The sequence below is a fragment of the Catharus ustulatus genome, chromosome 5, assembly GCF_009819885.2.
Source record: "Catharus ustulatus isolate bCatUst1 chromosome 5, bCatUst1.pri.v2, whole genome shotgun sequence".
NCBI classification, from domain to species: domain Eukaryota; kingdom Metazoa; phylum Chordata; class Aves; order Passeriformes; family Turdidae; genus Catharus; species Catharus ustulatus.
Window position 1 is genome coordinate 6,814,427 of NC_046225.1, and position 288,358 is coordinate 7,102,784.

At 37.4% G+C, this 288,358-nt stretch overlaps 2 long non-coding RNA genes across 2 annotated transcripts; both read left to right on the top strand.

The window, feature by feature from the left end:
• Positions 1 to 7,004: 7,004 nt before the first annotated feature.
• Positions 7,005 to 9,857, top strand: LOC116996185. The gene is made up of 3 exons (XR_004417898.1): positions 7,005 to 7,671; positions 7,960 to 8,071; positions 9,742 to 9,857. It is a non-coding gene; the product is annotated as an uncharacterized LOC116996185 (long non-coding RNA).
• Positions 9,858 to 16,907: 7,050 nt separating this feature from the next.
• LOC116996186 lies at positions 16,908 to 130,906 on the top strand. The gene is made up of 3 exons (XR_004417899.1): positions 16,908 to 17,034; positions 128,899 to 129,024; positions 130,478 to 130,906. It is a non-coding gene; the product is annotated as an uncharacterized LOC116996186 (long non-coding RNA).
• Positions 130,907 to 288,358: the final 157,452 nt, after the last annotated feature.

Here is a 288,358-nt window from a genome sequence, read left to right on the forward strand (position 1 = left end):
ATTAATTTTCTAGTGGTCTGTTATTAATATAAATGCTAAATATTAACTTAATCCTTGTTTCACAGTGTGAATTGGTTTGTGTTTCTTTTGTGGTGCTCTCTTACTCAGATTATTGAGAAATGCTTTTTGACTTATCTTCTGGTTTTTTTTATCTTTAGGTTATCAAGCCACACTTGGTAGCTCTGGAAGCTGCAGTTGCCTTTGCTTATGCCATGATGCTGTTCAAGTCCTGTCTCTTGAGACTGCTTTCATTGTCTGGTAGGTCATCATGATCATGAAAACATGTATAATGACTCAACAAGTAGTTTATATTTGCTCTGACTGGACTCAAATAGGCAGAATGCCAAAGCATGTTGAGCCTAATCATTTTGCTTCATAAAATATTGAAGGGCACAAAGGATTCTGCCAAAAGCTACTCATTCCTTTTCCTAAGGGGTCCTCCTTGGATTTCTTATAAAGGCTGTGGACAGACTTTGATTTAACTCTGTGGGTCAGGGGTCAGCAAATGGTAAAGCAGTAGAGGGACAAATATTTAACTTTCCTTGAGGCAACCTGAAAGAGGCATGTTTCAAGGAAAAAAAGGCACAATTTAAACACACAGTCCTTAATGTCTTGGTTATCAAAGGCTTGTGACCAGAGAAAATACAGTTAGGTATGGAAGGTGTGAGGAAATAATGGGAGAAAAAGCCCATAATAAGAAGGGTCTATTGAAATGAGGCTTTATGGACATTTGCTGAGTGTGCTTATGGCTCTATATCAATAAAATAATAACATAGAAGGAGCTATCCTCTCATTTGCAAGAAATATAGAAGCAGTGCTCTAAAGAGACTTGTGTGTATAATAAGAGATAATCTGTGATGGTACACAATATTTTGAACAGAAAGGCTGGTAATAAATCCCAATACCATAATTTGGTTTTCCAGCATTTGCCTGCACATTTATGAATATTATTAAAATTATGTATCAAATTTTATTTATTTCCCTACAACTCAGCTGGAGTAGTAATGAAATTCATGTCCACTTATTTTCCCAGCTGAGAATGGCATGAGGAGGAAATGTGGATATGTTTGATGTGCTTTGTATTGAAATACAGTGGGCTCCAGTGCTCTGGCTGGGCCTCCTGGGTCTCTGGAAGGACATAGACCATAACATTAGGAAAGCTCAGCAGATGCCCACAAGTAGAGTTTCTTTTCTTCTGCCTGCTGATGTGGCCTGCCAGTCAAGGCACTGCTGATAGGGCCATGACTCTTCTTCACATCTCTCTTTTCAGGGCAGGATTTGTGTATGAGGTTCTGCACACAGCTACTTTCTTGATTTTATTATTTTGAGGTTAAAACTCACATCTGTCATTTCCATGTTGAATAGAAACTACTGAAGTCTGCGCCATACATCAAGAGGGAGAGGCTTCCTCTCCAGGGAAATCTGGAGTGCAAAATCATCTCCTGCATCATGAGGGCTCTTCTATATTCTCAGTGAAATTGGCATTTTTACATTATATACACTGTCAGGATCTCAGAAAGGTTGATTATTTTCTAAAATTTGGTCTTTTTTAATCTCTGTATATTTGGTTGTAGGAGTTGTGTGATACAACATAACGTTGGCTTTACTGCAGTGACTGTAGATGTACAAAAGCATTTATGATTTTATGACTAGCTTTCCATGTTAAAAAGTTTCTAGGCATCTACCAGATTCTGAGTTATCATGTGACAGGTGACTCAAAAAACTCTGAAAAGAAGTAGAACCCAGGTTTTGAAGAGGTGTTGTGATTTCAAAAAACACATCTGTCAAATCAGCAACAGCCAGGACTGACAGGCATCTGTCCTGTCCAGTGAGAAATTCTGACTTTCTTTGTCTAGAGTTTGCTGTATTTACTGCATCTAGCATTGTGAATTCAATGTCTTGCAAACAAAACATTATTTTATGATGTGGATTTCTACTGTGCTGGACATGGGAAACTGCTTTGCATACCAAATTCAGAAGGAAAAAACCCAAACTTAAAATGGAAAGCATCCTACTGCATATTGGGTTAATGTGCTGTCAGCAACATTATGTGTTATTGCGTCAGAAACGGAGAAAATAGAAACACAGTTTTAAAAAATCAGCCTGTGGAATTTTCCTTTTTCTGACTCTATTACAGACTCTTCAGTCACAGAGAGCTGATCAGTCTGTTTCCATGTCTCAGCAGAATGGTCAGTACATGGGGACCTTCCTTCAGTGCTAGAAACCTAAAATGGGCTTTCAGCGAAGCACAGTGTTGTTCTGGCTTGACTGCACAGGGGGGCAATGATAGAAAAAAGAAAGCTTCAGTCCTCTGAAAATCACTACTGTTTGTTATACCAGATAGGTCTGTCCAAAAATACTAAAATCATGATATAACTATAGGAAAAATCTACCACTTTCTGGACCATAAATCAAGTGCCTGGATGTACAGATACCATGACAGCTCTAATTTTGAAGTCTGGGCAATTCCTTGTCTCCATTGCCTTCAATGTAAGAGGAATGGCACAAGAAAGACCAAAATTCCTGAGGCATCCAACTGTCTATAGGAAGGACTTAGGAGCCCATTCTCAAAGGGGTGGAAGAGTCTCCTAGTGTTGGGATGATATCTGGTTGAACATCACTCGGTAGATCTTCAGAATCCTAAAAATATGCTTGCCCAAACTATACAGTTTTCTGGAATAATCACAGTGGTCTAGTTTGCTTGCTATTTTCCATCCCTAACTTCTACAAATAGGACTATGTTCAGCTCAGTTACAAAGTCCCAACCTTCGGGGACGATTTTTGTTGTTTGCTTTTGTTTGCTTGTTTGTTTGTTTTTAACCTGATTTGAAAATACGATTACATTTTTGTTTTAAGGGATAGATCCCACTTAACCTCAAAAAAGACAATTATTTTCCCCAAACAAAAAGAAATAATTGATAACACATTTCTTCAGGCAGAAAACATGCTTGGAAAATCTTTGTGATGAGCATTTAGGTTATTAGCATATAAAACAGGGGAAATGACTGAAATGTTGTCAGCCCTTAGATAATTAATGCTATTGAATGCATCCTACTACTCTGTCTTTGTATTTATTCATACCCCCAGGCTTATAAGACATAATTCTTTAGCCATGTAAGTATATGTTTAGTATATACATATACATATACATATACATAATAGCATACATTTTGTGCATGCTGCATTTTAAATATTAAAAATGCCTTAATGAGATCAGGTACCTCACTGCACACCACAACAACTTTTTGCCACACTTTTTCACCAGTGCACAATATTATAGGTGAAGTTCATGGAAATATTGAGCACCTGCTCAAGAAATTGCTGTTTTTATCACTGACAAAGCAGAGGATTTCAGTTTCACCCTAAAATGACACATAAACACTATTATTTACAAAAACAACAAAGAGAGGGAGCAGAAAAACCTCTCTGATGCCAGTCAATTATATGGCAGGTAGTTTTACAGCAGAATGATAATCTGGAAGAGGTAAGTTTATTAGTAGGCATAAAAATGTTGATTCCCTACTAAGGTTGCTGTTAATGCATGTAAGAATAACAAAAAGAACCTTCCTGAAAAAATAACAGCTTCTTCAGCATACACAGAGAAATTACTTGTACTTGCCTCTATCAGCAAATGCTGCCATTTCAAAATGGATTTATTGTTCTTTTACCTCTAGTAAATAATTATTGCCTTTTGCACTGCCAAAATTTGTTTTGTCTCTCAGCCTCTGCATGGAGAGCTTTTTCCTCTTAGTGAGGAAAGTTTAAATTATTTTAAATATTAGAAGTGAGAAGGAATCAAACCTATGCTTATCTTTTCTAATGCAGAAAATGCTATATGCTGTATATGTATAGTATAGTATATAAAATGCTATACATCCCAGCAGTACTACTGAAATTAAAAACAAAGTAGGACAAGAAGATCAAGAGTGATAGAGAATTACTAAAAAATTTTAAAAAAAAGTCTTTAGAAGAGAAATTTTTGGACGATCAGGAATCTCCATTTGACTGCACGTTTTTCTGTTGTCTTTATTGTTTTCCTAATAATCACCCACTAAACCTCCAGAGTGTTGTCTGCTGATTCTGCCATCACTTTTGACCTCATCTTAGCCAGTTAAAGTAGTTTGACTTTCCAATACTAGAGATGTTAGTTCAGGACATTGCTCATATCCTTAAACCCCACTGAAATCCCACAGTGAAAGATGTGAATTTACTGAGCTACCATCCTCATCCAGAATCAGAGATGAATCAAAGGGAGGGGCTGAACAGCTGGGTTTCAGTCTTCCCAATGCGCAAAGCAGCTTTTCCTGTACAAAAATTCAGGCCACCATACACCTTCTGCTGAGTGAGAGGTGTAACTCTTGAGTCATTACTGAGAGGTGCACATGCAATATGCTAATTGCAAGATCAGAAATTACTTTTGAATGTTTATCTCATATAGTGTGAAGAAATGCTGTGTTTTAGCAGACATTGCAGTCAGCAAACAGCTGAATTTGCAAATACCAGTTTTGAAGTACAATATCAGTTAGAAAAATCTTGTTTTGACTAATAAAATGAGAGATTTGCTTTGGATATCACTGAGATAGAATAAATAAAGTAAATCAAGATATCATTTCTATAATATCACTTCTCTGACCACAGCCTAACATTAGAAATGAGATTTCAGAATAAAGAACATCCAAAATATTACCTGAAGTGAAACATCTACAAATGATTACAAGGAAAAATTTACTTTATTAGAAAGATAGGTGCTTTGATCAGTGTTAATGAACTGCACATGAAAGGTATGGATTTCAAAGAAATGATGGAAACTACAATGTTGGAGGAATGTAATAATGTGTCAGGCTTTTTGCCACACACTCCTTGCTTAGTAGAAAATTAATGACTTACATATCTGAAAACCGTTATTTTAAGATTATTTTTGAAGCACCTTAATTATTCTTAATAAAATTACTTTACTGTGGATGCAAGCATAAAAACTGCTTCATTCACTTAGTGTTCATACCACTCCCTGAGCTCTGAAGCCTGCAATCCAGCTAGAGTACAGCACTCCCACAGTGCCAGGTTAAATGAGTCTTCCCATAAATATGTACCAATCAATTAATCAGTTTTCCTAATAATCACTTGCTTTTTCTATGGACACAGTGTTTGAAAACAAACAGTCTGAAGACAGTGGATTAAATTTGTCTCTCTGAGGGCATGAGAGTAATGGTTCATATTGCTGAGAAAGCATTTGCCATGGTAAAATAAAAGAGTGAATGAGTGGATGCTGAGACTAGCCTGTTTTTCCTTATGTGTTTTCCAGTAATTGCAAAATTTAAATACATCTGCAGCTCCATGCACAGGAAAAGTCATTTTTGACTTCAAGAAACCCTACATTTTCTGTTCATGTATCATACACACCAATTATATTTACATCTTTTTTTTTTTCAGAATCCTTGACAGGGCTGGTTTCTGTGAGAAGATGCTGGAAGTTTCCTCCACGTCTGGCAGAGTCAATCCCTGGCAGGTCCAAAGATGGATGTGCTGCTGGTCAAAGCTGGGCCAAATAGAAATGGTGATAATGGCCTTGTGATAACACATTAAAGAAGAATTCAAAAAACAAAACAAGACTAAACAAAAAAGTTATTGCACAGTTGTAATTGCAGCCAGAGAAGAATGGGGTGAGAAGATGTGAGAGGAACAGCTTTGCAGACACCGAGGTCAGTGCAGAAGGAGGGGTAGGAGATGCTGCAGGCACCAGAGCTGGGATTCCTCTGCAGTCTGTGGAGATCCATGGGGATGAAGAGGTTTCCTGGCAGGAGCTGTGAGCCCGGGGGGACCCATTCTGCAGCAGGCTGTCCTTGAAGGACTGCACCCCCTGGAAGAGTGACCCACATTGCAGCAGTTCACAGAGAGCTGTTGCCTGTGGGATAAATCCACATTGGAGAAGTTCATGGAGAACTGTCTGCCGTGGGAAGGATCCCATGTTGGAGCAGGAGAAGGACTCTTGACCACAACCCTCATTCCCTGTCTCCCTGCACCACTGGGGAAAGAGATAGAACTGGGAAGGAAGGAGGGGTGGAGGAATGTGTTTTCAAGGTCTTATTTTACTTCCCATTATCCTGCTCTGATTTTGTTTGTAATAAATTCAATTAATATTTGTAATTCAAGTCTGTTTGCCCATGATGGTATTTGGTGAATGATCTCTCTCCTGGTCCTTAAGTAATGAACCCTTTGTTGTATTTTCTCTCCTCTGTCCAGCTGCAGACAGAAGTGAGACAGGCTTTTTGTGGCATCCAGACTGTCTCAATCCACCACTGTACATGAAGTTACTGACCTCAGGATGTGCCTCTGAAGCTTTATGGAGCAGAATTAGGAACTCTACCAGGGAATGAAGCCCTAATTGTTCCAGAGTTCAGCACCACCACTGTTAGCAAAATAAAAGCTTGAGGTAAATTCACTGCAAAAATGTTTTTAAACTCCTGGCAAGCCTTATGGCAAAAGAGGTTTTTTAAACCCAGAAATGCAAAGCTTAAGGCAACAGCTGTTGTCTCTGAAGATAGAGGCTGACAAATGAATTGGTGAAACATATAGTTATGTTCCATTTGGCTTTAAGGTGAGTTCTTCGTGCCTTTTGGGTAAAACATTTTTTAAATTTTAGTTCTACATAAAAGCTGATCTAATTTAACAGCCCTTCCAGTAAAAGGCAAAATCCTATTGTCCCCCTTCTTTTACTCACTTTTTTTCCCCTCTCCTGTTTTCAGCACTAGCATTTTGCCTTCTCCCTTCCTACTGGCTGGGCTGCACAGCTGAGCCTGAGTCAGCTCACCAAAGCTATCAACAGAAGTGAATCACTTCCATACAAAGCTGATAAGGGAAGTAAAAATCTTTGCTATATCAGCACAAGATATTTGTTTTAATTCTTCACACTTTTTATTTATTTTCTTTCATATATATATATATGTATGTATATAGAATGTTAAAATAAATCCTCCATCACATTTACTTGTCATTGATCAGTCAACTTAATCATCATAGAAAAGCCTATTGCAACACAAAAGGGTCTCTTTGTGTTATTCTTGTCTTCTGCCTTCTGGAAATCCCCACAGTATCAGATAATCTAGCTGAATATCAGTGTCCCTGTGATTAAGCATCTATTATGAAAGATCCTTAATCCATCCTATCATTTTTACTGAAACAGTAACTGAAACAAAGCTGTTTACCTGCCCCAGTAGCCTGGTTTAGCTGGAAGTGGGCATTTTATAACACAATTTTTTAACAGTGGGTGGTGGTAGCAAATACCAACAGACATGAAATAGAGGAACAGCCTTTTGTATGAGTTAACACAAGTATGAATTCCTGCTGGTTGGGTTTGCTGCTTGTGTGCTACTTATTCACACATGATTTTCACAGTGGGCATCAAAGAACACTGAAAATTTGGGCTCAGGTGGTCAACCTTTTTTATTCTATAATACACAGTGTCACTCATCAGCTGTTACTTTTAATTGCTGGGTGTTGGTCTCAGACACATACTGAACCATAAGAAAGAAGCCCATCAAAAAAATCAATCAGGAACTTTGGTGGAAGAGTTTATTTAAGCATTGCTGTTATCTGTTAAGTACAACAAGAAATCTTCAGACACAAAGGAGAAGGAAAATGTACAGTTACATACAATGGCTGATTGCTGTTACTGTAAGGAAAACCCTTTTAAAAAATATACTTTTATCTCTTTTTTTTGTCTCATAAACACTTGTGTATCAGAGTGGGAAGAAAAATGAACAAAAACACAGGGCTCAACTAACTAACAAAAAGGAATTTAAAATGCCACAGTTTTGAAAGAGCATTCCAAAATGCACGGCTACTTCAAGAAAACATTGTTTACCATTCTGTGGGCATCAACTCCAGAACACATTGCTGCTTCTTTTTTTTTCAGGGTTTGCAGTGGGAGACACTTGACCATTTACTCTCTACTCCCTGCAGATAAAAGGATTACCAGAAGTGTTCAGAGCAGAGAGCTAGAACTTCTGGGAAAACAGGACATGAACTGGACCATGGATGGTGCTTCCAGGCAAGAAGCATTTATAACTACCAGGTGAATTGTAGAACTGCAAAATTTAAAAATCTCATCTTATGCACAAACATTTTACCTCCTTTTTGCTGAAAAAAAAGGAGATGTCTCAAAGTTATCAACAACATGTAAGAACAAAGTTAGAAAGTGATAATTTTATAAATGACACTTTTTCCCCCAGCTTACAAGGTTGTTGAAAAGTAATACTTGCAGGTAGGATGAAAGTAGGCTGTAAATCATTGTTTCAGCTCAGTTCAGTGTTGAAGGAGCAAATCTACACAGCAAAATCGTTGAAACCACTGGTTAAAAGTCCTGTAATTTAGTAAAGATGATCAGATTTTGTTATTTTCAAAGGGACACGTTACAGAAAGAGAGAGAGATATTCCTCTCTTATCACTGTTAAATCATGTGAACAGGTATCACTGACATGACCTCTATCTCCTCTCTCATGAAAATACAAGTACTAAGGCTGTAAAGAATGGAAAAAAATGGGGAAAAAAATCTCAGAACCTGAGGAAAATAAGACAAAGTAACACTGAAGACTTGCATTGGGGTAAAACATCCGAATACCCTAAAAGCACTATTCACAGAAAGAAATGCAAATTGATTTTTGAATGATTTTAACAAATTCTAATGCTTAAATAATGTGGAAAACCATATATTGGTCATTCTGCATAGGAAAAAATTCCTCATCATCCCTGCACTCCTAGATGAAAACTGGTTGAAGTTAATTTCACATTACTTTACTGCTCATTGTTTAGGCAATTAATTTAAGGTAGTCATCTAGATTTCCTCTGCAGGCAGTGAAGATGGAGCAGAACCCTTACTGCACAATATATCCCATCATAGAATTTATATTTGCAGGGGGTTAGAGGAATAACAGAGGCAAACAAAATTACTTTCAGATGGACACAGCTGGGAAAGAGATGCCCAAAAAGGGTAGATGACTAAATGCAGGTTTCAAGCTTATACTTAGTAGTATCTTTTACAGTTTTTCCAGCTTTGGTATTTCAAAATTCCTCAGAATTATTAAGTATTTACTTAATCTTTGAGGCATGGAAAGCAATAGGATGATAAATAGTTAAATGTGGGCATTTTGCTTTTCATACAGAATGGATAGTAACAGCAGACAAGAGGAGCTTAGTAAATAAAAAGGGTAGAAGGTTCTGAAAGGTATCAACTGTGCTCCCATTAACCCTCAGGCAAACTACTGGAGACTGGTTTTCCCCACTAGGACTTAGCCATAAACCATTTTAAACATAAACAACAAACAGAATGTAATTATCCCTTGATTTCTGGCATTCCGACTGGTTTTAATGTCTTCCAATGGCTGAACATGAGGATATTTGCATTTTATATTTTATTTGTTTTTAAATAAAACCAATTGGTGAAGTGTAAACTTTAGAAAAAGACAGATTTAAGACTCTCTTTGCCCATTTTGAATAATCTACGTACAGATTTTCATAGTTTCTTGCTTTATTCTTTTCACAGCCCAACTTTAATAGTTTCAGTTGGAGCTGCATTTTTGCAAATGAAAACTTTGCTGTGACAAGATAAGCATGAAGAAAATGAGGAACATCTTTCCTCTCAAAAGTCTGGTTTAAGTGACTTCCTTTGAATCATACAGTAATCGTGTGACAGATGATGATACAAAATGAATTTTCTAAGCTGGCATTACGTTGCTTTAACTGTAGGAATAAAGCCCACTGAAAAACAGATTGCTGCTTCAGTGCTGGTATAAAACTGAAATTATAAACTTGCCTGATGAATTGCTGAGTGGCTCAGAACAACAGATTTCGACTACATCAGAAAGAAAAGGTACTCCCTGAATATATCATCCAACATCCATTACCTTCCATAAAGGTAATGATCTTACAAGAAATATGTTTTGTCAAATAAATAATTTTTATGCAAAGAACAAATAATTTTAACTACCTGATAATTTTAACTAGTGTGGCCTTTTACTTGCCTCAAGTCCCACATTTTTTAATTTTATAACTTGAAAAAGTAAGAGGAAGGTCTTGATCATATTATGACTAAGCTGACATACACAGCTATTTTCTGGGCATCTTGTTCACTGTCTGAACATAAAAATGCAGGTTAGGATCATATAATTAATGACTTTATTATAAGGCCTATAGGAAAGAGCCCTGAGTTAATATCAGTCAGCTTTATTTATGGTAATTCCCAATTTTAAGTTGTGCTTTTTCAACAATAATATCTAATTTCTTTTTTGTCCCTGTGAAAAGCAAAATAAGTAACCACTTAAATCTTTTTTTGTCTACTTAAATGTAGTCATTAACACCCTGATGATAAGGGCCTGTTTTCTCTCTTATTTCATAAAGAACTGATGAGTAATGAGGAATTATTAGTAATATGGTAATATGAATAATTCTGTAACACAAAGAAATTATAGGCTTTTATAATTGCACTTCAAAGTTGCACAAATCATCACCATAACAAACTTTTCTTGAGCATTATAAACTTGATAAGCTCACCAAAATACAGGAACAGCTTAAACATGTGTTAGAAGCGATGTGCTGTTTCTGATGGATATAATAATATATCATTACAAATATTCCCCCCAGTTCTCATTTGGATTGGATAATGAGCATTGTGGTAGACAACAAGAAACTACATTTACCTAAACTGTGCTGAGAACAATTGACTGACTTAAACTTTGTGTCTAACACAGTTGGTCCTGTACTACTACAAATTACTGCATGGAAGAATTAATTAATATATATGTGTGTGTGTATGTGTGTATATATATATATAATATCAGCTCAAGGGTAAATTTAACCTTAAACTTGGACTAAAATTCATTTCTTGGGCAATATTCCTACAGATCTGAATCTGAAGTTCTCACAAGCAATTTGTTGGCTGTTAATGTAAATTCCAGTATTATCTCCAGGACTCCATGAATCATACACAGTAAAGGATAATGTGAATAATTCATATTGTTTATGTCTTGTTTATGCTAACTACATATTTCAAAAATGTAGAGATAAAAAAGAGCTAATTATTTAGGACACAAGGAGATGTGGCTAAAGCTAGTTTATTTCACAAATTATTAATTAGTAATTGAGGAATACTTACAGGAAGAATATGGGAACATGAGTGTTGCTACTCTGGTGTCTCAAGGCTTCAATAATTTTGGCTATTTACAATGATCAGCATGTTTTTTCCTGTTTGTAACTAGCAAAGTAAAGTTCTTTAAAAACATTCTTAAATGAAATCTTACAGCTGTCCTTTAGCCTCCTGACCTACAAGAAATGTTTTAGAAGCCTTTTTACCTGTATTTCTGTAACTTCCTAATGTATCTTTCCATTTTCAGGGAAAGACAAGCACAGTGTTTGCTGCATTGGATATAGGGCTGTTTCACCTGTGTATTTCCTCCTCATACAGTTTCTAAAACTTAGAATTAAGATTTTGGTTCCAACTTGAACAGGTTACAGCTTCCAAAAGAAAGGGATGATGGCTAGCAACTGGCTTTAATGTGGCTTAAGCATGTTCAAAAGGCTTTACTGAGTAAGCTCAGGGACCTGACTTCTTGCTACTTGAAAACTCTACAGGGCTTAATTTTTCTAGCCTTTCATTGTCACCTTATTTCTGTTATAAATCCCAGCACTCCTTTGTAATTAATTGTGCAAATGAATAATATCAGTGTAGAGATAGTGGTCTTGGGCCAAAAGCAAGGGCTGTATTTCCTGCACTCCTCAGAAGTGGATATCCACCACCACAAGAACAAAGAAAATGAGGTCAATGAAAATCCCTCATTTCCACTTCAAATGAGAGCTGGATATAAAGAACAACTTTAGCCCGCAGTTTCATTTCTACTTCTAAAATTCATCAAAGAGAGTTCTGTTAAAATGCTGTGCAATGATATTAGCAGTATTAATAGGAAATAATTATGAAGAGAAATAATACCTTTTCTGGAATGGGTCCTGATATCAAGTACCAATGCTGCTAATGTAAAGCTTAGCCCTCTTGGTATTCAGTGCTTTATTAAAAGAATTTTTATTAACTAATTCAAGAAAGAAATATGACGAATGTCTCCTTCCAAGCTCCAGCCCTATCTTTCATTACAGTAGTATCTGGTAATAGAAAGTGCTTCTGGCAATACTTATCTGCATATAATGCATAAAATTTTTAAGATATAGAAAGGTCTGTATGGGGGATGGCTACATGATACACACCACGAATATCATAACATTTGCTGCCTCAATTTGAAACTAAACCTAATAGTTTTTCTGGTTCTTTTGATCTTATAATTGTGAACTTATATGGGACAAGTTCTCAGCAGAGGAAACTGTCTCATAACTCCATCAATGACAATTTATAACTCATCTGCCAATCTGACCTGTACTTTAATCCATCATTATGGTCTCAGACCTTTTCCTTTCAGAGTTCTCTTTATCACCTTTGTCTTCTTTTTACAATTAAATGTAAAACAAAGAATTTCATTTAGTTGACATCATTTATGTAACTAACCCCTGCAAACTTTTCTGGTTCCTGGGTACTGTTATCACTCCCTGATGAGTATGTTGTCAGCATACATGCCATGATAGCATGCTAGTAGTACCAATGTCTATTTTCCTATTACTATTTACTTTTCAGCCTACAGGGGTTTCTTTTTCCCAGGCCCAAGCAGGATCAAAGCTCTCTCAGCCTAGGTAAAAATCTGATCTAAAGCACATAGAATTTATGAAATGCAATGGGTGGGATGTTGCTCATATGAATTACAAATTGCCACATTATCCATCTGCATCCTGGTGACAAGTAACTCCAGAAAACAAGTCTTGGCATAGACTTAAATTTCCTATGTTTAACAGAAAATTTGGGAGCTACACCAGGTTGAGGCAGCATCAGAGAACAGATGCTTTCTGATAGCTAGCTATGGTTCTGGTTCAGGAGCATATTTAAACACAGATATGTTTAAAGGTTTTGCTGCACAGGGGTAAATGTAAAACTGTGCTTAGAGCTAAACTGTGTGTCTATGAACAGGACCTCTCCACATTTTTTAAGGCTGCTCTAGGACTGGTGCTGGGGTATCTTCTGTTTTGATTATCTGACTATTATCTGTCAGGATGGGAAGGTCCATCAGATAGGAAATAAAATTGATATTGCTGTACTGTGACTGTGTTAAAGGTAGACAATCTCTGACTCTGGCAGTAAACTAAGACAGAAATCACCCTAGACATAAGACTAGCAAGAGGTTTTTTTTCTCTTTTCAAACTACGCTATATCTGTGAAACAATTATGCCAACTGAACCAGCTTCCAAAAATTCAAAATTGAGCTGTGCATCAGTATGTCTGTAAACAGCACATTATTACAGTGTTTTACTTTCTGTAGGATGGGCCGAGAGAATTTAGATTGGAATTACAATTATTGGTCATTAATGAAAATTTTAAATGGTTTATTGTGTAACCACACACAGCCTACAGGTATCTCACATATCTTCGCTAACCTTTTCAGACCTCTGGTCTGAGAGCACAAGAAGGCGAATATCTGCTGTTTGAGCAGCACATATCAGTTACTCTTTTCTCACCAGTTCCTCTTACTGGTATGTAAAGAATCATATTTTAGAAGATTCAATTATCAGGTTGCCATGATATATTTCAGTATAATTATATTTCATTGTCAACTACAAATTATTTGAGGTGCTTTTCTCATATACTTTTAGAATGATAATCTTATGCCACCCAGAGACAGTGAAATAGTAGAATATATACAAACCACAGAAATGTTAAAACCCGAAAATCTTATTTCAAAGTTTTTTTTTTTTTACTATCTGCTAAAGTGATGTTCTTATAAGCCCTCTGTCATTCAAAGCATATATAAGTGAGAGAAAAGCTTATAGAGAAACATATGAGAGCATATATTTGAAGACATGGCATTTTTATGTGTGCCTGAAAATCCTAGGAGTCTACCTAGCCTCCACCCCTAGTCATGACTTAACTGATAATCCAAATTTCACATAACCTCTGTAAACAGCTCAGCTCCATGCTTGAGTATTTCTATTATCATCAACTCTAGCAACTGATTTAAAAATCTAAATTCTTCTTTGTGACAGGATGAGAAACTTTTGTTTCCAGCCTTTGAACATGGGGCTGGGACAGCCTACAGACATTAAACCTCTTTCTACGGCTCTTGACAAATTTAAGAAGCCAGATAGAAAAGAGTTAATTATTACAGTCAGAAAGATAACTGGAGCTCATCAAGCAGTCAGATTGAGATTCTTCCTATACAAGAAAGAAAAAGGGACTAGTGAGTAGTGAAGGAGCTGCCTTCATCTCAGGAAATGCAGCTGTCATACAAACTCTGAGTGTGTAGTGCCATCTGCTTAATGCTTGAAGTTGCTTTTGAATCACAGAATGGAAGAATCTCTATTTGAGAATTCTGAGAACTTCTCTAAAGAAGTAAAGCAGGAGGAGCAGCCCTTATTCTTGTACTCTGTGCTGTGTGTTGCACCACTTTATTTTTCAGTTCCAAAGGAAGTGGAGAAAATAAGATGTATGGATTCTGTATAAAATATGGAGACTTAGAAGAACAATGTAGTAAAGATGAAAAATGACCCAGGGGACAAAAGGAATAGCAGAAACTCTCTGTGCTCAGCAGTGGTTTCCAGAGCTACACAGAAAACCTCCAGAAAGAATGAGGCTGCCCAAGCTTGGTATCTGAGATGAGCAGAGGTTAAAGTGTGTTGAGTGAAAGGCAGTGTTGTGGGCACTTCTTAGTGCAGGAGCTGGTTTTGAATACAGACTGCCTTTGCCCTCTCATCAAAAGTTATTTCCCACCAGGTTTCAACTCCCAGACTGGAATACAGCTAACTGCAAGCCTTGTTCTGCCAGCTACGTCAGGATTTTCCTTTGTGGGAAGGACTAATGCATCATTTCTTGTTAGTGCAGTCAGCCGTGGGCCAGATTTAAAATTCACCAGCTACTCTAAACTAGCTTTGTGTGTGCAGTCAGTACTCTTAAAGCCCTACCCCAGCTGTCTGTGTGCCAACTTTCTGGAGTGAAAAAGCCTGAAGAGGTGATTGTTCTTGTCAAATGCTGAAGAATTCAGTGTCTTTTATGGCCACATGAGGGAGAATGATAAATCATCTCTGAAAAAAAAAAAAAAAGCAAAGATGTTTACAGCTGTATATTAAAGCATAGTAACATTTTAATTTTGTGTTGGATGGAACCCAATTTAGAAAAATACAGTCTCCTCATTTTTCCTAAAATATGTGAGGAAATGCTAGTAAATTTATTACCTTTATTTGAAAGCAAATTAAGAAAGATTCCAAAGGCTGTATTAAATCCTTATTCGTAAAAATGGTATGTTATTGTCTCTGAAATTCACTGGGAAGCATTACTAATCCCTGCATTCAAGATATTGCATGTGACAGCCATGAAATTTAAAGCTGGGCAGTAATTTTTGAAGGGATAATACTCTGTCTTGTGCCCTAAAAATGAATTGAGCTGATGTGAAGGGGGTTGTTATAATAGAGTTATATAGATATAGCATCCAAAAGCAAGAACAGGAACTGCCAGTAGCTAAAGTGTGACATTAACATGTTTCTTTATTGGAAATGGTAGCATGGGAAACCTTCCTGGAGAGTCATTAAGTATTCCTGCAGTATGAAAATTCTCTTCTTTTCTAGAAGAACCATAGGATAGAACTAGGAATGTACTGAAAATGTTGGGTTTTTTAACTATAAACAAGTTGTGAACATGCATAACAACAGCAAAGCTTTTTCAAAAGCCATTTTTCTTTTTAAGACCAGTTCTGTGAAATGTATGTAATTTTAGCCAACAGCTGCTAAATGGTAGATGTAGTTTGATCTTAATGTAGTGCTAGAGTTCTACGCTGTGTTCTATGATGCTGTAATATTCACCCTCCTGAAGGTCTTCTTAACAACCTCTTTTTCTAATATGTATTTATTTATAATATTCTCAGGCACAGAAACTCCATGCCCTGGTACTGGTATTTCGGAAGTATTTAATTGCCAGCATAAATATATATACACCCACACAGAGATATATATATATTTAACTGTTCATTTATCTGCCAGAACTGCCCTTCATGCAGTTTGATTCCCATTGTGACATCTTCACTCCCGATACACATATAAAAAGCAACAATATTAACTTTTAGATTATGAAGGCAAGTACATCAAGTTTTCTCAGTCTCCTCTCAAAGCTTGGGACACCTATTCTTGCTGTAGTAGTACTTCTTCAACACTGTGATTTATACTTTAAAATTGATCCAGGGAATATCATCTGCTTTTTCTGGGGTTCAGCTTTCCTGTGCATAGGCAACTTTCAATAATCCAGTCGTTTTCATTGCCATCCTCAGGCTTTTTGTGCTTGAGTTACCAATGAAAATTTTACACTGGACTGGTTCACAAGACTGAGCCTTGAAACTGATCTTTTCTGCCCAAACCCACCACCATCTTTCTCTCTTGTGAAACCATACTTTGATAACTGGTCTTTCACCTCTTATATCTCATTTCTCTTTTTTCCCTCACTTTTTTCAACTAAAATTAATTAAACACCTGACTATCAGTAGCTGCCTATTAACTTTAGTAACATCTTCCACTTTAAATAATACAATATTTAGTGAAGCACAGACATATCAAATGCACTGATATAGTTCTTTAGATTAACAAAGTTTGTGTTTTAGTATTAACATCTCTCTACTGAGAGAAAATAAAGACCGGCTGGATAAATAGCCCTAGACTTACAGAATACAGGTGAAAGTAACTAATAAGTAGAGTGAAAGAAGAATTTTCTTCTCAGTTATTTTTTATGTTTTTCTATTTTTTCTCCTCCCCTAGTATATTAAAACTATCTACTTTCACAGGTAGAGGCACCTGACTAGGAACTTCAGTGAATGTGATTAATTTTTCTGGGTGGATTCTAATTCTCTCATCTGTGAGTCTGTGTCCAGTCCCCTGGCAAACACAGCTGCCTGTTCAGAGAGCTGCCAGATTCATGTGAGTTTAAACAGTAAAATGAAAGATGTTTGTGAAAGACAGAGTGCAAGAGTGAGAATGGGTAACATAAAGACTAGTGTGTTGTATCTGCTTTGCAATTTCTTATTCCATGTGAATTTAAATCCATTTTCAGAATACATATTTTTTAAGATAGTGTAACTTCAAAACCTCTGCATTTTTGCTGTATTTTTCCATCATAACCATGTTATTCCATAACTTATGTTTCAAAGCAACTGCTGCTATAAAGAAATTTGTGATTTTTCTGAGTTCTGGCTGGAATTTTGGTATCAGTAACCTTACTGATTTTTTCATAAGGCTGCCTAATGATTTTCCTTTGAAGGCTTGTGAACCCTTATTTTCAAGTAACTAGATTTATATTTTATTACAGAACTTGGTTTGTTGGCAGATTTAGTAAAATTTTCTGAGCGTATGTTTGATGGGTTGAACAGGATAAAAGAGTTTCATAGATGTCTTTGTAGAGGATAAAGGGCAGAGGCTCAGTGTCATTTTTATTCATGAAGTTTCACTGACAAGAAATGAGGTTCTAATCCTGCAACAGGAGTGAGCACAGGGAATCATTTTGCTTGTGGAGTTTCTCACTGAAATCTGTGACCAGCTCAGAGAAGTAAGAAAAAAAGAATCTTTTCTTTTTACCCCCAGCTTCAAAACTTTCATTCTTTTGATGTTACAGGCAAACCCCTAATGCTTCTCCTAACATAGGAGTTATGAAGGGACCATTTTTAAAATATAGAATAACATTGTTACATAATAAGCCTGGAAAAAATCTAGAGAGTGTACAAAGATGTAAAGCAAATGTTTATCTGTGCAATTACATTCTGTATCTTGAAATTTTTCCCTAACAAAGGTTAAGCAACTGCACACAGTTCAAGTGCTGTGCAGATGAGTTACCTCTGCAGTAAGAATTCCTCTGCATTGGAAGTCTGAAAAATGGCAGAATTTGGTGGAAACAGCTTTCATTTTCCATTCTGATCCCAGTATTTCCCACCAGAAATGGGGAAGTGGGATGGCCACCTGTGCAATCTTAGGCAGGCAGAGTGCAAATGTATTCATTTGTAATGTACATTGATTCTGAGCTCAAGAAAAACTCAGGTAGGTGCCATCAATTACAAATGGATTACTGCATTATTTTAAATACTAACTCTGACTCAGGGAAAATATTCTTACTGCTGTTGAGTATTTTCTAAAATGCTTGAGTGTAAAGCCATATGTATTTCCCTGTTCCCCGTTTGCTAAATTTACACTAGACTGCACCATTTGCATTAAACATATTTTTCTAGAAAATCTTGCTCAAATTGCTGTTTTAGTAAAGGATGTCATTATCTGAATTGAGTTTATGTGGTAAAGCTAAGGTGTTGTTTTAGGAGGGAGGGCAAAGAGGCGGAAGGCTTGGCCTCTGGGAGAGATCAGCGTTGTTCAAACCCAACTGGTTCCAGCCAACTCTAAAGGGAACCCACCTAAGGACACAGCTGAGCTCACTAGCAAAAGTGATGGTGCCTCTGAAAATGCTTTTAGGGGTAGAAAACAGCAGAGTGGGGAAGGAATACTGAAGTTGGAGGTCTAGTATAAGTCCTTTTAAGTATTTGGCTCTTGCCAGAAAATTTCAAAGTATTTCCAGCAAAGCCAGAAAGTGAGCCTCCATATTATTGTCCAGCCATTTTCTAGTGTCTGAGGTGATGAGGGAAAAAGCAGTGGCAAGGTAATCTCTGCTCCCTGGAGTGAATATACTCACTAAAGAGTATGTGTTTTCCCAAAAGAACAGCAGCCTCTGAATAAACTTACCCTGGAGCCCGTACACCTCTGGGTGAAGCTGAGCTTGGAAAATGGGGTATAAAGGTGTTTTTCTGAAGCTTGTAAATGTTTGCTGCTTTTTTGCATTGGTTTGCCACTACCCATATCAGGAACTAAATACTTATTATAACTTGCAATAACTTAATTTTTCCTATTCCATATGTTTAGCCCGTGACAGTGGTTGTTGAGTGATTTTCCTGCCTTTGTGAAGTCTGAACTTCCTTGCTCCTTTCCTATTTTCTAACTCCTGTCTCACAAAAGAAATAAATTGACTGACCAAATGCAGCTTTGAGATTTGCTCTAGTTGTGATTGAGGCCAGTTCAATTCTTGGTCCTGCTGGGCAGGAGTAGAAGTGTGCTTTTCATCATCCATCTCTACAGAGTAGCAACTGAGCAACAGTATCTTAATAGCACAGTATGCTTCCTCTAACTTGCTTTAGAACCATATTCAGATTCACCCTGAAGTCAGACAAAAAATATATCCTAGAAATGAAAAACTACTCCCCACCTGTGAGAAAATCAACAAGCATAAAGGAAAAACCTAAAAAAACCCGTACGTTTTTAGTAGCAGTGAGTAATTACTCATTTGCAATTAACTTGGAAATTATTTCGGAACGAAGCCACAGAGCAAACCTTTGTGATGGCCAGCAGAGCTATGGTTGTGACTAGCTGACATGCCACCTATATGATATTAACCACTTCATCCCGGTTTGGATTAACAACAGAGGTGATGATTTAGTTTGTGCGCACTTTTTCTTTGACTCCTGATGCTACCCCTCTACCAGTTGTTTTGTTATACTTCCCTAAGGTGACTTTGCCCTGTATTTATTACTTGAAAGAGCATTAATTAGAAAAAGTTAATAAATGGCAGATGAATTGAGTTAATTAGTTCACTGAATAGTCTGAACACTTCTGCTTGCTGGAGAGTTTAATATTGTTGGAGATACTCATGCAGTATTTGCACAATGACTACTTCTCAGAACTTTATTGAATAAACTCTTCTCCAAAGCAAACCTGAGCGTGGAAAGTGTCAGTGCTCAGCTATTAGCTTTGGGAAATCTAAGTCTTTCTATGCAGTCATGAATTATGAATGTAAGGTAGAGAGGTGAGCCCCAAATAGAAAGAAGTATGGATCCTCCTGATGCTTCCTCACCCTACAAAAACTTATGGTCAGAAATTTTCTGCTACGCTTTTGAGAACTGGAAGTTGCTTAGATACTGAAATTAGTAGTTTTCTAGTTGTACTTTTTAGTTTTCTGGCTTCTGTGATGATCAGAGATTTTTATCTACCACCCCAAACTTTCTGGACAAATTAAAGAAACTCTACATGCTTAGCAATTTCAACTCATTTGTGATGTTCACTGTCATACTATGGCAAGTTTTATCTGAAAACAAATTACCCTCTTCTTGTCCCCTAGCTCTCTCAAAACACAGTTGGTTCAGTCTTGGGTTATCCATTCCTACGCTCCTTTTTAGTGTCTGGCTTTGGCAAATATATTCATATAGTTTAATTTTTGCATGGAGTACTGCATTCTATTTTCTACAGTAATTTCATAATTGGTTTCCTCTGCCTGAGTTAATTGAGAGCTGTTAAGCATATGAAGCACTACAGAACTAGAAACTGTCCAAAATAATACTGCTGGATGGTTGTATTCCCTGTTGCTAGTAACTTTTTTTTTTCCCCCCATGAAAAAAAAGGTAATGAAGGAAAGCCCTTAGCTTTTAAACTGTTTTCTGAGAGTTCCTAATGATGGGGATTTTAGTATTGGAATGTATTTTCTCCTTAAGGCTTTTTTGTTTACTATATTCATGACACCAGATTCTGTTCAGAAAATAGCTCAAAGGCAAGAAAGAATGTTTCATTCATTGTTTAGTCTTGACAGTTAAATGGTGTTACCTGATCCCTTTGTGAAGACAGTCACTTCCTATCTGGTTGGTTTTTGGGACTCTGTGCATACTTATTTATTGCATTTTTAAGATAAAATACTTGAGCACTCCAAAGAGTAAGGACTCTTCACCAAAGAGAGAGCCTTTGAGACTTGACTGAATTTCCTCAAAGTGGCTGTAGCAGAATGAATAAGCTATTCTAGAAAGGGAGAGATTTAGATCTGACCCTCCTTAGCTTAAGGGGCAAATTGGCTAAAACATTAATTCAGTGTTCGGGAAGCCTGGGTTCAAAGAACCTACTTCTATTTCTCTATCTTTAGAGAATCTGTAGGACTGACTGAAGTGTTTTATTTTGGTTTTGAGTGGAAGAGTGTTTGGATACAAGTAAATTGCTTTCAGCACAAAACCGAAATGGCTTTCTCTCCCCCTGCTCCCTTCTGTTTCTGTTTTTAGCTAACATCAGTCACTAACAGACCTTTTGCCCTTACTGGTTGTATGGGACCAGTTGGTAGGATGAAGTGAATACAGTTATAAGCTCTGCCTGTGAGAGAAACATTTGTGGAATGACAAGATAACAGTGGTATGACATATGAAAAAATTTGGGAATCTGACACGTGTCTTGTGCCACAGAGAAATTAAGCACTTGATACAGGGTTGTTGAACCTGAAAGTTGGTAATAGTAATACATCATCTGTTCCTAAAATATTGAAGTTCCTTAAGGATAGCAGGGAATTGGATTTTTTCCCTATGGTGGTTAATCCCTTACGGTACAAGATTCGATTTTTTTTTTTTAATATTGTGTTTTTTCCCAGCTGATCTTTTGCACTCCATTTCTTTTTATCCCAAAAGCTAAAATTTCACTTCTGTACTGTAAGGTGCCAAACACTGCTTGAAAAATGTAGTAAATACCTCACACTGTCAAGGTTTATGACAACATAATGATGATGTTATACATTTATTTGGTAACATTGTGATTAAGAATTTCACAGGAGAAGGTTAATCTGACTCTAAGCCAATCCTGTAAATCAGAATTAGCATCTTGTAAATTCTTACAGCAGTGCTCATATGGCATTTGAATCTCTACTGGCACCTGAGGGAAAAAGTTTAATCTTGTGATACCTGAATGACTCTCAATCTGAGTTCAACTTTCTGAAAATTTCTGAAATTCCTTTGAATTTTCATGCTGCCATCAGTCATGCATTGGTTAAATAAAATTAAGTCTTCTTCAACCACAGAATAAGGCATGGTGGTATTTTGGGGGCCAAAAGCAAAGGATTCCTTCAAAATACCTATTTTAAAAAATAAAACAAAAAGTCAAATACTCTGAGTTGGAGAAAAATTAATTGCCTATGCAAAATTGCATTTGGAAATCAAATTTGATGGGAACTTCTTAGTCCTTAAGACGGACTAGTATGCCTAGTAATTTCCTTTTAAGAAGAAACTTCCCCTTTCCTGGAATTAAGCAAATCCTTCCTGCAGCTTTTCTTCATCAACTAAAACCTCTCTGATTTGACCTCCTATCTTGCCATAAATAACAGAGAAGAGGGTTCAGAGAGTCAGAGAACGACTTTTTATGAATGTGCATTTCTGTTTGATCATCCTACTTTATCAGACTACGGTTAAAAACAAAACAATAAAAAAGCCTGTCAGCCTGGCTGTCTCCATAGCTGTCTGTATGCCTTCCCCAGCAGTGCTGGCTGTCAAGCTCATTATTCTTCCTCAGAGTTGGTTTGACCCACTCTTGTGCACTTTTGCTAGACTGATAAAGTTTGTGGGATCTTGTCTCTTGGGTAATACATTTAGAAGGATAAGTTAATTCTGCTTCTCTCCAGTAAGCACTTCTGCCTGGCTTCTCCAGGGCCAGTATGTCTGAGTAGTCTAAATTGCTTATCCCATAGGTAATGAGGTTTGCAAGGCCACAGCCAAAACCTTTCCCTTTCTCTACTTACCCTACTTTCTGTAAAATGCTATGAGAGATGAGGTCAGATTTTGCTGAAGCCAAAAGGCTGTTAAGCAAAAAACGTGAAAGGTTTTGGTTCTGTGTGTTGTTGTTCGTGGCCTGGATTTTTTTCTGGTTGGTTTGTTGGGTGTTGTGAGCTGGGAGAGGGGCAGGGTTGAAGACAGGATCAAAAGGAAGGAGGATGAGACAGGAGGGGACAGAAGAGTAGGTGTTTGGGAGAGAATGTAAGTGTTGGAATACCTATCTAATGGGAAAGGGAACAGGAATCACCCCTGGTGGAAAAGAGTATAAAAAGTTATTTGTTTGTAAAGTGTCTGTGTTGGGCTCTTGGGGGAGAGACAGACACCTGACTTAGCTGAATCGTTACTAATAAAGTTTCCTTTTGCTTCAATGACTTTTTTCCCCATTTAATTGTATCTAAAAATTAGCTCATTTCTAACACTGCCACTGCATTCTGGTTTGGTACCAAACCAGGGATGAGTATTTAAGAGCCTAGAAAGCTAAATCAGAGCAAGAAGTCTATTGTTGTTGTTGGTTTAAAAAGTAGAACAAAAAATCTCTACAGTATTTCATGCAGTATGTAGTGTTGCAGAGAGTATGAAGGGAAATCCATGTTTGGCAATCAGAACTGAAAACTGGGTCAGGCACTAATAAATGGCTCTTACTAATGGTAAATTTTTTTCATTACCGTCATTCAGTCCCCTAAACAAAAATAAATTTCCAATTCACTGAGCTTAAAGTGTTTAATTACTTTTTTCATAAACTTTTAAAAAAGTCTCTGTAATAGAAATCTTAAAAACATCCCTTTAAAAAAAAAAAAGTTCTGTTTAATGAAGAGTGACATGTCAATTGCCTGCAGACAGCTTGTTGGAGTAATGAGTAAAATAACCTAATAACTAATTGAAACTCCATTGAAATAAAGTCATTAAGAAAGTAGTATCATATCTAAGTGAATTAACTCCATTTCTATCCTGAATTATCTAGCTGTTGTGCTTTGATCACAGCTGAATTGGATCAATTAACTAATGAAAAGTGAAAGCTATGAAAAACTGCAAACTCTTTTATAAAGCTTTTTTCCTCTTTTCATAAGACATTTCAGTAAGCCATCCTGGGTCTTTGAAAACTTTCTTGTGCAAGGGTTTAAGATGGGAATAACAGAACTGATGAAACTCTATTCAGGGACAGATCCTTTAAACTAGAGCTAGTTAGGGAGCTGTGCAGCAAAACAAGACTTTTGTTGTGCAATATTTTTTATTACTTTACTTTGAATGCCTTGAAAAAAACACAACTATTTAAAAGCAAAATAAAGCAAAATCCTACTGGCTTCTTAAACATTCTTATGCTTGTTCTGTTGGAAATCTGGGCTTCTAAAGCTTTAGGCAGTCTTTTCAGAAGGAGGTTGGGGTTGTTCACTCTCCTGTGTCCGCTATGTCCCAAATTCCCTACCATGGTAATGCAGTTGATTTGAGCCAAGAAGCTGGGGCTCCCTGAACCCCTCCGGTCCCTGACACATGGACTGATGATTTTGGGTTTGTCATAATGGGGCAGATTCCAAGATGTTCTCTAGGGGGACTTGAAATCTCTGTATTTCCAGGTCCCCTGTGTGCAACTGGGAGCTCTTATCTTGAAGTTTCAATTTCTGCTTTTTAAGATTTAGGGACAGAGAAGGAACTGAGGACCTACAAATCTTGTGAGAGAAAAATAAAGGCTTAAAGGTGACTGAGACATCTGTGAACTGTAAATTTCAAACTTAGTAATGTCTTCTCTTGATTTTATTTATTTCATATTTGAAGATTAGTATAGTTTTTTTGGGTTGTTTTTGGGGTTTTTTTTTCTCCCGATAGCTAGTAATCTGTATATCAGTAAATCCAAAATTAAAAAATTCAGTCTAACTCCCTAACTCTTTAGCTCTTAATAGAATACCGTGCTTCTCAGGGGAATCTCAGGTGGTGATTCTATGTTTGGAGTAAGCTTCTGAATACTGAAATGCCCAAAAGTCTGCATGGTAAGGTGAGATCTACGAAGAGATCACAAAAGAGAATTATCCAAGAACAGATATGTCAGACTGTGTTCTTCTAGTCTACAGGGAAGCATGTCCTTCCATGGAGGAGTTGTGGTTTGGATTCTTGTCTGAAAACTCTGAGCCTAAAGAAGTAGTTTCTCATGAGAGACTGAATCCTTTCAGTGCTCTTAGGATAAATAATGCAGGGCATTAAGAACTCAAATGTGATTTTTGCCCAGGAAGAGGCTAATTACTAGCTTTAAAGTACTGGAGTCTCTCTGTTGTGTGTTAAAATAGATGAGTTTTTGCATGGGATAAATATTATTTGGTCAGAGAACATGGTTCCATATTTGAGCTTACAGAAATTTCTATTTCATAATATTTCAGTCAACACTTTTAAAAACCAAAGTCCCTTATTTGTTGTAAACTGGTCTGTTCATACCCTTCTAAGGTACAAGAAAAGAAACCCTCAAAGAAAGGAGGGAAAAGAATCCTGTTGGGAGCTTCTGACACCACCATGTCTCAGTCTCTGTCTTCATGAAATATGTAACTTTAGAGTGCTTATACCTGAAGCTACCTTTGCAAAGATATAAGTGTGTCTTAGGTGATCTAATTAAAACCTTCTTTTGCTCAAAAGCCTTGTGGATTTCCCACATGTCACCTTCTCTTATCCTGATGGCATAACTTCAGTAGTAAACCAAGAGTAATTAATCTGCTGGCTTTGTCTCTGTAAAATTTGCTTGCTATCTGCACTCCTTACAAACCTACGAAAGCACCTTTCCTATTTACAGGGAGTTGACACTGCAACATGGTGACAGCTCTCTTTCTACATTTAATGATGGACATTGACTGGATTTAGAAAACATATTCTGATCCTGTAGCACTAAAAGTACTGCAAAATAGTAAACTACATGAAATGAGGTATTACTGAATGTGTGGTGCTGAAGGATAAGACACGAATTGAATCTACATGTAAAATAAAAACATCCGTTGGCACTTAGCTGCAATCTATTTTCAAAATAAGTCAAAAACAGCATCTAAGTGATAGGTGAGATTTGTTCTGGCCCACTGCCCAGAGGTGGATTCTGATTTATTTGTTAGCTTTGCTTAATTGGTAGGTCAACAAACAAGGGGCTGGCTCCATTATAAGTGCTGTCAAAATGCCAGAAACATGACTTGAGATAACGAGGTATGCGGGAAATTAAAGAAATCCCTCGAAATAAGCACTTGTCCTGTGAACTTCCTTCCTTGTGAAAAAAAATACTTCTGCATGTCTTGTTGGTTGTCTTTTTTCCTCCTCTTCTTTGGAATTGCTTTGAAGTGTTCCTTTAAAATATATAAATCTACATTATCATCTCTGTAAAAAAAAATGCTGGTTTTAAATAGAGCTGTTATAAAGCAGGTAGGCAGTTAGGATTTAACATATGTCAGGAGTAATCCACACTTAGCAGACGAAAAAAAGTAATTTAATAAGAAAACACACTTGTATGCCCAGTAAGACTTCTTTAGTATAAAATGCTTTACAAGAATAAACTACAACTTAAACTGGCACATATTTCTTCTGCAACTCCAAAATAATTTCCCAAAGCAGCAATTTATGTTGATTGTTTAAAATCCAGCATGAATGATTATGGGGTGACAAAGACTAACGAGACTTCATTGTTACTCAATTGGGACTTATAAGATTATGCATTATGTGAAAGACTATTTAAAGGAAATTCTATTCAAGAAAATTGGAAAGAAATCAACGTGGTAAAGCTCATTAATTTTAAATCTGAATTAGCTATTAATTCACGTGGTTCTGCTTTCAAAGTTGTGAGAACAAAATATTGTTATCTACTTAATAAAACTGTTGGAATGATAAAATGTAAAGTTGAAATATTTTTGGCAGGAAATAATTATTTTTACTTCTATTTACTGCTGAGTAGCAGTTTCCACAACAGAGAAACTTGTTATAATTACAGGCACTTATTTTGTGCCTACCATTTTTTCTTACAAGTATTCCGTAATTCTGGAAGCCCAGAATTTCTTTTTTCTGTTCATAAATACTCTCAGTAATTTATTTTTTTTTTAATGTTTATACTTGTCTAACTTTAGGAATTGATTTCACCAATGGTATGTAGAAACTAGAACAGTTAGCATTTTTCAAATTTTTTTCCCATAAAAACGAGTTCCCCATAGAATTTTTCTGATAAACTTGCTACTTTTAAACAACTTTCTAGACAATATTTTCTTTCTTTCTTTTTTGTTTAAAAAAAATTAAAATATTCATTTCCCCTAAGTTTTGCTACATTATTGTTGGGCTTGTCATAAGTACAAGGTGTCAACACAAATTTAAAAAATAAGTTAATTTTTCTCCAGATAATCATTGTACATTTGTTTAATGTTTTAAAGCATAGAGGCTTTTGCTTACTTTGACGCCTAATTCTATGAAATTGTTTTAATTTCTATTTGCAATCAGATCCTAGTGGAAATTCTTCTACTACATTATATTCCATCCATCAGAAAAAAAAAAAAGAAAAAAAATGGGGTGATTTTGGTAGAGAATATTATTTCTGATCAAAAACTGGAGGATGCAAAAGTATATTATCACTTAGTGGCTGTTTCACCTGAAGCTGTTTTCTTCCTGGTAGTTTGAAAGATAAACCTTAGTTGAATATAAAAAAATATTGGTCAAGAGAAAATGGAGAAGGAAAAAAGAACTGATGCATTGAATATATTACTGGCAAAAGGAAGACACTTTGTTTCTCTGGTGTTTTCTGTCTCACCTTTGTGATGTCCTCACACAAGGATGGTAGTGCTGATCTTTCAAGGAGTAGCAACAGTTGTTTGAAACAATTTGAAAGAAGTTTTGAAATAAGTGTTTGTTTTTTAATTATCGGTGTTTTAAGAATGGCAAAAATATATTGTGGTGTGGTGGCCTTTCATATGAATTATCTCAGTAACAGAATTGTGATTTAAGAGCATCAAAATCACATCTGCAAAAATGCTGATGTTGACAAGAAGTGGCTTCCAGGATTGGGAAAGAAGAAAATTGCATTCAGTGGAAGATTATCTTCAAATAAAAATCTGAACAAAACCTTTAGAGATGGGAGAGGAAAAGAGGAATTTCAACACTACAGAATGTTTTTTTTTTTTAAACATCGATTTACTGGAAGAAGATATTGCTTTATTCTTTTACTCATTTTAGATGGTACCATTTTTTCCCTGTTTGTGTTATGAAAAGACTATCCTGAAGACTATTTTATAGGATATTTTGAATCATTAAATTCCTTTTCAATTTGGAAAGTCACTTTTTGCATCTCAGTCCTTTGCAAAGCAATTTTTCTCCTTATGCAGTGCTAATTATGTCTTTAACTAGAAAATACGTAGCTGAAATTTCTCACAGAGGAAGCCATTCTAGAATATAATTTGGAAAAACTGTGTACAAATACAGACCTAAGAAAAACAGTTTCAAAGCTTTTGATGTATCTGAATAGCTCTGAAGTGTACTTGGAATCTTCTCTTCTGGCAATTTGCAATCACCCAGTATACTGCATATGTTGGATAAGGCAATCTTAAACTTGGAGAGCATTGAGTGGGAGATAAAATGTAAAGTGTGTTCTGTTTTAAAAGTAGCTGGTATTGGTTAGATCTGGATGTTGTCTGGAAACAGAATTATTTAGCTCCAACAAAGATTGGCAAAGCTAGTAGTGCTCGAATGTACTTTGTTCTGGTTAGGTCAATTTTAGAGTTCTGTATTAAGTCACTCCTAAAAGTAGCACATAAAATTAATGCAAAGACACAAAATCCAGGGCTGTAGGCACACATTGGTAAACTACTCCTACATGTTCTTAATAGTGTTGATTGGAGGAATTTTCACTGGTTTCTGTGATTAAGATGATAAAAGCTACAGGCAGCATAAGCTCTAGACAATTTAGTGTACCTCTACTTAGAAGAAAATAACTTCCACTTTACAGGAATTCTCTCTCTTTTTTCTCTTTTTGTTGTTTTGTTTTGTTTTCTTTCAGTCCTTTAATAAAAAGAGATCTGTTATGAGATATATCACTCCTGAAAGTTAGCTCATTGTCACTGAATGTTGAACATTTTTGTAAGTCCATAGTATTCATAGTTATCTTTGTTATTTTCATAAATTGTCTCTGAATGAGTTCTATCCAAAGGCAGGAGAATCTTGTTTGACAGAGATACTCTCTTAGTGCTCTGCTTTTGTGGGTCAGTTTGAAATAGGATCATCCATTTAATGGGATAATAATGATTGGTAAGACAAGGCCCCAGTTTCCTGATTTGGTTTGGGTTTCCCAACACTTCAACTAATTTCACACTCCTGTTGTCTTAGAAGTTGAGCAACTTTCCAAGGAGGAAAAGTAATCACTGTGTAAGATTACTGGATTTTGTAGGGTTGATTTTTAATCCCTTCTTAAATCTATCATCCCAGAGGCACTACCAGTAATGCTGGGCTCAGCTTTGGCCAGCAGCAGGTCCCTCTCGGAGCCATCTGGCATTTGTTTTGTGGGACACAGAGGTAGTAGCTTCTAGCAGCTTCCAGAGAAATCATCCCTGTAACCATGCTTTCACTAAAACCTTGCCACACAAACCCAGTATGGTGCTAAAGAAGGTAGAAAATAGTGATGCAATTAACCTCCCTATCTGAGGAAGTAGAGATTCATGTCTCTTGTTTTTCAGTAGACAATATTAGCTGGCAAATTTAGGTTTCAGTAAGAGAAATACATCTTTTTTGGTCAATCTTTTTATGTGCAGCAAATAATTCATTTACGATGCAAAAAAGGAGCAGATTTATAAAAGGAGAGATAGTACAGCTTGTTAGACTAGCAATTGACAGGGATTCCTGAGTTTCAGATATTAAGAAGCTTGTATTCTATTCAGTTATAGTTTAATATAAAATGAATGAGTAAAACCCTTAAAAATGTAAATGTTATTGATGTATGTTTATTTTTCCTCAAAGAGTTTTGGGTTTTAGCTTGGCCATCCATTTCAGTGAATGTGAATTTTGCTGTCTGTCACATGTTCACCTGAGTTTCAGAGATTTCAACCCTACCTTCCATTCAGCAAAGGGGAAGAGGGTCAATGCATCACCAATGTGGTGTTTTTTTAAAGTCTGTTTCTAAAGAAACTGTGTTAGAATAAAACAAAATTAGGTCAAGAAGAAAAAAAAGTTACAGCACTTTTTAAAAATAATTATGAGAGTAATAACTGCGAAAGAGAAATCTTGTTAGCAGTGGTTCTAATACTGGAACATAGAACTAGAAAACTTTTTTCCACAGGAGATTGCTGTAAAAGGTAGTGATCCATCAGGTGTCTAAGGAAAGGTGGAAATAGATTCATGTCTTTGTCAGAGCACTTGGAGTATTTTGACTAACTAAAGGTAAGAAAACCAAGAGGAAAAAAAGACATTAAACTAAAGTCGTTCTTTTGCTAGTAGCCAGTTAGTTGCAGTTTTATCACAAATTTAAAAAAACTATTCTTTATGCATGTGACTATACAGATATTTGATTCTTACCAGTGTACATAATGTACGTATCTGTCTATGTATCTGTAAAAATATTTTCAGATAAAATTGCCCATTATACTCTAACAAAAATGTGTTGTTCTCCATTGGGAAAGGCCCTTGGGAACATTCAGGCTGAACAGTTTCACATAATTTCACCGTTTTCTCCTTTATGGGAAACAGATATCTACTAGTGGCATATACTTGTGTAAGTACTTAATGATGGGTTTTTTTAGCTGTCATTTAGAATCTGAAAATGGTGATTGAATTCCATGTTTTAGGTTCTACACTAATTAAAACTTTCTAAGTAAAAGAATGTGCTCATAAACACTTCGACTTTGGGAAAAAAAAAATTAAATGAAAACAAGTGAATAATTATATGATCTAATGGTTTTATGGTTTTCTGATTCTGATGATATAAAACACCATAAGAGTAGTTTTGTGATACTTCAGTAACCTTTAGGTATTCTATTGTCTTTTGCACATTGCACTGTGTGTGAAGGCTAATTAACATTATCATCCATGTCATAATTTCAAATTAGACACATCATTATGTTTAGTTATTACAGAAGTTTTTGTTAATCTCTGATGGATATTAAACACTAGTTTATGAAACTGGAATCACAGTTGTTTGGCATATTAGTAGCACTTTGTTTTAATAGCATTGATTGTAATGAACTCATTTGGGATTCCTGTAGAACTAACATTTATTTCCATAAAGCATTTCACAGTAATTGAACATTAGTTCAGTTATGAATGCTGGATTGCTGCCAAAATATTTCTTTCTTTCTATTTTTTTCTTTTTTTCCTCACTGTGGATTTTGTAAACCTATCTTTCTGCTTCACTGCCAATTAGATCATTAAGTCTATGGCTAGATTCTTAGCTAGCATAAATTTGACCTCAATGGAAGTATCCTGATTAACAGAGATTGATGAATTGCATTTTAGTTTTTGCTGTATTTTAGTAAATCATGGACTTCCTAATCTATGAGTCTTTTGTGATGAACTTCTTTTTATATTTTTTTTGTAGACATGCAATTGAAGCATACTTCTATATACAAATTGAAAAAAACCCCACAAAAAATCTGTTTATGTGCTGTCTAGGGGTTATGTTTCAGGCTATATTTGATTTTACTGAAAATATCCTACGTAAGAGGATCTGAAACTATTCCTAAGGCTGCTTTCACACTTAAATCACCTTTCATGATGAGAATTATTTCAATGATAGCATTACTATTCTACAGTAATTTATCAAACAGTTATTGAGACCTTCTTTGTTCCTTTGCTTAGAAGAAAAAGGGGTTATTCAGAAGACAAGTATAAATACAGTAATTTCACGATTATAAGCCACACCATTTTGACTAAAATTTTGGTCCGAACCAGAAGTGCGGCTTATAATCAGGTGTGGCTTATATATGGACAAAGAACAAAAAGTTGCTGTTTTAGTTTGGAGGACAGGTGTCTGCTGAGAAAGGCAGGAACTTCTCTTTGAAATGGAGAATGTAACCCCCTCCCTCCAAATTATTAGAATTTTGAAATCAAGGGGCTTTCAGGCAAAAATATGGGAATTAGGAATAACAGTTTACTAGGGAAATTAAATAGAAATGCAGTACTACAAGAAACAAACTCAAACCCTGACAAAGTCAGAGTACAACCTGACACCCTGTCAGGCAGGGTGTTGGTAGCAGTCCCATTAAATGGTGGCTGCATCCTCCTGCAGTGACAGATGTGGCTCAGTTGGAGCAGTGCTCCTGTACAAGGTGCTGTTTCCCTCCGGAGCTCCAGTGGTGATGTGGAGAAATCCGTTTTCCTCTGGAGTCCAGTGGAGAAAGGGGCTCCCTTAGTGTCCCAAAACCTCTGTTTTCATCTTGGTAAGAAATGTTGGGCTCTTCCCCCTGGCTGGAGCAACTTCCAATGGGATGCAGTAATTTTATCAGTCCCACAGTGGGGACTCAATGGCCATGAGCAGAAAATGACTGGCTGGAGGAAGGATGGGTTGTGAAAAGATAAAGAACAATGCCCCGCCTGGTTTCAATGGATGGCCCATTAGCAGAATATCTCCCACAGAGGTAAGGATCACTGCCCCACCCTCAACAGATGGTGATAGAACAGATACCTTTTATCACACTCTGTGTTGTAATGCGGCTTATAATCAGGTGTGGCTTATGTATGGACAAAGAATGAAAAGTTGCCAGCACCAGGAAGTGCGGCTTATAATCGTGAAATTACTGTACTTTGATTCAACAGTAAGATGGAAATTAAATTGTAAGAAAGAACCTACACATTGTTTGACAGACACATTTTTCACTTGCTGCACAGGATACTTATGACATTGGATAATATCTCTTGCATATAGTTTTCAGGGTATCTCAAACATTTTCAAGAATATTTTATGCAATCGGGATCAAAGGACACTGATTGAAAAATGGATGCTGTTTTAACAACATTGGTTATTTTACATGTAAATTATCTTCTTGCATCTATGTCATAAGTAAGTGGATAGTTGATTGTGGCATTAAAAACTTGAGTTTTTTTCTATCAAAGCAGTTATTCAGAGTTATGTTTGGAATTTTTTTAAAAAAATATTCCTCTTTCAAGTATAAAATTAAGTACAATTTCATAATGGATTATGCAATAACAATTTCTGTAAAAATTAAGTATTTATTTCCCATTTCTAAAAAAGAAAAATACTGGAAAAAAAAAAAAACAAGAGAGGGGGAGGTGAAAGCATTGGATATCTGCATAAACTATGGAAGTACCTCAGCAATGACATTAAAAAATAGGAAATCAATTGAATAGACTCTGACATGAGCAAAGACTTGCAATTTACCACAGGTAGTAAATTCCAAATATTTTCAGTTTTTGAAATGAGTATTTAGCCAACATTAAGTCACTAGTATGAGACTTGATAAATTGCAGGTTTGCAATAGCAATCTGTATAAAACCAACTTCCATGGTACCTCTGCCACAAAATAAAAATAATATTAGCTGTTATTTTAAATATTCTGTGAGTCTATCTTAAAATTTCACAAAACTTGAACCAAATACTTTGATAGGTTCTCCCTGGTGAACCAGGGAAAGCCTTGTTTTACAATTTGAAAGTCTGATGCTTCCCAATTGTAGAAGAGCAGAAAGCTTAGCTTAGTCTTAGGTATCAGTCAGATGCCTCTCACAAAACACTTTATATTGTTGTTGATTTTTTCTCTTTTTCTCAAGATAATAATGAAAGATTTGTAAAATTGGATTCATCAAATCTTGGGTTTAAAAAAAGCTGCAGTCTTTTACTTCTGTGGCTTTTTTTCCTGGATTTTCTCTTTTTCTTCCTCCCTCTGTAAATAACTGCAAAAATCAAGTGAAGTACTGTAAATAACCATTAAAAAGTAGTCAAATAAGAGAAACACTAATGGAAGTAAAATTTTGGACAGGTCAATAGACTTGAACAAACACTGTGTTCAAAACTAGTGTAAGAGTCATTACTGAAATCTTGAAATGGCCATCAAGAAAAGGCATTTACCAGTACTGAAGAGTTTTTTGACTGACTGAACTAAAAGAAATCACACATGGAGGTTAGAAAATAAGAGTTTATGGCCTCAAGTTAAATGTCCAAAACCAAAATCCATATAAAAGCGAGTTTGTTATAGTAGTGCATTTATCTCTTTGCTAAGGCTGTGGTTTATGGTCGGGGAGGTTTTTTCTTTCCTTTCATTGTTACCATGTGATTGTGTTTGCCTGCTCATTTGTCAGTACTTCAGTTTGGGGTAACTGGTTTTTTTGAAGCATTATCTCCTGGCAGGTGTTGATTTACACCAAGTACATAAGCTAGAAGATATTTTTTTGAGAATGTCAGACTGGTTGCTCACTTACTGCTCTTCCTTAATGGAGCTATGAGGGTCCAAACCCACCACTCGTTTGGACACCCTTGACCCGTGTGTTTTGGGATGTTTGGTCCAGAAGTCACGTAGTCTAAAGTCTAACACTGAAACTTTAAAAGCAGGCTTGGCAATGGAGCGTGCTCAACCATCTGCTTTGATCTACTTTGATCTACTGATCTCCTGTTCTGCTGAATTGTTAATGTCAGCCCAGTCTTTCTTAATAAAAAAAAGTTGAGAGTAGAATGGCAAAAGTGATTAGTATTATTGAAGAAAAAAAATCACTGAGGCTTTTATTAAGACTTAATATTAGAACCATACTGAGAGGAGATGGGAGAGGAGAGCTCACAAATAACTGAGCAAATACCTTAGAGGGTAGGAAAAAACCTCTCCAGGAAAATAAGATAAAAGGTCATGGTTACAATCTGGTTATTAAAATTGTTAGAGTAATGCCTTTGCCTGAATTAAGGTGCAAACAAGACTATACACCAAGTTAATAGTAATGACTTTATGTAACAGGAAATGAGAGTGAGATAGAGGTGATTGCAGGGGAGAGAATGAGAGTGATAGAGATACATTAAGGAAAAAACTCTCACCAGTCCATGAATCCCAGTGGCATCCCGTGGATGCTCTCCATCTCCATCTTCTTGGTGCTCAGGGTCCCCCACAAACAGCGAGTTCAGGGGTTGATGCACACCTGGGCTGGGTGGGAAGGCCCAGGTACCTCCCCTGGCAGGGACAAGTTTGACACAGGCTCTTGCAGCAGCCTCTGGCTCTCTTCATCCCTTTGCATCACGAGCAGAGCTCTGCTGCAAGGCCTCAGCAGTGAGTGTGGGCAGCGCTTTGGGGCTCTTGGATGGATTCTGGCACCTCCTCAGCTGCCCCTCACGGGAATGTCCCGTGGATGTGGCCTTCCCGGGTGGGGATTTTACAGCTGAGCCAGTTGGTGTGAGGGAGGATGGCTGCTGCCTGCTGTGACCAGAGGTTACCACAGCCCCAGAACTCTCCTCCTCCCTCCCTGTTGTGGGCAGTGTGTGCAAACGTGGCCTCAGCAGAGGAGCCTGTGGGCTACGGCCTCTCCCAGCCCGAGCCTGGCCCAGGCTGATTTTCAGGACAGCTGCTGGGTTTGGCTTTCTTGTGGATACATTGTCCTGCCTCAGTCTTGTGTCCTTGTCCCTAGAGCAGAGGTGATTGGTCAATGGTGTCACCTTTATCGTACCTCAGGTGCTGTTGGGCAGCTCAAGTCCCAGCCCAAAGCCGCAGTCGGGGAAAGGAAGGGTGGGCTTGGGTGATCTCAACCTCTTCATTCAGTTTAGCCATAGTGGGCAAATCTCCTTCCTAGCGATGTTTAAGCCATTCCCCATAACCTTTCAGTGTCTGACACCGCTGCTGTGCCCAGAGCCCTGCGAGCCCCAGTGCCCCAGGACAGACACCCCGAGCCCCACAGTGCCCAGGCCTGGCTGTGCAGGCCAGGCTGTGCGGGGCCAGAGGAATTGGCCGGATGGACACAGCCAGGGAGATGTGGTCAGCGGCTCCATGGCCGGGGACAGGCTGGGGATGAGGGGTGTCCCTCAGGGAGGGCTCTGCCTGGGCCCAGGGCTCTGGAATGGCTTTGCCAATGACGCAGAGAGCGGCTGGAGCTGCCCTCAGCAGAGGCTTTGCAGGGCACAGGCAGCCGAGCGGGGCAGGGGCTGAGGAGAAGCACTTGGGCTGTCCATGGAGGAGAAGCTCAGTGTGAGCCGGCACTCGGTGCTGCCAGCCCAGGAAGCAGCCATGGGCTGGGCTGCATGGAAAGGAGCCAAGAGCAGCAGGCCAAGGGATGTGAGCGAGGCCCTCTCGGCCAGTTTTGTGAGACCCCGCCTGGAGCACTGCATCCCTGTGTGGGGACCCCAGCATAAGGAGGACGAGGACCTGCTAGAATGAGTTCAGAGGACTCACAGCGAGAGAAAGAGGTAATCAGATGGAACTTGATGATTTTGAAGTCCTTCCCAACCCAAAGTATAGTTTGACTCTAAAAGATGTGTGGATGTGTATTTCAACTTGACATTATTCACAATATTATTACCATCATAACTTTATTTAATTGTTGTTACAATAATATACTTCTACTACTATTTCTCCTTTTCCTCCTTTGTCTCCTTCTTCATTTCTTCTTGTACTTTTCCTTCTTCTTCTTCTTCCCTTCTTCTTTTGTCAATCCTATTCTTTATTCTTATTCTTATTCTTTATTCTTGTTCTTATTCTTGTTCTTATTCTTATTCTTATTCTTATTTCTATTCTTCTTATTCTTACTCTTATTCTTATTCTTATTCTTATTCTTATTCTTATTCTTATTCTTATTCTTATTCTTATTCTTAATCTTATTCTTATTCCAATTCTTATTCCTATTTTAATTCCTATTCTATTTTATTTCTATTCTTAAATTCTATCCTTATTTACTGCTACTGTTTCTTCCTCTTCTTCAAATTCTACTAATTATTTCTACTCTAAAACTTTTTTTGGTTTTTTTTTTTGGTTTTTTTGGTTTGTTTTTTTTTGGTGGGGGGTGGTGGTGTGAGTTTTTTGTGGGGTTTTGGGGTTTTGGGGGGTTTTTTTTAGTTTTTTTTGTGGGTTTTTTTTTTTTTTTTTCCCCCTACTACTACTATTCTTAAAATGTGACCTTCACTGGAGGAGCTGCATGTGTCACGGTCCAGCAGTGTCCAGTGGTCTTGGTGCCGGTGCGGGCCCTACTGCTCGGGCTGGGGAGCCAGGCAGCAGAAAAGTCTGCGAAGAGCCCGCAGTGCCTGCCGCAGCCGGGACCAACGCTCTTTGAAGGGGACCACCGCGTCCAGACGGGGACGTGAGGCACAGGGCTGCCTGAGGGAGCGCGGCTCAGACGGCCCGAACTGCACCCAGGCATGGTGAGGGGCAGGCACGGGGAACCTGCCACCAGTCAAACCGCCCCATCTTTGCTCTCGCTCTTCCTGATCTTCACAGAGCTCCATGAGGCTCACCCTGTCCGACTCGGCCTCATCTTCCTGCAAGGTGGTGGTCCTGAAGCTCTCCTTGCGGGTGTCCTGCACAAGGTCTCGCTCACTGTTGTTTTCCTTGTCTGATTGCACTGAGGGTGTTGGAACTTTCCCTCTGGACACCTCCTGCTCAACAGAGTCTTTCTTGTGGGAAAGCACCAAGTCAGAGTTAAGGAGTTGTTCTTGGGTAAGGCCCTCCTCTGGAATTCTTCCCATTCTGATGTTTCTTGGGAACTAAGGCTGAAATCGCCGAGGGACAGATCATCCAGGATGCATTGATCCCAAAAGGAGAGCTGGCGGTGGCTACAGGTTTGTTCTAGACAGAAGCTCCTTCTTAATGCAGGCTTCCCTTGGATGTCTTTGTGGTATCTGGTTGTTTCTTCTCGGGGAAATCTCCTGCCCAATGCAGGCTTCCCCTTGATGTCTTGTAGTCACTGCTGGTTTCTTTTGGGAAAGCTCCTGACCAATGCAGGCTTCCCCTTCGACGTCCACCTGGTCACTGCTGGATTCTTCTCGGGAAAGCAACTGCCAATGCAGGTTTTCTTTTGGATGTCTTCATGGTCACTGCTGGATTCTGCTGGGGAAAGCTCCTGCCCAATGCAGGCTTCCCTTTGGGTTTCTTCATAGTCACTGATGGATTGTGCTGGGGACAGCTCCTGACCAATGCAGGCTTCCCCTTGGATGTCTTCCTTGTCACTGCTGGTTACTGCTGGGTAGAGCTCCTGCTCCGTGCTGTCTTCCCCTTGGGATCCCTCATGCTCACTGATGGTTCCTGCTGAGGACAGCTTCTGCTCAATGCATGTTTCTCCTGGGGATCCTTCATGGTATCCGCTGGTTTCTTGTGGGGAAAGCTCCTGCCCAATGTGAGCTTCCCCTTGGGACACTTCTTGGTTGCTTTCTCCTTGGTTGATCTCTCTTTGGTCCTCATCTTTGCAGTGAGAAAGCTCCAGTTCCCCAGCCAAAGCCCTCTCCTTGCTCTCCTCTCCCAGGCCTGAGGCCCTGTCTTCTCCCTCCTGTTCTTCATGGAGTGCCTGGGCTCCCAGTGGGCTGGGCAAGGGGCTGGTGGTGCAGCAGGGGCTGTGAGGGGCAGAGACTGGACTCTCTTCCATTTCTCCTGGGGCTGCTGCTGTTTCCAGTTCTACATCCATGGTTTGCTCCAGGTCCCCCTGTTCCTCTGGCTGCTGGCCAGATGTCTCAAGCGCAACCTTGTGCACCATCTCGGTGATGATGAGCCCCACTAGGTATAAACAGGGCCTGGCTGCAGCCTGGGGGGCTGCCTGGGGCAGGGACTGGGCTGTCTGCCCCTCTCAGTGGCACCTCTTCATTGGGAGAAGGTGAACCTGGTGCCTTTTCCACCTCAGCAACCAGAGGCTCTGGGGCTCCTCCCACCTCCTCAGCATCTTCAGCTGCAGCAGCAGCTGCCAGTTCATCCTCTGTGGGAGTTGCTGGGCCAGGAGAGGCGCTGGGCAGCTCAGGGGCTGCCTCTCCTGCCACTTGGGTGCCCATGCTGCTGGGAGAGCTGGGATCTTGCTGGGCACAGATCGGGGCACCCTCGTCCATCTCTGTCTGCACGGGTTTGTCACAGACCTTGGTGTCACATTCTTCCCGTTGGGGCAGGCCTGAACTGTCACCTGCCCCCAGCCACTGCCCACTGTGGGCCTGGTCTTCTAGGCAAGCGGGCAAGGGGCTGGCTGCCTGGGTGTCGGGTTTCACCTTTTCGCTGTCCATCTGAAAAGTTCTCTGACACGCAGAGATCCCCGAGCTGCTTCCTGCTGCGCAAGGGGCGCTCCCGGGACTGGGCAACGCAGGGCCCTGTGCCCCTTATATACCCCTGCAGGGCGTGGCCGTTCCATGTCACCAGGTTCCACATCACCCAGGGCCCGATAGAACGCTGCGGTGTCACAACGGGCCCACCCGGCACCCCTTCAACTGCCTTGGAGTGACATGGAGCAGCCCCCAGACCGCAGGGCTTCTAGCCCCTTGTTCTGATCCCCTGATTAAAATGATCAGAAATGGCTCTGCCTGAATTGGGGTGCAAATGAGACCGTGTGCCAAAGTCAGTAGTATGGGTTTTATTGAACCGTAAATGTCTCTGTTATAGTACAGAGAGAGAATGACAGAGAGAGAAAAACAGAAATGGAAAAGAGGTGGCGGGGAGTGAAGGAGAGTGACAGGGACAGATTAAGTAGAAAACCTCACCACTCTGTGGATCCCAGTGGCATCCCGTGGATGCTCTCCATTTCCATCTTCTTGGTGCTCAGGGTCCCCCACAAACAGCGAGTTCAGGGGGTTGATGCACACCTGGGCTGGGTGGGAAGGCCCAGGTACCTTCCCTGGCAGGGACAAGTTTGACACAGGCTCTTGCAGCAGCCTCTGGCTCTCTTCATCCCTTTGCATCACGAGCAGAGCTCTGCTGCAAGGCCTCAGCAGTGAGTGTGGGCAGCGCTTTGGGGCTCTTGGATGGATTCTGGCACCTCCTCAGCTGCCCCTCACGGGAATGTCCCGTGGATGTGGCCTTCCCAGGGTGGGGATTTTACAGCTGAGCCAGTTGGTGTGAGGGAGGATGGCTGCTGCCTGCTGTGACCAGAGGTTACCACAGCCCCAGAACTCTCCTCCTCCCTCCCTGTTGTGGGCAGTGCGTGCAAACTTGACCTCAGCAGAGGAGCCTGTGGGCTACGGCCTCTCCCAGCCCGAGCCTGGCCCAGGCTGATTTTCAGGACAGCTGCTGGGTTTGTCTTTCTTGTGGCTACACTGTCCTGCCTCAGTCTTGTGTCCTTGTCCCTAGAGCAGAGGTGATTGGTCAATGGTGTCACCTTTATCGTACCTCAGGTGCTGTTGGGCAGCTCAAGTCCCAACCCAAAGCCGCAGTCGGGGAAAGGAAGGGTGGGCTTGGGTGATCTCAACCTCTTCATTCAGTTTAGCCATAGTGGGCAAATCTCCTTCCTAGCGATGTTTAAGCCATTCCCCATAACCTTTCAGTGTCTGACACCGCTGCTGTGCCCAGAGCCCTGCGAGCCCAGTGCCCCAGGACAGACACCCCGAGCCCCACAGTGCCCAGGCCTGGCTGTGCAGGCCGGGCTGTGCGGGGCCAGAGGAATTGGCCGGATGGACACAGCCAGGGAGTTGTGGTCAGCGGCTCCATTGCCGGGGGCAGGCTGGGGATGAGGGGTGTCCCTCAGGGAGGGCTCTGCCTGGGCCCAGGGCTCTGGAATGGCTTTGCCAATGACACAGAGAGCGGCTGGAGCTGCCCTCAGCAGAGGCTTTGCAGGGCACAGGCAGCCGAGCGGGGCAGGGGCTGAGGAGAAGCACTTGGGCTGTCCATGGAGGAGAAGCTCAGTGTGAGCCGGCACTCGGTGCTGCCAGCCCAGGAAGCAGCCATGGGCTGGGCTGCATGGAAAGGAACCAAGAGCAGCAGGCCAAGGGATGTGAGCGAGGCCCTCTCGGCCAGTTTTGTGAGACCCTGCCTGGAGCACTGCATCCCTGTGTGGGGACCCCAGCATAAGGAGGACGAGGACCTGCTAGAATGAGTTCAGAGGACTCACAGCGAGAGAAAGAGGTAATCAGATGGAACTTGATGATTTTTGAAGTCCTTCCCAACCCAAAGTATAGTTTGACTCTAAAAGATGTGTGGATGTGTATTTCAACTTGACATTATTCACAATATTATTACCATCATAACTTTATTTAATTGTTGTTACAATAATATACTTCTACTACTATTTCTCCTTTTCCTCCTTTGTCTCCTTCTTCATTTTCTTCTTGTACTTTTCCTTCTTCTTCTTCTTCCTCTTCTTCTTTTGTCAATCCTATTCTTTATTCTTATTCTTATTCTTTATTCTTGTTCTTATTCTTATTCTTATTCTTATTTCTATTCTTCTTATTCTTACTCTTATTCTTACTCTTATTCTTATTCTTATTCTTATTCTTATTCTTATTCTTATTCTTATTCTTATTCTTATTCTTATTCTTATTCCTATTCTTAATCTTATTCTTATTCCTATTCTAATTCCTATTCTATTTTATTTCTATTCTTAAATTCTATCCTTATTTACTGCTACTGTTTCTTCCTCTTCTTCAAATTCTACTAATTATTTCTACTCTAAAACTTTTTTTTGTGTTTTTTTTTTGGTTTTTTTTGGTTTTTTTTTTTCTTTGGTGGGGGGTGGGGGTGTGTGTTTTTTGTGGGTTTTTGGGGTTTTGGGGGGTTTTTTTTAGTTTTTTTTGTGTTTTTTTTTTTTTTCCCCTACTACTACTATTAAAATGTGACCTTCACTGGAGGAGCTGCATGTGTCACGGTCCAGCAGTGTCCAGTGGTCTTGGTGCCGGTGCGGGCCCTACTGCTCGGGCTGGGGAGCCAGGCAGCAGAAAAGTCTGCGAAGAGCCCGCAGTGCCTGCCGCAGCCGGGACCAACGCTCTTTGAAGGGGACCACCGCGTCCAGACGGGGACGTGAGGCACAGGGCTGCCTGAGGGAGCGCGGCTCAGACGGCCCGAACTGCACCCAGGCATGGTGAGGGGCAGGCACGGGGAACCTGCCCCCAGTCAAACCGCCCCATCTTTGCTCTCGCTCTTCCTGATCTTCACAGAGCTCCATGAGGCTCACCCCGTCCGACTCGGCCTCATCTTCCTGCAAGGTGGTGGTCCTGAAGCTCTCCTTGCGGGTGTCCTGCACAAGGTCTCGCTCACTGTTGTTTTCCTTGGCTGACTGCACTGAGGGTGTTGGAACTTTCCCTCTGGACACCTCCTGCTCAACAGAGTCTTTCTTGTGGGAAAGCACCAAGTCAGAGCTAAGGACTTGTTCTTGGGTAAGGCCCTCCTCTGGGAATTCTTCCCATTCTGATGTTTCTAGGGAACTAATGCTGAAATCGCCGAGGGACAGATCATCCAGGATGCATTGATCCCAAAAGGAGAGCTGGCGGTGGCTACAGGTTTGTTCTAGACAGAGCTCCTTCTTAATGCAGGCTTCCCCTTGGATGTCTTTGTGGTATCTGGTTGTTTCTTCTCGGGAAATCTCCTGCCCAATGCAGGCTTCCCCTTGGATGTCTTTGTAGTCACTGCTGGTTTCTTTTGGGGAAAGCTCCTGAGCAATGCAGGCTTCCCTTCGACGTCTACCCTGGTCACTGCTGGATTCTTCTCGGGAAAGCAACTGCCCAATGCAGGTTTTCTTTTGGATGTCTTCATGGTCACTGCTGGATTCTGCTGGGGAAAGCTCCTGCCCAATGCAGGCTTCCCTTTGGATTTCTTCATAGTCACTGATGGATTGTGCTGGGGACAGCTCCTGACCAATGCAGGCTTCCCCTTGGATGTCTTTGTTGTCACTGCTGGTTTGTGCTGGGGAAATCTCCTGACTAATGGAGGCTTCCCCTTGGATGTCTACCTGGGCACTACTCATTTCTTCTGGGGAAAGCTCCTGCCCAGTGCTGACTTCCCCTTGGATGTGTTCATTGTAGTTGCTGGTTTCCTCTGGGGAAATCTCCTGACCAATGCAGGCTTCCCCTTGGATGTCTTCCTTGTCACTGCTGGTTACTGCTGGGTAGAGCTCCTGCTCCGTGCTGTCTTCCCCTTGGGATCCCTCATGCTCACTGATGGTTCCTGCTGAGGACAGCTTCTGCTCAATGCATGTTTCTCCTGGGGATCCTTCATGGTATCCGCTGGTTTCTTGTGGGGAAAGCTCCTGACCAATGTGAGCTTCCCCTTGGGACACTTCTTGGTTGTTTTCTCCTTGGTTGATCTCTCTTTGGTCCTCATCTTTGCAGTGAGAAAGCTCCAGTTCCCCAGCCAAAGCCCTCTCCTTGCTCTCCTCTCCCAGGGCTGAGGCCCTGTCTTCTCCCTCCTGTTCTTCATGGAGTGCCTGGGCTCCCAGTGGGCTGGGCAAGGGGCTGGTGGTGCAGCAGGGGCTGTGAGGGGCAGAGACTGGACTCTCTTCCATTTCTCCTGGGGCTGCTGCTGTTTCCAGTTCTACATCCATGGTTTGCTCCAGGTCCCCCTGTTCCTCTGGCTGCTGACCAGATGTCTCAAGCGCAACCTTGTGCACCATCTCGGTGATGATGAGCCCCACTAGGTATAACAGAGCCAGGCTGCAGCCTGGGGGGCTGCCTGGGGCAGGGACTGGGCTGTCTGCCCCTCTCAGTGGCACCTCTTCATTGGGAGAAGGTGAACCTGGTGCCTTTTCCACCTCAGCAGCCAGAGGCTCTGGGGGCTCCTCCACCTCCTCAGCAGCTCCAGCTGCAGCAGCAGCTGCCAGTTCATCCTCTGTGGGAGTTGCTGGGCCAGGAGAGGCGCTGGGCAGCTCAGGGGCTGCCTCTCCTGCCACTTGGGTGCCCATGCTGCTGGGAGAGCTGGGATCTTGCTGGGCACAGATCGGGGCACCCTCGTCCATCTCTGTCTGCACGGGTTTGTCACAGACCTTGGTGTCACATTCTTCCCGTTGGGGCAGGCCTGAACTGTCACCTGCCCCCAGCCACTGCCCGCTGTGGGCCTGGTCTTCTAGGCAAGCGGGCAAGGGGCTGGCTGCCTGGGTGTCGGGTTTCACCTTTCCGCTGTCCATCTGAAAAGTTCTCTGACACGCAGAGATCCCGGAGCTGCTTCCTGCTGCGCAAGGGGCGCTCCCGGGACTGGGCAGCGCAGGGCCCTGTGCCCCTTATATACCCCTGCAGGGCGTGGCCGTTCCATGTCACCAGGTTCCACATCACCCAGGGCCCGATAGAACGCTGCGGTGTCACAACGGGCCCAACCGGCACCCCTTCAACTGCCTGGGAGTGACATGGAGCAGCCCCCAGACCGCAGGGCTTCTAGCCCCTTGTTCTGATCCCCCGATTAAAATGATCAGAAATGGCTCTGCCTGAATTGGGGTGCAAATGAGACCGTGTGCCAAAGTCAGTAGTATGGGTTTTATTGAACTGTAAATGTCTCTGTTATAGTACAGAGAGAGAATGACAGAGAGAGAAAAACAGAAATGGAAAAGAGGTGGCGGGGAGTGAAGGAGAGTGACAGGGACAGATTAAGTAGAAAACCTCACCACTCTGTGGATCCCAGTGGCATCCCGTGGATGCTCTCCATCTCCATCTTCTTGGTGCTCAGGGTCCCCCACAAACAGCGAGTTCAGGGGGTTGATGCACACCTGGGCTGGGTGGGAAGGCCCAGGTACCTCCCCTGGCAGGGACAAGTTTGACACAGGCTCTTGCAGCAGCCTCTGGCTCTCTTCATCCCTTTGCATCACGAGCAGAGCTCTGCTGCAAGGCCTCAGCAGTGAGTGTGGGCAGCGCTTTGGGGCTCTTGGATGGATTCTGGCACCTCCTCAGCTGCCCCTCACGGGAATGTCCCGTGGATGTGGCCTTCCCAGGGTGGGGATTTTACAGCTGAGCCAGTTGGTGTGAGGGAGGATGGCTGCTGCCTGCTGTGACCAGAGGTTACCACAGCCCCAGAACTCTCCTCCTCCCTCCCTGTTGTGGGCAGTGCGTGCAAACTTGACCTCAGCAGAGGAGCCTGTGGGCTACGGCCTCTCCCAGCCCAAGCCTGGCCCAGGCTGATTTTCAGGACAGCTGCTGGGTTTGTCTTTCTTGTGGATACACTGTCCTGCCTCAGTCTTGTGTCCTTGTCCCTAGAGCAGAGGTGATTGGTCAATGGTGTCACCTTTATCGTACCTCAGGTGCTGTTGGGCAGCTCAAGTCCCAGCCCAAAGCCGCAGTCGGGGAAAGGAAGGGTGGGCTTGGGTGATCTCAACCTCTTCATTCAGTTTAGCCATAGTGGGCAAATCTCCTTCCTAGCGATGTTTAAGCCATTCCCCATAACCTTTCAGTGTCTGACACCGCTGCTGTGCCCAGAGCCCTGCGAGCCCCAGTGCCCCAGGACAGACACCCCGAGCCCCACAGTGCCCAGGCCTGGCTGTGCAGGCCGGGCTGTGCGGGGCCAGAGGAATTGGCCGGATGGACACAGCCAGGGAGTTGTGGTCAGCGGCTCCATGGCCGGGGGCAGGCTGGGGATGAGGGGTGTCCCTCAGGGAGGGCTCTGCCTGGGCCCAGGGCTCTGGAATGGCTTTGCCAATGACACAGAGAGCGGCTGGAGCTGCCCTCAGCAGAGGCTTTGCAGGGCACAGGCAGCCGAGCGGGGCAGGGGCTGAGGAGAAGCACTTGGGCTGTCCATGGAGGAGAAGCTCAGTGTGAGCCGGCACTCGGTGCTGCCAGCCCAGGAAGCAGCCATGGGCTGGGCTGCATGGAAAGGAGCCAAGAGCAGCAGGCCAAGGGATGTGAGCGAGGCCCTCTCGGCCAGTTTTGTGAGACCCCGCCTGGAGCACTGCATCCCTGTGTGGGGACCCCAGCATAAGGAGGACGAGGACCTGCTAGAATGAGTTCAGAGGACTCACAGGGAGAGAAAGAGGTAATCAGATGGAACTTGATGATTTTGAAGTCCTTCCCAACCCAAAGTATAGTTTGACTCTAAAAGATGTGTGGATGTGTATTTCAACTTGACATTATTCACAATATTATTACCATCATAACTTTATTTAATTGTTGTTACAATAATATACTTCTACTACTATTTCTCCTTTTCCTCCTTTGTCTCCTTCTTCATTTTCTTCTTGTACTTTTCCTTCTTCTTCTTCTTCCTCTTCTTCTTTTGTCAATCCTATTCTTTATTCTTATTCTTATTCTTTATTCTTGTTCTTGTTCTTATTCTTATTCTTATTCTTATTCTTATTCTTATTCTTATTATTATTTCTATTCTTCTTATTCTTACTCTTATTCTTACTCTTATTCTTACTCTTATTCTTATTCTTATTCTTATTCTTATTCCTATTCTTAATCTTATTCTTATTCTTAATCTTATTCTTATTCCTAATCTTATTCTTATTCTTATTCCTATTTTAATTCCTATTCTATTTTATTTCTATTCTTAAATTCTATCCTTATTTACTGCTACTGTTTCTTCCTCTTCTTAAATTCTACTAATTATTTCTACTCTAAAACTTTTTTTGGGTTTTTTTTGTTTTTTTTGGGGTTTTTTTTTTTTTTTTTGGTGGGGGGTGGTGGTGTGAGTTTTTTGTGGGTTTTTGGGGGGTTTTTTTTTTTTTTTTTTTCCCCTACTACTACTATTAAAATGTGACCTTCACTGGAGGAGCTGCATGTGTCACGGTCCAGCAGTGTCCAGCGGTTTTGGCGCCGGTGCGGGCCCTACTGCTCGGGCTGGGGAGCCAGGCAGCAGAAAAGTCTGCGAAGAGCCCGCAGTGCCTGCCGCAGCCGGGACCAACGCTCTTTGAAGGGGACCACCGCGTCCAGACGGGGACGTGAGGCACAGGGCTGCCTGAGGGAGCGCGGCTCAGACGGCCCGAACTGCACCCAGGCATGGTGAGGGGCAGGCATGGGGAACCTGCCCCCAGTCAAACCGCCCCATCTTTGCTCTCGCTCTTCCTGATCTTCACAGAGCTCCATGAGGCTCACCCCTTCCGACTCGGCCTCATCTTCCTGCAAGGTGGTGGTCCTGAAGCTCTCCTTGCGGGTGTCCTGCACAAGGTCTCGCTCACTGTTGTTTTCCTTGGCTGACTGCACTGAGGGTGTTGGAACTTTCCCTCTGGACACCTCCTGCTCAACAGAGTCTTTCTTGTGGGAAAGCACCAAGTCAGAGGTAAGGACTTGTTCTTGGGTAAGGCCCTCCTCTGGGAATTCTTCCCATTCTGATGTTTCTTGGGAACTAATGCTGAAATCGCCGAGGGACAGATCATCGAGGATGCATTGATCCCAAAAGGAGAGCTGGCGGTGGCTACAGGTTTGTTCTAGACAGAGCTCCTTCTTAATGCAGGCTTCCCCTTGGATGTCTTTGTAGTCACTGCTGGTTTCTTTTGGGGAAAGCTCCTGACCAATGCAGGCTTCCCCTTCGACGTCTACCTGGTCACTGCTGGATTCTTCTCGGGAAAGCAACTGCCCAATGCAGGTTTTCTTTTGGATGTCTTCATGGTCACTGCTGGATTCTGCTGGGGAAAGCTCCTGCCCAATGCAGGCTTCCCTTTGGATTTCTTCATAGTCACTGATGGATTGTGCTGGGGACAGCTCCTGACCAATGCAGGCTTCCCCTTGGATGTCTTCCTTGTCACTGCTGGTTTGTGCTGGGGAAATCTCCTGACTAATGGAGGCTTCCCCTTGGATGTCTACCTGGGCACTACTCATTTCTTCTGGGGAGAGCTCCTGCCCAGTGCTGACTTCCCCTTGGATGTGTTCATTGTAGTTGCTGGTTTCCTCTGGGGAAATCTCCTGACCAATGCAGGCTTCCCCTTGGATGTCTTCCTTGTCACTGCTGGTTACTGCTGGGTAGAGCTCCTGCTCCATGCTGTCTTCCCCTTGGGATCCCTCATGCTCACTGATGGTTCCTGCTGAGGACAGCTTCTGCTCAATGCATGTTTCTCCTGGGGATCCTTCATGGTATCCGCTGGTTTCTTGTGGGGAAAGCTCCTGATCAATGTGAGCTTCCCCTTGGGACACTTCTTGGTTGCTTTCTCCTTGGTTGATCTCTCTTTGGTCCTCATCTTTGCAGTGAGAAAGCTCCAGTTCCCCAGCCAAAGCCCTCTCCTTGCTCTCCTCTCCCAGGCCTGAGGCCCTGTCTTCTCCCTCCTGTTCTTCATGGAGTGCCTGGGCTCCCAGTGGGCTGGGCAAGGGGCTGGTGGTGTAGCAGGGGCTGTGAGGGGCAGAGACTGGACTCTCTTCCATTTCTCCTGGGGCTGCTGCTGTTTCCAGTTCTACATCCATGGTTTGCTCCAGGTCCCCCTGTTCCTCTGGCTGCTGGCCAGATGTCTCAAGCGCAACCTTGTGCACCATCTCGGTGATGATGAGCCCCACTAGGTATAACAGGGCCTGGCTGCAGCCTGGGGGGCTGCCTGGGGCAGGGACTGGGCTGTCTGCCCCTCTCAGTGGCACCTCTTCATTGGGAGAAGGTGAACCTGGTGCCTTTTCCACCTCAGCAGCCAGAGGCTCTGGGGGCTCCTCCACCTCCTCAGCAGCTCCAGCTGCAGCAGCAGCTGCCAGTTCATCCTCTGTGGGAGTTGCTGGGCCAGGAGAGGCGCTGGGCAGCTCAGGGGCTGCCTCTCCTGCCACTTGGGTGCCCATGCTGCTGGGAGAGCTGGGATCTTGCTGGGCACAGATCGGGGCACCCTCGTCCATCTCTGTCTGCACGGGTTTGTCACAGACCTTGGTGTCACATTCTTCCCGTTGGGGCAGGCCTGAACTGTCACCTGCCCCCAGCCACTGCCCGCTGTGGGCCTGGTCTTCTAGGCAGGCGGGCAAGGGGCTGGCTGCCTGGGTGTCGGGTTTCACCTTTCCGCTGTCCATCTGAAAAGTTCTCTGACACGCAGAGATCCCGGAGCTGCTTCCTGCTGCGCAAGGGGCGCTCCCGGGACTGGGCAGCGCAGGGCCCTGTGCCCCTTATATACCCCTGCAGGGCGTGGCCGTTCCATGTCACCAGGTTCCACATCACCCAGGGCCCCATAGAACGCTGCGGTGTCACAACGGGCCCAACCGGCACCCCTTCAACTGCCTGGGAGTGACATGGAGCAGCCCCCAGACCGCAGGGCTTCTAGCCCCTTGTTCTGATCCCCCGATTAAAATGATCAGAAATGGCTCTGCCTGAATTGGGGTGCAAATGAGACCGTGTGCCAAAGTCAGTAGTATGGGTTTTATTGAACTGTAAATGTCTCTGTTATAGTACAGAGAGAGAATGACAGAGAGAGAAAAACAGAAATGGAAAAGAGGTGGCGGGGAGTGAAGGAGAGTGACAGGGACAGATTAAGTAGAAAACCTCACCACTCTGTGGATCCCAGTGGCATCCCGTGGATGCTCTCCATCTCCATCTTCTTGGTGCTCAGGGTCCCCCACAAACAGCGAGTTCAGGGGGTTGATGCACACCTGGGCTGGGTGGGAAGGCCCAGGTACCTCCCCTGGCAGGGACAAGTTTGACACAGGCTCTTGCAGCAGCCTCTGGCTCTCTTCATCCCTTTGCATCACGAGCAGAGCTCTGCTGCAAGGCCTCAGCAGTGAGTGTGGGCAGCGCTTTGGGGCTCTTGGATGGATTCTGGCACCTCCTCAGCTGCCCCTCACGGGAATGTCCCGTGGATGTGGCCTTCCCAGGGTGGGGATTTTACAGCTGAGCCAGTTGGTGTGAGGGAGGATGGCTGCTGCCTGCTGTGACCAGAGGTTACCACAGCCCCAGAACTCTCCTCCTCCCTCCCTGTTGTGGGCAGTGCGTGCAAACTTGACCTCAGCAGAGGAGCCTGTGGGCTACGGCCTCTCCCAGCCCAAGCCTGGCCCAGGCTGATTTTCAGGACAGCTGCTGGTTTTGTCTTTCTTGTGGATACACTGTCCTCCCTCAGTCTTGTGTCCTTGTCCCTAGAGCAGAGGTGATTGGTCAATGGTGTCACCTTTATCGTACCTCAGGTGCTGTTGGGCAGCTCAAGTCCCAGCCCAAAGCCGCAGTCGGGGAAAGGAAGGGTGGGCTTGGGTGATCTCAACCTCTTCATTCAGTTTAGCCATAGTGGGCAAATCTCCTTCCTAGCGATGTTTAAGCCATTCCCCATAACCTTTCAGTGTCTGACACCGCTGCTGTGCCCAGAGCCCTGCGAGCCCCAGTGCCCCAGGACAGACACCCCGAGCCCCACAGTGCCCAGGCCTGGCTGTGCAGGCCGGGCTGTGCGGGGCCAGAGGAATTGGCCGGATGGACACAGCCAGGGAGTTGTGGTCAGCGGCTCCATGGCCGGGGGCAGGCTGGGGATGAGGGGTGTCCCTCAGGGAGGGCTCTGCCTGGGCCCAGGGCTCTGGAATGGCTTTGCCAATGACACAGAGAGCGGCTGGAGCTGCCCTCAGCAGAGGCTTTGCAGGGCACAGGCAGCCGAGCGGGGCAGGGGCTGAGGAGAAGCACTTGGGCTGTCCATGGAGGAGAAGCTCAGTGTGAGCCGGCACTCGGTGCTGCCAGCCCAGGAAGCAGCCATGGGCTGGGCTGCATGGAAAGGAGCCAAGAGCAGCAGGCCAAGGGATGTGAGCGAGGCCCTCTCGGCCAGTTTTGTGAGACCCCGCCTGGAGCACTGCATCCCTGTGTGGGGACCCCAGCATAAGGAGGACGAGGACCTGCTAGAATGAGTTCAGAGGACTCACAGGGAGAGAAAGAGGTAATCAGATGGAACTTGATGATTTTTGAAGTCCTTCCCAACCCAAAGTATAGTTTGACTCTAAAAGATGTGTGGATGTGTATTTCAACTTGACATTATTCACAATATTATTACCATCATAACTTTATTTAATTGTTGTTACAATAATATACTTCTACTACTATTTCTCCTTTTCCTCCTTTGTCTCCTTCTTCATTTTCTTCTTGTACTTTTCCTTCTTCTTCTTCTTCCTCTTCTTCTTTTGTCAATCCTATTCTTTATTCTTATTCTTATTCTTTATTCTTGTTCTTGTTCTTATTCTTATTCTTATTCTTATTCTTATTCTTATTCTTATTCTTATTATTATTTCTATTCTTCTTATTCTTACTCTTATTCTTACTCTTATTCTTACTCTTATTCTTATTCTTATTCTTATTCCTATTCTTAATCTTATTCTTATTCTTAATCTTATTCTTATTCCTAATCTTATTCTTATTCTTATTCCTATTTTAATTCCTATTCTATTTTATTTCTATTCTTAAATTCTATCCTTATTTACTGCTACTGTTTCTTCCTCTTCTTAAATTCTACTAATTATTTCTACTCTAAAACTTTTTTTGGGTTTTTTTTTTGTTTTTTTTGGGTTTTTTTTTTTTTTTTTGGTGGGGGGTGGTGGTGTGAGTTTTTTGTGGGTTTTTGGGGGGTTTTTTTTTTTTTTTTTTTTCCCCTACTACTACTATTAAAATGTGACCTTCACTGGAGGAGCTGCATGTGTCACGGTCCAGCAGTGTCCAGTGGTCTTGGTGCCGGTGCGGGCCCTACTGCTCGGGCTGGGGAGCCAGGCAGCAGAAAAGTCTGCGAAGAGCCCGCAGTGCCTGCCGCAGCCGGGACCAACGCTCTTTGAAGGGGACCACCGCGTCCAGACGGGGACGTGAGGCACAGGGCTGCCTGAGGGAGCGCGGCTCAGACGGCCCGAACTGCACCCAGGCATGGTGAGGGGCAGGCACGGGGAACCTGCCCCCAGTCAAACCGCCCCATCTTTGCTCTCGCTCTTCCTGATCTTCACAGAGCTTGATGAGGCTCACCCCGTCCGACTCGGCCTCATCTTCCTGCAAGGTGGTGGTCCTGAAGCTCTCCTTGCGGGTGTCCTGCACAAGGTCTCGCTCACTGTTGTTTTCCTTGGCTGACTGCACTGAGGGTGTTGGAACTTTCCCTCTGGACACCTCCTGCTCAACAGAGTCTTTCTTGTGGGAAAGCACCAAGTCAGAGGTAAGGACTTGTTCTTGGGTAAGGCTCTCCTCTGGGAATTCTTCCCATTCTGATGTTTCTTGGGAACTAATGCTGAAATCGCCGAGGGACAGATCATCCAGGATGCATTGATCCCAAAAGGAGAGCTGGCGGTGGCTACAGGTTTGTTCTAGACAGAGCTCCTTCTTAATGCAGGCTTCCCCTTGGATGTCTTTGTGGTATCTGGTTGTTTCTTCTCGGGAAATCTCCTGCCCAATGCAGGCTTCCCCTTGGATGTCTTTGTTGTCACTGCTGGTTTGTGCTGGGGAAATCTCCTGACTAATGGAGGCTTCCCCTTGGATGTCTACCTGGGCACTACTCATTTCTTCTGGGGAAAGCTCCTGCCCAGTGCTGACTTCCCCTTGGATGTGTTCATTGTAGTTGCTGGTTTCCTCTGGGGAAATCTCCTGACCAATGCAGGCTTCCCCTTGGATGTCTTCCTTGTCACTGCTGGTTACTGCTGGGTAGAGCTCCTGCTCCATGCTGTCTTCCCCTTGGGATCCCTCATGCTCACTGATGGTTCCTGCTGAGGACAGCTTCTGCTCAATGCATGTTTCTCCTGGGGATCCTTCATGGTATCCGCTGGTTTCTTGTGGGGAAAGCTCCTGACCAATGTGAGCTTCCCCTTGGGACACTTCTTGGTTGCTTTCTCCTTGGTTGATCTCTCTTTGGTCCTCATCTTTGCAGTGAGAAAGCTCCAGTTCCCCAGCCAAAGCCCTCTCCTTGCTCTCCTCTCCCAGGCCTGAGGCCCTGTCTTCTCCCTCCTGTTCTTCATGGTGTGCCTGGGCTCCCAGTGGGCTGGGCAAGGGGCTGGTGGTGCAGCAGGGGCTGTGAGGGGCAGAGACTGGACTCTCTTCCATTTCTCCTGGGGCTGCTGCTGTTTCCAGTTCTACATCCATGGTTTGCTCCAGGTCCCCCTGTTCCTCTGGCTGCTGGCCAGATGTCTCAAGCGCAACCTTGTGCACCATCTCGGTGATGATGAGCCCCACTAGGTATAACAGGGCCTGGCTACAGCCTGGGGGGCTGCCTGGGGCAGGGACTGGGCTGTCTGCCCCTCTCAGTGGCACCTCTTCATTGGGAGAAGGTGAACCTGGTGCCTTTTCCACCTCAGCAACCAGAGGCTCTGGGGGCTCCTCCACCTCCTCAGCATCTTCAGCTGCAGCAGCAGCTGCCAGTTCATCCTCTGTGGGAGTTGCTGGGCCAGGAGAGGCGCTGGGCAGCTCAGGGGCTGCCTCTCCTGCCACTTGGGTGCCCATGCTGCTGGGAGAGCTGGGATCTTGCTGGGCACAGATCGGGGCACCCTCGTCCACCTCTGTCTGCACGGGTTTGTCACAGACCTTGGTGTCACATTCTTCCCGTTGGGGCAGGCCTGAACTGTCACCTGCCCCCAGCCACTGCCCGCTGTGGGCCTGGTCTTCTAGGCAAGCGGGCAAGGGGCTGGCTGCCTGGGTGTCGGGTTTCACCTTTTCGCTGTCCATCTGAAAAGTTCTCTGACACGCAGAGATCCCGGAGCTGCTTCCTGCTGCGCAAGGGGCGCTCCCGGGACTGGGCAGCGCAGGGCCCTGTGCCCCTTATATACCCCTGCAGGGCGTGGCCGTTCCATGTCACCAGGTTCCACATCACCCAGGGCCCGATAGAACGCTGCGGTGTCACAACGGACCCAACCGGCACCCCTTCAACTGCCTGGGAGTGACATGGAGCAGCCCCCAGACGGCAGGGCTTCTAGCCCCTTGTTCTGATCCCCCGATTAAAATGATCAGAAATGACTCAGCCTGAATTGGAGTGCAAATGAGACCGTGTGCCAATGTCAGTAGTATGGGTTTTATTGAACGGTAAATGTCTCTGTTATAGTACAGAGAGAGAATGACAGAGAGAGAAAAACAGAAATGGAAAAGAGGTGGCGGGGAGTGAAGGAGAGTGACAGGGACAGATTAAGTAGAAAACCTCACCACTCTGTGGATCCCAGTGGCATCCCGTGGATGCTCTCCATCTCCATCTTCTTGGTGCTCAGGGTCCCCCACAAACAGCGAGTTCAGGAGGTTGATGCACACCTGGGCTGGGTGGGAAGGCCCAGGTACCTTCCCTGGCAGGGACAGGTTTGACACAGGCTCTTGCAGCAGCCTCTGGCTCTCTTCATCCCTTTGCATCACGAGCAGAGCTCTGCTGCAAGGCCTCAGCAGTGAGTGTGGGCAGCGCTTTGGGGCTCTTGGATGGATTCTGGCACCTCCTCAGCTGCCCCTCACGGCAGTGTCCCGTGGATGTGGCCTTCCCAGGGTGGGGATTTTACAGCTGAGCCAGTTGGTGTGAGGGAGGATGGCTGCTGCCTGCTGTGACCAGAGGTTACCACAGCCCCAGAACTCTCCTCCTCCCTCCCTGTTGTGGGCAGTGTGTGCAAACTTGACCTCAGCAGAGGAGCCTGTGGGCTACGGCCTCTCCCAGCCCAAGCCTGGCCCAGGCTGATTTTCAGGACAGCTGCTGGGTTTGGCTTTCTTGTGGCTACACTGTCCTGCCTCAGTCTTGTGTCCTTGTCCCTAGAGCAGAGGTGATTGGTCAATGGTGTCACCTTTATCATACCTCAGGTGCTGTTGGGCAGCTCAAGTCCCAGCCCAAAGCCGCAGTCGGGGAAAGGAAGGGTGGGCTTGGGTGATCTCAACCTCTTCATTCAGTTCAGCCATAGTGGGCAAGTCTGCTTCCTAGCGATGTTTAAGCCATTCCCCATAACCTTTCAGTGTCTGACACCGCTGCTGTGCCCAGAGCCCTGCGAGCCCCAGTGCCCCAGGACAGACACCCCGAGCCCCACAGTGCCCAGGCCTGGCTGTGCAGGCCGGGCTGTGCGGGGCCAGAGGAATTGGCCGGATGGACACAGCCAGGGAGTTGTGGTCAGCGGCTCCATGGGCGGGTACAGGCTGGGGATGAGGGGTGTCCCTCAGGGAGGGCTCTGCCTGGGCCCAGGGCTCTGGAATGGCTTTGCCAATGACGCAGAGAGCGGCTGGAGCTGCCCTCAGCAGAGGCTTTGCAGGGCACAGGCAGCCGAGCGGGGCAGGGGCTGAGGAGAAGCACTTGGGCTGTCCATGGAGGAGAAGCTCAGTGTGAGCCGGCACTCGGTGCTGCCAGCCCAGGAAGCAGCCATGGGCTGGGCTGCATGGAAAGGAGCCAAGAGCAGCAGGCCAAGGGATGTGAGCGAGGCCCTCTAGGCCAGTTTTGTGAGATCCAAAGACAATCCAGTAGCTCCCATAATCTATCTGACTGGGAAGAACACAGCGAACATGAGCTGTCCCACAGAGATGTCAGCAGCTACGAAGATGCGTCAGACTGGGAAGAGTCCATGGAGCATGATCTTTCTCACAAGGAAGACGCCATTCCCCAGGCATGTCCAGAGGGAATGTTCAGACACTCTCATTGCAGTCATCCACTGAAAAGCACAGTGAGCGAGACCTTGTGGAGGACACTCACAAACAGAACATCAGGGCCACACCATTACAACAAGATGAGGCTGAATCGGACGAGGTGAGCCTCATTGAGATGTGTGACGATCGAGAAGAAAGAGAGAGATGACGGGGCGGTTTGACTGGGGGCAGGTTCCCCGTGCCTGCCCCTCACCATGCCTGGGTGCAGTTCGGGCCGTCTGAGCCGCGCTCCCTCAGGCAGCCCTGTGCCTCACGTCCCCGTCTGGACGCGGTGGTCCCCTTCAAAGAGCGTTGGTCCCGGCTGCGGCGGGCACTGCGGGCTCTTCGCAGACTTTTCTGCTGCCTGGCTCCCCAGCCCGAGCAGTAGGGCCCGCACCGGCGCCAAGACCACTGGACACTGCTGGACCGCGACACAAGCGGCTCCCTCCAGGAATACTGAAGGTTACATTTTAAGAATAGTAGTAGTAGGAAAAAAAAAAAACAAACAAACAACAAACAAAAACAAAACCCACAAAAAAACTAAAAAAAACTGAATGAAGAGGTTGAGATCACCCAAGCCCACCCTTCCTTTCCTCGACTGCAGCTTTGGGCTGGGACTTGAGCTGCCCAACAGCACCTGAGGTACGATAAACATGACGCCATTGATCAATCACCTCTGCTCTAGGGACAAGGAAACAAGACTGAGGCAAGAGAATGTACCCACAAGAAAACCAAACCCAGTAGCTGTCCTGAAAATCAGCCTGGCTCCCCAGTGCGAGCAGTAGGGCCTGAGCCAAGAGCAGCAGGCCAAGGGATGTGAGCGAAGCCCTCTAGGCCAGTTTTTTGGGACTCTGCCTGGAGCACTGCATCCCTGTGTGGGGGATCCCAGCATAAGGAGGATGAGGACCTGCTAGAATGAGTTCAGAGGACTCACAGGGAGATAAGGAGTGCATAAGGTAATCAGATGGAACTTGATGATTTTTGAGGTTTTTCCCAACCGAAAGTATACTATGACTATCGAAGATGTGTGGATGTGTATTTCAACTTGACATTTTTCATAATGTATTATCATCATCATATTTAATTTATTTTAATTTTTATTGCTGCTATTTTTGAATGGCAACTTTCACCTGTCTAGGAGGAGTTGCCTGTATTGCGGTCCGACAGTGTGCAGTCGGGTTTTGAAAACAGTATGTTGTGTCTTGCCCATTCCTCATGGATAAAATTTCAGAAGATCACATGTAGTCCTTTTGGGATGGTAAGAGGAAATGGCCTTGGATTCCAACGCATCAGGTTCCGATAAAACAGTAGAAACGATTTTCCTTGGGAGAGCTGTCAGGCATCAGAAGCAGTTGTTCCAGGAGGTGGTGGAGTCTGTGTCCCTGGAAGCGCACGAATAGTCTGGATGTGGCACTTGGGGACGTGGCTGCAGGGTGATGGTGGTGGTGCCAGGCTGACAGTGGCACTGGAAGATTTTCTGGGTCTGTTATCACCTGGATGTTTATCTGCATTCCCCGCTGGGCAGGTGGCATTCATCTCAATTCGGTAGGTACAGACTTCTTCAAAGGTGAGCTCCTGCACAATGCAGACCACCCCTTGGAAAGCCTCATGGTTCCTGCTGGTTCCTTTGGTACACAGCTCCTGCTCAGTGCAGGCTTCCCCTTGGGATCTCTCGTGATCACTGGTGGTTTCTGCTGGGGACAACTCCTACTCAATGCAGGCTTCCCCTCGGGACTCTTCCTGGTACATTCTGCTTTCTGCTGGCGACAGGTCTGGCTCAATGCAGGCTTCCCTTCGGGACTCTTCCTGGTACATGCTGCTTTCTGCTGGGGACACCTCCGGCTCAATGCAGGCTTCCCCTCGGGACTCTTCCTGGTACATGCTGCTTTCTGCTGGCGACAGGTCCGGCTCAATGCAGGCTTCCCCTTGGGATTCCTCATGGTCATTGCCATTTTCTTGTGGAGACAGCTCCTGCTCAATGCAGGCTTTTCCTTGGGATCCCTCGTGATCACTGCTGGTTTCTGCTGAGGACAGCTCCTGCCCAATGCAGCAGGCTTCCCCTTGAGACCATTTGTGTTCTTTGCTAGTTTTTTCGTGGGACAGCTCTTGGTATGTCTCATGCTCTTCATCCCTTTGGTAGAGCTCCTGGTCCATCACTTTTTTTCCCACTGGTCCATCCCCAGCTCTTGCTCTGTGCCATCTCCCCACTGGGCTCTCACACCTGCCTCCTGCTGATGCCACTCTTGATTGCATGGGGAAACGTCCTGGATTTTCCCTTGTTCTTGCAGTCGGTAAAACTCTTCGACTGTCACCTCTTCCTCAAGGCAAAGTTCAAGGCTGCTAACATCTCCACGCTGGCAAAACTCTTGATCCGTGCTGTATTCCCAGTCTCCCTCCATATTGCAAATGAGACCGTGTGCCAAAGTCAATAGCATGGGTTTTATTGAACAGTAAATGAGACAGAGAGAGAAAGAAAAGGAGGTGTTACCATAGAAAAAGAGGGTATTAACCATAGAATTTCAGTTTCTCAAGTCATTTAATATGGATAAAAAGAAAACAATCTGTGTTTAGCTAATATATGTAACAAATTTCCTGTAGTGATCTGGCTAGCCTGGTCTAGACAGTGAGCATGAAATAGAGTAGTAAGTATGAAGCATATCTTTACTCTCATTGTACAAGATGTGGTTTCTCGTAATTTTGTGTAGTCTTGTAAAGAGGAAAAAATGCCTGTGTGACAGATCTGATGCATTGCAAAGACTTCATGTGTCTTCAAATTACTTACACTGGTTTAATCTCACCACAGTTCTCAGCCCTTTAATATCAAATTCTCAGAAAAATTAAAATGTTTTAAAGGTTTAGGATCATAAAGCTCCTTTGCTTTAATGATGACAACATAAAAAGCAATTAGAAGACTGTCAAATGAATATATGTCTTCTAAAGCTCTGATGCACTTAAAAGATCTAATTGCAAAGAAAACTTCCATGCTGAATATAATTATTAGCAATATGCAAATCACAGAGAAATTCAGGCAAAGGTCTACAGAGACCAGCCGTTTGCCAAATTACTTACTAATGTAGCCCGTGATGGTTTAATATGCTATGTGACCGTTTTCCTGGAGCTAATGCTGATAGTGGACATCACGAAAAGGGCAATGGGAAATCCTAATGTTCACTTGCTTCAGCCATTCCATGCTTAGCAGCATATAAGAGCCTCTTAAAGATAAGACAGCTTTTGTACCAACAGTTAGGAAACTGGGATTTACAAAAATATTATAATATTTTTGTATTTTTAATTTCTCATCTGCCTATGCCTTCCCTAGATAAACACAAAATGAAAGAAATTCTCCATATCAAAACCAGGACAGTTTAGAACCTTCCTGAATGCAATTGGACAGTACTGTAGTACTTAAAACACTTCAGCACTAAGGTGGTACTCAAATGTAGCTGCATTGTTTGAGTGAAAAGGTAAATGCAAAATAGGATGTATTTTGGGGATCAGGGTCAGTGGGCACTTAGTTAAAGTAGTGAGTTTTGATGTGGAGAGCTATGCTGAGAACTAGCTATCCAGAGAGCCAGTGATAATTCTCAATAAGCTGATGTCTACTAAACTATAAGGAAAGAAAGCTTATTGTGGAGTCATTTTATATTGATCGGCTCCCAAAACGGCTTGCTCACCTTCCGTAAAGCTCAGACAGCTCTATAACCATGGTGTTCTATTCCGTTTTAAAAACTTTAGTCATTAGAAATGTAGCTGCTACCACAATGCAAAAAATACTTGGTATTATCTGATAAGTTGTTGTTTGAAGTAAACATTTTGTAAATGTAGGAGTAGCTCTTATCAATGTAAGTCTTGCTTTATGTTCTTTGAAGAAAGTGTACAACTGAATTTCTGTGATTGCAGGAGGGGTAATTTGTTCCCCTTGTTCCTTGAGATAAATAAGCTTATGTCAATGACAAGGAATAAAGGTTATATGTAGCAATAACTGGCCAATATCTTTAAATTACAAGAAAATGTTCCTTTTATTATTTTTGCAATTGGAAGAGGGCTAGGACCCAGCTTTCTAATGAAACATTTAACCAGATAAATGTAAAGACTTCAATTTGGTATAGATGTTCTTAGGCATACTAGCTCCTACACACAATACAGAGCTCCTTCCAGTAACCTGTCATGAGCTGACAAGTCTTCCCTAAAACTGACAAATTGTCTTTTGCTTCCCAGTGAAATTTCCCAGAGGAAAGAAATCAAGAAATACTTGAATTTTTGCATATGTTTCTGAGGTATACGTTGAAATCAAAAGTGAACATTTTTACTAGCTAAATTAGGTCTATGTTATTCTCTTCTTGTGTATTTAGCTCTGCATCAGTGAAGAAGTAGCATTAAAGTTTATAAATTTTCATCAGTCATTAAAGCAAAAGATTAAAAGTATGGGTCACTTGTTATCTTAATTAATACCTACTTGGTGTTTTCCAAATGAAGTGTCAAGAAGTAAAGGGCACATTTGTGTTCAATTAATGCATTTGCAATATTTCTCCCACAACGCTTCCTAATCCCCTTTAGAAATTCTGTGTTCATTTGGGGAAGAAATAATTTTCCCTGATACATATTCAATGTGATTTTTTTTTTTTTTTTGCATATTGTACTGATTTAGGGTTCTGTTCTGTATCCTTTCTGAGGTCTAAACATTCTCAATTTAATATAAAATAGGTCATGCTACATAGGAGAGAGGAAAGCATATTTTACTTTCTGAATAAATTTAACTTGGTCAAATATATTTTGCAAGTTGAATTGGTTTGGTTTTTTTTATAAAAATGATTGCTGTTAACCAAAATGAATAACACGTCTGTCTAGAGAATGTTTCATATAATTAACAGAACAAGATCCATCATTTAATGAACAAATCATAGTTCAGCACAACTATTGCTCAGTGCTGTTCTCTGCAACATAAAAATACATTGCTGACATGACTAATTGTGATATGCCTTAGTGATTTAATAGCAACTCAGCTGCTATTCTCTGTAACAAGTAAAAATTACATGCTTTCCTAGCATGTACTTACGGTACCAATTTAGCATATTGAGGTTGTCTGCTTAGATTCCTTGGTGGACTACGATCAGCCACTTGATAGAGCAGAAATATTTTTGATGTGTAATGCTGCAGTATTACAAATGGTTTTGATAAATCTGAACATCCCTATCTGTCATGAAATTTGACATGAGGATTCAGGAATAGAATGTTGTGCAATACTCCAGTATTGTTCCATGTGACTTGGCTAGTTTTTATGTTTATTTATTTAAAATAATTGCTTTTGTTTTGAGAGAAGTCTTAAGGAAAGGTGTTCTCCCCTGTGCTAATTTGCAGTTCATTGTCCCTGACTAAATGATCTATTGAGAGGCTTTTTGCATGTTACCTGAACTAGCAATATAATAGAACCAAATCAGCTTCAGCATCTCCCTCCCTCTCCTTAGGAGTGCAGTCGAGTGGATCTAAATCACTGCCATACATGTGATTTGTTTTGATTTGCATTTTGAAATATTTTGGAATATGTAAAAGGAGAATGAGTTCCTGCCTGGTGTCATAGCTGTTAGATACTCATATGCAATCCCCTGTCTAATTAAACTGAGCCTTGAATTGGAATTTAGCTGACATGTTTGCTCGTGACAGGCAAGTGAGGAAAATGACTTTCCATTCATCCTTTACTCACATAGCAGTGTGTTGAGGTTAATTACTAAAATTAAGCAGGTTATGTGGAAATCTGTGTATAGGAAATAATTATCACTTGTCCAAGTAGGGTATTGCAAAGCACAGAATGGCTTTGGGAGAAAAAAACTGAAATGCAAATGGGTGGAAAACTTCAAAAAAAAGTCTTCTAAAACTTTAAATCAAAACAAGCAAATAATTTTAAGCAATCAATACTAATTTTTAGATTTTGTAACAGACAGTAGGGTCTATAACTATCAACGCAGGTGTAAAGCAGAAGAGCTCGGGATCAGGGGTTCCCTTCTCATGTTTTTCACATGGGACTTGCCTCTATTGGATAAAACATGACTTCAAACCCTGAGCTGGATGAGTGCCTGTTGTTTGCTGACTTGGAAGAGGCTGAGGTAAAGTTGCCTAGATTAACTTTGCAGTGACTTTGGACGTATTTTAGAAGGAATGGAAAATCTCATCTTAGTATTAACAGACTACATTTGACTGGAATTGGCTGATTACTTGGAATTTAACTAAGGTGTATGAAAGATGCATACTGAAAAAAAGGTCTCCATTGCAGATTTAAAGTTTCTGTTCCTGAATCAAGAATCACAGAAATGTTAATGAAGAGTACAACTACTGTGTAGCACAACGTGAATATTACGTCAACTATTTTCTAATTTATGTTTCAAAGCAGTACTTGTAATGAAACTAAATACTGGAAGAGTGATAGAGAAAAGAGCAGGATTCTCCCAAACTATGGTAAGATGTCTCTATTTCTTATGTATGGGAACTGTGGGAGATACTTCAGTCCAGTAGAAGAATATGGACATCAGGAAAGGGAAAAATGATGTAATGACAGGTCCAACTTGGTTGATTTGGTTTTAAGTAAAACAATTTTTCAAAAATTCTGTTGCTGTTTATTTTACCTTTTCCATTCTTGGCAAGGTATGTATCTTTTTAGGCCAAGTGTCAGTGGGGTTTCTTTAGTAATTGCTTCTCTTTTTTTCATTTTGTCATTGAATAATAGCTTAATTACCATAGTAAATCTCCATCCAACCTCCTCTGTAAACAAATTACACCTCTCCTCAGGCAGTTTTCCCTCTTCTAGTTTTATCCCTTTCATCCAGATTCCTTAATATATATGGATAATATATATAATATACCTCTGTCTTATGAACAGATCAGTCCCTTTTTCATTTGACATTACCCCATTTTGTTCTTCCCTATTTCTCCAGGGCATAATGAAGTATTTGTCACTTCTGCACAGGGGAGAGGGCTTTAATGAATTGCACAGGGTGTGCTCTAATTGACAGTAATGCATTCTGTACATTTTTGTAATTAAGTCTGTAGAACTCCTTCACCTGAGGTGGATAATTGTTCCCTGAGTTATGCCTTTCTATTTTTATCAGTTTGCCTTATCTTAAAATTTAAAGTCATTGTCACACCAGTGAATTCTTTAATCAGCAAGTATTAATCAATATAATCTACTGCTTCAAAAATAATTGACTGATGTAAAAAAAAATTTAAAATAATTTAAAAATAGATAGACTGTAATATAGATCTAGAAAAGCTTTCAGAAAAATTTCCAAATGTTACACATGCAATTTTTCAGTGTAGTTCAAATTGAAAAAGCCATTAAAAATATATTCTTGGCCTATTTAATTAGTAATTTCAAGAAAGGTTAAATTCATCACTGTGCAGAGGGTCAGTAAAGTCCAGGAATAAATTAGATCCAATTTAAGCCCTTTGGGCCTGATTCAAAGCTCTTTGAAACCACTGGAACATTTTTCTTTGAGTTCAGCCCAAATAATAGTAATTAATAGGCTCACTCTGAGTAGCTCTCAAGTGAAACAAATAATCAAATATGTTTAAAAATCTTCAGCTTGGCTTAGATATTTAAATGGTGGAACAGAACCGGCCAAAAGCTGAGGATATCAGAACAGCATTTTTTTGAGGAGCTGGGGTCTGCAGTGAACACAGAAGTGACATCAAAAGCTCATTAGCATGGTTCTTGATGGAAGGTGAGCTGTCAGCTCTGATTTTGGCTGTTTGAAAGGCTTCTGTCACCTGTAAAAACCATTATGGGTATTTAGGCTGGAACAACCTTCTAAGAGCCCTTTTTTTCAGTGTTGCAGTAATTAGTTGTTAAGCAGAACTAGCTAAGATGGCACTCTGTACAATTCCTATTTTAACCAACTATTGGACATTATGGAAGCCAATTAATTGTGAATTTTTATAATCCTGAAAGATAAGGCAGTCTACAAATGTATGAAAGTTTCTTTGTGTGGTGTCTGTTAAAAAAAAAAATAGTTAAAAATTAATAAATCTAATGTATTAGCCAGGAAAGGAAGTGGTGAGAAATCAGTTGTGAGGTCTCAACCTGGTCTTGCTTTAATTTATATAAAGCAGTGAAAGAAAATTTATAGACATTCCACTGTTGGTAACTTTGACCCAATGCAGTTGTTTTTATCAACACAAGATAATTTATTGTAGTAAATTGATCCAGTAGCTTTAAATTAATACAAATTACTAGAATGATGAATCACCTGGAGTTTTGCTGTGAAACAAATCTTTATATTTAAAGCCTTTCACTGGAAGAGCAATTCAATAAAATACATAACTCAGTGATGAGATGGGATATGAGATGGGATTAAGCATGCTTAAAACATTGCTATTTTTTTCTTTATTACCAACCTGTAACATTTCACTATTTACACCACATATTGAATCTAGGCAAGGTGTGAATTTTAGCCAACACATCAATTTTGATATTTTGTTATTTCAGCAATTCAAACTATTCAATCAAATGATAATTTTTTTATTCCACGCTAGTGGATTCAACTCAGGTTTGCACGTACAACTGTTTCTATAGTAACTGATTCACTACAAAGGAGGCAATAGCAGTTTGAATAAAAATAAAAAGTAAAACCAAAATAGAGGATAGTGTAGGAATGTTATGAAACGTTATTGATATTAATTTCAGAATGCAGAGCATTTGTAAAGAATTTATGAATGAAACACACAACTCCAGAAAATGTTTATATTATGTGGAACAGTGGTCAGCTTAGAGGGTAAATAGAGATTAAATTAACCAAGTGTTAATGTAGTAGAAGAGTAACCACTGAACTTCTATATTTGATAAAAAAGACAAGGGTTTTTTTTGTTTCCAGGTTGAATATTTTTCAGATGAATGATGGAGTTTTTGATGGGATAATAAACAGTTGCATGCATGCACCAGGTTGGCTTAGGCACCATTCTCAGAGTAGAGGATGCCTGGAGCCTGAATTACCAAAGAAGTTTAAGTCTAAAGGATTTTTGTTGTTTTTTTTTAAGCCATTCACTGAAATTTTCTGTTCCCATGTTCTAATCACTTACTGAATTCTGAGGGCTAGTTCCTGTATTTCTGAATTTTTTTTCTTTTATTTTAATGTATAAATTTGTAAGCTCTAATTTTCATTCCAGTATATAACAACAAAAAGTTTTAACCCTGTGGTGATTGGGTGAATCAAGAAAGTTGTCCCTTTTGGGAAGAGACATTAAAAGAAATTTAAACATTGAGTTTATATTTAAAGAATGAAATCCCAAAGTAGAAAACAGGTTATACTTTGTGGTGCTTTTACTGAGGTTATTAGAGTATTTTAGTCTACAGTCTTCATATTCCTTTGTGTGGATATTCTTGTTATGGAGAGGTGGCATCTAGAATTTTCTCCCATTAACTTCTCGGAGAAAAGTATCAGTGAATTTAGTTATAAACTTTATAGAATGCTTTAGGGCAGCTTCCCCAGTGTATCTGAGTGCTAATCACTTCCTTTCTGATGAATTTTCAGGATATCAGTTTCAATGTCTTCAAACAATTTTCTGAGAAATTCTCCACACAAAGAGCAATGCCCACTAACAGAGGAAGTGTTGAAGACTGGCCTTTGGCAGGGAGGTTATTGTTTGTTACATCAGGTCACAATACACACAGGATTAGGTTAAAAAATAATTGAGACTTCTGAATTAAAGTTGGGTTGAATCATGCTGACAGTACTGAAGAAATACAGTTTATATTACACATTAATAACGTAACACCTTGCTCTCCACTTACCTTTATGGAGAACATTGCTATGATATGAATGAATATGAATTTAATGAATATAGCCATTATTGATTTAAATTATACCACTATAAAACTGAAGGTACTTCCGATGTTTTACATACTGTGTATCTCTAGTTATGAAGATTTCTGTTGAACATTGTTAGTATTTAGAGTTTATGTCCTTGTCCACATCAGGAGAAGACATTTTATTTATCTAAAGGATGAGGTAGGTTCTCCATTGGTGTACCTGTTAAAAATGCTGGAACGATACAGAGTAAGCCCTACTACCCTAACTTTAGTAAAAAACATTAAAAAAAAAAAAAATCACACCCCTCTGTTCTGGTTCCATCGCTAATTTTTTCTCTCCTCCTCAAAAACCAATTATTGCAAAACTAGCACACTCCAAAAACATGAATGAGTGAGTTTTGGATCTTTTTAGATTTAAACACCCTGGGTTTTTTTAGATTCCTGTCTGTGTTTGCATCTCCAGGAAGAAAACCACAAAGCACATCTTTACTGACTGATTTTGAAAATCGCTGAGTTATACGTTATTTTGTTGTTGGTTTGTTTTTTAAATGAAACTTTGGCAATTTTAGCAGTATATTTACATTTTCTGCTTGCATTTAACTGATAAACTGTAACTGTTTTTAGAAAGCCTCCAATTGCCTTAGTCTATTTTAGGCCGGTGTTTTAGAGTTTTTCCCCCAAGATGTATCCCTTCATAAAACCTGTTCTTCTGAAAGAAGTAAAGGAAGATTGGATTGCTACTTTTCCACAGTAATTACATGTTTAATTTTTAACTTATTTGGGGGGATTAAAATTACTTAATTTTAGAAAATCAAAGTTTTCCTGGTGCTTATTAAAAATATGTATCACGTTTAGTTAGAACAGCCACAGAAATGCATGGTTTTCAAAGTAAGGCTCATTAAAAAGTTTCTCCTGGAAAATTGTTCTGTGTAAATTGGAATTTTCTGCTCTAGCCACTGTGAGAATCTTCAATGCTTATAAAATAACCTGATAACCAACCAGACTCAAGTGACATCTTTGTTTATTCACGGAAGGAGATGTAAGGGTTGAGCTGATCTCTCAGATCCTATTAAATGGCTTAATCGAAAATAGGTGCAAATTGCAGGACATTAGTCCAATACCAGCTGATGATGTCGTGATATTAGATAAGCAGTTGAATTTTAGGAACTTTCTCACTCTCTTTCTTTCCCTCCCCCTCCTATTTCTCTCTCTCTACCTCCTATTTACTGTGAAGGTTAATGAAGTGTAATAAGATTGGACAGACTTGTTTGTAAAGATGCACAGACATACGAAACTTGAATCTTAATTTTATTATTATCTATCTGCCTCCACAGTAATAAGCAGGGAAGATAAAAAGTCAGATTCAGTTTTAGACCTCTTCCATATTTCTTCACACCTGGTGATCTTGCAATGGTAAATGAAAATATTGTTCCTTGCAAACCTTCCCTTACAACTTATTCTTCAAACACAAACCAGTGTTGTGCAGTTGTTTATATGCAGTCTCCTGCCTCAAGCAATGCAGAATTTCTCTGTACATATTTATCTGGGTTTATTCATATAATCTTTAGCAGTAAAGTTTAAAATACAGGAGAAAACCCATATTTAATCATTTTTGGGCAGATGTTATAAAGTGTGCAAAGACAGAAGTCCTCAACATTTTTCATACTGAAAACTAGTTCTTAAGACAAGTACAGATGGTGAATAACTTCTAGTTAATACACAGTTCCCTAGTAACAGTATTTTTTCTCTCCCATAGCTCTGTTCTGCTAAAATAAGAAATCCCTCATGGCACTGTCTAACTACTTTATACTAAATGTGCTCCTTGAGATGTGCATGAGGTTTGTGGGGTTTTTTTTTGGTTTAGTGTGTGGGGTTTTTTGTTTGTTTGGCTTGCTGTTGTTTCTGAAGCCTTGTAATTCAGTGAAGATGTGTTTATGATAGGACTGAAAAGAGTCACTGACTAGTGATAACTGAATTAAGAGGAATATAGCAACAGAATCATGACTGAAAAGGTTTAGAAAAAGAAACTCTATTGTTTGATGCAACTTGGATAAGGCCACCTATACAACCTACAGCTGCCTTGTTCTCTGTATGCTTTGAAAACCTCTGAATTCTTTCACTTACTGGAATTAATGTTGCAGTACAGACAGCATGCTTGAATGCTTAAAGTTGTCAGTTCTGGATTCAAAATTCACTGTGTTTTGACAGCTCTAACTAAATTCCTGTGTTTTTCAAAGGTTGACTCCACTTCTTAAGAGCACCACCATGGATCATAAAAGATAACTGGTTTACTCTAAGGAGCATAGGGATTTTAAAATTTAAAGGTGTGTCAACAGTGTAGCATTCAAAATTCCAAAATGCATTTTGAAATTTTCTCCTTGACATCAGAGTGAGAATGGTTCTAGCAAATGTCTGTGTCCCTTTATTTCTTCCATCTGGCACTAATAAAAGAAGACTTCCTTTGAAATTCTGAAAATATTGTATTGTTTTTAATTGCAGATCAGCTCATCTTAATCTTCTGAGGATGCCAAACTCTTAAAATACTGCCTTGCTTCTTGTCATTCAGTCACCAGAATCACTCTGTGATCATTAATGTGTGTAAGAGCATTTAAAGGGAATTTTTAATGTTTTTCTATTAAGAATTGAATCAATGTCTTGATTCTCTGAATCGTATGAAGGGCAAACAGCTTGAGGAACGAGTGTCAGGCAGCTTGGCAAAGAAATACTGTATGTATTTAATTTTCAATTGCAAACTTTGCACATAGGAATTCGAGATGGATGAGCTGGGAGTAGACGTGTTAGGTAATGATCACTAGAGATTCCAGCAAACCTTTTTTTAAAACTTTCTAACCTGTTCCATAGATACTGTCAATGTTGATAATGCGAACTGAGGTGAAAACTTCTATACAGCAATGCAAAAAGCAGCATCGGGAAAAGAAGATTTTACATCTAAGACTGTAGGGGCTGTGTGAGAGTTTTACCCCTTCCAAAAATAATTGTTTATTCCTGAAAGGTGTTAGGCTGATAGCAGTAGTTCATGCTCTTTTTGCGTAACTAAAAAGCAGAATATAAATAGACTTCTGATGTGCTCTGTGGTCCTAGCCACAAGGGTGTGTTATCTTTTCATTCTTCTGGAAGCCACAGAAATTGCTGCATGGTTATGTGGCATCAGCTATTGAATAATCATAGCAAATTAATAGAAAACTAAAAAATCTTCACGAACTCCTCATTAGTCTTTTTTTTTTTCCTCAGCAGGCCACAGGTCAAGCTACCTGTTGGTCACAGCAAGCATCTAGAAATATCTGGCAGCGTTTCCAAACATTTGTCACTCAACCAGAAGAAAAAAGTCTGCTTTGCCTAAAATAAAAAAAAAAAAAAACCAACAACAAAAACAACAACAAAAAAGACAACAAAAAAACTAAACCAAACAAAAAAAACCCCAAAAATAGTTTTTTTTCTGCCTCCTAAAGCAAGTATTTGTCTCTCCTTATTGGTAAAGATGAGAGGTTGAAAACTGAGGGGAGGTGACTTATTTTAGAGTCTCTGCTAAAATTGTCTTGAACTAAGATCTTGAGTAGTGCCAGAGGGTTAAGAAAGGCTACTCTAAGCTCACAGAATGTCTCTCTCACTGCGTCTGAACTTCAGAAACAAATTTATTTTCCTCTGGAGTTTCTATTTTTGGAAATTAATTTTTAAAACTTTATTTATTATTTTATTACCTTTTTGGTTTCTGGATTTTTGAAATTCTGTGTGTCTCCTGTATCTGTGTAAGCAGACGCTATGACTGGATGACATATTTTGTCCTTTTTACGTACAGCTATACTTTAAACATTTTCTTACATCTAATTGGGTTTTTTTTGAAAAAAATGTCATCTGCATTTTGTTTTTTCACCTCAGTAGCTGTCACAGGTGTGGGATAACAATAAAACTGTTGCATCTTACATCACTTTGCACTGAGCTAGGGCTCTACTGAGACTTTATCTACATGCAACGTCTCTCTACCATGGAAAAGGCTTTAATAATAAGAGAAAGTCAATGAGCCTCATGTACCTTTTATAAAACATGACACCAGGCAATATAATTAAAACTAAACTTATTTCCTGTGGTGAAATTAACTTACAAAAATGAAGGTGTTTATTTATTAAATAGGATCTCTGGAGTTCTTGCCTTATTCTTACCCCTCCTGGGAAGGTTTTGATTGTTTGCTTCCTTTCTTTTGCCTTCTTGCTGTGTAATTTAAAAGTGATATCTTCCTTGGGGAAACAAAATTTGATTGGAGAACAGCCTGCATCACTAGCTAAACAAATTACCAATGTTTTACTCACTTTTCTTTCCTTTTTCTTTCCTCCCACCCCTTCCCCCCTAAATACCAGGGAGAGGGAAAGAAAATATGTGTAGAGGTTTCAGAAACATAGTAGTGCAGAAGAAAATGTTCAGGGTTTTTTGTTTTTTTTTTTTTTTTTCAGTAACAGGGAAGGCCTTTTTTTCAGGGTAGGTAAACACCTTTTTATTTGTAGCAGGGGAGTTGTTTCATTTTGAGCCTTGGCTTCTGTTAAGAAGAATATTAATAATATAAGTTTTCTTTTAATGTGAAAATAAATTAAGATATGGGCTAAGTCAAGTCTTCTTCCTCATGAAGTTCAGTTGAATGAATTTGAACCTGGATCCCATAGGGATCTCATCTTCATGAATTGGATTTCTGCAGTAAAGTGGGTAGAAGTCAAGGTATTCTTTTCCATATTTTATAATCTTTTCTTCAGAGGCAAAAAATTGAATAATTTAGACCTTGTTGGCCTTACAAAGTAATAGGAACTTTAAACTAACTTTAAACATATTTTTTATGCATTTGAATGCTTACACACTGTCTATAGGGAACAATTAATCATTATATTCCTTCTTTGCAAAACCATCATGTTTTTTTCTGTATGTTGTAGAACTGAGAACTGTTCAGAATATTCACTGGAAACTGTGAACCACTAAAAGTTCATACCCCAACAGAAGAGAGAAATTTTTTTTCCCCTCCTAGCAGTAATTATTGAAATTGTAATGGGAAATTCACAAAACAAAAATCAGCAACCAGCACTTTATCTTGCAGTAAGTCAAGGTGTTTCTACATCTAGTGTTTAGAAATAGGTTGAAACTGCAGTATATATTCTGGTTTCAGTGAAGAAGTCCTTTGTCACAGTGAAATATTAAAATATTTTAACTATGTCAGTGATATTCTGAAGATGGTATTTTTTATTTAGTATACTTATCTGCATCAGCAAGAGCTGTGATTTTTAGCGCCATGTGAAACATTTTCTACTGTATGTTGTTTTTTTGAGAAATGAAAACTGACAAACAACCCACGTTTTGATTTTTTTTTCTTAAGACTTCTAGATTCAAATTTCTTGATTTTTGTGTACTATTAGTATAGTCTGAATAGCTCTTGAAGCACTGGAGTTAGAGAAACACAGAAACACCAAATTTCTCTAAAGATTTGAGTGAGTTAGTGAGGTGGCCTGAAGACTTCTTTAATGCACAATCGTGAACTTATTGAAGGGGCCCACACTTCAGATGCAAGAGAGGGATATTGGTTAGCTTCATTAAGTGCGAAGAAAGCTTAGAAGAAAGATAATTTTCATCTTAAAAGGTAGGGAAGCTTCTTGTTAATCCATTGGCCTGTTTACTCCTCTAGCTTGAGAAAACAGAGAACTCTTGATCAGTACAGTGAAGTGGAACTCTGGCTTTTCTCTGCTATTCATTTGCCCAATATCTTGAGTCAGTAATATGTTATGCCTCTTAACAACTATAACTGAATGAGATCAAATAATATTAGGTATTTGATTTCATCACATTATTAGTATAAAAATTACATTTGAATTTATATCACTCCTATTATCTCACTGCACATTGTAAGCATAGTGGAAATTAATACACAATAAAAGCCTTTTATTTTTAGTTCAATTAAGCTGCAATATACGCCAAACTATTGCTAATATAAAATTTCCTGAATTTAAAAGATGCGCAGTTTTGAAATACGGACATAAATTCTGTTTCATTCAATAATGTGTCACAGCCTAGGAATCACTAAACCCTGTCTAACTGATCTACAAAATACATACTTCTGTTCTAAAAACATATTGTGGTTTTCCATGATCATGGGTTGATCAAGAAGCACTTCGTCTTGAGCTTTTTAGGAACTATCAAGAGGCACCAAAGAGACATTAGAGATTTACCCAGTGAAATTCAAATGATCTTTAACCTTAAAAAGTATACAAAATTATGCACCTTTTTTCCTGTGGTTCCTGCGTATTCTAGTTTATTGTTTTGTGAGTTTTGCTGTGTTTGGGGGTTTTTTTCCTAGTTTTTCAGAGTGACAAGTGAAATGAGCATTAAAATTATTTTTAAGCTTAAAGTCCTTATACAAGGGTGCTAAGGAATACAATTATTTTTTCATAAGAATTCTTTTTCTCCAGTATGCTTATAAAGCTTCTCCTCTTACAGACTGTAATATCTTCATTTGCAGTCGTCGTTTCTCCCTTACATCCTGGAATAATACAAGTTTTCCATGGGCTTATAACGGCCTTACTGTGCACTTTTCAAAGTCTGTGGATACTTAATTTTAATTGCTAGAGAAGTTAATTTTTCTCCTTATGGAATGTGCCATTGATAGTTTATCATAAAGTGTGTCCTCTCATTTTAAAACAATTAGTCCTAAGAAATGTAATTGAATGGAATTAAATTCTTGAGGGAGGTAAACACCAGGGAAGGAGTACAGCTATTTAAACTAAAGGACAATATTGGCACAAGAACTAATGGGTGTAAGCTGGCTATGAATAAATTCAAGCTGGGAATTAAAAGAAGGTTCCTAATTGTTACAGCAGTGAGGTTCTGCAATGGCTTTTCAATCAGAGAAAAATCATAAGCACTCTAAGGAAGGCGTTTGATTCCTTTAAAAGAAAAATTATGCACTTCTCATGGGTGGGAACTGGACTGGACTGGCATTTGGTGGACCTTTCCCAAGAAGAATCCTAAGAAGCATATGCTTTCCGAAAGATTTGTTTACAGCTCAGAAATTTATCTTTACAGGTCGTGGTGGATACATAAATTCAATTCATGTTGATTTTAGACTTAAGATCAGCCTTGAGCACACTTAGTTTGATATTCTGATTCCAAGGGATCAACTTGGAGTCTCAGTTCAAGTTCCAGAGGCTCACAGTTGTTTGTATATGATAATGGGAAGTTAGATATTGAAGCAGAAGCTGGAAGCTTTTTGCATTCCAGTTCTCCAAGTATACATGTAGAAATGCTTATACTCTTCTTACTGATAGTGTAAGAGAAGTTAAAATAATTTTTTTCCTTATTGCACTTATTTTTAGTACAAATCTAAAGCCCTCTAAGAAGTAGAGCAGCCTACTTGGGCAGCTTAAATGTTGGTCTCTGCACTCTAAAATGAAGCTAAGGTGCTCTATTTCTGCATTTTGCTGGTCTCTTTCCTCCCTGTCTACCTGAAATATTTGAATACTGCGATATACACTAACAATATAGTGTAGAGTTTTCTCATTTTTAAAGCGTGCATAACCTTACTTCTACAGTTACCCATTCCAGTGACTTGTCCTGCCTCTCTTCCTGCTGCCTTTTGGTTTTTTTTTTTTTTTTTTTTTTGGCTGAGAACTGACCAGCTTCTGAGCTGCTGGCAAGCTGCAGACTTCAGGAAGGCTGAGCTGACCTGCAGCTGCTTGACCAATCTACTCTTCTTTTTACAGCGCTTTCTCCTTCTGAAGCCTCTGGCCGATCCTAGCCCGGCTATTAGGGTCAGTGTCTTCGCTGAACTCACGATTTTATGCAGAAAAAAAGAGCAAGCCAAACAGTTTCTAGTGAATGAACCGGGAAAAATGGTGCAGAGAGGCTTGTTCCATGCACAAGGACAATGGCAAAACGTGTTAGGGCATCTCAGGGGTATTTATAGACGTGGAAAAGGGCGGAGTTAGGGTGGGGTTTAGGGAGTTTATCCAATAGGGAAGGGCAATTAGGAATATTAAAATTATTGCAGCAAAAAGGAACCAATGACAACAAGGGAAGCAGAGAACTTTCTGGCAATGATCAACATTCTGGAACAGGAAGATTCTGGGGGTGATTCTTCACTGGTTCCTACTGCAAAGGGTTTTCCCATGGGATTAAGACATGATCCTTTGTGCTTTTATTGGGGCTGACCCCACCATCCTTCCTTATGCAATTCTGACATTTTATTTTCTGTGTTGGGATGTTTTGGGATTTCGGGGTTTTTTTTGACCTTTCATTTTAGCACCAGAAAATCAAGTGAACTCGTTTTCTAATGTGTGTTAGCTGAGCTTTTGATGTAGCGAGTTTAATCAGGAAGGTTTTCTTTATCCATGTTGAGCAGCTGCTTTATTGCAGTGCATTTGGGCAATGGCAGAAGGCCTGATACTGCTTCAGCATGTTAGAAAGAGCACCCTCACTTCATGAAACCCTACTTTTATTTTGTTAGTGTATGTTAAGATGTGCCTGTGTGTTAAGAGTGCACTCCATTAACCTTTCACTTGCAGAGTTGGATTAGAATCTGGAATGGAGCATCAGAGGGCATTTCAAGACAAAGTTGAAAGAACCCCTTGAGCAGTATATGAAAAGCTGGCCTTATGCCATCTGAAAATTCCTTTGATCACATTTCTTTTTGGGGAAGGTGGTTTCTATAATACCAGACCCTCACAGGTATTTTCAGCAAGCTATTATGAATGAAGCAGATAAGCACAGTGACAGTCTTTGATGTCTATGTGATTTGTCAATGGATTTTGGAGGAGTTTCAGTCTGAAGTAATTTTGTTTACCGAAACAACTGTCTAATTAAATCAACTAACTAAATAAAGCAGTAAAAAAAATTAAAAAATCCCAACCAAACCTTTCCCTTCTGGAATTATTGAGTTTAGGATTAGGTTCCATATTCATGTCGGAGTTACAATTGTAAATGCACACTTTTCATCAATATTTTCTGACAGGTTTCTATTGGATTTAGGCCCAGAAGGCTTTCTTCATATGCTAGTTTTCCAAAAGCTATTGTTTTAGTGGGTTTTTTTTCAGGTTTTTCACAGTGTATTATAAATGTCTTATTTTCTTCACTGATTTATCTTCATTTTATTCTATCTGAAGACATGCTCTACAGATTAAAGTAAATAAATGGTTCCAGCCCCAGTTATTTTAGCCTTTTGTGAGCTGTTCTTGGTTTTCATGTGGTTGGGGACTATGGCTTTGAGCGCTGCATATTTGGAATTTAATATTTATAACCTGTGCAGCCATCATTCACAAGTCTGGCATAAACACAGAGCCACCTTTCTCCTCTCCTGGCGATTAATAACCTTTAGGATATGGCAGTCACTCTCAAGCATGTCTGAGTAGTTTGTAGACTTTAAACATACACTTGGAGATGGATTTTGTAACTTTTGACTGATACTTGATTTGATTTGTGAACTGAGTTTATAATGATTGACATCATTACACAGTAAAATGATTTAAAAAGAAATCTCTTGTAAAAGAAGAGTGTGGAATGCCTGTTTCTGTGGCGTGACTTTTTAGTTTATGTTTTTGCTAGAGTGACATTTATTAATGCCACTGACAAAACATAACCTACAGTTAAAGTAGAAAACACAGAAAAATAGTACAAGGGGAGGGAAGGAAAGGAGTACCTGTGCTAAGGACAGGAATACATTCCTAAGTTACATTGGAGGAAACTGTTTGATCCTTAAGTGCTATTTAGAGAATTTTTCATACCTTTTTGTATTCTGGGATGCTTCCAGAGTCAGTGGTAGCTTTGGTTATTGGTAATGTAACAGGCTAGCAGGCATAAAATTTAACATTAAACATTTGTAGGAAACATTTTTCCACAAAAAATTGCCAAAACACAGCAAGCCCTCTTGCTTCTCCTAATAGTTTGTCATCAGAAATTTGTCAGTAGGTAAAGTTTTTGTTTTCCTAGAGAAGTTAGTTTGTGAATAAGGGTGGATATGCTATTGGATTGTTTTTCAGTGGCTGTAAAGATGATTTTATAATGAATATTAAAAACATTGACAGTAGTAAAGAGGATATGGAGAGTTGGAAGAGCTAGTTGTGCATAATGTTTTAATATTTGAAATTCATCAAGCACATTAATTTTTTTTTAACAAGTTTTGTTAGAAAAATGTTCAGACAGAGTATTATAATTATAGTCTAAGTGGCTTTGGTCTTGATTTTCTTAAATTAGGTATTTTAAATATGTATGTCTGGTAATATATCATGGAATATGAGAGAAAATTGAATGTGAAGGGCCAGAAGCTTCTTCTGGGCCAGTGCTTCTTTTCTCTCTGAGAATAAAACCATATGTTTAGAAGGTTTTGAATAAAAAGGTGAAATTTTTGCTGAACAAAGATAAAACAACATTTAATTGATGTTGATTTTACTTTAAAGAATCTGGTTTTGCTTTAGCACAAACTTCCAAGTGATTTATTTAGTCCTAATTTCTAGTTTAGTATTTAAAGTCTTAACTCTTTGTCATTAACAAAACAATCTCTTTTATCAAAGTAGAGAAGTCCAGGCTGATAATAGAAGTTTATCATTTTTCACTGTAAGTAATGTTTATTATGTACTATTGTTTTTGAATACACGGATTGAAGACATTTACCAATTTTTAACTCCCCAAATGTCTCAGTAGGTCAAATGTTAATAATAAAATGCATCCATCCAACAGAGTGCTTTGCATGGATAGTGCTTGTTCCAAACACAAAGCAGTAGCATAGATCTTCTGGGTCATGGAATCCAGTCCTGTCCTGTGACAAGCAACATTTATGTAATGCTTTTGCACAATGATCAAGTTTCAAACTGTATTTTTCATTTTGTGCATGGTCAGAGCCTGCCTTTTTGAGGACCTGTACTGGACAGTTCAGTCGTGTAATATCTGTGAGTACTCTCTAAACAAGTGGAAAAAATGAGTACTGGCAATGTATTCTAGGAAAAAAGTGTTCTGCATTTTTTTTTTTCTTTTTGGTTCTATCCTTGTCCTCGCTAAGCAAAGGGTTTTTTGACAAAATATATTTGCTGAATTAAGAAAACTCCTTTATAAATGGAAGGTTTTTTTTTGTTTGTTTCTTTAAGAAATGAGAGGTCAAAGGCCTGCTTACTTCTCTACTTCTAGTTCATGTCATAGTTATGCTGACACTTGCTCTGTTCCGTTTTACTCAGGAATTGTTGGGTGCTTTGTTCCTGACGAGTTTTTGCATTTATCTAATTTTAAGTGACACAAAGGTTTTCTCTAGGTTAGAAAAGTTTACGTGAATAATAAAATAAATTTTGTTGCAATGTGGAAACAGTGTATTAATATAAAATGATTTTATGATACTGGTAAGAGCAGCTTTGTTTCAGTCTAATAAGAAACATGACATTGAGATAAACTGTGACTGCTTCTGCAAACCCTTGAAGCATTGTTTTCACCCTGATGGTAATGTGGGCAGGATTTGTTTGGGGATGTGGTGGTTGGCTAGCTACTTTAAAAATGCAGTCTTCCCAAATTATTCCCCTAAATTTCTACTGTTCTTAAGTGTAAATGTGTGCCTTCTTCAAGGACAAGAGATTTAAGTGTTCTTGGGTGCATGAAATAAATCTCAACTTCAATGACTCCTCTAGGTCCTGCAAGTCTTAGCTGTCCCTTCTCAGCTGCCACAACTTCCAGTTTTCTTTTGACAGCTTAGGTAATATGTCTGATCTTCAATGTGAAAAACTGAGTGGAAAAGCTGGTCTTTACCATGGAATAAATACCACCAACAGTACTGGATAAAGGAGGGATTGGAGGATGGTGGTGCTGCCTAATTTTGTCTCTGCCAAAGAAGAGTGAAGTTGCAGAACAGAAGGCAGCATTCCTACTGTGTCATTATTTATTTATTTTAGTTTTGCTCTTGGCTATTTGAAAAGGCAGAAGAGTATCAATTTGCACAAAATGAAATTAGCAGCTCTGAGAGTGGCTGGCTTCTATGAAAATATCCTTGCTGGTTCTCCTGTGGAGCAGCTTCAGTAGCCTGCCTTCCTAACTGCTCTTAACAGCATGGAACCTGACTTTACCATGTGGAAGCAGACTTTGGCACAGCAGGGACAAGCCAATGTGCATGTGTAGTTGCAAGAAAGCTGAAGGAGTCCCAGATCACTGCAGTCTCTGCAGGGTCCACCTTTATGCTTCAGTAATTTTTCTATCAGTTAAGATAACTGCATCTACATAATGGAGTTCTTACACACTGGTTTGGAAAGAAAAGTCTAAGGCTAGGAGAGAGAAATGAACAGTGTGATGAAGAAGTGAAAAACAAGGGAATGCATAAATCTGAGGTCTTATCTATGTTGTGAATATTGTAATATGTAATATGCATTGTTACACTCACTGTTACGCAAAATAATGTCTATGGATTTTGTTACTACAGGGAATTTCAGAAAAGCAAGGCTCCACAAACTTTGATCAACTACATTCTGGGTTTAGGTTAATTTAGGTCAATACCAGAAAATCAAAAACTGTTAATCAAGTTTAAAAATAGTATAAGAAGGAGTTTATTTCCCCATAGCTCTAATTATGGTTTTCCTGAGAGCAGCAGGTGAGAGCAACATGGTTCTATTTCTGTTTTAAAATGTGTAACCAGGTATTATTAACAACTCATATGTGCTTCCAGAGAGACTATTAATAAAATTACTCAATGGACAGATACTTGCATTTTGTTAAAAATTAAGCCAAAAAGGAAGTGGCATAAAGTACTGTACTTTTTGTACTGAAATTTATTATAATAGAAAATTATTTAGATAATAGGCAATAGTGAGCAGGAGTATGTTGGTTGTGTATTTTTCTTCCACTGTTTGCTACTTTATTAAAGAGTCCTCATGAATAGAAAAGTAGTTCTGCCAGAAGAAAGGGAGGTGAAGAGATAAATGCTTTGTATAGTAGTAGTAGAGAAATCCACATGTTGAAATCTTGTAAAAATATTACGTCAAAGGATGAGTCTGAGCTCTGTTTTTATGGGGTGTTTTGACATACAAATGTATTTTTTTCAAGTCCTGTGTCTCACCCTCTCTCTTTTCATTAGATTCCCTGCCAATAATCATAGATTTTGACTGTAGTGAGTCTGTTAGGAAACTATTTTTCACTTTTTGATTAATATCCAGACATTTGGTGTTCATCTATACTGCAAAGGAAACTAGCTTGCTTTCAAGTAGCTAAGTAAATTCTTTTATTCTGTAGAGCTGCAATGACTTTATAAAATACAGACTCAATTTTATATTTCTGAATTCAGTTCTCTTGAGTGTTTCCAGATGAACAAATCATCAGGCAATTGTTTTTTGTGTTTTTGAAGTGTAATAGCATCCAAAAACTGGTGAAATAAAGCTTTCAGCTTGGTTCTGTGCTGAAAGGGGCAATACAGTCAAAGACTGCAAGTGTCAGTATATATGGTACTCTAGTGGCATCATAGCAAATTTCATGTCCTTTCAGTTTACTTAAAAGAAATTCACAATGCAGCAAGCAACTCTGAATATGTAGGAAAATACAGTATTGTGAGTGGATATAAAACAAGTTGAAATAAAGCTCTGACATGAAACAGAAAATCATACTCATGGGCCTGTTTTCATACAAATTAGGTTGCTGCTATAAGGGCAGGGAAGTGTTTTTCAGCATCAATATGCTTGTGAACAGTGGGGAGAGGCACTTCTGTGGAGCAGACAACCTCAGACCCCAGTATTTCTTGTTGTTGGTTCTAAAACATTACAGCACATCTTTATACTGAAACAGAGGCTGAGTTTCATTCCTACTCTATGTGGCAACTATGGATTTTTCAAATGCTTGCCTTGAAATTTTAGCTCACATTTAAAGACAAGTAAGTAGTCCTAGAGAATGGAAAATTATTAAGGTATTGCTTAAATAACCCAACCCTGCTAAACTTGAAATTCCCAGGGCTCAGACCAGTGTAGGGATGTATGACTGTAGTCTTTGTGCACCATCATATAAGAACACATCTGTGTTAGAACATAGTGCTGTTACTAACAGTGATTAGATGGGCACAAGAGAAAAACTGTAAATCTTAATGTCAGTGAAGTAAGAGATGGGGATCAGATTTTGTTCTGGTTTATTGTGTGAATTGGATCTTCAAATTGACAGCTGAAAAGAAGCGTAGTATTTATGTCAACTGATGAAACCCACTGTTTCTCAGCAGAATGGACACTTTAATACTCCACCATAAGCAGGGATAATTTCCTGCAGGTCTTGCTTGAAATATGGTCATGAATAGGCTCTGAAGAATGGTACCGTCTGTGCAGTGTTAGAAATGTTAAGGAAATTAGTCTGATTAATAAAAAGTATAATTTGTGCATGCACTACTTGTCAGAATAGAATAGCAGTCAATTATTTGCTCAGCACAGAAGGCTGAATGCATATTTCGTATTTCTGTAGCTGGAATGTTTAGTAGAGTGCTCCAGTCAGCTTATTTCATCAGTGAGCTCTTTTACTGACCTAATTTACTTGCCTTTTTAAAAACATTATCAAAACTTTATTTGTGTAACATGTCAGGGAGTTTGAGGCATGGAACATGCCACTACACTGTGAAAAGAGGTGGTAACTGGGTGTTACTGACTTGCTTGGTAAGGCAATGGACGTAAAATCATAAAACACCAGGGGGAAGCAAACAGCATTTTGTAATGATAAAATAATTCTGATTTTAATCTGAACACATCTCAGCTCTATATTAATAGAAGAAATGTAGGCAGTTGTGATGCTTGATAAAGCAAACACCCTACTAAAGTGTTAATGATTGTAAGTGGTCATTTCAATTAACAATGAGCTACCTTAGAATTCTTAGTAATTCCTCATAGCTAGACATAGCTAGACATAGCGGTGACCAAAATAGCCTGAGAAGGTTTGTGTTTTAATAGGTCATCTAAAAGCCAGATCATTGCCCATTTTAAACTCCTGTGTGGTTTGCAATCAGCCATGTGGATTCACTTCAGTAAGTTGCTGTTTCTGGATTTAAAACAGGAGTGCTGAGGCTCTGCAGGGGTAACTGCAATATCATGGTGTCTGGAATGTTCTCATGCTTTCGAGTGATTGGTTTATTATGTGCAGAGAGTACATCTTTATATTATAATGAGTAGACATCTAAAAAAAAAAAACCTTTTGATGCCATCATCTAGCTAAATACTATCACACTTTTAAAAGCCCCCCCACAAAAAGCAAGCCTTTCTTATTTCTGTCCTCCCACGTATTCCCAGTTGAGAATCTTCCGTTTCCGCAAGTAAGGCTATAACCAGTATTTAATTCTGCCTTCTATTGCATTGTCTGATTACTCGTGGCTGTTGGTGCAGGGTATTTGACAAGATTAATGATACAACTAACACCTTTGTGCAACTCTCATTACCAGTATTTATCTTAAAATCCACTTCTAAGATGTAGTATGGGTCCTTGAACTTGAAAGCTACTGAATAGCTCTTAAACTACTCAGCAGAAGGCTGGAAGCATGGGAAGCCTACAGCTTTAATTGAGTACATATCTCTGGTTAAGTGTAGAAAATATTGCATATTGTGATATTCAAGAAGGCTGGAAAAAAACCTACATAATGTCTGTGTAATCTTTCTCTGTATACTTCAACTAATAATCCATTGATTTACTGTGTTTTATAAACGTTCCATTCTCAGTAAGGAGAACGTACTTCACTGAAATAGCACTATTTATATGTCATAGGAAACGTAGTCAACATAATTATTGTTTATATTGTTGGTTATTCAGTAGTTTGTGGTTTTGCATTTGTTTTCTACTCTTTGCTTCATTTTTCCTGAAAATGATAGTATATAGTAAGTATGGATGAATGCAGATGGGAGAGAGCTTTTCCTGTCAAAACTGAATTGTGATAAGTGGCAAAGTAAGTCTAATGCTGATGTCCAGGCTTGTGGATCTAAAATCTAAAGCAGATTTAATTTTGTAAACTGGGTAAATCTAAAACAGTAAGATCTAATTTTCCTGTGTTTTTTGGTAGAGCCACATCTTCTGGGTGCTTGCCCAGTCCTGTCCAGTCCAGAGCTGAAGGGCCAGTGAACAACTGATATAAACACTCTGCATTGCCTACTTACCTGTAGGAATACAAAAAAAATGAGTGGAAGTCAAAAAGAACACTAAGTGCTCTTGCTCTGCTTGTCCCTTTCCTTTTCAGGAGCCTTATCTTTTATCAGTCTCCAATACCCTACTGTTGTTCCTTTCTATATCAACAAATTGTTGCATTTTTGTGCAAGTTTTCCTAAGTCAGGGTTGGTTTGATTCCTGAGGGTGCTGTTGGCCAAGATTCTCGTGTCACCTTTTGAACTGAGTGAAAAAAAGTATAAAAAAATTTCTAGTAGCAAGGAAATCTTAGTTCTAGTGCTGGCCCTGGTAGGGTATAAAACCAGATTTTTTCTCATAGATCTTTAATGTTTGATCCTTTGCAAATCACAGCAACTGTGCAACTCAAGTAATTTCTGAAGAATTATTTCCCTCATTCATGTGGAAACATCAGTAGCGTGGATTCTTAGGGAAAAAAAGGTGACAGATTAATCCTTTCCCTTCAGAATATGTAATCTGACTTTCAGATAAAAGTCTGTATTGAAGTTGACATCCTCTTATGCTAGGCAAGGTACACAGGCAATGGACAGGACAGTTTTCTTTAAAACCTGAATTTTCAACATTAACTCTGCCTGATGTGAGTTGCAGGCAGTCTCAGGTCCCTCCTGGGATCAGGATTTAGCCAAGCAGAGCATCCAGGGAATCTCTTTGCCCAGCGTACAGTGTCAGCTTCCCACTGTAGCTTCCTTGCAGGGAGTTCTGCCAGGCTCCCAGAATGAGTCTGTGTACACAAACACAAACAAATGAAACCAACCTCATTTGAACGCTGGATGCCTGACCTCCATAATCTGAGGTGAGGAAATCTTTAACCATGAATAAGACATTCCATGACAGAAACAAGTTAGAAGCATCTGTTTCCCCAGCCTGCTATTTTTGTCTAAAGAGTGTAGTTGTTGCCATGTAATGAGCACACGTGACTATTGCAATACTCAGTGTTGTGACTTTGATTCTTATCCCTTTATTCCTTAAACTCGGGTTTTCAGATAGTGTAAGGGATGCTGTATGAGAGCATCAGCCCTCAGGCAACTGGAGAATAGCTTTTCATTGGGAAGCTACAGTGTTTTAAAGTGAAGAGGAATTAAATAAAACTACTGGAAGATTTTGGAGTTGTTAGGTGACTGCAAGCCTTTTAAGTTAGCTCCACATTTCACACATCTGTAGCAGATGATTTAATTTGTAAGTTAATTGATTTAAGTGTCATGTTACCTGTTATTCATCTGCAATAAAAAGATTTAGTCTAATATTTGATCAGCAGTGAGTGAATTGGTTCTGATGGTTTTATAACAGATTTATCACACATGCAGGGTGTAACCTGAGGATAGCATGTTCCTTAAGGTCTTTTGTCATATACCAAAGTATTTAGACTTTTAAATAATGTGGGAAAGTGCAGATTCTGAGAAGCAGATTATTTTGGTTTTTTGTGGGGGATATCAGATGTGGGCCTCATTCCCTGGAATAAGGAAAAATGCTTCATATTGTAAGAAATGTGTTTTTGCAAATATGAATGAAAATCAGAAAGCAATCCACTGGTCTGTTTCTGCAAATACTGCTCTACACTCACCTGTGTCTCTAATGGAGATGCTGTTTAGTGAACAACCAAAAGGAAAAGGAAAAAGAATTGTGATTTGGCAGATATGAAAAGTTTAAATACAGCTTCCCAGTTTTAGTGGACACTGATTGCCTTTCACCTAAGCCAAGTATATTTAAGCCCTTGCCTGAGTTAAACATGGTCAGAATAAGAGAAATTATTTGGATTTAAGCGTTTGTTACTGAAGGTTTCTCAAGCAGATTTGCTTCGCCTGGTAGTGGTCCATTTATGGAAACACAATGATAAGAAATGCAACAGCTGATTGTCCTAAAGATCAAAATTATTTTCCTTAAAAAACTTATTTGTGCTATTATGACACTTTTTTCAGGCAGAGAGGTAGAAAATGTTGACATATGCATAAAATGAATCTTCATCTCAATATAAAATTGCTAATTATTAAATCTCTATCTTTAAACTTTTTGGTTTTGTTTTTTTTTTTTAATTGTCTTTTGTCACAAACATGTTACACAGACCAACTTGCAGTGAGTACCAAAATCGTGCTAGGAGGATAGGTATTTAGAAAGTTTAAATGGCTGCACGGTAGGAGTTTTGGACAGCTTTCAGTAACATTTTTTAAATGTTGCCGAACAGATGCATGCAAATATGGAGCAAATATTTAAAAATTGCATTTAACTATGTGTCTTCATAAATTCTGAAGATAAGAGCCTATTTTTACTGGGAAGGAACTCTAATTTAGGTCTTTTATGTATGAACGTTAACAAGTTGTGAATGCATTAAGATGCAATTTACAAGTGAGTGAGTAAATCAGTTTTTGGACTCTCTTAATCTAATGCAGTATGGACAAATATCCAGAAATAATTAAAATGATGGACATGTTGGTATTGCATGCAGCCTCCTACATTGTTATTTTGCATAAAAAGGGCAAGTAAGGGGAAGATGTCCATACATTATGGGCTTAATTGGCAGTTTCTTGTTATTAGAGTAGAGGGATATTGTCATTCCTAATGTACTTAATGTGAAACTAGTATTTGAGAAAGGTTGATAGGTGAAAGATTAGGTTAAGGGTTGACTTGTGAAAGTTTTAGTACCTCTGGATTGACAGCTCTGAGAATCTGACAGTAGCTGTCCAAAGAACCAAAACAGCACAGTGCTGTTGCCATCTTTGTGTCACTGCTCCATCCCCTGCCAGAACTTCACCTACTTTTATCTGGAATTCACCTGTATCTCTGATATATATATATTCCTTCAAATCCTGTCCTTTTTGCTAAATTTACTTTCAAGAGGACTAAGCACCAGGATACAATGATAGCTCTTCATGATCCAAACCTACTAAAATTGGCTCATGAGTCCATATACACCATGCTATTGCAACCACCTGGTCCTTACTTTTTCTGTGAGAAACCAAAAGCCCTAAACTTTCAGCAATTTTTTTTTTCTCTGAAGTGACAAAAACTTGTTACAGGTATCAAGGTGAATATTCTGATTTTTCAAAAGTGGTATGGCTGCCCTTGAACTGTTCTGATACCTGAGATGTGATTTCTTTCCACATCTCTCTGTCTGTTAAGCATGGGTTGCTTGAAAACATCTAAGGAAGCGAACAAACATGAGCTGGCAGCTAATTGTGCAAGGATGTACCTCTTACTCTCATATATGTTTCCTTTCCAGAGATGCTTTTCAGAAGGAAATTATAATCTTTGATCATATTTATGATAATTTTGCTCTTAATAATTTGACCTTTAAACAGTATTTCCTGCAGCTTATATTAATTTTATGTGCAAGTATAATGCAGTAGCTAAAGCCTATGGTATTTATTTCTCATGAAGTCTGGATCTCCAGAAATAGGATGTTTCTCTGTGGAATTAAATGAACAGAAAAACAAATTACTTCTATTTATTTCCCTCCCCCTTTCCCCCTTTGGATTGGAATACTCCAAAATTTGTAATTTATAATAACTTTTTTTCACTCTTCATTTTAAGATTTCACTTTTCCAGTAGCAGATGATCGTGTTGCATATGAAGTTGTGAGTACACTCACAAAAAACAATATAAGATTTTTTTGAGGTATTCAGAGCCTTCCATTACAAATGAAATTTCAATACTAACTTTTTGAAATATGACAATACTAGGTTTTTCTCTCTACTGATTTAGTTATCTACCATGCAACTGTGGCTGGTGTCCTCAAGCAGGAAGAAAAGACATATGTAGATAATGGAAAGTTCAGTCTCTAAAGTTTGATCACAACTTGTTATATAGGCTTACCTGCATCACTTGTTAGTCAGGTTGCTAGTTTCATCATTACAGTGGGCCTTAGAATATTTAATATGATGACAAAATTTCATACATGTTATATTATTTTGTCCATTAAAGGACAGTTTTGCCAGGATCTGAGATGAGTTGCAAATATTTTCACTCTTTTTCACCTAAAATTTGATGATTCTCTTGGCTTTGTTGCCTCATGTAAATAGAAAAATGTGGTAAATTTAGCGGTATTAAAATATTGTAGCCATGTGGAAAGTAACCCTTTGTAGAAAGTCTGGTAGCATAAACTTCTAGTAAAAATTCTGAGTACTGTAAACAGGGCTCCTTCTAGAACTTTTATGATTCCACTATAAAACATGGATGACAAACTGGGAAAACTGTGTTAAATGGGGAAAGCATAAGAATATGCATTTACAATCAGCATTATTTTTGTAGCAAAACGTATTTCAAGGGCAAGCTGGCTCAGGAATGATTGAAGAAAGGCATAAAGGGGAAGATGTACTTGCACATAAACATTTCTGAAGCAGGCTGTACCAAAGATGGATTTGACTGTAATACCAGCATGCTGAAGATTAGAGGAGGGATTGTTCACAGGGCTGTTCCACGTCATGTACTGGTAGTTCTGCTAAGACTGCAGGTTTAAACAAACACCCTGCAAGTCTTTCTTGGTGCCACTATCTTTGATCCTCTGAATTTGAGTCATTTGTTTAGTAATTCCCAAATGTTATTCAGGTAATGTACATTAACAGGATATTGACTTCTTTTGAGGCAAACATCAATGTTTATTGAACAGAGAAATAAATATTGACAAAAGTAAAGCCAAAGTCAATTTTTTCCTCAGAACTATAAACCCTAATGTTCACTGAAATGCCAAGTAAATATACAGTGGTTACCATTTAAATCTTGGTAATTCTCTGGAATTATATATAAGACTACCATTGCTGTTTACATGTAAAATATCACTGTCATAATAAATATGTTAAAAGAATTTGCAAAGATTTACTTTGTTCAGTAATGGAAGCATAGCTATTAAAATATGATTCGATAATTTTGAAAATTAGGATCAAATATTTAGCAGTATCATAGCCTTTAGCAAAAAATGTTTTATTTGCATTTAAAATTACTGGAGTTTTTTGTGTGATGGATTTTTTATTATTATTATTCCCAAGAGAGTAATGCAAATATGAACTTACGTACACTAAAGAATTGTCATTTATTTATAAGCCAGCTAAACGTGACTAGTATCCTTTTAAAGCATCTTGTCTGAAAGAATATATTTATATGTTTTAATGTATTTATAAAATTATGATCTGTAAGCATGATCTAAGTAATTATTTATTAGAAAAAAGTAGTGAAGACAAGTTTGTTGTAGTGTTGTAATTACTAAAAAAATGATTCAAAGGATGAACTGGGATCCAGATCAAGTTCTCAGCTAGGTAGAAATATCTGCCTAGAAGCAAAAGCAGCAGCAGATGTAACTGGACATACAGCTTTTTGTAGACACCAACAAGTCTGACTTTTTAGTAAAGGCTCTTCTCAACCTCCTGGAAGTTTATGTATTGTTATAGGATCCTGTTTTCATGAGTGATCCAGTTGTGAATGACTCTTGTCGTGAGTAAATGAGCAATGACCAGTAAGGGTCAAGGTAAAATGGCCTGTGAGGAAACCAGGTGATAAGTTCCTTCAAAATCTCTTGTAAATGTATTAATTGATTTTATGAACGATCACATCTGACTAAAATTTCTACTGCTTGCCAGTACTATTTGTAAAAACTTTATTAGACTGATAAAATCACATTCTGCACATCTACTCTGCACTGTTTTGTCTTAACCTTAAATGCTTTTTAAAATATTTTCTTTATATTTCTGCTTTCCAAGCCAAGTGGAATAAAGTCTCCACAGTCTTCACTCCTCAAAGTGGTGGATCTAAAGGACTGGTTTTCAGAGCTTTATAATTTTCCATGCAATACCTCTCACATAAAGGAAGCATAATTTAAGCTGTGCTGAAGGGATTTCATGTTCACTGCAGTGATCAATGCACAGAAAGGTCACTCTGAGTAAGATCTTCCTTTGATTGAAGCAGCAGTGGTGTAATGTCTTTGTGACATTATACATGATGTCCAGAAAGGAAGCACTTTCTGTGTTAGTGCTCTTTCTCTGGTATGGTCTTTTCTTCTCAGTGGCTGTCTGCAGCAGAGAGTGTGACAGATGCAGACTGCAGAATTTTGGGCTGCCTTTTAGCACTGCTAAGCATAAGCAGACACCAGACACTGGTCCAGTCTGGAATTGAAAAGGCACAGTCCCATGCAGGAGGTGAAGTCCACATTTTGAATTAGCAGCATGTTTTATTTTCATATATGTAACCTTCGTGTAGGACTGTGCTTTTCAGAATGCCGTGGCTTGGGAATGAAGTAGTGAGGTGTCTCAAGCTGAATTAGACACAGGAGGAGAGAAAGCTCATAGGACTTCCAAAGTAAAGGAATGAAATTACTGAACTATCTGACATAGCCAACACTCCAGCAGAATGATAGGATTGCTTTCAGATAAGTTGTAGGTTCTACATAAAAAAATAATGCAATTGTTGGCTTTTCAGTTCCACCTTAAAAGCTCAGATGGAACAGAAAATTCAATGCTCTCCCCTGTTATAAAGCTCAAATCAGTAATGTTTACTTCTTCATAGAGAATTTTGTCATTGAATAACAGTCTGCTGCCAGGAAAACGCTGAAGCAAACTGTCTCATATTTTCAAAGCAGACACTGCTGCCTTTGAAATAATCTTGTAGCTGTTATGTGACGGAATACTAAATAGAAGACCAATTCCAGATCTTTTGACAAGGTTCTGTTATAATGACTTTACTCCTATTATATCAAATGATTGATGTAGATGTAATCATTGTGGTTGATGGATGTTAGTGTGGCAGGGTGACATTTGATTTCTGTTCTGCTTGAATCCTGATTAGCTTAAAGAATAAATCTGTGTGGTGTGTGGTTAGAAAAAAGTTTACTGTACCTGTGTGAGTACACTGGTGTCTGACTGACATTTATTTATTTTTATCAGTGTGGAAGGGTCAGCAATCCTTATTATTCAGTCTTTAAAGTGAATTTTAATGCTTGTGAAAGGAGCAAGATTGACAGCTAGAGGAGAATTGAAGTCCTTTCTCAGTCTGCAAAACAGACACAACAGAGGCAAGAAGGATGTTCCTGTATTGTCTAGGGAGTTTTTATTCTTATTTATGGGAGAATAATTTTAATGTTCGCAGATCTGATGAACAGCAGCAACACATTTTGGCCATATGGATTTATAAAAAAACCTGCCATATGTGTTTGCAGGAGTTTGAGGGAAAGTAAAATTTCATGGTCTGTTTCATGTGGGAGAAAATCAGGAGTTGCTGATAGAGTGGCTGTGTGTAGATATGACAGAGATGAAAAATGTATGGAATTTCAGTTTCTTTCATCTTCTGCACCTTTTGTATTTTTTTTTTTTTTTTTTTCAAATCAAAGCTATTGCAGAGCAAGAGTGACTGACTTGTTATTGGGAAGGTCAAGAAAAAGATTTTCTTCTGAATACATAACTAATTCCTGTTATTATTTTATTTTATAACTTCTCTTTCTTTTCTGGGCTATTTCTTGTTTTCAGTTGAGTTCAGCTGTGTCTCTTGGTGCAGGAGTGGTGATTTCCAGCTCTTGCCTGCTGAAGACTAAATGCACCTGTCAGGGATGGAGTTCATTTTCTTCATCCCAGTCCCATAAGGTGCTGTGTTTCAGATTTGTGACTAGACCAGTGTTCTGGCTGTTGCTGATTAGCAACTGCAGAGCAGCAAGGTTTTCTCTTTCTCTTGCTCTGTCACCCCCTTCAGTGAGCACTCTGGGGTGGGCAAAAGAACTGGACACAACACAACTTGGGCAACTGGCCTGGATCAACCAGTGGAGTATTCCATGCCTTATAATGTCATGCAGCAATAAAACTGAAAGGGAGTTTTTGGGTGAGACCATGCAGACATGTACACACCCATATTGATTCTCTTGGGTGTGAATGTGGTGCTGTGATAGATCATATGGAATGCAGAGAGGGAAAGTGATGTCCTACTTGGCTCTGCTCACATTAGTTTAATGGTATAAAAAGGGATTACACTCAGTAAAATATCTCTTGTGATTTATATTCTGGTTCTTGATCTCACTGACATCCTTTCTGAAAACATGCTTTCAGTTATTAATTGCAAAATGTGGAAATGCTGAGGGGACAACTGCTGTGTTTTTCTATTTTCATTTCCCTCGCTCTCCTTTGTTGCCTAACCCCCTGTCATTTCAAGTGAATTTGATAAAGGTGAGCCAACCCTTGTGCAGGCACGAACTCCTGTGTTTACTTGTGTAATATAATGTCAATTTAATGTTTTGTTTGAATGAATGAGGTTATGTTTCAGATACAGCTACCCATGTACATTGTTCTGGTGTGTGCACACAGAGTTTCATAGAATTCTCCAGCAGGATTAGAAAACTGAACTTTATTTTGACAATGAAATGGAATGTTTGAAATTAACATCTTCCATTGGAGGCCCTATGGAGCTCTTAGGAGAGACACCAGTATGTTTTGCTAGTTATAAGGCAAACAAGTTCAGTTTGTCCCCTCTTATATCATAGATTTCACCCAGATGTCTTCACTTGGTGACCAGTGATTTGTCTGATGGAAGCATATTTTCTAAATGACACCAGGTTTAAACCCAGGTTTAAACTTTCTGAACTACTGAGAAAAGGGCAATGGCTTTGGTAGTACCATCACTGTTGAATATTTATGACTTATTCTTCATTTGAATTTGTCTGGATTTAATGTCAACACTTTTTTTTTTTTTTTTTTTTTTTTCTGGGTCTTTCTCTGCTACATCTGAAGTGCCCTTTAGTACCCAGTGCTTCCTACCCATGCATGTTCCTTACTGTGCAGGCTATTTTTTGATAAGCCAAGCAGGTTGAGCTATTTCACTCCCTCATTTTTAAGATATTTTTTTAAATCCTTGAATATATTTTGCTGCTCCTTCTTCCTTCTTTTTTACACCCCCTTCAATTTTTTATTACCTTTCTGAAAGCATCAGGGGAGGTTGTATTCCAGCATTGGCCCAAGTGATACTGTATTTAGAGATAAAAGGACCTTTCCACTCCTTAGTTGTACATGAGCTTCTTTGCTACAGTGCAGTCTGCATTTTTTTAACTTTGATGTGTAACTTTGACTGTATTAAAACATGTTCAGTTTAGAGGACCTGCTTTACTAATTACTTACTGCTTCTTATTATATATCATCATGTTGACAGGATTCTGAAAGTGTATTTTGGAAAACATTCCCATTAATGAAATGGGCTTCAGAACTTATTTATAAATGTTTCCATTATAGTTAATATATTTTAGATATAACTATAAGAATACATACTTGTGGTTTGGAAATCAGACAAATATTGTTTGCTATTTATGGAGATATATTGAATGGACTCTTAATATTTGATCTGCATCAAGTATTTGGCTATAATTTCCATCAATTATTATTGTGACTTGAATTTAAAAATAAATGTCTCAAAAATGTAACTGATGCAGTAGCTCTTTGTTTTTATTTTAATTCTCCATATCCCATGGCTGTTCCAATTCTAAAATTTTTGTCTGTATATTTGTGAACTGATCCTGGTTTGTGAACTTTTCCTATTGGAACCAAATAATATTTATTTTAGTGAATAATTCTGTAAAAAAATGCTTTTGAGTTAAACAAGCATTTGCTTTTCAGGTTGGTATGCAAAATAATTCTTTGTTCCTCTCTCCTGAAAGTTTAAATATTCTGAGGTATTTGAGATGATACATGACATTATTTTTCCTGTGAAGTTTTCTTTGAAAAGACTAGAACTTCAAAAATACTTAAACTAATTTAATGTTGAAATTACTTTTCTGTTGTTCAGTTTCCTGAGAAGATCAAATGATGCTTTTGAGTTGATCAAGCACCAATTTTAAAAATGAATTATTTACACAACTTTAATCTAGATGTCACCTAACATTTTTTTCTTGTTTATCTGTATCTGACTGATGCATCATAATTGGGAAAATAAGCATGGTCTAAATATGTAAAAAAAATTTTGATGCATAGAAATTAAAATGTGATTTTCAGATCAAATTAGACTTTTAATAAGTTTTGAAGTTTTTATTTTATGAAGCCTGATTCCTCATTCCTTTTAAATTGATGTAAATTTTTTGAAGTTCTCAGCTACAGTGAGTGTTCTTATATGCCATCATTCTGATGATACAGCATGGCACCATTTTAAGGTAAAGGAGGGGTAGAAAGGAAGGACTAAGTAAAAAAAGAAATCAGTTCTAAAAAGGAGAGAAGATGTGGAGTCAGACAAATAAACAGATTCATCTTGTGTTCATGCTGTCTACAGATGGATAAAACCTGCTAGTTTGGGTCTTTGGCATTATTAAAAAAAAGAGTTACTGAATGTTAATTGGAAGAGATCAGTGGTTTCCTCAGAAATTGTTCCATGTTCTCAGTCCAGGGCCTCCTCAATTGTAGGATGCTTCAAAAGTGTTTCTGTATCAAAATACTGTGTAAAACTGTGTGTTCCTAGTACATTGAGAGGAACAGTGGAAAGGAAAAGTTGTAGGTCTGGTGCAGGTTCCACCTTTTCTGTGAAGGGAACAGCAGATCTTAATGGAGAAGGTGGAAGAATCTGAAACTGTCAGTGGGTATGCTCAGACTAGAACAAAAATGATACTTTTCTTTAGTCATAGCCTTTTAGAAGGAAGGTAAAGGACTGAGCAGCCCAGAGACTGTTCTTGCCAATTAAAATATGATCCTGTCAGCTGAAATACTGACAAAGCAGAGCTCTGACAAGTTGTCCAGAGTTTTAAACAGAAAGCATTGGCATGGTAAGTTAAAACCCCTGTGGATGGAGCATGAGTACTTAATTACAGCATGATAGATCACAGTAGGCAATCCCCCTGTCTCCACCAGCAACCTTTGAGAAAGCCCCCAGTATAAGTGTCAAGTGTGTTTGGCTTCAGTGAGGTGAAATACTCTCTCTATTCAGCCACTCTTTTGATTGCAAAATAAATTGAAGCACCTTAAGAACCTTTGCTTTTGAGGTAAGGTGATTACAATAAAGCATTAATTGCACAGTGTAACCATAATGTACTTTGCCTGTTTCAGGAAGAGCTAAAATATGCACTGAGCAGCCTTGCTGTGCAGCCTAACCTTTAGAAAATGTGGTATGAAGCATTTGAATTAAAACTCCTGTGAAAGATTCAGTTTGCCCGTTTCTGTAGGGGTAGGCAGCATACTGAAATATTCAGAATGGATGTTCACCAAAGGTTTATGCAAAGCCCCATTTTGCACTCAAACTATTTTGATTTAAAAGCCTTTTGAAATAGAGGTTGGTGCCTGATTTAAATTCTCCCTGCTCCAGCTTGTTCATCCTTTCACCTTGGTTTCTGCTGTGAGGAAATGTAATTTTTTAAAGTGCAGAGGGAGTCCTTGTCTCTCCCAAAATGCTCAGGAACAGAAGCAACTTTGTGAACTGAGAGATCACAGTCTAGGACGCTGGATGCTTTGCCATTCTGTCATGTAGTTTTGAAGCAACCTTCAAGCCTAGCACATTTATACATACAAATTACTGAGATTCTAATTGTGATGCTTTTGTGTTTGGCCACTTGAGCATGATAATTAACTCCAGAAATAACTAATTTTTAAAGTTTAAGAAAGTAGCTTGAATCAACATTCCATGTGAGATGTTTAGATAGTAACAGAAACTTAAACTGAAAGCTTGGTCCTCATGAGGCAGCCAGCTAACCTGAAAGATTATTAGTGGGAATTTTGCTACTTACTTTATGAAGTCTCCAAAATTCAATTCAGATGTATTCTTTTTACCACAGTAGGAAAAAAAAAACCCCAAAACTGTTGTATTCCTTTGTTGCAATAATGTTCAGTGCTAACAACTTGCACTGTGACAGCCAGCTGAAGCCACCATGCAGAGTATGTGGAAGTCACTAGAGACAAACTAGTTTTTGAAATATCTGACCTTCTCAGGGGGATTTCTCTTTTGGCTCCAGCTACTGGCCCCCCTCTGTATGAAACATGAATCTGGAAGTGCTTTCAAATGCTGAACAACACAGACAATTTAAGAAGTACAGCATGGCTGCCAGTGGGTAGATTAAACAGAGAGAAAAGAGGCAGCAGGGACATGAGTAACTCCAAATTGGTATAGGGGAGAAAAATGTGCAGCAAGAGAATCCAGATAAAGATGGGGTTGGAACAACAGGGAGAAAAGAAGGCTCAGACGTGAAAAAGAAGAAAATAAAATCATTTTATCAGAAATAGAATCTGTGAGTTAGGAACATTTTCAAAGCTCCATGGTTTCCCTTAATCCTCCACATATATTGCTTTGAAAATATGTCCATTTGATCTGTTCTTTTAAAAGCTTTTTTGGAAATAAAACATCCCTTGACCTGACTAAAAAAGAAGCACGCCTACATCAGTAACAGTGACCATCCTTTCTTCTTCCATGGGTTGGAACATGTGTCTTGGCCTTCAAACCCTTCTTATTTTGGTGAATATATGCCTCTTTCTTATTTCTGTGGCCAAGATTTGCCAATTTTTGAGCTGCAGGCAAATATTTGTCTTAAAAAAAACCCCTAAACAGTATAAATGATGGAGGACTGATAGTGTTTTCTAGAATGTGATAAAAAATAAAATAATTATTTATATTTGTCAGGTGCTGCTATACCTGTATCTTTCAGTTCCAATTTACTGTAAATTAAGCCAGTTCTTTCTTTCTTTCAAGATGAGGATTTTTGAGGAGACAATGCTATACTATGCCAAATGCTGTGGTTCTATCAATTATTATCTCATAAAGTCCAAGAATAGAAAGCTCATTGAAGAAAGTACTTAAATGGGATTAGAAACTCGGTATGAAGAGATCAATTTTATTTGAGCAAAGATCCCTTTAATGTTGATAACAAAGGATTTAATATCTTAAATGTGTTTAAAAATAGGGAGATTGTTATCGTGTATATTAAGTATGCTTCTTGGGCAGAATTTTTGGCAAAGGTCTTAGATAATTTTGTAGCTTTGCATATTTCTAGACACTGGAGTCAGTGGTAGTTGTGCATGAGTAAAATACTGCTGGTTTCATCCCCAATGATTCATTGATAAGGGTATTGCTTCTGACATCAGACTCAGCTAAGGGTAACAGACAATAACATGGCTGATTACTAAGTAGAAGATGTAAATTCTTTCACATTTCTATGCATTAAAAAGGCTTAGAATTCCTGAATTTTAATATAAAGCACAATGAAGTGTATCAAATAAGATTCTTCTGTCTTGCTTTGTAATAATAACTTGCAGTGTGTACATTCAAAGGGTGAAAAATGGCTTTAAAGAACCTTTACCTCCCAAGGTTGAGAAAATACGCTACCAAAATTTCATTAAACGCCCTTACATTTTGTGTGTCTGACTGCGTGTTCCTCTGTCTTCAAGTGATTATATCCAGACTTGCATGAACTCATTAAAACCAGTCAGCCACACAGCAGATGAGCAGGTCTACACCAGTGAAATAGCATGTACATCTTATGTGCAAAATTGATTATCAGCTGTAAGGAGAGCAGAAACAAATAGTATCAAATATTATTCTGACGTGGGGAACCTGGAATGCATTTTATAGGGTCTTTCTTGTTTTGATGCAGGCTTCACCACCTTCTTTCCTTCCAGGCTTCCCCTCCATCCCTTGTTGAGGTGTGATAGCCTTGTTGAGGTGTGCTGATGGCTCAGCCTTTCAAAGCTGAACCTTCCATTCTGGGATTTCAGTTCACGTTCAGTTTATGCACACAAGTATCACTCAACGCTTGGTTTTTGTTTTCAGACTTTCACTACTCCTTTCAGAATCTTTGTGTAGAGGGAGAATAGATACTGTCAGTGCTAAGAGGGGAAGAACAGATGCACGCTTTGGGTGGGTGGTGGTGGAGTTCATCTGCACCAGAACTTCATCCCCCAGAAAATCTTCAATGTTACCATTTTTTAGGCTAACCGTGGCAGAGTAGGACTAGAACATTCTACAATAGGGAGTGCAGTGTGTTTAGACAGAGGTGAGTTAGTAGAGGATGACTGCCACCAACTAAAAAGCACTGGAGCCTCCAGTGTATCCACCATCAAGTTCTTGCAGTGCATGTCGCAAGACAAGAAAATAAAGACAAAAATTTTGCTTCTATTGTAAATGTAACTAAAATAGAATGACACAGCCTTGAAAAGTCAAGTTTGGAATTCAAAGTCTAATTATCCTGAATGATGCATAGTCCCAACAAATGACATTACCAAAACTAAACCAAAAATCTTTTAGGTTGGAAATACTTTCCAGTGTTTTTCTTTAGCAAGGGTGACTGCAAGTAATCAGGCATCTTAGTTGCGCAGGAATAATGCATAATGTTTATTTTGTGTCCTAAAAATAGATTTTAAGATCGTATTGGTTCTAGGAAAGAAAAGAATTGATCTTGTAGCTTCCATGTTTCATAAGTATTCTGGGATCCCTGCTGCCAGCTGCTGGTCTTGCTCCCTGTAAGTACATCTGGTCTGATTAAAAAAAAAAACAAACCCAAAGCAGACCAAGGCAAGACATGGCAAATGAGTTGCTATACCCCTAAAAAAAAATCACCCTTAATAATTTTTTTAGCAGTTACTAATTTCAAATAACTCCCTGAATCTTTATCCATCAGATAACTGTTAAGATGAAGAATTTGGCAGCCAGTATCAGGAATTTCCTGAAATTCACAGGATTTATAAGTGTTGGTGGATGTGCAGGCACCGTAGGGTTATTATGGAATGTGAATTAGACAAGAGTTCCCTGGCTACATACTTTTCCTGGTGAGAAGTTAACAACTGCTGAAATAACTTCTATTAATGCCTCATTTTTATTGAACACTTACTCTTATGTGCATGTATTGTTTGACTGATTGCTGTGATTATTCACCTGTTTCACAATGACGTTTTCATCACATCTTAGTACTGAATGTATCTGGACACAATCACATCTGTAAGAAAAAAATGTGCCTTGACTGTATGCATGTAAATCTAGACAAGCTGAGACAATCTTCATGCAAGTATTAAATGTTGAGACACTTTCATTGTTGATGTATTGTACAAATGATTCTATCCAAATTACTTGTTTGCTTAACCACAAAGAGAAAGGGGAGGAGAGTTATTGTCTTGAATGATACATAAACACAGTAAAGTTGGTTTTATATAGAGCATTAGCTTTCTGAGGCTGTTTAACAACTGAAGTGTATTTTCAACACCAAAAGATGGCAGCATAGTTCTTCAGGAGACTGACGTAAGATACTTAGCCAGTTAGGGTTAATGTAAATTACCTTAGCAGAAAATTATTATCTGAGTAAATGTTGTTCTGCTGCGGTTTTTCAAGTTCACTATCTATTTCTGCTTTAAACGAGCAAGGTGGAAGCCATGGAGGGGACAGATGTTAAGACTGTGTTTTATTACTAAATATATACTATAAAAAAATGAAAAGGAAAAAAATGTATACCCAGACACATTCCTCAATCCCAATATATAATTTCAAGTAAAAATCTTAAATATGTCGTCTTTTATTTGACAGAACTTGCTTTCTGTTTTTAGAGAATCAAGAACATAAATTAAGTCTAGCATGATTGGGAGAGTAACAGAACCTGGGTCAAGAAAATCTGAAAATAAAGGTGAATAATTATTCAGTATTGTTTGTATACTTAAAGGTTTTTGTGGGAATGGTACATTACCACAATATTTAGATGGGCAGATTTTTTCTTTCACATGCTCTTGAAAAGTGCATTCTTGCTGTACTGTTTGCATCTTAATTTTAGTCTGAGAAGTGAGGATACGATTGCGTAAGATCCTAGGTGGTCTTGTTGAAGAATAAATTACTTTTGCTAGCTCAACCCTGTGATTAACTTTGGCAAATGTGTTGGGGAGGTGTAGGGTGATGGGAGACAGGAACAAACCTCACACAGCTTTTTATAGTGCCATCCCTGGGCTTTAGCTTGTCAGAGCCGTGTCTCCCAGTGAGGAAAGTGTGTGTGAGAGAGAGAAGTCTTGGAGGGAAAGGAGAGAAGGGCTCATGAGCGGCACTTAAGGCTGGCAATAGCTGGAAGCTCTCTGCTGTGTTAGACAAGAAGGCAATCAGATCAGGGGAAACACAGCTAGCTCAGAGCTAACGAGTTCTCCAGTCCTGATTTTCAGTGCTTCATGGCACAGAGCAGCGTGTTCTTCATTGGAAAAGATCAGCTGTTCTCCCTTCTGTCTCGGTTCGCCATGCACGCTAATTTCCACTCTACATACAATCCTCAATTTCTGTGTCTCACTTTGTTTTTATTGATATAATTAATATTATTATTATGTATATTTTTAGTTTGAGTACAGGCAAGCTGTCAAACTCCTGTTATTTCAATTGTATTGATAAGTAAAGTAGAGCAAATCTCTCTACTCAAGGTGTCCCGACTTTGCCCTTCTGTCTTATTTGCCACACAAGGGATCTGTTTGCTCTCCAACAGCAGTGCATTTTCTTTACTACTCTTAATTGAGATACTTAAATATTATGGCATGACTGGTCATTTCAAGTGAAAAAAAATATTGTCTATCTGTAAACTTACCTCAAAGGTCAATATGTAGACTAGTAAATTGGACAGAAAATCTTCCCTCTAAAACTTTCAGCAACTGGATTCACCAGTCTTTCTATTTAAAAAGGAAACACCCATTTTTTGCCCCTGTCCAGTTGCCTTTGACCAGTAAGTAAAAATAACTTTTTCATGGTGGAAATCTTGTTAAATTCAGGGTGTCCTTGAGAGCCTTTCCTTGACTGACCAATGTTTTTCAAATGGGATTTTTTTCTTATATTAGAAAATAGACTCACTTTAATTTGTTTTTCAAAGAAAGACACAGATTACTCATTTTCCTTTCTGGTAGTTTATCAAATTACATGATTTTTCCTATATAAAAAGTATCTATTCGAAAGATTAATTTTTTAAATATTAAAATTTATTTTGCAGTAGCTGTTGGAAGCACCAGAGGCAGTGTCTGTGCCATACTCTGTATTTTACTATAGCAATCTCATAAAAGATGGTTCAACCATTAATAGACTTGATATTTCTGAGGAGAAAGATTGGTAGTTTTGAGAGATACTGGAGGAGAGGCATTAAAATAGTAGGAAGATTAAATTTTGTATTTTATTTGTCACTTTATTATCCATGTAGCTTTCATTTGTGCATCACTATGTATGATCACCTATTATTTCTTTTCTTGCACACCAAAAGAGCTAGCATATTAATGATACTATTTTATTGAGCAAGTTTTTGGTTGCATGGTGCTTTTGGGTCAGTAGTATGTGCTGGAGAGGGGAACATCAGCCAGATGTGCCTTTTTTAAAGCAGGGATTTTTGCTACTTAAAATATTTTTGATCAGTCCACTTGGTGACTGCCTGAGAATGTTAAAATTCACCAGGAAGTGTTGTTCCTTTTAGTCATTCAGAAATGAGTAAGCCAGTAATGAACACACATTTTCCCGTCAATATTTGCTTGTTAGAAGTCTGACCAAGAGCTCAATCTTTTCTGATGAATACCTCAGCTCTCATCACCTCCCAGATAAGACACTTCTTCTGCCTTACATATGATAGTATCAGATTTTATCAGCAGGTGTTAAAGGATGGAAATGGGTTCACTCAGCATTAGCTGATGTTAGGTCAAAAGTTTGTGCCAGTTTCTTACGATTCTCCACAGCAAGCCAAGGATGTACACGATGCATTGCTAAGGAACCTGCATACTGTAGGGCAGTAAAATCCTTTATTGATCAGCATTGACTGCAGTTCATGCTGCCCTCTGGTGCCTTTCCTGTAGCTTTCATTTGGTTGAGACCTCTGTTCTGTATTTGTGGGTTGAATTGGTTTAAGCTTTTAATAGTAGGTAATGGTGTTGCTTGGGTAGAGCTGGATGAAGGGTTGTTTGATGTAAACTTGCATCCTAGGAAATGTCTATTTTAGAATATAGCCATACCCTCTATAGACTGATTTTCAAGATCTACTTTCAAAAGTGTGTTTTTTTTTTTTTTTTTTTTTTTTTAGTATTTTGCATTCAATAAGTGTCTTCCTGAAAGCACTAGCAATTGCTATGGTTACAAACAAACAAGAAAAAATTCCAAGGAAAGCTCTCATGTGAGTTATCAGTTTAAACTGAGTTTATGACAGGAATTCAAAGTGTCTCTGTACTTATCCCACCCATCTAGTTAAGACTATATTTTTTCAGATCTGAAAGTCCCTGAAGAGTCACAGTCATATCCAAGAAACACAATAGATGGCCTTCTAGGCTAATCAATCTGAATTTTCCACCCTCTAAATGCAAGTTTAAATGTAGATTTAAGAATGTGAAAAATTCATAGACTGTTCTACCCTGCCCTCACCCATAGATTTGTAAAGTGATTTCTGATGGATAATAATCACAGGGAGTAGGAAGTCATGAAACTGAAAGAATATAATCAGAATATATATCAGAATGTATCCTACAATTACTTGAAACTGACTTATAATGGGATGAAGAAAACCTTTGTAATGGTATCATAGTTATTCTAAGAGATCCCTATAGGGGAAATTATTGGGAACTGAGTGGTTGATATACGTAGGATCAAGGCTAGACAACTTCCTAATGAATAATACCCTGTGGGGAACTTCTCTTTAATGGATGCTGGATTAATTATATTTATGTAAGCCTTTTTCTTCCCCAAAGTATTTCCATTCTGAATGTAGCGAGTTACACAAAGAGCAGTCATAAGTCACGTTATTCTACTTTGCTGTTAAGCTGTTTTTACTAGGGACTGCAAGAGCTGTATACACTTAAAACTAAATTAATGTATTATTTAATGTCTCACTAATCTCAGGTATCTTAAACTGTGTTCTCCATAATACTCCAGGTAGCCTTAAACCAAAACTAAACTTCAGACTATAAAAGGAAATGTTCTGAAACTTATTCTTTCCCACCTCCCAACCAACTTCAGTACACCCCAGGCCTTAAGGTATAAAAGGTGTCAAATAATTTTTTTTTTCATGGATAATTAGCTTGAATAAAATATATAAACATTGCATTCTTGTGCTCTGTGATAATTCTCTTTGATTTGTTTTCCTATGCACAAGCATGCATTTTCTAGAGAGTGATGATCTACTTTTTCATTTCTGGTATAAAAACTACATTATTTTACTTAGATGCATAAAAATGTATGTGCTTTGAAACCTCTAAGCACCTCTAAGGTGCTTTTGAAAATCCTGACCTTTGGAAAACATGACCTTCAGAGCCTAGTATAGATGTCCAGTTTGGAAACAACTCTATAATAATCAGCATAAAATATAATGTGTTTCAAGAGCAGATGGTTAACTGGTATTGAGATCAATCTCTCAGTACTGTCCAAGTCCAACCTAGACTCCTGGCTGCAACTGTTAGAAATCTGCAGAATGAGGGGAAAAAGCTCAGTACTTCTTGGGTGGGCATGAACTGGCAATTCAGTCGTAGTTTGGATTCCTGGGATGATTGTAATGCTGATCATCTTATCATACCTATCCTGAAAAATCCTTTGGCTAGACCAGGACAGAATCATATCCAATACTTAGTTCTACTGTAAATTCCTCATACCTATGGGTATTGGGAGAAAACTGGTGGTTAGTTCCCTGTTACATGTATGCCCTGTACCACCAGAGAAGGGAATGAAGAACCCTTGATGTCTTCCTCCAGTATGCATCTATGAAGCCCTGGAATTAATTATACTGAAAGGTTTTAAAGGCACAGAGGGACCCCTTGGTTAATTTAATCTGATCTTGTGCATTACAGACTCCAGGTATCTTTTTCAGGAATCTCTGTGTCAGTCTCTTCCTGTCCAGGGATCTCTGCATTAGAATCTATTTGAAAATATTAGCAGTTCCTATGCATGTGACATATTTTATTCCATGTTCAGTTCATATCTTGTTCCTTTTATTGCAAAACATACTCTCAGCAATTTTATTTTTTTTTGGTGCCTTTAGCATTGCTTCACCACAGGAAAAGAAAAAATTTGGCTTTCCAATACATGCAGAAATTATACTATTGTAGTTTTAGAAGATGAAAAATTCCTTGCATGAAATAAACACGAATTAAATTGCTATTGTAGTTCTGCATTCCTTTATTATCTCTATGCATTTGCATTAATAATCTTAATCCTTTTAAGCTCTTGACCTCAGTTATACCTTGTGAAAAAGCTTTCCAAAAGCTATTTGCATTCCTGTTGATAAGCTCTTCCTTTCAATATTTTTCTTTTTCAGTTTCACTGAAACCATCTTCTGGTGGTCTGAAATTCTGACTTGGTTCATTTAGGGCAGTTTGCTAATTCCTCATCTTTTGCATCTCTTCTGCCATGTACAGACCACCATACAGGACCTATCACTTACAGAGTGGGTATTTTCCTGCCTGGTTAATTCTGAGCAGGTTTTCAGCACCCTTTTTGATTTTGCTGTATGCAGATCTGATTAGTTTATCCGTCTTGAAGGTTCCCAGGCAGTCACAACCACATCATTTCTCAAAACACATGTGCTCTCAACAATGTGCTCTCCTCCATTCTTTATTCTGAAATGCAGTGTTTTATGTACTATGGGGATTGTAGAAAAGCAACCTTTCATTCTTCTGTAGTAATGAGCAGATGCCAGGGTTGTTTAAATGTAAGGAACTTAGAAAATGCTTAAAATCTGTGGGTTCGGTGCATATGTTATTCTTTAATAACATCTTTTTAATATATCATTATCCTTCTTTGTAGCATTTCCAAATATATAATTATCTTTCTTTTCAGCATTTCTAAATACCAAACACTAAGAATTAAAATATTTTCTGTCTCTGGCAACTTGTCCCAAAACAAAGATAGTAAATTTTGCAGTATGCTTTAAAATCATGTTTGTATCTCATTGTAAAGGCTGAATTTGCAAGAAAATGTATCTATGTGGTTTAATTTTTTACAGTATTGGATGCTACATGTTATAGATATATTAATTTTTAAACAAATTAATATTTTCTCAGTATTCAATGTCAATGCTGCTTTTCATATTTTACAGGTCAGATTCTGTGATGTGATATAAAAGCACTTAAAATTATTTTTATTTTTTAACCTACAGTCATATTTGAACCACAGATGATTTGTGATATAGACAATAGAGGTCTGTCTTTGATAGGCAGCTTCTGTCATCTTTCTCTCGTGTATTTGTGTTTTTAAGAGAGTCTAGTTCTTGGATGATTTTTATTCCCCATCAAACTTGTGATCATTTTTAATATTATTCAAAGATGCTTGGCACATTGAAGTGCACAATTTACTAACCAGTCTAATTTGCAAAATTAGCCTGCCATTCTAGGCTGTGAGAACTACCATTATATTTTATTATGTAAAGTCTACTGATTTTCATTCCTTTACAATCTTCTTTCCTCTTGATCATTTTCTCCTTTTAGCAGTCTGAATGTCTGAAGATATTTCCAACAAATGCTGTTCAGTGGTCATGGCAAACCTTCAATTAACAGATTTGATGCAGCATATATCATTATCCCATTATCAAGTCATCCTTTCCTTCTTTTTCTTTTAAGGTTAGTTATTTTTTGTTAAGAAATATTATTTTCTTTATTAGCATTCTTTAAGGTGTCTTTTCAGTGTCATCAGTTAGACAGTGTCATATTTCAGAAGTATCTAAGGCTCTCTTAAATAAAAACCAAAGCATATTTAAATAAAGGAAACAACCCAAGCCAATGTAAAAGAACCTCTCTAAAAGCTGGTCTCCCTTTTATCCTCTTTATAAAATTTCCATTCAAAGTAATCACTTTAATATGCAAGACCAATTGTGACATGCAATGAAGTGCAACAAGGTACTTGTTACTATTTTAAAATATTAAGCACTTACATTTAATAGTAAAATATTTTTAATTAAACAAGACATAACATTTTACAGTCTGCTTTGCCACCTCTTCCAAGCAGGCAGTCTTTCTTTGTGGACAAACTTTACAGTTAAAAATAATGCATTTTTCCATAAAAGTGTCATCAAGAGCCATCACTCATCTTTGAAGGTGCCTTACAGAGAAGGCATGAAAAGTTGGATCTGTGGAAGAGTGATGGACAGGTTTTGGGAGTGGCTATTTACCCATATCATGAAATGAGGGCTTTGACATTACCTTGTCACAGCTTCATCCACCTGGTTGTAGCATTACTAATTGGCAAGTCATGACGTTTTTAAGTTGTCAGAAATTAGCTTAGTACAGTTGAGTTTTTTTGGACTCTAAAACGTTGTCCTCAAGATTTTCTTTTCTGTTCACTCATTCCTGTGATGCAGCTGCTAATTTAAATGACTCTTACGCATGTTTAATGGTGACTTATGTTTGCTTGTTTTGTTTTGTTTTTCCTTCCTCCATGCAAAAATCATGGTGTTATTAAAAGTCCAAATAATCCATGATAGAAAGTGATTTTGAAGATTCTGGAAAGGCTACATTAGTATTATTCCTTGTGCCCTAGGCATTTAGTAGCATGTCTCTTTGTGGTCTTCATAAACTTACAGGATGGGTAATTCTTCATTTCTCTAAATGATGTTATGCTTTTTTCCCTGTGTTTCCTGTAGATACTTTTCCACTTGAGGATTTGTTTACAGTGGAAACATCATTAGAGGTAATAGGGGAGAAACTGTGTGGGCTAAATCCATATATAAAGGAAAGTACATTGAAAGTAACCCTGCCTTATAATATTAATTATTGCCAAGAATATAATTTTAGCTGTTGAAACTGAGTGCCAATTTTCAGGCAAGGTTTTGCTCTTGTTACTTTCTCTCTGCTGAAGAAAAGACAAGTGGGAGAGCAAAATGCACGACAACATTTTTAAAGTGCTTGTTCACATAATTGTGCCACCTCTCTCTTTCTAATAGCTTGCTTTTTCCTAATAGCTTGCTCAGTAAGTTACCAGAGGCTAAATGAAATAGCAATGAAGCACCTAGCAGATGTCACTTATGCTTAAAAATACCAGCATTTCTGAATTTTGCACGTTCTTGCAAACATATAACTTGACTTAAATTAGAGAACCATGAAAGTTCCTCAAGTTTTGTGGTATCACTTGATGAAAATTTCAGTTATCAAAAAGCAGATTGAAAACGTTTGTAGTCTCTCTAAGTGGAAATTTCAATGAAAACCAGCAGAGAAATTGTTTCAAAATTAAGTACTTATCTCTGTTGTTTTTCTGTGCTAATAGGCATTTTCTCCCTCAGTAATTTGTCTTTGTCAATGAAAACAATTATAGATTTAAATATAAATTGATATTTTAGTTTAAATAAGTCAAGAAATTCACAGTTAAATTTCCCACTACAATCTTATCATCAGCTCCCAGAGTGTATGCACCACAGTGTATTCACCACTTTCTTTTACAACTGCACCACATGAATACATAAATATTTAAAAAAAAAAAAAGGCACTTTATTTATAAGATTATTTACAGAGGTACCCTGCTGGTTGCCTTAACTTAAGGCATAATGGTAGAAACAAGTCAAAAATTAACAATTAAACACTTAATAGAGTATGAACAATGCACATTCCTGTGTCAATAGGGTGCTGAGTTTCCTTTGCCTACTGCTGTAACTATCATATTAGAGAGACTACTCTTGCTTGTGCTGAAAAGTGTGCATGGTAACATATATGGCTTTTCAGGAGCCCCTGAATCAGTGGACTTCATGCAAAATATGGAGGTATTGCCACTGTGGTGATGCTTAGAAATCATGGATATTACCATATATGTATAATTAGAAACTATTAATATTATCCTCATATGTCAAGTAAGTAGTTTACCATTTTAACTTAATAGCTGTGTAAAGTTCCAAAAACTCACTCAACAAGATTTTTGAAAGGGATTATGTTTGTTCATCTACTCTGATTTAAACACATGGGAGAAATACTGACAGGATATTCTCAAGAGGACACAGCAAGGAAAAACTTTAATAGCAACCCCAGAAAATCAGAGAACTTTGGCAAAAGGTTTAGAGCAGTGTTCAATCACCATAAAACATTTCTCAAAGCATTAATTTAGCCCATTCAACTTATCCAACCCTAAGGCCATTTGGTTTTAAGTTACTCAAAAATTCTAAGAAGAGGGAATTAGGAGAAGAAAAAAGAAAATACACAGAAAAGGATTACAATGCTTCTAAAGTTTGGGTTTGCTCATCAAAATTAGGTAAAAGCACAATGTCACATTAAAAATAGAAGGCACTTTCCAGTTTTCAAATTATAAGTCTGAATTCTGTCCAGAGAAACATAGTATGATTGACAATGAGGGTAGAATTGTGACCAAAAATGAGTTTTGCCTTGTCTAGACTTTAAAACTCTGGGAATATTAGGTCTAAGGATAAAAGCTGCGTTTGAAACCTACTGTTTTAATTTGATATTTCCTTTTCACTCTTCTGCTCTTCCAAATTTTCCTTTTTCCTTCAAACAAGCAGAAATCTGTAAACAAAAGCTGCAAGTAGATCAAGCATAAGAAGTTTCAGTCTAAATGTTGTTTTCTGACATCACAAAGCAATGGAAGCTTCACCCCCACTTCACACCCAACTCGAATGTTGCCACAACTGTGACACTGCAGTAACCAGTTTTTAAGCTTACTTTTGTCAGTGGGAACAGTTTTGAAACTACAATACAGCAGCCTTAAAACTTTTCTGAATGAGACAGATGGTTTCTTTGCATTTTGCTTGCTGGGAGCCATTTGCAGTTCTGGCAACTCTGTGGCTACAGGAGTCTGGAGGAAAATACCAGGTTTGCATTAAAAAGTGTTTACTTTTGGTGTCTATGTTAGATATGTATATTTGCATTAAACCTTCTGAATTCTTTAGCTTCTCTTTTTGGGGGTAGCGCTGTTGGAAGATCCCATGTCTTCCAATGGGATACACTTAACTGAAGTATAATCCTGACTTTAAAAAGAAAAAAAATAGAAAGATTTTGTCTGTCAAATACTTTGATAGGTGTTCCCTTCCATAAAAACTCCCTTCTCAAGTAGTCCTGTTTCACTATTAAAAAAATATTATTCTGCATCCTTCTTTAAATACTTTCCTTTAACTATAAGTGTATGATACCAGGTTAGAGCTGCCATTTGGAAGTATACTGCAGTGAAAATGTAAAATTGTGGCAGAGCAAAATACTGCCCCTGAGAACAAGACTTTGGAGTTTGGTGTGTCCATGCAACTCTAAATTTAAAATGAGCTAATTTAATGCATGCTTAGGGCTTTTGTCCTTGTCCTCCAGTCCCTGCAGTAACGTGTCAGTGTGCAAAGGGAAATGAGGATGGAAAGGGTAGAAAGAGATCTTGCAAGAAGGCTCTTCAGAATATGAGAACTGAGGGCTGAAGGATGACATCTGAAATAACTTTTGTTAATCAAACTGCTGGGGTGTGAAGCAGGGAGCATGAATGTGCTCCATTTGTGCAAAATATCATCACATGCATCCTTTCCAGAATGCACAATGCTCTCTTGATGAGCAGCAGGGAGGGAGGTGTAATTTATGTAATCTAAATAGGTATTTGACAATCTGGCATTGTTTCACTTCATTGACAGCATTTATCTTTGAAACATGGGATAATAAACTCTGCCCACTGCATTGAATGAGGACAGAGGTGTACTCAGTCAAGAAATGTCATGTTTTTAGAGTGAAATTGTACAAATGCTGGTATTGGTTAATACTCCTTGCTGATTTTTTTAACTATTTGGTTTCTTTTTATATATTTGTATCTTCTTTCTATAAAAAGAAGTGTCAAAACAGAGTGGATGCCTTTATGTAATTGTCCCACTGGACTACTTTATGCAGAAAGGCTGCTGAATTATAAGGAAATTTTGGTTTAAATGCAAATGATTTGCCAACATTAAAGATTCAGTGCTTTTGCAAGGTTGCTGTAGGAAGATCTCAGAGACAGAGAATGCCACTAAGTCAGTCTTTTGGATTTTATCACTTGTTTAAAAAGAAAGCATCTCTCACTTTTTTGCTGGTTTTGTTTGTCTGTTTTGGGGGTTTTGGTGGGACCATTTCTTCCTCCCTGTGATGCAGCAGAGATGTGGAATTGCAGTGCCAACACCAACAGGGTCCAGCCAGCCAAGCAGAAACAGAGAAGGTGGCACAGTGACACCAGAGGTCCAGAGCTGCCCCAGCCAAGGCCAGCACCCCTCATCTGCTACCAGAAGAGCTTTGTAAGCTCCTACCTTCCTGTTTGTTTTGTTTCAGGGAGAAGGTTGAGCCAAGCAGGGCTTCTCCCCCACACAGTCTTTGTCCTCTGGGCCATGTGGTCGGCTGGAGCAGCCACCAACTTGGTGAGAGGCTTCTCCTCCATCTCATTTTCTTTCTTTCTGGGGAGTCCATGGGATTCAGCACTTTCACATCTAGAGGGTATTTGCTGTTATCTTGATTGTTACTTTTTTCTTTTTAAACTATTATCTTTTCACTTATATCTTCTCACAATCATCTTCCTTTGTTGAAGAAAGGCAAGGGGTTCATTGTGGCCATTTTGGAGTCTCCACCCCATGTAATTGTCTAAGACAGTGATTATAGAAAGATTTTTTCTGATTCAGAGGAAGACATGAAGCAGTGGGCTCAACTCCTTTCTGTCATGAAATCTACTGTGTAACATGACAGAAAAGTCAAATGTGTGGACGCAGAGGTGATGAGTGCTCAAACCATGAGTCTTGTCTCAGGTACATGCTGTAAATGCATGAGTATATTATGGAAGAAGTGTTTTCTTTTTCTTATTAATTGCAACAATATTGGGTATTGGGTACCAGCTGCTGTGTAATTATATCCAGCCTTTATCTCATTACCTTTGTGTTTTTTGGTTTTTTTTTTTTTTAAGAGTGCTTTTTTTTAAATCTTGAAACAATTCTATGCATCTTTCCACCTACTCCCCTTCTCAAAGTTGAATTTTTCTCTTTTCTAATAAGTTGTAGAACCTGCTGTTTCTTATTACACTCTACTTGTGTCTTATGACTGTAAATAGCTATTAAATTATTGAAGAACGAAGTGATTTTTTTTTTTATAGAATATTTTTCCCCTCCCCCTGTTGATTAGTTTCTGTCAGGGTCTTCATGTATTAATAAAATGATATAGTGGGTTGTTTAGGCAACATAAAAACCGACAGTAAATCATTAAACTTTGTATGTGCCATTAATTTCCATTTTAAATGCAATTTTTTCATAGTCATGGAAATTAGAATTGAAAAAAATATGTATTATGCCATTCAGTTCAGTCTCATCCACTGCAAGATTGTTTTGGTATATTTATGATGGTATATTTGTTTATGATTTATTTATGCTTTATTTTAACTAATCAAGTGATGAGGCTTTCAGAATTTATCTTGGGAAAGTAATCCAGAGCCCAGTGGGTCCCACTATTAATACTTTTTATTTTGTGCCAAAATTTCTCTCCTTTTCTCTCTCTCTCTCTTTCAATTTCTTTCCTGCAAAATTTCCTTTAGCAGCATATTCTTAAAATCCATAAACTGTATAGGCTTACACCTCATTGTTTTATATTGGGTTTTGGATTTGTCAGTAATAGGATAGTGGGAATACTGCCACACTTGCAGGATGGATGGATGACTAAGGACTGTTCAGGAGTTTGCAATGCAGCCTAGCTGTACATAAATAACTTAGACTTACATGCCTTGCTAGCTTGACCTGAACTTCAGTTTTGTCTTACATTTTTTCTGTTTGTATTTGGATTTTTTAAAAATATTGTCTTTCTAAAATGCCTTATTTTTTCATTCTCTGTAGAAATAAATCCTTAATGAAGATTACTGTTAGGTTTCTAGTTTCTACATTGGACTAATTTTTATCCCTTAATGAAAAGTTTGGTACTTTCCCCAAGTGTAGTATTAAGTAAAAGTGGGAAGAGATCACTGCTGCTTTTGTAGATTGCCTGAATAGTCAGTTCTGCATTTGGCCATAATTATCTCTTCCTATCCTTAGAAAGGCTGTGTGATGTAGTGGAAATTCTTTAAATACTTTGGTGGTTCTGTTCTGGAGTGTTGAGGAAAAACAGTAAATTTAATTGTGCTCCTGAAACTGCACTTACTGGAGATGTGTTCTTCATAGGCATAAATAATAAACATGAGATACTCAATAAACAATTGATTTTGTGAAAATACTTAGGGTGATGGTAGACAAGTCTTTGTAAAAAAAACCTTCCAACTGCTCTTCTGACTGTTTAGAGTACATTCAATTGCAACAATCAATGCTGTCTTTCGCAAGCAGGAGCCTTTCTAGGAACAAATGCAGATGTTTTTGTTCATCCCATTCCATTTTATTTAATTCCTGCTCATGGGATCCAGTAAAGAGGACACCTCGAAAATTATTTTACTGCCAAGAAACCAAGTTGGCATCTGTTCTGTATTAATATAACTGAACACGTTTTTCATTCCTGAGAATATTCAGGATAATAATTTACTGAAAATTTTAAAATAAACTCATTTTTGTCTGTCTTTTCTGGGTTGGTACCAGACTTCCTGTATGGTCCTGTTTTCTGAATACTGCAAAGCAGGCATGTAAAATTGGAAGTAGTGGTACTGTTCCTCTATTGATGATATGTCACTTGACAGGTTCTACCACCAGTTAAATTGTTATACAGCAGAAAAGGGGAGCAAGTAATGGAAGAAGAAATACAGAACTGCTTGAGGCATCTTTGCTAGCCAAGGCTTTACCTGGGCTGAAATTTGTCACTGAGCTTGTCCTTGTTTGAAAGTTTTATAATTTGTTTAAAGCAGTTCCCTTAGTGCTGGCAAGAAGCAGTGACTGTCTGATTGCAGGCACTAGTTAGTCTCAAAAATGGAGGCTGAAATCCCACTTCTGAAAGAAGTTTTAATTTAAAACATGAAGATGAATGACAACCTTTTTAGTTCTAGAATCATACTTATGAGAACAAACTGTCTAATAATAAATTATCACATATAACTACTTTATTAAAAAATTAAAACAAAGTGATCTTGAAGAAACATCCAAATTTCTTTTGTTCCTCTTCTTTCTTGTCCTTTCTATTGCTCTTCTGCTTAAAATTCTTTATACAACAATATAGACTTGATTACAGCAGAGTAGATTATGATTTTCTGTTTGAAAGGATATTTATGTTCATTATGCAAAGATCTTTCTGTGCTTCTGATTGTCTCCAGTGGTTAGGCATTTGAACCTCCTGGATAGCAGCTAGTATAATCCAGTTCTAATAAAAATGTAGTTTATGCATATCACAGGAAGATTTTAGGCAGCTGTGAGCTATTCATGCTCTCTCCTCAGGAGAGATCTAAAAATTTTGTGTTTTGAATAAAGTGCCTTCCTCCAGTTAACTCTAACTGGGGAAAAGTGTTTAAAAAAAATTCCTGTACATGCCTTTCCCCCATCCCTCATGTTTAATTAACTCTGACCCAGTGACAAGACCATCACTTCTTTAGCACATGAATTCAGTTCCCCCTTTATTGGGCAGTGTCTCAGAACTGAGGGGACCTGGATTGGGAAGAGCCTGTGGGATATAGTCAGTTCCTTGATTCCATTCTGTTTCAAAGTTAAGGAGCTATGCTGGATGGGGTTTTTTGGTTTAGTTTGGTTTTTTTGTTGGCTTGTTTTGTTTTGTTTTGGGTTTGTTTTGTTTCCTAGTTATCATTCTTGGTATAGAGTTTAGTGTACATATATAAATCTACTGACATAGCCACTTGTACCTTTTTGTGTAATGGAATTTTAAAAAGAGGGATGTTACAGGTACATGAGCAGCTGTATCAGTGGATGTTAAATCCAATGTTCAGATGCAATGTTCATGTGTAGGAGTTCAGGAAGGGCAGAGTACTGAATGTGGGAAGCATCCCTCTGTATTTTTGTGGCCTGTGCTCCTGCCTGATATATGATTGGAATTGTGATGGAGAACTTGGCAGAGCCTTGTTTTGATCCAACACATTCTTACACAAGCAAATGGACATCTCAATAACCTACCAGTTGTAGGTAATATGTAGGAGAGTATGTTTATGGGCTTTTTTCTTTCATGTGTCTTAAGGATTAAGAAACACACATTTTAGCTATTTAAGTAAAGGTGGTATTGCTGTTTGTGTTGGGTGAATTGAGTCCTGCTGATGACAGCTCCAGGCTGCTGTTGAGGGTAATTGAAGCATATCCAAAGGCAGCTGTCCTCCCAAAATAAGGACAGCACTCCCTGCAGTGACTCACACCTGCCAGTGAGCCTGCACTTTATAGAGAATTACACAAGCTTAGGGCTCAGATCAGGCTTTGAAGAAGCATGCCTTTGTTAGGGAGCTGTTGTGCCTGGGTTAATAAACCCAGTTTGCTGTATTTATAGCTGTGTATTGCTTCTGGGACCAGGCTGGCAGCTTTGGGTGGCATGGAGTGTGCTGCACCGTGTAGTATGAGTAATGTGTGCCCTTACTGCTTCAGGGACATTTGCACCTGGAAAGCATTCTCTTACTTTCCATTCCTGCACTCAGCCTTTTTCCCCCTGAGACTGACAGCAGAAGTGCTGGCTGTGATCATCTTCTATTACAAAAAACGGATGTTGAGCTCAACAACTCATATTATGTATCCTCATGAAACAGGCATCAGATAAAGCTGACTCAAGGCCATCGTGGACATGATTTGGTAGCAAAACCACAGCCTGTCAACAAAAGGCTCCCTGGCCATTAGCAATCCCTCGAGCTATTCAGTGTCTTATAAACTAAGCAAGATAATTGACACGTTTAAGGATTTGTCTTGCTTAGATGCCAGAATACTTGAAAATTCGAACTATAGACCTGTGAGGAAGGAAAATAAAGCAGGGACTGAAGTGGTTTACACATCTAGCTGTGTAAATTGCAGGGGTGAGGGGGAGCTGGAAGGAAGGGGGTGGGAGAGGAGAGGAGACCAGAGGACTGTCAGCTCTTTAGGGAAATTCTGCTGAGAGAAGAAGGGCATTGAAACAGTGATCACAGCAAATGGGGAAACAAGAAAGATACAACTCAGTAGCAAAGGGTGTGATCATTTTCATAAGCACCTTAATGTTGAGATTATTATCTGCAGTTAAGTGCTGAAGATCCTCTGATCACTGCTATAAATCCAGCAAGACTTAAAAGAATGCCAGCACACTGTGGAGAAGCTTCAGGAATGCTTCTGCAGCTATGCACAAAGTGATATGAATAATTTTGCCAATGTATATTTTTTTCAACCAAGAATTTGCAGCTTCCCACCTCATATATGCATCAGTTGGTATCCTGTGCAGAGATCTGACACCCTTTTGCTTTTTTTTTTATTCCACCTTCTCAAAGACAATTGTGAACTCCTTCAGAGCTTGTCACATATATTCTTTTCAGGTAGAAAGAATCAGAAAATCACTCTTGCCTGCAGGTGCACAGTGCATGCTGGAAAGATCACATTCATAGTCTCTGCATAATCCAGAATCTAAGTCAAAATTTTGGATATGAATTGCAAAGTGAGGATTCATATGCTGTTTATCTGAGGCTTTCTGTTTCTACAGTCTTAGTCTTTGACTCCTTGATAAACTAACCAGCTTACCTTGATGTTTTTCATTTCTGCAGAGAAATGTGTTTATAAGATATGTCTTGAAAAGTAGGAAATAAACCCACAGACACCTGAGTTAATATTTTCTTCTAGACTACACAGAGATTTCTTTATGCATATGTGAGATGTGGCTGTGCATCCTGAATACAACTCACTTACCAAGCAGACCCTCTTTTGCCTTGGAGCTTTTGCTCTAAGGCTTACAATGCAGTTTTTTTGTTTGTTTGGGTTTTTTTTTTTCCTCTCTCTCTTGCCTTTTGTCTTTCCCTGTTCTGTCACCAGGAGAGCTGAAGAGTACAGGTGGAGGCTTAGATCTGCTTACATCACTTATATCTACTCGTATTCTTTTCTCCTTATTGGTGGAAAAGGTTAAACTTTAACCCTAAATAAATTAATTAAGGGTTAAATAGGGGGAGATACCTCTTTTCACAGTGTCCCCCTCTTATTTTGTCTTAAACCAAGACACAAAGTTTTAATGCCATTTTGCAGTCACGGAGTGGAAAGTCAAATTAAGCAATCTGCTCATTGTAAAGCTTTGTATCAAAAGTGGAAAAGTGGAAATACCACCTTTTTTTCCCTTTTTTTTTCCCAGACTTTAACTAGAAATCAGTGAAAAGAAAAAAAGAAAACAGGCTGTATTAAGAAGTCATATTTGGACAAACTCAAGCAGATCCCAAGGCTGAGCAGAAGGTCCTTATCTTCTGTTCCCTGCTGACAGCAGACAGATGTTCTGGTGCTGCTTCTGCCCACACCTGCAGAAGCCTGACAGCATCATCCTTATGACTTGGCAGGTCATGGGATGAGCCAGAGAAACCCTCTGGAAAACTTGGTCGGTACCATTTGGTGTTTCTTGTGTTTCTTTACAAAGCCTGTAACTCAATTACTCTTTTTCTGTGCTTGGCAGTTAGGGTAGGTTCTGTATGAGACTATGCATTATGGTAACTGAACTAATGATAGCTCTTTCTGATGTTACAATTAAGGCTTTATTTAGTGCAATGAATTATTTGCTTCATATATATGGTATTTCATGTTAATGGTTTTTTCAGTGTAAAAATAAATTAAGAAAATGTCCATTGCTTCCAAGTGTAAGAAATGTTAATGATATTTTCCCTAAAATATTCTTCACTTTCTGTATTAAGGAGTGTAAAGATTTGAACCAGCTTTCATGCAAAATGTTGTATTTAATAAAGGTTTTCCTTAGAGCATTATTCCATTAATTTATGGAATTGCTTTCTAGTAAAAATATGGTGCCAGTGCTTCCACAAACAACTCTGGAATATGAGGAAAAAACTTTATTTAGGCCCATTTCATCAGGAGCCAGCTGATTCTTATTCTCTTTGTAAATCTTATCCATTTTCAAACATCTTTGGTTGTCATCCCTTTGCTGGTTCTGAAGTCTTTTTCTCTGTACATTGTTCACAGATCACAAATTGTTTCTCTTGCCTCACTCTCTGAATCATGTGTACACAGGGAGAAACCTCCCTGAGATAATGGAGATAACAATGGCCAGAAGTTAATGGAAGGGCTACTCTAATTATGGTGTGATGTTAACTGGGCTACAGAGGTATTTCTGTGTAGTCAGAGAAAGAACAGCAACAGAGTGATCTAAAATATTTCCAAGGGGGGAGGTACAGATGGTATCAAGAGAAAAAAGATTTTTTATTATTTCTTATTTTGCATAATTTTAAGTTGAACTTTCTAATGAGTTAGGAATTTTTAAGTTTTGTTGTTGCTGCTTTATTTTATAATCCTATGCTTTGCACTAAAACATGAGTGTAACAATTTTGTGTAGAAAACAATTGGAAAAGGGCATTCCGTTTGCTGCTGCTTTTTGTATTTTATGTGCTTCAATTGTGAATCAGTCCTGATTTTACTGATCAACATTAGTCTGGGAAAGACAAGGAGTTTCTCAGCTTTGAGTGTCAATAAAGACAGAATCAAAATTTATATGACAGCACAGTGGCATGAGAAGAAAAGCCAAACTAAGTATTTCAGCTACAGTTCTGTTGGGTTTTAAGTTGTTTGTTAGGTCGATAAAATGTAAAAGATTTCAAGAAACCTCAGCTCATGCTGAACTAAATGAGGATTTTTTTCCTTGTTTGTTTTTTTTTTTTTCTGGTTTATGGAGAATATATGATTCCAGCACAAAACCCCCCCAAAATTTTTAATACCTCCTTATAACCACATGTTTAGAAACCTAAATCCTCTAATTCTGTATTCATTCTTTTGACTGAAATTCCTGAAGGAGAGAATGTAAATGGTGTAATGTCTTTAAAAGGGTGAAAATATATTCCATACTAGTGATGGGAATTGCCCCAGCAGTATGTCCAGTAGCACCATTGCATTGTTTGGACATAGTTACACTGCTTGAATAATGCCCTTCATCCATCATTACTGCTTTGACTGTGTAGTATTTTAGTATTATCTGACTTTCCTTTCAGATTTTTAGACATATATGAGTGGGAATCCACCCTGTGAGTTATTTTTGTGTTGCAGGGAGGCAAGGGGAGGAGTGATTGCAAACAGTGGCTGCCCTGAGGTGTTGGAGGTGTCAAAAGCTTTGTCATTTGTTCCTTCAGTCACTGAAAGGTTAATGCTCTCACTTTACAGTACTTTGTACACTTTACAGTAACTTTAGGGAATTAATTGCATGCAAGGTTACTGTTTAGTTGTTTTAACTTAAAATTCATACTATGAGAAATATTTCTAACTATTTTTTCCTTCTTCTTGAATCAGAAAAATATTTTGGTTTGTGAACCATCTCACTTGAAATGTTCAGCTAAAGTATCAAAACTGCAAAGATTATAAATGGCAAAATATGAAATGCATCCCATTCCCCTCTGTACATGCTATGTAGTTATCTTTTCTTGTCCTTAATAGATTCTCTTTTTTTTCCCCACCATCTTTTCTTTAGAACATTTTCGTGTGGAATATTATTCTGTTACCTTCAACTTTGTGTGAGGATTGACATGGCTCCCCTATCACAGAGGGAATACTACTCTACCTGAAGAAGGTTTTTAAGGTTTGAATGTGATTCTTAGCTGTAGAGGAAGTTCATTTGTTGTTGGTTTCAGTTGTTGGTTTCAGTTAGAACATCTAAAGACAGGTATGGGCAGCATTGTGAATCTTTCTGTACCTACTTTAAGAATTCTAGTTCTCATTCACATTGGAAAGAATCACAGAAAAGCCTATGGTCTCTTACTCTGATGGTCAAAAATGATGAAAAAATTCACAACCATCCTTTCTGTATTGATAGTGTGCAAAAAAAAGTATTTAAAATTCTTCATAATCTTCTGTTTCAGAGGGATTTTGCTTGGGTGAATTTTGGTTTTTTATGTCTAGCACAAAATGCATATTTTATCTTTTAGAAGAGCAATATTTTGGCATTTCTAGCAATAGCAAACCATTGAAACCTGAGATAAAATGACAACCACGCGCCTGAGATAAAATTCAACTATTTTAGGAGTGCTCAGCCCTGAATAAAATTTTGGGCAGAAGCTCAGGAAGCACAGCAAATATTTAGAGACTGTAAATTGACCGTGAGAAGAGAGTACTCTCTGTGTGTTGGAGGGGGCTGCTCTAAACTCTGTTTAGTATCTAGAATCCCTCACAGGCAAAAGTAAGTATATGTAACTACCTTTTATATTCCATGATAGTAGAAAACTGAGTGTCTTTTGTCTGTGTTACTGAAAATGTGAAATTGAAGGTCTAGTTTTCTGACAAGTGTGTGCAATGAAACCTTGTTTGTAAGTACATGTGGTTTTTTTTAAGAATATATATTTTTGTGATTTAATGACATGTTTATTTAAGATGTAAACATTTTTTAAAAACTATTTTCATGGGAAAAGCATAAAATTTAGTGATATTGAATATTTTCCCTCCCAATTTAAGGGTTTGGCTGCTGAACCCACAAGCAGTTTCACTTTTGCCTTCCAAAGTGATAACACACCTGTGTGTTTCTCAGAACATTTCATATTGTTGTTAAACTCTCTGAGTCTCTCACAGATCTTTTTAAAGTCTTTTTGAGACAGAAACTCAAAAATGCACAAACCTCCATGTAAATGATTGGAAGTTGGTATGTAAAAGTACAGAGCATCAGAAACACATAACCAAAGCAGTGGGGGTGACTGAGAGAATTGCTGCAATCTTTGAACATGCAAAAATAGTAACTTATATATCTATGTGGCATATAGAGTGATCAAAATACACCTAACCTTTACAAATGCACAATCAAATCAGCTGAGACTCAATTTCACTCTGTTGCACAAATAACATTTGGCCTTGAGTGAGCATTCACATTCCTGCCAAATGTAATGTAATTCTTCCAGAGGTAACCCACAATCAAAATAGCTTTCTTTTTTTGAGTGTACTTGAAAAGGTTGCAGGAGAAAGTGGGATATCAGAGAGCATATGTTATTGTGTAATAAACCATGCAGCAGATATCAGAAATTAATGAGGCAAAGAAAGCAAATGCAGCAAGCAGCAGCAACTAAATTTGGGAAAAGCTTGAGTATGGTGGGAGACAGGAACATTAAGTGTTCTCTCCTTTTTCTCTGTGACAAACCTGAAAGTGGAGACTTGAGTAAAAATTTTAATGCAATTCTGTGCATGGAGGTAGCCACAGAACTTCAAACCAAAGCTGTAAGTCGCTAGTGATATATGCCAAGATAAAATGAGTAATTGAAGACAGAGAAGACAAATGGATCTGTAAATGGTACAGTTTAAGAAAACAAATTTTTCAGGTAGAATAAATAACCTACTCTTTCACAGAGCATCATCAGAATGCCATCACAGGTGGGATGTTGACTTCATTGTGAAGTTTTAAGCAGGTTTAGACATCTGTCTTCAGAGTCTTCTTACAGAAAAGTTGATTTTCCATCAAATGGAAGCAAACCTTAATTATTATTCTTTGGCCATGAGATAGGATGAATTTGTTGATATTTTGTCATACAGAAAGATACCTTCAGACCTGTTTGATGGGAGGAGGAAGAGGCAACCTCTCAGTTTGTTTGTGGCACACTGGGTGTCAGCACTGAAAAGTCCAACAGTAATGAATGCTGGAATTCTAATACATGCTCTCCTTGCCCTTAACAGCTTGTTAGGGATCAACACTACATGTTGGTTGACAAAATTCTAAATTTCATTACTGGGTAATAAAGCGGCTCAGCTTCAAAATCAGTCAGTTTATTGATTTTAAATGGCAGGGGATTTGAACGCATTCACTCTGTAGGCTGTTACTGTTTGACTTTCAGAAACCAATCTGCTGTTTTGAGTAGTGGATTAAGCATGCAGATATTATGATGATCAGAGCAAATGAAATGTTCATGCGAGGGATGTATCGCTGAAAAATTGTGTGTAATATCTTTTCGGAAGCCTTTGTCACTAAAAAAAGAATTTTAGACTGGATAATACCATAGCTTTGTGATTCTTTTCCATGTTTAACTTTTGGGAAAATTATGAGGAAAGTGTAAATGTTATAATTCTTCATTTTTTTTTCATATATGTGACATTTATAAAGAAAGAGCCAAGTTTTTTATGCAGCTGTTCCATTGCCATTCACCTTCTAATTCTTTCTTGGTTAAAAATCCTGGAATAAATTCAATTTATATGAGTTAAAAAGAGAAGGAAACAATTGATTTCCCCCAGCAGAAGTGTTAAGGCTGAGGTACAGACTATGTCTTGCCTGAGAACTAAAAGGGATAGGAAAAGTTTTTCTTTATGTGAAAGAAGTGGGGTCAATGTGTTTGTTCATGGTTGGTTGACTGTCACCTTCCTCACAGAGGAGGTTAAATTTACTTCAATTTATTGAAGGTAAGGGACTGGGAAAACAAGGATCAAATTTACTGTGAGTCACAGCTCAGCCCTGCTGGTCTTTGCCCCCCTGCCACTCTCTGCCACTTAGGAAATACACAAACAAAAAACCTCCCAAAACTCACATAGTCCTGTATATAGTGAAGTTGAACTATTTAAATAATTGCTGGTTTATTTTGGTTATCTAGAACTTTTTGTATGCTAAATTTTTTTATGGGTGCTGACTTTGGAGATAATTTTCCATAAAATTAAATTAGAACAGTTGAAGAAATAAAAACTCATTAGACTATCTAGCCTAAACAAAATATGCTTTGAAATTATCATGTAACATTAAGGGATGCATTCATTAAAAACTCCCTCTGTTTTTTTTTTTTTTGCATTTAGATGTCCTTTATATTTGCATATTGTTTCAAGCATTCAGAATTGTGTTGTTAATGTGACTAGTTTTCATTGATGCTATCTACTTAGGAACCTTATCACAGTGCCATGAATATTGATTTTCCAAGATATGAGTTTTGAAGTAAAGTGTTGATAATTTGAATTGTCTTGGATCCAACTGGATGCAGTCGTGAGGTTTGTGTGTGCTGCAAAAGTGTAAAGGAATAGCATAGGAAAAAATAATAGGATTTTATAGGATAAAATACAGACTTCTCAATCAAAACACAAAAAAAATAGGTTTCTTTAATTTCTCTTAAAAGAGGAAGGTCAAGAAAAGTAAAGAGAAACTGCAAAATGTGAAAGGAAACCAAATATTTGATTGCAGAAATTTTTGTTTGATTATTCACAATAAAAAGTGGACTACAGATGTGTAATATGCATAAATGCTTTTTTTGTACAGTCCATAGGGTCCTGGATAGCTGATGGTAAACAGAGAGGATTTCTTTTGCTTAGTGTACCAGTAGATTACTGTTGATACATATTTACAAAATTTATAGATGTAAATGAAATACATTGTAACCTAAAATTATATATAATTTTAAATCTTATAAAAATTAAACTTACTGGTTTAGAGATTATATTTTTAAAATATATATGTAGTTATTTCAGAAAAATACTCTATGGGCAGGTCTTCTAAATTGGTTGCTTGATCTTAGCATAACCCACCTGTGTTGCTTCAGTGTGGCCAAACTCAAGTACACTATCAGGAGGGCAGCACAAAAAAATACAGTGGTATATAAAAAATAGTATCTAGAATATTTTTATAGCTTTATATTTAAAATATAACTAAGTTGACTCTTGGACTGACTGTAGAGATAAACGTTTGCTCGAGTATATTATGCTATATACTATATATATGTAAATTTTTACTATGTGTATATATTAAAAAGTATATTCTTGGAACATAAATGTTTAAAATGAGTGTGACCCTCCCTTTCACCTGTATTTACCAAAACATCAAAATTGCTTAATCTGCCTACTTTTTAAAAGTTTCCCTGAGCTTTTCCCTTAAGTATTTGGAAATTATTTTGTGTATTTTTAATCGTCTTTCAGTCTGTCTCCTGAGCATTTTCATAGGAAAAATGGACATTAAATATTCTCTCAAACTTTAATGCAAGGGTCCAAGGATGGCTGGAGTTGTTAGGTGCTAACACCTGGCATTGTGAAGGGTCTGTAAATGACACAAAATCCACTTTACAGGCTTGACTGACCCAGTAATCATGCATTGGAGTGTCTGTGTATGATGCTGCTGTGGGGATTAACTGCTCCCCACTCATTGACTTTTGAAGGACTATAAACAGGGTAATAAGACATGATTTAAGAAACCTTTTGAAAATTAATAGCCAGCTGTATATAGTGTTTGATTAACTATTTTAAAAAAATGTTTGATTGATGCACACTGTCAGCAAGTGCTCTACCTAATTGTCCAAGTCACATTGTCCAAGCACTTGGCTTTTATCACTGATTAAAGATGTGTATGTTGGTGCTTTCAGTGGTGTTTCAGAGTAAAGTCTTCCTTCAGTGTCACCTTTCTTTCATTTGCTTTCACCTGTAAGCCTGTATCTCATGCGTGCATGAATGATTTTGTGATTGATACAGGATCAAAGAATGGCTGAGGTTACCTCTAGAACTCACCTGATGCCACCCCTGTGCTCAAGCAGGGTCACCCTGAGATAACTGCCCAGGATCATTTCCTTATGGCCTTTGAGTGTCCACATGGATGGAGACTCCACACCTTTTCTGAGCAACTTGTGCCAGTGCTCATTCATGCTCATAGCGAAAAAAAAGTGTTTATTGATGTTCAGAAGCAACCTCTTCCATTTCACTTTGTGCCTCCTGCCTTGTCCTGTCACTGGGTGCCATCAGAAGTGTCTGCCTGTCTCCTTGGCACACTGCTTTCAGGTATGAGATCCCTCCCTATGTGTGACATACCATGTGTGTTACCCATGTTGCATAGTTTTAACTTGTCTGATTGTGAAGGAAGACTTATTTTTGAGATTGTCCAATTCCATCTTTGTGTCTTTTTTTTTTTTTAACTGGACGGATTATGGTTTATTGGTTGGATTAGTGCACTGTCTAATTCTGTTTCCTCTTTCAGAGGGTTTAAAACATTTTGCAGTTTATAACTAATAGTTACTTATGTAGAAAGTACTTTAGGAGGAAAGACCACACCTTTGATTTCTTCCAAATCACAAGGGAGTTTTTCTGCTCACAGGACCTATTCATAAGAGCCTCCTTCCATGATTTCTGCATTCATGGATGATATGTGAGTACTAAAAACTCCCAAGAGGATAAAATTTGAAAATGCATGGCGCAGAGTTGAAAGGCATGAACCATGAAATCGTCTTTTATGTAAAGTGAGCTCTCCATAGTAGAATTCTTTCTGTATAAAAAATATTCATGTTTATCTCTGAAAAATATGTGTACACAGAGTAAGAGAGAAGGAAATAAACTGTGTGCTGTATGTATGTATCTGTCTGGATATATCTAACATCTATATTGACCAAGTAAGTACTTCCCCTATCTTACTAATGGATATTGTAATTCAGTCGCCTTTGCAGTGCTCACAGAATTGAAACTAGTAATTTTCATTGCTTCTTGCAGTTCACTGCTTTTTCCATTCATTCTCTGCAGTGGAATCAATTTTTTTAAGGCATTATTAAGTTTTCCCTTGGAAATGCTAATCTTCTCAAATCAGAAGATTTCTTCGTTATGGCTTCACAAGAAGTTTTTGATTAACTACTGAATGTCCTACACTGAGTGCCCATTGAGCCTTGTAGGGCACTGATAAATTTGCCTGAGGGAGAGTGAGAATCCCAAGCCATGACTGAGGGACAAAGGCAACTTTTGACCTTGGTTTGATCACACAAACTCTGTGGATTTTCTAAATTTTAATTTCACTGCCTCTTTTACAGTGTACCATCCCCCTGGTCTTCTGACCTTTACTTGCAGCACTTCCTGTAGTGAGGATAAAGCTTAACAACTTGCCAGATGTTACAGACAGGTGGATGTGTTGTGGCAATTCTGTATTTTCACAGCTCTGAAGTGTTCACACTCATGAAGGAACTCCATGCATTCCTTGGGTTAATGCTGCTGAGTGCTTCTAATGCTTCTGTGATTTCTGTTAAGTTTAGCAGCAGATTTTCTGAAAGCAGAAGGATTCTGAGTCCGAAACTTGAGCTCACAGCCAAGTGGCAGTGCCAGAGCTAGTGCCAGTCTTTACACAAATTTCAGACTTAAGTGAGAACTTTTTATAAGACAGAGCAAAGGATTTTGCTGTCGATGCAAAGGCATGCTGTCTTCAAGGAGGCAGAATGGAAAAAAAGTCAGACGGGGAAATGCACCCATACAGAGCATAAGTCCAATGTTTACATGATCCCCCTGTAATTTAGTTAAAAATAAGATACTTTTACAATGCAACTGTTATAAGTGGGAATAAAGAGTAAACATGCAGGAAATTTTTGTTGTAAATTTGTATTTCTCTAGTATTTTTTCTCTAACAGCTAAATGCAACTTTTTAAGGTTTTCAAGAGCATGATAAGGAGGATAAATCAGACGTCTGAACTGATGTAGTCTCACTGTGATATGCCAATGACAATAATGTAGAGTGTGGTTATGACTGCCTATCACCATTTCTTGTGAATGGTGATAAGTGCCTGCCATGGTTTTAGATCCAGCTGGAGAAGAAACACCACACAGATGCTCACTGAACTCCCTCTTTCTTCCCTTCCATCTCAGTGGAAGTGGGAGGAGAATTGAACTAAAACATGTATGTTAAGAACAATATAATAATTAAAAATAAAGTAAAATACAATAATAATGGTAATAATAATAATGATTAAAAAAGCAAAAAACCCCAAACAAATGAGTGAGTCACAATGCAATTGCTCACCTCCTGTTAAGTGGTGCCAAACCTAATTTCCCAGCCTAGACTGGCCTCTCTTCCAGATGACAGCCCCTGTTTATAGAAATGCATGGTTCTCTAGGTGTGGAATACCCTGTTGTCCAGTTCAACTCACCTGTCCCAGCTATGCTCCCTCATAGTTTTTTGGTTTTCTTCTTGATTTTCTTTTTTGTACATCTCCTCAATGGCAGAGCATGGCACAATGAAAGAAGAATTCCTTGACTTAGGATAAACACAACTTAGCATAGACCCTGAAACGTTGATGTGATAGGAACACATTCTCATTCTGAATCCAAAACACAACACTGTGACAGGTACCAAGGAGAAATTCACCCCAGGTGAAAACAGGGCAGGAAATGAGTTCAGAAATGAAGTGGCACTTTTTCCATTCTGATTTTACGGACAAAATCCTGCCACGTTAAGTGTTTTAAACATTCTGTTTTGTTTTGTTTCTCTCATGACTCTTATGAAAATATATTTAATGCTTAGGGTTTGCATTGTTTGCTTTTGTGTATGTGTCTTTCTCCCTTCCTCCTCCCCAGTTCTGAGGAAAATGTACTTGAAGGTGGTTGTTTCCTGGGCAGTATTTGCCGTTCAGCCACTTGGCTGCTGTTTGAATGCCCTTTGGATCAACATCAGTGTGTTTGCTTGCCATGTGTGGAGAATGAGTCCTCCTTCCAAAACCCCTTTTCAATTTGGGTTTGTTGGTCTCACTGGAGGAAATCCCAGGGAGAAGCAGCAGGAGTGTGAGTCATCCTCCTCGAGGTGTTTTTGAAATGGGAGCTTTGTGGAGGTTGTGCTGTGCTGCCTGCTGTCCCAGCACAGCCAAGCAGAAGCTGTCGAGTGTAGGAAGAAACAAGGAACTTGTCACAGGCAGTACAAAGATTTTTGAATGAAATTTTTTAGGAGTAATTGATGCCACAGTGGTTTACTCAAACAACAGAGAGGATAATACCATGGGGCTCAGCCACCTCATCTGAAATTATGAAATATTTTTCAAAGTATAACGAGTTTATTTTTCTTGAAAGATTGTTTCTATAAGGATCTCAGGTTAATTATATAAACAATGTTAACTCCTGAAAATAAATCTACCAGACTGTTTCTGCTCATCACCCTAACCTCTCTGTATTCTTCACTGCTTTGCTTTTCTGTTTATCTTTGGGGTTATGTATGCATTAGTGCAAAAAGCTTAAATTAAAACTTAGACATAATCTATTTTTATTTTATCAGGTTAGTCCCACAGAAGAAATGTGTGTTTCTTCTGCTTGAGCCTATAGCAGTTATTACAAAGCAAGATGAAACTTTAAAATTAAACTGAAGGAGTTTTACTCATCTAAATTAATACCCATTCAATTATACTGTTAGTTTGCACAGCTTGAAGTTTTAGATTTTATTCAAGATCATTACTGCAAAATAAAAATAAACAAATACAAATAGTGAAACATGTTGACAGCTTAAACTTGCGGGGTTCTTGGAGCACTCATGGCTTTTATTATTAATTTATTTCCTTGGAATAACTGAGATGCTGATAATAATAAATTAGTATTACTTTAGATAATTAAAGACATTTTTTCTTCTTTGTTCTTAATTAAATTAATTGTATGACTGCTAGTTTTGTTAGTTAAAGAATTATTTAGCCATTTGGCTTTAGTCATTCAAAGTCATAATTAGCTTAGGTTATCCAGCTGGAAATTAGAGCCACAATGTGGGACAACATGGACTAATGAACAGAACTTTCAGATCTTGGAAATATGCATTAATAAAACTTCAGCTTATTCCTACTGGCAAAGATATATTTTTTAATCCTTTATTGATTTGATTAAACAATGACTACATTTCCATACAGTGGACATTATTTATCTTGGGGAAATAAAGCTAATTAATTCGGAAAATGAATGGAAAATTAGTATAGGAAACTGAGGTTCACATAAGTGGGTTGTTCTGAGGTGAGTTTTCTGTGTGCCAAAAGGTTTCAAGTGAGGTGGCAAAGCAAGCAGGGGTTCTCCCTGGCTTTTACTCCTGGATTTATTAAACTCTGAAAATTACTTGTAAAACCAGAAGACTGACAAATGGAATAAGTTCATAATTTTGATCTTAAATTTCTTTGCTAATTTGCTAAGGTGGGATCCCAGCTCTGTCTCACTGTGTAGACTTAAGATCAAAAGAAAGCCCAAAATCTGCTCAAGATCCCATGGCTGGTCATTTAAAGCTGTGTTGTGGCCCCTTTAATCAAAGCAGAAAATAAAACTATAAAAGATTATAAAATATGTCTGGAAAAAAGGACCAAGTCCAGAAAATGGAGCTTGTAAACCCTGTGCAGGCTGTGCCTAGGATCTAAAAGCACTAGTTCTTTCTTATTCTAGCATGTCAAGAAATGAATTGGTGTGCTTCTGTAAACCTCTCTACTTTCAGTTTTGTTAAGTGATTTCTTGTTGATTTTCCTTAGAATTTGTTTGGCTTCAGAGAAATGTTTATGAAAAGATTAGATTATATGGAAAATGAGTATTGAGGAAGGCTGTCCTGATTTTGCCATATTTTTCATCTTCAGAAATATTTGAAATATTTTTTTGAGAAAATAGACCTGTAGTATAAAATGTTTTGAGTTTTGGTGGTGGATAATGCCTATAGCAGCATTTCTGTGATGGATAATCATACAATTTTATCTTTAAAATATTATGGGCTAGAGCAAGCAAAAAAAAATTAAGTTTTAATAGTTAACAGAAGGTAACTGACATCATTAGAGGTAAGTTAAACTGTTCAAATCAGGCTTTGAAATTTCATCTAAATGTGATATTCCAATATTTATGGAATATTTTCTAATAGATGCAGATATTTTTCCTTTTGAGTTGTATATTAGTGTTATCTGTTAAAACAATGAAACATTATTTAGATAAAGACTAGAAAAAATATCCAGATGTGATACCAATAACCTAGGAGCTGGAAACTGATGCTGGGAAATTAGACTTTTTACCTGTGTTTGAGAGATTCAATATTGTCTGTCTCACAGAGGAAGACAAGGACAACCCTTCAGAGTCACTGGTGCATATTTAGTATACTCTGCTGGATCATTTGCTGATGTAGGAGGAAATGTTTTTATCAATAAAAATTGAGTAACAAGAAGTTCAAATATATGTAGAGAAAAAAAGTGTTGTTCTAAGTCTTTTAGAATGAGGTATGTGATGTTCTGGGCTTTGCCTGGAAATCTTGCCATGTATCTGCCTTTAGGACATTCAGCTCTAAATCAAAAAATAGCTGTGAGGAATGTGCCATTGCTTTTGGAAGGAGAAATTATTAAACATAGTATATGTAGCCCATTAGTGTACTATATACAAAATTGAAAATGTTTTGGTATGACACCTGGTCTTTTTGTATCCTGTTTATTTAATTTATCTTTAATTTTAATATAGTTTTTTAAATCTGTGATAGATATTTTTCATATTTTTTTCATTCATCATTAATCAAAATAATATAGAAACCTTGGACAGCTCTCATTTTTTCTTTGTCCTCTGCAGCTGAAGTGGGAAAAAAGGCATTCTTTGTTGCCTTAAACACCTTAGAGACACTGAAGATAAAAAGTTTCAGAAATAGACTTTGAAACTTGTTTAAAAGTAAAACTTGTTTAAAAAGTACAAAGCAAGAAAACCCTGGTTACCTGGTATATGTAAAAGGCCAGACTATGAAAGTTGTTTATATATTTTCCTCACTTTGAAAGTAATGGGAATTAGATAGCTAAGTGCCTTTTGAAGTCTGACCCAAACATCCTAGGTGAAAGTTTGTCAAAATCTCAAGAAATGCTGCTTGTTTTAAGCTCTGTGACTTCAGAGGGGCTGAACTGAGGTCGACAATTAAAATGCTTCAAGTTGTGTGTGGAGGACTCTGCTTGTTTTGAGGAAACAACACTGTAAATGTAAATTTTTCTCTCCCTTTATTTTCAAAGTACTCATCATCAAAGAGTCTCTCAATGACTCAAAAACTCTAAGGAGCTCATTGCTCAGGCTTGTCTCTCTGTTACAGACCGAAATACTTTGATTTAAAAATCCTAAGCAGGGGGGATGCTTGTTTGCAAACATGCACCTGGTCAGTCCTTAAATTGCAGCAAAGTTCATGATATGGACTTCTGTGTGAAGAGTTATTCCTTCTACTGCAGGACAAAGTAACTAAATAGGGAGAAAATATCTGCAAAATGAACTTCACATTTTCTTATGGAAAAATATTCCAAAGTAATGCATTACAATTGAAAGTAAAGTCTAATTTTATGGTTTGAGACAATTTGAAGTTGGTATTTTTCTTCAAGCCTATCCTGTCTTTGGTATATTTTTAATGATTTCTGTCCATATGTGTATATGTTACCCAAACTCTTCCTAGAGGGTGCTTCTTCAGTATTTCAATATATATTTCTCAGCCAATAAAAACCAATATCCTAACACATTTTTTAAAATATATATCCTTTATTATTTCTCCCTTACTATATATATTATAGGAATTCTTTGGGCCTCAGAGAGAAATTGATTTTTGGCACTGAATGAAGAAGTAATTCTATAAAAAAATGAGTAAATAATGCAGCTGAATAATGTGTCTAAAAATCCTTTATATTTTCTTGCTTTGACTGTATGAAGTAACTGTATGTTATTTTTTGTTGTTATCATGGTTACTCCACTATTTTCATCTTTTTGTTACATTCTTGAACAGCTTCAACAACAGTTATGTATGCCCCAAAGAACGTAGATGATCTGAGCATTATGTCAGCACAATGTCCAGTTGTTTTTTTTTCCTTGTACTATACAAAGTTTAAAACACACTAGACTGTTATACAGGAAGGCTGAGAGGACTTTTGTCTCATTAGGACAGCAGCTTGATTCTATAAAATCCTTCCTTTTTTATGTTCTGAATTGCTTTGTCCAACTGATCACTTACTGCTGTTATTTCTGGTTACACACCATCCTTATTGAATGGAAGCTCTCTATCATTTTCTTTCTTCTAGATGGGAATTTCTGAGGCTCACCTGATCTATTTAATTGAAATTTCCTCTGAAACCACTTCTCCACATTTGACACAATGTCTAGAGACTCTTCTTGTGGAAGTAGAGCACGTCCATTTTATGTTGTCTTTTCTTGTGTGCAATGGCAGTGGTTCAAAAACACTTCTCAAATGGCCCTCATCCAAGTGAATAGCTGTTTGCACTCCATTCCCACTGAGTCAGGAGAATACTTGGCTTAGCACATGAGAAAATAAGGACCATGAAGAATTTAACCAGACTGATGAAATAAGATGGTTCAGAATATCCAGAAAAGAATTTCCTGGCCCACTCTCACCTCTAGTGTTAAGCAAAATCATTGACTCCTGTCTTTAGTAGCTTGTTAAACCAATGCATCTATAGAACAGAGTGAATGTTTCTGTTGTAAGGGACAAAAACTGATCATCCATTTGAACTGGCTGTCTCTTTCAGGGCTGAACAAAAGTTGAAACTTGTTGTTAAGATCATGTTGTCCAAATGCTTCTTGAACACTGACAGGCTTGGGGCATCAACCACCTGTCTAGGGATCCTCTTCCAGTGTCCAATCACCCTCTCACCAAAGGAATGCTTCCTGATGTCCAGTCTAGCCTTCCCCTGGCACAGCTTAGAACTCCTCCCTGTCCTGTTAGTGGGTACCAGAGAGAAGAACTCAGCATTTCCCTCTCCAAACTGTAGCTGTTCCCTCCTCAGGAAGCAGCAGGAAGAAATGAAGTCTCCTGTCAGAATTATTTTTCTTCCAACTAGAGAAACCTACTAAACTGTTCCTCATAGGGCATTCCTTGCAACTCTTTCACCACCTTTGTTGCCCTCTTCTGTTGACTTGGAGGTTTTTTTTGAAAATACAATTTAGTTTCCTTTTGAGGATGCCTCAGAGTTTTATATTGCATATTTATTTATAAGCATATGGGGTCTTCAACATCCCCAAGTCTCTCAAATATTTTCTCTCTGAAAGCCCAACATAAACGCTTTATGTCAAAATGTCACATGCCATCAAATGTCAAATGTCATCATTATTTGACTGAAATAATCTAGTCTAATTAAATCAACTGGAAGCTAAATAATAGACATTATATATATAAAAGTGGCTTTAGAGGTCAAGAAAAACTTTCTTGTAGCCCACAGCACAAGCAGTTTTCAAAAACAGGTTTTCACAATGTACTATAACTGTTAGGAAATGTATCATAACATAGCAATGGATTTAAATCCACATCCAAAATAAAAACTAACCAAAACCCAAACCTCACCCCCAACCCTGAAAGTTGAGCCTACCCTATATAATTTGTTCAGAGTTAACTTCTTCATTGAGTTTCTCTGGTAGACTTCTCTTGAGTTTTGTTACAGCAGTCAGTGAACTGATGTACTCAAGCCTGTTAAAATATGGATGGGAGCAATTTCACTCCATTAACATTTAAGCACTGCATTGGAAGTACAGTTGTACCTTACAGGATGGTGTAAGTCTGATATAAGAGAACAGATGAATTATAAAATAAATTTGGTGGCAAATGGTCCCTGAAAGGTATTCATTTGATCACATCTTTTCTTACAGGATTCCTACGCTGCTTAGCGAAGCCAGCAAAGTTATTTTTTAGCCATCAGAGAACAGGAAGGACAGAAGTCTGCTAAGCACCCTCTGTTATGCTGCATGCCACGCTACAAAATAGCTGTTTAAAAGGTAAGCACATCTTTCCCACTTGATTACAAAATAAACAGGAGTGTAGAGATGGTGGAGGTGCAAAAAGCTGATGAAATTCTTTAGGAAGGCAGGAAAGGAGGAATTCTGCTGTATCAGAGTTGTACCACAGCATCTATTAATAAATCCATCTGTTTCAAGTAATCTGTGAGATTTTTGGTTAGGTGCTGTGTCGCAAATAGTTAAGAAAAAAACATTTTATGTAGAAGGAGATTTGTCTTTGAAAAGAATGTCCAGAGCTATAAGTCTTTTAGTTTAGCTGTTTATAATCAAGGAAATGAAAGGAGGACTAGAGACTATGTAAATTCCGTGAAAGTCTTATCTGAGAGGAACTTAAGGTAATATACTGATGAGTACTATGGAAAATTCCTGAGTTTAAATTCGCATATTTTTTTCTCGGGCACTGCACTTCTGTATTCATAAAGCAGATTGACGTAAGAACTGCATTCCATGCATAAGGAATTCCTTTCTCTTTAGTATAAGTCAGCATTGAAAGAGACACGACATCCAACCACCATCATCACTTTTCCTTTCTCTCTGTAGGTCAACTTATTCATTATTTGAGGAAACTGTGATCAGTATGTATTTTTGACAAATGCTGTTTCTCTCTAAACATTAGTAAGAAAATAGGAAAGCAGCTCTCAAGAGTTGGCAGGAACCAGGAATACATGAAATAATGCATAACTTAGATTTTATTTTTCTCTAGGCACAAATTGACATTGCTTTCTCAGTCAGGAACAGAGAATGTGCAGGATCTGGCCCTTGTTCAGGAAAGCCACTTATTAAAACTTGATGTACTGAATTATTTCTCTGTCCCTCTCCTTTGTATAATGCTTAATAAATATTTTTGTATTGTCAAAATTACAAACTAGATGCTGAAGCAATCAAAGGTTGAAGTGTGCTGTTGAACATGCATGTATTAGCCCTGCAGGGGTAGGTAGAAGTTTCATATACAAATACAATGACTGAATTTAGTTCACAGTGTGTAAATGGACTGTTGAGAGGATTTTTATGTTGCACCCTGATGTCCTGTAATGCATTCACACTGCGATGCTCATTTGTTGTGCCATAGTCCTGTTGTAGCCCTGAGAATTTTTTCAGTGGCCTTCATCTGCAGAAGAAGAAAGGCAGGATATGTTAAATAAATGCAGTGGGAGTTTTTTCAAATGACTAAGAAATAAATTAAGTAATCAGCATTTCACCTGCGGTACAAAAATGGATGTCATTAGGAACACTACAGGGTAGTTTTGCAGCACAGAAAGGCTCTGAGTAGCTGCAATCTTTGATAATGATGAGAGTTGCATGTTTAATTCCCTGTGTGCCTTACTGAGAATTAGTTAGTACCTGTATGGGACTTAAGATCAGCTAAAGCTGTCTGCAGCTCCAACTTTTAATTTCCTAAAGTTGTGAATACTTTTTTTCTTTTGGCTTACAGATCTGCCGACACTCTGCTCTGATATTATACATGCAAATTGAGTCTAACTGGATCTTTCTGCCTCAGTCTGAGCTGATGAGAAAAGCCCCATGATAACCATATGTTACACTAACTCTGTAAAGGGAGCAATGGGATATTCTGTACTTTCTGTAGCTGTCACTGGATATGTAACTTTTTCCTGAACTGCATATTTAGGCACCCGTGGAGAACTGGATTTACAGCCCTGTGTTTCCTGAGATACAGTGATTTTGATCTGAAAACAAAAGAAAAGATTTTAAGACAGAAAACAATATTCCCTACAACTGTGAGGGGACAAAAAAGTCTCAATAGCTGCAAATGCATCATAAAGTTAGTTTTTCCAGCTTTCATGAAAAATCAACATGTGTATTTGTCTCCTCTACCATTTTCCTTGCTCTTCTTGAATGAAGGGTAATAGATTCTCTGGGAATTATTTTTATTTTTCAGCATTTATGTTAAAGACTAGTGTAGGTACCTTCAAATGGCTTCAATAGTGTTTACTTGCTACTCCTGTTACTGAGAAAGCATTTCCTGTAGTTCTTATGAACCTGTGACAAGTTTTCTCCATTCATTGACAATTCTGTTTTTCTTCTGCTTATTGTTTTCCTCTTCCAGTAGTTGGCTTGAAATGTGCTATGACTATTTACAGACTAGAGATTTACTGATTTACTGTTTCAAAATCTTGCTATGTGGTTAGCATTTTTATTTTATCTCATTTTTCTAGGCAACAGTTGGTGCTTTGTGAAAATGAGAAAGATGTTACCAGTGAGGCTTTATCAAGCTGGGACTAAAATTACACAGATTGGACACAAGGGTAGTAGCTATTTGTCTTTTATTTCTTGCTTTGTAGATGCTGCTCAGCATTGTAGCTGATCTAAGACTTTTAAATACCCTCTTGAATATACTGGCTAAAAATAATAAAAAATTAAGAGCAGAATTGCCACACTGTAAAATGAAGTCATCATCCCTGGAAGTGTGCAAGGAATGACTGGATGTGGCATTTAGTTGAAATGGTGGTGATCCATCAAGGGTTCGACTTGATGACCTTGGGGGACTTTTCCAACCTTAATGGTTCTGTGATATTTTGTATGTATTTAAACTATGGTATAGTTAAACTTAAAAAAGGGAGATAGATTATATGAATTTTGGAGGATTGATAAGATGTGGAATATTTAATGGAGTAAATATGTTGTGAGAATCAGAAAGAACTCCAGATGACCTTGCCTGCTGAGGAGATGCTGTTTTAGTTGTAGAAACAATGTTTGCTTTGTGATTTTTCTGTTTTGTCAGGGAAGCAGAATTTTTGCAGTCACGTGGGATTTCTGTCTCTAATAATTTTTAGATGCATTTTGGTTATAGAAACTTGTTTTGAGCATATTTGATAGTCTGCTAAGGTGCCAAAGCAAAATCACATTGAAGTAAGCAGATGGATTGCATGACCAGATGAGGGAGATGCTCCATTACTTGGTTATCCAGTAAAAATGTGCTAAATGTCCTGGACTTGGCAGAGCTTTATGTTGAGCTTACATCTTCAATACACATCAAGGTCAATCAACCACAGGTCACAAATCTATAAGAAATCATTCTTCATTAGAGCTCATAGGGTTGCTTTTGTGTTGCTGTTTGGAAGTAGGGCTTAGGAAGACTTTTCTATAAAGATGTTTTCTTTACTGGTTCACAGATAGATGAAGTTTCTGTTAGTTGGACATCATAGTTTTGCTGCCTGGCTTAACTTTCAGATGAAAGTATTAGCTTGAAATAACAGCAGCATGGAATTTAGAGAGCATAAGGTCAAGTATTCCAAGGGAATGTGAGAGGGTAATTTGGATAGGGCTGGGAGAATGAGAAGGCACAAGGAGGAGACAGGAGGGCAGTGGGGACAAAGTTAGTGGGACATTTTTCTGCTTAAAATAGAGATGTGTAATTGCATATCTTGTCTTCAGGTGGTTTGCAGGTGTTTAGTTTGCTGCAGTACTTTATCTCTTTCAGGTAATAGCTCTTTCTTGTTTCATATTTAAAAGATTTGCACTTGCTACTTTATGTTAAAAAAAAAAAAGCTGTTCTCCTATATCGTGACTATGTGTGTGTATAGACTTTTGTTATGCACATAAATTTACACATCCTAGTATCTTTTTGAGTCTAAGGTGTATGTGACCAATTTCTTTAATATAAAAACTAAAAATATTTTAGGAGAATGTAAAGACAGACCTTTCTTTCCTTATGCTTTTTTTTTGTTGTTGTTTGTTTAATTGCCAAATTAATTCAGGGAAGGATCAAACCATATGGTGACAATATGTAGTACTGATGAGTTACAGTGCTTTGGGTACTTTTCATTTCCATGCAGTTTAGTTTTTCCATTTTAAATGTTATCATTAAATTATTATTATTAAATACCATTTGAACGTAATCCAAGGTTGAAAAGCCTTCTAATAAAAATGAAAAAAAAAAATTTTTTTCTAATGAAAAGCCTTCTCTAATATGTGTTCTCCCATTGTTTGTAAATACAAATCATTGCTGTTCTGTATTTTCAAGCTTATTAGGTTACTGTTTCATTAAAAAAAAGAAAAAAAAAGAAATGTAATTACTGTGAATTACTCCTTTGGTCCCTCCACTGAGACAGACTTCATAAACTTTTGCTGTTTGCTGTTTGAACCAAGCCCCTTGGTCTGACAAAGGCATTCTCACTAACAGTAAGAAGGGCACGTTCCCTGCTCTGGCTCTCCATAGTGCTGGTGTGAAAGTTTTGGGATGTTTTGTGGACAAAGCTGTGTTCTCATGTAGTTTACCTTTTCAACGTTAAGTTTTCAGTGAGCTGTGACAGAGAGAGAGAGAAAAAGGGATAGGAGCACAAGAGAGGGAAAATCCACTTACACAGATCAGCCTCGACACACATTGCTTGAGCACAACAGCAAGAGCTTTGAAGGGAGGCTATATAGCAAAACAATAGGTTTTCCATTTTATTACAATATGGAGAAAAAAAGAACATATGCACCTATTTTTATGAATTAAATTAGATAGCCAAAAGTGAAAATTATATGCAATAATAAGAAAAAAGTACTTCTCTGTTTATTTTCAAAAGAAGCAGAAGTAAATTTATGGAAATTGCTTCTTTTTTCCAGCTCCACTGGCTTTCACAGAAAATTCCATTAACAAAAGATGAAACTAAATATATATTTTGTATAAATGTGTGACTTTTCAAAAACTGAAGAAATTATTGAAAGCACCTGAAGTTAGACACTTGCTTTTTTCTTTTTCTTTTATTTTCTCATTGAGGCAATTGGGAATTATTTAATTTGAATTTCCACAACTGCGGCAGGTGAAATATTATTTTCACCTACCCACTCCTGTTTAGGAAAGTCTCTTGAGATATGTACTTGGTACTGCTTTTTTGGTGGTTACAGTATTTTGGGAAGTATCTTTTTCATTCCTTTGTTGAGCATTGATTTCAAAACACCTTGGGCAAAGGCCTTGTTCCACCGGTGGTTTCCACTTTAGTTTCACTTAATTAGCTATTTATTTACAGCTCCAAAAGATGGGTTTTCATGAATATACACAGAACAGAGTAACAAAGCAAACTGCACAGTTAATCTACCTATTCCTGTCCAACTAACTGGTTGCCCTCTGGACCACACATTGCATTTTTGCCACACTTTACTTCATAGCTGGAAAGTACCAATGTCTAACTCTCATTAGAGCTTGACTCTGTTCTCACATTTATGTACATTTTTAATGGTATTTCTTGTAGTCAAAAACCTAATGCATTAGTGTCCAGGTGGCATAATAGATGGATTAACTTGCTGCAGGAAATTTTATCTGATGCTTTTGGAAATACTTCAATTTTTTTGGTTTGGAACATTATATCTCCAGAAGAACTTTTGCAATATTTAGTCAAAGTTTCTTGAGTCATTAGCTGGAAAGCAGGAGTGATACGCCCTGGATTGTAATATCAGTAAAATTTGATTAAAGCCCTAATTGCATGAACTTACATTTAGTAATTGCAATATTATTAATAAAAAATAAAAAGCAAAGTTGGATCACATTCACAAATCACTTTTGTGTAAACTACTTTGTCATTCTGGCATCATGTATGTTTAATTAATATGTCAGTATCATTTAGTCCCTTGCAAGAATACAGATGTCTTTAACTAATGACCATCAAAAAGTAATTGAAATGGACTCCATTTCTTTATATCAATGTGCTTCTTTATACTTCACTTATTTTATTTCTCCTTTCCCTGTGATTACTTGTAGGTGCTTAAGCAATTTGAGTATAAAGAAATCAACAGAAATAGGCCAATACATATTTAATTTTGACCTATAGCCTCCTTCATGGAATTTAAATCTCTTATGCTTTCAAATTAATGGTAATTTATCTGAAGGAAGAATCATGTTAAATATGCCAGCAATGCAGTTCTGACTAATCAAAGGAAAGTAGTAATTTTGCAGAACTAAGGTTCCTGATTGTGCACCTTTATTTTTAAGGGAATGGAGATGTTTGTGCTCAGACATTTACACAGTCCTTTTCTTACATAATGTGTGTCTGATTGAATATGCATTGAAAACATTTGGGTGACCAGTGCCTATCCATCCCCCTTCAACTCCACTTTTCTATTTTTCTTTTAGACAATAATTTGCTCTGAAAGATATCCAAGGATAAGTTTGATGGATGTGAAGCTTTGATGATAAATCAAGCTTCAGAGACACATTCATTAAAACAGAATGGCAAGTCTACCATAATAAAAATCAAGTGTCTCAAGTGTCTAGAATGGAAACATCTGCAGATGTTCATTCCTAGAATATCTAGCCACCTTTGGAGCACCCCAGATAGTTTCACCAATCCTTTTTCATGAGGTTGCCGCTCAAGATGAACTCTAAAGGCCACAATATTTCATTTCTTTATAGTCTCTTAGTTTATAATGCCTTTGCCTGAAGTCAGGTTTGAAGTCTCTGAGACAAAGGCTCTCTTTTTTTTTTCTAGCAGTGTCCGTGACTAGGGCTCCCAATGGTTAAATATTCCCAACAAAGCATTGAAATTCTGTTCTTCTAGAATTTAAAGTAGTTTTGTGCTTGAACTCATTTATTTTAATATTTCTGTTGCAGACTAATAGCATATTCTTCTCAACCAATCAGCCAGTCAAGACTAACCACTCAGAGGTAATTTATTCTTTGATATGGGAAACTCATTGGAAGTTACATTTTTATTCAGCAGACGAGCAATCTTCTGATGGCTGGAAAATTCATTCTGTAACATGAGACACATAGAAAGTTTTGCAGAAGTAGAGAAGAAAGTGCTGTGATGGTTTCATAACAATTGAGGCTTTTATCTCAATTTGAAACTTTAAAAGTATTCCAAGGAAACAGCACTTTCATTATAAGACTGTAAATGCAAAATAATCATAATATTTTATTGCTCTGTGAACTTTGCTAAACAGATTTTCACTTGGCATTTATTTTCTAGTGCAACATAATAGATTATTATGATGTCTTGTTTTTTTCCTCTGATTCTTGTAAGCACTTACTGTGGTTTAAAATAATTGTTTAATTCAGCAAAAGTTCTATAGAGTAAAGTGTGTAGCAGTAATACAAATTATTTAATTCAATGTGATCTGTGCTGATAAAAATACTGTAACTGTACTAAAATCAAATTTGTCATTCAGTTTTCTTGAATTATATTATTATTAATAACAATAAGAATAATAATAGAAAATGAAAATTTAAAAAATAATTATTAAGAAGAAAGAAAAAGATCTTGGATGCCAGCTTTAGGGGGGTACCTGTTTGCCAGAGGCTAATCCCATGAATTCTTCCATTCTGACCAGTGGAGTCCTAGTTAGTAAATTGTACAAAATCTGTCTGGTGTTTGGTTGGAGCTATTTATCTTTTATTCCTTTTTTATCCTTCCTTGACCTTTCCAGCCTAACATAAAGGTCATCTGATGCCTTGAACTAATGGGTGTACTGGGCTATATATTTGTGTAAACATATGAAACTTCTTTATATTTCCTAGCTGTTTATCAAGCAAATGTTGTATATTTATATTCACGACATTATGCATTGCTGTTGCCCGGAGTTAGAAAATTGATTCATATGGAAATAGCTGAGAGAAATTTGAGATATAAATGCTCTGACAGCATCCATATTCTCCTCAGCATTGCCAGGAATTTGTCTGGCATATTTGTAAATCATCATAAGGCATGCTGGTTCAGAGACTCCAACCTGGCTTCCTCCAGCTTGGACGCGCAGAGGTCAGTAGTTCTGACACGGATTTCTACTCAGAGCTGCCTCTACAAAACTCCTTCTGCTGTCACCCCTGTGCCATGCAGGCACACCTTTCACATTTTTACCTGTGGAAGCACATTGGGGCAGGGGGCATTCATTTTTTTTGCAGTCCCAGCAGTGCCACAGGCAGCAAAAGCAGCAGGGTCAGTTGGGCAAGGCAAACCCTCGGGCTGTGAGCACTGTGCAGCAGCGCTGGGGTGTGCAGGTGGCACAAGGGACTTCAGACTGGTTGACACTTCTGGATGATCAACAGAAATGGGTACTAAAACCTCTGTGAAGCTTTCAAAAGTTGGCTACTGCCACTTGGTGTACGTGAAGGAAAAGACTTGTGCACATATTGATTTCCAGCAGGAAAGGTGGAGTGCATTCCCAGCACTTTGCTGGCCTTCTCTTTTCCCAAGGCATTGCAAAGAACTATTCAAATTATCACTTTGTTACACGCATGGTGAATTCTTCCCCCACAAACCAAGCAGTGTGACACAGCATTCCCTTGACAAACTTGTGAGTCTGTGGTTTGGCTGAACTATGTTGATGTGCATCTAATTTTCAATTCACAGCAGTTTACTGTCCTTGAGCTGAAACTTGCAGGACAAGTCAGACTCCAGAAAAATCCTAAGTGAGGGCAATTTAAGCAGTCACCTAAAAAATCTGAACAGCAGTAAATAAAACAGAAATTACACTTTGTTTTCTGAAAGTTGAAAATGTTTCTTTATATGTTCATATGTTTTTAAGACTGTCTGTTTTGAAAAGTGAGTGTCTGTTTGTTGAGTCATATAGACAAATAGCATAATGCTAATATGGCTGAATGAAAAAGTGAATTATCAGTACAATGTTACAACAGCTTTTTTTATTAACCTCTGCTCATATTTGACTTGCAATGCCATTTACTCTGTAGGTTTTGTATTTCATAAAAATGCTGTGCAGCCGAGTATGGCACATGAAAAAATAATGATACATATGCAATACTTCAGCAGCAGAAAAGAAAAACAACATATTTCCTTTGTAATCCTAATAGAGCACTTTTTTTTAACTAAGCATCAGGGAGCATGTCTTCACAATGTATATTACAGAAATTACATTTCTCATTAATTATTTTGTAACTGAGTTTCTTTCAGCATCAGACATAAAAGTGAGGGGCTTTTTGTTTTGGTATTAATTAGTATTTTTGTGATAAAGCATTTTTGCTCCAATGGTTGATAAAATAATCAGCATTAGGGTATGTGTACGAATATTCCCTTAAGGCTCACTTCAAAGACTAAAAACAAGGCATATTTTCATATGCATGAAGAATTGCTCCAGAAATGTATGACATGTTGTTTGATAAACACTTCTGAAGTAAACCTTGTAGTATGCAATATACAAACAAGGTATATGTCTCTTTACATTTTTTAATTAGGGAAAAAATATTTTTGTCAATACATAACACTGGGAGGTTATTGCAGTCTAGATGTTTTAGAGATTCTGCAGACTGGTATATTATTTTTATTCTCAGAATGCAAAGATGTATTTTTTAAGATTTTTCTTCTAAACTCACAGATTTAAGGATTTTAGAGCATGTTTATACTCCTGCTTACACACAGGGGAGCTTCACTGTTCTGTGAGATCAGAAAGGAGACAAATCTGTCATCCTTAGCCAAAGTTCCCTACAAGATACAATATCAGGAGTATTTGTTTGGTAGCATTTTTTTGAATATGAATATTCATACTTTAAAATTGTGCCTCTGTATTTGTGATTTTGGCAATCAACCTGAACTTTGCATATAGATGAACAGACCTTTAATACCTGACCAAATGTGACTTGGGATATTTAGAGGTAGATGAAAATTTCTGATGGTTCATCACCTAGAACAAAGTAGGTGTTGATAGATGTTACTGGTGCAGTATCATGTACACATTGTAGTTACACTGAAAGAAAAATCACGTGTTGTGAGGGCTATGTTGTTCAGGGACACGATTACCTATGAGCAAATCTTTACCTTTATAGCATTTGCAGAATTCTTTGTCTGGTCATTAGGGAATTTGTAGGGAAAAAAAAATAAATTTGAGAATATTTGCTGCACCTGAAGCTTTACACTCTGCCCCTTAAAAGCCTATTTTATTATGTAGCTAATGAGGAGCTCATGAAGTGGAAAGTGGTGTCAGAGGTCAGTAAGAAGAGCTACCTGCTTGCAAAGTATTTTATCTGCAAAATAGTGGCAAGAATTCACTGAGTTTGAGATGCATTTTTTTTTCTAAGAAGACAGGATCACATGATGAGGTCATTCCAGCACACCAGTGGAACATACCATTGCTTCTCAGTTGTGACTTTTGACTGTGTATCTGCAGTTTGCATTCCCAAGTTCCTCCTTGCTTCACTACACCAAAAGAATTTTTGATTTTTGGTCAAATTATGGCCTCTTGGCTACTTGTGTAAATTAATTTTGTTGAATTTCAATCTGTGGTGTATATTGACAGCTCTCAGTTTGAGCATGGCCAAAAGGAAGAAACCAATTCCTGATTATGCGGCCAAGGCTTGGGTTCCATGTGTCTTCTGTGTTCTTCCTTTACAATCTTCATCAAATAATATCCTGTTTGTATCAGACTCCAGTCTCAAGTGCTCATCAGAACAAAAATCCAGATGGGAATTTGTGTTTCTGTACTACCTAGAGAGATGGTGCATTAGCTGAATTATATCTTATTATAGTGCCTGCAGTATCAGCTGTCACACTCCAGTCTTTCTCAGGAGGGTTCTTTTATTTCTGTAGATCTTGGTAGCTCTAACTGATACATTTTTTTCCAGTCAAACTTGATGTCTCCTCTTTTGAAAATGTGACTTGCTTAGTAACTTGCTTAGTGTAAGCTGATGGACATTTTGCATGAAATTTTGCAGATTGTGCTCTTGTTTCATTAGGTTTTTGTCATTCTGTTTTCTACTCTTGCTGTGTACTGTAATGTGTCTGAGAGTGACTGATTCCTGCTGCTCTTGTTAGTATTACATGTACCAATTTCTGACAGTTTTTGTTTTAAAGAGTATCTAGACTCAAAGAGCTGGGTTTTTGGGTATTTTTCCCCAAATAATGCTAAAACAGTTACTTTGGTGTTTTGTTGGAATTTATAACAAATTGCAAGTGTGTGACATGCCCTGGTGACAGAAAGGCTATGGGTGACAGAATCTGGGACTGATAGGTTGTCATGTTCTTTGAACCTAGGGCTCAGTGAATATGTGAGGTGCCTGAGTATTTTCTTTTACAGTCTAATGACTGAGTTAATCCATCCTGGTAATCTTTTAACACTACTGAACCATGCTGTACTGGAGTTCTTTATCTGCCTGAGACCTTTTTGTTAATCTTGAGAGTGAGTTCCTCAGTACTTACAATCGTATGGTATTTGCACTTTATATAATATCTCAGAAGACATGTGAATGCATAACTATTCTAGTCTCTCCCTCCCTATTTTTTTCTACCATGACATATCCTGTGATAAACTCTGCTGGTATTGTGACTTTTTATCAGGTTAACAAGCTTTTAATTTCTGAAGTTTTTACAAAAGTATTTTACTTAGAGAAAGATAAATATATATCTGACATTTTATGCTTTATGCCAGCATTTTTCATTTAATTTCTCTCCTTCTGTGAAGAGTATAGAGGAGTCTGTGAGTCTTCTTAGGGTTTTTTTTTCTCACATGGTTACATGGCTGTACCTTATCAGTGCTGGCCTTGAGGCAGATGAATTCTTAGTAAGGGATCTGACAGAGAGAGTGCAGTTTGCCTCTCAGTTTATTGATAAAGCTATTACACAGAACAGGTGCTAAGATGGATCCATGAGGAACCTGATTTCTGGACCTAGAACAAACCATTAATCACTACTCTTTGTTGACTTCACTAGGACTCTTTTGTGAATGACTTCACATTTATCAGGGAAAAAGTTTTAAAGTCTGAACAAAAGAAATTTCCCTTACATTTGAAAAAAAAAAATTTGTGACACAATGAAGTAAAATTAAATGTAAAAATTTGATTGCAAGTTCAGCACAATTTTTTTTTTTGATGTGTTGATTTCTCAGTCTCAAATGCAGATGGAAATGACACTATTAATTGTTGATGCAGTTTGAGCAGTCAGGAAGAGGATGGTGTGAGTTAAACTGATGTGCTTGGACTTTGTTTTTACAGTACACTGTGGTCTGTCACCAAGTGGCCTGGTTCTGGCCAGGATGGGGTTAATGTTTTGCAGTAACCAGAGAAGGCAAGGCTAGGATATATTCTATACCACCTCACACAAATTTGTGTGATTATTGGGCAGGAGAGAAGGGTGTTTTTTTTCCATAATAATAATTTCTTTTCTTAGACCCTCTGTCATTAGTACAGTTGCTGTTATAAATATTTTTCTTATCTCTTTGCTGTTTCTCATTGCTGCAAATTGTTCTTCTCTCATGATCTCTCATGATCTTTGCCTTTTGTGCCTCCAGTTGGAGGAGGAAGGGAAAACAGCACCTTGTTTTTTTGGGAGTATTAAACTGGAGCAAACAGTGGGAATTAAGGTCATTGGATGCTTATATAAAGAAATGTAAACAATAAAAATGCCAATAATGGTAAAATTCTTGGTGGTGTAGCAGAATAGAAGAACATCTGTATTGAAATACTGGTAGAGGAAATTGTGCCAGGGTTTTTTTGTAAGGATTATGTAACACTGCTCTTTCCATGGAGGAGTTCTGCCTAAAAAGAATTCTCAAACACTTCATTATATAATTTATTCTCTAATTCAGGTGAGCTGTTAATTTTATTTGCTGGTAGTCATTTTAGTAGTAATTTATATTGCTATAGCAGACTTCTGTAGATCACTTTTACCTATTTTTGATGCCAAAGCTTTGAAAGTGAGTGCCAATAATTTTACATGCAAACTTTTATATGAACTTCCTCCTTCTCAGAGATCTAGTTTTTTTTTTTTTGGTGGTGAAAATACTGAAGATTTTTGTATATTCTTCTTTATTTCATTGATTTTCCTCAGTAATTTAAATTTCTCTCGTGCTCCATGTTCTTTCTGCTCCCATTAAATTTGCTCTCTTATTGTAAATGTCTACTTTTTGCTTGTTTGTAATTTTGTTTACAATCACATATTAAGAAGATCTGCTTTCCTCCTCTTCAAATCTAAAACCCACTCATAAACTGGAAAACACAGGTACAATGGTTTCCTCACAATATATCAAACACATCACATAATCATGAATTTATAAAGGCAATTTCTCTTAACCATTTGTTATTATTAATAAGGTATTTAGAATTACTACTTTGTACTCTCTGCCATACTAATCTGCTGCAGTATTTCAGATAAGAAAAGCCATTATAAAAATGCAGCAGCAGTTCTGAGTTAATCCACATTTTTCACCTTCAGTTTTCAACCAAGGCATCCTTTTAAATGTCCTACATAATTTTAACATCTGCACACTTCACATAAAAAAAGTCATAGCAAAACATATGGGATTAGGCAAATGATGTCCAAACATCCTTAGTTTCTTTCTTTTTTTGTTTGTAGCTTTACATGTATTTCCTCAAAGTTGCATTACTAAATACATTTATAAAATTAATGTTAAATATAATCTCTTCAGCAAAAGAACTATGGCTATGTAACACACACATTTTGGCCAAAGGGGAAGGGCTTTTTGCTTTGCATAGCTTTAAGATTTACCAAAAGTAAGATACAAGATACAAGATTTGCAAATATGGGTGTGAAATGGTTTGGTTCTGATGTTTTATGAGTTCTTCCTTTGTATGGCATTTAATCCTTCTGATTGTCTGGTTCATCAACTCCATAAATATCCATTTCTGAAGTTTTACTGCATGGTACTTTATAAAAAGAGAGCAGCAAAAGTAAAAGATATTATTTCTTACTTATTTGGTAAACCTGGTATCATGGTTCAGAGAATAATTCTGGTTTTTTAGGGGTATGGAATGGTGTAGAGTTGGAAAGTTGTTTGGATTGGACATGGTATTAACCTCTGAATAGTTCCAATTTTTGTTTGAGAGTGCCTTATTTACCAAAAATTTGAATCTTCAAACCTCAGTTTGGGAAAGAATATTCTGTTCAGAAAGCATTCTCGAGTCTTACTCAGGATCTTGAATCTTGTGTAAAAAGCTGTGGTTTCCTGGTAGGTGCACTCACAAACACCTGGCTGCGTAGCAAGGATTGCTGATTCAGCCTGATTTCATATGTCACAGATCAGCAGCAGCCACTGAATGCTGGCTGTAGAAAGAGCAGGATTAAACTATTTGAATGTTGAGTGCTTAGTCTCTTGGTTTTCAAGGTCATTGTTGCATATGATTGCCTTCAAATAATTTATAGTTTGCTTGCTCATTTTGTCTAGATGGATTTATTTTTTTTCACCAAAGAAACGTCTTTTGAGAGAACTTTTATCAGCAAAGTAGGAAATTATCTGGTGAATATTAATAAACATGTCTAGTGTCTGATGCTTGAAAGTAAAGTTTAAGTGTTTGATCCTTTGCTGCACTGCAGTCAACTCGAGCCACTTAAGTAGATATCATGAGTAAAACTGAGAAGAAAAGGAAAAACAAGAGAGAGGCTGTTGGGATTCATTACTTGAAACAAGTGGCTTCACAGGCTGGAAGTGAAATAGCTTTGTTCTCTGTTTCTGCATGATTGAAGAGCCAATGTGTTTATTCTTTAGAGCACAGTATGTCTTCCACAAGATAAGATGCAGCCCTGATATGAGGGCTTTGACTCCTGGCTTGTCCTGCCACTCAGCCAAGCTGGCTGTGTGACAATTATCCTGATGGGAGGAGGGAGAGGCCTCCATTTCCACAATCATGAACATCCTGCGTTCTGACCACATAGGAGGAAGGAAAGAAATGCAGCTTTTCTCTCAGTTTATGAATAGAATTGGAGTGAGAAGGGCTTTGAGGGAAGTCTTTATCGTGTTCACAGCTGGGGTCAATGACTTCCATTCTCACAATGCCTACTCAGGGCACTGCACTGAGTCCTCAGCATGGTGCAGGGATGGGTGCATTTCACCTTGAAAGCTTTAAGGTTAGTGTCTGGCATCAGTGATTACATTTGCAATTCAAGTTAATCTATTTTCTGCTTTTTAGCTTTTATTCAACTGAATTTAGTGCTTGTGAAAGGCGTTCAATTGTTGTTTCTGGAGACTGATCCTCCTCTTGTCCAACAGTACCCCTTCTGGAGTCCCTAATGCTGAAGAAATATCTTTCAGAAATTTGAATAAAGTTTTATTTTCATGTAGCTATAACAGTTTTAGTGAGTAGCTTTGTGTGGAAGAACTTAACAGAAGTCTGAGCCTGTCCATGTTATGGAGTAATAGCGAATAAATGACAGTGCCTGTCACCTGGTAGAATCAATACTGGTTTTAAATGTTCTGCATTACATTTGGGGTAATGAAAATTGTTGGGGAAAATATATCTGGCTAAACTTGACTTTGTAAGTTACTGGGAAGCAAAGTAGTATATCTCAAGATGCTGGGAAATGGGTGCACAAGCAGGGATGTTTTGTTGGGTTTTCACAGACACGTACTTCCAGCATGCAATGCAGTGACATCCAGATTGGTAAAAACAAAAGTGGAATTTAAAATAAATTATCACACTAATTTAAGGATCATTGCTATAGAAAAGTTAAATAACATGTTCTAAACATGAAGTGTTTTTGTAATATGGGAATAACAGGATATGATGATGTCTAAGAAACTTGCAGAGTTGAAGCTAGGCAAAGCTGAAACTCATGGTTCCCTGTAGAAGCTGTGTAAAATAGGGGCAAAAGAGTTGAATGCAAGTTATGCATAACTCCTGTGCAAAAAGTTTCCTGGGAGCTGCCACGTGCTGTGTTTTAAATCACTCCAGCTGCTGGAGATTTAGACAAATTGTTCAATGATATGGGGAGAATGTTCTCTGCAGGTTTCTGGGAGGCAGCATGGTATAATGGCAGATTCACTGGTCCAGAGCAAGTGAAGACAAACATGCATCTCTAAATTAGAAAATACAGCTGAAAGCTGTCTTGAGTGTCTCTTCCTAGTTCAAGAAATTAGAAAAATTTGGAAAAAGGCAAGAATTATGTACACTTTCTGCTCCTTAAGAAAGTAAAACCACGGGTACCAAATGAAGCATTTCCTGGGGGTGTTTATAGAGCAGTCCTTCAGACAACCCTATAATTCATATATGTGTCTATTTATGTATATAATTCGAGGTTTGAACTATAAATAATAAAAATCTTTCAGCCACATTTGTAAGGAATCAGAATTCTGCTGCATTTTAGGATGCATACAGAGTTTGTGTTTTTGACTGTGCTGAGAGGTAATCATGAAATAAACATCAAGTTACTCAGCTGTGTCAAGACATAAGCTACTATTAGTCTTCTCCACCACAGTTTTGGAAATCGTAAGGAAAGTGAGTTTTGAAAGCAGATAGACCTCTGAAGTTTTTATCTTTCTAGGCTGATGTAGCTGTGTGGAGATTACAATTTTAAATTTTTGAACCATCTGTAAGTCGCACTTTTAGACTTAATGTATGGATTTGGATTTTAAAGCCTGTCTTAGCCAAATGAATGTGAACTTCACTAAAGCCTGGAAGCTAAAAGTGTGAAAAAAGAAATAGGCTCAGAGTAGGAAGTCTGAGCTTGCTATTTGATATTATTGGGTGTAGTGCTAGACTACCATTTTCAGAATCGCTTTTCAGTCCAAAACTTTAAAAGAATTTTGCAAAAGTCAAGTGAGATTTCAGAAAAAGATATAAGGATGAGCCTTTCAGGAAAAGAAGGGTTTTGTATTAGTAAGAAAATGTAAGTTACTAAAAAGAGGGTATAGACACATTTTGAGTACTCATTCTAAGTATGTTTTTGGGGATGAGCAAGTAATTCTTCATGGTACAGGAAAAGTAATGCAAGATCCTGTTTGCAGTTGAAGTTAGTCAAATTAAAATTAGAATTAAATGTGTAGTTTTAACTTAAAGTACTGCAGCTATTGAAAGCATGTTTAAGGGTGTGGTGAAGTATTTAGATTTATTTTAATATATGAATTCTGTAAATTTAAGACTAGATGTGTTTCCAAAAGTGAGTTGTTAATCAAAGAGGTGAAGTAATTACACACACACACACACACACATATATATGACTCTTTGGTTTTTCATGCAGGAAATCATTCTAAATTTTCTAAATCCAGCTAACTGCAAGCTGTTGCAGGTAAAACTACTTGGCACTTCACATTTAGGGAGCTATTAAAGATGAAGCTGGAAAATGCTAATTCCCTCTCTTCTAAAATCAGCATGCTAGGGGACTGTGCAAGCAGCTCTCCTGTGGTGCATGATAGACAATAATTGTTCTGTTCTCTCGGGGGAGCTCAGTTCCCCCCATTTTTAACTCTCTAGTGTGGCCTTTTACTCATGGAAGAGATAAGCCCTCAAACTGGTGAGGTTAGCAGGGAGGCAATTGTAACTCGACTGTAAAGAGCAGGAAGGCAAAAAAAAGTCACTTAGTGATCCCTGGCTCTTGCATTGTCTATAGTACCAAGCCAGAGAGAAGAAAAATTGCTTTTCAACATCTGTCTTTGTGCACTGAAATTATTTCAGCTAAGCTAAGGCAGCAGAGAATGGAGACACAAATCTATCTGTAAATCTATCTATAGCACAAATACGGCATAGAGACTTCCACTTAAAACCTGTTGATTGGAATAGTTTTGGTAGAATTGTACTTTATTAGTCATGTCTTTACTTCTAGATAAATATTTTTGCTAAGTATTCATACCATAGGACCAGCTTAATGTTTTAAAATGTTTGTTTTGCAGCAGAACAAAACAATTCTGTGAGATGTAAGGAATCCAGAAATGCTCAGGAGCAGTAACTGCTGAGTTCAACCCACAGACAGAAAATTTCTGAGTTGTGTTATGAGAGCAATAGATGCATTCAATTGAAATCAGGATTGCTCTGTGAACAAATAGCAGAGAGAATAAATTTGCATAGATTACAATTAGTGTCAGACTGCTATCCTAGAAAATTTAATCTTACTTACAATGCCAATTTAAGAAATGCTTAAGCACACACTTAAGTATAATTAAGCATATGCTTGGTCCTTCACTGATGTGGGGGCTTTTCACTGAAATGTGTGCACAGGGCCAGCAGCCTCCCTGGTAAATTCTGCAACCCACATAACTGCCAGGCTTAGATTCTGATTTGTTTTAGTGTTAGGGGAGAAAATGTAATTCATTATGTAGTTACTTAGTCAAGAGTTGTGGTTCCTTTCGTGCTGGCTGTAACTGTGTATTTAAAAAAAAAATACCTCAGAAAACAATAAAATACAATATCTGGGTATTTAAAGGATATTGACACTAATTGTGTATTTTAGAGGATGAAGCTCCTAATTCAAATCAGGGGAAAGTACTGGGTGGGCTTTCCCTTTGCAGATGTCATGATTTATGTAGTGCTGTGCTGTTCAGCATTGGGATTTCTGTGAGCATGGTCATAGTAGTGGGCAGATGGGCTGCTCCTGTAGTGCTGGAATCTTGATTTGATTTGATAGGTAGTGTTTCTTAACTCCAGATATGATACTACTTTAGTGCTTCATCAATCTCTATATCCTCATTTCCTCATGAAGGAATCCTAAATGAACATATATTTATTTTTAAGGCATTGTTTGTAAAACCTGGGATAGTATGGATACATATATAACAATTAAGAACTGTCCTCTGTTTAGTAAACAGTGTAATGAACCTGAGATCTTAATGGTCACTATGAAAACTTTTTCCACATTATTTCTTCAAGAAAAATGTTATTTTAAATGTACACTTTTATTTATTTATATCAAGACTGGATTTTCAAGGTGATTTCCTTTTAATTTCGGTATATTACTGAAAAGTCTCTGAATGAATTAAAGATAGGAGGTCATCTCAATATGATTTTTTTTCTATTTACATCCTGTATTTTTTTGTCATTGTACGTCTTGGGGCTCCTTTAACATTTTCTGATGTCGTATCATCCCCAATAAAAACTTTCCTTTATAAATGGCACCTCTTCACGACCCTGGCCTATTTTGAATATGGAATTAAGGAATGCATTTACTTCCATTCATATCTTTGCTGTCAGCACATTATTTTTGCCATCTCTCTGAGTCCTACTGATCTGTCTTCTTCACAATGTTTTTAATGTACTTGGGGAAAAGTCTTACCTCAGCCTCTTGTACCGTTTGTGTCCATTTTCCATATTTGAGTCATCTTTCCTCATTTCAGCTTCTACCTGTTTTATATTATGTCTAACATATAATGCCTTTCTATCCTTGATTACATTATGCAGGTCTGATTTCATCCAGGCTGGGATCTTCTTTTATTTCTCACCTATTCAGCCAAATGAAATGCAGAAAGACTGAACATGTTATGCAGAAATACCCTATGAACAAACATTTCTTCTTTGCTTTCACAAAGTCTTTACTTCAAACTTGTTATTTAAAAGTTTTTATATGGATTTGTATGATTTTATTGTTTGAGGGTTTTTTTTAATGTCTTGTTTGTCTTTTAATTTTATGTTTTAGAAGCTTAAATTCTACAAAAATTGGCCTCTTTTAATGTTTAACCTCTTTTGGGTGCATATTGCTATTCATATTTCCTGCATTACCACAGAATAAGCCAGATCTTTTTTTCCCCTTCACCATTTTCTTAATAAGAAAAATACTTTCTTTCTACTCCTGAGTCTAGGAAGAGTGAGATTGCTAATGATTGCATTGATTTATACCATGGCAATGAAGAAAAGGTAAGGATATACAAGAAACCTTTCTTTCCTAAGCTGTTGTCACTGACAGACTGTATGTGGTGTGCAAATGATCAACTTGCTTGGTTTGATATCAGTGTTTCAGGAGAATTCCTTTAGTTGATATGATCAAGGACTTCCATCTCTTTTAATTTTGTATCACTGTAACACCACTAATTTCTGAAGTATAGTAGTTTGCATAGATTGATCTAAGAATGGTGAAAATATCCAGGCAAAACAGAATTTTACAGGTAACTTGAAAAATACATTTGGGATTCAGATGACATTGAGAAACTTTTTTTTTTTTTGACTGGGTGAGGGATGTGAAAGAATCTCACTATTAAGAACAGAGCTTAGCTCATGTTTTTATATCTTAAATTATTTGATTACAGCTCAGATGAGCAGTGTGAACTGGACCCAAGTGAGGCTGGTTGGAAGGGACCTTAAAGAACATCTAGTTCCAACTTCCCTGTCATGGACAGAGACACCTCTCTCTAGAATAGGTTGCTCAAAGCCCCATCCAATCTGGCCTTGAGACTTCCAGAGATGGGGCATTGAATTTCTCTGGGCAGCCTCTTCCACTCACTCACCACCCTCACGTTAAAGAATTTCTAAACCTAGCTGATTTTTTTGTACCTCTCTGATAGTGACTGGATTTTTCTTGGAATCTGAAGGGAGGTGCTTTTTGTCTATAGAGAAGAGGCTGGTGCTGCTTTCAGTGTAACAGTAATGTGATCAGACTGCACAGAAGACAAAGAATAAAATAAAAAAAACCCATGCACACCCCCAAAACATGTCTCTGTGTCTAGACAGATTTCTGGTGATGCTAACAGGCTTCAACATTGCAACCTAATCAAGAAAGTTCCAAGGTTTAAAAACTCATCAGCTGAGTCAGCACAATTAAAGATCAACCTCCAAAGTTAACCTTACTTGATTGCAGTGGCTGATATTTGCTAGATTGGAGTGTGGGAGAAAACAGTACAGTCAAATGTGATAATATGTTAATTCTGAATGTTAAGTCATTATTTTTTCCTCATGAGTACACTGCATTATAACATTCACAGGCTGGCATCTTTCTGGCTTTATTTCAAAGTGAAAGCAAATTAGGCCTCCAATACAAATGAGTAGGAATGTATGGCTGAGAAAAGTATTGCTGATGCCATTGTGGAGAAACTTATCCAGAGATATTGGGATAAGGGCAAAACAAGACAATCCTTTTCTTTGCCCACACCCATAATTCTGATTTACTTAGCCTTTAACTTGAAATGAGTGAGACATTTTTAAATGATTACCCTTGAGCTGTGCCAAGTGAGTGCACATTTGAAACAGGGGGTCCCCTGTGATGCTGTCTTTCCTCACTCCTGTTGCAACATGAGAGAAAAATGACAAAATTACATTTGGCTGAAAACCTGAAACGTCTTGGAGAGTGGTAAATTGACCTTGAGGTACATTTATCAGTTGTTCTATTTTCAGAAGAGTATTCATTTGATAACTTACGAGGTTAGTGAATAAATGGTATCCTATCTTCTGATTATATACTTAATCTACTTTGTAAATAACTTTTCTTTCCAGCTGCAAAGGTGGGTGACAGCTTTTTTCTTGTATGTCTCTATGTTTGTCTAGCTAAACAGATGACTTTTACTTCTGTGACGCCTACTAGCAAATATGTGAAAATTAAGATGTAAACATTTAGGTTTTGGGTTGAAAGAGTTAAAAAAAATCTGATAAAGGCTAGGCAAAACTGATAAAATATCAGTTTTCCCTCAAAGACTAGTCTGAATATGAATATGATAGTTAACATTTTGATCTATGTTTAGTCTTGTTTTAAGCATTTTGGTAAGAACTGCTAACTGTTAGTTTTACTTAACCTATCTATGTCTCTTATCTGTGCCAGGAAATATACTCTTGTAATATGGATTTTCTGGCCATGATACATGCAAAAACAGGCAATGACTGAAAATATTATACTTTAGTGTGTATATAAATGGACTTCTCATAAGTGGGTGTTTCTTTAAATTATATAAAAACTTGGAACATGTCAGTTCAACTGTAAGATTTCCTTCCACAGGTATACTTCAGGAATTATCTTCACTTATGGAGAATGATATTTGGGAATATGTTTAAAACTCTGTTACCTCTGATGACATAATCCTGACCCCAGATAAAAACAAATCAACTTTGTTGCTTTCTGCCACATGATGTGGTTGTTAGGGGTTGTTGCAAACCTTTACAAAATTCTTTAGGCATGCATCAAAAATATGAAAAACTCAATCTGTACTGTAAAAATTGTGGCTAAAAGCTCTAAGCAGCTTACAAATATTTTAAAGAATTTTTGCTGTCTGAGATGGGAACGTGAGTGTGCTCCTCTATAAATTGCTATTAGATACAAGTGGATTTTTGGTGTTTTCAAAGGGATATGAGTAAGATTATCTGCTATGATCAAGACATATGTTAAAAACTGGAAAGGACTAGCAAGCAAAGAAAAATTATGCTGTGACACACAAAACTAAAATGTAAATAATTGCACTTCTGATAAAAGAGCCTACAATGTAGAACGTGTGCTTTCTTCAGTTTCATTTAACATCAGTTTAAATCTGCAGGGTTCACATTTTCTTTAGATCATTTTATGCTGATCGATCAGTTTTGTAAAGAGCTGTACCCCAGTGGGTAAAGGCCTTGTTCTACTCAGTCAGTGCTAATAATTGTTCATCCTGACATGGCATTAATGAAAAGGATTCTGTTCCAATTTACAAATACATATTTGAAAAAACAATTTGGCACTGCAACTCTCAAAACAAAACAGCTGGTGGGAATTTTGGGTAGCAGTTGAAGTTTCACATCACAGGTTAGTTTTGCTTACTGCATTGACCAATTTAATTGTGTGCAAAGTACATTCATTCATTTAATTCATTATTGAAGTGATCCCTGTCAATGGGTTAGATCTTTGAGGAGCATTTTTAAATGACAGCAGTATGTGCTAGCTTTGATCAAGTTTTTTTCTAAACAATTAGTTTTTGGGGAAAATTGAAAAAGAGCAAAAACTTAGGAGCAATGTCATGCAATTCCATTGAAGTTTTCCTGTGGCTTTCTTGCTCTTATCTTTCTTCTTTCCTCTGGGTTTAGCTGCATGTAAAGCTGACTTTTAGGGACAGAATATGAACTGATTCAGTATATACTTATTATTGATAGTGACTCCAGCTTCACCTCTCTTTGGGTGCTGATATGCATTGTTTGGTTAAGTCTGCAGCCCACAGATTCCAAGCTGAGAATGAACATTGAACAAATAGGGATGGCACAGTCCTGTTTTAGCAGCTCTAATTTATTGGGCTGATCTACCTCAATTGCCCAATCTACCTCTTCTGGTTTCCCCAGTCCCTTGCTTACAGAGTTTGTGCCAGCTGAAACTTCACAGAACTGCACAAGTGACAGCCCAGAGCACCTTTCCTTCCTTCAAGGCACTTAGAATTTCCACAGAGGAGGGGAACAGAGAATTCCTTTGCATATGTCAGCAAGTCAGTCATAGACACTGGAGTTATTTTATCATTTTGACAATGTGCATGATAATACTCAAAATTAATGTTCTTTCCAGAATATAGAAGCAAAACCATAGTCAATTAGTAAAGCAAGGGAAAACCAGCAGGCAAGATTTTTGTCTAGTTTATTGTCCCCTCTAAAATATGGGAGATGTTGATTTGATTTCCACCTACTAAAACAAAAATCAGCTTAACAATATATATAAAATAAAGTCCTTATGCTCAGGTAAATTTTCTCCGATTTGGACATTTCAAACTGAATATTCAGTCTGCCTTTGAAAGGAGAATTTTGCTTGGGAACAAGAGACAGCTGAAGACAGTAAAGGATTACTGAAATGGATGGAAATCTTTCTAGTCAAGGTCAGAGTGCAGAGTGGCTGGTGGGGCTGTGCTCTGCAGGTTTGACAGCTGTAGAGTGAGTTGAAACAGCCTCAAGGCATCACCAGCCAGCAGTGGAGGAGAGGAACAGGGAACAGAACTCCTGCCCACTGCAGGCTCCACAACACCTGATATAAACAAAACTGAACCACTGTTCTCACTGTGTCTGGAAAGAAAAGCAGTCAGTGCAGGGCACAGGACAAAAATCAAAGCAGTCATGCAAAGGCACAAATTGTCAGATGCTGTATACATTACACTAAACCAAAACTGCACAGACTGATGGTAGAAACACATTGAATTCTCAGGTAAAAAGGGAAGATAAATGACCTTACAGAGTTATTAATGTGATGGGTTTAAGGGGAGTTGGTACTTGGTGGTGATTAGTTTATCACCACAAGAACTGTGTTTTTCAAGGAAAGAAATGTCAATTTTATGATTAATTTAATTTCAGCATTTTTCAGATATGACATGATAATGACTTATAAAAGCTTGGGTGTGCTTTCAATTAAAGATGTGTAGGTGGTAGGAAATTTGCATATTAAAATAGCAATTCTTTATATTATTTTGAACTCCATTAGACAATATGTTCAGTTTTCTCATTATCATGAGATATTTGTCGTTTATCAATCTTTTCTATGTGTTGTTGTAGCTTTATGTGCTAGGTGTTTTATTGTACATTATATAAGGGAAATTGATGGTATAAGCCTGTTTCTAAAAGTGTGGGAAAAAAATAACAACTTGTAGAAAGCCTTATTTGTTGTGAATAAGCTCACTTGGGATTCATCTCACTTGTTTTCCATTCTACTTGCTAAAAACCTCTGTGGTATTGCAGAGATAAAACAGCATAAGTGCTTTGTTTTGAAGGAATGCAGTTGCTGGATAGCAAATTATAGGCAAACAAAAATAAAACTTCTAGTGGTGAAAAAAACAAGTCTCAAAATTTCCTAAGACATCAACTTGTCCTTCTCTGAGAAGAATGGCATTATCAAAGACTTGTTTTAGACCTGATTTTCATCATAGCTGAAGGGAGTCTGCTCCTTAGAAACACACAGCAGGAAGGCCTCACTAAATATTTGCATTTGTTGTGCAGAAAGCTGAGTTTATGATGTTTTTATTCCAATTTAAATACTTATTTGTTGTTCTACTCACAAGAATCAACTTCATATATTTCTTTATATAAATTGTAGAGCCGTTGTAAAATGCTTGCTACGAACTGGAACTCACATTACATACTCTTGGTTTAAAAATGAGAATAAAAGACTGAACTCATCTGCTTTAGCTCACTGAGTGCAGATTTGCAGGACAGAGGTGAATAAAAAATGCTTTAGAAAGAATCATCTGTGCTAATGTTGTAGGAGAAAAAACTATGAAAAGTAAAGGTCAGGGACAGTAAGGAAACTTGTCAAGTTTAACAAAGCAAAACAAGGTAAGCAGCAGTCAAGCAAAGCATTCACCAGCAGTCCTGAGTCCAGGGGAAGTGTCATGATAAATAGGAGGCTTTGCCAGCAGAGCTTTCCAGACCCTGCATTGTCTGGGACAGGATCAAAAGATAAACTGGGCAATACAGAGAGGAAGCAGGCAGTTCTGTAATGCTGTGATGCACTCTAAGCTAGGGATGGTCTGATGTCACTTAGATGTCTCCTGAACAGGCATTCTGGCTTTGCTGAGGAATTCTTAATTTCTTCTCAGGAAATGGAACTTTTCTAGCTTTTCAACTCAACTTCTTGTTCTGTGCCTTTTCTCTACTTTCAGGAATAAAAACTTAGAGTTGTGTCTTAATAAAAAGACCCTAGTGTACAAGATAGTTTGAAAATTAATGAGTAATTTTTGATTCAACTCTCACATACTGTCATAATCAAAGGCAAACCCATTGGAATTTTATCATTTCTTGTTTTGAGAAGACATTGTCAGACTCTTAGAGAAACTCAGTCTTAAAATTGCTAGATTGTGCATCCAATCACAGATGCTTTTCACATCCTGAAATACTTTTCATGCTGTTTTCAAAACGTTACATTAACTCTGTATATTTTTATGTGGAATAATATTTATGCTCACCAAAATCTTAAGTATATAGGGAACAAATCTGGTGGTGAATTACACAAAGCATGTGTTCCTCTAGGCTGTGAGTGACATGGGGGAAAAAAACCCCAATGACAACTGAAAACCAACCCAAAAACAAAACACAACTTTTAAATTTGTTGATATAGTTAGGTAGAAGTACAGGGAATTTATACACAACTGCAAAAAGAGATTAGTCAATTTAAAATGATTTCAAGAGCTAGTAAGATTTTTCTTTACATTTTAAAATCAGACTTCTTTCAGATCATAGGACATAGAATGCAAAATGCTGACCACTATTACCTATGTTCTATGAGTTTGATAATGCTCATGGCAGGAGGATAAGAAGTGTTAAACAGCTTTTGAGATTGATTAAACACAGAGTGAAAGCTGAGCAATTGATGACTGCAAACCACATTTATTGTGAGTATAATATAATATATTATTATAATATAAAGCCATTAGGTTGCTAGATTAAAAAAATTCTGGTCTATATCTAGGCTGCTAAAAGACCTGTTTTGCTTTGCTCTTCATTTCTTACTTTTATTCTTACAGATTAAGGAGATAATTTCTTATTTGCAATCCTGTGGATTAAGGAGTTAAAGATGAATGGTTTAAGAAGGGTAAGTAAGCATGCTGGGTGCAACTTACACTTTTCAAATAAAACTCAAGGATTTATTTTTGAAAAGGGGAATGAAGTGGTAACTGCTTGGTGCAAAATTTACAATCCCATGAGGTTTTTCCTAGATCTGAAGCAATGTGACTAGACTTGTTTGGCTCACTGCCTTCTTCTCTAAAGAGGACATGCTGAAGATGAATAAAACTCAGTGAAATATCATCACTTTTTAGATTCACAGATATAGTTTAGCCTTAGTATCAAAGATACACTTATAGTAAAAATACTTGATTGCTAGCTAGACAAAGGGAAAGTAACATTCACATCCAGATTCTCAGTTCACACTGTCCTCATCAAATAAAAATAGGCAGGCAGCAGACAACTAGAGGTGTCCAAAGGTATTTCTGTAAAAAAAGGCCAAGGGCAGAGATAAAAATAATCTGCAGATCACTGGTGGAGTTGGGTTTATACTGAAAATGTGATGTGGAGGATAGAAATAAAAGTAGCCTTTAGTTATGGAAATACCTCTGCAAAATATTTGTAAGGAATTATCTGCCTTCTCTCTCAGCACTGCATGAACAAAGAAAGCACCCTGCTCTACTGTGCAGTTCTCTCCAAATTATGTTATGCTCTGCTAGCATTTCTTTTAGGTTATGTAAGCTTTTGATAACTGCAGAACACTGTAGGATTTATGGGCAAAGTCCCATGAATCAGATATTTTTTATTTTTTTTTATCCTGCTGACTTTTCCGAAAAGTCTTTCTTAGCAAGCAGCAAAACCTCATCTGAACATTAAGTTCTGCCATTCTTAAGTGATGGCAAACTAGATATTTACAGAGAGTGGATAATCTAGCCCACTGCATATGTACATAAAGAAAACTTGTTCCTCATAATATTTTGTTTCTCATTTTTCTTTGAAGTCCATGTTGTATGCTGGTGATGCCCAATCAATTCTTATCTTGAACATAAAACTATTGTGGCATTAGATATTTTTGTGAAATAAAGCTGACAAGATTGTGGTCTTGTATAAAACATTATCATATGATATTTTAAACATATTATTTCATCTTACTGTGTATGAGCACTTACTTCAACCATCATCTCTAAGATCAAGCTTGTTAAAAATAGGTGAGATTTTCTTTTAAACCCGTTCAAAGTGGTCATGGAGTCCTGGTTTGGTGGCTCAGGCTCCATACGTGATTTTGGAGGTGATTCTTTTTTGGATAGCTATGTGCTATTTCTGGTATGGACACCATTCATTGATTTTTAATTTGGCTTCAGCAGCAGAATCGTAATTCACAAAACTAAAATTTAAACATACTGTTTCTTTATTATTAATTTTTAGCTGAATGCAATCTGAATAAATGTGATCATGAATCATTGCAAGCTACAGTCCAATTTCTTCAGATTGCTGTAGCAAAGAAAACATGTATAGCATTTAAATGGACAGGCAAATATTCCTACTGAGGCAGATTAAGGTAGTAAAATGAAAACTACACAATAGGTTTCTACTGATATTGATTAACAGGTTATATTTTCCTAATCTCTATTATTCCCATATTTACTTACTAAACAAAATATTTATGAGCATGATTCTCTTACTTTAAAAGTAACAGCAGTTGCAGCACAGCTCTTCTCTGGTGAGGGCAGTGTGATCTCTTGACAAGATAAATCTGTGCATTAGTTTGAATTTACCTTCATTGTCGAAAGTGAATTTTGGATCTTTGTTTTTTTGGCATTTTGGCATGGTGAAACTGCAGATCCATTTCTCCTGTTCCACCAGAACCTGGGAATGTGAATGCTGAAGATGCTCAGGGCATTCCTTCCCTGAATGCACATTCACAGGACACACCTCCACACATTCTGGCACAACTTTAGGCTTGCTCATGTCACAACTCCCATTCTATTCAAACAATCATTTTCCTGTCTTAGCCTTAAGCCCTCCATGCTTCACCATTCCCATGTTGCCTGGATGAGCTGTTGCTCATTTCCTGTGTTTGGCTGTGTGGTGCTGGCCTGCATTATCCACCAGAGGAAGTCTTGCTCTGATTAAAAACGACTGCACACACCAGGAGACCTGTAACTGAGCACAGGGCAAGCTGTAAACATTTTTCTGAGTAATTGCATGACACTTGGAAAGACTGTGTCTGTAGGCACAAATGGTGTTGATATGAAAGTGTGGCAGCTCCTGCCTTCCAAGCTCAGTAAGGAGATCAGAATGAACCTTGCATCTTACTTGCTGTCATGTTTGTGCCTGGAATTATTCAAACATGGACATCAATGCTTAGGCACTCTAATAAGCCCAGTGTCCTAAACATTAAAAAACAAATTAATTTGGTTTCCAAGTAGAGGATTATACAGTTATTCTTGGCATATTCTGACCTGGCTTTAGTGAAGAAGATGCAACTTATTAAGATCATACTTAATGTTATTTAAACCAATTAGCATTAAAATTTATGTCAGAAGTAAAAATGTGCCGAAGGATTGTCAGTTTGGCTCATTTTATATGGAAGAGGGACGGAATGCCTTTCTCCTACCTGGAATTTCTCTGTATTTGGGGGATGGGGAAGAAGTATTGACTTGTTGCCCTGGAATTTGTGAGAAATGTTTATTCTGCAGTTTTATAGCTTTCCTGAGATTTTTGTGCTACTGAGTTTGAATTTGGAAATGGAGCAAGTTTGATGGTAACTACCCCTAACACAATTCTAATTAGAATCTCATATGCCACATTTGTTTAAGAAGACAAAAATAATCTAGAATATTTTTTCTCTCCCAAAATTTTTTTCTGCAGTAAACACTACAGCTTTTCAAGGAAGGGAATAATGTAGAAGTGCGTTAAAAAAATCCATAGAAATTTCATTTTATTTGTAATCACCTTCCTAAGTAAATTGCTATTTTAATTTTATTAGCTTCACAGACTTAAAATTTTAGCCATTGGATTGAGCTATGCAGTTGCCCCCAAGATGAAGGAAATGTTTCTGTTGTATATAGACATTGAGGGGAGCTATTTACAGAAAATGTCTGTTTGGTGAAGGATTTCTATTTGGTAAGTGGGGAGAATTGGTAACTGAGCTACTGCCTCAGGGAAAAGAGAATGCAAACAACAGACATTTATGCACTCCTCAGTGCATGTATCAACCTTGTTCTGGAATGAAATCCTGAAGTTTACACAAGATGACTCTGGAGGAAAGAGCATAAAGAAGTGCATTTGCAACAACACCTTGTAGCCTGGAGCTGTCAGAATTTGTATCCTCTGTAAATTGTCATAGGAGGGAGATCCTGTAACATGCATTTATCAGATTGATGTGTATTGCTGAGAGATTTGTAGAGAAAGTTTTGTTTGAAAGCATTAGAGGGACAGATTTTTTATGCAAAGGTTATGTAAGTAATTGCATAAAAAGGAGAAGAATGACAGGGCTGTGGTGAGGGAGGAGATGAAGCCTGAGTCCTGCTGTTTAGAGAGAAACCTGCGCCCGTGTAATAGTGCTTTTAATTTAAGGGTAGAGATCAGGTTTTTGATCTGTAAAAATGTAATTCTTTTGTACTGAATGCATCATCAGAGCACAATGTGTTTGCTTGTTCTAAGGGACTGATGTACTCAGTACTTTTAACCTTAGCACCAGCAGTGCTCAAATTGTGGCTTCCCTGGGGAGGCTCACCTCTCTACCAAGTGAGATCCAAGCAGATGCCAACAGCATGACTCCTTTATTGTTTTTCTTGAGATGTAGGGTAAGTATAACCTTGTAATGAGTATTCAATTGTGAATAGAGAATAAGAATCCTGAAGACTTCGAACTTTTATAGCTTTATGTATCTGAAAAACTTGGCCTTCATCTTTTGTTCAATTTTTATGTTTCAAAGGACCTGCCTAAGTCACTACCTGAGTCATCTACCTAAGGTCACTGGGTTTTTTTTCCCCATGTTTCTGCTCAATATCTGCTATTCTCTAAAGCTTTTGTAGTGTTATATTGAATGGTTACATGGCCTCACCTCTGTCAGAAGTGGATGCTGTCCTCTGACCTGAAGTGCCTTTGGACACTACATTTCCCTCTGAGGGAAACCTTGAATATTCCTTCTTGGAAACTTTTGGAAACTTTGCCACAGCCTCCCCTCTGAGGCAATTTGTGAGAGAAGCTGTGTAGGTTTTTTTGAAAATTGCTACCCTGGGTGGCCAGTGTAAAGAAAATAATTTGTTTTCCTGTCTCGAAAATTTTGTAAGTCGCTCCTCTCCCCCTAGGTTGGAGTTGGCATAAGAAAATAGGGATAATGACAGACTGGTTACTCAGAAATCTGAAAATGAAATAATATCTTTGCAAGATTTGATGAAAGAATTTTAGTGTCAGCAAAATGAAGAAAATGCAAAAAGGCTGCGGGTGGAGAGGCTGCAGAGCACCAGTGTTTTAGGGAGCCTCAAGCAGAGCTTTGGACTGTGCATGAAAGAAAGAGAATTGTATAGGAGAAACTGTGGGATGTAGGGCTAGTAACATTCCCAGGAATAAGTTCTTTTGACTCAGACCTTTTGTGTGGAGGAGCTGGGAGACAGTGAGCTAATCAGTGGTTCTAGTAAAGAGCGAGATGTGGTGTTTACATTGGCATCTGATGATGAAGCAGCATTTTGAGTAACCCTTAATTAAAATTGAAACCTCAAATGGTTGTCAGAGTCAGCAAACTGCTACAGAAATAGTGCAGTGTACAGCTACCAAAATGGCAAAGTCTGGACATGAATGGGGTGATAGTGAAACCCAGTCAGTATTGATTTTGCAATGGAATGTCTAAAGGCAGTGGGTGCTTCCCAGGAAACAAAGAGTTAAAATCACCAGAGCAAAGAGTTATTTGCCAAACTGCTGAGGTCAATATTTATGGCTCTTAAGCGAGAAAAGGAAATCTGCCAATCTTAACCCTAAAGGAAACCCAGAGACTTTGCTATCACAGTGCTGGGTATGCTGCAACACAAAATAGAATTTCTGAAGTTATCGCTAATTTGGACCTACTAACAGGTGCAGTATTAAGGATTGCAAATCTAACATCAGAATTCCTGATACTAGCACACATTGCTTCAACAGTAGAGGGATGGTCTACACTTCCCTTCTAATTCTCTTATCTGGCCAATTTATTACAGGACATTGAATAGCAATACTACTGCTGAGCTAAGTTTTGTGGAACTGGTAACTAAAATTCAGAGAACTTCCTACGCATGGATGGCTAACCTAGTTGTGGAAAAAAAAAACGAAAAAACGAAAAGGTGTCTTTTATGATTCCATGCCAGAAACCTGACAAGGCTGAATTAGCCCTTACCTGCATGGTGGAGAAAGGGCAACACACTTCTAATTAACTACTGCAGGAGATGGACGTTGTGCTTGCCTCAAACCAGAGGAAACGCCCCTGGAAAAAAAAAATAGGTGAAGTAACAGCAGCATGGTGTGCATTTAATAGCATGAAAAAAGTTGGGACACCACCTGAGAAAAACCAAGCCCAAGCTGTTAAACAATTTGAATCACTAAAGCATAACTTGTCAGGAAAGCTGGTGGTGTTGTCTTTTTCCAGGAGTGCCAGCACCTCCATCACTGAAGATCAAAGGAATGAGTTCCAGACGGGGAAGCTGCTGACAGATTTACATGAGAAAACTCACAGAAAACAGCCAGAAACACGAGGTAATAATTTTTCCCTTAAGCAGTTTCTAACTTGTGGTTACTTTTGTGTTATAAGTAAGAACAAAATGAACATTCTGAATTTTTTACTCTTCTTTCATAGGAACCCGATAACAGGAGCAGATGGAATTTTTAACTAACCCCATAATTGATTTTATTATCAGTTATAAATATTTGTGATTTGTTTCTATTCATTGAGAGCAACTTGTTTGTGGACCAAATATTAGTAGGATTATATGAGACAAATCTATCTATGTATCATTAAATTGTTTTTTTCTGAGGTTCTTTTTTTCTTTTTTTAAAATTAATTTTGATGTGGGAAAAGGTTTTACTTTTTTCTATGGGTGATACTTTTCTTTCAATGAATTGAGAATTAGAAAAGCCAACCAAGTATAACCTGGGAGTTGGTAAAAGAATCCATCATTCAAGTGTGCATTTATTGTCTTCTGTTGAGCAATGTGATATTCTTCCAATGCCTTCTTCAAATGTAAGAATAATACTGGACTTTTAACAGTGTTAGTATTTATTGCATGAGGTATAGCTTATATGTGACCCTAAAATTTGGAACATGGAGATTTATGCACAGTAATGAGGTGAATTTTTTAACTCTAATATTTCATTGCAATTTGAAGTGGCTTTGGCTGACAGCAGTGAAGAGATCTGCAGCTAATTTCCACTGCCTCAACTAAGCCACCGTGCCTATAAAGTGTGCACACTGACTGTGAGCTGGAAATCATGGCTTCAGTTTATGAAAACGTTGTAGAACTCATACTGTTTAAAGAACTTTATTTTGTAGCCTCTACTTACAATTTTATGTTTTGTACGCAGCAAAAGACCCATAAATGACTTTTATGGTCCAGCCACAATAGGACAGAAAGCCACAGTTGCATCTGTGTGGGTTATAGAGGCATTGAGGTTTAGTTAAAGGATTGTTATTACGGTTTTTGAACAGTAATTACTTGAACTAGCCTGTTTGATTATGCTAATGAATTTGTGCTTTGATATTACGGATGTTAGAATTCTTTAGCTCTCTGTGGAAGTGACCTAAAATATTTCTGGTCCCTTTTAATGACTGACTTCATCAAGGTATTGTGTTCCCTGGGAATTAGAACTATTAACCTCAAAGAGAAAACTGGAAAGAGTAATTTTTCCTACAACTACCTCATGGGTTTGGGTGTTGAGGAGATGAGAATGGGCATAGCAATCACTGGTTTTGCAGAACTGCAAAGTGCCTGATATGATTCATCTTTCCTGCAGTTAAAAAAGGATAGGATACAAAAGGGGGAAGAAAATAGAGGAACAAAAAGCTAAATAATAATCTAATAATAATAATCTTAATAATAATAATAATAATAATAATCTGCATGGAGAAAGTGGTTTATTTTACAGGCTGTGCATTATCGCACAGGCTTTGAACTGAGATAAAACAACAAAATGCAAAGTCTATTTAGTTAACTTCAATGGATTTCAATTTTCTTATGAAAACTCAGAAATAGAGACCAAAATTTTATCAAAATTTTTTTAAAGGATTAATCCTGCAGTTTAATTCCAGTATGCCTAACCTATGTACTGAGATTTTAATATCTTTTTTGTTCTGAATATGTCCATAAAAGTGAATATGCTTAACACTTGGAAATTGCTGGAAATTGCAGTGAACCAGCCTTAGTTTCAGTAGTACCCACTTAAGGATGGTGCCTCGAGGGTATAATTCCTTATTAAAAATTACTCACACTTCTGTGGTCTGGAAATTAAACTGGATTTTTTGTAGGGGGCAGATTTCATTGTGAACGCTCTTCTGGTTTTGCTTTTTGAGTTATTCTAACACCTTTATGCAGTGCTTTCATAGACTTCCTCCGTAATAACATGGTGAAGTACAAAGCTGTTTTCTTTGTTTTCTTACAGGCCTTCAAATAGGTCAGGTAGCCTTTTAAACTCATAATTTTTCAAGTTGTGCTTAATCTTTGTGTAATGAAGTCTGTGACAAATTCCACATGAAATATTAGAAATCCTAAACTGAAGGACTTAAAGTATCACTGAAACCCTTCCACAGTGTCCATGCCCAAGACAGATTCTGCTGGAGAGATCAGGCACTAATCAAAGAGAGGTAGATTTTGGAAAAGGGTTTAACCAGGTTGTGGGTAGCTCACTGCTCATTACATCATTTGGAAGAATCCCTTTCAAAAAACCAGAGGCAACAGGGATGGTCAGAGCTGTGATACAACTGGTACCCATGGAACACTCAACGCTTCAGCAATTCCTAATTTCAAAAGGATGTGTTTAAGAAGCAGTTGTAAAGAGGTGTCTGGACTACAAATGCCATGGAGGGGATGACTAAGAATTTATAGCTTGCTGATTTTTAGCATTTTAGCAATTAACTTTTATTGTGCATAATATTTGTTTGATGATAAGTCAGCATTTAAGCTGAAATTCTGTTGTATTCTCGATCTAATTCAATACTGCTTCTGTGGGCAGCAATTATTTAAGATTCCCTGGTGACTTAAAAAACTAGAGGCAAAATACTACTCTTACTGTGTTTGTATGTAAATCTGTATTAAGGAAATTTATCAAATCAGTAGCCGGTGGAGACACAAACTGAAGCCTTGGGAAGGCATTCTGAATCTAGACCACAGCTTCTTTTGGAATGGCTTTATATTTTTCTGCTGCCTGATTAGACAGACACAATAAAAATCTGTTCATCCTTTGTGCCCCTCACCAATTCCTGCCTTACAGAGATTTTTTTTCTTCATTGGTAATTCAACCTGTTGCATAGGGATAAACTTCAACATGAGAAGAACTCAAGGGGGAAAAAAAAAAAAGAAAGTAGGTATATTTGTGATATGCCAAATAATGAATGTTCTTTTTTTTGCATTAAATTTCAAATGCAAAAATCTCAGTAGCCTTGTATGGCTTACATGGGTGAGATCTGAAGGCATCATTTGGCCCTTAATTGGTCTGTTTCTTTGGGAACAGATTTCCTGTGAAGCACTAAGCAGGCTTTATCTCTAGTTTCACTGAGACATCTTTGGGATTGTTATGAAGAATAACAACGATGTCTGAAAGGAGATTTCTTAATTTTGTTGTGCAACTGAGGTAGCATTAAATGGTAAAGCAATTTAAAAGTGCTTGCTACTGTGAAAAAGTTTTCAGTTGTAAATATTTTTATATGTATGTGTTTGTTCTCAGAAGTGCAGTAGATCTTTAATTTCTTTGAATAAAAATACCTGAAATCAAAGTTTGGTTTCAGTTCAGCTGAGTTGGAACACAGTGGAAGGACCACGTTTAAGTAACTTCTGTTCTCTGGAGTGTTTTGGGGGTTTTAAATTTTTTTTTTTTAATTTTTGTTGTTGTTGTTGGTTTTTGTTTGGTTGTTTTGTTTTTGTTTTTGTTTTTTAAAAATTTGCTGTGAAAACTAGATCGGAATAAACCAGGAAAGATGTGCAGGCTGTGAGGTGTAAGTAACTGTGTCATAGTGGTGTGGGTAGATCTGATCTAGTCCCAGTGATATAAGAAATGTATTCCATTGTGGTTGTTCCAGAAGCAAGAATAGCAGCACTGAAAATTGGGGTAGGCTATCTGATAATTTTCTGTTCCTCTGACACCAAAAAATAAATCCCTGATGAATGCTGCAGTCTGGAGCCATATGTGATTCTACTCCTTTGCCAACTTGTTTTTGGGTTTCACTGCCTTTTTTTCACTCTTGAAAGGGAAACCTCTGCAAAAGATAAAACAAAATTGTAGATTTTGACAAAAAAGAAATCAGCATGTTTATTATGGGAAAATGTCTGTCTCAGAAAATCAATATAGAACTTTTAGAATGTTTTATTTCAAGAAAATGAATTTTGTTAGATAAAGACAGAGGATTTTGAGTTTTAATTGTATTATTGCTCCTCCTTTGATGAACAAGGAAATTTCCAAGCCATATGAATTCCCCAGCTGTAAAAATTGCTGAGATTTGATCAGGTCTCAGAACATTCAAAAATGGAAAGTAACATCCAGGGTGGAGATGAACAACAGCAAACTTGTCTTTATTGTTTTATATTTTTCTTCTGCAAACTGAAATTTTCACTGGAGAAGAAAATTCTGTAAAAACAATCAAAAAAATTATGAATAGACATGAGAAGATATTATGGCAGATAGGTGTAATATAAAAATAATTGAAGGGATAACATTAGAGGTAAAAATTTTAGTATTTTATAGAAGGTAACAAATTGCTGCTCTTTCCCCCTTCCTCCTAAAAAAAAAAAAAAAAAGTATAAAATCCCTTTTAACTTCTTGCAGAGACTACCATGAAAAGGTTTTCTTTTATAAATACTCACAAAATGTTTTTGCTAATGCAAAATAGAGCTCTGCATTTTAACTGTCTCAGGAATTACATCCTGAATCAAAGTAGTACCTGGGCTAGGATACACGATGGGCTACAGAGTGAAAGTCCATAAATTTGTGACGTGATTGTTCGGATTGCTCCTGGCACTGGCAATTGAAGGGGTCCCTGGGCTCATGCCTCAGCAAAAGAATGGCTTGAGGCAATCACGAGCATTTTCTTGCTTTTAGCTAAATGAAGCTGTGTCATTACGTTCAGCTGACGTGTGTGGGCCTGTGCAATCAGCAGGAAATAATGTGCAGGGACTGGACTGCACAAAAAGGTACAATTTTTGTCTTTTTTTCAGGGCAAAAAGCAGGAAAGAGTCCAGTGGTTTCCTTAAGAAAGGTCTTGTTGCTTATGCTTATTACAGTATTAAAAAGTGTCAACAGTTCATTTAGCTGAAAACTACTTCATCTGTGTGAGAAAAAAGAGGGGGCAGAATCAGAAACTTTGGTAATTCAGGAACTTTGTTTGTTGTCAGATGCTCTTTGGTTTTCTCTAGAACCCTGTGAGTTTCCTGCCTGCTTGGGAAACATTTTTATATCCCTGACCCATGCTTGCTCTGAGACTACTTTGCATCACAGTGCCAATATGAAGAGGTCTGAAAGAGGGCATATGTTATTCTACCACTGATGCAATGTGGGAATATTTTTCAAATGAGTAATAGATTCTCCTCTTCCTCTGCCAATACACTGAGGTTTGATACTGCCAGGAAGAAAAACAGCCCAAAAATTCCCACTTCTAGCAGATTTTTCTAAAAATATTTAGAAATATTTAAGTCTTAAAATATTTCTGAAAGTTTTCATAAGACATTTTATTTTCTACTATCTTAGTCTGAATGTCTTTGAGTAATTTAGGGATAGCAGAGCACTAAAGCATTGAGGGGAAACAAGTTTTGAGCCATTTGCATTCCAGCCTCATTGGAGGGCTGATGTATTTTCAGTGACAACGGCTGTGGGGAAGATGATAAAAACATCTGCAGCACCACCAGATTTTAATCTTCACATTCAGAGTTCTGAAATAATCTTACAGATGTCTGTACCTCATTACATGGCTGCTGGGGGATTGTTTCATCTGGTACACTTTTGCAGCCGGGTGTACCTTTAATAAGCAATCTGGCATTAGCCTTCTGTTTCTGCCACTGCCAGAGCAGAGGATTGTGATGTATCAATGATACTGTTAATTACACTGCTGTGCTAGGCATCATTAAAGCTCATAAGGCTGGAAGGCACATCAGGAGGATTCACTTTTACTTAAGTGAATCAGCATTAAGTGACTCAAAGGAAACTGGTGCAGGTTTTGTTTTCCCGGCAGCCCATGGTTCAAGATGAAAGGTGTTGCTCCAAACATTCTTTTTACATCAAAAATTCTTTGCAAAGGGAAAAGAAGGAGCTGTTTTGTTTAAGACTGTTGACCAGTGATGGAGATCTGTGATTTTATGGAATAAAGAAAACAATATTGTCTGAAATACTTCAAGTATTCCTGCATGCATCTCACATTCATATCGATTAACTTGTTTTATATAAATTTTGATCAAATTCCAGGAGTGGAGGAAAAGAAAAAAGCAAGAAACTTGAGGCAGTATATTATGTGTGTGTATACAGCAAAACTCTATGGAGCAAATGACAGAAACTGCTTTTTAACAAACTAGACATAGCTCCAGAGATCCAAAAGCTTATAAACTAGCTTGTAGCATAAAGTTCTTTCCAGTCAGTACTCCTCTTGATCTGAAGACTATTTTATCATCATAGGAGAGGTGGAGGGACAGCATGAATACAATCTCAGCAGTTATGTGTAATTTTGGGAAGGTGTAATTATTTCAGTACATTTTAATGAAACATTATACATTAAAAAGTACTTAGCAAGGAAAGCCAAGATCAATAACTCTTAATATTTACATGAAATTTGCAGTTATCACACAGTTTGCTTGGCTTGTGTGTTAAGTTGTTCCCTCAGTCTAAATTTGACTTTTAATTAAATTATATGCCCTTCCTTATATTATACATTTGAAGAGCATGACTTTCACAAATGCCTTACAATAACATAGCTAGAATAACTGAGCTGCTGGTACTCTAATCACTGTCATGGCAAACTAATTGTTACAGAAAAGATGCATAAGATCTAGTTAAGTCATCAAGTGTGTGGACTTTATTAAATATTAATTAAAGTTCTCATTAATTGAAATGGATTATTACTTGCTTAAATTTGTCACGTTTCCTTATCTGTAACACCAGTTTCTGAAGCTTTTAGATATTAGAAGTGTCCAATATATGTGAAGAATTGCATCCTGTTCTCTCCAATAGAGAAACACCTGACTCAACACCTTATTATCTTCAGATTTTTGTCCTCCTGTTTTTACAAAAGGTTATGTGTCAAAGAACAGAGTGGAGTGTGCTGTGAAATATTGAATTATGTATTTTTAATGAGCACAAAGTTGAAGTAGCTGATATAGTAAAGTCTAGCATTATGAAAAGCAATTTTTCATGTTTGAGTTGTTAGAAAATCAACAGAGATACTCTATGTATTCCTGTTGTGGTTTCTTAATTTAAATGTGAGAAGTTAGCTGTCTCAGAAATCATTGAGTTATTTTTTCGTTGTGCTGTACTTACACAAGATGAAATCCTACCTTTGTTGTAATCTGGCAAAACAGCTGTTGCCTTCTGTTTGAGCAGCAGTATCATTTCATGTACCTGTATGGCATTAATTTTAATTTCAAGATAGTCTATTGAGAAGGATGCTCAAAACACAGTCTAAAAGATTCTTTGTATTGAGTAAAAATATCAAAGGATTTTCAGTGCACTAAGATTTTATTTGTACTTTAAAGGATTGTCAGAGTCTATGATGAAAATTATTGTGTAAGGAAAAGCTGCTACAATTGTATGACAAATTATACAGGAATAGATAATTCACACCAAAATATGGTCACAGTTATTGCAAACTGGGAAAAAAGTTTCTTCTTTACTAAATTGAAAATAATAGGACCTTCACTCCCATCTACATTAATAAAATTGGACTGGTGGAGGAAAAAAAGCCATTATAGGATCTCATCTGCTGCCATCACAGGCAACTATGCAGGGAGCTCCACGAGGGCAATTCTAGACTTTTATAAAATACTCCAGACCAAAGAAGAGATTGGAACCTATATAGGAAGAGATCAAAAGTTACCAATAAGTTGTTCAGTATTTTGGATCAGTTTGGGAATTGTTAAGTAAGGCTGTGACAGAGTCCTGATATTGACCAAATACAGAGAAAAAAACAAATGCTTCAATTATGTTTTCCTGACTTTACATCAAGAATTTAATTACTTGCAAGTTTTGTTTTCTTTTAACATCTGTTCCTTTAACCTGTAATGTAAGCTGCAGAAACTGTTTGCAAAATCTCCACTTAGTGAATATTTGTCAATTACTTTGAATCTTTTACCACCTATCTGTGTAGAAAGTTTTTCTTCATTATCATAACCTGTTAGATTTGAGTGAGGAAAATGTAACTGAAATTTCTTCCATTTTCTATCATCTAGAAATAATTTTGCTAGTAATCAAATACACTCTTGTTGACACCAGAGCAGCCAATATGATAATCCATAAAAGCAGAAAGATGACAAAAGTTTGACTTCAAAAAAACTTTATCTTTTCTATGCCTCTTAGTACACAGGGCCAAATTTTGAATATGTTTCTTAAAAGTGTGAAGTACATGGTTCTCAGCGAAAATATTAGCAATACTAACTCTAAATTATGAATAAAATATCTCTAGCTATATCCACCTCCAAAAATAAAAATATATGTGTATGATTAAAAAACACTCTGTTTTTAAAATTACATATTCATATTTATTTTTCTCATTTCTTAATTGGGCAGATTAACTCAATCTTCTCAAATCTGTGTCTGAAATTATTCAGTGGTAGAATTTCTATCACAGGCACTTTCATTTCAAAAATAATTCTCTGATTCAAGTTTGAATAAGTTAAGGGAAATCCTGTAATGATGTGTGAGGAGTACAAATGATCACATCAGTCCCTTCTGGTTTTTAGTGCATGAATTGTGAGATTTGAAAACTTAGCTTAAAAATAAAAACTGAGAGCCTCATAAAACATCTAACTCCTAGAGCTGATGCTTTAGTAAAGCCTCCAAATGTAAGAGCACTGTTGTAAAAATTGTCAGAGTGATCATATTATTGGCAGATTGCTGATGAGAGTTGTCTCTGTTTTCGAGGGTTCTCCAGCTGAATGCTCTGATGTGAGATTTTCACTAAGACAGGAGCTGTGTCCCAGTTGAATTAGACTACTTTTTTTCAGGATAAAAGGCCTCCCATAACCCATGATGTGATTTTTTTTTTTTTTTTGGTCTTTTCCCAGTTAATGGGAGAATGCTGGCAAAGTGATGTCTGTTCTCATCATGGTTGTATAGAATGGTGTCTCCATGTCTGAAGAGGGAAGAAAAACTTTCCTTATTTTTCCAATAGACTTTTTTCCTTTTCTTTCTCTATCATTTGGATGATAGTTAAAACTGCCCAGAGGTCAGATTTGTCAGAAGCAGCTTGGTTATAGGCAGGAGACATGAAGTAGGGCTCAGTATATGTATGCCAGGTTCTATAAGAGGTAAAATGACAGACAGTGCTGTGTGCTAAAACAGAAAATATGCTGCAGAACAGCCAGGACATGGGAGAAGTGGGCCAGATTGGAGACACACTTGTGGGTGTAGTGGCACAATTATTTCCAGTAAAATTTAGCTGTTCAAAGAATCTGAGCCCATAAGGTATGATCTTTGTTCTACAGAGCTCTTAGAGCTCTCTTAATTCCCAAATGTTTCTCTTAGCCTAACTGCACATAAAATGGGAAGACAGAAGCAATATCAGTGAGAAAAATAACTGCAAGTATTTTTATTTTTGTGTAAGATGCTTTGAGAAGTTCTATTCATCTTCTATAGTTTGTTTGTTTGGCGATAAAATTTTGGTGATTCATCAGTATTACTGATATTTCTATAAATGAATGACTTTTTAAAAAATAGTGTTCAAAGTGTTGTGTCTTCTTAGTTTTAACAGCATGCTGTTACACATCTGTCTTTCCATTTATACTCAAAAATATTACAGGAAAAGCTTTTAATTGGTGTTTCAATCTAAGACCAAGACAAAGCTCTGTAAAGAAGGACAGATGAAAGACACACTCAATATAAAATTCTGATTCTGTGCCTTGGGCATGCAGTTCGCAGACACAATCCTTGCAAAGGGGTTTAGACATCCCCTTCTGGAGGACTGGGGTTAAAATGCTTCACCCAGCACCTGATGGTGACCCAGTAATGTGAGCATTGCCAAAAGCTCCTCTCAGTTAACCTTCATTTTGAGGATACAGAAGGGCAAAACCCTTAAGGATAGTCACAGTCTAATGGTTTTCTTTAAAAGCAGGTTAATCATATTGCCCCATTTTATGAAAAAAAGCTGATGGGGAAAATATTTCCACTTTGAGGAAAGAACATCTTTTCCTTGAGCCAAGCTTTGATAGGGAAAAAATGGGATGAGCAATAAAATCTGTGTGTTTTATTGGATTGTTAAAATTCAAGTACTACTTCTGTAAATGGTTTGCAACCAGTGGAAATTTATGTGAAAAAGTAATTATATGCTAGTTATAAAAATATAATGGGATTATGCATATGATTTATGTGATGATTATAAAACTTTGCCAGCCTTACTTAGTGTTTGTAGCATGATTTATATTTTAAGCTAGATTTAAAAAATATAACAACTTCAAGCTGTAAAAATACAGCTCACGTTACTAACCTTTTTAACTCTATGAGAGAGTCAATGAAGTTTGAGTAACTGCACGCTTGGTGCTCTGATCTTAGTATTATGCAAGCCTAAAAAGTGATTTTTAATGGAAAAAAAAATAACTTGAATGAAGATCAGATAACATTCTGTGGGCTTGACTGAATGCAATCAGTACCTTAGAGGAGTAAAGGGTTGGGTGAAGATGACTGTGCATTACCTCTGTGATGTGATCACAAAAAACTCAAATGTATATTGAGGAAATTATCATTTGCACAGATATTGGAATTCCAAATTAATAATTTTTCCCCTGTTAAAATGTGAAGATAATAGAATAAAACTCCATTTGTCATTGTACTTATTATAGATCCATCTGTGCCTAAAAAAAGGCACCCCCCAAAAAACTGCATGCTTAATTATTGAATTATTTCATCTGGTAAGAAGATAAGATGAAAACTATTTGCTTCAGATAAATGCTGGTCAAAAACAAGACAAATATTTTGGAAGGCCAGAAGAGATGTGAAGGACAGAATTAAGCTGAGCAAAGGAAATATTAGATGAAATATAAAGTCACAACTCTTTTATTTCAATAGAAGTGTTTTTCTTTCACAGTACATCAGTGACATCTTTCTCTTTGGTCATTCAGAACTAAGCACTGAGATACCTGCTGTAGAAAGCAATTTTGTATTGCCAAGGACAAATACAATATGATCTAATAAGCTTTTTCTCATCTCTAATTTCTTTCATGGTGCTTCAATTTGGTGATTTGGAAAATTGAAAAGAGAGTTGCAAACAAGATGAATGCTTGGTTTGAATTTGATTCATATTTTTGCTGTCTCTCCTCATGACACATCTATAATTTTGTTCTTGTGAATTTGCTGAGATTGTACTTCTATTTGTCAAGTACATTATTAGGCCATTGACCTGTATCACTCTCAAACTCAAAACCCAGTTGTATAAAGTAGAACCTGAAGTACCTGAAGAGCTTATCTGTTCTTGTATGACTGGGTTTATACAAAACAGAAGGAAAAGTCATTTACTTTGGTCTACTTAACACTATAGTTTTTCTTTTGTCAGAGTAACTGCTGTTGGGCGTGGAAAAGACTCCTTGTGCCATTTATTTTTGTGTCTGGGAGGTGAAGGCCAGCCAAATTTCTTTTCCTGGTAGCTTTTGTCTGGGAGCAATTCTTGGATTTACCTCTTTATTTTAGCTCAGTGAGAGCAGAAAACTTTGAGCTGGAAGCTGACAGAACACAAAGCTCAGGGAGGAGTGCAGTACCAGTCTCAAAAGCATTGGTGGGAGAAATCAGTACCTCAATCAGGTTGTTTGTGATGGCTATAGAAATGCGTTATTCTTCAGAAATAAGAAAAGTTCTGTGCTTTTTGTCATGGTCAGACTTCAAGTTTTTATTTTCAAGGTCTTACATTTCATGTATTCCTTTTCAATCATGTTTTATTCACCTCTGATTGCCCCACTCTGTGCTGCACTGGTGCAGCCTCACCTTGAGTACTGCAGGCAGTGTTGGGAAACACAATATTAGCAAGATATTAAGTTATTAGAGAACATCCAAAGGAGGAACAGGAGGATGGTGAAGGATCTGGAGGGAAAGCCATGTGAGGAGTGGCTGAGATTTGTGTTCAGCCTGGAGGAGACTGAGGGCAGACCTCATTGTGGTCTTCAGCATCCTCACAAGGGGAAGCAGAGGGGCAGGTACAGATCTCTTCACTCTCACAGCTAGGGACAGGATTTGAGGGAATGGCATGAGGTTGAGTTAGGGGATGTTTAGGTTGGACATCAGGAAAAGGATCTTCACCCCCAGGGTGAGTGGGCACTGGAACAGCTCCCCAGGGAAGCAGTCAGAGCACAGGACCATCCCCAAGAATGACACCCATGTGCACAAGAGCACTGTCCAAAAGCTTCAGGCTTGGTGCCATGAACGTGGGGAGCCTGTTCCAGTGCCCAACCACCCTCTGGGTGAAGATTCTTATTCTAATATCTAACTTAAACCTCCCCTGACACAATTTCAGGCCATTCCCTGGGGTTCTGTCACTGGTCACCACAGAGAGATCACTTTCTGCCCATCCTCCTCCCCTCATGAGGAAATTGGAGACTGTGTTGAGGTTCCCCCCTTCAATCTCCTCTTCTGAACAAACCAAATGGCCTCAGGTACTTCTCAGACCACTTGCCCTCAAGGCCCTTCACAATCTTCCTTGCCCTCTTTTGGACCCTTAATGCCTTTTTTATATTGTGGCACCCCAAACTGCCCCCAACACTCGAGGTGAGGCCATCCCAGCTCAGAGCAGAGCAGGACAATCCCCTCCCTTGCCTGGCTGTGGGGCTGTGCCTGATGCCCCTAGGACAGGGTTGCCCTGCTGACTCACATTCAACTTTCCATTGACCAGGACTCTTTTCGTGGCACTGCTTTCCAGCATCTCATTCCCCAGCCTATGAATATCCAGGGCTGCCCATTCTTGTCTGTAGAATCTGGCACTTTTCCTTGTTGAACTTCATTTGGTTGGTAATTGTCCATTGTCTAATTTGTGGAGGTCTCTCTGCTTTCCAGGGATTCTGCTCCTCCCAGTTTGGTGTCATCTGTGACCTTGCTCAGTATCCCTTTCAGTCCAAGTCATTTATGCAGATGTTGAAGAGCAAAAGGCCTAAAATGAAGTTCTGTGGACCCCACTAATGATGGGTCACCAGTCTGATGTTACCCTATTCATTATGAATGATTTCTGGATAAAAATGAACAATTTCCTAATTCTAGCTAGATTATTTTTTCTTTAAAAAAATACTAGTTCTTTCCTTTTAAGCTGCAGAAATTTATTCTCATTTCAGAAATAATTAGGATCCAACTAACCTGTCAATTGCTTCAGTGATTGAAATCTCCACAGGTTGCTAGTGGTTCTTGATTGTCCCAGCTGGCATCTGGAGACAGCTCTTTTTGTGTTTCTGGTCAAAGTCCATGTTTAGAATACAAATGGCATTTTCATGCATTAGCCAAATACAGATCTTAAAGTTCTTTCATCAAGGCAAGTTGATAGCTCTGAAATGCCTGTGAAATAACACAAATTCTGGCATTGTGATGTGGATTCACTTCAGCTGCGTGTGGAATTAAAAATTCTAACTGCGGTGTATTTGTTTATATATCTCATAAAAATTATTTAAGTTCAGTAGATGCAACTTCTTTAAGCTTAATCATGGTAACATTAACTAGGAGGCAATATATATGAGGGGTCAAATCAAATTCTCTGGTGCTTATGGTTGAAACTCATGCCATTAATTTTTCAATTATACATTCATTATTAATGGGAACAATGGTTCTGTTTGCTTGCCTCAGCCTAGCAGTGCTCTCTATGTATATCGTGGGAGTTTTTTGACTCAGAAATAAATATGATAAAGATAATTTTCTAGGTTAATATCCTCAACTCTTTCTCATGCTGAAAATAAATGATTGTGCATGTAAAATCACATCTCCTTAATTCTCCTAACAAGTGCTGAAAGGGTGGAGTTAGAGGAGTGGTGTCCAGAGAAGGGTAAAAACAGGGCAAAGTCCATGAATTGAAATATAAGAACCACTTAATTTGAGAAAAAAAAAAAAAAATTCTCAAGAGCCCAGTCCAATACTGAAGCAAGATTCCCAGGCTGGTTGTGGAATTTCCTTCCTTGAAGATTCAGAATTTCCCTGGACCTGATCCAGAACTAGCCTGCTTGAGTTTGTCCTGATTTGAGCAGTGAGGGGTGGATCAGGTCCCTTCCTTAGGACTGTTGCATTTTATTGCAGCTGGTTTCAATGGTGTAGCAGAAAACGCTTTTTGTTTTTTGTTTTTTATTTTTTTTTCAATGAGGTGTGTTTTTTCTTGCCCAGTTGAGTATTGTGTAAATACACAATGGTGTTGTGTATTTAGATTGTTGTGTCAGCAATCTTTGACAAAGCCAGCATCTGATTTCAGGTGATTCCCCTTAAAGTACTTGTGATCCTTTCTCTGTTGATTGTATCTGAATGTTCAGAATCTGAACTAATCTTGAACTGAACATTTATAGTAGAGCACCCACAGTTCTTGTAAAACCTAACAGAAAGGTTTTTAAAAGTTGCTGTTGGTATTATGGGAGTTTAATACTTTGGTCAAGGAGAAGAAGAATCTTTTTTGTCATGTGTGCAGCTAGGTTACAAAAACATTTATTGAAGGAATTCTTAAGAGCTGTATTAAAATGAATATAGGTAATACACTGGTCACATTTCAGAGGCATTTTAAAGGTGCTAATAAAAACAGAAAGTGTAAAAAAAAAATTAAAAGTGTGAATAATGGTTACTGTAGCAAACTGTACTCTGTCCCCAAGACAGTCTCTGTGCTATAGAGACACTCTGTGCTATAACAACGTGATTTATTGACATGGAAAAACAGGATTATTTCAAAAGAATTTGGTCAACTTGTGCAGACTTCAGAGAAATTAAATATTATCATCTCTCCTTTTCCTTCTCTAGCAGCTGGAAAATGAGGTACACACTTTAAGTGAAGCGTGCTACTTCAAAAATTGAAAGCAGATACAAAATTGTGATAAATTTCTGCACAATATTTTTTTTACTTTTGTTGCAGTTGTGCAAATCACTGAAATATATAGCAGCAAGGAATGTTGACAAAGAGGCATTTGCAAATTGGGTTTCTCCTTACTGGGCTTCTGACTGCAAATGAAGGCACAAAATCAAAAAGGAATTCAGAGAATATTTTGCTGCTTAAATATAGACATGACTCTCACCTTGGCCATATAGAAACTTTTCACCACTTTCTATAATATACTAACCTTAAAACCCTGAGGTCTTGCAAATTCTACCTGAAGCAACACCTGTTCTGCAAGAGAGGCTTCCAGCTATCTGCATCATTGCTGCCTTCTTCAGCAGGCAGAAATGACCAGGTTGCCCAAACTGAGTGAAGGACATCTGCTTTCACATTCTTTGAGTGTGTCTCTCCCAGTTAGATAGAAGTGTACACTTGGTGATGATTACCCTCCATTTTTCTTTGTGTTGGTTCATCATCTTTTTTTGATTTACTGATTCCCTATTTAATTTTTAAATCTCTATTGTATTTGCTAGGAAACTAATAATACTTTGTCTTTAGGCATTATAGAAAAAGAATTATGAGTTGCAGAAGACCAGTAAAGAATTAGTGAAGAAGCTACCAGGCTGTGACAGAAAATGCATGATAAATCAGCACAATGTATAATCTGCTGCATAAATAAGAAGTTATGGACTGGGATGTGAGCAACTTTCTAAATTCAGCTGAACTCCTCATGCTCGTGTCAATATAATATAAAAACAATCTTGCAGTATCTTTGATCCAAATAACAGACATGAGACAAAAGAGACAGTGCGTCCTTCAGCTCTGATAATAAGTTTCTATTTATCAGATAAATAGCAGGAAAATGTAGATGGTTCTTTCTTGGCTGTCTGCTCTAATGTATCACTGTAAGGCTTTGAGACCACTACTGTAAAGCAGTTGTGATGATATAGATGGGTGATTCTCTTTTTAAAGTGGTAGTTGAAGAGTAAATATTTCAAATATTAATAACTTAATGCAAATGGGGACTCTGGTGTATTATGAGAGCTGATGCCATTGAGTGCTGTGTTGCTTCCCATTATTCTATGTACCCAGGAGCCCATCTCTTGGCTGAGGTGGCTTGAGAATTGCTCTTACAGATTATTAACATATTGTGGTGTTAGCCTACCTGGGGACACCCAACAAAACCCTGCAAAGGCAGGTGCTGGTTGAAAGGGAACAGTTTCTGCAGCAGAATGTGTGTAGGCAGGTGTCAATAATTCTGCTGGTCTGGAGGGAGATGGAGCAAGGCAAGGCAAGGCTGCACTGTGAGGGGATCACATTTAAGTAATGACAGTAATGGATGAGAGGGAAAAGCCTGAGCAAGAGTCTGACCCAGGAAATTTGTTTTGAAATCTGTATAGCTTCAATTATGTCTGTGGAAGATCCTCCTCTGCCTGTCATTTTCTTACTAAGCTTCTGTCTCTCTTTTTTAATTTTTTTTTTTAATTAAGCTTCTGAGACTGCTATTAACAAAATGCAAACATGGGTTATGCTTATCCAATATAGCATTTCCTATCAGCTGCTTCACAGAGGTGTTCAGAAGCTGGTAGTACAAAATTTATTGCAAAATCCAAGTTTTTGCTTCCTCCCACTTTGCCTCTAGCTGTGTGATAGCTAATTTGAGTGAAACACTTAATTATCTATTAGCCAAGGCTATAATATAAAATTAGTCACAGCCCTCTATGAGAAATAGCTAACAACTTTTTCCTCATAAAAAATCAAACACAGACTTACCCATCTTTGGTACAAAGTGACTGGAGTGAAACCTGTTTGAATGAATGTATTAAAATTAATCTGAAAAAAACCCTAAATTAAGCCAGAAGAACGTGGAATGGAATGGCTGGCCATTTATGTTTTAATATTTTTATTGCAAAGGTTGTAAATGCTTATGAAAGACCTCTACTTCATTTCTAACTTTGAAATTCTTAATACATGGGTGGGGTAATGCTTAATTTCTAACTGGCCAGAAAGAAATTCATTAAAACACAGCTCAATCTTCAATTACAGAATTAAATATCATTTTTCAAAGCAATATGTATCAGATTATTGAGAGTAAATAGTTAGTAAACTTTAAAGCAGGTGAATGAAGATGTTCAAAAGGGGATTTTGCAAATGCATGATCAGCAGATACTAAAGTCAGTAAGTGTATACAAACCCCATAACAACCTAAACCAAATAGCTGTGTATACCAGGAATATGCAAAGGGAAATGTACCACAGAAAGTGGCTGAAAATGTGTGCTATTCCTGAATGGAATCTTCTGTAACTTCTGTCAGAATGGTGGTCTCGATAAACCAGTGTTCTTAATGGCATATTTCTTGTGTTCTTTGTTAAAAAAACTTCTTACTCTTCAAATATTATAAAATGAGGAGATTTGAATGTGTATATGCTTTATGCACTTGTTCTTTGGTTAGTGTTAGCGTTTGTTTTGAGCTCACACATCACAGTGGAAAAGGAGAGGAAAAAATAGATGCACAAGGGCATAATGTCTGCACACACACCTTTCAGATACATCAGCACTTTGGTGGCTTTTTTGTGAAATCTCTACATTTCTACAGGCCATCACAGTGAAAACAAGACTTGAAATTCCAAATATGTTGCTTAATTCGACGCCCCGGGGGGGTTCTTGAAGCGCCTTAGCTTCAGCTGATATTTGGATCATCTTTTTGCAGAGCTTTTTTCAGGGTCACTTATCAGTGTGGGCTGAGGAGACAGCTCCAGCCATGCAGAGAGGGCTCCCACTGAGTAAATGGCAGGAGCATTACCTTGCAAACCAGGATGGATTTGTCTGGTGGAACTTGGCTGCCTGACCGACAGCTGACAAACTCTGGTGGCTCAAACTCTGCTCGCTGCACCCAGATTAGGCATGGTTTGTTTAACATGCTTCCATTTCTGACTTCACCTGGTAACAACCTGTGCTGTCGTACATGCAGCGAGAGGAAAAACCGAAAAGGAGTAGTTGCAATGCTCGTGTTTCATTTCAAACTTTTTCTTTCTCGTTGTTCTGGGAATCTGCCAAGATTACCCTGTCTGCAGGACAACACAGATGTCTGCATGCTTTTAACAGCTTTGAAATCATGTAGCAGCTAAATACTGGAATGGGCATCCAGTGCACGAGTGAAAAAGCTTGGTCCTCAGCGTTTAATGCATAAATGAAAGGCTTGCTGAGTGATTTAAAGAGTCCCTGTTGTGTCAGGGTTTAAAAAAAAATCATGCTGCTAGTTTGCACTTTTATGCTTTTTACTTTTTCTTTCTTTTTTCCTTTCTTGATACAAAATCTTTGCTTCATTGACATCAATTTAATTTATTGCATTGATTTTCTTAAGGATTTTTCTCTCTTATGTGAATAGTGTTAGTTTTCTTTTTTTCTCTAAAAAAAAAGCCAAAACAAACCCTAAAAACATGCTTTTTTCAATTTATTAGCATAAACCAGCAGCAAGTAAAATCCCATTATTGCTGATTACATCCAAAAAAGACAACACATTTTTTCACCTCTCTTAGAACAGGAGCAAAGTTCCCATGTAGCAGGTGGTTGTAATTAGTTTGGAATTCAGTTTGGCTGGCAAATTCCTTCCTGCTCATTGCATAATTTCACTGCTACAGTCCCAAAACAATGGTGGGTAACAGCAAGAGAAGTCTCTGGTACTCTGGTATAAATCTTGGAGCATTTCCCCTAAATCCTGCTCATGCAAGCTGCTACTCTGAAAATTAAAATCATGCAGATCTGTGTGTCCCTGACACTCAGGTCGTAGGACTGAATGATAAAAAAATTCCTGCAGTAAATGTAATGCACAAAATGTGAAGTACCTTGTTGGTTTTCAGGTGAGCTCTATGATGTAAGGGATCATGGAAAGAAGTCTGACATCTCCACCTCTAATTCTCAGTGGGAATCACATGAACCAAACTTCTTGTTCTTGTTTTTGAGCATTTCCACAGAATTGTGTGACAGCAGCAAACTGAGATACTTAGCATCAGCTGAAATAGTAACAGGAATTATTGTTCTTAAAACCCTTGTGAGGATGGCTGCCTATGCACCACCATGCAGGAAATACCTGTTACTCTGGCGCAGCTTATTTTGCATTGATGATTGAATCTTGCAAAGTGATACAAGGTGGACTTTCCTTAAGTGCCAATATTTTGTAGGCTTTCCCAGGTTCATTGATCTTGCCAAAGAAATGATCATAAAATCAAAGGCATGCTAATGCTTTGCAGCAGGAGACAGCATTTCTCAAAACTGAGATATTGGCAGTGACATGTAATCGATGTTCTACTAAAACCAATCAGTTGGCTTTATTATTCAAATAGCTAAGTGTTGATAAATTATACAATTATAAAGTGCATTCAAAGCCCGTGTTAGATTAAATGGGTGGCTGTATATCTGCTAGAAAAGATAAATCACAACACACTATTAATTGAATAAGTGAAACACAGAATTGCCAAACTTTCATTCCCTCCAACTGTTGAACAGACTTTCATTTGAACATTCCTAACCCCTGTACTTGCAATAAGGATGTTTTAACAGATACTCTAAATGTTTTTCTATCACATGTCACTAAATCTGGGTAAACCCCTCAAATTTCTCATTAGAAAATGGTGTTTTATCTCCACTATGAAGCTTTTCACAGGGAATGCCCTGTTTTTTGCTAAAGCTGGCCTTGCAAATCACTCAAAACCTGGAATTTTGCCTCTCTTAGTCCTACTGTTTATCATGTCAGTTTCATAAACATCTCTGTAAGTGCAGGAAAATTTCAGTGGCTGTTAATGATTGAATAACTTAATTCAAATACCATGACTCTCAAAAAAAACCCAACCCACCACATCTGAAACTATAGCCCCATGGCCACTTTGAATCTTGCCCACTGAATTTTACTCTTGTGATGAACAGTTACATTTTTCAGATATGCAGTATTCTTTACACCAACCCTCAGTGCAGTGCTTCACCATCTGAATTATTCTCAGGCTGAATCCTGAAGTCCTGTGAAGGTTCAGGCAGTGAGTGTGTCCCCACCACAGAGCTTTAGTGCCACTACCAGTGGGCTGAACAGTGGACTAGGTGCTTCAAAACCACCAAATTGTTTGAATTGTCTGAATTTTCATTGTCAGCTGACTAGAAAAGGAGACTCTCTTCAAGCTGATAGTAACTTTCCTTTAAGATTTTCTTTTTTCTTTCAGTTATTTCATATAGTCTCAGCGAAATGATGCCTACTTCTGTCATGCTCCTTTACAAACTGTTGAGGGCTTTCTTTCCAGTTCATATTGCCAATAAACTGTAAACAATAGCTTGTACTGAAGGAGAAAACTGATCACTAGATGTAGGTTTATTACGACCACTGTATCATTTTATCTTCCACAACAGGGGTGCCCACTGTCACTCACTAAATAGTGTTTAACTATAAAACATGACCACAGGGTGTGTCCAGGATGTTTTCTTGAGATAAAATCCTCATTAGGTTAATGTTAGATCACTGGCTGTAACCTACATTTTATTTTATATAATGAGTTCTTTTTTTGTACAATAAAGCTTATGAAAGAAAAATTATTGGCTCATAGGGTAGAGATGGATGAATATAATAACGCTTCTGCTGGAGGGATTTATGATGTATATTTAGCATCACAGACAATACACTAAATCACTGCCACAGCCAACGTGAAAGATACATTAGTTGTCATTTGTTTTTACCAGCTTCTCTAAGTCCTTCTCAGATGTCATTTTAGAAATTTCTAAATCAGTCTCAGTTTGTTATTAAAAAGTCTATTATGCATTCTAATGCTGCTCTAAAACATGGCAAATTATTTCACTTTCATTGTTTTTGATGCCATTATTATCTGCTCCCTCTTCTATGATATTTAGACTAGATAGAAGAAGCCCTAGTGCCAGTGTTATGAAAACAACACACTAATTGGAAAGGCAGATAAAATGTCTGTGAGAAAATAAATTTTCCCCAGTTTCTTGGGATATGCATGTAAACTGACAGTATATTCTTTGGTCAGATGCTGTTGCTAATACTAAAACAAAAAAAGAAATTATTAGTTTGGAAAGGGCTTAAAAGGGCAGATTCAGTGTTGCAGTACATGAGCTATGTCTGTAATACTGAGTGTGGCAGTATCTATAAGCAGAATAATGCATGCAATTGGATTTTTATGTGAAACTTCATAGGAGCATCTATGCCACACTCACAGAGCAGTGTTTACTCACAAGTAGAGATGCACAGAGCTTTTCATCTCTATGCTGCTCAACATGATCAGATTTAAAAAAAACAAACCTAAACATTAAGGCTTTTAAACAATGGAGAAGGTTGAAAGAACTTAAAAACTCAAAGAATGAAAACTATTATACTTAATGATGATATTCACAGCTCACATTCTTGGGTTTCTGCACCTCTAGTAACTAAATAAAGTACATCAAAATGCTCCTTTGGTCAAGTGTCGTATCCATCCAATGCAACCTTTGTATCTTGGAAAAGAAAGACTTAAAAATCAATTCAGAGTGTTTTGTTGTAAAGTATGGCAATATCTTCCAGGTATCTCAGAGAGGATGAGATACCAGAAGAGACTTCAGTTAAGAGGAAAGACAAGTTATATGGGAAGAGGGTGTGTACTGGACTGACAAGACTACAACCCAAGACTGAAACCCAATAAATGAAAGTTTCTCTTGTAGGTCTCAGAGGGAAAAATATGAGCACCATCACTACCAGGCTTGTGTTCTTTTAAGTTCTATTTTGCTTGATCTTGTTCAGTTTACATGGGATGTATTTTGCTGATAGATGACTGGTTAATAATAGACAATTTTGCTTATTTGTGTGTAAAGGCCTCAGTTCTTTTTCCAGCTTGTCCAAACATGTTTTTCCTTTTTTTCTTATTGCTATTACTTAAGAGTTATTGAGATATAATTGATTGCTAGGATTAAGCCATACCCAAGTGACTTATTCATGGTGTTTTCCTGATTTTAAATTAACCTTTGATGAACAAGAGCATGTGCTTATTGCCAAAGAGAAGTATTTGAAACGTCTGGCAAAGTTTTATAACACACAAGAAATTTTTCACTATGGTGAAGCAAGTTGAAGACATCAGTTATTATGAAAAAAAAAGAAAGATTTATTTTGTCTTTTACTGTCACCTACTCAAAAATGTTGCAGTTCTGAAATGTGAGTTTGTTCCACAGCTGCTGATGGTTTCCTCTGGGAGAAGCAATCTATAAAACAGTGTCTCTGTGGCTTAAACATGTAGATTGGTCTGAAACTTAGTGTAACAGTGTTACTAGTCTTCTGAATTCCCTAGTAGAAAATTGCAAGCATCTTTTAAATCTTTTTTTTTTTTTTTTTTTTTTTTTTAATTTTATCTTTCCACAGTGGCTGTTGTTCAGCACTTAGAATACAACATTTCCCACACCATTTACTGGGAAATTCCCAAAGGAAAGGCTCAACAAGCATGTCTCTGTTTTTCTGTTTTCACTCATGAGGAATACTGATGAGAATTATTCAAGTGTAATGACAAAATGAAGGAGGAAAGCTGCAAGTCAGTCTTCAAATCTGAAAACACGTTTTTTGTGTTTACTTTTAAGTTTTGAAAAATAGGCACAGACATGGTGATCAGTGCTTTGAGTACATTTGTAGTATCATCATTGACAGTTTCCTTTTTACAGGAACAATGTCCTCTGAGGACCAAATACCTTTGTCTTGATTGCCTGAGGACAGAAACATCTAGGATAAGCAAGATAGCAGGAACTAAATAATTCCAAGTCCCATTAGCTCTAATGACCATAAAGCACAAATAATGCACACTCAAACTAATCATTATTTTTAATGAGTTCTGAAACTGCATTATAAAATCTGAACTAAACTCACTCTATTTGCAAAGTGTTTTGGCAGTGTTTTAGTATGTGTATATATATGTGTGTGTGTGTATGACCTATATGTGCAGAGAGAATGTCAAGATTATAGTTTTAGTACTTTGTAGTAGTTTGAAATATATTAGTTTTTAGTTAAGGGAAAAAAAAGAATATCGGATACAGAAGTAATTCTTAGAGAACATTACACCTTCCTGTGTGCTTGGCAGAGCCAATTACTGGCTGACTTTAAAAAATTTGATATAGCAAGTGAACAATTAGAAAAGCTAGAACCACCTCTACTAATCACTTTATTTAAAAGGGAAAACTGCAAAAATCTCTCTTGTGTCCTGCTTTCTTCAGAGGAGAGAAGATTCCCCCCACCCTTCTCCCAAATCAATAGAAAGGAGAAACGAAGGCATGTGAGGAGAACGACATGGAGACACCGAGGTCAATGAAGGAGTCAAATCCCAGATGGGAGGAGAATGTGGAGGTGCCTTAGTCTTGGGCTGAAATTCTCTTGTAATGGTGAAGATATAATTGATACATCAGACTCTTTTTTCCCCTGTAACTCATGAAATGCATTGGAGAGGTGTAGTGTTCTAACCACAGCCAAGAGCAGAGGCGCCTGTGCTGCAGGTGAGCAGAGGCTGAAGTAGCTGTGATTTGATGAAAAGCTTGAATAGAAAGATGAGAGAGATGAGAAACCTTGCCCCAGGGATAGAAGAAGGCCTCTGTCCCTGCAGACAAATGAAAAAACTTATGTTTGTGTGCTAGAACAGGTCATCCTTAAAATGGTACCCCAGTAAGTTGAGATGATCCATGGTAGTATTTGGCAGTTTGGGACACTACCAAACCTTGGGAGGAGCTTCATGATTGCAGATTTCTGGGTGGCTGCTATTTGTGAAAATTAACATCATGAGAGAATTGTTTCTTCTGGAAAAATCTCCGTGGCATGGCAAGACAGACTCCTCTCCCTAAGTGAACTGAAGAAAGATCATTTTAGAAGTGGTAAACTGACTGAAATCACCAGATTCTGTCTCTACATTGTCAGCGGGAAAGAAAAGAGGAGATGGGGGAAGAGAAGTGTTCTAAAGGTTTATTCTGATTCTTACTATTCTTCTTTTATTTCTGTTAATAAAACTGCCCTTATACCCTTTAAAGTTTAGAGCCTACTTTTGCCCTTCTCCTAATCCTTATCTCACAGTAGAATATCAATAAAAAATTTTAGTGGCTGTACTGGTGCTTGGCTTGTGAACAACCCACCACATGCCTGTATAGATGTATAAAATTAAGAGATTTTACAAATAGATTCCAATTTCTTACTCATTGAGGAATCCTATTTGCTTTTTCTTCTGAAAAGTGAATGCATTTATTTTTCCCATGCTGTATACATACACAAATGGGGCAAGAAAAATTGAAACATATTTCTGGCACTGTGAGTATGGAAAATTAACACTGAATTTAACAATTTTGGATAATTGTTAAATTATCCAAATGTTTTTTTAGGCTTTGGCATATGTTGCATTTGCTATTAAAAAAAAATCTGTTGAAGACAACTCCTTTTGCAGTTTACTTTTAAGTATGACTTTAGACAATGAAAGCTGTATGAACATTTTTGCATGTAGATTGGCACATTAGAAGTTGTTATAAGAAGAGAACTCAATATTGAAATTACCTTATACATTCACAATTATTTCTAGAAAGAGATTGCACATTCTCCTTAAAAAATCATTCTGAGTCTGACAGAAGTGCAGGGAATGGATTTTTTTTTTTTTTTTTTTTTTTTAAGGGTGAAAAAAGAACAAGAAAAAAATAAAAAGGAGACACACAGTAGTCAGATAAGATTTTTCATCTGTGGACTTTCACTGCACTTTTCTTCAACTCAATTGAAAATGATTCAGTGAGTGAAGCTGCTAGGAATGAAGTGGGTGTTTCCAAGTGCCAGTCAACAGAAAAATGATAAAAATGCTGCAGAACCCAATGTTGGTTTTCAGAACTAGGAAATGAAGTGGCAGTGTCCTTTGTATTCAGTTCAGCTTAGTCTCCTGTAGTATTTTAAATGCTTGCAAATTTTTAAGAAGTTCAACATGAACAAAATGTTGAAATCCACAGTAGGTCAATGTTTAGTTCTATGAAATCCTGTAACTCCCAGAAAATAGTGAGATATATTTTATATAGACTCCACTGCAAGTATCTTGCTGTGCATCTGATACCATAGCAGTATCATCTGCTCCTCCATCAAAAGAATTTTTCTAAACTTGCATATTTCTAAACTCTCAGTTTTTATTTGAACCCATAAGAAAAAAAAAGTAATGTTAAAAAAAAAGTATAAGGATCATTATTATTATTATTATTATTATTGTTATTATTACTACTATTAAAAACAACCTGGAAATTTTTTTTTCACACTAGTGAACATAATGGCACCTAGTTCATTATATGTTCAACATATGTTAAGTGGCCACAATAAATAATCTCTTAATATTGCAAAAGAGAAGGGATGGTTTCTGACTTCCTGCACAATCAGTGAATAATAGTTTCATAGCTGATGTTTCTTTTGCCCACTCTGCTCAGTCTCTCCTCTGAAGAACTGTTTCTACACTGGCACACATGGCCAGCAATTTTTTTTGTCTGATAAAAAGCTCCATAATCAGGGAGGAATATAATTCCATATGATAAGCTCATGTACTTTTGCCTAACCTTTGTCTTATTTCTCTTACTTCAGGAATTGCCATGGTAGCACTGCTCTCCCTTCTATTAGCAGCCATATTTGTAAATCTGTAAAAATTCCTCATTTGGCAGCAGTTTCTGTTGATACATAGATTTTAGAGATTTCTTATGCCTTAAAACCTCCTTATAGACTCCTGAAAAACATGAGAAGTTATGCCAAAGTGTGGTAAATGCTCCCAAGTCAAACCTCTTAGAGCTGGAATTTGCCATCTCTGTAGCTCCAGGGTACAGCTGCATGGCTGAAAAGTGGAGGTGAAGAGAGGGTTAGCTGGATAAAATGTTTATGACTTTACAAATCCCATTTCCAATAAATAGAGTTCTTATTAGTTGATTGATTTATACACTTGTGTTTGGGATGCTCCACATGTATAAGTACATGCTTAAATTTCAATAAGATCATGTGAAAGACGGTAGAGTATTCTGATGCTAAAATAGTGAAGTAAAATTAAAAACTAAGAAAACAAATTTATCCTGGATGACAAAAATTATTTGTAAGCATGTAGCCTCCTGTTTAATGACATCTTAAGAGTGGCTTCAAAGTCAACTCTTTGATGCTCTTTCTTGGATCAAAATCCTTATAAATTTGAAACCCCTAGTGTGAGTTTTGCTAATTTATGGTGGGAAACTGAAAAAACTCATATCTTCAGCTCATTCAGCCTTGTAAAGGCTTTGGTAGTTTATCAAATATGGCATAGTGTTAAAATACCTTTTAAAACTTTCAAAAATTATGTCAATAGCCACAATGTTCCAAAAAATGAAACTGGGAAGTCATGTTCTCCAAAGTTAGGAAATTATTTCAGTGAAACCTGAATTTTAACAATTTAAACTGTGTGCAGAGACTGTTAAGGTCTGAGGCTTTCAGATTCTCTCCCACAGCTGTGATAGCAGAGATTTCCAAAGCTTGCATTCTTCTCTGTATCGGAGGGTGGTGACGTTGGCTTTCGAGTGACTTCCAGCAATAATTTCAAATGTACTTTACATTTCTTCTCTTTCATTTTATCTCAGACAGTTTTGGAAAAGAACACCTGCTCCACCTTGTCAGGTACTGGTTGAGTTCTACTTCTCATGTACAGTCACAACTGAGGAGCAAAGATGGTAGGAATTGTTCATTTTAAATGATAGCATACAGCTGAAAACATAAACTGAAAACCTCTTCTCTTGTTTCCTGGATTATCAATGTTTGATTTCCAAACTCAACATAGCTAATTTTTAGAAGTTTATTTGAGACAGTTTTTTTTTATGGTGAAGATTCTAGATTAAAAAAATAAATGTTACCTGTGTTTATATTTTAGCTCATATTGGGAAAAAAAGTTGTGGGCTCTGTTTCCAGCCTTGACACTTGTCTGGATCAATTAGGCTGTCTTTGATTTTTGGTCTATAAGAGAATACTGCTATGTGATATTCCTTTTTAAGTGTTCTATGTTTTTAAGAATATCTCCAGACACTGAGGTGTGACATGTTTAATTTGAAGAAATTAAGGAATCAGATAGAATCATGTATTTCAAAGATTCCCTGGGAGGCTTATTTTGGTTAATTCCCTCTTTTTCAACTGCTGTGCCCTGTGAAGTCATTGAGTAGATCTGTGGGTTTCTTACAGAGAGGAGAAAAATGTACAAATGAGGTTAAATTAATGGGTTTCCCTTTATTCAGCTGCAGTCTTTTCAAGAGACTTGATTGATGTTTTGCCATTTTCACATTTTGTTACATTCCTTGCCATTTGAATGAATTGTCAACACTATAATGTCTTGAATACTCTGTAAATTATATCATAAGTACTCCCACTTTGTTTACACGCTGAATTTTGATTGATCTGTCCATTTTACATTTCTTTAATTTATAACTTTCCTAATTGCTCAGCGTAATGGGACCAATCAAACCCCCAATTATTTAAAGCAAAGCACTGATTTAATCTGTTGTCTTTCATAGATGGCATGAGGGGCCAAACCCAGCCCCGTTTCAAATGACTCTGAGAATGTACATGGCTGGATATCGTGTGAAGATGTTTTATTTGCTGGTTTTGTCCTGGTTTTTAATGAGCCTGGTTTAAATGCACACCCCCTCACTTAGGTGAGACTCTCCCCTAACTGTCCTGTTCTGTTCCTCTGTTCCCAGGATCAAGGTGCTATAAATGAAAAGTGGGTGTGGAGGAGCCACCGTGACCACAATCAATGCAGGAACTGTTACTGGGGCAAAAAGGGAGGTAATGGGAGCTTGACAGTGCTAGTGATGTACACTGAAGGTGGATTGTGTGGAGAGCAAAGAGGAACAAAGGAAAACACAGGGAAGAAGAAAAGGAAGGGAATGTGAGTGGAAGAAAGAGAAAATTTCCCTGTCCTTTCAACCTTGAGACTAATCCTGCTTACATGCTTTCTCTTCTTTACTTCTTCCTCTTTCCCTTTGTCCTTTGGAGGCAGGGGAAGAAAAAGGAAGGAAAAAAAAAAAGATGGAAAAGCAAGAGTGAATTTTCCTCGTTTGCTCCATGACTGTGAGATTGCTTCTCCTTTCATGTGTTCTGGTGTGCTTAGTGTTGTTCTGGAATTGCACCTTTTATCTTGTCAGTAGTTGTGATGAGATAAATCTTAGAAAGGGTGTGACTTACATGGCTGGTTTGAATTCTGTCTGCAACTCACCGTGTTTCTTGTATGAGCAAATATATTTTGTGCAAGTTGGAGTGTATCACAGGCAAAAATTGCCGAACAGAACTCAATGTGCACAGAAGCATGTTTCATCCTTAAACCAGACCCACGTTAGAGATTGCCTGTGGACACCAAGAAAGAAATATTTCTAAATGTGTGACCTGGATTTTTTATTACCAGAACAATAATTTTTGTGTTCATGAGCATTCCCATTCTCTTTTTGGAAATCTTGTGCAGGCTCTTGAGTGGAGTTTTTTTATCAGTGGAGAGCAGGCTGAAAATGTTACTGAATCTGAATAATATTAGGCTCAGCTGAAGTGAACAGCCACAAAAGATATTAAGCAATGGGAGACTCGAGCCTGAAATACTAAATGAAGTGTGCCTCTTCAGTCTTCAAGAAAAGGTATGTCTCAACAGAAAATATAAAGTTTGAAACCTAGGACAGTAGAAAATACACCATTTTATTTTATAATGGTTTAATATTCTATAATTAGCAAGAAAATAATGGGCACTTAATTGTTTCTGCATTTTTAGAAAATGAATCCACAACATGAACAAGTCAGAGATAATTATTTTTATTACATTTCTATTTTTCAGTCTGTGGATCTGTGTTGGCTCACACTCTTGGCTCTGCCCTTCTTTTTAGCAGTCAGGTGGTTGATTTTTTTTTTCCCTACATCTTTGATTACCCTGCCACAAAAATGAAAGGAGCCTCATCAGATTTTATTTCAAGTCTGGGAACTTTTTCTACCTCTTGAACCTGAATGAATATTTAAGCAACTCATAATGCAACAATTGTTATTCTGAGGGAAAATAAAAAGCAATTCTCTGCTGAACATCTCTGTAGCCTGATGGAAAGGTAATGGCACTGCTGCAGACTAGAATAAAATCAAATCCTAATTGTTTTGGTGAATTTGACTTCCCAGCAAGTCATACTTTAATCTCTGCATAAATTAGAAGCCTTTGCTCTGTTCAAATTCCTGTGGGATTGCTGTCTTTGGCTTCCATCTACTTCATTCAGCTCAGCTAGCAAATGCTTTTGAATAATGTCATGATATTTCCATTAAAGAATTCGAAGTCGGAGAGAAGAAATGTGTCAGGCTGTTGATAAAATTCAATCGAGATGAGTTGCAGAGATGAGCCTGAGGCTTGGCAGATTCCTCAAGCGCTCTAAGGGGCGTTGGTGAATAAGGTCCAGGATCCAGGGGAAAAGCTCTTTGTCCAGAGTACCCACAGCCAGAGAAAACTGGAGTTCTCATTACTCCAAAGGCAGGTTCTGGCACTGGTGGCTGATGAAGAAGGGTATACCAGTGATTGCAGTAACTTTCAGGAAGAAATTGAGCACATAAGTGAAAGAAAGAAGTTTTAACATTAATTATTTCCATGTGGCAAGGGAGCAAGGTGATGGGAAAAGTATACATTCAAGAACTTACAATCTTAGGAGTATTCTTGGTTAAGCATGTCCTGCTTTTCCCATTTTTTCTGTTCTTAAATATACTATATAAAAACCTGTACAGTAAGACTGCTAAATAATCTAGTCCTCACTTTACTGAGAGTGTAATTTTCTCAATAGAAAAGTTGAGAACTGTTTTGCACTACTGTTTTGATTTTCTCTTTATAGAAAGAATGTGAGGAAGGTCATGATATTGCCAAAACCGAGTTCACTATTGCCATCAATATCAAACAAATGGAATTTATTGTAGGAAAAAAAAAAAAAAGGTGAAATCTCTCAAATTCTCATGAAGTTGTGTAGCTGAAACATCTAAATTCAGACTACAAGAAATAATGTACATCCATCTGAGGTGCAGATTATTGCTTGTTCACTTTAAAGGGCACAAAGACTTAAGTATATTAAAAAAAAAAAAGAAAAAAAAAGAAAAATTTTTCTAAAAGTATTTCTAGCCACCTGTTTTAAAAACCCTCTGAAGGTGCTGCTACAGGCACCCTAGGGTTCACAGGAATCCTGCTATTTATCAATCTGCTTGGGTGACCTTGAAATGACCTTATCACCCTAACTCAAATCAGCTCTATTCCTGGAGAGTGGCAGGGAAATGCATATGTAAGAAAAAAAAAAAAAAAACTAAGAAAAATATTCTTTTCTGGGGAGCTTGAGTTATAAGATTAGATTATGGCTGGCAGAATCAAGGGCACAAAGGCATGGCACACGATGATTATGATTTATGGGAGCATTAAAGAGGAAGAAATCAATATATATTCTAAAAGATCTGTTTTGCTACGATCAATCTAAACACCCTCCTTGGGTTTGTGATGACAGAGGAAGGCTGTGTTGACAGGAACTTTTCCTTTTTTCCTCACCAATAGTTTCAATAACTTCTAATGTACAAATCCAGATTTAGAAAATGAACCTTTTGTAGCCTTTCTTTTTAAAGAATGAAAGCTAGTAGGTACAATTTGCAATAAATTTGAGGTCAAATGTGACACTGGAGAGACACTTGCTACAAATAAACAGTCATAGTGCACTACATGAAGATACTATTAGCAGGATACAAAATCAAAAGAACAGTCTCTCTACAAAAAAAAAAAAAAAAAAATTCTTCCTTTCAGCTCTGATTGCCAGTTATTTTCCTTGTTATGAAGCCTGCAGCAAAGTGGCATCTTCAGCTGTGCTGGTTTTAAATTTATAACTTAGTTCATCATATATATCTTATATAATATCATGTCATATCATATCATAGTATATGAGTATATCATAGTCAAATATTTGTAGCAAGTTAAAAGCTGTATCATACTTTTCTGTCTAATAGACTGTGTTTTCTTGATACCATTTTCTTATGTGGTTTTCTGAAAGCATTTCTTCTGCAACTTTGTTATTTTGAAGCATATAAATATATTTTCTAGTAATATTAAATATTAAATAAATTAAATTTAAAAATAAATAAGTGTTTTATTTCTTGTTGCTATAGAAAATAAAGAAAAATACAGTTATAAGATACATACACCCATATAGTCAAATATCTGTCTCCACCTTGGCCATCCTATATATGTCATAAAGACACAGTTAAGACTCTTGTTACATCAAGACAGTAAAGCATCTTGACTAGAAGAGGTAAATGCATTTTTGCATTTTTTATTAAGTGCCCATGCAGTCATTGCTGGTACTTTTTAAAAATATTGCCACTGGGATGTGGGGTTTTTGGAACATCCAGTTTTAAAACCCAAACTTTAAACCAACCAAACAAATCTTAAGCATCAGTGTCTTAAAAACAGAGAGATGAAGGGGTATTTCATTGAATTAGTTTTGTTTCTTGAGGATTAGCTTCCAGTTAGACAGCAGAGCTTACAAAGAACATCAATCAGATCTCTGCTGTAAAGTAGAAACCAATTAATGGCAACATCCCAAAGAAAAACAAATGATGGGAAGAGTTGGACACCCCTCACGCCATCCCTGTCAAAAATAAAAGTCCCTTACATTACAGGATGGATCATAGGGATATATTTTAGGATGCAATATATGGAATGTCCTTTTTCCTAGTGGCTTAAGAGGTTCAGCATTTGTACGTTGTCTCTTAAACGTCACCAAAATTAATTCCAACTGTCCAGAATGGCTGTAGCTATAATTAGAGATTGAAGAACTCTAATTACTGCTCTGCAGGATGTTAAGAAAAATATTAATTTTAAAATAGCTTTACAAACGTTTTTTTGCTTCTGAAAAATTATTCCTGTGCGGTTATATTTTTGGATAGCCTTCAAAATAAAAACATACCTATCAATGTCACTGAAATTTGTATTGGAAGAATAGTAATGAACATAAATTTTGAATAAAGTTTTATAAGTACTAGAAAGCTATAATTGGAAATAAATGCTTTTTAAGTATATTCAGTGAAACTTCACAATACTTTTATAAAATAGAGAAATGCTAATTTATTTTTTAGTTTTGGCTACTTGGTTAATATAAAGTATGTTTGATGGAGCCCTTGATAATATTTGGAAGATAGTGAGAGGCCTGTGTACTCACCCCATTCTTAGAACAGCATAATATTTAGCTAGTAAGAGTTTGATTTAGTTTATAAAACTCATTTAGATACTAACTCCTAAAATGAAATCTCACTTCTCTTAAGACAATTATTTCCTTCAATCTCATATTTATCGTCACAATTAAACCAAACGTCATGAGTAGTGTGGGTTAAGGTTGAAAAGTGTGTTTTAAGTTATGAGGTGAAGAGAAAGGACTGTTTATGGCATAGTGCCTCTCCAGACAAGCACTTCAGTTATTAAAAGATGCCTGGAAGCAGTGCTGTAGAAGACTTTTGTATTTCACAATAAATGTACAGTTGAATTCACAGCATGATAGAATTCATGAAGAACAGGCAAAGGGTAAAGGTTGTAGCTTTCTTTGTGTTCCTTCAAGAGAGGAATAGTATAGCTATTCAGTGAACATGCAAGTGGTTTCCACACCTGCTCAGTTTTTTTGAAATCTACATATTTCTTTTAAATGAAAAATAGAGAATGTTTTTGGGTAAAAACACAGTACTAATAAATATAGAAACCTAATCTTGTATTTAAGCAAGAATTGTTATTCAACAATTGTGCCAGAATGTTTGGAGAAGACTTGTTGTACTTTGCACAGATTGTAAAAAAATGGCGCACTAAATTAGAAGGAGTGTTGCATTGACAGTCAACTGTATTCCTGATCACAAAGACACTAGACCTTAAAAGAAAGTACTAAACACAGTGTAAAGAGCTTCTTATTTGCTGATACACGGTGCCTAGAGAGAAACACAACCTAGTAGATAATTCCAGTTAAGATTTAAGAGACTTTTAGAGTTTAAGGAGGGGTGGAACAGCACTTTGGATTCAGAGCTCCTCTGAGATCCCCCTCACCCTGTCTGCAGTAGAGGCTGGAGCCAGTTCTAGGTGTGTCATTTCTCTTTGTGAACACGTTGAGTTCAGAGAGTTCCAAGGGTGATGAAATGGTCATATCCTAGAACTGGTGAGGCAGGCATGTTAAGTTTAGTCAAGACCTTACAGTAGGTAGGAAAAGAGGCAAAGGTGGTGCCTTGTTGGAAAAAAAACCAAGGAAATTAAGACAATATTTCTTTATCAGATATTGAAAGCGTCAAAAAAGGACAAGGTAAGAAAAAGATGTGTGCACTGCAGGGTAGTGAGGAGACATAGTCATAGTTGCTATGACTCAAATCATGCAGGTAAAGCCAGTAAAAGAATTCTTTGATGCATTTTATTAAGCTGACCCACGGGTCAGAGGAAGCAAAGGCCTGTGTTGGCTCTCTGATTTAAGAAATATCATCTGTTCTTGGTTTCATCAGCACTGATGAGCATCTCAAGGATGAAACTCTGAGCAGCACTATTATCCTTAGATGTGCATTAGGAAGGTATGTAAGGGTATATAATCCCAGCATCTAGTTCTAGTCTGGGAGACTAATGTACTTCAGGATTTAATGGAAACTGGGGTATTGATTGATCCCAGGTAGGTGGAACTGCTGGCTGATAACCATTATGATGAAAAAAACAATAATATCACCCAGTAGTTTTTAATGACATGGAACAAAGCCAGTGAAGCCAACCTTATCTGAAGATGAGAAAAAAAATCAATAGAGCAGCTTGATCAGGTTGGTTTGGGGTACTTGAGTGCACAGTCAGTTGCATTCTAAATGCCATAAATATCTTAACACCTATCCAGAGATAAAAATGATGTTTTATTGCTAATCCATAGGGATTTAATTTAGGTTATTATTTTCTTCACTGTATTTATTTATTACTTCACTGTATTTATATTTATTACTCATATTTACATGAATGCACATATGATTATTTTTATAAGATTGGTTCTAGTGGAATAAATATCAAATGACAGTTTGGTCTAGGATATTTGGATACTGATAATAATGTGTAGGGTCACAGGTAGAGTTTCTACATCACTGCCACCACCTTAAAAATCAAGTGTTGCTGATGTACAGCTAGAAGATGTTTTTTTTTTTTTTCCTGTGGCATTTGACAGATCTTTTACAGTTCCATTAAAACCTTTCAGAATCTTTGATCCTTTCACATTCTTTACCTAAATCAAACAAAGGATCAAACATTCTTTCTTGCCCAGGCTATAATCTTCTAAGCACTATAAAAGGCTTTCATTTATGGCTCTGCTTTTGTGGGGTATTTTTATCATGTAATTGGAGTATTGAGTTGATTAGCACTAGGTTAATTTTATTTCATTTTTCTTGATAATCAGCTTCTTGGCAAATTAGTAATTTCCACTACATCTATGGATATGCTTTGCAAATACTTCTAGTCCTCTGTTTACTTCAGATGATGTTCTCATACTCCCCATTTTCCTTTTTTTTCCTAGAATATGTGATCTATTACATACAACTGTAATAACTTTTGCCATTTTAAGAAGCTTAAGATATTGAGGTACTACTCATGGTTTATAAAAAATTAGGTTAATCTAGTAATCTGTAGAATTTTAATAATATTTTCAGACTCATGGTGCTCAAATGAAACACAGAGGACTTGATGAGACCCAAAATATAGAATTAGGTGTCCTCTTTCTGATTATTTCTATTTGCTATAAAAATGTGACATATAAAGATTATTTCTACTTTTTATGGCATCTAAATTTTCTAAATTTTAAAAACTACAGAGGATAAATTATTATCTAATGTGTACTGGCAAAAATACACTTACTCTGATGTACTTGATTATACCTCAGCAATGTTACGAACTTTATCTAGAAGAGTTTAAGAATCTTAGTTGAATTTTATTTGTTTCATATAATAATTTACATGCAAAAATAATTCTACTGATTGTAACTGTAAGTTTTGTTGAAAACTGTACTGCAATTTTTTCCTCTTTACATGGCAAACTTTAGGCCATTCATGTTTATGGATTACTGAATTTTAAAGACAAATTACTTTTTTTTTTGTCTTTTAAATTCCAAAACACAAAGTAAACTTGAAGCAAAGCTAACACATTATCTTTGAAAATTTCACAGTGTGCATGCATTGAAAATCCTTATCTTCTCTTCAGGCTTCAAAATTTCAAGTTTCCCTTGGGTAAACTTGAAACTGAATGGGTCTATAGCATAAATTCTAGATGTGTTTATACATGGTAATTTTATAGTAATTTATCTGTATGGCTTGTTTTAGTATGATGACTTCCTTCAGTTTCTCGTAATTAAATTTTCATGCACATTCACAAAGTTGAATGAATCAGCATGATTTAGGGATTTTTCTTAATTTTTGCAGCTTGGTAAATTTGTTTGCTATGCATTTTACCGTTTGATAAGTAATGCTTCCAAAATATTCTTTCAATGCTGTGGGTTTGATGGCTTTATCTTTTTAATTATATGTGCAGAAGATCCCTACCTCTACTGAAGGAGGCTCCTTCCTGATAATATTTAGATTTTTTTTTTCTATTTATATTGGTCAGACTCCTGTGAATTATTCTCAACTTAAAACAGAATCAAATTCAGTTGTCTCCTGTGGTTATCTGAAATGCACTGTGGTGTTATAGCCAGTTGATCTTTATCAGACTCAGGCTACCAGAGCAACAGCAAGATTTTGAATTGGTTTAGTGTGGCTTTTCTGTCTCAAATTTGTTGGCAAAGAACAGGATAAAAAACAAAGCTTCTGCGTCTGTCAATATCTATGTTTTTACTTTCTTCTCTTGCAACCTGTACAGTGAAAAAATAAAGATCACATCCATCTACTTACTGTTTTACTCCACATGTCCCCATTTCTGCATCTACATTAATATTAAAAATTTAAGTGTTTTCTTTGAGAATCAGCTCCATAATGTCCTGGGAGCCAGAAATGTCTCTTTTGGGTTGATTTTCCTGCTGCAGTTTGTCTCCTTGTCTTGATTCCACTACTATTTTTTTTTTTAGATTTATCTTCTATGTGCTCTCTCACAGTGTTTAAAGCTGAAGTTGGGGAACTATTTCTGGACAGATATTGGAATAAGAGACTTACATACAGTTGAAACCCAGATTTTGAGAAAAGTGACATTTTAGATAAGTTTAACCCACTTTATTTCTAGCCAAAAGGAAATATAAAAGACACATAAATATTTAAGTGAATTCAGTCTTAGTGTATAGAAAACAGATGTGAATTACTAAGACAAATTACCTTTGTATTAAACCTCTCTTGCACAAAAATCTTCTGGGCAGCTCATTAAAAATACCTTCTGGGTAAAATTTCTGGTAAACCAATATGCTTCAGAGAGAAGTCAAATTAGTAAGAACTTGAAAAGTTTCTTTTTTCCCTTGTCAACTAAAACCTTAATTCTCAAAAGTGAATTTGTATCTCTCTGTCTATTTGGATAAATTTTTATATTTATTTAGCATGCTAGGAGAAAAATACTGTTGATTGAGCTGCTGTGTGTTCTTTAGAACCACCTGAGGATATTGTCTGGCTCTTTCTAAAACCTATAAACTCACAGGATATTTCTCTCTCTAACCAAAAGAAGCATGTAAAAAAATTGAAATAATGCCCATAATAAAAGAAAAATATCTGGATTTTTTTTTCTTAAGAAGACTGGGTGTCAACAGGCTATTCCAATGACCATCCTGGTTCATCTTTTTCACAAATTAAATAAATAATGTGGTGCTATTGTTACTCAGAAGTTAAAAGGCCAAGATCTAAAATCATCTTCTTCTACGTGATTTTCTAAAAATCACACTGGTTTGCCCTACAACCATTAATGAAATAAGACTTGTTCTATTTGTACTCCCAAATGAAATTAAGATTAAATGCAATTTGAATTATTTTATGGAATTGTTCTTTTTCATGCCTTGCCTTGAAAAAATTCTTAAATCATGCTCTAAATTATGTGCAGAGGAGATAATATTCAGTTTTGGAATATTCAGTTAGGTTCACTAACAAACTTTTATTCTACCATCCACTAATTTTTCCTGAACTGTTCTCACAGGTGAAATGACACTAGAAGACATATTCTGAGTGTCTGAACATAAGAAAAGATTTTATTAATATTTTATAATTTTTTATAAAACACTTTTTTCAGTAATACACAGATAATTTTTATGCAGGATGTTTCTTACATTTAGGATATATTTGTATAAAGTATCTTTGATGACCAACAGTCTTTCAAGTTCTGTCTTTTTTCTCTAGGATTGTTTCATCTCTGTATCACAACACTTATTTTCAAAATCTTATTGGCACATTAAACTCTATGAAATGTGTCTGCAGAAGCTTGCAACTTCTATGAGAAACCAGCTCTCGTTCATTATTCTAGTTCAGCTGAAGTGCAGACAAATGAGGAGAGCAACTCCAGTGATCGTGCTGAGTGGAGCAGTAAACTGGATAATCTGTTGAGGTGGATGTGAAAGACTGGGGTGTACAAAGCATGGGGAAGGGAGACCTACATTAAAATGGTGTAGGTGGTTTGGTAGGTAAGAAATTCCCCCTTGTGTTGACATCAAGATGCACTGAGGTGAATACCAAAATGCAAACAAAAGCCTAAAAGACATCTGATTTAAATTTCTGATGTCTCAATTTTCTAACTCTCTTGAGAGAAAAAAAAACAAAGCCTGTGTTTATTTGATTGTATAGTGTACTGAAAAAAATTCTATTAGAGGAGCAGTATTTGCAATCTTAATATCTGATACTGGTCAAAAATCCTTAGAAGCAACAGGTTCTTTTTTTTTTTTTTTCCACACGGTGTATAATGTATCTAAACAACTTGTAATATAATCAAAAAGTACTGACCCACAAGCTACAAAAATAGCATAAATAATACACTTTAGCTTAGTGAATCTTGTTCTGGAAATAAGCTCTAGTGGTTATAAATGAATTATCTTATTTTGTCCTCTTTGTTTAGCCTGTCTTAACCTTATGGAGATAGATGTTCTGCTCCTCAGTGTTAAGGCTCATTCAAGAAAACAGCTTTTATCACTAAATAAATAAATAAATAAATAAATAAATAAATAAATAATTACAGAGCACAAAATTGGCAGACTAGTGTGAAACAGCATTTATGAAGATACAGAAGTTTTCTGGTAATAGATCTTCGTCAGTTTGTTCTTTGCTCCATTCAATGAAATTTTGTCTAAATGAAAGTATTAGAATAAAATAGCTCAATATACAGATAAGTGGGAAATCTACTTTCTGGCATTCATTTTGTTTTCTTTTTGTCTCTAGTTGTAGAACAGTCCAGATTTCAGGATAGCGTCTGCAAAGCTGGCATTTTTCTATAAACCTGTGGAAGTCACAGCCTAATGAAAAATATGGAAAAAAAATCCAGGTGTAATAAGCCAGTTACTAACTTCACTAACATTATATCATGGAAATATTATTTCTGTTTAAGCAAGATCTGCAAAATATTAATGATCTTCCATGTAAAGTATACCTCATTTCAAATAGCTTTCCCTCAGTTTCCGTGTTAACTGAAATACTTAAGGTGCACCATTACTTTTATCATGCATCTGCACAAAACATGTTTATCCTAGAAAGTTTTGACATGTCTGGGTAAGGTAACTTAATTATTCAAAAAATTAAGATACTTTCATATAGCTTTGAAATGTTAAACCCCATGCATATATTCACTTTAAACCAAAAAAATGAATAAAACTTTCAAACATGTAGAGAACAGTAATTAATTATAGTGCCTCTGGGTTTAAAACCACTAATTTTGTAATTACAGTGCTTCCAAAGTAATATATTCTTATTTGTTCTGAGATACATAGCATATAGCTTTTCTGAGGTTAAGAGAGGTAACATGCAACTTCAGGAGAGGTAAAATCTATTCCAAAAGACTTTCATGTACCCACAACAGATAATAATATATGATTTTTAAAAAGTGTTCATTTTTATGATACTGGCATGAAATATTGCATACTCTCTGTCTAGACTTTCAAAAAAGCTCTGGAAACTATACCTGAGGAAGGGAAAATAAAGAGACAAGAGGGTAAAAATGTGATCATCCATCTTAATATCATTTAGAAAAGTTTCAAAGTTTTTCTGATGCTGAATTGTTGTCCAAAATAATGCAAGTTGAATCTATTTTCGTTTTTTTTCTTACACTTCTTACACATGCCATGTTCAAATATAAACTGCTCAGGGCAATTGTGGGTAGGTGACAGAATACAAAAACATTTGAGTGTTTTTCAGAGTTAATGTTTTGAAAGCTACTATATTTTTTTTCTTCTGTTTTGGCAAGAAGTATTATGCAATGAAATTTTAAAAAGTCAAATGTGCAAGTAGTTCATGTAACAGTTTTGTGAGTTTTAAGAGATATCTGATAGATGATTTCAATATTAATAGAAAAATAACCTTCTTCCTACTTGTGATACTGAAGAGTCAAGTTATTTAATTTGGTCAGATGGTATTTTTGTAAAACCCAGACACTATTTTTTTTATAACTATATCTTGATTTTATTTGGTAGTTTTTTCAGCTATGTTAGTAACAAATCCTGTGGCAGCGGATGAAAACTATCCAAATTTATTCCCGCATTTCCACTTATTTTATTGATTCTGTATAGGCTCTACTTACAGAGTCTCTTCCATAGATCTTTGCTAGGAAATATAATGCTTCCTGCAGAAGATTAGATGTGGGATCTGATATATCTAAAATTCAGGCTATATTTATATCCACCATCTGAGAAATCATGAGAAAAACTATATAGGTGGGGAGAGAGTAGCTCAAACCTCTTTTTAGATGGTGTACTGTTTCTGTGGGGTCATAGAGATGGGTTACAAAAGCATGTGTTTGATCAAGCTCCCAGGGAGAAGAGTTTTAATTCAGGAAACCCAGCAAAATTCTAGCATAAATTAGAGTTACATGCACAGAATCAATGCTGTAGGCATCTTACCTCAGAACACAGGGTTTCAAAACAAGAACAATGCATCATGACTGTCTCTCCATGTTTCAGAGCTGGATTCTCTGATGAATCCTGCTGCTTTGAATCTTTTTCAGGAATCCATCAAGAGAAGTCTAAAAATCCTGCCTATGATAATTAATTAAAAGCTGGTAATTGAATATGATGTTTTGTTAATTTTTTATGTACATCTCACATTTCATGAGACCACAACCTATGGTAGATACCTGAAGGGGTAGTTGTATTTTTAAAGTGCAACTGACAACTCTCTGATGCTCATGTTGCTAATTACCTGACTGAGAATGGATGTTTCTGACTTTTGATGATAAATTAAACTGGTTTGCTGGTAATTCAAATGTTCATGATCTGTTTCTTAAGTTTAGAAAACACTTATCCAGTCATGCTTGATTTGATTCTCTGCTCTGTTTCAGGGGAGGAACTGCAGTGTATAAAGTTCCAGCAACTGAAAAAGTGAGAAAGAACCACCAATGAAATCAGATGTGTTGAGTGAAAACGATTTATTGCTCATTAACAGAGGGAAAACTCTATGCTACATGAGATGGTCCAACTTGTAACAAAGATCTTTATCAAACATCCTTTGATTCTCTTACACGTTGATTTTTGATAGTATATTGTCTTAGTCCACTAACTCAAGTAAAAAAATCACGGGATGGAGACAATACCCAATTACTTTTTAGGCTGAAAATAATTTCTGTTAACATTGGAAAAAAGACATAAGCATCACACCAACTTTAAAAGGACTTACAATATTACAAAGGATATTGGAATGCTGTGAACCAGTTTTTAATGTGTGCTTCTTCACTAAGGCAGAAAATTGCACTGGGGAAAAAATACCCAACCTGTTTCTGCTCCATTGCAACAGTTTCACAGATGATGCTCTGCTTTGAATTTTTGTTGGAGAAAGTTTAACATTGCTAACACTTTGACTGTTCTGATGAGTTCTGATATAAAATGTTAATTGAAAATCAGTTTGGTGGCATATATATCTATGTTTAAGAGGAGTCTGATATTTTCATAAATTATTATTCTGAGACATTTCTGCTTCTTACCAACATCACTGATTTCATTTCAGGAGCACAAGTGTAATTTTAAAGTATAAGAATAGGGGAAAATTGCCTTTTTATTTTTTTCTCCTTCCTCATTACAATCACCATCATAAGAGTTTCCTGGTTTACCAATCCTATTTTTGTTACAGTTTCTGTCACAGAAATAAGAATGGAACTGTAATACCAATGCAGGCTGTGAAATCATAAGAGTCTGCATGACAGAGTTACTGGAATGTGATGGTCTGTAATCCACTTATGGGTTTTCTCACTTAGAAAAGACAGCTGGCAATCAAAAGAGAAACACTGAGGTAAGAATGAAGTATTTGACTATTGTTAGTGAGTGGGAAGCTAAGAAAGTAATTTTTGAGGTGGGAAGATTTCCTTGAGCTCCTCTTCTACCTGTCCCCTGTCAGTTTTATTGTCAAAGCTGCTCCACTTACCAACAAGCCTCCTAAAGAATGGTACCAATGACCATGTTAGTGCAGTTCCAAAAGCAACAGCTAGACCCAAAAATATGTTAATATCTTGTACAGTTGTCTTTTCAGCTATAGTAACTAAGAAATTTGGCCCATGAAATTAATAAACTTGTACATTTATGACATTCCCTAATCTCTCCTCAGTAACATTTCAATCACTTTATTATAACTCAGGCTTTATGTTGGGAGATATCTTCAAGCATCATTGCTGATTGAATACTTATGGTCAGTTAAGACTCAATTAAATGTAATAACAATAACTGGGGTTGTTTGGTTTGTGAGGTTCACCCCAGATTTACAGAATTATAACTGAAATATGAATTTGACCATTTAATGGAATCCTGTTGTTACTTGGTAGATAACACTCATGGAATGCTAAGTATTACTGTTCCATGTGATATAGGCAATTTCTCCATCTAATTTAATGTGTTGAACTGGTTGAAATAGTTATGTAGGTGTTCCTTGCCTTGTGCTTGTTTGTTCTACATTTTATTGCGTTCTTCCAGTTTAGAACATGACGTTGTCTCAGAGTGTTTTGTGTGATTTTGCCTTGTCTTAGACATTCTGAATGATTTTATACTGAAAGAAGTTTTTCTTCCTCAGATTTCCTATCTTCCCAATATTTTTCTGGCCTTTATGAGAGATACTTTATTAACTGTCCATTTTGAAACATATCAAAAGAATTACATTTTTTGATCTTGGTCTCTAAGAGCAATTTTCACTTTGCCTGCCCTGGCCCAGGTCTCCATATTCTGGATGCTTAAAAGAATCACAGCCAAAACACTGCTGTTACTAGTTAAATGGTATTACAAGTTCCAGCCATGTAATTGTCACAAGGACAATGATCTCAACAAATATGCCATTCTTCAGCAGTGGGAAAGGAGAAAAACCCATGCACTCAGAGGAGTCTTGTGAGATGGGTTTTCTATTGATGAACCCGCTGTTATTTCCTCATTCTAATCTCAGGTGAAGATTAAAAAAAAAATGACACTTTTGCTATACATCTCAGTACTTCAGTGAAGGTGATTTGACAGCATGTCTATGAAAGACCAGATGGTAGGAGAATACTCTGAAGTGTGTTCTTTTCTTTCCCTCCAGTAGATTGTTTCATTCCAGTGGATAATTGATGCAGAAGGGAAATTCATAGCATAAACTGCTTTTTATAAACATCAAAACCATTCAAGAGGGAAACAAAGCTTTATTGTTTTAAGGGGGGGTTGAATGCTGTTTTAAAGGTGCCTCTTATCAGCCATTTTAGAGAACACTTGGGCAAAAGCTACTGGTGTTTATGATTGTTCAATTCAAACTCTTGCTGTCAGCAGGTGAAATTCCATATATATGTGTGTTCATACATGGAACACAGAGTTAATTGTCTGTCTGGGTAATGCTTTAACAATTGTGAGCAATGCAGTGGGGAATATATAGGAGCAAAGATCTCTCCAGCTGGACCTCTAAATATCTTGATACTGCTTTAGACAACAAGGGTTGCATAATTTAAGCTCTAAAATAAGTTCATATAATATTCCCAATTAAGTATTTTAATACTTAATTCCTTTTTTATTTTAATTCCACATTCCTCTGCAACTAGGCAGCCAAATCTTGCAAGTCTAACGTTCAAAATACCATCCAAGTGTCTGTTTAAAGCAATAGCAGCATTCTTGTTTCTATGTGCTTTATAATATTGAGAGTAAGCCTTTCTTCAAAAGAAACAAACTTCTTTTATGCAAAAAAGCTGAAAACCATAAAATTTCAGCAAGTTACATTATTTAGTTAAAACATACAAAAATTATCAGCTTGTTCTGCTGTAAAATAAAAATATATGGGCATCAAATGCAATGATGGGTTTAACCAGAAACTACACAAAATCTACTGTTCTAAATTAAATGGTTTGATGAAGCAAAATCACTAGTTGCTTAGGCCATTCTGGGAGCAGAAAACAGAATGATATTTTCTGGATCACTTAAATGAACATGGGTAAAAAACATTTTGTGTCTGAACAAGCGAAAAAAATATGCAATGAAGCAGCAAATCAGATAAACACTTAATTGTCTTGAATGTTGATGGATGGTTTCCCATGGTACCAAAAGGATGTGTTTGGGTGTGTATTTAGCTCTTTTGTTGTTGATAATTTTATCAGATGTAAGGTATCATATTGTTTCAGTGTAAAGAAAGATGCGTTTTTAAGGCTAATACAAGTAAACTGTGGCATGAATATATGGAAATTTATTCCAGTAAAAAAGCAAATAATATAATGGCAAAGATGTTTTTATTATCTTTCATATTTCTGAGTTTGAAACATTGTTTCATACCCAAAGAAAGTTTTGCAACCTTTAACTAGCTCTATCAGGTTTGGGACTTTCAGTGCTTTTTTTGGCATCCAGCTTGAGAGGCATTTTTGCTTTTGCCCTTGTCCACATTGAATTGCTGGTGAATTTTCTACCTTGTAATACAAAGTGTTTTTTAAAATGTGGAAAATGGGATGGCTTTTTAAATCATACACCCTGCTGCTTTCTGGGGAGGCAGGGAGAGTTTTGTTCTTAATGCTTCTGGAATTCAGCTGGAGCCACTGCTTTTTGCTTTGTGGGCAGGTGCAGTGTGGCTGTTCATGCTGAACAGCTCCAAGTTGCTACCAATCAGAGCTACACTCATTTCTTTAATGCTCAGGTGATGTTTTCTCAGCCCATTTCTGCATAGTTCTACCCTTTAGGCTGCAGTTAGATCTCTCTCAAATCAAATGTCACAACCTATGGTGCCATGATGTGGTCAAGATATGCAAACATTGACTTTTTAATTGGGATCACTTTATAGATGTTAAAATGTTTATGTGTTTGATTGTTCATTTATTCTCTTGTAGTAGGTCGTGTTGAGGCAAAGCTGTACACATTTAATTATTTCAGGTTTTTTTGATGAATCAGTCCCTCCAAAGTGGTAATTAATTTAGATGGCATTCTCTGAACTCTGAACTCCTTGCAATATATCATTTTTTTTGCTGCTGCACTGCACAGGAAAGTGAAGTTTTGGCAATGCCACATGAACAGAAGTCATTAATCATCCCTATGTGAAGCCTGTGTACACACAACCAAATCTAGCACTAGTTTTTACTGCATCTGATAGCACAGAGTAAATGTTAGAAACAAAAGGGTCAACTCAACTGAAATCTAAAGTATTTTGTCTAAAGAATAATTGGTGTTATTTCCTAAAGGAATGACACTTTAAAATGTGAGGCTCTGTTGACTGCACACAGTTGTATCAAAGTCTGAACTATTACTGTGTTTCCAAAAGGGTTATTACACATACTAGAATATCTTTCTGTGTGAAAGAATGGAACTGTGAGTATCCCAGCAACAGGAGTAAACCAAAAACTTTTCATTCAATTAGCATCTTATCAAAGAAGAATACAGCTGGATGACAGAGACCTATGGGAATTTGAGAGATATAACTGGACCTTTATAGAATAAATTAATCTTCTCGTTCACAAAAAGGATGATTTAAATCAATGTTGTTGTTTTTTTTCCTCTCAGTTATTTGTTTAACCATTTACACCTTTAAATAGTCTGCAAGAATAAAAGCTTCACCATTCCCTCCTGGGCTTCACTGTTTCTCAAATGACAAAAACTTTTTAACTCTCAGGCACCATTACCCCTGTTTGTTATAGAGGTACTCTCATAAGCATTTTGGTAATTTTGTCTTCTTGTCTGCCACTCTCCAGTAAAAGAAGATGAAATATTTTTTTTCCCCACTATGAACTTCTAATGCACCAAGTCATCTGATCCTTTCTGACTTCTTGAGAACAAAAGCCAGCAGTACATGACAGATAAAAGGGGTATGGAAGAGATTTTGCCTCTATAATAGCTACTTATGTGGAAAAAAAGAACCTATTTTCTAGTTGCAAGTGGTAGTTAGATTCTGTGAGCTGCAAAGGAGTGACATAGAAGCAGATGATACCGGTCTTCTCTTTATAAGCCTTTCTCCTGGCTCTAAGGAGGAAATGAATTGGAAAAGCAAAGAGACAGAGAATGCTGTTTCCACTGTGGCTTCATGAATCCTGTGATGTTCCAGTAGGAACACTCACCCTCAGATTTTTGCAGTCTACTAGAAAACGTGCATTTTGTGCAAAAGGTTTTTCTGTTTTCTAATAATATCAAATTCCTGTTGCATTTTACTGTTTATTGGTCACATTACAAAACCAGTGAAAACTCTCAGCTGAACTTTAAAAAGCATAAGCTACTTGTTTCTCTGCAGAATATGCAGGCAAGGGGTGCCTTTTATTGTGAGTGTTTGACTCATGGCAGAACTTGGAATCTTGTCTTCCTGCCCAAACCATCAACAAATATACAGTGTACAGGAAATACTCTTACTGTGTCCCACACAGTGAACTGAGGACACCAAATGCTTTGCCATAAAAACAATGAGAAAAAGACTCAAACATTTACATATAAATATATACATAAATATATACATATATATATAGATTTTTTTTTTTCCCACTGCAGTTAAGTACTTTTGGCATAAGACTACTCTTTTTGCCTTTTGGAATCTGTGTATAGATACAGAGAAATGAGTTATCACTTTGTGTTTACTGTTTCCCTACACATGCAAATCTTATTGCAAATTAGATGAGAAATAAATAAAGCTACTGATTTCCAGTCAGCTTATGGAGCCTTTTATTCTGTGCTGATAATACTTTGAATTTATTTTCCAGCTGTTTCATACCTTTTTCTCCTTACAGTCAAGGAGAGGGAACTCCCACTGACAGATTTACCAGTTGTTTTTGGTGTTGTCTTGGCTGGTTATAATCTCAGTAGGGGATATTACTCCTTCATGAATTATGAAACTCTAATGCAGTTTGTAGTGTTGTGAGATTTTATGAATTTGACAGATGGCTGTTCTGTTCTTCTGAGCCTTGGTTGTCTGTCTAAAAAACTCCTAGGTGTCTGAATACATCTAGACTTCAGCAAATAAAACCACAGAGCCTTATCGTTGGGATAATCTTTACAAACATTTTGTGGGCTCTCGTGACCCATAAACTTGTGCACTGTAAAATAATGCTTTGCTGTGTGTTCTCAGTGCAGAGCTCCTGCAGTTACACTTTGAAAGTGAGGTTTCATTTCATATGTATGTGACTGCCTGCCTGCACAGATGAATATGGGTGAATAGCAGAGCCGTAGAAAGAACTAAATTACATTTATCGTGTGCTTTCAGTTGATTTCCTTCCAATTTGCCCATTAATTCATTTCAAGAGGTACCTCTGAGACTCTTTTTAAAACTATTTATTAATGTGTAGATTTTTTTATGGGTCTGAGGCATGCCATAACCACATTTATGTTCAGATGGGGGACTGAGACCAAGAAAATTATGGTGGCAAGGAGGGTTTTCTCTTGATTTTCCAGAGAGAGATTTTCAGGCATTAAGAAGGTACCTATGTATTTTGGGCAGTAAAACAGAAGTAAACAGTGTGAACCTTCACAAGATCAATAGAAGTTTTAAAATTAAAACATTCAGCATGGGGAGCCAAGGCCAGGGCAAAAAGAGAACCTGGGACATTCTGGAGGAGCTTGCACAACTGCCTTGTAAAGCCTTTTATAAAACAGTTTAATTGCATTGCTCTCTGCTGGTAATAGAAAAGATTGCAGTCTGGTGTTTAAAAACTGGAGAAAAAATACCCACCGGGCATGAGATCTGGTAGAAGACTTCAGCAGAATGTTTCTGGGGTTTGGCACCAAAAATAGGGTACTTGGGATTTCTTTTTTCCCTGCGAATGGGATGTGCCCTTCTTTAGAGAAAAATGAAACATCCCAAGCTCCATGGGCTGATGAGGGAACTGTTGTGTGGAATTAGCAGGAAAAAAGGTCTGCTAGGGTCTGGTGCTATAGATTTTTTTTTTGTTTTAGTGTTACGTTCAAAATTAATACACGCATTGAAGGAAAAAAAACCCAAAAAACAAAACATAAAACAAACCAATTTCCCATCTAAACGAAAAAAAGGAGCCACCCAAAATCCAACTATATCAGGCAGGCACTACACTTGCATCCAAGTTAAGGAACACAGCCACTAGATACCACTTTTTCAGTGATAAAGTGATATTCTAATAAAAATATACTTACTAGACTCTCTTCCTCTCCCGTTCTCCTCCCCAACAAGAGGACATTTCCTGCACCCAAGACCAGTTTGGGTTTTCTTGAGAAATCAAAAAGACCTCATGCTAATGAGATTTTCTGTGTAAATGAGCTCATTACTGTTCATTTTCCTCTGCTTTTAATCTGTTCTTCAAGTGTGTGTCATCTTGAAAAGTTTCAAAAGGCATTTCATGAATCTGCAACAAAAGCAAAGTTAAAAAGAAAAGTCTTGACTAATGAAAAGCACAGTCATGCTTCAGTCATGAATTTAATTATTGAGGAGAGGAAAGCAGGCATGGGCCACAGATCAGAGAACTGAACTGGGGAAAAATGAGGAATTATATAAAGGGAGAGATAAACAAAAGCTGAGAAACTACAGCTTTTAAATTTGTGAAATGAAGAACATGACAACTACAAATAGAGTATAAATATTGAATATATATAATTTCCTGATAATAGCATATTCTGTCTGAGCTGAGATTATAATAATGTTTTGATTTACAGATAAAATATTTGATTTAGCATAATGGAAGGACAATTTTTGAATACTTTAACTATTTCAGATTTTTCTTGATCTGACTTCATCTCTGCTGTTCACCAAGTTTAGGGTTGATTAGACTGTGTTTCAGAGTACTTGCATTTAATATTTAATTTTTATTAACCTGTGCAGGATTAGAATGAAAACTGATCTGTGACTTAGGTTGCTCCTCAAATAACTCAGTCAATTATTTGCAGAGCTGAACATTAAATTCTAAGTGATCCTGTATGTAACAGAATACAACCATTCTAGTTCATTTTGTTCTCAGTATTACACAGCATTTACAAAGTTTCATGAAATTTAGTTTCTACTTACTCTCCATCTGGAAATTTATCCTAAGCAGTTTAAGATATTTTAAATATTGAATTATGAGTCATTTTTATGATACTGGAAGCACCATGTATGAATGAAAAACAGGCTCTCAATCTGTGCAGATAGCAAAAACTATGGTCTAAAAAGGTATCAGAGCCTTTAAAATATTAAAATAGATGCCCTTCAATAAAACTTTTGTTTGCACAGTGCCTTAACATATAAAGGTAGTAGAATGGAAACAGACTACTACAAAATAATTGTATAAAGTGATGTAAGTACACTCAGTGCAACTCTGCTTCCTCAATTGCTTTCATTTCAAGAATTTTCAAATGTGTATAACTTATTTTTGCTCCTTTAAAAGATAATTTTAAAGTTTTGGCTGCTTCCCCTAGGGTATTTTCAACAGAGAAACTGATCACTTAATTTGAAAACCACGTCAGATGACATCTAGCCCTTGTAAAAAGCTAGAAAATATTAAAAAAAAAAAAAAAAATCTCACTTTCATGTTCAGATTAGCTGCCCTTGCTGTCTTTTAGCTCCTCTTTTATTTGGTCTTCTGCATGCTCAGCAATCACTGATGCTGCAAGTCCCTGATTGCAGCAAGTGCTGGGAAGGGATGATCCTGGTGGAGAGCTGCACAGGGACACACATGCTACATCACCAGAGTGTGTTTAATACATTCTGCATTTCCAAGGAGCTAAAATAAACTCTTAACTCATTCACTGTTCAAGGGCCGTGTGACTTCTCAATGTCCTCTATTAAAGGTCATGATGTAATTCAAAATTATAGTCATAAAAAAAAGACTTTATGACTTAGGGAAATACAGAGGTCATAAACTTCATTTGGAGATTAGATTCTAGTAGAATCTTGGGGAGGTATTGAGTCATGTGATTTATATGGTTAAATGTACACATATTTTTAACTCTGCTGCTTCAAACAGAAAACATGTTTTGCAGCCACTCTAGTACAGGTTAGTGTGCAGCAAAGTTTCCATTGCCTGGAATAATGAATCTCATCTGAGAGCTGTGACTGCAACCAGAAAAATAAATGTCATTGAATTGAAGAATTTTTCTAGAGGGGATAAAATAAATTCTCAACTTTGACTTCTGAAGATGAGTGAAGCTGTCAGCTTTACACTGAAAAACCAAGACAGCAATTCAGTTTAAAATTAACTCAAGAGAGGTTCCTGTTTGGACCTTTCAAGCTTTGTATTGATATAGGGATAAATGTAGGTATAGTCAAATATAAAACAGCCAACAGGATTCATTAGACATTGTATTTTGTAACCTTGAAAGGAAAAAGAAAATTTGGTATTATTGTTAGCTTTCATAGAGTAAAATGAGAAATGGTAATAAGGAATTCTTAATAATGAGTATTTCTATAAAGAAATATGAGTATTCTTTTGACTAAAGGTTTAAAATAATCTTCATTCATTGAGAGAAAAATGGTTATGAACTGATTCTAGCCCACTTAGAACAAAAATTACCGTAAATGTAACACATGATTTTTCAGGCTGAGTAATTAAAGGTCAAAATCTAAGTTATCATTTTCCAACCTGAGATAGATTATCCTTACAGTTTTTTAAAAACCAAGTCTATGTTCTTTGAGATACCTCAATACACATTTAGCCAGTAATCATGCTTTTATTTCCAGGTGGTGGTTTGATTTATTTAAATGAGCTAGATTCCTACTTTGGCCTTAGTTTTTCCATTTCCTTTTGTTTTTTATCATCCACGTTTTCTATTTCAAGTGGTTTTGGCACCAAGGTCAAAGTATTTAATGCATACTGTTAGGCTGAGCAAAATAGATGCAAGCTGCTGAAGGAAGAGATGTTTTCTTCCTGATGTAAATCAACTGAGCTGAGCAATAGTGGTGCTTTCTTCTGAGCTTTTCCATTTGGTAGTGCAGCTGATTTCCAGCCATTCCTATTTTTCATGCAGCATGAGTTGGGTTCTGAGCTCATACATCACTGACCTCGTGCTAAAAATGGAATTCCATTTACATCTAATAAATTGTCATCCCATTTCTTCTTTCGGGAAGGCTTTCTCTCCTTCTCCCCTCCACTTATAATGATGGGGTGGGCTGTTGAAGACTCTTAATAGCCCTCTCAGTGTGCAGACAAATAATTTAGAGAAAGATATATAAGCCTAATTAATAAAATGGTGCTACTTCATCATCTGAGCATCACCTAATTAAAAATAACACCAAGAAAAACTGGAAGTTGTGAAGTCATCTGCCTGCTCTTTGTGTGATTTTTACACAGGCAGAAGAAGTTGTCATCCATTTCTTGAAGGTTGCCTTAAAAACATTAAGCAGATTGGGGGTGGGGGATAGAGGGAAATCTCACAATTTAAAGATTGGCTATATTTTGAAGATATAATCCTAAAATTATTGAGAATCTTTAATACTTGCTTTTTAATTCTTTTCTTTTCAGATTTCTATGATGCATTTCAATGTACTTTTAGTTTAAAAGGAAAAAAAACAATAGACAAAACCTTTGTTTGGGTAATCTTTTTTTGTGATTTTCCTCCTAAATTATTCTCTTATATTCTAAAATTATGAGGATCTGGGGGTGGAACTTAGTAAAAATTCAGCAGTTTTGAAAATGCTGCTGCTCACAAGGGTTATTGCACAAAAGTAAAAAACAGTAATCAACTTTATCTGAAGATCAATGGGATTAATTTAGTAGAATTAGAAAGTAGAACTGTGTTGTGAAGATATATGCAGATATCTGCACGATTTATATCAATGCACTTTATAATTTTTTTTTTTTTAATTAAGGATTTTGTCTTGAAAAATTTGCCAAGGCCCAGTTCAAACCATCTGAACAATTACAAAATATGAATGAGTCCCTGTGAGTGTTGTGGCCCAAGCTGAGGGCGCACTGAAGGGCTGTGCACAGACTTGTGTAGCTGCCAAATGCACAAACCAGCTGCAGTCACCTGCAGGGTTCTGAGGAAAGGAAAGGAAGGATTGGACCTGAGCAAGAGTTATTTGGAGCCCAGTGGAAGAATAAGCGAGGTGTTATTCTTCAATTTGCTTTCTTTCCAAATTACACTATTGTATATAGCATAGGTGCTAGCATGGAAAAGAAAAGAATTGCTGTCCTCATTAGATGGTGTCTGGTGCCAGTGTTAAGGTAAAAGCAGAGAGATTTCCTCGCTCTTCCTTTAGAACATGAAAAGAAAATCACAGGCACTCCAAAATATCTTAGAGAAGTCAGTAAGAGCCTTTTCTCTGATCTCAGGAAGTACCAATTGAGGCTTTGCAGACTTCCTTCGAAGGTGGAAGCTGTTCCTTACTCTAAAAATTATTTATTAGATCAGGTATACCAAGGAGACTTATGACACAGTAAGGATTTTCCTCTTCTTTTCTCTTTGTGCTTGTTTGTGCTTGTTTCTATTCCATTTCTCTTTGTTCTAAGAAGTTCCTTTTTTCACCAGGTATATAAAACAGTGTAGAAAGTATCCCTCAAATGCTATGAATCAGGATTTTATCCAAGTGAATAAACCACGGAAATTCTGAACTGCCACTGCTGTCCCTGCATCACTTGAAATGACAGTTTTATATTGCAGTAATTCTTCATAATTTACTTAAAAACTGGAAGACATAAGTTTGTCCTGGGAAGAGGCTGGATCAGAACCAGAGGAGATGTTCTTTTTGATCAGTATGGGGTGTTAAGACATTCCAGCTTCAGATTTTTTATTTTCCATGTTCGGGGAAAACACATAAACAAAGGTATTGGTGAGAAAGAACAAATTTCCAGAAAATACTCCACTTTTCCAGAAATGAATTATTGGTAGCTGCTCTTACCATGTTGGTCTGCATCATGTGTTGCCTGAGCAAAAAAGTTTTGCATTTAGCTGGGTTTGCTTTCCCTGGTATTCCATACCCTTTGATTTCTAAAGTCTGTAGGCTGGGTTTTTTGCTCCTAGGAGTGAAGAAAGCCAGTACAGTAGAAGTAAACTTGCTTTTGGGGGATTGCCAGTCCCTCCTGTGTGAGGCATTTGAGTTCTTCAGAAAGGTTGTTTGCTGTTTGCCAACAGGTTTGGAGAATTTTCTAGAGGAAAAGACATTAGTGAAATTTGCAAACCTCAGATTTCCTTGCTACTCTTTGATTTTGTTTTTGTTAATGATGGTAATGATGGTGAAATCATATGGATTGTATTAGACTTGTATTTGCTATAATAGGAGATTATATCTTCTTCCTAGTGATGAACATTATATCTTCCTGTGATCTTCTTTGATTCCTTTGCCCTCATTTTGATGGTAGGATTATTATTTTTGTATCTCTGCAGATCATTCTTCACCTGAGATGATGCACAAGACATGTTGAATTTCCCTTCCCTTGCAAGCTGTGTCCCATCACACCTCTGAAGTGGAAAGTAAATCATCAGTCTCATAAAGAAGCCAAGTCAACCCCGATTTTACTTAACTTTATCTAAACTCAGATAACCAGATTTGGTGATCTGCTCCCAGAATATCACTGTGCTGCACAATGTCCATTGAGCAAATGTAATATAAAGAGGCAAGGAGCTGCTAACTGCTTGGGCACTTGTTTGCTGTGTGAGAAGGTTGTTAGTGTCAAATGTGCAAAACATAGTAAGTTCATTTTGTTGAATTTCAAAGCATGAGAGCAGCACATGGGATCAATGACTTTCTTCTGGGCTATTCTGTTTCCTATAGCAACAAACTGTCCAGGAAGTTTGGGGAAGGCTGTAAAGTCAAGCAAAGCACACGACGATGCTCACAGAATAAATAGCCTCTCATCTGCAAGGCTTCTGGAGCTGGAGGGGATGCCCTTGTCCTAAACACCCTTTCCCAGATAAACATTCTGTTGGTTTGTCTATTTGCTCTTTGAATCTTTGCCAACTTCTACAACTGAATTGAGTTCCACAGTGCAATACATACTGCTTCATGAAACAGCTATATTTTTTCTTTGTTTGTTTTGAACCTACCCCATGTTTTTTCACACCTTCCATTTTTTCTACTACAAAATATAGAGAGCAATCCTTAGTTCATATTTCTTTTTGTTGTCTCCTCTCTGAGTTACAGTTATTTCTTTTTTGGCAGGCACTCAAAAATCATTGCTGTAATTTCTTGTATCTACATCTAATTCTAATCTAACCCTTATTGGATATTTGGAATGAAAGTCACTTAAGTGAGCTGCTGGCAGTAGACATCACATCGAAGAGTTTTATTGATGGTTTCTCATAGAACTGCCTGATACTGCTGCTCTCAGAAAGCAGTTGATGAATGCACCATACTTTGGACCCTCTGTTCCAGCTCACAGCTGCACAGAGCAGTATTGTAGGGACTGTTTTTCAAATATTTCACCGAATTCAAACCTTTTGAGCCTTTCCCTTGTCTGAATGAATTATCAGTTCTTCTCGTCAGCCTTCCTCCTCATCTTCCCTGAAACCATTCTGGGGATGAGAGATACTGTTCCAGAAGTCTCTGTGCAGCACAGACTCTGTCTGGTTGCAATTTGTCAAGAGTAAGTTTTGTCAAAAGGCTAACTTAAAAGGTGACAGTCTGTGGAATGCTCTTGTCCTGTGATTCTGCTGCGTTTGCTTGCAGGAGTGACTGGAACAGTGTGTCCAGTGAGGATGGATAAGTGGATATGTTTGGTTGGGATAACCTTTTGGCACAAGAGTTTATCAGAAATCAGCACCATTCGACCTCTGGACAGAGTACCTTGGGAAAGAGAAGGCTGAAGAGTGAAAGAATGGAGGAATACTGTACTTGAGGAGACACAAGTAAATCAAGAGGGGAAGGGCAGAAGGACAAAAAGTCACAGCAGGAGACATGGAAAGGTAAATTCAGGGAGCAGTGCTTCACAGGAACCTGTGGACACTATTGAGATGGCAATGTGTTTTTTCTTTACTAATTTCAGTCATTCTACATATATACTTGTGAGAAAAAAATACATCTCAGACGTGTAGAAGATTGTTGGCTCTAGGCTAGGTGATGTATGAACAGGTCACTAACTATAGGTTGTTACAGATAGGATGAATATTTTCATCTTTCCTACTGGAGAATGAACCAGAACCACTTCAGAGCCCACCTTAGTCTGCAATAAAGACTCTGTTCCTCTGAATTAAGGACTTGCAGAGGATAATTTTCACACATGGGTTCTCGTCAAGCTGATTTCTTGGGTTGCTGATCTTGAAACAGTTTCCACAAAGAGCTGTAGTTGAAATACAGGACTAAGTCTTTACATAAAATAGATTTTCCTGGCCCTAAATGGTTAGTGTGATATATTTAAGAATATTAACCACATTTTCTATACTTGGGATTAGACAAGAATAAATATAAAATGGAACATGCCTTGTGCTGCATAGTTTATAATTGAGTTTGCTTCCTTTATTCTGTTTTGAACATATAGGTTATAAATTAATGGGGCAGCAGAGTGAAGCAGAGTGTAAATACTGCAATAAAATTAAACACTTTGTGTCTTCCTCTATCACAGTTATGATTATTACAGAAGATAGTTATTAAATCTCAAAAGATTACTTTAATTGAATTGCTTGTGTAGCAATATCTCACTGATTCTGAGAGTCTCAAAGATTTTTTATAAAAGCTGTAATACTACTCTATTCAGAAAGAAGCTGCAATGTTGAATTTTAATGTGAATAAACCTTTTATCTGTTAGATAAAAAAATAAAATTCTATTGTTTCACATCTTATATGCAATTAATTTAAAATTAGTTATGTATCTTTTACATTTCTGTAACCTTAGTAATATTTTCTCTTCTATTAGTGAGATGGACACTTCTTTGGTGATACTTTTGTGTCTTGATAAATTGTTTGAAAAGCAGCAAAACCGACCAAAAAAACTCAGTGTGCTTGGCATTTGAACTGGAGAAAAATACAGTATTAAAATCCTGATCTCTTTTATTGATTAATGTCATAACTTTTTTTCCAACCAGCTGGCTGATATTCCATGATTCATCAGGCATGCTCAGAGGTAAAGGCATCTTTCTCTTTTTTGGAGTCAGAGGTTGACCAGACAGGTATCCAAGCACATTTGTATCCAAACTGTTTGTTTGGTTTGGGGTTTTTTGCTATCTTTATGTCTATTTAGGCTTAATGATATTTTCTTGATGTGTCATATATATATGTATATCTATCTTGGTTGGGCACTGGTACTTGGTGTGATTCCTGAGGCTGTCCTGTGCAGGGCCAGGAATTAGAAATTGGTGATCCTTGTGGATCCCTTCCAACTCATGGCATTCTATGATTACTCATCAGTGCTTCTGCAATCTCTTCCAGTTGCTGTAAAGTCTTCACTGCCTTCCTCAGAAAAGTATCCTGGCATGAAGTGGTGCTCTAGTGTCTCTGTTAAATCTGTGTTTAATTCTTGGGATATTTTTGTTATTAGCAAAATCCATTTATGATCTGTGTCAGGACTGTGACTCAGTTTAGCATTTATTTCCTGGTATCATGTACTGCTTATGGTTCCCCTTGAGTACCTCCCTTTCTGTTTTTGTGGTGAGTTCATGAAACCCTGGATATAATTAGGAATGTGATTTGTGTCCAAGATGACATATTTTAAAATCTGTCCTTTATCCATTGATTAAAACAGCAGTACCTGAAAAAATAAGTAGATTAACAACAACACATATGATATAAATATCTGGATGCTTAGTAAATCATTATAAACATGATCCACAGAACCACTATTGGCATATAAACTGGGCACAACAAGGATTTTAATGAGATCTGAAGGGGTAATTAATTCATATTCTTGAAAGAATTATCTAAATGTGTTGAAACTGAAAAAAAACCCAAAAACCCAATACAAACAAACTAAAATAAATAAAGTAATGCAATGTTTGTGTGAGAAAATACTTAGACTATGTAGAATATAAAAATAACTGAACCACAGGTCTACCAGAAGAGTTTTATGCAATGCAGATAATGTCCTAGGGAAGGCTTTTATAAAAATTAGAACTTCTGTAATGAACATGATGTCTGAAATAAATAATTTAGTAGCAAAAGAAGGGAACTAGCATGGTTTGGGTACATTTATTGATCAGTCAGTCCTGAGTAAGAAGGCATTTTAGACTAAGGTATTATAATCAATAATTTCTGTAACAAGAGCGTTTATTTTGATGGCAGTGCTTTCCTCTCCTTGAAGGGAAATTGCCATTATTATGTTTTTCTTCAAAAGCCAAAACTCTCAACATTTGAGTCAATTTAATAAATTAAAATGGGTAATATTGGAATCTAAAGCATTTCTTTATGGCATCATTCCTTATTTACATCTCTCAGCTGACACCCATTATTGCTTTCACCATCACCACTAGCACCGGAATCTCCCAAGCTTAATTCTACTTTTCTGTACCAAAAGCCATTCCTCATCCATGTTTCTTGTTTCTCCAAGTCACACAACTTGCTTCACTCTACATCTGTTAACAGCTGTCTCTGCTCTGTTTTCTACTGTAGGAAGTCTCAGATACTGAGCATTTAAAAGCAAGTCCTGCTAAGTCATAGTCAGGAGTTTTTCAAGTTGTTAAGAAGGAACAAAATGTCAAACTTTACATTCTTGCTTTTGTGAGTAGCAAAGCTTTCCAATATTTACATTTCTGTGGGTAGTGCAAATTGTAATTCTGAGTGATTACCAGGGGAGAAAGATAAAATCCATATGCATCTCTCAGAGAAATATATTTTGTTTTCTTGTAATGAGGTCAGAGAGAGAATCTTCAAAGTCATTCTGTTTTTGGAAGTCTTCCTCAAAAAATATTATTCTTTCTGTCAAGTTAATAGATTGTCAGAGACTATGATTTGTTTGTGGTCAGAATATTTACTTGGTTAGAGAAAAGGAAGATTTATGTCTTCAATGTGTCCATTTGGGGTCTTCATGGGATTCCTAGAAGGATTATCCAAATATATTCAAGATGAAAATAAAACCTCACATGAAAAGAAGTTCTTGTAACATTTTTGGCAGCCAACAACCAATATTAGTTAAATACAGAAATTAAAAAATGGTATATTTTTAGAAAAATTTAATGAGCAAAATATTCCCAATAGAGAGGACCTTTTAAATTTGAAAGAGGTCATCATCTAACTTCAGTCTTCACAGATACTGGAAGTCAAAATAAAGGTGTAGGCTATGCATGTCTTTTTATTTTTCATTGCTGGTGTGGCATTATTATAATTAAAAACTGAAGCCTATTTCCTATATGGGAAATAAACACTTGAATCATTTTAAGCAGCTAAAATGTGCATTGTACTAATAAGACTAGTGTTTGTGATTTCTCATTCTACTTTACTCACAATCTAAATTTTGTAGGGCTATGTCTCTATGTATTTAAGAGAGGAAGGTGATGCCTGTGTGCCTTTTCATGCTAAAATATTTCAGTTATAGACCTACTCACACTTGTAATGTAAAAGAAACCTAGAAGGAAAAAAAAAAATTAAAATATACAACTTATCCTAAAATGGCCACCCCTGCTGCTGGTGTTGTGCATTTAGTGATGCTAATGTAGCATTTGGGAAACCATTTGGTGAAAACCTGTTGAAAGCAAGAACTCCTTTTTCATTAATCCACTCATGCTTCTACAAAATAAATTTGACCTCTCTGACATTTCATCTGAAAAAACAAACTTGTACTCATTTTGTTTCCAGTTGTAAAAGCTTTCTGCTCATACTTTTCAGCAAGGTACTTTTCTGTAGTTTGTTTGGTTTTTTTCCCTCTACTATTTAAAGTGTGAAAGGAAAAGTCACTCCAAAGGAGATGAAACTTTGTTTGCTTCTTGTAGGATCCACAAAGAAGAGTTTAAGGCCTATATTTGAAAAGAGTCTTAAAATTTTGAAGGCAAAATATTTCCCTGAAGTTTGAACATAATGACAGAGGAAATTAAAGACACTGTAAATATTCTTTTCTATTTGAAGACATAATGCCCACTCTTCCTTTCATTATTCACTTTCTGAGGGCTGTAGAACTTGATTTCATGTATCCAAAGTAAAAGAAAGCATTAGAAAACTGGGATTTCTGGAGCCCTTATAGTACTATCTTCTAGATATATTTTGAAGTGTTTGTGCAGGGGCCAAATGTAAAGAGGCATTATATTTCTTGCCTCATAATGTCTTCAGAGTAAAATACTGTAAAGAGTTGGTACAGAAATACAAAAAAACAAAAACAGAGAGCATTTTAGATTAAACAAAACAACATGATTTCTCTGCAGAAGAGTTTGATGTCATAGCTTTTAATAGAAAAGTACTTTTGATTGCAGGTATTTTTTTATTCTTTTTTAATTAAAGAGATATAGAAGGACAAAGGAAAATATATTTCAATTTGAAGTTTTAGCAGAATGAATATTTTCACTCTAATCTATTGAAATCCAGCTAAATCTATTGGAGTCCAGCTGAATAAAACCAGAGTCACTCTTTTTCTTGAAATTAAATACTTCACCCTCACTGGGGATGGAGATCTTAGTATTTTGGTTTAATCAATGTCCCATTGAGCTCACTAAAAAATTTCTTCCTTCACTTGATTCTTACAATTAGCCAAGAAGTTTAATGTCTCTTAATGGAACATCAAGCATCACCTCCTGCTGAATGCAAATTGACCATTTATCTTTTGCTTTTGTAGTAATTGTGTACTCATTTCCAACTCCTTCCCTCAAAATATATTACTTAATTAGTATTTATAACAATGGCTTATTTTAAGATGAGCTTCAAAGGTTTGAGAGCTGTTTAATGAAATATTTCAACTGATGGCTGGTAAAGCCATTATTGCTCTCCAGAGGGGAGTAGTAGCCTTTATATAATTAATTTAACAAAATGGACCAAAGGTGAGTGTGAGGTTTTCCTTAAAAGGGTTTTTGGTAATATTGTAACAAAGAGAGCATGCTCAGGAAGCATGATTGTCTCCTGGATAACTGGATAATTCACCCTGTGAACAGGCCTAATATGCAATAAAGGAAAAGAGTGTGACCACTAGAATTGTGAAGCAAATCTTTCATTTCAGCAACTTTTGAACAAAGTGGAATTTCAATAGTTAGGGAGTTAAGCATCAGAAAAGTTGTAAAATGTCAAATAAGTTTAATAATAAAAAAAGCTTTGTTGTATGTTAAGTACAATGCTGTTTAATATTAACCCTTCTCCAGATATACTTGTTTTGAATTCTTTCAGCAATTTGAGATAATTTTTTTACACAGTATGTGATCAAACACAATTTTCAGACATAGCATCTTTAATATGATGGGTGTTTTATATCACCAAATCTGTCAGATAGATAAATTTCTTTCTGGATCCAGTTGTCTTTGGTTCTGTAAGAAAATCTCAGGGTCATTTAAACCTATGGGTATGAATTCCTGTAAATCTTTCTTCTGCTATTTATCTCAATGCGCAAATACAAATAAATTTGTTAATGCATGCTATCAAGCATAGGCATACCTGACTTCTTCAAAATAGTCACAAAACTCTTACCTAAATAGATCATGTACCCATGTACATGTACCCATGTACCCTTTCATAAATTTTGAACTTTCATAAATACTTTTTTTTTTTTTTCCCTAGTGGCTTCTGCTCTGGGCTTGTTATTGCCAAGGAAAAACTTTTGCAAAGCTCTGTGATACAGGGTAGGGATGGGTTCATAAGGATTTCTGTCTTGTTCCTTTCTGTCCTGCCTCAGTCTTGTGTCCTTGTCCCTAGAGCAGAGGTGATTGGTCAATGGTGTCACCTTTATCGTACCTCAGGTGCTGTTGGGCAGCTCAAGTCCCAGCCCAAAGCCGCAGTCGGGGAAAGGAAGGGTGGGCTTGGGTGATCTCAACCTCTTCACTCAGTTCAGCCATAGTGGGCAAATCTCCTTCCTAGCAATGTTTAAGCCATTCCCCATAACATTTCAGTGTCCAGCACCCAGAAGCACGTCTGGTTATCCTGTGCCCCACTCAGGAGGGGAACAGAGGGACAGGTTTGACATGAAAAGCAAGGAGTGCATTTTTTGAAGTGTAGAAATGAGATTAAATATGCTTGTGAGTGTCACTTATACAAGATCATGAGATCTAACTACCACCTAGAACTCCTTCCAAATATTTTTTTTAATCTTTCTGAATACTGCCATTCTCACCAGTGTGATTTCCTCTTGAGGTGCAATGTTATTGACAGTGGTAAACCAGACAAGAACACTTTTCCTTGTTTGATTTGTCCCACTTCAGCACTGAGCAATTCTGTGTAATGAAAGAAAAAAAATGCACCTGCAGCCAGTGCCTAGAGAATCCAAATAATGCTGTCCCTCACAGCAGGATATGCTTTTTAATCACATATTATGTCTTAACAGAGGACTGCAAAGTCCTCAGCACAAGAGAAGTAGAGACCTGAAGGCAAGATTACAGAAATGACACATATCCAAGAGCTGATATGTGCCACAATTTCTCCATGGGCCAGACACTGGGATTTGGGTCATAGAGTGAATCACTGGGATGAGGGGGTGGTGAGGGAAGATTAATTACACAGGGAATTGGTCAAGGCTACATAAAGAGAGATGAAGAAATTGAAGAGAAAGGAAAGAAGGGACAGAAATTGGAGGTTGTTAGAAATGACCCACTGGGATTGAGCTAAGGGATCTTTTAAATGGACCAAGAAACGCAGAAATAAAAGTGATGGCCATGTTGAGCAGGCATAATAGACACACCCAGTATCACATCTCTCACTTAAAAAAAAAAAAAATTGATAAACCAGTTTTAAAACTAGCATGAGTTCTAGCCTGAAGACTTTATTACCCTGATGTTGTATAAAAAACATGCTGGTCCAGAAGAGAACTGGCCCATGGCTCTTCAGTCCAGATCCAGTCTGTGTGGGTGGGAGCTAGCAAGACATGAGCTGTAAAAATCTTTGTAAAATCATTTGTGAAATGTGCCAAGCTCTGGCTACCTGCATTTTAAGCAGCAGGTCATCTTTGTGTCTGGTATCAGAAGTGCCTTTTGAGTACCTCAGGAGACTTTTCACTTGTTTGGCTGGCTTTGTCTCCTTATAACTCCATCTGAACAGGTAAGACATCTGTCTGAGAATTCATCCTGTGTTTTTGATTAAGCATCAATGTTTGTCTTTTCACCCTCATTCTTATTCCATCCTGCTTTTAGAAGAGGAAAACCAAAACTCATGGCAGAACCCACCCAAACCTTAGTGAACTCTGAACATACAATATTTCATGTCACCTAGCAGTGTAAAGGAGTTATTAGATGCCAGAGAAATTATATTTAACTGTGTTATTCAGCTATTTACCTGTGAAAGTATATTGAAAATGGTACATGAAAAACTGTTGTCTCTTCTGTAATTAATTACCTGAGTGAGAGAAACAAAAGGCCTGACAATTCCCAATTAGGATATGATCCCTATTTGGACCATGAACATTCTCCAGGCTTACAGAATTTGTGGGCCATATCATCTGAAGCAGTCCCATTTTCCATACCCTCCTTATGGCCAGTGGAGCTGGGACAATTTACAAGGGTGGAAGATCTGACCTGATGTCAATGTGATAGATAAAATGATACTTTATTCTCATTATCCTCGGTGTCAGCACATATGGCACTTCCATGTGATACAATTCCCTTAACGCACAGCAAATATTTACTCAGCTCTTCTTTTTGCTTGAGCTGGACCATGGGTGACCAGCTGCCATCATCAATCAATTCATCAAGTGAAAGGTTTTAACCCTTACTTTATAAAAGCCCCTGACTGAAAAGGTTTCTTCATGAGAGAGTGTCCAAATTCAACAGAATGATGATTCTTATGTCACTTGTAGTGCTTGGCAGTAATATTTTACTGTCTTTTGGAAAACCATTGGTGGTATGAACCCTGTTAAGAATTTCAGTTTATTTTGGAGGGAGCAGCAGGGCTGAAGGATACCTTTATGATGTGGAGACCCTGTATGCTTTTGAATGATGATATAGAACGTATGATTAATTTCTATTTGATATAAATATCGAATGCCTAGTATACCAAGGTGCTGTATATGCAATATGAGATCTCAGACCCTCCATTCTGATGACAGTAACAAAGGCTATTCTGAAATCCAGAAGTCTCATTGCCTTGAAAAATTAATTCTCTCAGAGTTTTGTTTTAAAGGACATATAAAATTCAATGGCACTGGACAGCAAAACTACAGTGGCAAATTACAAGAGCTATGAAAAATTCGCTTTGAAGCTAATATCAAGTCATCAAAAAAATTGAATACTCCTGACCCTTTCTCCAAAGTGTAAATTAGCAGTCTAATGGTAATATTCAAATGTAAGCTCCTTTTGATGAAAATAATATAGGAAAGTGCTTCCCTACTGTGAATCATCCTAACATGAGAAATAGAATTTGGGCACTGTGATCTCTGCAAAGGGCACAGCAAGCTGGCAAATATGGAAATAAAAGATGAAAGCAATTTTGTGCATCTCTTGCCAATGTTTTATTCCCTTTTTAGTTATTACATAAAATCCAAATATCTCAAAGCACTCCTCTATGTTGCTATAAAAACAAATTTCTTGCCTAACCAATTAAATGTTTTCATGCAAAAAAACTGTAGTGATGAATGTAAATTAGAGATAAAGTATGTAATATACTGACCATGCTTAAGAATGTTTCTTGTCAATATTGTCATCCATCAATAATAGGTGCTTTTACTGAAGCATTAATATTTACATTTAAAAAAAAATTGAAATAGTAATATTACAAAATTGTAGAATGTAAAATCTTTTCTTCCATTACTGTGTATTTTAGGAAAAGAGCTTTTAAGGTTTATTAAGCATAGAGAAAGCAGATTTTTTGATTTGTCCCACCCAAGACCACTCAGAGCAAACGGTTACATCACCTAAAATTCCTCATTTCTGGAAAATCTCTTTTTCACTACTAGAAGTTTATTGTATTTTTGCTCTTTTTGTGATGGAAATGAGACTACTTGTTGCCATATGTGTTAATATCCTTAAGATGGTTTCCATGTATAAAGCAGACAACTGTGCCCTTCCCATCATTAATTTTTCTTGCTTTCTTTCTTTCACTTTTGGTGGACACATTTACTAAAATCTCCTTTTCATCAAATATTGACAAAGGTTGCTTTCCAAGATTGCTGGTAAGATCAAAAAGAATTGCAATAAACAAAAGAATGGATATTCATGTTACATTTTTAACTTGACAGTTCCAAGTGAGAGGTGAGAGCATTCTGGATGATTCATTTAATTACTTCTGCAGAATCTTTATCTGACTTGAAAGCTTCCTCTCCTGAGGACAGATCTTTCCACCCACATTTCACTGATACTCAGAAGTACTCCAGAAATCAAGGATGTTCTCTTTTGGTCTGAAACTCTCTTGGTTTGTTATTGCTAATAACATAATATAATGATAAATATGTCTCAGAGTAAAATGGACTGCTAAAAATGAGAGTTTGCAGTGATCAATAGAATTTGTGTTGGTTGCTATTAAAATCTATTACAATCTCTTTAAATCTTCCATGTTCTTTAGCCCAGTGTATTCTTCAGAGCAGCATATTTGGGTGCATGACTGTAATTAGCTAAAGGCTCTGATCCAAAATAAAAGCTGAGAATGTGGAGCCAAAAGACAAAAAGAAATTCTTAGCTGAGAACTTGAACTCGGAATCAACCTTAGACTTTGGACATTGGCAAATGTAAGTAACCTAAGATGGTTATGGAATTGAACTGATATTTCTCCTCTTCAGCTAATGTTATTGCACTGATGGTTGGCATGTTCCAGATAAAGTGCTTTGGTGGTCCAGCAGACACTAAATTTGGTAGGATCTCCAAATTAAATCTCCTTAATTACAGTTGAGAACCACCCTCCAGCAAGCTCCAGGCTCTGTTCTGAGCAGATGATCTGTAAGCATGCATGGTTGAGTAAGTGGTCTCTGTCACCTTTATAACAGGGAGAATAGTGCTTATTATTTGTCAAATTGTGTCTTGGGTCTCTCTGAGTCACTATACTTTAATGATGGCTAAGGTGCTCGTGCACAGAAGTTGTGGGGTGTCATGAACTGGGTATTGTAAGGCTCAGGGCACTATGGATGCTTGCACATTGATTTTCTGCACATTAAGGTTGTGCGATTGGCTGCACTAGCAAGGTTTCTTATAATTTAGTGAATTGTGTTGAATTGGTTAAAGAATGGTGCTAAAAATGCCATTTATTTAAGAGATGGACTTGATGATCCTTGTGGGTCTCTTCCAACTCAGGAAATTCTGTGATTCTGTGAGTAGCAAATACTGTGAATCACATTTCCTAGAGAGCTGTGTAATCTGGCCCCATACTAAAAATAACTGTGCATTTTGTGTCATGTATTTTGTGTTGTCCATGCAAGAAGGCCAAGGCATAAGCAAACTTCATAAGAATACAAAGAGGGATGAGAATGCCTGAAAAGAAGTATTAATAAAATGTTGGTACAGATTTAAATTGATTAGTTAAAAATCAGTCATATTGATGTACATCTGGCTGCCACTTGTAATGTTAGAATCATTCCACTTTCTTCTCTCTTAAAACAGCTTCTTTCAAAAAATTGCCTTTTCAGCCTACAAAACCAACCTTATATTTGTTGTTATTTATTCCAGTTTCCTTTGGGACTTAAATTTCGTTTTTAAGTAAGGGAAGTTTCTTACAAATGACAAACTTTGTCATGTACAGTGAGAATGTGTCAGCCACAGAGTTTCAGAGAACAGCTTCACCTCTGCTATGGACAGGAGGGCAAACACCAGAAAGAAGCATCCTGCTCTAAAACCTTTCCTGCATCAGCTCATTTGGCATTATGATAATTAGATCATCTGTCTATATAGGCTCCATATGGTGATTTTCTGTAAATGTTTTCTTTACTTGAACACAGTGTATTACTCTATTTACAGCTCCACGTTGAAGTTAACCTTGGAGAAATGATGATTAGAATGTGGGCTGAGGAATAGAAAAGGCTTTTATTACTCAGGGCAGGGGTGATAGAATTATTAGACATATTTTCTCTGATTCTGAAGAGCAGGAAACAAGTCAGATATAAATGAAGACATGAAACTGGCAGTATAGGCATGCTCAAATCAGCTCAGAAAGTCTAATATCAGAAAATCCTGGATGACTTTGCCAATAGGGTTGCCATGTTTTTTTGTTTTAAAGTTCAGCAAATCAGCAAAACATCCTGGTCCTGTAGTCCACAGGCTGTAAAGTGTGCAAATCTTATGGGTCTTTATGAACAACCAGCTGGAACACTAAGAGCCTGGTGTTTGAATAAACTTAAATCCCTTAAAATATCAACATCTCACTGCAATTTCAGCAGAGAGCAGTTTAGTGAAATTGTTATTAATAGTCATCACCTTAAGAAATAACTAGAAGAGGAAACAGAGAGGAATCTGCCCCACTTTAGGAGGAGTTAATTGATTAAAAGAGAGTGCAGGATCTCTGCAAGTAACAAGCAATGATTTCATGGATGATTAGAAGAGAACCTTTAGTTGGTGGGTTATCTCTTTTATGTCTTTTTAAGGCTTTGAGTCTGGCTTGCTGGATTAAATTATTTACCTATGTATTTCACCTTTTGAAAGAGTTTTTATGCTTTCCTTGCATGAGATACTCTGATATCTGCCCAAAAATACTTTGTATTACTTCAGACCACAGCTGTACTCTACAATGCTGCATTCTTCTCAGCATGATTTTACTTTTTGAGAAAAATAAAACTGCAGCACTATTTCCTTTTTTGAAGAGGTCAAGAGCTGCAGTCTTCAATTTCACCTTTTTTGTTGTTTCTCAGTGTTAGGAACTTATTATTAAGAGATATCTCTGCCTGAATTAGGGTGCAAATAAGACCTGAAATTAACTTTTTTTTTTACATCTATGTCTTTTGTGGTAACTTATCTTCTCAGAACTTCCTCCTTTGTCAAAAGTTTAGAGCAGCATTTTCACTCCTAGAGATAGGCATGTGCCAATTTTTATATCATATTCAAATCAGTTCTGAGTTTGCACACAGCAGTGTTTATGATCAAACAGGACCACCCTCCTGTCACTTGATTTTTAAACTAAAAAAAAAAAGAAAACTAAGGAGTTTTCATTAGAGTCATCAATCCTCCCAAGAGGACAAAAATAGTCAAAGCTAAGTGCTCCAACTATGATGTGGAATCCATGTAAATGAACACAAGGATTATTGTTATTTAAAAATGAAAAAGAAAATCACTTGGGACTTGCTTGACTTTCCTTCGTTGCTCAGTAGTACTACCAAGTAAAAAGGGACTACAAAGATAATGGCATTTCATCATCTTTATAGCAAACTGCACTAGAATTTACTGGCATTGCAGCAAATTAAACAAGGTTGGTTTGGGCTTTTTTGTCCAGCCAGAATATTGTGGTCTGGCTAACAGAAATTTGGAAATGTTCTGAAAATTAATTTTTGCTTCTCACAGAATTTGCTACTGAAGAGTTCAAAGACAACATGGAAACCTGTCTGGATAAATGGGAGAATGTATGCAACCCAAAGTGCTAGGAGGCCTGAGACAAAGCATCTGGATATGAAAAAGGTGGTGAGAGCAAGTTTAGTGCTTACATTTATACTTTTAAATTCAAATTAATTTCCACAGAGACGCAGCTTGGCCTTCTTGAAGGTAAACCACGCAAAATCCATCTTATTTCCATTTATATGTCCATTTTATATTTAATGTAGGCTGCAAGAGAGATGCAGTGCCATGCTTCATTTTTTTTAATAATTTCCCTGTTCTACTGCATCTCAATATTGCATTGAAGTCCATCACTCACATTAGAGGCATGATCTTGAGTAGACAGCTGGCAAGCTGGGCTGTATTCCTACCTCAGTGCTGAGGCACTCAGTAACTTTGGACATCTCCTAAACTTTTGTCTTTGCCAGAATGCTTGCAGGCATCATGGAACACTTATCAGGATTAGCTAATAGCTGTATGCCATAACTAACATGACTAAAAGAATGAGGGCTTCAGGTTCAGCTAATGTACATACAAAGCAGGCTTAAGTTACAAATTATTCACATGCATTCCTAATGGAGACTGGGAAATAAAGCCCTGCAGTCAGACAAATGCAAAAACAATAGGAAACTAGAGTTATGTGTCTTTCCTATCCATAAATTTAATGACTTCCTCATACAGAGTACAGCAGCTCACACATTTTCCACTTCTACTATCATTCATGCCTGCAGCCTAAAGCAAAACAAGAATAATGACTTTAAAATGCTGAATTTTTATGGTACAAAATTAGGTTTTATCTCATTGTCTTAGTTAATTTTTGCAGTATCTAGGATGGGGCATGGCTGAAATCCAGAGGCTGTTCTGAACCACCTTACCCATTTAAGAGGAATGGGGGAAGGGATTCCTTTGGGTCAGCATGGAGGTGGTTGGATACTGTTGGGATCCCAAGCTATATAGTGCCTATAAAGCATTTACAAGTGGATCACTCACCTCTCTTCTTTGCTTTTGCTATAAATGCTGTTACTGCTCTTTTTCTTATTTCATTCCTGTTTCCAGTAAATTGTTCCTGTTCTCAATCTTTGCCTTTTGTGTCTCCTGTTCTTCTCTCCACCCTGCCAGAGGGAGGAGGAGGGGGGAGTGATCGAGTGGTTCAAGGTTTGGAGTGGTTTCAGTGGGAACACTAAATGGAAGATACATTAAATGTATAGAGTGTGGATATGGTATAGCATGAGACTTTGTGCTGACAGAGCAAAATACTCAGATTATATTTGCATTTAATTCTTCTATTCTCCAATAGTGGCTGTAAGTACAAGGAGGATGTTCACATTTCTAAGCTCTTTAATGCCTTTATAATCATACTAGTAATAGTAGAATTTACATTTTAGATTCTGTAAAAATAAAGGGCTCCTCCCAGTTTTGTATTATCTGGGAACTGTTTAAGTATCCCTTCCAGTCTTGTGACCAAATGATTTATGAAGATGTTGAAGAGCATTAGGACTAGGATGGAGCCCTGCAGAACTCCATCACTGACAGAGTAAATCACCAACCTGATTTAAGGAAATTTTCGTTTCTGCAGAGAAATTTTGATGAATGTCAGTGCACATGCCCTGTAGGTCTGTGTTATTTATTTAGTTGTTTCTGTCCAGCATCACAGGTCCAGTGTCTGTCCAATATCAAAGTGTTTTCTCACATCTCAAAAGCCACTATGTGACTTTGTTTTTCATAAACCCTCCTGCTCTGTTTCTGCTCTGCTGATGTGAATTGCTGATGTCCCACTCCCGTGTTAGTTCTTTTCCTTGGTTACTTTACAATTTGTGTATTTGCAGATGAGTGCAGTCCATGCAAAAATATGATATTCAGTACATATTTCTTTCTGCTACAGCTGCAGCATTACCTGATGTCTAAGCCCTCTCACAGGGATAACTTTTAGGTGACAAAAAACAGAGTGCCTGACAGAGTACATACATAGTGGCAATCATCCAGTGCTTTTGCAGATACATAACCTCTGTCCCAGCTGTCAGCATGATGCCATGCACACACAGATCCATGCACACTATAAAGCAAAATTCTAGAATATGAACAACTCTGACTACAGGAGATGGCGTGGCAGGGGTGAAGACTGTGAGTCTGAAAAATAGTTTTATTGACCTCTCAAATGCCATGAGTAATTCCAAAACTCTTCCTGATACTAAACAAATAGCTACAAGGCATGCACCACTTGTGCCAAATATTCACTACGACTGGCAGAATGACAATAATGACAGAAACCATTGCTTTTCATTGCTGTGTGCAGCTATGCTATTTTAATATTTTGAAAAAGGAAAAGTTCTACAGATGCATCATTAAATTGTTTCCTTTGGAACCATGCACCGTGTTGGCAAAAGAATAAAAAATAAATTTAAAGTAGTTTAATTATAGAAATAGTAATTTCAGAATATTTTCCAGCATCTGCATTGCTAAGAAGGATTCAAAATTCTCAGGTATCAGCAGCCAAATTCTTATCAATATGAATCACTTCTCTGTCCCTGTTTTCCAATGACTTGTACATCCCACTAGTCCAGTTCTTAGAACAATGAAGGATATGTTTTTCTAAAATTTATGATGGCTTACTTAGCTAATTAGCATTCCAAAGGGAAATCCACAGTATGACTCCTCCCTGATGCTACAAAATGAGAAAGTGGAATAGTCAGTAGGACACTCAGATGGGATTAAAGGGATTTGACTTTTGTCCAAGGCCAGTTAATGGCTTAATTCATAACAGCAGACAGTTTGCCTCTCCTACCTTTGAAACAGGACAATATTTACATGAACCTGTGATCTAATCTTTTGAACAGAGTTTAAACATCTCATATTCTCATCTAACCTAGTAGATGGGTTGATCTTGTGCAATGAAGCACATCTTCAACCAAATATCACCTTTTCAATTTGCCAAACATCTCAGTGGTGTTCAACAACCAGGGAACCAATCTGCACAGCTCACTTGAGCCAGTTCTGTGTTATAGAGAAAATACTTATTTGTATACCTTTGTAGAAAAATAAAGGGGCAAAAAATGAAAAAAAGGGTTACATCAGCCTGAAAGAAAGTATATTTTTCACTCCCACACACAAAGAACCCCTCAAACAAAACAAAAAATCCCAAATCCAAAACCTTCAAAGAACCCAAACCCCCAAAACACCCTGCAGGTATCCACCACATCCCCTTCCATCAGTAGAAAATAGATCAATAAGAAATGCCTGATCAATTTTGGTATTCAATTCCTTTATAAAATACTTTCATACCTAGTGATGAGAATTGTAATTAGTGCTTTAATAAGGTGGTGAAGAATAGCAGACATCAAATGTTCTATTCTCATGACATTGCTTTCAATGCAGCACAGGAAGAATGATGTGTAAACTCCGAAAAACTGCTCAGAAAAATATGCAGATGCTGTTTTCATGCAAATCACTTTAGGTATTGCACAAAACCAGAAGACCGTTTTAAATGTTTGAGAAAATTTAACCAAAATTTTCCTGAATGACTAAATGATAAGTACTTTCAGAGATTATTAAAAAAAAGAAAAAACAAAACTACTTTCACCTCAAACCTCTGGTAGTTGTATGGAGGCTGAAATGCAAATGGCAAAATTCAGAAGTAAAATGAATCTATTTTTGCATTAGTTGCAATGTAAAACTAATAAATGAATGCTGTGAATTCAGGGGCAGCAAAAGATGCCCTGTTATCTGATGGATTAGCATGTGAAGTAAATGACACTGTCACAGAGATGACTGCTAACAGAACCAAATTTAGATTTAAAATGAGCCCTGGAAATACCTCTTTTAAGAGATTCAACAACGAAGAATTCACTGACTTCCTGAAGTGCAGGAGGTCATGTATTACACCAATTCAATCAGCTGTGCCCCTTCACTGAAAAAAACAAGAAATGAAGAGCTCAAAGTGACTGAGATAAAAACAAGTTCTTAAAAGGAAGAGTGATACTCTATAACTAGGGTCGTGGGTCACACCATTTAAAGATAGCAGAAGCACTCTTCCAAAGAGTGCAAGACAAGGTCCAGATGGATCCATTTCTTTCAGAAGATCAGAGCACTCCTGAAGGCTGAAAAAACCAGACATAATGCCCTTGTTTTATATCACATTAGGAAAAGTTTTTATAACTCTAGAAAACCGCGACTAAACCCCCAAAATGGCTGCAAATAGAATGTAACATCTTGTCTTCCTTACTTACCAAAAGTGTCACTGTATTCTGAGCTATATATAGGGGAAAAATAACACTGCAAGATTCTAAAATCTGAGCTTGATGAGAGGCTTTTCTAACTAAAATGAATAAAGAATAGAACGTGTCAACTGCAACAAGACAGATTATATATGATGTTATTAGACATACCACTAAAATCCCTACTTTATCAACCTTGCTGCCTCTGAGGGACCTGAGATTTGCTGAAAAGCTACATTCTATTTGGGATCAATCCAAGAGAAAAGGAGGAAGAAGCCTCCCAGCACTGGTGGCCCTTGCAGTCTGCCTGGGCTTTGAAGCATCCAGGCACACAACCTTCACCTGAAAATAGTAATAGTACTCCACTCACACTGGAATGCACTAAAACCATTAATTTTTAATGAGCCACTGTAGAAGCCATGTCTACACATCCTAACACCTACAGATGGATGATGGTTCACTCAGTGAGAATTTCTTCCCCACACAATGAAAAGATTATAGCAAAACTAAAATCCCGAATCCCTTACAGTAAATTCTTCTGCTTGCAATAAGCATATTTTGTAAGTGTTCCCTTTCTTGGCCATTGCCAGAACAAAGCATATATCCTTTCAATACATTTATCTTTAGAAATTCAACCAGTCTACATTCTTTTTCTCTCCCAAAAAAGACAGGAAAGAGACTCTTAGAACTGTTTGAGCATGTTATGGAATATAAGGCAAAAAACTCCCACTGTGCAATTATATGGATAAATTAATACTTGTTCAATGTGAATTATAAGATAGAACTGGTCAGTAGAGACCAGCAGAAATCAAGAAGTCATCCAACATCTTAATGATCAGAAAGACCCTGCAGGAATTCAGCACAATGCAAGCGTAAGTGCTACTGAACCTTAGAAGAGTACAGTGCAGAGATTCTCTCTGTGTTCTGAATGTGTGCTGGTTGGCGTTGTAAAAACATAAATCTGGTCTGAGTAAGCAGCTAGAATTCCTCCTGTAGCCCACCATAGCCACCTGTAGTCAAGCTGCCATTTTCTGGATATAGTAGAATAAAATAAGGCACAGTGGGAAAAGAAGAAAAGGTAAGCATGCAAAACCCAACAGGAATAAGTGTTGTCTTTGCATTTTTATATCAACTTATCTAGGTTGTAGAGGCCTCCCAAATTACTACCCTGAAGTTCTAGATACTTAAGTATGAGAACACAATCTCTCTTTTTCTGGTTGTCAAGGATATCTGGCCTATGATTTTCCTTCCAATCTTAAAAGCAAAATAGAGACGCCTAAGTTAGAGTGTGCATGAATAGAGGAAGTTCTATTCCCTATATATTTTTAAACTTCCTTAGCCAATGCTAAGTGGTTTTCCAGTGTAACAAAATAAATTGTTTTATTTTTCATAGGTGGAAAAATAAAAAGCAGTGAGTACAAATAAAGATCTGCATGTGTATGCAGAAGTCATCCCTGTGTAAGTCAGAATTATCTCTTTGTCACAGTTTTTCATTGATTCAAATAAAACCCCTATAAAATTCCAACGAGGCCTGAGTAGAAAGCATCAAACAGTTACTAATATTTACAAATATGTCTTCCCTAAAGAAAAACTTAGTGAATTACTGTTTAATAAGCAAGCTACCCAAATGAACCAAGTTATGAACACTAAATTTAAATTACAAGCTCTGCATTCAACCTTGAAAAAAACATAGAAAATTAATATAGCAATTGAGTGCTATTAAGGAAAAAAAATTGTCTTTTATTTATCTATTGTTTCTAAATATCGTTGTTCAATCAGCTATCCAAAATTCATGCCAAAAATTTTGTGAGTGCCTGTCACCATTAGAAAAATATAGAAAAAAATGGGTAATAGCCCCCTAGGGTACAATATCTTTCTGACAATGGATTTTAAAACATATGCCAAAAATTAATGAGGCAGAAATTAAAACAGATTGAGTAAAGTTTAAAATAGCTTAAAGTGAAAGATATTTATTGTGAATTATTTTCACAGTTTACTGAAATGAAAAGTCAAGAAAATAAAGACTGAGGCAATGATTGCTAGGAACCAATTATTAAAAGAGGTACCTCTGCTTCAATTAGGGTGCAAATTAGACCATAAGCCAAATTCAATAGTATAGATTGTATTTAACTTATTTATTTAAGTCTCATACTCGCATATACAGTCCTGAATTTCACCATTTACTGTCTAATGTTGTGGGTTTACATTGTTTCTTCCACTGCTTGTGGTCCAACCAACTTGAGGACTGAACTAAACATCTGCATCCAGACTAATGGCTAAATCTTCTTCTACCATAGGTGTATTTCTTGCTACTTTGAGAAAGAAATCCTCTGTATAAATGATCACCCTTTTTTTTTTTTGTCCCTATTACATTACATTTTTTATGAATTAAGCCTCTCTTTGTGTCTTATTAATGATAAAGATAATGGGTATGAAAACTCAGTTTGGATTTGGTGGTACTATGGGGAAGTCAGTTTTCACTCAAATATTGTTAGTGAATATTTTATTGGTCTAGGTATTTATTGTCCTAAACACCAAGGAATCTTTGGTTTCTAACTAGGAGCTAATTCCCTCAGGTTGAAAGCCTTCCCTTAAACTTGAAAAATTAATTGATTTCACATTTCTGCATGTTTTCTATTTTAGAAAAATGTTACTGAAGTACAATAGGGCAAAAGTCACTGTCTCTGTGGTGTACCTTAAACTCCCTAAGAATACTGAATAGACTCAGGAATACATGGAGGAAAAGAGCTGTGAGGATTTAGTCTAAAGGTAACTCCTGCTTTTGTGTCTGACACTGTATGGAAGAGTGGCACAGATATTCCAGATGGAGTAGAATAAAATTAAATAGCTCAGCTCTGAAGAGTGGAGATATGGGGGAATAAATGGAAAGAAGGGAATGGTGAAGAGCAGGGAGAAAATTACCCATTTTGCATATAAATGATGTAATTACCCCCTCAGCTTCTCAGGCAGAAGTTGACATCCCTAATTAGAATAATTTTATGATCTTCTGGGGACAGATATACAAAAGCATAAAGAGAAAGAAAAAATAACAAATACAACCAACATCATAGGCTGCTTTTACAACATAATTTTGCAACAGAACTGATGATGTACATCCAGTCTCAGCTTTATAACAAATTACCATGTTTGTATTTTACTTCAGATGATTCACAGGGCTTGATATAAAAGGCAGAGGCTGAATGAAACCTTTTCAGAGAAGAAAATGATGAAAACACAATACAAAGGCAGGGATTTGAAAGCCTACTGTAATGTGTTTCATTATTTTCTTCTGATTAATACTGTAAAATGAAAGCCACTGTGTTTAACCTGTGCTGATGCTACAGTTGCTGTAATTAAGCATGAGAACTTATAACTTATGCATGCTGATTGTTTCATACAAAGCAGATTTGCCAGGAAATACTCCATTAAATCTACAGCAGACATGTCCAGCCACCAAGGTCTGCCATTGTTACTTGTCTAATTGATCTGCAGTATTCCACCACATCTTCACTTCCTAATTGCTGGGCAAAAAATGCAGGTATTTAGCCTTTTCCAGATGGTGAGGGAGGGAGGGGACATGTTTTAGCCATGTGGGAAGGAAGGGCTTGTGCTACAAAGGAGGATAAAACACAGCAAGTGTAGCAAATCTGGAAAATTCCAATATCATATGGCTCATCTTAGCACTCATCCTCTGACTGACTGATTTAATGTTGCCAAGAGACTTGACAGACCAACTTGTTAGCATTAGATGCTGCACACAGTCATTATTGGTAAATCAATTGTTACCACTAATTTTACTCCAACAGGTTAATAATATTCCAGTAGTCAAGAGTTGGCTGAAGGATATGTTTGTGTACAGGCTTTTTTTTTTTTCCTCACGTAGCTGATTCTCTTTTGCATTTCCTAAATGTGATTTCATGGTAAGGAGACAAGCTAGAAGCCAAGAGAATAAAATTATCCTCAGGCATAAATGCAGAAAAGCAGGCTTGAAATCTCAGAGGAGCTGATGCTCTTGTCCTATAACCATTACTTACAGTAGTGACTAAGTTTTGAATAATTTAGAAAAATTAAAATCTTCCTAGAGTTATTTTCATGTCCAGTCCTGATTGATTAATTAATAAAAGCTAACAAAGATTTTAAGCCTCAGAAAAGCTTTGGGTTTCGTTCTGCTCAGAGCATGGTCACGCTGTCAAGTCCATTAGTTCTGAGCTGATTCATCCTGCCCAAATTAATACGATTCTCTCATAGACCACAGAATCTGGAATAACCACTGTGGTTTTTGAGCTAATTAAATATTATCTCTTGCAATTCTTCAACTCCATTTACATAGGTGGAAAGGGAAACAGTTATTTCATCCAAAAATTAAGTCTCAATTGTCATAAAGAGGAATCCTTCCCTTCCCAATTCTGGTGTTTGTTTGGCAAAACAAAGAAGGACCAGATAAAATGACAGCAGTAGCTCAAAGCATCTCTCAAAGGGTGGTTTTGCAGGGGGCTCCACAGCAGGCACTGGTGGGGTGGTCAGTAGGGTTTAGTGGCTTTTTTTTGTGTTATCCCATTGTGAGTGATGGCTGCTCTGAACAGTGCACCTCCCAAATTTATGGTTATCAAGGCAGGGAATAAAAATCAATGTACAGAAAACTAGAGCGATCAGTGAATATTCCTGAGTGAGGAGGTCTTTTGCAAAATGCCCTTCGGTGCAGGACTCTGAGGGAGCTCAGCAAAGGTGTCAGGGAGCTGAAACAAAATAGAGTGTGTCCAGGCAAATAATGTCCTTTGGCTGTTGTGATGTGAATGAGAGAACAACACAGCTCCACTCTCCCTCTGAGAGAAAAAGAAAATGAAAGGCAGAAAAAATAGTGTAACGCATTGTACAGAAATTATCTATAGCACCAGTACAATGTGCAAAGGAGCTGGCAGAGAGGAACTTTGGTGGATATCATGGATGTGATGATCCTGAAAACATCTAAGCATAAGGGATTGATTCCTGAAAATAGGCTGAGACACTGAAAACCATGTGGAATGATCCATCCTTCAGCTACCCCTGTCCACGAGGGAAGGGTGCTCAGTGTTTAGCCTCTTGCTGGAGCTCCTTTCAGTCAAAAAATCAAGATTTATTCACAGAATTCTTAACTCAAAAGCAAATATACGGCTTTCCAACTTCTCCTTTTGTCAAAATGTACATACATCCTGCCAAAAGTAATATGCAGGCAGTATCAGATAGAAATTTTGTTTATTCCTGGATTGTAGCGTGCATATAAATGAACCTGTCTTTATCGCTATTTCACAAGAGGTGTGCATTGCTGTCCACAGAGCAGCATTTATCTTTCTGCTTCGTGGCACTCTGTGGATAATACATCACTAGAGCACTGGTGCTGGTTATGATGTATGACACCAACATATCATAAAAGTGTTGCCACTTCTGTGATGTATTATTAAAAACACGGAGCTAAACAGAAAGATCAATATAATACAGGTCCCTTAATTTTTTTAAAGTGGGTTAGAAGTTTTTGGATTAAAGAAAATGGGCTTCAGAGAGTTTACATAGAGTCTCAGTACATAACAGAAACAAATGAGTATAACTGTGATTTCATAAATGACTCAGTTTTTAATTTAAAAACTACAGTATTTTAAAATTTTCTACATTTCAAATCTCACAGAAAGAAAAGCAATCCCTCAGCAAGCCAGGAAGACATTCTTAGGTCCAGAAGGTTCTGACCCTATACAAAATAAAAACTCAGTTGTAATATCAATTCTATTTTTGTTGAGGAGTTGCAAGCAGTCTTTTTGCAGACCTCTCTTTTCTTATGGTTTTGGTGTAGCTACCTGTGAGTATTCCATATGTCCATCTCATTTAGCCACTGCTCTCTACCCAAAACCTAATGGTTTGGGGATAAGGCATTTATTGGGTAACAACCACATTTTTTTCCTGCCTTGATATTATTTCCTTGGCTCCTTGAAGATTATTTATGTAGTTTTATATACCCTTAATATCTTTTTGCATTAGATGTGTAAATTAAGTTCCCTTCCTTGTCCTTCATCTTTAATACTATCTAATCCTTGAACCTTGCTGTTCAAATTACCAACATATGTGTTTTCTGGGCACTTGGAACATAAAAAGGAATTAAGAGTCCTCTGTTTACCATGAGGTGCTGCTGTGGACATATCTGTTGGGTCTAGCCCTAAACAAAGAGAATTGCAATTCTTCTTGCACAGAGGGGGCCATCCTGTTTGCCATGTATTTTCATCAGTTTTTGGTACTATTCACAGTCCCAGACACCGTTTGTGCATTAGATACTGCATTTCCCAGCTCAAAGAGCTGAAAGTGGAAGACTTTAATTGCATGTGAGAAACCCCTAGCAGAGACCCCTACAGAGAGAGCTACACATTAAAACCTCCATATTTCAGTTCCCTAGAGTACATATTTAAGATATATAATTTTAAGTGATAAATGTGTTTATATTTATAATGTATTTTGTCCTAAAAATAGTGTTTCAATAAGAGCATTTCTGGGACAGTGAGAGAGGGGGGAAATAGTTTGGACTGTGCAACATCCAAAACCTCTGCAGTTTATGGAGCTCAATGGCAATTTTCATCTCTTAGCCCCAGATAATACAGAGGTGTTCATCCAGATCATTCTGACGCAAATTAGATAATTTTATCTAAGCCAGAGCAAGAATATAACATGGGTCCTACAGCCAGTGATATATAACAGCTGTCTTCTCTCTAAAGAGGGACACCAAATCTGCCAAAAATATTTTTCTCTGTCTTCAAGTCTGAGCCTGAACAAACCCCTACATGTGATCAAAGCACTAGAGATGCCAAAGAGAAATATGGTTGTGCTGATAGGCAGCTGAAGATGCACATCTATCTTCCAGCTTCCTCTTCTCTCTCAATGTTGTCATAGCAAATGAATTACCACAAATGATCTGCTTGATGTAGAATTTCCCAAAGAATTACCTATAAAAAGCATGGGGTTTTGGACAGAGAACAGAATTCCATATTGCTGTGGCACAGAAGAGAGTTACTTAATAGAGTGAAAAATAATGTGTTAGGGTTGACTATGCCGTTGAATATGTATAAATGTGAATACAAATGCAAATGAGCCGTGTGATTGACACTTTCATTTCTAAGTTTCTATATGAGGTACATATGCTCCAGTATTTTTTATTTTGGGTACTTGAGAGTACCAACATCTCTAGGAAAAGCTACCCTTTGAATGCCTTTTGAAATTCTGAAAACACACAACTGAATGCTGACCCTTTTTAGAAAACCTGTAATTTCCCTGGCATCAATCTCTGACTTTATGCACATTGCTGTCAAGGAGTCAAGAGCAGAGGGACTTCTAGGATAGTAAAGGAATGTTAACTTTTCAGTGTTTTTAATGCAAAGTTTCTCTGGAATATCATATATCTGTGTCCCTGTCCTAACCTAGTCCTCACCATTCCCTTTTCCCACACCTCTAAGGAGCCAATCTCGGCGCTGTGAAACAATGACTCGCAGTTGCTACAAGTGGAACTCGCCTTCTGAGAATTCCCAACTTTGAGATATAATGGGTACAGAGAAGAAGTTAAGTTTGGTAATGTCATGGGCATTCAGCATCACCTCTTTTTAAGATAAATACAAATGTGTATGTATTGTATCTAGCAATAATGTAGTGGAAGGTGGATGTTGCAATTATCGGAAGCACATACAAGGTAAAAAGAGAGATGAATGCGTCTCAACTGGCAATCATAAGTAGAAAGTATAATGTAATTTCCTTTTTTTTAGAGCTGTGTTGGAGGTAAAAAGCTAGATGGGAGCCATTAGCTTTTCATGATTTATAATGTTTTTAAAAGCTTCCACACAATGAACAGAGGAAAGAAGAATGGTGCTGGTCCATAATTCACAGAAGGTCATTTAGGCAGAGGAAATAATATCCTCTGATGTGTTTATGTGTAAACTTTTTACAACACAAATAGAGATTTGATAAAAGGAGCCGAATCATGCAGCAATTATGTAAGGTACACAGTTAAATCCTGAGCTTTTATTTCAGAAAAATATCAGCAAATATCAGTATGTTGATTTGCAGAAACACATATTTAGAGAGACTCATGGGTTTCTTTTGAGAACTTTTTCATTAGCATCTAGTGCTAGCAAATTAAAGCTAAAGTAAATTAACTTAGTACATATATTGCTAAATTTCAAAAGGACAGAAATTTCCCTGAATACATAAAGAGAAGTCTGTAGAACTAAAATATATCTCACTTCAGCCTAGGTCAGAACAAAACATAGTATATAATTTCCCTTGATAAAGGCAGCATGACTGCTAGGAATTGCTACTAGGCTTTTAAAGTACTATTATTTTCCTTAAACTGCATCCTTGCATCCAAATAATGTTATTATCTAAGGCAACAAGACAAAGGGATGATGAGTGTACATTTGGTTTAAGACTGAAGATAATTTATAGCTATTTCATTTTTATTGTGGAAAAAAAAAAAAAGAAAAAAAAAAAGTGGCCTTGAAAGAGGCTGGGAAAGTTCTAGTGTCAGGAAGCTACTGTGCATAATTCAGCAAGCAGCCTGGGTGAAGTAAACACAGACCCTTTTCCACCCCTCACAAATGTATCCTGGCACCTATGACCATGACAGCAAGCCCTAGATTACCATGTAAAAGGTGAACTGCATTTCCACAGAGGTCACTATTTTATATTTTGTCCGATTAACTGTGCTTGGACTGTCCATATTTAAAAACTGAAGCCCCTTCAAGAGTTTTTTGCCACTGTTTAGGTGCCTGCTGGTGTGTCCTAAATAAATGAGATATTTGGGAGCAAGTAGGTCAGGTTAGAATTGCTTCTGAGAGTGCAAAGATATTTTTGCTCCTTTGGGCTGCTCCCACGTGGTTGTCCAGTTTTGGGTATCAGGCACCCTGCTTTGAAGTGGATTGCTACTTCTCAAGGAAATTGTTTGTGTTCTGCAACACACAGTTTAGTTATTATCTTTTGAAGGACTTTCTCTTACTCTGGCTGGCTTTGGTGTCCAAGCAAGCTGGCTGTTTTGAAGCATCCTGTTAATAATTCTCAGTATTTAATGTGGATGATTTAAGGACCTTATTCTGTGTTGTCATTTTCTTTAGCACTGAAGCACTGCTCTGGCTCCCATTGATTCCTGAGATTAGGTAATTACTAGCCTGAGAGGTAAGAGGAATGTAATTCAGCTATGGAAAACAGCATAATGCAATGCCATACACCTTGAAGAAACCTATTACATGACTTTGGGTGGTGTTCTGGAATTTGACAACTATGTGGCCTTTTTCCAAACAATTAAATGAATCTCTCTTCAGAGCATATGGTGTAGAGAACATGTCATGTTTGAGAAATATGGTTGGCTGGTAATCTTGATTTTTAATTTTACAAAAGAACAATTATTTGGCACAGTATAAAGCTTTTTTCCCCCTCCCTGTTAAGTACAGATGTGTTTTCTTCAAAGACAGAAAAAAAATCTTTTCAGGAAAATCCAGTTTTTCCTTGCATATCTGATGGATATTAATTTTGTCTCAGTTCTTTTGAACAAAAGTGTGGCTGGTTTTATATCCTATTGATAGTGAAAGTTTGTGATGAAAACCAAAATCCAAAGACTCAGCTATTGGATATTTATGGGTGAAGGATCTGGCAGGTATAATTGTTTCTAAAAGGGAGGTGCTTGAGAGAAAAGATTCATTGTTTGATGCACCAGAAATTTATCAGAAATCCTTCTCCCCTGCCTGAGAGTCATAATCATGTTTAATAGTCACACTAGGGTGGCTGGTGGAGAGGAACTGTTTGTGTTGCATTAAGAAGGAGCATTCTCACTTTTTCAGGCTTCTGGAAACATCTCAGGTGAGATCTGATCCGATACATCAGGAGTGCCACTGCATCCCATTGGTTTCACTGAGCACAGAGCAGTGGTGTTGTACCCAAACCTGCCACAGACACACATCTGCCTGCCCCTTCTGCTGCTCCTGAGTCATGAAGCACCTGCAGATTCCCTGAGCTGCTCCTGGGTGAGGAGGATCAGGAGGTTCCTGCCCAGCTGGCACAGAATCCATCCAGGAATCTTGGCTGGGTGCTGCTCTCCCAGGCTGCATTTTCCTCTCAGCAGTTGAGGGGATTAGGCTGCTCAGGGGAAATCTAAGAGGATTGCAGATTTAAGAGATGGCCAAAGGGGCACATTTATAGTTTTTTTTTTAATTAAAAGATATTTTGACTGGGAAACCAGAAGGATTAAGGAATTGGTAAAACCAAGTTAATGTCAAGTGCGGGGTTGAACCAGAAATTAGACATATTTCTATCAGATCTTTGACTTCTAACTCATTTTTTTTCCCAGAGATTAAACAATCTGTAAATCTTGCTAAGGTAATTTCTCATCAAACTTCTTGGCCACTCCACCTCTCCTGTCCACAATTATGACATTACAAATATATTTAAATCCAATACAGGTATTTGAATGGCTGGTAGTATGAAAAGGGTGACATTTAACAGACTGTGAAATACTTAGAGAAAAAGCTCATATTTCATGAGAGTAATAACTGAGTCCTCATTTTCTAAGCACAGATGTGTTTGAACGTTTAAATGGACGAGTCTTTACATTATTACATTTATGTCTATTATTTTAAATGATCTGCTGTATATGAAAGTCAAAAGGAGAGGCAGAGCATCGATCAGGTTATAAAGAGAAATTACCACAGTTCTAATTCTAATGCAAAATAACCCCTGTTCCTTATTTTTATCTATAAATCTCTTGTTTTTTATACTACTGAGTAATGTAAAATTATTTTAAAGATAAAGTGAATGTGTTAAGTCAAAGGAAGTAATTTCAAGTTTTTAATTATCCTACAAGTTTTGCCCTACAGCACATTTTCTTAAAACTGTACCTTTTGTTCAGCACTAAACTGCATGAATTACTTATAAGGCAGACAGATCAATATCTCAGAATGTCTTACAAATAATAGTTTAGTTCAGCTGGCAGTTTTTCTGCGTTTGTTGTTCATTCACCAACATTTTATTCTCATAGCATTAACAGCAAAAATATGCTAGTGAAATAAAATAGTTCTTATCAAATTAATCTGCCAGTTCAAGGACACAGCTTATATTTGAAAAAATATCTAACAGCTGCTAGCATCCTGACACTTTTAAAATATGAAGGGGAATAGGTGAATATTTCTGGAAATCAATATTTCAGGTTTAGTATTGGCTAAATGTTGCAGGGAAAGTGTCCTGTGTATGACAGATGTCTGTATCTGCTTGTGGCTTCAGTAAACCATATTATTTGTTGGACTATGCTCTGTCAGGAGCATCTGTAAAATCATCTACTTTGAATATCTTTGGAAAGTATTACTACAAGGTTAAAAGGAAAAAAAAAATAAGCCAGGATCAGAGGATGTAAAGGACACAAACCAGTCCTAAAATGCCCTGTTTTTCTGAAGTCCAAGCAGAAGATAGCAGAGTTGAGCATGCTTCCTTAAATTTCCACCAAGGGATTTCTCTGAGGGCACTGCTGTACCTTTAGTGCTTTCCTGTCTGCTGACATGTTATTTCCTTCAGCACTTGTATCAACTTCTATCAGTTCCCTGGAACAGACTTTAATCTACGTAGGGCCACGACTTGCTGCGTAGGGTGAGTCTCTCAGACCTGGGCAGGGTGCTGCTCTTTCCTTTATAACATTGTCCACTTTTCCAAAGCAATGTTAGGATTTACTCTGCTGGAAAAGATAACCACTTTTGACCTTCCTGTTGGTAAAAAATCTGATGTCAATCCTAAAGCTAAAACACTACTGAACCCCTTAATTTGTGGAATTCTTTGATCTTATGGAATGAGAATATATAAAAATACATCCATTTACTATTTGCCCTCTGATATTTTGAATATGGTGCAGTAAAGCTCACTGTTCTGCTTTTTGTCTTAAAACTGAGTTGGTTCATATTTATTTCTACTGCTTGCAATCAAAGGATTGGCTGCCTGGGCTGGGTGCTCAATCCTGTCACACATCCCTTCTAGCTCTAACTTTCCTGAACATGGATTTTGTGGTGGCACTTTCTTCTGGTCCAAAAGATTCCCACTATCAGCCAGCTTAATTAGTTCAGTCCAAAGCATTTTTTTTCAAGAGAAATGAGGGCAAAAAAGCATTGCTTGGGTGCCAAGTGGCTTCTCTTGCTCTCACATCCCATAGGAATTTGGGGCACCTGGATCTTGCCCTGATTTGTTTGCAGGTACTCAAGTTTAAGTCACTATTTAATTTGGATTCCTTTAGATATTTGTTGGTACAGTTGTGCTGTACAAAACTGACCTTGCACATTTTCCCTCTGTGTTGTTTGTGCAGTTTATGGTGATGCTGTGTTCTTTCAGGATGTTTCTCTCCATGAACTCAACACTTTTTGAAGAATGAGTTCTGGCAATACATGGAATCGTATTGATTCCTGAATATATTTTTTCCCTTTATTTTCTTCCCTGTCAAATCTATATTTATAATGTTATATAAAAGGGAAATTCACACTACACTCCTACTTCCTTTAATAATTTCCCCCTGTATTGACAGCTATTACTTTGGTATTGATCTTTATCAGGCTGACTTTATTTACAGTGTAACAAGTTCATACTAATAACATCAGTCTATAAAACAGTCAATAGAACAACCTTAACTGCATAAAACCACCTGATTAACAGTTTTTACAGCACTCTCTTCTGAAATAAAAACACTATGCTAGATTTGGACATCTGGTCCCCAATTCTTGGAGGGGTGATAACTTTTTTTGCTCTCTCATACTAAATGTTGGACATGTTTTCATCTACTTTTTAATGGGGGTATAGCTGCAAAGCGCCACTTGTTCACATCTGAAACTTGGCTGATGCTCTCTTCCCTTTACTTCTACCTGCCATCTTCTATTAGGAGAGTTTTCAGCAATATATCTGTAAATGTTCTGGGCAAAGTCAAGGGAACACTGACATCAATCAATATTTCAGAATTATATTTCATGAGGTTTATGGTATTTATCTGTTTATGTTTTGCTTTTCTATTTAATTGTTCATCTGCATTATTTTTCTGGCAATTCAAATTAATTATCCTTCACAGATTCTCAAGATGCATTGCACTCTCTTTATTTGTTATACTACTGACCATGATTAATGACCTAACACAATCTCAATATCTCATTTTTAACAATCATGATAAATTGTAGCCTATCATGGCAACTTTATATGCTTCCCATGCAAGGTCTAAGTGAAAAAAATGATATCATAATTAGGAAGCACAAGAATACTTTGCCAAAATAAAAGCTTGCATTTCCATGCTTTTGCTAAAAGGGTTTTATAGCACATCAACCTGGCTGTTCTGTTTTATTCCTATGGGTCTATAGGTCAGGAATTTTGCCACAGTGCATCTCATATTGAAGGAGGGTCTTTCTGCAATTTTTTTGATTGCTGCCTTGAGAATTTATGAAACAGGTGGGATAAAACAGCCTGTCACATGGCAAGGTGAAACTGAGACTCCTCCTGTGGTCTGGTTTATATGGGATGGATCCCAGATCCACATTGCCCAGCATGTCCCAGCTAAAAACAAGTGTCATACTGAAAGCTGGTGGCAAGCATCATTCCACTTCTTGCCTCCTCTTTTTTCCTTTTTTTAAAATTTTTTTTACACACAGGAGAACTGTGGGCATGCAGGCTGCAGAGGAGCTGCAGCAGCTCCTGACAGTCTCTGATATGGGTGACTGAGATATCCAGTATCACCCCATCAGGTTGGATAAACCTGGCCTCTGCAAATGTCACATTTAGTGTGACACCTTTTCATGCTTAGTTTCTCCCTGTCTTCCCTGGTCCTGCTGTCTTTGATCACTGTCTGGGTGGCAGGGGAGGGTGAGAGCACAGAAGCATCAATCCCAGTCCCAAATCACCTGTAGCTACACTTGTGGAGGAGTCAATGTTTAGCAGATCCCTTGCAGCTTACCACTTGATTTTAGTTTTTAAACAAAAACAAAAAAACTCCACAGTAATGGATATGGTAATTAATATTTTAAATTATTATATTTTTTATTATTAATGTAACATTTATGGTTTCTCTCCTTGTATTTGTCACATCATTCCTAAGTTAGAATCTTGCACTTGGTGTTTGGAATATTTAGAGTGTTTGTCTTTAATATCAAATGACACCATGCACTGCAATGAGAAGCATGACCAGCAATCAGTAAAATTGAAATTTGGTAATTCTTTGACTATAAGCATAACTAATAAATTAACAGGATTTTTAAATTTTGGGGTTTTTGTCAGTAGAAGTCATTGGACAGCAGTTCTTTAAGACTGGAGTCTTGCTGTCCCTGCTCTAAACAGAGCTAAGGCAAAAAAAAAGAAAAATTTAATATTCCTTCATCACAAAAGAGAGTAACTGTGAGGTGTTGGTGGGAAGAATCTGGAGAGACAGAAGAGTTGGATTTCTCTTCAGTCACTGCCAAAACAGAGCTCTGTGAGTGTAAACTTGTCTTGATTTGTCAGAGTCAGTATGCTTGTTTTCAAGAAGGAGATGCCAAAAATTGCAAAAGTCCTCTAAAAAAAACACTTAATAAAAGTTAATTTTGCATGTTAGGTCTTAGGGGTTAGGGTTAGGGGTTAGGTCCATACCTCACAGAGTTTTCTCACCTGGTGCTTGAATTTGTAGTTCTGATTTTAATTTTACTGACTGAATCTTACGTATTTTGTTTCCTGATCTTTTAGAGACTCTCTTCCAGGTTTACGGAAATGTTTACAGATCTTTTGGACCTTGAAAAAAAGTAATATTTTTCCTCAGAATTTAATTGTTGTTCAGATGAAGTTTAAAATATCCAAGCAGAACTTCTATATGCAATGTCTGGAGGGATAAGTGATTTCAGCTTTCAACAAAGAACAAGAATGGATTACCTTTCAGGATTTTAAATGAAGCAACATGCAGCACAAACACCTAATCAATGACTTGTTTAATCAACTGAGAACTAGTTATGACTACCAGGGTTTCTGCTACAAACTTACATCATTATTAGTATTTTTGTTCTTTTTCCTAATAGTGGAGAATTTTGTGATTTTTTTCCTTGAAGAGCACATCTTTCCAGACAAGAAACTCTTGGATAGGGAAATCAGAAGAAGTGCTGTATTTATGATAAATAATTAACTGAAGGAGAAGAATTCTGTATGTTAAATTCTGAAAAATTTCTTCTCCTACTATTTATAATACTCTCTCCATTTCCATGTTGACACTGCCCATAATTTGAAGAAAATTGTTATTTTAATTTGATCTCTTTTTCACTTTTACTGATGTTCTCTTTTTAAAAGTGGAATTAATTATTTTTTACTCCTGCTGTTAAAAAGTTTACATTTTTTTATTTTTTAGTGAAGATCAGCTGGGAAAGCCCATGATTTGCCTAGCATATGAAATCAAAACCACTGGCCACAGAGATGGCAAAAGCATCTTGTTCAGCAACATGGAAGGTTATGCAAAGGCAAAATTATAATAATAATGGCAGATTTAATAATCAAAATAACAGAAATGGAAAATTCATAGGCTTATTGAAAATGAGAGAATCTAAAATATTATTTACATGATGATTTAACCACAATCTATAAAAACTGTCATGCATCTGGGAATGGCACTTGAAACACATGTAATTTATTTTTACTTCTATCTGTATCAGGACTGCTGTTTCAGAGTTGTTAGTGACACTTTAATGTAAATGCAGTTTGAAAATCTCAGTCTAGATTCCATGTCCATATTAAATGCAAATGGGAAAAAAAAATCAAAGCAAATTTGATATGACTAATGAACAAAACACTCTAATCTCTTTTCCCCTTTTCCTTTGGTGATTACTGTATCTAATAGCATAAGACCATTAAATTGAGCCTTCATGCTTTCTGACATTTTTTCAGAGGTTTTCTATACTTTAGATATTATGAGCATGTTCATGTACATGAAAATTGTGCATCTTTATTAGAAGCACAGTGCTAGAACCAGAAGAATTTAAGCTTAACCACAGCCACTCTGAACAGAATTCCTGGTTCAGCTCTGTATCTGTCTCCTGATCTTTGTGCTTTTCTCCCCTTGGCCCTGAGAAATAAGGCTGGTGAGGAAAGTGTATGTTGAGGGCATTCTAATGGATCTTTTGTGTTTTTGGTAAACACCAGAAATGCTATAAACCTGTTGACTCCAGCAGGAAGAAAGCGGTGGGAAATGAAATAAATTGTTTATCCATTATTTCTCTGTATGCCTGGTCATAACCAGTTCTTTTTGCAAAGTGAAGTTTTTTTTTGCAGAATTATTGTGTATTATGACTCAGGTGCATTTTCAAAATTGTGACCGTCCTCTGTTAAGCATAATAGGTGATGCTCAAAGATCAACTCCTTCAACAATTTTCAGATTTGAAACTGCCTAATTTTGAGCAGTTCCTTGATAACCTATGACCAGCAGAGAGAGAAAGAGAGGAGGATCTGTGTGGGATGAACAACAGAACTGTCAGATTTTCCTTCACAGCTTACTCTGCAGATGTTTTGTGGTTCTGTCATTGAGCGTATGAGAGCCAACCACAAGAATCTCAGGCCAAAGCTTTCCAGAATGCAGATGAAGGTGTTCTTGCTGGAATATATGGCAGATTTCACTGGAGGCAGTGAGACGAACTGGGAGGGAGAAATGGCAAATAACCGCACCATAATTGCCCTCTGTTGAATGATCAGCCAAACCAGACAGAAGGTGGGTGGAAGGGGAGACTTATGGAAAGTTATGTAGAGTTTTCTTCTTTCAGCATGCCTCTGAAAAGCAGTTGCTAAAGCAGAAAAGAATCCTGCTTTTAAAAGCAATGATTGAGAGAGATTTGTTTTCTTTTGTTGTCTCCTGTCTACCCACTTTTGAATAGTCTGTGTTTTAAAAGCCTGCGTCAATCAATTTTCTTATTTCTTTCCGTAATTTGAAAAACCAACAACCTTTAGAATTGCAAAGCCTTTTGACATGTCTCTTTCCAAAAGATGTTCTACCCCAAAACTTCTTCTAGATCAGAATTCCACTGGAGTAAACTTTGAAGAATTTGCAAACTAATAGTAACGCTACAAATGATCACTTGTTTAGAAAACCTTCTTTTTCTGAAATCTTTCTTATAAAAAGAAATTCTGAAATTGCTCTTTTGCCTATAATACTACCCTTAGCAGATTGTTAAAACCAGATTTTTTTTGAATACTTATGTGAAGTACCTCATAGATTTTGTGAAAATTAGATTTAAAAAGTCTCTTTTCTCTTGGGACTTGTCCTTCAGTCCTAAAGAGCAAATAATGAATTTGGGTATATGATAGCCTGATGCAATCAACATTTAATTGGGATGGCAATGCACTAAATGTTGCCCACACTGTTTTATTTCAAATGGTTGGAACAAAGCACTCATAGGATGCCTCCTGTCTCTCAAACATTAGATGTTAGAGGGAATTTAAACAAGTGTACAAGGGAGTGGATGGATCACATCACATTCAAATATTCATGAATGAACAATGCTTGGCTAATTCCAGAAGAGCAAAATTAGGTGAGTTTATTAATCTTTTCACATTATAATCTCATCATGTGGAAGTGCTTTTATGTCTTTTTAATTTTTTTTGTTTGTTTGTTTATTGCAGGAGGGCTTCTAAGGTGTCTGCAAGTGGCTGTGCTGCTGTTAAATTTAATGGGCTCCAGCTGTGCAATGGCATTATCAGTAAGAAAGAAAAAAATTGCTAGAAGAAAAAGCCAGGAAAACATGATACTTTTTAAGAGTTATTTGCTTATTGGGAGGATGCATCACTGATAGGTATGTGTGGGGATTCTAGATCAGCTCAGAAGGTGTGCTGAGTTGCACAGGCATGCAGCATAATTTTGGTAACCTGAGAAACGACAGTGACAAGATTAAAGATCTGCTCTGGAGCGCCTGCTCACACCCGAATGTCTTTCCACACATTCTTTATCTGTAAAGGATTTCAGAATTGTGTTTTTCTATGTGTTAGATAACTTGTTTATTAGATGTTTCTCAAACTGGTGGAGCTTCAAGAATTTTCCTCTGCCACCTTTGCTGCCACAGGTGCCTTTTTTCTGCTCCCTGTATGCACAGAGCTGCATCACTTGCTGTGCTGCATCAGCACTGCTGGCTACCTGAGGATCAAATCCCACCTTGTGTTGCTTCCTGTGCTGTCCTATCCCTCCATCTCTCAGATATTTCAGGAAAAAAATAAAAAAAATGCTTTGGTAACTGTTGTCACTATGTCCCCTTCTCCTGCTCCCTTCCCTTGTGTCTCATTCTCCAGCAGGGCTTTGGTGAGGCAGCTGTTTGAGGTGAATGTGCCCAAAGCAGCAGTGATCACCACCACTCACTGGGCACACATTTCTTGCTGAGGGGCTGTTGGCTGGTGGTGACATCTGCCACGGACGAGGTGTTTGTGAGATTCAGGTGTGTTTGTCACACTCAAGTCCCTGCTTGCCAAATACTTGTGTCTTCATTCTCGCAGGCACCTCAAGGATGAGGTGCTTTGACCCAGCAGAGCAGGAAAAGTGCAGTTAAAATAGGAAGGGGCAAGCAAGACTTGAAATTTGAGTTGCACAGATGTGTGCCTAACTCCACATGCTGAAAATCTGATGGTTTAGGAAAGGTACTGATTGCCAGTCTTCTGAAAAAATCAGAGCCTTTTTGGTAATGACCCAAAATGTAAGCAACTTTCCTATTGCCTTCTCTCTGAACATGATTCATTTCTTCTGCCATTATGATTGATCTCACTCAAGCTGAATTTGGCCAAGAGAATAAGACTTGTTTACAACTTAACTTGGACATACCATGAAATATATATTATATATATATTTTTTTTTTTTTTTTTTTGGTCAAGGTACCACTAATTTCATTTGAATGTTCTCTTTTGTTTGTAATGATGTGACTTTGAATTTGCTTTTTAAGAAATACTCGTCATGAATAAAAAATGTTCATCTTCAAAATCAGCACTGAAAAAAAGATCCATTATTTCAATATGATTTCTGTCATTCAGCTATGCTTTCTGGTTATTTTTGATGCTTAATCCATCATTTGTGACCTTCAGCACGGGAAAGGCAAATGTGAATCTTCCCAATAACAGAGAAACAAATGGAATGAAAATGAAGACTGTTTTGATAAAAATGCTGAAAATTAAAACAGAGAATTCAAGGTAAAGCTCTGCTCTTCAGAGGGCTGTTCTGCTGACTGTAGGAATTATTCATTTTATGTGCCTTTATTTGAGGATAGGTAAACAAGACCACTTGAAGTTTTTTAAACTGTGTCAAGGGAAAAGTTGCAAATCCATGCAAAATTTTTGTTTTACTGTTTTCTTCTATATCCTTAATGTGAGGTTTTTCTTTTTTCTTTTTTTTTTTTTGTTTGGTTTTGGGTTTTTTGGTTGTTTTGGGGGGGGATTTTGTTTTTGTTTTGTTTTTGTTTTGTTGGGTTTTTTTTAATGCTTTCTTTTGTTCTTATCTCCATTTTATTGAATTAGTAAAAGTTAGTTCAAATAAGAAAATTGATTGAAAACTGGAGAAAGTGAGAAACCTGTTGAAGTTTTTGTATCTGTATTTGAGTGACTTTAATATATAACAGGGGACATGTTTCTCAGCAAGCTTTCTTTATATAAGAAATTCTCTTTGACTATCAGGAATAACTTAATTTAATTTTAGATGTGTGAAGATGCCTATGTCTCAGATGAAATTCCCTCAGAACAGTGTATTCATCTAACACTGCATTCAGGCTGAGACTACATAATATACATTTTGTCTAAAATAAGACCAAAGAAATTGCATAATAAAAGTCAAAACACTGCTTTCACTGAGGTTCAAAGGTCTATATTGCTTTTGTAGCTAGGGAAAACAAGAAAATAGTTTATTCTGGTATTTATTCCTTTTTTCCCAGAGGATATGATATGACCTTTGTGGAAGTCCATGTCACAAGTAATGTTATAGTAGGCTTTCTAGTACTTCTTTCCTGATTTTTGCATTTTTTCATTTAACATATTGATGTGATTGGGTGGAGAAATTTCAATATCTATATATTTCCCAAAGTATTTGATTAATATAATAAGTGCACTTTGTTTCCTGTTATTTATTTCTCACATAGCCCTAAAATGCCAATTGCCCTAACAACAAATGCCACTTTAATTATCTTTTTCTTTAATTAACTGCATGTCTCTGTCTGTATATACACTACCAGTCTTTTTCCTCTGAAGACTGTCACAGGTGGAAATGAGATGACATGGTGGTTTGTGTCAGGTAGAAATTAGATGATATCATGGTTCTTTCTACCAGTATGGGTTAAAAGTCAGAATTCATCATTCTCATATCATCTCTGAAATAGTAGTACGAAATTTGCAGCTCCAAATTACTTCTGTGGCAATAAAATTAAGAGAGAAAAAGCAGTGAGAGCTAGGTTGCAACTAGTATTTTATGACACTTCACTGAGTATCTGGTAATATGAAAGAGAAGGAAAACAAGAAATCAGCTAAGGGTCAAATAGAGATTTCAGATAGAAAATTAAAATAGACACAACTGCTGTATCCTGATGGAGAAAAACCCAACCAATCCAAATATTCAAATGCTTAAAATACAAATCCATTTCCTCCATACAGTTAGGTATGTAAAGTTCTGCTGCTTCATATACTCTGAATTATCCACATTTCTTGAAGCTAAATATCTTGTAAAAGCAAAAGTTCTAGATAAAATTTGTTTGAATAAAGCTGGTTTAGCTCTTGTGAAATTATATTAGGTGTGTTCACAGAGGCATTGATATTATCTCAACTATTGGAGAAGTACTTTTTCAAATTTAAAAGATTTGTCTTCATTTTCCATACTGCTGTCCCCAGTATCAGCTCCTGTATTCTAAGATTTCAAAGCATAAATAGAATTGAGCTTTCTTAATTAGAATTTTCTATATCCAAAATATTTCAGAGGATGATCCAGGTGATATTTTTAAACTTCCTAGCATACCAAAACCAAGAGTTTTTATAAGGACCCATGGCTAGTAATGGTCTCTCTTTTAGATAATTCAGTGATATTGAGAGATCACTCACTGGGCAGTAGGAGACTCCTCAGCTGCAAGTGGAAGGCACCAAACTTTGAATGATGCTTTCCATGATTAGCCAGATGTGCACAAATTTAGGCAACTGGTTTTATTCAGGTTGAATCCAAATTTTATTGAATAAAGGTGCAATGTACTTCACCCACACAAATAATAGGTATAAAGCTATGGATGGGTGAAGGCTGGATGTCATGGAGTGCATGCCCTTGCCTCCACATAAATAATGTCACAGTCACTCCACATTGCAGGAAAAACAGCTGCAGAGTAGGATCTTGAACGTTCTGCATGAGGCTTCAGCAATCTCAGCAAGGTTGGTCCTGTCTTCTCACACTCGACAAGTCATCTGAAAAATACATTTCATAATGACCAAGAGATGCAAGACTAACAATCTGACTCCCAACAACTATTGAAGTATTTTAATTAGTGTGAGATGCTCTTTTTTGCTTTCAGTTATCCTTATTACCAAAGTCATAAGACAGTAGAAATCATAAAGAAAACCATTTGGTATTTTTTGTGCATGTCCTGAAGAGGGCATGATTCCATTATTGACAGCTAATTCATTTACTTGGATTCACCATTGTCTAAAGAGCTGCCTTTAACATTTATTTATTTAACATTATTTATTTACTTATTTACTTATTTTAAACACAGACTTATTTGGCACCAAAGAAGAATTTGCTAAAACCTGATCTTCTCCTGTCTTTTTTACAATGATAGTCTGAAATGACGCTTCAGAATTTTTTTTCTTTACTCCATTTCCTATTGCCTAAACTGTCTTACCATTATCTCTTGTCTCCAGCAGCAGAATGTTTGGCAATATTGATCCATCTCTTGTATATTATTATATTATATTGTATATTATTCTAAATCACTTTAAACTGAGGTATTTCTCTGTGATTTGGGTGAATTAATGTACTTCCTAAATCTTATATGCAAATCAAGATCCTCTGCCTCCTGAAGGGCCAACTGTTAGAGAAAAAAAAAGCAAAAAGAAAGGAGTATTATAGTTTGCATTAAAGTTTGCAGTCACCTTGCAAAGGAGGTCCATACATATGATTTTGGGTATCTTATTTGGGTAACTTGTTTAAAGCAAGTTCATTTATGGAAAACGGAGTTATTTAGCAAAATATTGCAATGCCACAACTTTTTGATGTTTTACTACGGAATATCAGGCTTTTTTTTTTACTTTAATTATTCTGTAGTTATTTTACTGCAGGAGACACTATATCAGTAAAAACTACTGTCAAATACTTAATAGCATAGCATTTTAAAAATTGAGGTTTTATGTATTCTCCGTATTAATATATATTTTTCAAGAGGATTTTCTATGGTTCACCTTCATTATTTTCTCTTTGGCTCATGCCTTTTGAAGTAACAGCTCAGTTCCTGCAGGGCTACTTGTAAAAGACTGTCATTATTTAGAATGGATCATTTAATTAACCTACCACGGAGTCTGTAAGGAAAATTAATCAGTGTAGTTATAGCCTTGTATGAGTCACAATTACTAGGCAAATAGGTTACTGCCCAATAGAGTTGCTGTAATCCAACTGTACATAGGCTCAAAGAATTTGGGGACAAGCTTTGTTTACTCATAATTACACCTAATGCCATTTACTCTAGATAGGCTATAGCTTTTGTTGCTACTAATTAATTTATGTAGTGGGTAAAATAATTTATTTTAATACCAGTGTGTGACACTATCTGAGGGTAAACTGCCTGTCCTATGACTGGAAGGAATAATTACAAAGAAAATATCAGTTACAAAGAAAATATATCAATTAAAACGAGCTTTATTAAACTGTGTTTATATCACAAACATAGTAAAAAAAACCCACCAAAGATCAGATCTGTATGCTTGACCTTGGGGCACTTACTTAATAGAACATCTTCAGTGACTCATACATTATGTTTCAATTGAATCATCAGGAAAACAAAGAATATTGATCCTTCATCTCGTCATCTAAACCCAGATACCCAGAGGACAGATTCCAGAAAAAAATATTTCATCTCATTTGATATGATAAAATCAGATTCCTTCCATAAAGAAAACCTGATGTATAGTTGGACAACTAGAAAGGATGCTCCAGTTAAAATAAATTGAGCTACAGCAGAGCAGACCTTGCTGTTTCAAGTGTGGCTGGAGAGATTTTGTAAGATAATTCAACTTTAGAGTGCTAATTCTGAAACAACAAATAACAAAACTTCAAGGTGCAAAGCACTGGTAGAGTGCCACATTTTTTTTCTCCAAAATACGTGAATACTTTAATCTGTTAGAAATGTTGCTGCTCCTGTGGTTTAATTTGATTTCCTGCACAAGCCCACAAACCCTTGTTTCTGTTTCCTGTGTGCAGAGGTCCATGAGGTGAGGATCTCCAGGGATGCTTTCTCAGCAGGACACACCCAGCAGGCTTCAGGGAGCTGCACAGCACACCTGGAGCTGGAGTGCCCACACTTCCAGCACGAGGTGTGTGCAAGTGAGAGGCTCCCAGAGAAGCTGGTAAGTGGGCTTGCAAGAGCCAGGCTTGGTCACATCACTGTGTGAACCTGTGTCACTGGAATATTGTGGTATTGGAGAAGTGGGTTTAAATATTTTTAGCACTTTAAAAATTTAAATACTTTTTAAAACAGTTTGTTTATTTATGTATTATTTATTTTTTTATTTTTAATCTGCAATTCTGGTGTATCCTTTGCATACCTGATACTGATCCTGGCTGTGCAGTTCAGTGAATTACCCATCCTTACAAAACTGACCCAACCCTCCTGAGCAGAGCAGTTTTCTCCCAGAGCAGACCCCTGCTCTGGATTTGCCTTCCATCAGCATGTGGCTCCCATCACTGCCTCAGCAATGTTCCCTGGAACAGCAGCGCTTTTCCAGGACTGGAGACAAATTTCCATCCAACTTGGAACAGGAGCAATATGTATGGACCAGTATGGGATGCTGCACATCTTATACTACTGACAATTCCTCAGCAAGTAATTAGGGAATTTAGATTACAAGCCTGAAGGGTTTAATGCACTGGATTTATGAAGCAGGATTTGACAACTGCTTTGTGTATTTGCATGCTAGGGAAAAAAATAAAAAAGCCAAAATTAACAAGTTGCTGTTCAATATAAATTTCCTTCAGTTTGAAAGCTGACATCAGCCTCTGGATACTGTGCATGTACTTATCCCATGACTGATAATGTTTGATTTCGTATTTCACATCTTTTCTTATGAGATGTGAAGCCCCCAGGCTTTTGGTTAATAAAGGCTTGTATGCTGGAGTGAAAAATTACTTAACATGTTAAATAACCTTCAGTCATCTAAAATTTGCATGCTCAGCTAGAAAATTTGTTCACATCCCTGGGATTCACATAACTGGGAACTGTGGTGGAAACAAATAAATTTTTTAACAGTTCAAAATAGATTTTGCACAATTTAGGGCTAAGATGCATCTTCAGAATGTTTCAATAATGTCTGGTCTTTGCTTCTGCAATTTTCTTGATTTATTATTTGCTGCCATTTTTGGAATTCTGACTTGAGCCAAAGAAAAATTGTAGGTTAGAATGTCCTAGTGTCAGCACTAGGAAAATATTGGTAATTACAGCTAGAGGTTAAAAATTAATAGATCTGATTTCTCACTGAAAGTTTCTGATCAATCCAGTGGAATTACCTTGATGTATGAAATTCTGTGCAGTTTTTCTGACAGGCTTGCATAAACTGTTACTGATACCTAAGAAACACACACTAAATAGTCTTTCCTTTTCATTGCAGCATGTATATCATGTAAATTGATAACATTCAAAATGGATATCTGCTGTAAAGTGTTTTCAGGAAACAATTCATTTTTATGCATAGACTAAAGTTCAAGATATTTTGTGGTGATGTTTTCTAAAAGTACAGTTTTGTTAGCATTATGTGAGGTATGCAATATGAAAACTGAAGATTTATCAAAAAATAGAAGTATGTGTAGGGGAAAAGTGATATATGGCACAGGAAGGAAAAGCATGTACTTCCAGAAAGGAAATAAATTGTTCATTTTCTAAAAGCTCATTGGTTTTAGTTGTAACTGACTGAAAGTGCTATATATGACTAAGGGAAAATATCCTTTTTATTTTAAGTCCCTACATTATTTGTGGAGAAAACTGTTGCTTTCAGAATTTTACTTTATTTGAAGACTTGAAACTATTCACACCAATAATATTTTTGGTTTCCTATATTACTTTACACCTCAAGAAGTCCAAAAGTCCCTTAAAATTATTTATAATATGTACCCAATCAAAAGAATACTTTGCTGTGGATTTAAAAACAAAAAAAGTCTTTCAAAAAGATTAGCAGATGATTTTACCTGAAACATCTGGCCACCAAAAGCCACTACTAAATTTGAACAACAGCTTTCAAGATTGATATTTTTAGTTTTTAATAAAACATAATATACTATTTATTTTCCCTTACTCTGCTCTGGTATGTTTCTGTAATTATAGTAATTTTTGAGTCTATCAATATGCTCATATCAATTTAGGAAACCAAATCTTAAATCTTTTTTTCAACCATTGAAAGAGCAATTTCTGCTAGAAAGAGATCAAAAGTCTAAGTAGCTCATGGTTTGGAACTATTTCTAATACATTGTTCATATATGTTCTGTTCTTATAACAAATTCTCATCTCAATCAAAGTTTTAAATCTGGAAAATAAAACATTCCTAGAAAATCCTTAAATTTAAGGATTGAGGATTTCACAACAAAAAAACCTTTCAAACCTTGCCCTTTTTGTCCTGTTTTATAAACAGACTTGAGAATTTCCTGGCTCATTCTTCCAACCAGTGAATCCCAATTCTGTGCTTTTAAACAAGTACTTAGTCAAATGGGGAACTTTGTATTCAAGAAATATACTGTTATTGATTTCCATATCAGAACTTGTTATTGAGTGCAAACATGCCACAGTATTTTTTGGTCTTCTGTTTTTTCTGTGGTGCCCTGCAGGATGCCTAAAAACAATATTGGCACATGTTAAAAGAACTTTATTTTAAATAACATGAACTGAAGGAACAAACAAAGGCTGAACAAAATGTCCCAACTGTTAAACTTCACGTTTTCTGATGAAGCATTCCATGCAATGGAATTTTTCAATTCTTATCTTAGAATCCACTGAATTCAAGTTGGAATTATGTGAAACTGTAACTCTGATTCCAGTTTTAAATTGCATTTTCTTAGATGCCATATCTTACTGTTAGCTCAAGTTCTACTTTGCTGGATTGAAAGATCTTGCTAAAACCAGGGATTTACAGAAGAGGTGTCCTTTTAACTTGAGGACAAACACGACTTTCAGAGTTCAACTCATTGTTGAAGGATGCTTCTGAAAGCTCTTCAGATTCCTTTTGCTTGTTCTGAAGTGCAGGCAGAGGAAATGGACGCAGCAGTTTTCTCATCAGTGCTGCACAGAGGTGTCTCCTCACAGCACCGTGTTTTTCTTGTGTATCTGGAAAATATTAGGGTCACAGGGCCATATAGAAATTGATAGCAATTCTTTGCAAGGGTATTCTTTTCTAAAATGCCCTCTTTTAACAGGACAAGGCTTAGATGAATTTTCTGCCTTGCTTAAAATTAACTCTGCACTCCCACATTTCCCTGCAGCATGGAATGGATTTAGCAGCACAATAAAAACCCCTCTGTCATCCCACCTTAGCACCTTAGGCAGGTTTTATGCAAAGACTCAGAGATCTGTGCCTTCAGAGCCATCAGAGAAAAACAGACTAGTAAAAGTTTGGGGAAGAAATGCCTCAAAGATGTTTCTTCTTGTTGTTTTCTTCTTCTTCTTCTTTTTTTCTTTTTTTTTTTTTTTTTTTTTTTTTTTTTTTTTAAATTTGATTCACTTTGATCCAATAGCTGACGATGGATAGAATGGCATTGTGTTCTCAGTACCACTAAGGAAATGAAATTAAACCAGAAAATATCTTCTTCCAAAAGAACTAAATGTATTAATTTTCCACTTAAATCGCAAACCAGATTTTGTTTTGTACCTTGAACTGGTTGCTTCAGGAGCAAAAGTCTTCCAGGCATAATACATTTAAGGTTCTAGTAGAGGCTGCAATCTATAGCAAGAACTTAAAAAGTTTTGATTATATAGAGCATACATGGTTTAATACTGGAAAAGAATCTGTATTCCTCAGTCAACTACCAGGTAAAACCAGAAGTGGCTGCAGGAAAGACAAGTTTCACAGAACAAAATTTAGGAAAACCTAAAATTCCCCATTTTGTGGTTAAACCACATACAATTCCTAAATAGTTCAAATACAGTTGCTAAGTTAGGATTTTTTGTAATGTGACCAGCTCTGAGGATGTACTTCAAGCCACAGTTCACTGACTTGAAAGTTTCCTGCACTGTTAAATAGTATGGACAGACTAGCTGGATGTTACACTATCTCTATAATTTTAACATTTTCCAACCAATTTAGAATTTGTTAAATTCACAGAGGAACCCATTCTGATGTTATTTCACTTATGCATAGACAACGATGGAGAGATTTGCTGGCAAAAATTTGCTCATGGTCTTCTTTCTTTTCCTTGGTACTGTTCCTTCCTTGAAATCTGTTATTCTGCAACCAAAACCACATACATTTTAAGATACATAAACTACACCAGAGTGGTCAGATTTCACTGTTGCTTGTTTAAAGAATTCCATATCTCTTCAGTCTGATTATAGCCCTCTAGTTTATCCACTTTGTAAATAAAGTTGCAAGGTCACAGAATCCCCATAACGCAGATTGCACAATGTGACTGTAAGGTCAAATGTGAGGGTAGAGTAAAAGAAGAAGAAAAAGAGGGGAAAAAAATCCCTCAGAAATGAGAATTGTCCATATAAAACAAGAAGATAGACGTCATAAATCAGACATCACCATTGCCCTGAAGTCAGCAACTGTCAAAAAATGTTTCCTTAACCAGAGAAACACTCTGCATTTATCAGTGCCCTGCATGTGGGGCCTAAATGCATCTGAGGGACAGGAACAACCAGAAGCCTAAGACACTCCAAGCAGAAGCTGTGAGAAACAAGGCACAATTTTGCCCCTGGATTTTACCAAGAATAATATTTTCATAGTCTCATGTAATGTCTTGGATTGGAAGAAACCTTAAAGAAAAACAATTTTAAACTTCTCCCCTTAGAACTGGCTGCAATAAAAATAGGGGGTTTTTTTTGTTTGGTTGGTTTGGTTTTTTTAATACCAATTTGATATGTTAATGTGCTACAAATGTTCTGAGTTGTCCTGTAAAATTGAATGTTTTGTGAATTTAGGAGCAGCAGAACTTTGTCAATATTTCAATAGCTGCATTTTTCCTGCTGGTTGTAGCTAAGAATTAGCTGAACAAAATGACATTGAGAAGAATGATGCATTCTGATGAAATAGAATGAAAATTATTTAGTAAAATCATGTTGATGTTTTTTGGCCAGCTGGGAATCATAAAGTGGTGCATAGGAGCAGGAACTTTTGGGTGAAAGATTTGGAGGCATTATGTTACCCCTGCAAACTTCACCTCTCTTCTCTTGCAAAGTTCTGCTTCCAGTCCTGTTTCCTTTAATCCTTTCCTTTAGAGGTTTGAATGCATATAAGAGAGTGTCAAATTTAGTCTACTGCTTGCTGGCTGTCTTCAGAATGAGCTTCAAAGATAATTTTTTTTTTTTTCAGCTGAAGAACTGTGAGAAGATTCAAGGGACTACTGACATCCTTTCAATTTGCCTTAGTCTCAACAGGGTTTTTTTTGTTGCTTCTTAAGTTCAGCAGAGCAAGCAGAGAACGGGGAGCACACTGTGCACTTGAAGTCACAAGACTTGTGGAAGAGAGGAGGGGAAAATTGCAGGAAGCACACTTCAGAGACATGGGTACAATGCATGAGAGAGACATCCAAACATGAAAATTGTGTGTAACTGGTGAGCTACTGCTGCTCTGCTGTCTCTTTCTCCTTGGGGCAGTTATGTTCCTTTAATCCACGTTGCCTTTGAAGTGCTGACTGTCCTTCAGCTGACCACTCCACTGTGTTATCCTCACTGAAGTCCTGACCAGAACTGCAGCTCAGGTTTTTCAAGAGTACTGTGGAAGTGTAAGGAAGCTGCTAGTCTTAATTTAAATGCTTGGAGCAGGACAGTATGTAAGCTCATGAGTAGAATCAGATTTTCTTCAAGAATACAATACAGAGAAAACTTCATTTCCCCCTCCTAGTTGCTTATGTTCCTCTGCTTATAATCTTGTTTCTTTTCAAATAGAAATTTTACTACTGGAAATCAAAGGCAATATTCAGAATTTATAATTTTGTTATTTAAGGAGATTGCTAAAACAACCTTTCTAATGTTATTGGTGAAATCCTTCTGAGTTCTTTTTATTCATGTACATTTTCCTCTTAATATTCAGCTTTGGAACCATATCTTTCCCAAATATAAATGAAAGCAACACAGCTGAAATTTACCATCAAGAAGTTATGAGTAAATCTGCACTAAAAAATAATGTCTCTGAATAAAAAATAAAATCTCTGATTTCAAATCCCTTGAGATATTTGGAAAGATTATTATCACCTTCAGTGCTCAGATCCTTTTTCAGTAAATGAAGGTAAACCTCTTTTTGACTTTTCTTGCTTCATGGCAGTGACAAACAAAATCCTCTCCCTTACCACTTAGGGGCCTTCTGTTATAGCAGAATGGAGCAGTCAGGCAGGATGTGGTGACAGAAACTGCTAGTCTTTGAGTTCAGCAATCACTTATTTATTATGCTCTAAGTATTTACAGAATCTGTATCTGATTTATATAAACCTCACAATGTACACTTTTCTATGAGATTTTTCTGGTTGTAAATTCTATATTCCTCTGAGTGTGTTTTCATTTTTAATTTACTACATTCCCCAAAGGCTTTCTTTTAACTAGTTTGCTTGTTGTAAATTCAGCAGTGATATTCTTTAAATAAACAGAAGCACAGAACATAATTTCCTGGTAACACTGTTTAGAAAATGGATCAGAATAAGGCCCCAAAGCTATTCTGATGATGAATTAATTATAAGATTCCAAGAAAAACATGGCATTGACATTTTACAAGTTTTGGCATGCAGCCTTGTATAATGCTGTGCACTTAATAAAGTTGTTTTGACGCTTATAGGATGAACAAAGACTTAAGTCTCTAAGAATCAAACAGTATTTCAGCATAATGTAAACTCAAAGGGTAACCTCCTGTAGCTAGCTCTCCATTTAAATTGTGGAAATCAGTGTTATGCAAACAGAACAAAAGAATGGTTGTTAAAATTCTGAGCCTATATTGCAGTATCTTGACTGGCCTTTTCTCTTTTGTATTAATTTTCAACAGCTTTTTCTTTAGCAGTGAACATTTTTCAGTCTTTCATCATAAGAATGATCAAGAGAAAAACATAGAGTAGTAAATGTTTTTCCTTCATACTATTTCAGTAACAGTCTGGGTTCTTTCTTCTTTATATTTATGCATTTTCAAGTAATCTGTCTGTATATACCCATATATTTCTGTGTCTCCAGCTGAGAAACTTGCCAACATTTAAAACTCAAATTAAAACTGAGGTAAGACATGCCTGGTTTACAGCTTGGGAACTGAAAGAAGTATGCCCAAACCTGGTATACTCATAGAAATGCAATTCACATTCTAGTTAATTGAAATTAGATCTCTAATAAACCCTTCAATATTTCACCTGAAGAAATAAAGCCACTGAGAGGAAGAACAGAAAATGCAAATGAGTTGATGGGTGGTTTTGTATACTTGTTTTCTCCTTTCTCTGGAGGAAGCAAGCTGTAGCTCCTAATGCTATTTTTTGCTACTTTGGCTACTGTAGGAAATATTTCTCAATCTTTCTCAAGCTGAAGAAGCTGTGCAAGTTCATAAACATTACACTTTGCCTAAATTAGCTATTCTGAGAGCAGGAACAGGATCTAGCAGGAAGGTTTATGCTGCAGTCAGTCACATTAATTTGTTTAATCCTAGCTTGATTTTTTTTCAGCCTAAAGATCTTGACCACCCATGGACTGTCAGAGGAATCCTGGCCTTGCTGAAGTGTTTGTGACATGATCACTTGGGTGTGACTGTGTAACACCTGTCTGACCTTTGCTCATTCAGCATTATAACAAAGAGGGTTTATTGTTGCTCAGTATTCTGGTGTTTCTGCACTTAGCCCTGGCCAAGGAAGTGCCATAGACTGTGAATAACAAAAATTAATTTTCTAAATTGTTTAATAATTTCATAAAATGCAGATCATGACAAGGGTTTTAATTAGTTATTGTTTTAATTTGACTGCTTTATCCAGCTCTGTTATTACTCTGCCTTGGAAATAACCTTAATTCTGATTAAGCTGTTTTTTAGTCATAATGAATCCTACAGAAAATACTACATCATGTATTCAGTTGGTATGCAAGCTGTCTGGATAAAGGATCCCCTTGCAAATAAAGAAATGGATTATGGAGTCACAGAATCAGAGAATCAATTAGGTTGGAAAACACCTTTAGGGTCATCAAGTCCAACCTGTGACCTGACACCACCTTGGCATGGAGCATCACATCCAGTCTTTCCTTAAACACCTCCAGTGATGGCAACTCTACCACCTCTCTGGGCAATTCGTTTCAATGCCCCATCACTCTTTTTGTGAATAAACTCTTCCTAATATCCACCTAAACCTCCCTTGGTGCAGTTCAGTCTGTGTCCTGTTGCTGGTTTCCTGGGAGAAGAGTCCGACCCCCACCTGGCTACACCCTCCTTTCAGGGAATTGTAGAGTGATAAGGTCACCCGTGAGCCTCCTTTTTTCCTCTTTAAACAACCCCAGCTCCCTCAGCTGTTTCTCACAGGATTATTGCTCCAGAACCTTGCCCAGCCTTGCTGTCCTCATGGCATGCTCCAGCATCCCCACATCCTTCCTAAATTGAGGGGCCCAGAACTGGCACAGCACTCAGGTGTGGCTGAGTACAGGGGCAGCATGACCACCCTGCTCCTGCTGGCCACACATTCCTAATGCCTGATTATTTCCCTGTGCAGAAATTTATTATTGTGCATTCTTTTCCCTCCTGGATGCTGGATAACTCGGGCTGAAGCCAGAGTAGTAGAAACTCAGACCAAAAACATACATATACACATACATTCCATCTCTTTCTATATCTCAGATTTACTTCTGGCCTTCCTTTTCCCTTCCACGTGATTATTTGATGCATATTGGCTTTGGCCTACCAAAAAAAAAAATAAAATAAAATAATAAAAAAAAGATTTCTTTTGATTAAAAACCAGAAAACCAGATTGGTGCAACTCTGATGGTGCAACTCTGAGCAATCTTGGTTTGCTGAGATACTTGTAAAGAAATAACACTTTATACCCCATGTCTGCTGATTGCAAACTCTGACCACAAGAGTAATTTTGTTAGCAGAATAATTTTTTAAAATAGCTAAACATTTTATTTTTCAGAAAATTAGTACTATTAAGAAGATATCAATATATTTGTTTTTGTTAAAAACAATGTTCTCTTGCCCTCCAGGCAGACAGGAGTTTATTCTAGTAAAATAATAATTTAAAAAAAAAAGTGCCTCTAGGTGTCTGGGCAATGCATGTATTTCTCAGTCAGGGCTCTTAGTGTATTCCACTTACACAAGAGAAAACCCTTCAATTATTAGATCCTTAATTTACCCAGGAAATTTCATAAGGAAAATGATTAATTACTTTGAGCAATCAGTTTTACAGTTAATCACAGTTCTTAAAACGAGAAAGCAAAAGGGGACCTTATGAATAAAATATAAAGAAAAAATGAAAAACATCTTTTAGTTTAATAAATACAAAATTAGCATTGAAATATTTCTTTAAATAGACATATCTTGTTAACATTATATCTCTTCATATTAATGTATGGAGAACATGGGCTTGGAATGTAGGCTTTAGCACAAAGTACAAGCAAAGTTTTTGTTAAAATGACCCACTGCTACAAATTTCTGCATATTTTTATTCCATCCAATCAACCTTAACAACCAGAAACACATTGCACATGGGAATAGAAAACCAGAACTGAGATGTGGTTAGGCATCCTTGTCTTGTATTCAGTGTTCCATTGTTTTTTGTTTGTTTTGATTTTTTTTTTTTTTTTTCCCCACTGCCCAAAACTGCAGAGGGAAAGACTTCAGCTTCCTGGGAGAGCCATGACTTCAAAGGGGGACGTGTGAGCTGCATCCACTGAAGCACAGAACATTTTGTGTAGCTCTCAGACTGGTATACCTTTGTGAGAGTTGGCATACTGGAGCAGGCTGGCACAAGCAGTTTCTCAGGAAGAAGAACTTTGTTTTATGAACACCACCACAGGAATTTCACTGTGAAAAACCCAAGGCACCTATGGTGTTGGATAGCAAATAGACATTCTGTTTCACAAGTCCTGTACAGTGCTGAAATAACTAAATACTTCTTCAGGCCTAGCCTGAATAACATTTGAGTGAAGTATCCTAGACACTGTGAAGAAAATGAGAAAGAAATTTCAAAGGAAAATGAGAAATAAATTTGCCTCACATTCTGATTGTCAAATTCTCATGCTGTCCACGATTTTATCTGAATTGGCTGGGTCATTCATGCCATACAGGCTGTATTTGGTATTATTGCTACTAATGGGTCACAGATCTGTGTGGCCAGACACAGAACAAAACAGTGTACTCCTCAGCACCAAAACTAAATTTTTTTTAATTACTAATTCTTACTGAAACAGAGGTATCAGGACCACTGTCTCTCATCTGAGAGGCTGATAGCTGTTTACACTGTGTAATATGAAGGAAAAAACATAGTTTCTATTGTATGTAGAAGCATTGCAAAGGAGAAGATTTGAAGAAATGTTCTAGACTAGGGAAAATAGCATTATTGGTTACCCAGATCGTGCTCATGCATCTTGAACACACAGGAAACTTCTTTTAGGAGATAACAGAAGGGAATGTTGCTATTTACCGTGGCAGAGGATGTTGCCTTTCTGCTGCAGTGGTGTCCTGCTTGTGAAGCATTCTGAATGTCTTGTTAAAGCTGTTAGGTTTTAGCTGAGAGGCATCTCATTTGTGGCAAGGGCATTTGTCCTCCCGTAGCTCTGACAGACATTTGATGTTTTGCCATTAATGAAAATTTTCATCTACAGTGCAGTTGCATCAATTGATGGGATTTCTTTCTGGCACTGTGAACTCTGAGGATTTTTTTCCTTTTAGTAAGAATTGATTATCCCTCTAGCTTTTCCTAGAAGGAGATATTCACATCTAAAACCCTTCTTGCCAGAATGGATACCTCCTTTAAGGAATACTTTTCTGGCTTTGTATTGACTCAGCCCCTGAGTCATCTATTTGGAACTATAGATTGAGTAGGTTTGTAGGCTCAATTTCAACATGAGATACGAGTGATGGGTTATGATAATGAAGAGAGTGGGAAAAAAAAAAAATCTGAGAAGTGTTAAACTCTTGCCCTAATGATCACCTTAGCCCCTAAAAGGAAAGGAAAACTTCCTTAGCAGCAAAACCTCAATTGTAGCTGATGTTTCTAAGAATAGTTTCTGAGAATTTTATGTGCAGTTTGTTATAGTTTGCAAAGATAACAGGTTCAGTAAGAGACAGTAACAGGCAGACAGGAGGGGGGCACTAGGTGATCACATTGGTCATGTTGAGCTGTGAAAATAGAGACATGAGAAGATTATGTGTCTGAAAAGGGAATGATCAATAAAGGCTTTCCTTAGGCTGTTGTGACAACTGGCTAAGTGTTGTGAAATACGGGCAAGCATAGAAGAAAGGATTAGGGATGCACTGGTAATTGGAACTGTTGATAAGGGACTGTCATCAAGGTCCACAGCACAATCTGATATCAGAGGAAATTATTGTTATAACTTGTCACTGTTCATTAGCAAGGAAGACACTGAGTCATAGTGGACATGCGAGTGGGCATGTTTGCTCACAGTCTGAAAAGAAAGAAGAAAAAATGTAACATTACAGAAAGGAAATTGAGGTAATAGCCCAGTTGCAGCATAAAAAACCTCCAAACATACTTTTATCTTATCATCAGAAAATGGGAAAATTCCAGTATACAAAAGAGCATAAATCACCAAAGTTGTTCATTGTCAGTCAAAATACAGGGAGAAAAGGGCACTTTAAAGTGTTAAATTATATATGAGAATTGTATGGGGCTACAGCAGCACTCCGGACTACAAAATACCAAGATTAAAATGATGATGCTGTAACCTCCATTTGACTTCACTGGACCTATGACAGTTTACAGTCTGAAGTCTGACATTTTACAGGGTGTTCTGAAACATATCCCAGAATTTCAAACAGCCTTAAAGGAGTACACATCCACCACTCTTATTCCTGTGTCCCACATACCTTTCACTTAAAACTTCCTGCTACCTGAAGATTTTTCACTACCCCACACATCTCTGATGCCTTTTGTATGACCTCTGCACCAGAAATATTTCACAGAATTGTGACTGGAAGGATGCAAGAATAGGAATAATTACCAGTGTTCTTGTAGGAGAAGACAAAAATACAAAACATATTTTTAGAGATCAATTTCTATGAAAAATGAGAAAATTATACAGTACATTGCTAGGTAAACAAAAATACAGGGAAAAAGTCATGATTCTTTGTCAACAAGGAATTTATCAGGAAATTTCAGGATTATAGTAATCAGAGCACATAACTCTCAGATTCATCAAATCTATGTGCAATTATTTCAGACCATAAGAACAGAATAGTAACTCTGTCCATACAAATTTCTAATAAAATAAGTAATTGTGATGTAGTTAATAAGAGACCTCTTATTTAACATTTCTTGGCTATTCAATCCCTATGGTCCAGAAAGATTCTGATGATTTATTCTATCAAATAGTGGGCTTCAGGTTTTATTTTGCCTTCTCAGGAATGTTTCTTTAATCTAGTCATTACTGAGTTAAGCATTATTTATATGAGTGTGTGCAATCTAAATACCAAATACAGACCCAGTTGAATGTACAGGATGGAAGTGTGCCTTAACTTATTTGGTTTTTGCTTCCAAGGAATAACTGTGTCAAGAAAGAAGCATGATTTTGGAAGTTAACTTTGCACAAAGGTGTGATTTTGGGAAGAATGTGATTGTCATCAGGTGAATTTAAATCCTTTGATGTGGTAAAATTCCTGTAAGCAGTGACTCCATCAAAATCTAAGTTCAGTTAAGCTCTCTTTCACTTCTCTTTTACTTCAGTGCCTTCGATGAGACTTGAGATTCATCTGGTGATGGGAATTTGCTGGTCCACACCATGCTTGCCACACTTGCAGAAAACAGACTCTCTGAGGTGAAGCATATTTGGGTTCCTAGCAAGTCCTCAATTGCAACCAAATACAGAAACCCCAAACTGACAGAGTCATGATGGTGTTTTCCTTGGCTTTGGCTGAACTAATGTCAAGTCTGCTTTACTGTTTATTACAAAGATATTTCTGAATTATTTAATATTTTGTGTGTTTTAATACTAGAAAGGCAGAGTTTAGTCATTGTTAATTCTATCCAGAGTCTGTAAGTTATCTATACCCCTGTCATGGGTCAGACATTATAAAACTGCTCCAATCAGCAGGGGAAGAATTCTTACCATTAAATTCTAAGAAAATGCTGTATCAGTTTCAGACTAAAATGGCATAAAGAATATAATGTAATCCTATTCCTTATGTTTAACTGAATTATGTCAAATGGTTGAAATCACAGACAGTACTGTATGATGGCAATGTCTTAAAAGACAATTTATATAAGGTTTTGTGCCTTAAAATGGATGATAAGGGATTTTAATTAGTCACATCAACTTGGATTAAGGCAGGAATCTACAAGAGTGCTCCAAGTTTCTGCATCCAAAGGAAAACTGATGAAAATTTAATTGCAGCTTTTCTGGAGGACAGGTTACTGGTTTTATTTATTTATTCATTTATTTATGTTTAAGAACTCCACACCACAGAGTGCTCGTCCAGTAACCTGACAGACACTTGAAACAGAATAAAGGTGATTAACACAATTAATCACTGTTACATCAGCAGCACCAGAGATTTAGGAGTTACTTTGTTTGACTTTTATAGTTTCTTAATAAAAAGATATCTGTTGTGACAAAATTTCTGTTACTGGTCATTGACCTTACTCACCTTTCTACTGCTTGCACTTAAATTGCTGTTTTCAGATAAAGAAAACAACATTTCAAGCATGGAAGCTATTGCCATTGCTCTCCATTAGGCTGTGGATGCTAGTCACTGTGTGAGATATAAAGGAAATAATTATACAATTTATATTCTTTCTGGGCCCAAATTAGCAGGTGATTTGAGGTAAAACATGGATGAGTCTCCTGTAACCAGACTGATGTTGCAAAGGAGATAGCTAAAAGTGCCTGTGGTTATCTTGAAATGAATTTATATTAGAACTGTGTCCAATATGCTATATAGCATGGTGAGGACACTCGGGCTAAACAGAAAGCGATGGAGTTTTTTTATTCTCCATAGCCTTTGTTCAAGTGTTCTTAGTAATGTTATTTATATTTATTTTTTTGTTTTATAAAAAAGAAGTTTTGGGACTGACATTTCAAACTGCTTGTAACCTGTTCTTTCTTAACACAGTTAGTCTACATTTTAAAAGTACAGGACCATGTCTGATGGAGACTTTAGTTCAGAGTCCTTTTCCTTGTCCTTATGTTCAAACTGAATTGTTCATCTTTCACATCATATTGGCTATAGCTACAATTACCTACTTGATCATATTTACAGTTTCCCAAGATCCAAGTCAACTGCTCATACTTGTGTTCTCAATTTCTGTTCCATAATGGGAATGGGGCTGTTTATTGTCTCAGGATCTTTTTTTCTTGTGGGACTGAATCATGATCAAACCAGTTGGTTTGAAACCACAGAGATCAGGGAATTATTTTGACCACTGTTTATCTATAGCAATTTTAAACTTCCTTGCTTCAGAAACTTTACAAGCCATGTTTTTTACATGATGTAAAGATATGGATAATTTTTCCATGTATGTCTAATTTTAGACATCAGACTTATTGGTTCGTTCAAAGTATTTTATTTTATCCCCTTTATTTTCCTTAGTTACAAATGTTCAAACCATGCTTGGGACAAAGTGTGATGGTTTAGCTTCACAAAGTTATTAAAAAATGAGTAAATTAGATGCTTACCAAATACAATATTAAACTGAACACAAAATATACTAAAAATTTCAACATTTTCTACCTGAAATTGAAAGATTTTAATTAAAATCAGGTTAGATATATGTTTATTATATGAATATACAAAAAAAATATTTTTAAAAAGCTTTGGCATTATTTGATATGTCTACATTATTGTAGTCAAAGTGAAAATAATTTAGACAGCTCTCCCTCAACAATTTCAAGAACATCAAAGCATAAAAAGCTTCTCTCTGAAAGTGATAATGATATTTTTTAGTCAAAAGAGCTACACTCTCTCCATTTGGAGGCTTATATCAGATATCTAAGTGTCTTCATGCTGTCTACACTATTTCATCTTGTTGCTAAAAGTGACTTGGCTTCATAAAGGGCAGAGGACTAAAATAAAAAAAGTATTTTAGTAGATCTTGAACTATTTCTGTATGAGTTAACCTGGACCAGAGGCAGTTTGTCACAGCTTCTTGTAACATCTGCTGCTTTTCTTCATCTTGCTACTGACAGTGCATCACTGTTCTTTGCATCCCTGATTTGGTTTTTTACTTTGAATTTGAATTTGTAAGTATCTCTGCCTTTGGATAAAGCCAGTTGTTAAAAATGAACCTGATTAGTGGTATTTGTCATACAGCATTCATGAGAAGACCATCAATTCTTTGTACAGCTGTGTGCCCAAGTCACTCAAATTTACATTGGTCTAATAGCAAAAGGACATAGTGCTGCTTATGATTTTTGATTAATATTTTCAACAATGTGGAAAACTCAATATCAGTATTTTTTTTCTGGTTTTATAGAGGATTTTTCTTCTTTAAAAAATGATAAAAAAATGAAATTTCACCTTTTTTAAGCCATATGCAATCCTGTGACCAATCTGCAATCTCAGTTCTGCCCAACATTCTTATTTTCTGTGTTCATTTCATGCCCTATTCAGGTTTGAGGGGAATGAGGAATAGCAGAGAAAAGAGGAGGAAAATATTTACTGGTATAAACAATCATTGCTACATTAAAAATAAAAATGAGTCTTCTTATTTGGGGAAGTTCTTTGTGAGTCCCATGTTGAATTATACAGCTCTTGAATGTGTATTAGGTAAATACATAACCTAACAAGAACAAAATATAAGCATGTAATTTCATTGCTTGATTCACTAATTTATGTATTTATTTTCCAGAAATAGCAATGGTATTAGTGAAATCATTCAGAAATATGATAAAAGAATTAAATGCCTTTAATAGACAGAAATAAGACTAAGAGGAAAGCTCAAAAAAGGTAGAAGTGACGCATTGTTATGAAAAAATCTCATTCTTGAAGAGAAGGAAACCCAAAATCAGAACAATTCTTTTTTTCTGCAACAATGTCTGTTCTTTTTCCTTGCCACTGCTAAGCCACGAAGTAAATGTGCAGAAAATGAAATTAACTCTGACATCCCCATCTCATATCATGGAAATACAGGTTGGCATGAAATGGTCAATAGAATCAATTGAATCAATAGTCTCTTTAGAAAAGCAGTGAAATAAAACTGAGAAGCTAAATTATGAACAGGAATAGCAGTGTTGAAGGATATAGCCTGTTTCAGACTGAAAGCTGAAAAGGCTTCAGTATTTCATCTGCTTATTTTGCTGATGTTTATATTTATGCTCACTTTGAGGGAAAACTCCCATTTAATTATAATCTCTATATCACTTTCAAGAAAGAGACTTTAATAGCAGAAAGCAGCAGCTCACAGTGAGATGCTGCAGTGCTTGGCACCAGCACAAACCAAAAATCAGTGTAAGATATCTATTCCTTCTCCTTTCCTGTCCTGTAATAGCCCTCCAAGCTACTTTGTCAAACTCATCTCATTCTGCTGTTTCACAAGAATGGTGTGCAAAGCTCAAAGGGAAAGCAAAAATATAGGTTGTAAAAAGTGTGCATAAGATGATGGTATTTTCCCCAGCTAGATCAGCAGCAGCAGAAAAACACCCTTCAACTCTCTGGTCAAAAAGGAATCAGTAGAAAGAAGCATTGTGTCAGAATTCAATAGCATAACTTCACTATTTAATTTTTTTTTAGTTATTTTTTCTAGACAAAGATTTTAATATGTTTTCACACTTTTATATATTATAGTGAATACATTCTTTCCAGATTTTAATTACTTCACTATACACACATTCTCTAAAGTTATTGCATAATTTTACTCTTATTTCTTACCTCATTTGACCCATTTTTCTACAGTTACTTTATTTTAGATAAGATCTGTTTCAATGCAGAGGAAAACTACTGCTAAAGATAGCCTAACAGTCATAATTCTGACTGTGAATACTATGTTTTTTAGCAGTAAGGATGTTTTATAGCTTTGTTAAAACTGGATTTGTTTTTAAAAGTTTACACACTGCAGAAAAGTGGATCAGGGGTGCGCTGTGAAGTCTGACCTCCTCGTTAATTTTTGTGTAAGTTCTAGCTGAGAATCTCGTGCCATTTTGACCATGAAACAAAGGACATTTTCCTAGCTGTCTGAAGTGGTTGTAATGCCTGCCTTGCCTGTGAGGTTGAGTTGATCTGACTGAGGCTGAGGGAGAGATTGGGTGTTGGGTGATTCCGAGTGATGGTGAGCTCGTCCCTTGGAGAGCCAGCCAAGAGAGCTCAAAGAGGAGGCAAACTTAGGAGCTGCTCTGCTCACCACTGGATGCTTTTTTCTTCTCTTTTATACCATTCACCTTATTTCCTTTAAGAGTTTTTATGTATGCTAATGTTGAGTTAAATATATAGGAATTTTATTATTACCATTTTATTGAGAAAAACAAGCAAAACAGCCCGAACATCCACTAACACTCGTGGTTCCCTTTTCATATATGCTAAAAAACCACATTTAATAGTAACAGAAAGCCCACAGACAATGACAACAAGCACTTTTCTTTTTCCCAAAGGCTGTGGCACAGATGATGTCTGCTATTATTAAGATCTAACTGTAACTCATCCATCTGTTATCTTCTTGTGTGTGCCATACCAGGTTATTCATAACTAAAGGTTGATTACTATTTGTTTTTTATATTTTTTTCTTCTTTACATGAACCTTCAATGGCCAGGACACTCCATTTATTATTATCTTGTGGTTTTTGAAAATTAGAAGTTTTGTACACTTCTGTGTTCTTTCATGTAAGAAGCAGCCTTGCACTTCCAATGGATTTTTGCACTCACTTAGTCCTAAGAGAATTGAGTCAAAATGAAGCAGCTTGCTTAATGTCTGTGAGATGATTCCTTTAAAATTCATTTTAGTAGCTTTAAGTGAAATTCATGTCAGGCATCTGAAGAAGAGGAAAAAAAAACCAACAAAAAAAGAGCCCAAGTCATGAGAAATGAGCCACAATTTTCCAACATATTTTGCACCCATCCAGGCAGATGTTTGACCTTAAGACATGTAAAGCAGATGGATTTGATCTGCTCTTGATCTCCCTGTACTTTTGTCTGGGGGGACGAGAAATGCTCATGAGGAATTTAGCTAAATATGGGAACTAGGTAGTGAAAAGTAAAATGCTGGAGAATATTTTAATATACATTTCTAAAACTAGGTTTATATTTTCACCAATTGTGTAAATTCTACTGAAACATTATGAAATATTATAGCTTGTGTTTAAATGGATGTGATGAGCCTATCAGGATATAATATTTCTAATGAGGAATGTGATTTCCTTAAATTTGTTTAGAAATCTAGTTTTAGACTAGCCTGAAGAACTAACACTTTTTTTCCATTTGTAGTGCACTGGATATGTTATTTAATTGCAATATGTGCTTTATTACCTTAACAAAGAGCAGTAAACAGTAAGGTGAACCTGGCAGCCAGTTTACATGGGCAGGGCAAAATCTGAAGCATCTTAATTAATTCTCCCCACTCAATTGTTGCAGTGCCTTAGGGCTGCACTGGCTGCTTGAGGCACTCACTTCTCCACTGTTGGGGGTAAGGACAAAGATTTTTTCCTCCTTCTAAATATCAGTGATCCAATGAGAAGGATTGGAAGAAGCATTTTCTTTTGTTGCTACTTGTGTTTGAGAACTAATTGTTGTTTTGGATCGTCAAAATATTTTTAATAGAATTTATTTATGTAATAGCAGTAATTGAGAAAGCTGGAAGACAAATTAAAAGCACTATACAAGGTGAGAAGAGAATTGCCTTTTTTTTGGCACAAGAGACAAGAATGGCACACAGACCATGAAAGTTGCCAGCAGAGCCCATCTGTTAAGCAACAGAGTAAATCAGATGCTGCAAGGTTCCAGTGATTGCAGGAAAAGCAAACACTGAGAAGGGGTGAATAAAGGCAGGAAGGTCATTTTCACCTCAAAGGTCTAACAGAGCTTCTTTTCTTTATAAGCTGCTCTCAAGTTGGTTCTTTCCTGCGCAGGGCTGTGATTGATCAGCCGACCTGCAATGGTCCCAGCCTTTGTGTCACTGCTTGTGCCTGGTCAGGCTCCTGAGACTTCAAGGGCAGTGTCCTCATGGGAGCAGCCCTTTGTTGGAGCATGGCTCTTGACAGATTTCACTGTTGGATCTTTTCAATACTTGCTCATGTGCGCCGATGCTGCCTTGGGACTCCGAGGAGCTACGAACTTCAGGTCTTTAGTTCACTTCTTTGGACAGAAATTGTTTTTGAAAAAGAGTAGAATTTCAGTCTTGAGCACATGTGAGATATGCCTGAAAGAAGCAGATCCTGAGGAAACTTTTCCTAGCAAATCCAATTCTCTTATTGATCCGGTCTCTGTAATTTTCAGATCCTGCATTTACAATAAGTGCTAATACAAGTCTCCTGGTTTTCAGTAAGGAAAGAGTAATTTTTTTTTTCTTTTTTTCTGTAACCATGAGAGGGAGGAGCCTGAAGCCCCTATGGATGTGTCTAGGTTGTTATTCCATACCACCTCAGGTCACCTGGTGGAGAGTGGAAGTGAGGAATTCCTGGTTTGAGAAGAAGGCGGTCATGGCTTGTGGCCAGGGAAAAGCGTGGGTGCAATTTAAGGTAATAAATGTTCTCTCTAATGAAAAAAGCACACTGGAGCCTGGAATCAGGCCCACAATGGCAGAATCTTGAGGGGTTTTAAAGCTTCACTTCAAAGACTGTATAGTTCTTTTATTCTGACCCCTCTTTTCCACAACACACACTTCCAATGCCAAAAGTACACAAGATTTTGCATTGTCAAGACTATTTTTGGCCTTTGTAAGCTTTTCTTGGCTTGGGCTTTAGGTTGTTAATTATCATGAAGAACTGTAGTCCAAAACAGTTATTTTATTAATTTTTTTTAGAAAATCATAGGAATAAAAATCAGCTCTTCTTGATCAAGTCACTGAGAATAACCAATCAAAAAATTTCACTGTAGAAGAGAGTGAGCAGAAACTAAGGGTATAGTTGCAGAGGCTCAAGAAATCTTATAGTTACTTTTAGAATTAGATTCCCTATTGTAATACCTACTAAATTTTAAAAGATATATTAATGCTTTTTGTATGAAATATAGTAGCAAGGAAAAAAATATGTGTATGTGCTTTCCCTGATGGAGAAAAAGTAATAATGGAGTGCATCCCTTTTCTGTTGAGTTGTCTGAAACAGTAAATATTTCTAAAACCATTGATGTATTTATTTAACTTTTTTCTGCCTTTCAAGAGACAAGAAAATCCTACTGAAGATTGTGAATAATTTTATAAAATCTACTCTGTAGCATGTATCATTCTATGCATTCATGACCTTCTAATTCTCTTTGCAAATGACCATAATTCACAAGTGCTTCAAGCAAAACATAAAAGCAAAAATGTGTGTGTATATATATATATGCACATGTATATTTATATATGTATTATCTGTACAATGAAGCATGAAAATCTAGTGTTCACTGCAAATGTATGGAACTTTTCTTCTTTTATTGCATGCCTTTCTCTTTACATCATGATCTATGCTAATATGTACTTGTCCTGTGTTGGAGCTGGAAGTGGAAATGTCTGTGAGTTACTCTGGTTTTGCTAAGCCATGGTTGAGGTAAGCTACCCTGAAAAGAGTCAATTAGACTAAAACTAGTTTGACTACCTGTCATTTTGTTCAGATTTTGAAAACATGATCAGCTTTTTACAGAAATAACAAAACAGTTGCTTCATTCAGTCAATTAAATGAGATTCCAGCTCATATGCTTTAATACTGAGCTTATTTTTAGTTGTTTGCAAGAAAATTAGAAATAGTCTCAACCCAGATGATCTGGAGCAGCTGCTCACATGTGTCTGGCAGTAATAAAAGTTGGGAGCTGTATAAGTTTATGGGAAAAAGCCTTGAGTAAATGAAAAGTGAAATTAAGAGTATTGTTTAGATTGTATCCAGTATATTGAAGTGTGTAAAGATGGATTAGCACTGTTTGTTACTAGTCTCTGTTCATATTATTTGACATTTTGATAGAAAATGCTTTTTCAGAGTCTTAAATCACTAAGGTAATCATTTAATGATGAGATATTGAAGGATATTGTAGAAAAAAAAATAATACTTGAAAGCTTTGCTATAAGAATGTGCATTTCCAAATTTTTCATAGAGCTGGAAAAGTTTCTGTTAAACATTAATTTAAATTTAAATATGCTACAGTAAAATGTGAAAGGCCATATAGATATGCATGCTTTTAAAATATAAACAAAGATGTATATACTTTTAAATTAACCTAAAAGAGACAAATATTCACCCATCTAAATATTTAGAATAAAAATGAACATCTGTACTGATTTTTAAGCATTCTTTCTTTCACAGGTAATTTTTAGGCATTTGCTGAATCAGTAAGGTCAGGAGGAAAAACTGGACAGAGCAGCTCCACTGAGCTTTCATCTCTCTTTTACAATTATATATTTTCCCTCTCTATAGCAATATCCAGCTCTTTTATGAGGTTGCAGTGGCTTCTGTGACAGAGACTTCTCCAGCAGCGAAAGGTACAGCCCTCCTGTCTCTCTGTGAGGAAAATTCAAATGAATTTCCCCATCAGCTGTCACCCTGCATCTCTCATTCCCCAGCACCGAGAATCCTTGGAGAAGATGGAGCACAGTGTGTGTGGTGTTGGGGGATGCTCTTAGTAAAAACTCAGTGACAGCAAATTGAGGTGTTTAAGTACAGCCATTAATGATTCTGGGCTGTAAATAAACTCAGAATGGTCTGAAGTACCCCAGGACTGCATGGGGGTGGTTGTATGTTGGCAGACATGACTCAGGGCTGTGGTTGTGAGCTCTTTCTCATGCTGAGGGATCTCCAAAGAGAATCCGAGTGCTGGCAGTTCTAAGCCCCTGTTCCTTGTCAGTGGTGTTTGGAAGCAGGACCTGTGCGCACTCCCAGTCTCACACCTCTGAACAGCACATGTGTCAGCTCTGCTCTGCCTTGTGAGCTCAGGCTGAAGCTCAGAGCTGAAATGCCCAGCATGATGTGCTCCCTGCCCTGGCCTGGGTCATGCTGCTGAGTGTGGCACCAATAACAGCAGTCCCATCAGTGTGTCTGCCCTCCCTGGCTTCTGAGAATCTCCAATAGCTCGGGGATTTGCTCCTTTTCACAGCTGATTCCATGGCAAAAAAAAAATTCATTTCCCTGGATTAAGATTTATGTAGAGTGATGCCTTCACCACCTAGTAATTTTTACATGCAGTCTTTAAGAAAAGGCTGCCAGACAATGTGGATCACTCATAATGACACCACCTTTAAACATAAATATCCAGATAAAAAAAGCTAATCATTAAACCCCCAAAATACTTTATCACCCTACAATACACCTAAGAGCTATGTGTGCCTGTGCTTGACTGCCTGCCTGTGGCTTTTATTTCCCAATTGAAATTAAAAGCAGGATAGCTTTCAGTAGTAGCTGAGATTTTTTTTAATACACTGAACTTTACATCAGCACATTTCAGTATTCTGAATCACATCCTCATGCTCCCTCAGTCCAAGCAGCTCTGTTTGAGGAATAGGGGTGATCAGCTTGTGTCTTCCTAGTGCATAAGATTAAGCAAAGTAAACCATTAATCAAATAGATATGCAAATTAGAAATAATAATATGAGGTGTTAGATAACACAATCTGCATGCAATAGCAGCTGGATCTCTCAGGAAATTAATTTAGCAAGAAGTCCATATTTAACAGACTGCGTGGTGGCATTAAGAATGAAAATCTAGCCTATTAATCATGCAAGAAATTGCAATTAAATTGTATTTGTTAATTTCATAGTGAAGAGTTTCAAAATTGAAGCATTAACCATTTTCTTGAACCTTTATTTCAAGGAAATTGTAATTCAAAGGCAAGTGAAATACAGTTTTTTATGAGTGAAAAACTGTTTCCTATAAAATATATTTAATTATTATGAATGCTTTCTTTGAAAATAAAAAAAAAAAAGAAAGAGGCACAGATCTCAAATTATGTATCAGTTTGTTTCTCACAATATTTTTTCTTGGTTCCTTTGTTTATTTGTACCTCATCTACCCCAAACAACACGATGCTTTTGTCCTCTATTGTGGATTCTGGAAAATTAGGCTTTGTCCAGATTTTTATTCATTTGTGATGAAAATATTTGATTTGTCTGCGTCTATTTTTAACATATGAATGGAAAACCATAAAGGATACTTTATTTGCAAATGTTAGAGGGGCTAGTTTCATTATTTTCTCTGCATTTTTTAAGGCATAAGGATTACTTTTAAGCTTCGTCACTGCAACACGAAACACTGCAAGTAAACAGAAAATTACCTTAAATTTTATTTCAACTTTGAATTAAAAGTGGAAGAAAAATTGGAGAATAAGCATCTATTCTCAGAATTTCTGTTGAAATATTCAGTGTTATCAGTGCTATCAAGTAAGTTGTTTTTAGCCTTTAGAGAGGGCTCTGAAAGTCCAGCCCTACAAAGTGGAGCTGAGATGACCCAGATGAGACCTGAGAGGTCAATATTTCTGATGAGGGATTAATTTAGTGTATGATCTTCAAAGAACTTTTTTATATTTTAAACTTATTGAGTAGGCAATGTACTCATTATGAGTCAGTGAATTTAGACTTTACAAAGTTTAGTTGCCTTGAATTTATGGGTCCAGTCTAAGTATCAGATGATGTACTTTATTTACATAATACCTCAGGAGACAGATTCTTTCCTAGACAATAATCTTACCTTTTGCTTCTTTATTTTAGGGTGGAAGAAATTGCTTCTGTGAGGTGCTCTTTTCTCTAAAAAGAGAAATGGAAAGAAAGCGCTCTAAGTTTCTAGACAGCAGAAATTAGATGAGCTTTTTCCATTAGCAAAAATATATATAAAAAAATAATTTTCAAGGCCAAAGTCTGACTGAACTTCTATATTAATTACAGGTTTGCTTTGGATTGTCTCCAGTTTTACCTCAACCAATTTCAGTGGTACCTTAGAAATCCATGCATCTTCTACATACTAATGGAATCTGATGGGGGAAAAAATTTCATCAAATTGCAGTAGTAAGGTGATACTTCACTACTAAATTGAATTTTAATACAGTGTATGAAGTTCTAGTCAAAATATAATGAGTGTAAGTTTATGTCCATCTTATGAGGGTTTGTTATACTTGCCTTCCAAAACAGTTGCTAAACCTTTACAATTTTTATCAGTTGTAATATTAAGAAGTCCAATCTTATTTGTAATAAAACATATTTGTTCCCTCCTATGCAGCATGTTATTTTAAAACGTTTTTTTTCTTTTAATTTACTTTTTTTGTAATGACAAATGTTAGTATTGTAGAATTCCCAGAGCTCTAATTTGATACTTAAAAACAGAACTAAGTTACAACATGTGTTTTTAAGGGAGGCAATTTTGAAAGCTGCACCTTACTTTCCTTCTTACAATACTCTTCAATGAGATTTGATTCAGGGCAACTGTTTGCAAGTGATTTCTTGTTCTACTAACAGAATGTGAAGATTAGGTTTCATAGCATTCTCAAATATCTTCTGGATGCTGTTTAAGGAATATTCCCAATTTTCTCAGCACCAACATAATTTACACGTTTTTGTTATTCTAATGGGAATGCAGCATCATGCATCCTGGTGTGTTTTGTTCCATGCATTGTGTCTGCCTTTCCAATCTGATAACAGAGTATATTAAAACATCTGTCCTTGTGTTACAAGCATTTGTTATTTGTAGGAGACAGGAAATAGAAATATGAAATTAATTTTCATTATGAATTGTACTTGCCCTTAAAAGAGATTGCTAGATACTGCATGTTTTTCTGTTTCAGAATAAGAAGCGAGATTATATCATATTACATTGATTAGAAATTCACTGCTAAAATGAAACTTGCGCTTGGAAAAAAACAGCCAGCATTTGTTTCTCTGTGCTGAAGGAGCCAGGATTTCTCTGTCTCTCTGAAGGCAAGTACAGTCAGGATTTCAATCAGTTTTAGCATATGTGACAATTGAAGTGTGCCACGAGTTATATGAAACAGCTCAGATAATGGCTGGCTTTATAGGATGAAATTTATTCATCGATTGTGTTTGTATGCGGCTGGAATCTTTTAACATCAAAGAAGTTAAAACAAGTTTAGGTAAGCCACCATCAAGATTGTTTTGGTCAAAATAAAGAGTGTCTTCTTCTTTGTGATGTTTGTTTGGGATTAATACCAGTTGAGTTTCTGTTGTTATAAGAGTTGGGAAACTTATTCAAGGCACAAATAAGGCTAATGATACCTGTGCTGAAGGCTTTTACACTAGTGAAACTTTGCAGCCCTCCTCAAAAAGTGGTTCAGAGTATTTCTGAGTTCTGGGGATTTTCAACTGTAGATGAATTATTTAAGATCAAATAACCAGTGGATTGATGTTGATATTTAGAAGATTCTTGTAATTTTCAGGTTTTCCTTCAACTTGAGTTTTGATTTTTGTTTGTTTTATTGGTTTTGTTGTCCTACGGCTTTTTTATCTCAAGATCCTAATAGTAAACTGGCTGTAGTTATCTACAGGCTTTTTCTTCCTGTTTTCTCCATTTGGGTTTGTTTTTTTTTTATCTGCAGAAGGAAATATGTAAGATTGATTAGCTCACACATGGCACCCTTTAAATCATTACATCTTTCTCTAAATGAAGTTATGGACTGTGGGAATAAAACCTGAACTCTACTGTTCTTCTATTGGAGAATATGAGAACTCTTTTTTTCCCCTAGCAAAAATAATTAATTCTCTCCCTCCCTTTCGAGATTTTAATTTCCATTATAATTTATATATGGTAGCAGAGCCACATGAATACTTGTCTAACTCAAGTAGTCGTGTAAATCAAGTTTTTTTCCCCCAAAAAATGAGTTTATGCTCAGGTGATTGGATATCCAAGTAGTTTTCTACTAAAGCCTTTTTGTGTAAGAGTAAAATATTTTAGCTGTCAGCTAAATTCAGAGTTTATCAAGCCCCTAAATATAGAAGCAGTAAAAAGAACAGCTATCCTGCCTGACTGACAGTGCAAATTCTAGCACTAAAATGTTTCAAAATGCTCTAAAATTCCAATTAATCTAAACCTTTTCATTGCTTGATTTAATAGTCTATTGCTGTGAATTTTGCTGTGAGTCTTAATCTCTTCGTGAACACCATGATAAAATAGGAATGATATCTTAGAAATCCTGTCATATTAAACTTTATTTCATAGCAGTGATGCAGGTCATGTTGCTGTTCTGGGAAATGGCTTTGATTAGGTATAGGTAATATTTCCCAAGTTTCTATAACAACCACTGCAAGATTCTGGCACCCACCAAAGCTCCTCACTCACTGCCAGACAGGAGAGAGCAAATTTAACAAAAATATATATATTCTGTCTCATATTAGTCTAGACTGTAATCTTTCTGTGAAATCTAAGGCAAGAAGTGGCAAGAGGAGACTAGAAAATGATACAGATTCTTGATTACAATAAGTAATTCTTTTCATTCTGTTTGAGCAGCTTTCATACTAAAATCTTCTCATTGTGGTGGCTGTCAGAGTTTTCACACTCTCTTATTCAGCTGCAAGCCAGAACCTGAACTTACACTAATACACAATCCAGCTAAATGTGAGCAGAGGACCTCGGGGTCCATTTTATTCTGCATATCAGTATACTGCTTGTGCACTGCTGTGGGATATTAAAGGACACTTCAGTTTAATTTTCATTTGAATTCAATGATTTATGAAGTCATACTGCAAATTTGAAGCCAATCTGTCAATGTGAGCAGGGGCAAAGGACAGGGAAACACCTCCCAGCTCTACAAAGGTACCTGCCTTGGTGTGTCCTGCTACCCAAATAACATGAGAAATTTAGAGTATTTGTACTCTGCTGTCATGTGGAGACATGGATGGAAAGAAAAATCCCCTAGATCCAGCTCCCTTTTTAAACATGTGTGAGATATTTTGGCAAAAATGTGCTTGCAGTCAGGAGAGTGGTGTGAGAGGAGCAGGGCTGAAATGCAGATGATGGCTAAAGAGGAAGGGAACTGTGGAATTAGGTGTGGATGTACTGGCACATTTATTAAAACTGTGTGTCAGGACTCAGACAAACATAGCAAATGTTTTTTTGTTTACAGTAACCTTACAGTACCATTGAAAGCTGCAGTGACTGCCTCAGTGCTGGTGTCTTTCAGAGTTCTTTCCTTCTGAATTGCTTTCCTTCTGAATTTCACTGGCAGTTCAAAGTAGGGGATGAATTTGAAGTTGCTCTGCTTTGAAAAAGTTAAGGTGTGGATCCCCTGAGAGAAAGCTACATTGACAACTAATGCACCCTTGTTAAAATCTTTTGTTTGGCAGCTTTGACTACATCACAGGAATGAAATTGGTAATGATCTTTCTGAGGCATAACAGAGTGGAAGAGTGGGCCCTAAGTCTAATTTAATGCATTCTTTGGTTTTCATGTAAAACTGGGAGGAAAAAAGCTGGGTTTTAAAGGAAAATACAGTAATTTCACGAATACAAGTCGCAGTAATTAGACAAAAATTTTGGTGGAAACCCGGAAGTGCGGCTAATATTTGGGTGCGGCTAATCTATGAACAAAAATGTGATATCTGCCCTTACCTAGTATCATACCAGTCCAGTCCCGAGCCGAAACAGTTTGAAATCCATGGTTTCCCGTTGTTCCGACGATGAACCAATCAGAGAACAGCTTATTGCCTGCCTGTGGATGGCGGCGTTACTGAGGGGCGGGGGTTGTTATCGGGGTGAGTTACCTCGGCAGTTCGATAAAAGTGTGTGATATTTCTCTGTACTTTTTAAAGTGTTTTCAGTCTTGTGCGGCTACGGGGCTGGCTGCGCTAGCAGGGAGAGGGATGAAGCGGGCAATCGGCTCGCAGGGAGAGGGCTGGGGGAGCCACTCAGCCCGCAGGGAGAGGGGTAGAACGGCCACTCGGCTCGCAGGGAGAGGGCTACAATGGCTGCTCGCCCCGCGGGGCCGCGAGGGCTACAGCGGCTACTCGGCCGCGGGGCTGCGAGGGCTACAACGGGGCTGCTTGCCCCGCGGGCCGCGAGGGCTACAACGGCCGCTCGGCCGCGGGGCTGTGAGGGCTACAACGGCCGCTCCTGTGCCAGCACGGAGATGTGGCTCCGCTCGGAGCTCAGCTGCCTGCCCGCGTGGCTGAGCGGCTGTTTAAAGGCAACGCAGATCCATTGGGAATGCTCGCAAAATGACCACACTATTGTTCCTGTCTTTTTCGGCTTGTAAATAAAGGGTGTGTCTTTTTTCACTTGGAAACAATGTTTCCGAGGTTGGCAGTAAGCCAGGAAGCCCCGGCGATCCCACAATTGTGTTACTAAATGACGACTTTGTGAAAGTTCGCGGCGAACTAAAGTGCGGCTAATATTCCGGGTGCGGCTTATCTATTAACAAAGACATCAATGTTGCCAACACACCGGATATGCGGCTTATACTCCGTGTGGCTTGTATTCGTGAATTTACTGTACTTCATGTGGATAAACTGGCAATGCCATCAGAAGAACTGGGGTGAGGATGTGAAATAGCCCAGGAACAGAGTCAGTCCAGCTGTCAGTCCAGACTACCTCGTGTCTGAATGCCTTGATCCACAATCAAGAAGAATTTGTAGTTAATGTCACCTATAAATATATTTTAGAGCATAAATTTGGGTGAGACAGGAGGAAGGGCAAGTTATTTACTATTTCCTTACAGAGGAGTTCAATGTGTCTTTTCTGAATCATCTTGAGTTGGTAACCCTCAAAAATATAGTCCTCAGAATGTGGATAGCAGATCCATAAATGTGTAATATATTCTTATGTAACTGGGATTAATCTCATTACCACTTACTATAATATATTAATCATTAGTAAACAGCTGAAATTATTTTATTTTCAACCTTTAAGTAATGGACATTTTTTGTAAAAGTACAAAAAGTAAAAAAAATCAGCATTTCCTTCATCTATATGTTCATCTCACACAATGTCAAATACAAAATAGTTCTGATTTTAACCAACAGTAAAACCTACCTTAAGCTTAGAGTTCCAGAGAAACAATTTTTTTTCCTAGAATGACTAGCTGTTCATTATTTATATTTCTGTATAGTCTTTAACTGCTGTGGAGAGGGTCATGAATGATAAAAGAGCTAAAATAGAATAATTTATATCTGTGTTCCTTAATGTCATACAGCACAGAAGGTGGTTTGAGAATAACTGTGACTACACAATAAACACAAACTCGTATTTATAAAACATAAATTTTAATGTCAAAGTAGTGGCATTATCAGGTTAATACACTGTGTGTGAATGACCAAAAATGTCAGTATTTAGCAATGGTTGCACATGGCTTTCTTGGGTGGAAATTTGATTCCCTTTAATATTGTTTGGTTTATGTAGCTCTGGGGAATGTGCAAATCTGAAGCCTTAGGCTACAATCTTAATAGATCTGCTAAGCCAGAATAAGTTCAGAAGGTACCTCATGTGGAAAACTGAACACTAATGGGATTGTGTGCTGTTGGTGCAGCCTTCTGAATGGCTATAAGCAGTTCTGTAAAAGCAACATTTTTTTATGTTCCTTCATATATTTTTTTAAAGGAAGAGCTTAATCAATAAAGTTCTGTGGTGCAGTTTCCATTCTCAAAAAAATAGTGTTTTATCAGGTTGAGGGAGATTTTTAGGTGATAATATCCACATTAAATAGGATGGGAATGCCCAGTGTGGAGGTATCTGGTTAAGAGAGATGTCTCAGTTGTTCTGATCTTGCTTGTTCATTCACAACAGTCCCTCACTGGGAGCCCTCACACTTTTCCATGTTCATTTCTGCCCTGAACTTTGGAAAATATTTGAAGTCTGGTGTTCAAGTGTATTACCTATTTTTGGAAACAGAAAATCTTTTTGAGACAAATTTATCAGGGGCTGCCTGACATAGTTTGGCATCTGAGAGATGGGATGTAAAGTGTAAGGAGGCATCTTAGCAAGATTTTAATTTAGCAAGGGGAGCCTGCAATACTGAAGTAGCTCACAAGAGATATTTGGTGCTGGATCAATGCTAGAAAAGAATGGCTCACAGCACAAATGTAAATTTTAGCGCTGAGAGAGGACCATGCATGTCTTCAGTATCAGAAAAAAAATGTGCTTACAGTCCTGTCTGTCCATGGGGTTGGAAAATGAAGCAATCTAGATGTCAAATAACTCCTAGATGTTTGCCTGAAGGAAACCCAGTATCATTAGTACATCACACAGAGGGATACTCTGTTATACCCAAAAATCCACTAGGGTGCTTGGAAGGCTTTTGAGGTTGAATGTAATTATTTCTATCATAAATTGATGGATTGCTGTATGACATTTACTAATTAATTGCGATTTCAATTAAAAAAATCTCTGGCATTAAGGGCAAGACAATTTGTCTAGGGCTCAGACAAGGTGAGATTTAGTGTAGTCTCAAAGCAAGGATTTGAGGATTGGAATAGAGTCTTTTAATTGACTTAAAATGTGAATGGACTTGGGAGGTGAAGGAACACAGACTTTGAAAAAAGCTTGAAGAACAATTAGGTTTCTCAGTGCGGTGAACTGAGGGGAAAAAAAGTCCTCTGTACCGTCTTTGGCAGCTAAAGTGAGTTAATCATGTAATGGCAATGTAAAGTTGCACAAAGCCCAAATGGAATAACAGCAGGTGTAATCAGAAGATATAAGAAGGGATGGTCTCAAGGCAGTTTTGCATCCCTTGCATTTCTAAATTCTTCTACAGCAGAATGACTTTGGGAAGTGGGATTTCTGGTTGTGACCATTTTTTTCTGTAGGGAGTAGGAATTTTACAGTTCAGTGTACTCTGAGAAAAGTAAATCAGAGCCAGCAATGCATAAAGGTGATTCCCCACAAGCAGAAAGCTGATGAAGTCATCAATTTAAGTTTTTTGGATTTATTTAATGTATTCATTACTAAAATTAAAAAAAAAAAAATACCTTGTTCTATTTCACTAGATCTAAGCATGCTTGTATTTTCACAGGTGGGTTTCATTTCTAAGCTGAGGAAGTAATGGGGTTTTAGATATCCTTTTGTAAGTGTGAGCTTAAAAGAATTGATCATGCAGTTGTTTAGCCTTTTACAATGAATTTTTTTTCTCTTTCTTTTGTTTTCACTTTTTTTTTTTTATTCTGCCATATTATATGAGTTTTTAAATCTTTTTACTCTTTGTCAATTTCTCAAGAAAAAGCAGATTTAATAATTTCAAATGCAAATTTCCATTTCTGACTAGGGTAAGCACAAACCACTGCTTCCCTACTATTTTTCTAGGTAAAGATTTTTAAGTCTTTGATAAACCCCCAAGATTAATAAGTGAAAGAAGGAATATAAAAACATCCAATGCACTCTCTGCAGTATGATTTTGCTGGAGGGGTCAATTGCATCACCTGAAAAGGAATGACATGCTAGAAGGCAATTTGGGGAACAGTTTATAATGTCCTTTTCATTTCCTCGATTGACAATTTTATAAACAGCCTCAGTTCTGGGGCTAGCTGGATCCTTGCAGGAGTTTAGCAAAAGTATCAAAAATACAAATGTATTTTTGTTTTGTTTTGATTTTTTTTTTTTTTTAACTATGAAAATATGGTATAGTAGATGACATCACACTTCTCACTTACTTTAAAAATTGAGAAATCCACGGTGGTAACTCATGCTGTGCAACACTGCACAGTTACAGACACCCCACCTCAACCCACAGCAGAAAACTGGGAAACTGGGGCAGTGGGAACAGTCATTGTGCCATGTAGTATTTCAGTGTGCTTCTGTTAGCACAGAAGAGACAATCTGGAAGCACAGACAGATAAAGCAGGATGAAAAGCTTCAACTTGCTCACCATTCTTTAAGGCTTGCTGATGTTGGTATTGCTAACTTGAATCAGACAGTTGTCTTGAAGGTGGTTTCTTATTTGTTACTTCTTTGTACTTCAAGCATCTTGCTAATTAATTACTAGACAGCTTCCTACCTGCAATGTCTTATCAAGAGAGTGGATGGCTCTGCATTGTGTTGTTTTTATTTAGTGTTAATAAGTTAAAGGTGTTAAAGCTTTCAGTAATGGCTTGTAAAACAATCTGTGGCAGAGTGGCTGTACGAAATTGAAGAGTTTTGTTAGTTTTATCCTACCTCATTTACCTGTTGTTTGATATTGAATCAAAAAAGTGAAACTGGTAATGAACTTGTGATAACAAGGCATTGGGAGCATGCTCACATACACTGTTTTCTGAAGAGATGTATGCTTTGTTATGTTATGTGATCTTATGTTTTATGATATGTTAATGTTATGTTGCTATATGTTTTGTTATATAGCTTGTTTTTCAGTTGCACAGAAAATAGATGAAATATTCTCATTCTATCCTATTTTCACCATTGTTTCTCCCCTGTTGCACAACTTTCTAGCCAGTTAAAATGGATCATGCACCCTGTGAATAAGTATGGATTATGCCTTTCTGGTGAAGGCTAAAAATGGACATGCATTATTGATCTTTCCAGTACTCCACTGCTAGGTGGACTCATTTTGATCGAATTGCAAAATAATATACGTAATGATTTCTATAGAAAAAAATATCTTCTACTATCCTCTGTCTGACAATAAAATATATTTTTGCTGTCTAGTTGTCCACCTGTACCATAGAATCCTAGCAAAGAGGTTTTGGGATGTTCCTTTGAAACCTTTTCTGAAATAGAGGTACTGCCATCCCCTCATTCACAGGTTTCATAATTTCATTAGAGAAGACAGGCTGGTCAAGGCTGATTGATTTTCTCCAAAGAAGTTAGGGTGGTACAAATGCTTAAGGACAGAACTGTGGTAAAACATTTCGGTTCTCAGTATTAAAATCTCAAAACCAAGTGAAATTATGAATTATTAAGTAGCTTCTAGAAAACAGGAAAAGCTTCAGCTTCTCTGGTAGTGTAGATTGTTGTTACAACACTCCTACAGAAGAGGAAAAATTCACCATTGTCCTCTTTATTCTGATGATTGCTAAGTGCAGTGAATGGTAATATTTAGAGGGGCCTTCCTCTTTTAAGTGAATAATTCTGTGAATAGCAAGAGCAGATATTTCCAGTAGCTTTTTAAGTTTAAAAAGACAAGTGGAATTTAAGTTTTCAATGTTCCCCTACTGCTTGCCTTTCATGTTTTCACTGCATTGTTCACACTTCATGCAGGTCCTTTTTTTGTTTATTTTTGGGTTTTGTTGTTTGTTTGTTTG